This window comes from Lutra lutra, chromosome 7 (assembly GCF_902655055.1).
Source record: "Lutra lutra chromosome 7, mLutLut1.2, whole genome shotgun sequence".
Classification (NCBI taxonomy): Eukaryota; Metazoa; Chordata; class Mammalia; order Carnivora; family Mustelidae; genus Lutra; species Lutra lutra.
Window position 1 is genome coordinate 38,720,417 of NC_062284.1, and position 285,526 is coordinate 39,005,942.

At 46.6% G+C, this 285,526-nt stretch overlaps 3 protein-coding genes, 1 long non-coding RNA gene and 1 pseudogene across 10 annotated transcripts in view; 2 read left to right on the forward strand and 3 right to left on the reverse strand.

Annotated features, from left to right (window-relative positions):
• Positions 1–674: 674 nt before the first annotated feature.
• On the reverse strand, positions 675–24,797 carry LOC125104384 (proline-rich protein 2-like). The gene is made up of 3 exons (XM_047737031.1): positions 24,753–24,797; positions 802–1,461; positions 675–683 (listed from the first exon to the last, which is right to left on the reverse strand). Exons 1-3 carry the CDS (start codon positions 24,795–24,797, stop codon positions 675–677), a joined length of 714 nt encoding a protein of 237 aa, XP_047592987.1.
• Positions 1,024–160,811, forward strand: CGNL1 (cingulin like 1). Of its 3 annotated transcripts, none has more exons than XM_047736194.1 (19): positions 1,024–1,193; positions 62,646–64,241; positions 64,997–65,091; positions 67,102–67,204; positions 69,885–69,986; positions 70,533–70,681; positions 72,047–72,182; positions 80,806–81,018; positions 129,885–130,091; positions 130,955–131,059; positions 134,686–134,838; positions 135,746–135,916; positions 139,121–139,282; positions 142,304–142,393; positions 154,278–154,361; positions 155,027–155,151; positions 156,105–156,213; positions 156,511–156,674; positions 157,718–160,811. In XM_047736194.1, exons 2-19 carry the CDS (start codon positions 62,658–62,660, stop codon positions 157,851–157,853), a joined length of 3,888 nt encoding a protein of 1,295 aa, XP_047592150.1. In that variant the 5' UTR covers positions 1,024–1,193; positions 62,646–62,657; the 3' UTR covers positions 157,854–160,811. The 3 variants fall into 3 exon arrangements, with proteins under 3 accessions (XP_047592150.1, XP_047592148.1, XP_047592149.1); XM_047736192.1 differs by having other exon boundaries at positions 1,025–1,193; positions 67,099–67,204; XM_047736193.1 differs by having other exon boundaries at positions 1,026–1,193; positions 67,099–67,204; positions 157,721–160,811.
• On the reverse strand, positions 34,257–34,889 carry LOC125104018 (sperm-associated antigen 7-like; annotated as a pseudogene).
• Positions 160,812–198,838: 38,027 nt separating the features above from the next.
• Positions 198,839–285,526, forward strand: part of MYZAP (myocardial zonula adherens protein) — a 90,761-nt gene continuing 4,073 nt past the window's right edge. Inside the window, exons 1-13 of one of the 4 annotated variants that reach the window (XM_047736023.1) lie at positions 198,839–198,998; positions 209,969–210,055; positions 223,709–223,864; positions 227,532–227,624; positions 231,101–231,214; positions 234,202–234,354; positions 237,678–237,803; positions 238,792–238,920; positions 243,882–243,961; positions 245,438–245,543; positions 266,723–266,806; positions 280,650–280,750; positions 282,275–282,355. In XM_047736023.1, the coding sequence (XP_047591979.1) occupies positions 198,924–198,998; positions 209,969–210,055; positions 223,709–223,864; positions 227,532–227,624; positions 231,101–231,214; positions 234,202–234,354; positions 237,678–237,803; positions 238,792–238,920; positions 243,882–243,961; positions 245,438–245,543; positions 266,723–266,806; positions 280,650–280,750; positions 282,275–282,302 (1,332 nt within the window). In that variant the 5' untranslated portion in view covers positions 198,839–198,923 and the 3' untranslated portion in view covers positions 282,303–282,355. Of the gene's footprint in view, positions 198,999–209,968; positions 210,056–222,051; positions 222,079–223,708; positions 223,865–227,531; positions 227,625–231,100; positions 231,215–234,201; positions 234,355–237,677; positions 237,804–238,791; positions 238,921–243,881; positions 243,962–245,437; positions 245,544–266,722; positions 266,807–280,649; positions 280,751–282,274; positions 282,356–285,526 lie in introns of those variants that run through there. The other 3 variants (XM_047736021.1, XM_047736022.1, XM_047736025.1) reach the window with 3 other exon arrangements.
• The window catches only part of LOC125103940 (uncharacterized), a 52,302-nt gene continuing 19,563 nt past the window's right edge, over positions 252,788–285,526 (reverse strand). The window contains exons 3-8 of one of the 2 annotated variants that reach the window (XR_007128541.1): positions 282,478–282,603; positions 281,689–281,762; positions 279,219–279,414; positions 277,353–277,933; positions 275,958–276,235; positions 252,788–253,065 (exon numbers count right to left, since the gene is read on the reverse strand). This is a non-coding gene — a long non-coding RNA (uncharacterized LOC125103940). Of the gene's footprint in view, positions 253,066–275,483; positions 276,236–277,352; positions 277,934–279,218; positions 279,415–281,688; positions 281,763–282,477; positions 282,604–285,526 lie in introns of those variants that run through there. The other variant, XR_007128540.1, reaches the window with a different exon arrangement.

Genomic DNA, 285,526 nt, shown 5'->3' on the forward strand with positions numbered 1-285,526 from the left:
ACATCTTTTCATGTATCTGTTTGCCATCTGTATGTCCTCCTTGGAAAAGTGTCTCTTCAGATCCTCTGTTCATTTTTAAATCAGTTTGTCTGGTTTTCCATTGTTGTTGTTGTTACTGAGTTGTAGGAGTTCTTTATATATTTTTGGATATTAATCTCTTATCAGCTATATAATTGGCAAATATTTTCTTCCATTCACTATTACTTTTTAAAGTCTTCTTATATTGTTACTTGAGATTATTGAATTTTCAAGTGACTTCATCATTCAGTATGTCCGCAACCTCTGACTTACTAAGTACAGGTTGCCTGACATTTCCATATTTTCTCAGGCAACTTTCACAGCCTGGTGGGATAGGTATCCTGTTCCTCATTTCATACTTGGTCTCAGGCTCTCCCAGCTGTCAGGGGCATCCTGCAGTTTCCCCTGGGACGGGCCTAAACTAGATGCTAGAAATCTGGTTTCCAATCCCAGTCCTACTACCATCAACTGTGCGACCTGGGGCACCCCAGTCTCCGGCCTCCCTAGCAGGGACAGACTTTTATTATTGTTAGATTGTAAGTGGCACCTATCATCTGACACCCCTCCACCAGTGTCTAGACATAGTAGGTGCTCAATAAATATTTGTCGATTGCGGTGGAAGAAAAGTTACACTTCAAGTTTCTGCCCAGTTAGGGTTAAAAGGGCTGCAGGGAGGGGTAAAGCGAAAACTGGGCTCAGGGGGCCGCGGGGGCGGGACGGGGGGGAAGACAGGCGGGGGTGTCCGGGAATTTGGAAAGTTGGAGGCTTGCAGGAGAAAGACACCCAGCGATGGCGGAGGGGAGGTAGGAGGACATTCCGATCCCGGGCAGGGGGAAGACAAAGCGTCGCAGGAGACGGGCGAGGGGCGTGAGGCGTGCGGTGCGGTGCGGTGGGGAGAGGTGGGGGCGCGGGGCGGCGCGCGCGGCCCAGCCCCAGTCGGGGTGCGGAGCGGAGCGGGCGGCGCGCGAGGCGGAGGCTGGGGAGCGAGGGGGCGCGGGTCCCGCGGCTGCCGGGCTGCTCTCGCCCCCGCGCGGCCCCCTGCCCCTCCTCCCCGAAGGGCGGGGCGGGCCGGCCTCGGCCGGCCTCCTGGCGGCGCCGCGGCCCCTGCACTCTGGCCGGGTTCTGCTGGCTGTGGCGGGAGCCGGACCTGGGCGGCGGCGGCGGCGGCGGCGGCGGTGGTGAGTGAGGCGGCCTCGGGCGCTGGGCCGGGGGCCGATGTGACTCCGAGGCGGCGGCGGGACCGGAGGGGCTGGGGCTCCGCCAGGTGCGCGGGGGCGCGTCCGCCCTGCGGGTTCGGGACGGTGCGGCGCCCGTCGCCAGGCGCGCGGGTGCCGGGGCTGGAAGGTGCGCTCGCGGCTCCCGCCCGCCGCCCGGCCCAACAGATGGTGCGGACTCCGGCGGAGCGGCGTCGGGGCTGGGGCTGGGCCTCCAGGATCCACCTCCCTGTGGAGAAGAGAGATTGGCAGCCTTCGCGCCCTGCCTCGACCCCCGGGTTCCTGTGACAGCTGCGAGGAAGCCAGGGTCCCACACGGAGCACCGCAGCCCCTGTCCCACCCAGTGTTAACTTAATTTCTCGGCGTGCTCGTCCAGACAGCCCCTTGCAGAGAAAGGGCTTGTGGCCGCGGCTCTCTCCCCGGTGGTCCCCGGCCAGGCAGGTCTTCCCTGAAAGCCCTCGCCTCTCTCAGCACAGAGCCTTGCTTTCCAAGGGACTTTTCCAAGTTGCATCACTCCTTGGCCTCTAGACAGGTGCTTGGCTATCATGTTGGAGTTACACAGGATTTTTAAAACTTTGTGTGTTTACTGTGTGCGGACCCCTTCCACCCCAAGGAAGCAGTGCCCTTCCAGCGCTGTTCAAAACACATTGAGAATTCTTTTGGGGCACTGGTTCTCAAACCTGGCCACACATCTAGGGAGTTGTTCTTTTTTCTTTCTTGCTTGCTTTCTTTTTCTTTCTTTTTAAAAAAAATACTGATGTCTAGATCCCATCTCTAGAGATCTCATTCAGAGGGTCGGGTGGGAGGTGGGTGGGGCAGTCTGGACTCTGGGATCAAGAAGCTAGGTGATTTTTAGGTGCAGCCCCATTAGAGAACCTCCTGGCTTTGGCGCTTGCTTTCACAGCCACTTTTTGTACTGAGGACGATCGGTGCTAACAGCTCATCTCGGGCACTCTTGACTGCCTGCTGGAGGCCACCTCTCCACCTGGAGAGCCTGTTGGTGGGTGCTTGCCAACCTTAGACTGCAGATGGTGCCTTTTTCTGGAGCATGCTTTCTTGCTGCCTTTCTGTTTACAGTAAATATTGCCTGGGCACTTTCTGTCCAGGAGGTGGGAAGTGTAGGAATTAAAGCCACAAAGTCCTTGCAGGATCAAGGTTATAATACAGGGTTGTCCTGCTCAGGCAGAACAGAGTGTGACTCGTTTTAGGGGGAAAAGGTTTCGGTTTCAAAGGACGAACAGTACTTAAGGGATTTGTGGACTTTTGGAGACCCTCTGCCACAGATAATGATTCTGCCTGTGATGTGAGGTTATGTTCTTCAAGAAAGCAAGCTAATAAGATCCTTAAGGTTTTGTGGCTGGTTTTGTGTTAATGTGCCAGCATTTGTGACTTAAGCTTATTCCTGTTGTGTTTAATCACACAGGGGTTGTAACACAGTGTATATTTCTTATTGATAGAGTAATATCTGAATTACGGAATTGGAGCCTTACAGTAGCAATGCACAGCTGAGGTGAGTCCTTAGCCACGTTTTGGATGGTCTTAAAAATGACAGGGAAATAGGACGAAGGACAAATTGAACATGGGTATCTGTATTGACTGAATTTGATCATATATATTTTACTAAGAAAGTGTGTTTTCAGTGTCTGTGCTATTGTGACAGTCTGCTTGGATCTTGGTTAATTTTCTCTTGTATCCAAGTATGATGTTTTTATTAGATTCCCACCCAGATGTTGCTACCTGGCCACAAAGTGGTGGCTTTTTAAAATTAATTAATTAATTAATTAATTTATAGGTGTTGACTGGAGCTCTAATTGGCATTTTTCTTAGGAGCGGGGTGACTTTTAAGAGAAAGCTCTCCAGAGGTGGAGAAACGTTTGAGTTCATTTCTAGCCCCTCCAATGAGTCAAAAGAACCATTCACTTTTGGAAAAAAAATTGTGTGGTTCTGCCAGTTGGATTTTCTTTTTCCCACCTTCTGCTTGCATACCCTGCTCCTATCACTGTGTTCAATTGCTGGAAATGGGGCTGCTGTGGGAGCGGTCTTAATTGTCTTGGCTTGAGAATGGAGGTTATGTGGAGTGCATGGTCTCACAGGGTGGCCCCTGACCTGAATCCTCAACCTTTGGGGAACAAGACCATATGGAAAGTGTTTTCCTACTTTTGATTTTTTTTTTCCTCCTTTTACCAGGCCAACAAAATGAAGCCTGCCTTATTGTGGATGGTATCGCCTGGCTTATAAACTTTCTAATCTTGTCGCCATTTTGGGGGAAAATGTTTATTTGAGGATGCTGTTGAATTCTTGGTATCTGAAAAGTTGCCCTTGAACAGCCGTGGTTACATTGAATATAATAGTGCATCTGGCCAAAAAAAAAAAAAAAAAAAAAAAAAAAAAAGTAAGTATCTGTGGCTCCAAACAAATTTATTGAAATATTTCTCACTTAGGACTTGCAACTCTGATATTCTAAAGTGATTGGAAATAAGTAAAGGAAAACGAGAAGAAAGTTAGCAAGGGGCTTCTTCATTTGGAGGAAGGGTATATGGCACTCAGAAGAGTGACTTTTGATTGGTGTTACGAGTAGACTACCCTATTGGTTTCCTCTTTTTTTCTTTCTTTAAGTAGGGACAGTTAACTTGCTTGTACAGTTGGGGTGCAGAGTGGTTAAAGAAATGTAATGGCTTCCTTAACTGCCTTTTCCCCTGAAACCCATTTATCTAAGAGATGCCATCGACCTTTAAAAAACAACTGATTCTGTGCCTTGCCTTTCTTTGCTCTCTCTGATCTGGGCAGTGCAGTGGCTGAGAGGTTGGCATCAGCAGAGAAAAACAAAGTTCAAGGGAACTGAAAATTGGGTAATTTTCCCTGAATGACCAAGTGCTTACTTTGTTTTGTCACATGACATTGGTGTTATCAAGAAACAAGTTACAGCATGAAGACTCTGAAAATGGAAAAGAAAAGAAAAAAAGGATGTGATGGGAATATCACCATGGTTGACTGGCTTTCATGTTGGGGAAACTTATGGGAGTTTGCAGTCCAATGGCCAGATACCAACCTGTCTTTACCTTCCTCTGTCAGGCACTGCCCTCCCTCTGTCCCCTGAGCCAATATACCCTGGGAGAGACAGTGCCTCAATCTTAAATTCACACCAGGTTTTTGTTTGTCCTTTGTTTGCCCCTATTACCGGCAAAACTCTGCATTCCCTTATTGAGTTCTTGGGGAACAAGGGACATCCCTGACTTAGGGTGCTTGACGTCTGGCGGAGATGAAAACAGTGGGTGACAGTAAGCTGGGAGCTCTTATAACCACAACACACACGAAGAACTGTGAGGGGCAGCCAGGTGGCCCTGGCCAGCTGCACCTGGCCAAATGCCTTCTCAGTTCATGGGCAGGCCCCTGGGAAGCTTTGTTAGGGTTTAAATTAGAATTTACTAGGTTCGACATCAAGGCTTTTTGTTTTAAGTAGGCTCCACAGCCAGTGTGGAGCCCAATGCAGGGCTTGAACTCATGACCCTGAGATCAAGACCAGAGCTGAGATCAGGAGTCAGATGCTTAACCGACTGAGTCACCCAGGTGCCCCTGGACATGAAGTTTTAAATGACTGACGTCAGTATGACATAGAGGAGAGATCATGCAGGTAGGTAGTGGGGAGTGAGGAAAGGAGGCCGGATTCTGGCAAATGCCTTTGGTGGAGGGAGCCCTTAACTGCGCAGTGCAGGGCATTCCCTGGGGTTGGGAAGCTGGTAAGGTACGGGGCTGGATCCATTTGGGGCTGCTGGTAACTGGCAAAGTAAGCGTCCTTAGCCGCAGCTGCCTCTGCGGGGGGGCGGGAGAGCACGCGGTGCCTCCTTAAAGACACAGCTGGGTACTTTCAGAGCAAGTGATTTGCTTCCTGTCTGCAACTCCAGCCAGCAAGCAACACTCATTCTTTATCATTCTGTTGTCACTTTAGCTCACATTTCTTTGGACCGAGAACTGGACTTCACGCTGTTTTTCACTCCGGAAGGTGGTTTCCAAATAGCTGACCCATTGGGCTAAATAACCCCGGGGTTATAAGAGGTGTTACCTTTTGTTTGTTGACCCCCTTCCAAGCACCGGGTCCTGTGCCCAGCGCTTGTCTTCCGCAGCTCCAAATCTGTACCTACTCCAGAGGCAGGGGACAGTGGCTTCACCTTACAGGTGAGGAAGCCGAGACCCAGCGAGGGCCTGGGTCCTGCGGTAGCGCACAGTGCTGTAAGGAAGTAGCAGATTGGAGGTTCGAGAGCCTTCTGTGGTTTCTGCTGTTCCGTGTACTAAAGCAGAGCTGATTAAGAAAGTGTGTTTTCTGTGCCCTGTTTTTCTAACATCCAGTCCTCTAAGGTTTGGATTGATTTATCATTTCCCTTTACCAGGTGATATGTTTTGCTTCTTAATGGAGAGGGTAGATTAGGCTGTTCAGAAAGACTGAATGGATCCCACATCCTAGATGAGAGAGAGGCCCGCATTTCTGCAGGCTCTACAAACCTCTGAGTTTCTGTAGCTACTTGGCTGTGGTGTAAGAAATTAAAAGCAAAATCCAGTGTTGAACGTTCTGGAACAAGATAAAGCTGTGCACGTTCAGTTCTTATTTATGTGGTGCTTTCGACAAAAACAAACCTTTGCTGCATAGCAATTACCCCAAGCTCCTAAAATTACAGGTAGTAAGGGCTTCGAGGCCCTGTGGGGCTATAATTAGTAAAGATGAGTTTAAAACAAGGTTATGAGTGTGTGTTCATTACTATGGTGGGTTGTAGCTCAGTATTTCAATCTGAGAAGGATTGGCTCCAGGGAACATTTGCAGGGGACTCAGTATAGGGTCATCATGGAATTAGTATGTTAGGGATTAGAGCACAGGACATTTGTCATGAACATAGACAATTTCTGGCAGACTTTTTGTTTATAGGGACAGGTTTATTCCCTGCCACCCAGTCACGTGGTATCATTTCTGCTTGCACTAGGTAGAGTACACAATGGTTCAGGTTGTTACTATGTAGCTTTTTTTTTTTTAAAGAAGTATAAAGCCCCTTTATTATTAATAATATTTCACTGTTGTTTATTTGGCCTTAATCACAGAGGACTGAGGCAAGGTGACCAAGATTTTCTAGTTTGGGCTTCAGGAATTCTCTTGGTTTTTACCTCTGACTCTCCCTGGCTCCCTCTCCTTGCATTTTATCGCATTTGAAACAGGCCTTCTGATTTCCCTTGCAAATCTATAGCCCATACCTGGGAGAGGACCTACTGTGGCCAGGACTCCTCCTGGGGATCCTGTGACAACAGCATTGTTAGTCCCGTTTTCCGGGTCAGGAACCTGGTAAGGTTGGGAGTCAGGTGCTAAGTGGGAGTTTGGGGATTTCAGACTCTAAACAGCTGGCCTCTTTGGACTTCATTTGAAAGGAAAAAGAAATGGCCCAGTTATCAAAGCCATGAAGACGTTCTGTATCGCCTATGAATTAATATATATCTTTGAACTTCATTGTAGCTGTATTGGTCACTTAAAAAAAAAAGATTTTTGCCTAGGGGATTTTTATCCTCCTTCTTAAAAACAGTGACTTAGAATTACACAGCAGCAGCTGGAAAGTTGATTACCCTCTCTCCTTGCCCTAATCTAATATCAAAAACCTGAAAAGTTACTGAGAGTGTGATTACAGTGGAAGCTTTAGGAGTTGGAGAGGAACTGATAGAGAAAGAATGGAGGGAGAGATAGGGGTAGTTGGCAAGAGACTGCAGGGTAGACTTTACCAAATTTAAGATTTCTTCTCCTTGTGAGTTTTTGGTTTGGGGATTGAGCCCCTTTGTTCCAGATGCAGGGGGACTGGCTCAGCCTTGCCACCCTGGGCCACCTGTGAATTTTGGGGGTGGGGGATGGTGAGGGCATAGGGAAGGAGAAGAAAGAGGGGAAATGGGGAGTGGGGTGGGATTAAAGCCTGGTTGCCTGGTGTCTGGCCTGCTTTGGACCGGACAGCACTGGGTCCCTGCAGTGAGGCTAACTTCTTGGGTGTGAGGCAGCTGGGTGGTGTACAGAAGAGAGGGGGTGGGGTGGTCATCTTTGGACTTCCCCAGAGACTTGTCCAAGATCAGTAATTCTCATAATTATAGCAGATCCTCCTAGAGCACTTACTTCCAGCTCTGTCTGGGAGACTTCTAATATAGCAACCCTAGGGACCAGGTACTCCCATAAACCCGTTTTACAGGTGAGGGAAACAAGGCCATGAGACATTGGGTAAGCATTCAAGTTGTGCCACTACAGAGTGGTGGGCTCCGGGGTTCAGACTCGTCTGGCCCTGAGCTGTGTTCTTAATGGCTCAGGTGGTCTCCCTAGACCCAGAGCTCTGGTTGCTGCTGCATTGGTTCCTTCATTTCTTTGACCAAAAGAGTCCGCTTGTATATGCCTTTATCTCACAATTAGAATACCATCGGTGCCCTCTGTGTACGTGTTCCACTTCCCACAAACCTGCAAGCAGACCTATGAAGAGGAGGGATCTCACCACTGACTGGGTATCCTTGCATCTAGCAGAAAAGAGGTGCTTGGTGAGGTTTTGTGGAGGGAAGGATGGAAGGCAGCGGCCTTTGGGAACACAAAGATGTCCCTGTATTTCTTCTCTCTAGCAGCTGCAGTGATTTTTTTTTTTTAGGTTATTTATTTATTTATTTCACAGAGATCACAAGTAGGCAGAGGCAGGCAGAGAGAGAGGGGGAACAGGCTCCCTGCTGAGCAGAGAGCCCAATGAGATGCGGGGCTGGATCCCAGGACCCTGAGATTATGACCCAAGCTGAAGGCAGAGGCTTAACCCTCTGAGCCACCCAGGCGCCCCTGCAGTGATTTCTAACCAGAAAAAAAAAAAAAAAACAAACCAAGAGGGAGCACAGGGGAGTGTTTCATAAAAGTAATCAGAATTCCTGAAAAAAAAAAAAAAAAAAAAAAAAAAAAGCCCATTTAAAAAATGGAATTTGGGTTCCCAGGGCCATGATCTCATGTTTGTGGGAAAAGCAGTTACTATTGGCAGCACCCCCCACACCCCCGCCCCCGGGATTGCAGGGTGCTTTGTGAGGAAGGAGGCCCTTCAGACTGAGACATTGTTGGGACGGCTCTTATCGGAGAGCCAGCAGACCATATTTTCTTTGGGGCTGAGCACCACATACCAGGAGGCTCCAGGTACCCCGTCTAGTTTGCTAGAGCCACAGACGTCGAAAGTGGTTCTGTCCCTTGTGTCCTCATTCTGTCTCCAGAGCAAGGGAGCGGGGGAGCACGTTGGGAGCCAGGACTGCCTTTCACCAGGAATGAGGCATTCCGGGCAGCTCCCCCTTCCATCCAGACGGACTTGTTTCCTCACCTGTAAAATGAGGGTGTAGTGCCTGCCTCATAGAGATGTTGGGACCACGTCTCTTTGACACGAGAGACTGGCTTTCAGGTGGGGCCCCACTGGGGACAGGTGGCGATCTCTGGAGACATTCTTGGTTGTCAGACTGGGGGTGGCGGTGGCTTCTGGCATCTGGTGGATAGAGGCCAGGGATGCTGTTAAAGACCCTCCAGTGCCCAGGGCAGCCCCCACAACAAAGAATCATTTGGCCCCAAAAGTCAGTCCTGCCAGGCTGAGAGCCCTGGCACGTGGGAGCTCTAACAGTGGTGGCTGTTTTTCCACATTTCTTACCAAAAGGAGCTGGGCCAGGGGCCGAGAGAGCCCTTCTTTCTTAAGTAGGGAGGAGGAAATGGAAATGAACCTTTTATTGCTGCCTCTGGGGTTCCCCACAGGTGCCCCTGAAGTGTGGGAAGAGCTACTTTCCTCTCGTCAAGTGCTTAGCTTCATTTGTAATTGCTTGCATCTATTTACATATAAATAATACACATACATTTACATATCAATATCAATAATTTATATGCTAAACCCTTTAACGTCTGGGGTAGGTTATAATCCCGGTCTGCTGTCCTGTCTTCAGTGGCAGGTGGCAGAGTGGGGCCCTGGGTGGAAGCCAGGCTCCTGCCCGGGTGTGTGGTTTAAGGTCAGCCAAAGACCTTGTGAGGCTTGCTTTTCTTTTCCTTAACAGAGGTCAGGTAACCGTCCTATCTCATGCTGTTCCAGGACTAAAGAAAACGAAATGAAATAATTTTCATGTGTGCCCACGTGAAAATCGCTGTACGGTGAAATAATTTTCATGTGTGCCCACGTGAAAATTGCTGTACGCATGCGAAGCTTCGGTCCGGCTCCGGGGCGTGCCTTCTGGTGGTGTGTTTCCGAGAGCCCTGTTCATAAGCGGCCACTCAGTAAACAGCACTGAAAAGGATTCAGGCTCAGTAGCCAAAGAACGCTGTGTTGCTGGCGAGGTGGAGCCCAGAAAACGTTCGGGCAGCGACCGTGTGACTCGGAGGCCGTTCAGGGGTTGAGAGGATGCCTGTGGCTGTGAACTAGCGGGTCCCCCTCTCTCTAGGTTCAGCCTTTGGCTTTTCCCTTATTTGTTCTGTAACCCTGGGCCACCTCCTTGACCTTCCTTACACCCCGGTTTCATCACCTGTGAAACGAGGCTGATAACACCACCACCCACCTGAGCACAGGCGTGGGGAAGTGACGTGTCCTTGAGAAGTGTCCTTGAGTGGGTGGTGCGCATGGGGAGCTTAGTGGGATAAATGTGTTACTAGGAAAATAGCATTATTTATTACTTTGGTCTACAGCATGTGTAATTTTACTCAGGTGAGGAAGGGATGGCTCTTTGTTTAGGAGCTGAAGAAGGTTTTCTCTGGAGTTTCCTGTATCTTTTAACATTTCCGTGTGGTACAAGACACGTAACATAAGATTGGCCATTGTCACCGCTTTGAGCAATTTAGGTTTTCAGTGGCATTAAGTACATGTACAGCATTGTGCAACCATCACCGCTAATTCCAGAACTTTTTCCATCCGCCTAGAGGGAAACCCTATCCCCGCAGAGAAGTCATTTCCCGTCCCCCCCACCCCCAACCGCAGGGCCTGCACCCCCTGCTTTCCTCTCCAGCTCCCTGGGAGTCGCCTGTCCTGGACGTTTCTCATACACGGCGTGCTACACTATATGGCTTTTGGGCTGGCCTCTGGCCCTTTGTTTCAGGCTTTCCAGGCGTCTCCATGTATTCCAGCCAGTGCTGGGACCTCATGCCTCCCATTTACCTGGCCTTTCCTGAGATCAGCCCACGCCTCATTTCCACTGGCCTGTGCTTTTCCCAAGTCCTGTCTGGTTTGCAGGCGTTTCAGTGTCTTTCTTCCTTTTGGCCCTTCTTGGCCCGCCTTCTTTTTTCCACGGTTCCCACCCGGTGATTCTAATGACCCTCGAAATGAAGATTGGAATGAAGCAGCCTGGTTCTTGGTGCTGCTGGGGAGCAGGTCTTGTCAGGGATTTTGTTTCTGTTGAAGAATTAGCAGCAGGAGTGAGCACCGGGGGAGCTGCGCTTCGTTTCCCCAGGACAGAGTGGCAGGTTTTAAAAACAAGTGTCTGGAAAACACCTACCAGGCCCCTTTCATTCCTCTGTTTAAAAGCTTTCCACAATGAGAAGTGGCCCTCAATGAAGTTGGTTAATAAAACCCTCCCCCCTGTTTTAAAGCATTCTTGGGAAGTGTTTACACTGAACGCCACTGTAGGCTTCTAAATGAGAAGCTGTGGAGTGAGTGATCCTTAACCTGTGACTTTAATAATATCCTTTGCTTGAGATTTCCAGGTGAAGGCCTGGGCCAGATCTGTGGCTTGTCATTAATCCAGATAATCTTGACTCTCTCCCTTGTCCCTCCCCCTTCAGGCAGACCTGGGGAAGATCGGATAGGCCTAAAGCCTCTCAGAGATGCAAACTAGCTCCCTGGAGAGGGACCGGGGTGAAAGGGGGGTGATGTGTTCCCCACAGCCCCTGTTCTGACCTTAGGAACAGGGTGGACGGCATCAGTAACAAGAGCTGAAAGCATTTAGGAAAGCAGCTCCGGGCTTCTGGGGCTCTGGCTCCTTCAGGAGAGGCCTGAGCTTTCCACCAGGATTTAGAGCTTTCTCGGGTAAAGGAGGCCACCGGCCTCTAGAGCTGAGGATGCTCCGCTTTTTGCTGTGTGGTTCTGGAGAGATGAGCAGACACCCCCCCCCCCCCCCCGCCTCCCCAAGGAAGCAGGGTGTTGGCTGCTTTGGGGGAGCTTATGGAGTTTGAAACAGAGAAGCATCCAGAGAAAAGCTATGTCCTGAAATAAAGGGCCGTCTAGGATGCCTTCCCTTTGTGCTGCTTCCCTGGGGATCCGAATTATGCTGGTTGAGGACAGGAGGGTGGGGAAAGACCAGACTCCGTGGCACGGGTTGGGATTTACCGAGCAGCAGCAGGGTCTGCTGGTTACCAGCCTGGCCTCTGGCCTTGGACTGCTCCATCCAAATCCTGGCATCCTACATGAGTTTATATGTCTAAGGTGCTTGGAGCAATGTCTGGGTAGGGAGGTTTACATGCATACATTTTTTCATTCTGGCACTTCACTTTTGTGAATTCCCAGTTAGAATTGTAGAAATGCTCCTTGCTTTCAAAGCTAATTTACCTATGTACTGGCAGGCTTGTGCAGTCCATGGGAGAGAGTGGTATCACGGGACGCTTAAAAAGCATGACTTCCAGATGGAGAAATCATGCTTGATGAGTCTATGAAAGCTCTTTGAGGGATGAAGTAAACATGGGAAGAAAAAGGGCAAACTCATGCATATGGTTTTAGAGTTCCGAAAGACCTTTGAGAAGACTTCATGCCCAAGCCTATTGAATGTATGAGTCTCCCGCATCTTTCTGTGTGGAGGAGAGTTTAAGAAGGAATATGGCTGAAACCATCTTCTATTTGTCCTCAATAAGAGGAGAAAGGGGAATGGTGAAATCTTCGCATTTCAGATGAAATGAAATCTTTTTAAAAGTAAAATGCAGGGGCGCCTGGGTGGCTCAGTGGGTTAAAGCCTCTGCCTTCGGCTCAGGTCATGATCTCAGGTTCCTGGGATCGAGCCCCCACATTGGGCTCTCTGCTCAGCGGGGAGCCTGCTTCCTCCTCCTCTCTCTCTCTCTCTCTGCCTGCCTCTCTGCCTACTTGTGATCTCTATCTGTCAAATAAATAAATAAAATCTTAAAAAAAAAAAAGTAAAATGCAGAGACGTTGGAGTTAAACCATAAGGAGTTGTGTGGTTTTCTTTTTTGTTTTTGTTTTAAACTTTGGACGTTGTACAGATATGTCAGCTATACGTTTATTTTTATTTTATTTATTTATTTTTAAGGATTTTATTTATTTGAGAGAGCACCTGTGCACAAGCAGGGGGGAAAGGGAGAGGGGGAGGGAGAGGGAGGAGCCCATTCCCTGCTGAGCAGGGAACCCGACGTAGGGCTCCGTCCCAGAACCCTGAGATCATGACCTGAACCAAAGGCAGATGCTTAACCAACTGAGCCACCTAGGCGCCCCTGAACTATATATACTCTTATTATTTATTTATTTATTTTTAAAGATTTTATTTATTTATTTGACAGAGAGAGAGAGATCGCAACTAGGCGGTGGGGGGGGGGCAGCAGGCTCCCCGCCAAGCAGAGAGCCCAACAGGGAGCTCAATCCCAGGACCTGAGATCATGACCTGAGCCGAAGGCAGAGACCCAACCCACTGAGCCACCCAGTTGCCCCTGAACTATACTTTTTTTTTTTTTTAAAGATTTTTTATTTATTTATTTGACAGAGAGAAATCACAAGTAGGCAGAGAGGCAGGCAGAGAGAGAAGAGGAAGCAGACTCCCTGCTGAGCAGAAAGCCAGATGTGGGGCTTGAACCCAGGACCTGGGATCATGACCTGAGCCGAAGGCAGCGGCTTAACCCACTGAGCCACCCAGGCGCCCCACTTTTTTTTTTTTTTTAAAGATTTTATTATTTATTTGACAGAGAGAGAGATCACAAGTAGGCAGAGAGGCAGGCAGAGAGAGAGAGGGGGAAGCAGATTCCCCACCAAGCGGAGAGCCGGATGTGGGGCTCGATCCCAGGACCCTGGGATCATGACGTGAGTTGAAGGCAGAGGATTTAACCCACTGAGCCACCCAGGCGCCTCCTGAACTATACTTTTAAATAATTCATTTGTTCTCTGTGGCTGCACCTCGGCAGCCAAGACTTGGGCCTGAGAATTGTGTGTGCTGCCTCATGCGCCACAGATCATGGGTGCTCAGTAAATATAGGTTGAATGAATAAGGAAAAATTAATAGAACAAAGGAGCTCATTAAAAAATAACTTCAATTCTGTCTTTACAAAAATAACTTCCCCTTTCTGTGTTTTAGTTAAATGGTACATCTGTAGAAGAAAGTAGATTCCTCCATCAGTAAATAGACAGATAGGATCACTTATGTGCGCAGATGCTGAATGTCATTCCTTCTGTGATTTAACCCCGGACAATAAATGAATGAATGAAATGGAGAGAAGCTTTATTAACCCAGAGCTCTTTACCTCAGTAGGATTAGGGACCTTGGAGTTTTGCTAGACTGAGAAGACACTGGCAGGAATTGGTTGCCTTTGTATTTTTTGTTTTTCTCAGCAACCTGTGGGCCAGCATGGTGCCACATGTATAGAAATGCTCTGCGAGGGGCTGCCTGGGTGGCTCAGTGGGTTAAGCCTCTGCCTTCAGCTCAGGTCCTGATCTTGGGGTCCTCGGATCGAGTCCCACATTGGGCTCTCTGCTAGGCGGGGAGCCTGCTTCCTCCTCTCTCTCTCTCTACTTGTGATCTCTCTCTCTGTCAAATAAATAAAATCTTAAAAAAAAAATGCTCTGCGCGTTTGAATGAAGGAGGTAGGTTCTCTCTACAATAAGCACAAGTGTTTTATTTATTATCTCATGTCTAATACGTACCAGGCAAATTTATCATTGTCTTTTTTGCTCTTAGAGTGGTTATATTAACTTTTGCTGCGTAATAGTGCTGGGTAACAAACAACCCCAGATCACCATGCCTCACAACCACAAACATTGATTTTTCGCACTTGGTCATCTGTTGATTGGGTGTGGTCAGGTTGGCCCATGCTGGCCTTGGCTGGGCCAGGCTTCCGTTTGGCTTCCGGTCTCTTCCGTGTTTCTTATTCTGGGGCCCAGGTTGGAGAGGCAGCAATTATCTAGTGCATGTGCATCTTGGGGCGGATCACTGTAGCGTAAGATGTCAAGTGGAAATGCATGATGACTCTTCAGACTTTAGCTCATAACTTCCAAATGTTCTGCCAACATTCCATTGGACGACAAACACATGGCCAAATCCAGTATCAGTCGGGTGGGGAAGCGCGCTTGGTCCATTCTAGTGGGACATATTGTAAAGTCACGTGGTGAAGAACGTGACTGTGTTACTGCATTATAGTGGAGTGAAGCATGGGAGAACCTGGAAAACCAGTGTCTTGGGAGCTTGCGGAACCTAGGCCAGCTGGGTGAAGAATCAAAGACGTTTTGTTCAGCTACCACCCTAGGCGTTGGTAGTTATAAACTAGCCTGACACGCACTGACTCCTGGGTAGCTGGATACCATTTCATATTCGTTCACTGTGCTGGTGTTCCTGGAAGTTCCGAGTATCTATGGGAGGGGCAGAAGGGATGCGCTGGGTTTCCTTCTGGTCAGTAGTCATGACTTGATCTGCTCCCACGGTGATGGCAAGAGAGCAACAGGTAGAACAAAGAGGACAAAGGGTCAAAGTATCCAGGGAGGCCGGAGGTTTGGCTTACCCTCTACAAGGTCCCTTCTCAGTATAGGTCCACGGGAGTGACCACTGTGGACCAGGCAGTGACATAGGGCCTTCGTGCATGCTGTCTCATCTTTATAAGGACCCTGGGCCTTCGTTTCCAGAGTCCTCCTTTTCTATCTGAAGAAACAGGCCTCAGGAAGGCTAGGTGACTGCTCTTAGGCCAAGTGGCTCATAGGTAGCAGATCCAAAGTAGGTGATCCTAGTACCCAGTCTAGGGCTTGTCCTTCTACATGCCTGTGACCGTCTCAGCCCAGCAGAGAACTGGCTTTAAGGCGCTGCAGCATATCCCAGCCCTGTGATGGCAGCCTCTACTTTCCTGAAGGAGTCAACTCAGCCTCATGCCTCAGTGCAATGCCTTGGGAGGAGCAGAATGAAATTTTGGCCAAGAGGAGTTAGCCCTTGTATTACCTCTTTGCCGGGTGTCCTTTTTATTTTTTTTATTTTTTTATTTTTTATTTTTTAAAGATTTTATTTATTTATTTGACAGAGAGATCACAAGCAGTCAGAGAGGCAGGCAGAGAGAGAGGAGGAAGCAGGCTCCCCGCTGAGCAGAGAGCCCGATGCGGGGCTCGATCCCAGGACTCTGAGATCATGACCTGAGCCGAAGGCAGCGGCTTAACCCACAGAGCCACCCAGGCGCCCCGGGTGTCCTTTTTAAATGAACTGTCAGGCTCTCCAAGGAAAAAAAGACTGGCCACTAAGTGAGAATGCCCTGAGAACAGACGGGGATAAAGGGGGTGAGGAGATCAGACACTCCCATGTGCCATGGGTAGGTTATAAAGCCAGTCGACTTCTTTTTGGGGAGTGATTTGGCAGTGGGGATACCTTCACCAGCAAGTAAATAAAACTCAATTAAAAGGGGTTTAAATACATAAGAGACTCTTAATCTCGCAAAGAAACTGAGGTTTGCGGCCGGGGAGGGGGGTTGGTGGACATTGGGGAGGGTATGTGCTATGGTGAGTGCTGTGAAATGTGTAAGCCTGACAATTCACAGACCTGTACCCCTGGGGCAAATAATATATGTTAATAAAAAAATAAAAAATTTTAAAAAAGTGGTTTAAATAGTAAAGACATTTATTATCTCTTGTAAACCAGAAATCCAAAGGTAGGGCAATTTGGGCATTAATTAATGGAAGACCCAGATTGAATTTCTCTTTGCCAGCCTCAGTGTTTGATTTGTTCCTGAGCTCATCTCTTCTATGGTCCTGTTGTGGCTGCCGCTGCTCCAACCTGTGTGCTCATATACAGGGATGTCCTGGGACAGGAAAAGAGGAAAGCAGAGGAAACCTTTGCTAGGACCCCCCCTCCCCCTTTGGTAGAACTGGGTCAGATGGCCACCCTGAACTGATGACTTGCATGGGAGAGTGGGCTCCCGTGGTTAGCTTAGACCAGTCTGTGGGTTCAATAGAGGCCCAGTCTTTCCCGAAGCAGATGGGTACGAAGAGGAGAGGGGTTGAAACTGGAGCTTTGCTGGCCGGGGGAAAAGGGCAGTTGACTCAGCCCTTCCACGGTTAGGAATTTATCTTATGGATATACCTGCACAAGTGTGCTGGCAAATATACAAAGATATCCATTGCAGCATTATAATAGCAAAACACTGAAAATAACTTAAGAGTCTTGCAAGAGTGTACTGGTTACGGAATTGAGCAAATCTGTAAGTATGGATAAAGAAAAATTCACAAAATATACTGTAAGTTTTCTTTTTCCTTTTTAAGCAAGGTGCATTGGTATGTATCCTGAGATCCCATTTTTTTTTTTTAAATCTTAATTCTTGATTACGAAGATAAATTTCTGTGAAAAGTCCCAAGAAGCATGTTATTTCTGGGCTGTGAAATTCATGGTATGGCTGGGAAGGAAAATTTCTTTTTTCATTTCATGTCCTTCTTGACTGTTTGAATTTTATAAAAATCACTGTATGTAGTACCTTTATAATAAAAAAGAAAATAACAGGTATTAGTGTATGCAGGAGCTTAAGGAGAGAAAACCAGGATCCTAACATGGGCATTCTGAGGGGATGGGAGTGCCATTTGGCTGTGTATGATTGGCCTGAAGGGAAGCTGGGGAAGGAGAAAAGTCCAGGAGTGAAACAGGGTAATTTAAAAAAAAGAAAAAAAAAAAATCTCCTTTGGTATCCTGCACATTGCCTTACACTTAGTAGAATCAAACATACATTTGAAGAATGAATAAATATTTAGATCAAGACCCAAAGCAACTTTATGAAGTGCCAAAACCCAACTTAGCAGCTCAAGTCAGCAAGAAAATCAATTCTGCTGGAAATTAATTTTGAAAATAAAATATGGCTTCGGTTTCCTCCTATTTCCTTGAGCTCCCAGAATCCAATTCATTGCTAAAAATCAATCTGAGTATGCAACTTTCTGTTCATCATTCATCTCAAACTGAAGCCTACTGCGCCAAGTTCTGAATAATAAAGCTGAATAAGGTTTTTACAACTAGAGGTAGGGCAAAGACAGGAACCACCATCATGTGTTGGCTGTGTTTATAGTTGTGGCTTCAATGGAGAGGTATCTGGATGGCCTAAACTGTGCAATTATTTTTGTAAGCAAAATAAGTCTCTTTGATACTCCAAACTAACAAATCAGAAAATTAATTATGTCACTTTGATAATAGGAAGGAAGCAGATAATATAGTGAGATAGGGATTTTCTATTTGATTGGTCAGTATTAGTAGAAAAGTATGGATGTGCTTATTGGTGAAATGAAAGAATTATATGTAATAGTATTTTCGAGTAGAATTCTTTGCCATGTGGAAAAGCAAAAGATTATGATTATTGAAAAGTCTTTATATTGGAAAGGGCAGGGAGAAGGGGCAGTAGGGTGCTTCCATTATGTTGTGCTGAAACTCTTCATAATTCCTTTGCTTGAGGGCTCTCTCTGAATTTGATTCTTGTAAATCAAAGAAAGAATGTTGTAACTGACATTTCCATTAAGTTGCTTTTAACTTTTATACCCTTGGGTTTTAGCATTTGGCTCTCCGTAATGGCCACCGGATGCCCACTTTATTCAGACAATAAAGATACGGTTGAACTGTGGTAAGATCATTTCCTTTGGAATAAAATGAAAAGCTTTCTGCGCTCACAATTGGAGGAAAATGTAAAATTTTAGTAGGACTTTTCTGCTAAGACTGAAAAGAGTCCATGTTTGAACACCATCAGCTTTGTGGCTCAAATGTGCCTTGGAAATTTCCAGCAGGCTTTTGAAATAAAAGAAGTAAATATACCTTTTCAGTGTGTGTTTTTGTAATGGGTCCTTAGAAATATTTGCAAGAAGAGTAATATTTCACATCTTTGTTGGGATTATTTTGGGATCCAAAGATCCTGAGATCATTGGTATATCGTGCTCTAGAGTGGACCTGATTTAAATTACTTGTGTGGGGGGGGGGGGGAAGAAAAGAAGGAGGAAGTAAGAGGTAGAGCAGAAGGAAGAATGGTATACGAGCGGGGAGGGAGAAAGAGAGTCCGTGTGCGCGCGTGTGTGGATCCCTACAGACCCAAATGTTTATGTTCACTTTACATAATGTTAGTAGACATCCTCCTCTGGCTTTCAGACAGTCTATCCTATATCTGCAAATTCTGTGATTAAATTTGATAATTTTATTTATTTGTTTTTTAAGTAATCTCTACACCAAACGTGGGGCTTGAACTAATGACCCAGTGATTAAGAGTTGCATGCTCTACCGACTGAGCCAGCCTATTTCTCCTAAATTTGATAATTTTAGATGAAATCTGCATCTATATCAGAAAATATAAACATTAGGGTAATAACACTTCTGTGGTGCTTGGTAGTGCTTGGCACTGTTTTCAGCACTTCACGCCTATTAATTCACTTAGTCGTTAATAATAACCCTATTATTTTCCTATTTTTACAGTTGAGGAAGGCACAGACAGATTAAGTAACTCACCCAAGGTGATGCAGTTAGTGAGTAGTAGGGCTGGGTTCAAAACCAGGTAGTTTGTCTTTGTCTTTTCTCAGTTGAAAGTAAATGAAAAACTAATTGAAGTAAAAATTCATGAGATTTGAATCCTTCTGAAATCTACCAGTTAATCTTGTAAATCAGAGACTTTTCTACTGGTGTTGATAGTGTTTCATTTAACTACAATAATCTATGTACTCTGAGTTCCTTGCTTCATGGTCAGCACTTTCAGTTATGTTACACGGTAAGAATATATTTTATACATTATTTTAGTTGTGATTCTGACTTACATTAAAGGATAGTAGATTTAGCTAGTCAACATGAAAAACTTTTATTTAAAGATTTTATTTATTTATTTGACAGAGAGATACAAGCAGGGGGAGTGGGAGAGGGAGAAGTGCGGGGCTCAATCCCAGGACCCCGGGATCATGCATGACCTGAGCCGAAGACAGCCGCTTAACAACTGAGCTTAAACAACATGAAAAACTTTACAGAGTTCCTTGTCTCCTCTTTCTTTAGGGAAGAAAGATGAGCTCTCTCAGTTCCCAAATGACTCTGTAAATTAAAATGAATTGTTCCACTGGAAGAAAATATTCTTTCTCCTCCTGCAGGAAGCAGCTACTTTTCTCTTTCAGAAAAGAGGCTGCAGTCATTTTTCTCTTCAATGGCCTGGATTTAGTCCTGATGTGTGACTCTTGCCAGTTTCCTTTCTTTGAAATCTCAGCAGCAGCGTAACTAGTGATTCACTCTTCTTCTTTTTTTTTTTTTTTAAAGATTTTATTTATTTATTTGACAGACAGAGATCACGAGTAGGCAGAGAGAGAGGAAGGGAAGCAGGCTCCCTGCCGAGCAGAGAGCCCGACGCGGGGCTCGATCCCAGGACCCTGGGATCATGACCCGAGCTGAAGGCAGAGGCTTTAACCCACTGAGCCACCCAGGCGCCCCTGATTCACTCTTCTTGAAATAAATCTTGGGGCTCGTGTTCTTTCTATACAGACAATTTCTGAATGTCCGGGTTCCTGCCTGTGCTTTTGGCCTTGAGTTATGATGGAGAACGAGCCCCCACTGGGAGAGATGGTATTCCAGAGTGACTGAGAGCTAAAAGCCAGGGGCAGTCCCTGGCACCCTAGTGAGACCTCAGGAGATGATCACCTCTGCTATGGTTGTTGGGTATCCAGCCCTGTCCTCATGCTGTGCGCTGTGGTAGACACTGCGGGCATTGTCTGCTTCCATTCCCAACACATTTCCCCCAGGCAGGTGCTGTGTTTGTGTCTGTCCCCACTTACAGATGTAGACACAGCAGCTTAGAGAGGTGGAGAGTTTGCCCAGGGCCATATAGCTAGTAAGTGGTTAGAGCTATGGTGCAAACCTGGTTGGTTTAGTTTTTTAAGGTAGAAAAGTACAGCAATCCTAAGTGCTTAGGGTTTAATAGAACTTTTCACTTCTTCCCAGGCATCATTCCTCAACACAGATGACAACCTTCCTGTTTATATCACCATAGGTAATTTTTTTTTCTTTAACCATAGGTAAATTTTGACCATTCTTGAACTTCATAAAAATGGAATCCTATTCATTTAGAGTGTGCTCTTTTGTGTCTGGATTTTTTCATCCGACATTATGTTGACATTCATGCATGGATTTGCACTAGCAGTCATTTCTTTTTTCTCATTGCTAAATACATTGCTATATTTCTCACTGGATATTTCATTGTTTGACTGTGCCTCAGTAATTGATTTATCTACTCTACTGTTGATGGACCCAACATCAACCCCCAAAAGGGTTGTTTGTATTTCTTGGCTGTTATTAAAAGTCTTATTTAGTATTGTATGTACATTCTTTTCTTTTTCTTTTTTTTTTTTTTCAAAGTAATCTCTACATCCAACATGGGGCTTGAACTCAAGACCTGGTGATCAAGAGTGGGGTGCTCTTCTGACTGAGCCAGCCAGGTACCACCATGTAGATTGGGTCTTTGGTTCTATATCTAGGAACAGAATTGCTGGGTCTTCATTTTTGTGGAGCTGTGGTTGATACCATGAAACAGTTTTCCAAAGTGGCTTTACCAGTTTATATTCCCACCTGGCAGTGTGAGTTTCAGTGGTTCCAGTGTCAATGCTTGGTGTTGTATGTCATCTCCATTTTAGTCCTCTAGTGAGTGTGTAGTGGGACTGTGTTGTATCAAATTTGGTTTTGGATCAATAGATACCTATTGTAAAACATCTGGAACATCACAGAAAAGTATAAGATGAAAATTAAAAACTTCATTTCTACCATAAAGATATACAGGTGTTAGTATTTGGGTATATTTTCTCTTTTTTCCACTACATATGTGTAAGCATGGGTATGCTAAATATGAAACTGGAGTTGTTTTGCACAAGCAAGATACTGTTAAAGGGGATATTTTGGGTGCCCCTATAATGAAATAAGAAAGCAATGAATGGACTGCCCAGGAGTAGAGTCCTAATGATATTACAAGTGTACATCATATTGCTATTTGCTTATTTTATTTGGAGGAAGAAGGAAAAAGGAAAGGAAGCGAGCATTTATTATGCACTGCCATGCCCTGGGTACTGTGGTGCTGGGAAGTGCTGTACATGTCCAGAGGGGACCTGTGTGCTATGAGAAAGTGTAACCCACACGGCAGCCATCTCCCATACAACATGTTTGAAAAATAAGTCTTATTTTATACCTAATAACAGAGCATGTTGGAAAACTGGGCTCATGTCCCGGTGTAAATGGAGTTTAATTAAACTGACGGGTTGTTTTCCCCATTGCAATGGTACACACACTACTATTGTTTTAACCCACTTGAACACTCATGTACAGTGAACAACGCTTTGAATGGAGAAGACGTCATTATTTGGTGCATAGGCGTCATATTTTAACAGTTGTCCTGTTTTCTTCAAATGCATGAAATCCAACTCTTTGTTGTTTTTGAACATTGAATCTAATCTCAAAATCCTAATTAAAGTCTATATCTGAATAATTTGCATTATTGGCCGAGATTTTCATTGGTTTGAAAGGTGGAACCTTGTTCTTTGAAGCCATGCTTCATCTCCTGAAAACCAAGGACTAAGTTTTGTTGCCCATAAAAATGCAGTGGGGGTGGGGTAAAGTAGAAAAAAAAATACACAAGAAATATATAGTCTTTTTAAAAAATTTATTATTTTTTAAAGATTTTATTTATTGTCCTGAATTACTAAAACCTAGACACTAAGTTTACCATTTTCATTCTTTTTTTTTTTTTTTTAAGATTTTTATTTATTTATTTGACAGAGAGAGATCACAAGTAGACGGAGAGGCAGGCAGAGAGAGAGAGAGAGGGAAGCAGGCTCCCCGCTGAGCAGAGAGCCCGATGCGGGACTCGATCCCAGGACCCTGAGATCACGACCTGAGCCGAAGGCAGCGGCCCAACCCACTGAGCCACCCAGGCGCCCACCATTTTCATTCTTATTAGTCTTATTTATCATGTGAAGATGTCTTTTTACATTTTCTTTTTTAACTGAAAAGTAGTTAACATACAATGTTGCATTAGTTTCAAGTGTACGGCTTAGTGATTCAACAATTCCGTACCTTCCACAATAGGTATAGTCACCATCTGTGACCATATGTATTACAGTATTATTGACCATATTCCCTAGGCTGTATTTTTCATCTCCATAACTTATTTTATAACTGGGAGTTTGTACTTCTTCATCACCTTTATCTAATGTCATCCACCTCCCCCCTCCACCTCTCCTCTGCAACCACTAGTTCTCTATATTATTTAAGACTCTGGGTTTTTGTTTGTTGGTTTTGTTTTTCAGATTCCACATGTGAGTGAAATCATATGCTATTTGTCTTTCTCTGACTTATTTCACTTAGCATTATGCCCTCTAGATCCATCCATGTTGTCACAGATGGCAGGATCTCTTCCTTTTTTATGGCTGATTAATATTCTATTATATATATATGTGCATGTATATATATATGTACATATATGTGTGTGTGCATATATATAAATGCACACACACACACACACACACACTCTTGAATGTACTTTAGGTTTATACCTAAAGTACAGGTATATACCTATATACTTTAGGTATATATCTAAAGTACATTCAGGAGTATGTGTGTGTGTGTGTGTGTGTGTGTGTACTACCTCTTCTTTATCATTCCATCTATCAATAGACACTTGGGCTGCTTTCATGTGGAGATATCGTTAGAGGCTCTAGGTACCTAAGTCTCCTTGTTCCTACAGTAAGTAGCTGTGGAAATTTGCTGTGCTTCTATTCCATAGGACTGCTTTTTGTGGTCCTTCTGTCATTGTCTGTAACTGATACCTTGTTTGTTTGCACAGCAACTCACACTTCTGTCATTGCTTCTTCTTGGCTTTGGGCTAGGGCTTGTGATTTCCAGCTGTGCAGGGTTGTGTTTAAGAAGAAAAGGAGGAAGCTGATGGTGAACCGTGTTATATGTTGGCTGCTGGGTCCGAGACTGTGTGTTGCCTAGAAAGGAAACAGTGACTTCCCAGCATCACTGTTCTGCATGCTCAAAAGCTATTCCTGCTTCTATTTATTTTTTGTTTGTTACAATAATAATAACTTGTTTGTAACCAAAATGGAAGTGCTACAGAAATGTGTGATTTAAATTCAAAATTCCCTATTTTATCACCTCTGGGTATAACAACTCTTGAAGAATTTGGTAAACTTTTTTTAGATTTTTATGTAACTTTATAAACATATCTTATTTTACAGAAACAGGGCTACTCTAAAACTAAATATATTATTCTGATAGCTTTTTAAAAGAATGTATCTTGATACTTTCCGTGGCTGTGTATATAACATTTTTTTTTAAGTTTTAAGCTTAAATTTTGGGGGGCACTGGCCGTGGAGCCCAATGCTAGGCTCAAACTCATGACCCTGAGATCAAGAGTTGGATGCCTGCTTAACCAACTGCGCCACCCAGTGCTCCTATAATAGCATATATATAAATAGCTTTCTGGTATTCTGCAGTGTGGATATATTTAAGTTTAGCCTACTTCCAATTAATGGAAGTAGACACTTGGGATATTATAAATACTTTGTATACAAATATTTATACATTTAGGAGTATTTGTATCATTCTTCTGCCTAGGGTGAATTACTAGAAGTAGAATTGCTGGATCAGATGATGTATACATTTAAAATTTGGTATTATCTGCTGTAAATGTACCAGTTGGCCCTTGTTTTTCTTCCACCCTCATGAACGTCTGTTTCTGCATGTTTCCTGGTGTTTTCAAAGCGCAAATTGTGAGTCAGAAGTGTCAGATGAGGTATTTTTGAGTTTCAGTTTTTAGTCAAAAAGGGAGACCTTGATTTCTTGGATGTAGAGACAAGAAAGAGGAGAAAAGGATACCTCTCTGTCAACAAGAGAGGCAGGCAGAGTCAGGAAAAGGAGAAGGGAGGAATGGAAGAAAGAGAAGACACCAAGGGAAGCCTTAGTTTCCCACCAGAAGCAAATCCCTCCTGTGCCCTCATGTCTCTGCATGTGGCTCTTTGTAGCCTGGCCTGAGGGTCTTCCTAAATCCCACCTCCCTTCTCACCATTTCAGGTTATCCACTTAACCCCGAAATGGATCACCTCTGGGGAACGAGGCCTCCCTCTTTCCATGAGGACATCAATCACGGGTCAACACTTAGTGATAGAAACTAGGCCTTGTAGATCTAAGATATTGTAAGGCTCATAGAATTGCTGGGCAGGTGGGAACCAGCCTGTAGAAACGGTCTGGGACCGAGGGAAGCTGGGGAGGTAGGGCCACAGCCACGCTCCGAGTGGGCCCACCTGCCACCTGGGCCACACCGCCCTGGGGACACAGGCCCGCCTCATGGGGGCAGTGATGAGACTTTGGCCTTTCCGTTCTTACCAGCTGGTGGTGGACTTTGCCTCTCTTCAGCTCTTCTGCGTACATGGGGAATTCCCCAACACAGGAAGAGATCGTGTTCAGATGCTGACTGAAACATGGATCATCTCCAGCCTCTGTCCTCTATCCCGGGTAACCCCTTGAGCCTTCTTCCCCTGGGTCTTTGAGATCTCAGAGATGTACATGCAAATATACAGACACATCCAGGCTCACACACTTGTCCACATACCCCTTTTTAAATCACTCTGTGTGCCCCCATGATCAGGGTGCGTGCATGGCGGCACGTGGTTCTGAAGGTGTTGGGTCTGACCTCAGGGGTAGGGATTCCGGCAGACGGTTGGTTGTGCCCTGTCTGTTGGTGGCCGGGTAGGGATGGTTTCGATGGAAATTGGATTTAGCTTGGAAGCTGTGACCCTTCAGCTGGGTAAGGCTGACCAGATAGATGGTCGGATTATTTGTGTCCAGCAGGCTGGAGGCCCAAATTCACAGTCCTTGAAGAGGTGACTTCAGGTAAAAGAGGCCTGTATTGTGAGTGAAGAGACGGAGATTCTTGCTCCTAGTTCTGCCTGACACTGATAGGGACTGGGGACAAGTCACGTGACTGTCTGACATTGTCTTCTCGTGTTTTTTTATTATTATTTTTTAATTTTCCATGTTTTCAATGAGGGTTTGGATGAAGTCATTGTTTTTGAATCAGACTACGCATCAGAAGAATTACCCAGGTTGCGGGTGTGTGCATACCTGAAGGTGTGTGGAACGTTAGGCCTCAACTCTAACCCATCCATCAGAATTTCCAAAAGGGGTCTTGGGGACTTGTTAAAAAGGCTTCCAAGTGATTCTGATGACACCACAGTTATAGAACGCTGAAGAAATTTCCTTATCAGTTTTTTTTTTTTTTAAAGATTTTATTTATTTATTTGACAGACAGAGATCACAGGTAGACAGAGAGGCAGGCAGAGAGAGAGGGGGAAGCAGGCTCCCTGCTGAGCAGAGAGCCCGACGTGGGACTCGATCCCAGGACCCTGAGATCATGACCTGAGCCGAAGGCAGCGGCTTAACCCACTGAGCCACCCAGGCACCCTCCTTATCAGTTTTAATGTCTCGTGAAGTCTATTCAATCCAAAGTGGCTGGTTCCAGAAAATTGGTGTTTTTTTTTAAAAGATTTTATTTATTTATTTGACACAGAAAGAGAGAGATCACAAGTAGGCAGAGAGGCAGGCAGAGAGAGAGAGAGGAAGAGAAGCAGGCTGCCTGCTGAGCAGAGAGCCCGATGCGGGGCTTGATCCCAGGACCCTGGGATCATGACCTGAGCCAAAGGCAGAGGCTTTAATCCACTGAGCCAGCCATGCGCCTCTAGAAAATTGGTCTTATTTAGCATCTTCAACTTAGTATTTTAGTCATCCCTGAGGGATAATATCACTTGAGCCTTCATCCCTCGATACCTCTTCTTTTTTTCTACTATCAGCTCTTCTCTGAACGTAATAGGACACTGGATTGTCTCATCCTCAGATTTTCTTTTTATGCCTTCTGTGGCAAAGACTGCCAGCTTTATATCCAGTATCTCTCCTCTCCTTCTTCTTTGGTAACCAAAAAACCTGTTATTTTTCTAGGGTGTAGTAATGTGCCAAGCCAAAAGATTCTGCTTCCCAGCCTCCCTTTCACCTGGCTATGGGGCCAGGGACTTAAGCTTTAGTAGGTGAAAGGTGAAGTGTTCTGTGTGGGGCTTACGGGAAGGTTCCAGAGACTGAGTTGTATAGACAATGGGTCCTTTTGCTTTTTCTCTCTCTTCCTACCTGCTGTTTGGAACATGGACACAATGGCTGAAATCCGCTAGCCATCTTGGATCAAGAGCTCGTCATGGAGATGGAAGCCATGCTGTAAGCATGTGGAGCACAAAGGAGGAGGAGCCCCACTCCCTCATGACCACGTGCCATGATGCCACGATACCTCCCCTGGACTGCTTACCTCCTCACTTCTTACCAGTTAAGAAAAATTATTTTGGGTTTTCAGTCATGAGCAGCTGAACATACCCTAACTGATAGTTCTGCTGTGTGGAGGCCTCCACATCTCTAGGTGACTGCCGAGGAGTAGGAGCTTCGTAAGTATTTAGCAGGTTCAACGCACAGTGGCACGGAAGGCTCCAGCTCCTCTGGCCTTTGCCTTTCCTGCATCATATTAAATTACTCATAGACACCTTTTGGTCGCTCTGTCCCAGCCACCGAGAAGGGGGTTCCCACTCCTCTGTGCAGGATTTTAGTGCCACAGGCTCAAATATTTTGATGGGTTTGTGGATAGGAGGCCTTTGAAATTCCAACTGCATGCATGTGTTATTTCAAATGAAAATCCAAAGACCAAATGAAAATCCAAGGATTCACTTTTCTGAATCTACTGAAGAAATGGGAGGTGATTTTCAAATGATGTCAGGAAAGGCCACCATGGGATCTGTTGCTATCATCTGTAGGCTGTACTTTTCCATAGTGCCTGCCAGGGACTTGATGTGAGGGGACTTTTTGGAAAGTGACTATTCAGGAGCCCTGATTGCCAGCTCCTGGCAAGGGGGTCTGCCTTCTCAGTGGCAACCTCGGAGGTGGTCTTGGCCAGACCAGCTTGCCCCTGACTCACACAGAGCTTCGTCGGCCAGGCTGACACGCCCCTCCTCAGAGCCCCGGACAACACACTGGTTTCCTGGAAGTGTTTAGGCCAAGACTCTGCTGTGAAGAAAATGATACTGTTTTTGCAAGTATGGCCTAATGGGAATGTGTTTAAAACTCTTCCTTAACAGTAAAGCTCCTTTCAAAGAAATATGGGGTTAAAACAACAACAACAACAACAACACAACAAACTCTTAGAACAAAAAGCAAAAGCTGGGAGATGAATTAACTCTTCACTGAGACCAAGGAGTTTCTTTCAAAACAGGTTTCGTTGGCTGCATTGATTTGGGTGGCCTACCCCATTGTTAGTCCACTCAGAGCGGGGGCCAGAGGAAGACCCACGCTCCTTTGTGGGAAAAAGTGAATTCCATAGCAAACCCCGGTGGTTCAAGAGTGTTTGCTTCTTCTGGAAGTAATTATAGAACTACGCAATCCCTGAAAAGCAACATCTGGCTGGCTGCAGGCAGGCTGGCAAATACTCAGTCTACATAGATGGAGGTGACGTTGCACAGAAGGAAGAGAAACAGCCTGAGAACACAGCCATGAGGTTTAGTGCCCATGTCTGGAGAGAGAGCCCTCTCTGCCCCGGGGCTGACATTTTCTCTTTTGCTGTGGGTTCCTCCTGCCCTTCTACAAGAGATGCACAGCCCAGAGCCCAGACACCTACCCACTCCCTTTCTGAGGCTTCTCTTGAGGAAAGGGGGCCTCCTACAGCTCTGGTTGGCACCCAGAGCTGAGATGGGTGTGCTGCCTGGAGAGCGCTCTGGGCCAGTGCTCTGCGATCAGCCTTGACTTCTCAGCTATTTCCATGCATTCTGAGGTGTTGGTTGAGACTGTTAGACACGTCTCTTTCCTCCCAGTGCTTTCTTGGGGGGCCGTTTGCTCATCCTCACCAGCCAGGTGCGGAAGAACCTGGGAGTTCTGCAGCATGCCTCCCAGCTCAGTTTGGAGGGGCCCAGCTTTGGACCTCTTGAAATTCTGGGGCAAATGCCCCTCTTTCCTTTTCAATTTCGCATCTACCAGCTCACCAGCTGAACAGCAGTATCATTGACTTATGAACATGAAGCGTTTTTCAGTTTTAATAGAACGTGCAGTATTTTGAAATGAAGAATGCATATTTTTTTAAGGATTTTATTTATTCATTTGACAGACAGAGATCACAAGTAGGCGGAGAGACAGGCAGAGAGCCTGATGCGAGGCTTGATCCCAGGACCCTGGGATCATGACCTGAGCCGAAGGCAGAGGCTTTAACCCACTGAGCCACCCAGGCACCCCGAAGAATGCAGTTCTAATAAATCCAATGAAACAGTCCGGGATTTTCAGAGACCAGGTTTCTATGAGAGCTACGGTCATGAGATTTTGAGGGACTTCTGGGGAAATCTGGGCCCTTACAGCAGGTTTTCGCAGATGGTGCATTTTCACATAGAAATGCTTCCGGTGGCAGTTTTGTTCGGACATTCTGCTGTTTTGACCTCTTGGCTGTGGTCTTGCGGAACCCGAGACAGTGGTCTTAGAAGCCTGGGTTTGACTTCTTTCTGGTGTCTCTTCAGGTTTCAAGCACCCGAGGAAGGCTTAGAGAAGACCAGATTTCTTTTGAGTCAAGAGGTCATTGACTAAATCCCTGGAGGAATTCAGGAAGGGCATCCTGCTTTTGAATAAATAGTCATTAGGTAACATGGATGAAATGCTGTTAATCACATTGAGGGGGGCTCAAGGACTATTTATCTGGATTTGAGGGGTTACAAGAGCTGAGAGTCCTCAGAGCCCTGAGACCCCCAGATTTCTACCTCTGCTTGCTCGCTGTGTGATCTGAGATAAGGCCTCAGTTTCCTTACCTGTAAAATGATGCAGCCCGCCTCCTGGTCTTTTTATGCGCATCAGTAAAGTCCTGTGGTGTTGGTGCTTTCCAAACTGTAAAGTGTTATATCCGTGTTAGTTACCAAGTTTGGGGCTTTGTTCTTTCCTTCCCCCAGCCCATGACCTCTGGGGTCAGCAGCGACATCAATACCACTGCTTCCACCATCTCTGGGGCGGACCCTCTTTCTCGCACCCAGGCTGGCGTGTCACACTTCCCTGTGTCATGGACTTGCAGCGGCCATTTGCCCTGCTTCTGATTTGGGAAGTGTGACCTTGCTTTTCCTGGTTACAGGTAAGGCTTTCTTCTTCTAAAATCCTCCTATTCAGATTCTGTTATGGTTCTCTGTTTCTGCAGCATTCTCTCCTCTGTCATGTACAGTCTTCAGCTCTGTTCTGTTTACGGGTGGGTGGTGAGCTCAGTTAGTGGGGAGGGGAGAAGAGATGCGGGGTGGGGGTGGGGACGGTGAGAAGGTGGCTTATTTATTTAGTTATTTAAGATTTTATTTATTTATTTGACAGAGACAGATCACAAGTGGGCAGAGAGGCAGGCAGAGAGAGAGGGGGAAGCAGGCTCCCTGTTGAGCAGAGAGCCTGATGCGGGGCTCGATCCCAGGATCCTGGGATCATGACCTGAGCTGAAGGAAGAGGCTTTAACCCACTGAGCCACCCAGACGCCTGGAGAAGATGGCTTACTAATCTGACTTTTTCGGTGTTTTCTCCACGTTCCCCTCCCCCAGCCCAGATGCTGCCCCCTTCCCCAGGGTTTTGAGAAGGCCTGAAAGCCCTTAGAAGGCCTTGGCCTTATTTAACTCTGTGGGGCTGCATTTTACATTTAATAAAAATGCTTTTCATTCATTCAGTACAGATATTTGCCAACTGCCGTATTTACAGCTTTGTGCCAGACCCTACAGTAACCCTGAAGATTTGGTGGTAGCCTTAGCAAAGGGGAGCAAAGCAAAGATCCTGCTCTTGGTAGCTTGTATTTAGGTGGGGGAGATCCCCTGGAGGAGAAGCCAGTAAACACAAATGAAGGCTTATCAGTGGGTGATAAGAGTTCAGAAGGACAATCTGGTGAGATAGGTGGGTTGTGAGGATGTTGGGGGGGTGGGGAGAATACTACTTTGTGGGGATGGTCTTTTCTATGAGATGGTCAACAAGAAGTTGAGGCCAGAAGGAGAGTGGCTATCTGGGGGAAGAGCATTGGGAAAAGGAGATAGGAGACAGGGACACCATGGCCCTTCAGAGTGTTCTGGGAACAGCAAGGGGGATTGGCAAGGGGAGCGTGTTCTAAGAGGTGGTAGGGTTGCAGTGCAGAGTACGCTGGATTCTGCAGTCATCTTCAGGCTTTTGTTGTGATGGCAGCAGGAAGCCACCGAAGGATTTCAAGAAGGAAGGAGGTGGACAGCCTAGAACTCTCTGTGGAATTACAGAAAGCCCAGGACTTCTGTGGACTTGTTCTGCAGCCACTGCCAAGGGACTGGGGCTTAGTGACCAAGGCAGGGCCTTGAAGGTGGGAGCAACAGGCCTGGAGTGAGTACCTCAGGAAACCAGGTAGTGGCCGGTTTTAAAAAACATCTTCTAAAATGTCGACTAGGACATGAGAACACAGTGAGAGAGTCATATGGAGATGCTGCGTGAATCCAGATTATGAACGTGCGTACTAGGCTGATGGTTGGTTACTGATACGTGGTGCCTTGAGGACAGTCTGAAGCCAGTGCTCTTTCTTGCATTCATTTATACATCAAAAGATTGACTACTTCCCAAACAGCTACTTGGTGCTTCTGTACTAACCAATACTAGGATTCATTGTCTCATTCCTGGTTGGCTCGCAGGACACGTGGAAGGTTGGGCCTCCTGTCTTTCTGATGGTAGGTAGAATTGGTAGCCGTTGGATCATTTGACTGCTGATGGTAGAGCCCTGTCATTTGCCCCTGCTGTTTGGAGCGGGGACTGCCAGAATGGCCTCCTCCCGACACGAGGAGTTTCAAGACATTTGGAAGCTAGAGCTAAGGTTTAATGTTTATAGGAGGTCTTGACTCACTTGCTGTAACTTAGCCGACACTGGGATCTGTTATTTATTTTAAGCAAATATGAGCAAATATTTTCTTTGTTTTTAGGAAAAAAAATTCGCATCTGCTCTCTTTTCTGAATTGCTTCTAGTTTCACCACCCAAAAACATCTAAAAGGAAATAATTGTGAAAAGTCGGCCTCGTGTGGCTGAGCTCTCATCAGAAACCTCATTCAAGGGGCGCCTGGGTGGCTCAGTGGATTAAGCCGCTGCCTTCGGCTCAGGTCATGATCTCAGGGTCCTGGGGTCGAGTCCCTCATCGGGCTCTCTGCTCAGCGGGGAGCCTGCTTCCCTCTCTCTCTCTCTCTCTGCCTGCCTCTCCGTCTACTTGTGATCTCTCTCTGTCAAATAAATAAATAAAATCTTAAAAAAAAAAAAAAAAAGAAACCTCATTCAAATAACACGCAGCCTTTTTGCTCCTGAAAACACCGGTCCTTTGGATGATATCTAAATTTCTAAGTTCAGAAAAGGGGTTTTGACAGTGAGTTCTGTGAAACTCAAAGTATTCTTACTCTGTTTCGTTTCTTCAGAAAGCGTGGAGCTGCGAGGGTGGGGTGGGAGTTAAGTGGCCTGCTTAAGAATGTGTGTGGTGCTGAGATCTTACAGCCGGTGGGATACTCAGAAAGAAAATAGTTCATCCCAAGAAGTTGTTTCCCCAGAGCAACTGAGGACAGAACACACCCTGCTCTGTGTTGATTTTGGTAAAGGGAAACAGAGTCGGGTTTCCCTGGGGCCCCAAATGTCAGGGATGGTGAACACATACGTTCGTAAGCTGCACTCCTTTCCTTCGACAGAGACCTTGGTCTTGAGTGCCCCACTCAGAGATAAAGATACATCTCTTTTCTTAAATGGGGACCGTCCAGTTGTTCCCTTTAGGCTCGCAGAACTGATTCTCCAGAAAGGAGACGTTCAAGCCCCAAAGCAACGTTTGGGCGGTCTTCCCATGGCTGGACTTCTGGAGGCACTTTCCCTGGACCAGTCAGCACAGGTGGGGTGTACTTCTTCATGAGGGGTATGGTCTCGAAATTGCCATTTAGCCCCCAGCTGCGGGTCACTGTGTGCATTCACCGAGGGCCGTTAGGAATCAAACACTGTACAGATTCAAGGGCAGCCCTGCCCTCCAGGAGCTGGCAGTCTGTAACGGGGAGGTGGAGAAGTGAGAGGGCGATCGCAGTGAGTGGGCCCAGGCAGCACTGGGACACGTGTGGGGAAGGGTGGATAGGGGACGAAAGGCGGGAAACCTGGGGGAGTCAGGGAAGATGAGGCCTGTGAAGAGTAGGGGTTGCCAGGCAAGCTTGTGGGAGCCAAGGAGACCCTCAGTCCTGCATGGGGGCATCCCAGGTAGCCCCAAGATTGTCAGGGACTCGGTCTTGGTACACCATGCTAAGGAGAGCAAAAAAAAAAAAAAAAAAAAAAAAAAAAATACCAAGGAGTATGTTTATCCTGACTGTAAAGGAAGAAACCATTGAATAATTTTTAAGCCAAAGTACAAATGAGTGGACAGATTTGAAAAGGTCACACTTGAAGAGATCAGGGTCATGTGGGGAATGGGTTGGAGGAAAACAAGAGGGTTTTTGGCTGAGAGAGAATTTAGGAAACCTTTGCTGACACGCAGGTGAGAAATGGAGCAAATGAGGACGCCAGCACAGGAACAGGGAAGAACAGCTGAGATGCTCTAGGAGGCAGGTCAGCAAGAAGGAGTCACTAACTGGTGTGGTACCTAAGGGAGAGGAAGAATCTAGGATGCTTCCAGGTTGCTGGGGGCGGGGGGCGGGGTTGACATTAGTGCCATGTGCCATGCTTAGTCAGGAATTTTAAGAAAGGATTGAATGGTCCCAGGATCATTAGCGCTGTTAGACACTGGGAAGGTACTATAAGAAGAGTAGGCACAGCTCTGAGTTGAGTCTAACTGGGGAGTTGTTTTTCTTTTTTTTAAAGATTTTATTTATTTATTTGAGAGAGAGAGAGAGATAGTGAGACAGCGCGAGAGGGGGGGTAGGGTCAGAAGGAGAAGCAGACTCCCCATTAAGCAGGGAGACTGATGCGGGACTCAATCCCAGGACTCCAGGATCATGACCCGAGTCTAAGCCAGTCCTTTAACCAACTGAGCCACCCAGGAGCCTGGGAGGTGTTTTTCTTATGAGAAACATGTAGAGACGTCCCAGTAAGATGTTGTTTAGTTTGAGAAACAAAACTACTGGGAGAGAATTAGGAACAGAAAGTTCCCTACAGAACATCTTTACCGTATGCTGCCTTGCGTCAAGGCGTTGCCCTTTACCACCTTGACAGGTGGCAATAATTCCTTCTGTTCTGGAAGATTAAAGGCACAAGCCATCAGCCCCAAAGGTATTTTAGTTCAGAAGGTGGCAGGGTTCTGACCAGAGTTCACCACTTCAGGGAAGTGGAGTCATGCCCTAGTTGGGGGGCTCCCCTGTTTCTGGCGTGAAGACTGCGTGCTTGGGAGGTAGCATGGGTCTAGTGAAGAGATCAAACAGGGACTTGGAGTGGGATGGAGTGGGAGATACGCTCAGAGTCTAGGTCCTGTCATCTGTTAGTTTATGACCTTGTCCAAGTTACTGAAGCTCCTTGTTCAGTTTTCTAATTTTTTGGAGGTGGCGGGAGGTTGTCAAACAGTGTTTATTGATTATAAAGTAATCCCAGCTCCATGGGGAAGAAAACTGCAAGGAGAAAGATTAATGCACATTACAGACCCACCTGTGCATTTCACACTCACAGGTGTACACATGCACTCACCAGCATCCATACCACATCCATATCTAAGCTCCAACAGTGACTAAGCAAACACCTGCCTCCCCCAGCCAGAGTGACATCTGTTAGGAGATGGTGCCTAGGTGGGGCTCCAGAATAGGTTCTAATAGCAGCAGCCTCTTCCTCCCTGGCCCCTGACCTGTCCGAGGGTTCCAGGGTGCCTAGGAAGTAGGTGGCAGCTCTTTCCCACTCTGCCACAGATCTCATTCATGGCCTCTTCAGTGGAGTGTGGATCCCTCTCGTAGGCCATGGGCACACGTAGGTCTTGTCGGACTGCAGCATGTGGGCTGCATCCTTGGCTGTCCTCTTGCCGATGAGGTGGCTGTACTTGTCCTTGTGGTCCCCACCATGGGCCCCTGCTGGGCTGCCTCCTCTCACTGCCTCTGGGCCAGCTTCTTCAGCTTCCGTGTCTCCTCCACCTTCTGTGGGTCCCATTCCTCCCCACGATGGCTGGAGTCCAGCTCTTCATCTGAGGGTGTAGACTCCTTTTTGAAGATCGTGACATAGTGACACTCATCATCTTTCCCAAAGGAGAAGAATGTCAGGCCAGCCCCTCCCACCGTATCATGTAGAATGCTCCTCTCTGTCTTGTTCATCAGCTGACACTTCTTGATTGGCCCACGTCTTGGATGAAATCTGACAGCTCTTTCTCTATCATTTTGTTTGTTGTTTCTCTTGCTCCTGTAATGTCTCCAGGTGGTGGCCTGCTCTCGGGCCTTGCACCGAGATTCCTGGTCCCCGAGGCTGCATTGCTTCTCCATGGGGCTCAGGATGGATCCTAGTGGGTCCGCCATCTTGGGAGTCCGGTTCTCCTATTTGACAAGAACGTTAGGAAGGTTAAATTGAACTTTGTAGAGGGCCCTAAGTGGTGCCTGATCTGTAGTAGGCACTCTGGAAATTGTCGATCTTCCTCTGTTGTTGATGTGTCACATGTCTGTACCACCACTGGACAGGAACCCTGGCTTTCTGCCTATGACCCAAATGGCACTTGGTCCTTAGGGCAGATAGCCATCTTCTTTCTCTTCTACTCCCTGCATCTGGTTTTTGGTCAGTAGATGGAAGGGGATGGGCCCCTTCTCATCACTTCTAGTCTCATATCATCTCATACTGTAATGTCTGTGTGTGTACTGTGTGTGTGTATCTGTGTGGTGTGACTTGAGGTGGGACGGTTGGAATATGAGAAGGCTCTGTAATGATTAAAAGAGAGGAAAAAATAAATACAGTCTAAATATATCTGTTGTTATATTATTTGTTAAAGACCTGCAAAAAGCTTTGTTAACTTCTAGAGAAACCATAAATAGAACCTAGTAAAACTGCTTTTTCAAAATATTAAACCTCTGCACCCTAATTTTTTTTTAAAGATTTTATTTATTTATTTGACAGACAGAGATCACAAGTAGGCAGAGAGGCAGGCAGAGAGAGAGAGAGAGAAGATGAAGCAGGCTCCCTGCGGAGCAGACAGCCCGATGTGGGGCTTGATCCCAGGACCCTGGGATCATGACCTGGGCCGAAGGCAGAGGCTTTAACCCACTGAGCCACCGAGGCGCCCCTCTGCACCCTAATTTTATCATGGCTTATGAGCATGACCTTCAATTCTTGTATTAAACATGATACATTTTTTTTTTAAGATTTTATTTATTTATTTGACAGAGACACAGAGAGAGGGGGAACACAAGCAGGGGGAGTGAGAGAGGGAGAAGCAGGCTTCCCGCCGGGCAGGGAGCCCAATGTGGGGGCTTGATCCCAGCACCCTGGGACCATGCCCTGAGCTGAAGGTGGACACTTAACAATTGAACCACCCAGGCGCCCCAACATGATGCAGTTTTAAAAAAATATTTATTCACTTGACAGACAGTGAGAGAACGCACAAGCAGGGAGAACAGCACCGGGAGAGGGAGAAGCAGGCTCCCCACTGAGCAGAGAGCCCGATGCGGGGCTCCATCGAGGACCCCAGGATCATGACCTGAGCCAAAGGCAGACACTTGACGACTGAGCCACCAGGTGCCCCTAAATGTGATGCATCTGTGTGGCTTCAGTTTCTTTTCTCCTTTGCTAAAAAGATAAAGTACAGTCCTTTTCTTACTAAGAGTGAAGTTTATCATGGTTATGTCTTTTCAGATTCAGTGGAAAAAATCAGATTTACTTGAAAATTATGAGATAAGAGGCGCCTGGGTGGCTCAGTATTTAAGCATCTGCCTTAAGCTCAGGTCATCCCAGGGTCCTGGGATTGGGTACTGCATTGGGCTCCCTGCTCAGTTGGGAGCCTGCTTCTCCCTCCTCTCTCTGTCTGCCACTCCCCCTGCTTATGCGCTCGCGCTCTCTCTCTCTCTCTCACAAATGAATGTGTAGAATCTTAAGAAAAAAAAAAGAATAAGAAAAAGAAAATGGTGAGATAAGACATCTGTAGGTTTTGTGTTTTAATTCAAGAGTCTCAAAATAAGCTCAGTGGCTTGGAGAATACAAATGAGCACAGTACCACAAAGACCCCGTTTAAAAAAAAAAAACAACCTTTGAAGGAATTTACTAATATGTGTGTCAAATTTATACCACATTGGATGGTGCCATTGGCAATGTTTTTCTCCATGTCAGAGTATTATGGAAGCATGCCGCAAGCAGGTGCTTTATCTGGGGATAGAGGTTTTTCTGACGGGAGCCAGTTTCCGAGTCATCTTCTCGAGTCCTGCGCTGTCTGTAGTCTGTCTTTGCCCCCTGTGGCCTCCCTCCCTTCTGGCTGGGCATTCAGTCCCATGGTCTTGGTTCCACGAGCTGTGCTCTCTGTGGTTTGGGAAGCCGAGACCCCATCTGCTGTCCTTATCCTCAGGGAGCTTATATTTGGGCTTTTCTGGCATCCCTGCCATGTCCTGTGCACCTCTCGCTCCTTGTCTGCATTCGTTTCTTCGATGTGGGTGATTTCACTGGCCTTCGGTTTCACTGCTTTTTTATTAATTACATTATTATTTTATTTTATTATTTTTTAAATTTAAGTTTAATTAGCCAACATATAGTCCATCATTAGTTATTTGTTTTTAAAGGATATTATTTATTTATTTGACAGAGAGAGGGAGATCACAAGTAGGCAGAGAGACAGGCAGAGGGAGAGGGGGAAGCAGGCTCTCTGCTAAGCAAGGAGCCCAATGTGGGACTCGATCCCAGGACCCCAAGATCACGACCTGAGCCGAAGGCAGAGGCTTAACCCACTGAGCCACCCAGGCGCCCCTCATCATTAGTTTTTGATGGAGTGTTCGTGCACTCATCAGTTGCGTGCAACACCCAGTGCTCATCCCGTCACGTGCCCTCCGTCACCCACTTATCCCCTCCCTCGACTCTGCTTCTGTATGGAGCGTCTTAGTGTCTTGCAGTACTTCCCTGAGAGGAGTCTCTGCGCTGATGCTCCAGCTCTCCCGGAGTCCTGCAAGGATAGGACGCCGTTCACCAGGCGTGCCCAGTGCTTTTTGGAAAGTCCACCGAGGCTCCCATTTTTTTTGTGTTCAGCGTCAATTGCCCTTTAACGTTCACAGCCTTTTATGTGATGTCCCCGGGTTTCCTCCGACTTCCTTCCTCCACCAAGAGGGCAGCCAGCTGACCACCAGTGTTTGGGGATCAGCTGGATTTCACAGATGTGCCTGAAGTGGTTCTTCAGTTTCAGTCCAGGCTGGAGCCACTTCGTGTTGGATGTGGTGGGTGGGTGTTGGGTGGGCCAGAACCCCACACCCGCACCACAGGCAGGAGCAGCTTCCCTCCATTTCGCTCCATGCAGGGGACTTTTTTTTTTTTTTTTTTTTTAAGATTTTATTTATTCATTTGACAGACAGAGATCACAAGTAGGCAGAGAGGCAGGCAGAGAGGGAGAGGAGGGAAGCAGGCTCCCTGCTGAGCAGAGAGCCCGATGCGATGCGGGGCTCCATCCCAGGACCCTGAGATCATAACCTGAGCCAAAGGCAGAGGCTTTAACCCACTGAGCCACCCAGGCACCCCATACAGGGGACTTTTATTTTCAAGTCAGCGTTGGCACGGATCAAAGTGCAGGATAAGATCTGGAGAAGACTTGGCTCTGAGGCAGTTCTGTTATCCTCTCCTGTCCTAAAGACTGTTCCTGGCTGTACTAACCGCCGTGCTTCTTCTCTTTGGTGGGATCATCTTGATGTTTTTTCTGTACGTGTAAGTGGATGATTAGTACTGAGTACATAGGAAATGAGATCATTGACTCTCAGATTTGGAAGAACCTTCCCTTTCTGAGGGGCTGACACTGGAATTCCTTCTCAAACCCGCCTTCGAGTCTGTGAATGAATGGGCAGCCCCACACTGTTTGTCTTCCTCCACTGACGGGGAACTCACTGTGTCTCCCAGAACAACTCATTTTATCTTTAGGCATCTCTAACTGTTAGAGAACTTTCCCCACCTTAGATTGAATTGGCATTTGTGTCCCTGGCACATTTAGTCATTGTTCCTTGTTCTAACCTTTGGAGCCATGCAGAGCAAGTTTAATCCCTTTTCACGTGGAGGCCCTTCTGGTATTTATATTGGATGACAGTTTTTCCTGTTCTCAGCCCTGATCTCCTCCTCTGCACCCAGTGCTTGCTCTTAGCTTCTCAGTCCTGAAATCATCCTGGCCACGCAAACCAGCCCCAGGCAGAGGGGGTCCCTAACTCACTGGGGAGTTAGCACCTGTTAGCAGGTCTCTTTTGGCTAAGGAGAGGCTCTTTCGTCCTTGGCACTCCTTGCATATTCCCCTGAAGCTGTGTCCTTGGGTGTAGAGACACACTTCTGAGGGAGTTTGGGGGTAGTTATTCTTGATCTGAAGGGAGTCTACAGTTTGTTTAACTGCCCTGCCCTGCTGAATCTGGATGTATAATTCCCAGAGATCATTGTGTTCATGGACGACCATCTATCTCATAGTGGACTTGTTGTCAGCTATGATCCCCCAGCTTTTTTTTTTTTCTAAAGAACAAGATTTGCTTCTGTGTCTTACCCATCCTGGAGTCAAACAGTTGGTTTCTTTGGGGCCTTTGATTCTCCCTGTTTAACTTCATTTTGTTAGGCCTGACCCATCGTCTAGTCTGCTGGTCTGTTTGGCTCCTTAACTCTCAACACATCGCCTGTGTTTCCTGGGTTTCTGTGGTTCTAGCGGTTCAGGGCATCTCATGTCTACCACCTACTGGGTATATGGTTTGGGGCCAGGGCACAGTGAAGAATCTTCTGGGGCAACTGGCAGAACAGATGAGTGGTATCTTAGGGACCCCAAGGGCAGGAGGGAATAGCCTCAGGAAATAAAAACTGGGGAAGCTGAAAAAAGATTTCATCTCGTCCCTGCTGCTTTCTGAACATTCGATTTTTTTTTTCTTTCCTGGAAGCTAATTTTTCCCTGTCCACTTACTTATGTGGCAGGCTGAGTAATGCCCCCCTCCCAAGATAGCCACATTTTAATTCTGGAACCTGTGAATATGTCGCCTTTCTTGGCAAAAGGGATGGGATGGAAATAAGGACCTTGAGATGGGGAGGCCCTCTTGGATTATCTGGGTGCGCCCAGTGTCATCGCAGGTTCTCATGAGTGCGGGAGGGAGGAGAGGAGATGTCAGAGGAGAGGCAGAGTCAGAAGAGGGTAACCAGCTGACTTTGGAGCTGGAGGAAGGGGCCAACGAGCAAAGCAGTGCAGCCGGCTTCTAGAAGCTGGGAAAGGGGTACCTGGGTGGCTCTGTTGGTTGAGCAGCTGCCTTTGGCTCGGGTCATGGTCCTGGAGTACCGGGATCGAGTCCCGCATCGGGCTCCCAGCTCCACGGGGAATCTGCTTCTCCCTCTGACCTTCTCCTCTGTCATGCTCTCTCTCACTCTCTTTCTCTCAGATAAATAAATAAAATCTTAAAAAAAAAAAAAAGAAGCTGGAAAAGGCTATGGAACAGATGTTCCCCTAAAGCCTCCAGAAGGAAGGCAGCACGGATGACACCTAGATGTTAGCCGAGTGAGACAGCTGACCTCCATTTACGGTAAAAATAAATGCGTGCTGTCGTCCTAAGTCACTCAGTTGCAAGTGCCTTCTTGTCTTCAAGTCTTCCCCATGCCACCCGCCCCCTTGCAGTAGGGAGCTCCCCACCTGCCCCTCGTTCCCATGCTGGACGCAGTGTGGGTTGTTCCTGCCTTCCCACCCCCTGCCTTCCTTCTTGTTGTCCGCCTCCGGGCCCAGCGTGCTCCCTCTGTGGGGTGAGTTCGTGGTGAATGTCTGTGGAACCGAAGACCCCAAGAGAGACCCGAAGGCGTCTTTCAGAAATCCAGCTGCTCCATCAGAGTTCTTGGCCTCCCCACTTACAGCCCTGCCAGAGAAGGAGTAAGGCCGGTCCCTCAGGATTTTCTCCCAGTGAGCCCGGCGTGGGCCTCAAGAGGGCCACTTCTTCCCTAAGTGTTCTTTCACCGAACTTGAATCTGCTCGAGAGCCCCTGTGTGCTGCGTCCACCTGCTTTGTAGGACTGAACGATTGCCATGTGTTCATAGTCTCCAAATACCAGAGGTTTGTTAAAGGAAGAGAAAGACCCACAGAAATATGGTTTTGATGCCTTCTTTTTCTTCAATGTAGTATGGTTGAAAAAGTGCTTCCACACTGGGGATCTCATTTAATCCCCAGCCCTTTTCCAGTTTGTTAAGTATGGGAGTGACAGCATCCAGCTCTCTGCGTGTTGGGTTGGAAACCCGCCCCCACCTTCCCATGGTCGTGACCCACCCAATCTCTCTCATGGGGTGGGAGATGCTCTATTCCCAGGGCTGCTGGAACCATGGCTCAGCTCCCAGCTCCATCTCTTTAAAGTTGTCGAGAATTTTTTTCTTCCTCTTAGAATGCCAGACAGCACTTTGCATTCTGCTTTCCCTTTTCCCTAAGTCAGCATCCCCTGTACCCTTGCCCTCCCTTCTGCTCTTAACACAGCTTCCTTGCTGTCTGGGAGCTGGACTGGCCTTGGTGACCTCTGGCTCTGCCACAGCTATCTGGGGGACCTTGGGGGAGTGATTCAACCCCTGGGAGCCTCAGTTGCCTCACCTGCAAATGGCGATACGTGATAAGCTCCCTGGCAGGGTTGCTGAACAATGTATTGGACTGCTCAGCACGGCGCTCTCTTCTTGGTAAATGTTCAGTGAGAGATCGGGATTATTTATTACTGACTATTAATCACGTACCTGGTGTGTTTAAAAGCACTAGACACCTAATCTCTATTTATACTGCCATTTCTATGGGTAGGCTGATTCCAAGGTCAGACTCTGCACTAGGCATCAGAATGGAAATGTACTTTTTTTTCCTTCTGGAGGTCTCAGACTGGGGTGGGGGAAGGAGTCTCCGTTCCTTGAGTCATTCATTCAATCAGTTAGTCAATTCACAAACGCACTGTCCGGCAAGCTGTAGGGCACTGGGGGTAAAATGGTGAGAAGAACCCAATACAGGCCCTGTTCTCATGGAACTTGCTGTCTGACAGAGAAGACAGACATTAATTTAAAACAAGAAAATACACTTGCTGTGGAGGAAGCTGGGCGAGAGTCTAGGGAGATGTTGCCTGGGTGTCTGGTGGACCTTGGGGTTGGATCTGTGTCACCGTGTGGCAGACATGGTCTTCGACTGGGTGGCGGTGGGCTTTGGCAGCGCTGGGTCCAGATCATAGCAGGGTGGTGATAGCCTGGGTCCCAGCAGGGGATAGTCCAAGGTGTCTGAGACCTTGGGGACGCTGTCAGAGGCACAAGCGTGTATAGGAGAGGAGCAGCGGTGAAGAGCTCTGCTGGGGAGGCACAGAGACTCAGGGCAGCTGAGTCCTCAGGTGCTTATTAAGGAATGTTTTAAATGGGGTTTTAACTTGGCCACTCCTTCTGTTCAGCCCAAATGATACCCTGGTCCGCATTTCCTGTCACAGTGACAGGAAACATGGACCAGGCTATCAAGCAAGTTTAATTAATATCCTTGTCTGTGAACATGCTTCCCTCTTATCTCTCATTTTTCACTACTACTTTCTTGCTCTCCATCCCTATTTCTCTGTCTTCTCCTGTTTGATTTCTCCTGTTCTGTGATTCACTCAGCTCTTCTGTTTTTCATCCAATTAACGTTTCTAAGGAGAAGCGTGCTCTTCTGCTCTGAGATAGAGGAGGAAGGAGGCTGAGTTCCGTCGTCCATAAGCAACACTGGGGAATGGGTTTGGTTTGACGGCTTATTTAAACTCTGCCCCATGCTGCCTTCTCCCCGGAAGGTATAGCTTCCATGTGTGCCCAGCCCTCGACGTGCTCGTTCTCCCTTCCACAATGCAGTTGGCAATTTTTAGTCATTTAGCTCTCCTCTGTCTTGTGGGAAACAGACTTTGTGTAGCCTTTCAGCTCAGGACCTTGTTGGGTTTCTCTCCACGTCCCTGTGATGGGATGCTCTGTGTTCACAGGGTCCTGGTGAACTATTTACCCTGTCTTTTCCTGGCAGAGCTACCATCCAGGAGCAGAGCTTTGAGACCTCACCAGGGAGGTATGCCTGGTGATGTGGTCAAGGACACGAGTATCTGTGTTCTGACCTCCTACAGGCCCGAGGTGGGAGATGATCAGGAATTACACGTGTTGGCTCTGGAGCGACCACAAGGACCACAGCAGTGGGTTGGACTGCCTGGTGGTTTCTTTTTTAACGTTACTTGAAAAAAAAACCCCAACAAACAAACCAACAACTTTTATTTTAGAATGGTTTTAGAGGGGCACCTGGGTGGCTCAGTGGGTTAAAGCCGCTGCCTTCGGCTCAGGTCATGGTCCCAGGGTCCTGGGATCGAGCCCCACATCGGGCTCTCTGCTCACCAGGGAGCCTGCTTCCTCCTCTCTCTCTGCCTGCCTCTCTGCCTACTTGTGATCTCTGTCTGTAAAATGAATAAATAAAATCTTTCAAAAAAAAAAAAAAGAATGGTTTTAGATTCATAACAAAATCGTGATGAGAGTATAGAGAGTTTTCATAGACTGTCCATCCACTTTCCTCTGTTGACATTATACATTTGGTTTGTCACAATTAAGAAACAAATACTGATAAATTATTATTAGTTACAGTCCATCCTTTTTAAAGATTTGCTTAGTTTTTATCTAATGTCCTTTTACTGTTCTGGGATCCCATCTAGGATACCGAGTTCCAGGCAGCTATCATGTCTCCTTAGGCTTCTCGGGGCTGAGATAGTTCCTGGGATGACTAATCAATCAGTCTTTCTTTTTTTCTTTCTCTTTCTTTCTTTAAGATTTTATTCATTTATTTGACACAGAGAGAGACACAGCGAGAGGGGGAACACAGAGAGAACACAGAGAGAGAGGGAGAAGCAGGCTTCCTGCTGAGCAGGGAGCGCAGTGTGGGACTCGATCCCAGGACTCTGGGATCATGACCTGAGCTGAAGGCAGATGCTTAACTGACTGAGCCACCCAGGTGCCCCACGACTATTGTTTCTGATAATGCTGACAGTTTTGGGGAGGACTGGTCAGGTATTTCATAGGATGCCCCTCTACTGCCGTTCGCCGTTTGCTTTTCTCCTGATTACACAGGGGTAGGGGCCTGGCGAGGAAGACGATGGAGGTAAAGTTCCATTTTCCTCACAGCACATACTGTCAGGATGACTTATCAGGGCTGATGTTGCCCTTGATGACGTGGGGACCTGGCTGAGGTCGTGTTGTCAGGTTTCTCCATTGCAAAGTTCTTTTTTCTTCTTTCCATCCTGACCTCTCTGGAAGGAAGTCACTGTGTGTAGCCTGCACTCAGGGAGTGAGGAGTTCCCTTCTCCTTCCTTTAAGGCAGATTGTCTCAGCCAGATATTTGGAAATCTCTTCTGCATGGGAGATTTGTTCCTCTTGTTCTATTTATGCATTTATTTAATCATTTGCTTATATCAGCCTGTACTCATAGGTATTTATTTTTATATTTTGGGTTTTGATACTTCTTTATCTGTTCCTCAAAGTATTTCAGCTTTGGCCATTGGAGACCCCATATCTCTTACATATATCTCCGTTATTATAGGCATGGTGGGTTTTAAAAAAAAATTATTAAAAAAATTTTTTAGAGCACTTTAATTTAATTTTATTTTTTCAGTGTTCCAAGATTCATTGTTTATGCACCACACGCAGTGCTCCATGCAATACATGCCCTCCTTAATAGCCACCACCAGACTTACCCATCACCCACCCTCCCCTCCAAAACCCTCAGTTTGTTTCTCAGAGTCCACAGTCTCTCATGGTTCCTCCCCTCCCCCTCCCCCAATTAAAGCCCATACGTTCTGTCACTACAAGATGCTCCAGGCCCTCTTGTATGTTTCCTGCCCCAGTCCTGGAAGTGGCCATTTCTTCAAGGAGCCCTGGTTCCTTTTACGAGATCATCTATTAGTGTTATAAACCAAGACCTGGGTGCTAGGTGTGTGCATTGCTACTGCAGTATTGTTGCTCCTATGTCATCTTGACTGACAGAGCGAGGAAAAATATGTATATACTGTATTTATAAATATGTAACTATTTGTATCGATATTGAGCTAAACAAGATCACACTGGTGTCTCCAAGTGGAATCCACTATCACAAGATCATTCTAGCCTTCTTCCCTTGCAAATCTGTAGCCTTCTACTCCCAACAGGGAGAAGTAAGACCCCCACCATCTGCCATCCATTGACTTGTCCAGTCTCAGTATACATGTATGGTGGTTTCAGCATTGTCGACCCATTCCTCTTGGGAAACAACTTTATCAACTACCCTAAAATACCTCTGTATAGTTCCTTTTGCTTTTGGGCTCCACTCATTTCTAGAGTTACTTAGATCATTTCCTTTTCTCCTCACCCACTTCTGTGAAGTTGTTTCATACGTTTGTAATACAGCTAGATTCAGTCTGATGGCTCTCTAGGAGAGAGAAATGGGGAGATGAAGACTCAGTTGTCAGGGAACAGAGTTAGAAAAAACTTGGGGATATTTAATTGTATCTCCCAAATGTGTGGGGGTTCCTTGCCACTGGGTGACAGGATTCTCATAATCTTTTCTCCCTCTGCTTTCCTTTGACCCTACCCATTTGCCAGGAACTGTTTGTGTTCCCTTCAAATGCAGATGTCAAGTCCTAACCCTAGATGTGATGGTTTTTGGAGATGGGGCCTTTGGGAAGTAATTAGGGTTAGATTAAGTTAGGTCATAAGGGTGGGGCCCTCTTGGTGGGATTGGTGGTTTTGGAAGAAGAGGAAGAGAGAGCGATCTCTCTTCCCACACAGGCACTGAGGAGGGGCCCTGTGCTAACCCAGGGAGAAGTCTGCCATCTGCCAGGAAGAGAGCTCTCATCAGGAACTGAATTGGTCAGTACATTGATCTTGGACTTCCCAGCCTCCAGAACCATGAGAGAGAAATTTCTGTTGTTTCATCCACTCAGCCTGCGGTGTTTTGTGGTAAGCAGGCTAATGCCCCACTCTCTAGAAGAAAGGTAGGCACCCCTGCACTGTTGAGGGACCCTTTCTTTTCTTTTTTTTTTTTTTTAAAGATTTTATTTATTTATTTGGCAGAGATCACAAGCAGGCAGAGAGGCAGGCAGAGAGACAGGAGGAAGCAGGCTCCCTGCTGAGCAGAGAGCCCGATGCGGGACTCGATCCCAGGACTCCGAGATCATGACCTGAGCCGAAGGCAGCGGCTTAACCCACTGAGCCACCCAGGCACCCTGAGGGACCCTTTCTTAAACCAAATCACTGATTGCCTTTCTACCTCTAAACAACAAAGGACCTCCCTTTCCGCCAGTGATCTAGAGTAAGAGATGGGTCTAGGTCCATTTACATATAAAGTCTCCAGGATAAAGCCTCTATTTCAATTGTCTGAGGCTATGATGGGACACTTTCGGCAAAAAATAAGCATTAGGGTCAAGGGAATGCTGCTCAGTGGAGAGATTATAATCACTTAGTTGGAGAAAAACATAACCCCGTTCCCCAAGCATACCGAGCCCATGAGAGAACAGGAGGGCCTGGTTTTAGAAGCAGGAAGCACACCGAGAAGGGTCAGAGGGCACACTCTCCAGGGGCTCTGAGCTGGACTCGAGTCCCAGCTCTTCACTGTGGTCAGCCAGACAGCATCACGTGCTGCTGTCCTGCCCGAGATCATGAGCTTGGAAGTGCTTGGTGAACCCTAACTTTGCAACGTGGATGTGATTGATAAAATTTCCTCATTAAAGACTGAAGCTTCCTTGAGGCTGATTTTTCTGTGGGATGCTGCAGTGAGTTCTCCACGTTTCTATTTTTATTGTGAGGTGTCTTTAGCTTCTTTAGAAGATCATCGTGTCTTTGCCTTACAGCTGTCTGCTCACGCCGTGGAAGCAGAAATCACAGGAGCTGTCACTGGCATAGGAAATAACGGCAAGCCTGACCCTCCAGAGAAATGTACCTGACGCTCCAGAGAAATGTACGATGGCCCTCAACTCTTCCAGATGGGCGATTTACTAAGCTGATGTAGACTAGGGAGCAGTCTTAACTGCCAGGGAGGGACTTCCTTTCATTGTTTTCCTTTTGTGTTTCTTCCTTTTTCCTCTTCATTTTTTCTCTTTTCTTTGTAGTGATCTTTTTCATGTCTAGGGTTTAAAAAAAGTTATTTACTTTTTATTGCCTGTTTCATTTCACAACTTGGCACCTGTGTTGATAGGAATGTCTGCTTCCTGCCACCCTCAGGACAGTCAAAGTGTACAGAGTGAATTTGCCATAGCTTCACACCATGATTTCCACCACAATGACTCAGAGAAGGTTCCAGCTGGGGAGAGCCAGCCAGAAAAACAAATTATACTTTGGGTTTTATTACAAAACCTTTCTAAATTGAGCCCCTAGGAGAAAAAGGAGACCTTTAAGTACGTTCCCTTTTTGTGGTATTTTTCTATACGGTCATCACTGACCTACCCAAATTAAAGTGTGTGTGTTAATGTTCAACATCAGGCTAACGTCCAGAGGTTAGTTTTGGACATGACAGTTCAGAAGGTTAATGTTTAGTATATGAGCATTTAGAAGAGTACTTGGTGCACAGTGTGAGTGTTTAAGAGTTAATTACATTATTGTCATTCTTGTGAACGCAAGGAGGGCTCCCGCTGGGTGAGTTGCGGGACAGTGAGACAGAGATGAGGGAACTAACGTCAATACTGGGGGCAGGCAGAGGAAAGTAAGCTGGAATTGCTGTTCCTGTGTTACTGGCGTAGGAGAAGTGGTAATGGAGGTGGGGATGGATCCCAGAGCAGCAGTTTGGGTCTAAAAGCTGAGAACTAAGGAGCTTGAAAGTGGTTCATCTAACAGAAGTCAGGGGTATGTTACATGGTCTCTGAAAGCCTTTTTACCTTCAAAACATGATTCTAGTAGGTTCTCCTCTGCTTGGGCATGGGCATGGATAAGTCAAGGGTCTTTGTAGAGGAGAGGGATAAGTAGTGACTTCTTTCCCTCTGGATTCTTCTAGGCTGGGTTTATTTCTGTCTTTTCTGGCATTCCCAGGGTGAAAAGGTATTTCCATAGGCTTCTACCGTTGGTCTAAATTAAATGCAGACCGTACCTCTTCAGCTGCTCTTGGCGCAGCCTCGGAGGTTCAGCCACAACCAGGACAACAGGCAACTGCCAGAGGGAGGGAGAGAAGTAATATTCCATAAAATTAGGGAAGGTCTGGCTCAGGATTTTTTGAGCGTGAATACCAGGTTTTGCATTTCATTGGCACCCCCCAGGCTGCAGTCGCATTCCTGGGCAATTGGGAGCAAATCTGCCTGAGATCTCTACTGGGGTGGAGGGGAGTGGGCTGGGCAAGGGAGGCATCTAATTTTTTCCACAACTGCCTATATTTTTATATTTTCATTTCTATGATAATTGACATCCCTTGAAAGAGTTGTCTTTGCTCTGTTCTGCTGCTGTCGGCTGTGGTCAGGTTTCCCTGCCTTCCTAGTCAGTGAGAGAGTTCTCACCAAGGTCACTTTGGATCTCCATGCTGCTTAAAACGGCAATGCTCCCTAGTCTACATCAGCTTAGTAGCAATGTTTGGCTCAAGGACCCTCCTTCCTTTTGGAAACACTAGCTTCTGCAGGCTTGTAGGCCACCACACTCCCTGGTTTTCTCCCTTCCCCTGGCTGTCCCTGCTCTGGTATCCGTCTGTTCCTTCTCTTCTCAGTGTTGCAGCCATGGGGCCTAGGCCCTCCTTGGATCTCCTTAAATGCCTATCCTGATTCGCTGGGTCTGCATGGGGCTCCCAGGGGACGCCGTGACTCTGGTCCAGGAGCATACTACGCAGCAAGGGCCCAGGGCTCTGTCCTCAGCCTCTCTATCTGCGTTACCTCCCAGGGGAGCTCACCCAGCCCCTGGCTTTCACGAACATTTGACTCGCATTGGTGTCGGTGTCCCACCACCTGCCTTGGGATGAGACCCAGAGCCCTCTTGGATGCCCGCACATCCCCATAATTTGGCTCCTGCCCACTTCTCTGCCCTCCCTGACACCATTCCTCCTCCCCTCTCAATTTGTTCTAGCTGAGTTGACTTTATTGCCAGTTTTCCAACTCCTATAGGACATCCCGTTCTTGGGAACTCTAGACTTGCTGTTCTGTCTACCTGGTGCTCACACAGCTTGCAAAGGCCTCCCCCTAGCCTTGCAGTCAACTCTTCCCCTCTCAGAGAGGCCTTCCTCGACCATGGTAGCCCAGGCGGGTCTTCACCACCACCTTGTTCTCTCCTTGCCCTGCCTCATTTTCTTCACAGCACTTGTCACTGTTTGAGTTACTTGTTTGAAGTTCTGCGGTGGGAGGGGTCCTAGCCCAGAGAGAGGCTCTCCGTGAGAACTTGGGTGTGACTAAACAGAAGGTTAGGGTCAGCATATCCTCAGTGACCAGGTCACCTGTGGATACCAACACTCAGTTCCAATGGCTATGTTTACAGGGGCTGGGTTTCAGGTATTATTAGCGTATTTTAATTATCATGACCTATCGGAAGAGAAACCGAGATACGGTGGGCACGTAAATGAGGCTGTTGCACCACAGGAAGACCTAGTAGTTTGTGGCAGGTGGCTCAAAGGAAGGTTTACGCAGTCTTTTGAATAAAGAAAGGGCACGGAGGCTTGTACAAGGTGACGCATGTGCCGTGAGACCAGGAGGACCTGCCTGGACTGTAGGGTCACTGTCTTGCTCCCACAATATATGGTGATTCAGTTTCAGCAAAATGAACTTTATCCTCAGTATTAAATTTGTGTTGTGAGTTTGAATTGTATTGGCTTCTTAAACATACTTTGTTTAATGTACAGATTTGGTTTGACTGTATGCTATCATAAGAATGATAAAAGTTTTATATTCGTACGTTAGGTTAACACCAAGGGTCTTTGAGAATTTTTTCTTTGAAGACATGTACTGATACAAGCTTGCAAAAGACTAAAATAGGGACACCTAGGAATAGGTTTTAACATCGCAAACTGCTTGTGCAAAGGTATTTTTAACACAATAAAGATAGTGTGGCTCTGAGTGGGCTTTTTTAGCATGCTTTCAAGGGAGTGAAATTTAAAAATACCCGTATTCTTATGAATACCAAAGAATATACTGACAAACCCCAAAAGGCTAAAAAAGTATTACTTTTGTTTATTTACGTAATGGAACCTTCTGTTTCTGGTGACTGCTTCAATTTCTAATTATTGAAGAGCATCCTGAATTGTGAAACTTCTGTACCCGAGACATCTGCATAAAGTGATGATATTTCTGTGTTTCTGCATAAACAAAGACAGCGGAGTTGATGACCTTTCCCCACCCGTGCTGGGGCTGGGGTTATGAAGGCTGGCAGGCAGAAAAGCTCCCTGTTCTGCCTTTTGCTCTAGGTGCTTTTGGCCCCTGGTGACTGGAGAGGGGGGTGGATTCTGCACTTGGGAAATGAGACCCAAGAGGAGACAGATTCTTTGCTTTGAAAGGAGCTGTGAGTGTTGGTTCCCCACACATTTCATTTGAATCTATGCGTTTGTTTATATCCTGTTCATTTCTGCTGTCGACCCTTCAGGCTGCTCTGACCCAGAGACTGGGTTGTTTATAAACCACAGAAGTGGATTCCTCACGGTTTTGGAAGTCCAAGATCAAGGTGCCTGCATGTGCCGTTCTGGTAAAGGCCCTCTTCCTGGTTCAGGGCTGATGCCTCCTTGCTGGGTCCTCACGAGGTGGAAAGGACTAGGGGATTTTCTGGGGTCTCTTTTAAAAGAACACTAATCCCATTCCTGAGAGCCTAAGCACCTCCCAGGGGCCCCACCTCCTAATACCACCATCTTTGGCGGTTAGGAATTCAACATGAATTTGGGAAGGTGGGGGAGATACAAGCATTCACACCGTAGCAGCTTCCAAATGTAAGTTGAGGCTCTCGGGCTAACGGGCTCAGTCACAGGGAGACTGGGGCAGAAGACGGAGAGTGGAAGTTGGAGGTGAAGGGGGGGTGGGAGTACTTCAGGAAGGGAAAAGGGGGGAAAGGACTTCAGAAATGCCCAGATTATCTCAAAGAACTTTCTGTTCTCCAGTTACCTGAGTAACCGGTGAGAGCAAGACGCAGCCTGTGTGGCGTGACTTTGGGCCCTGAGATAGTCCCCCTTCCCTTGCCGCCCATCCGGAGTTTATCTGACTTGTACCATCAGCCGCTGGGGGGTGAGACTGAATGACTAACAGACAACCTGCATTTATGCATGTGGAAATCTATCTGCTGGGTTGTTACTTCAGGGTTTTTTTTTTTTTTTTAATTTTTATTAACATATAATGTATTATTTGCCCCAGGGGTACAGGTCTGTGATTCATCAGGTTTATACATTTCACAGCACTCACCATAGCACAATGTCCATAACCCAACTACCCTACCCCTACTCCACCTCCCCCCAGCAACCCTCAGTTTGTTTTGTGAGATTAAGAGTCTCTTACGGTTTGTTTCCCTCCCATCCCATCTTGTTTCATTTTTTTCCTTCCCTGCCCCCATCAGCCCCGCCCCCCGCCCTGCCTCTCAAATTCCTTATATCAGTGAGCTCATATGATAATTGTGCTACTTTAGGTTTATTTTTATTTTATATTTTAAGATTTTGGGGTGGCTACCCAGTGTGATCTTCCAGTCCTGCTGTGTGGGACTCAGGAAGCTTCTGTGGGCAAATCCAGGTGCCAGTCACTTAGAGCCTTGCTTTCTGGGTCCTGTGCAAACAACTGAGGGGTGCATTTAGGGCACTTGGTTGGCTTAGGAATTGATGGGTGCAGGGAGGTGGGAAGGCTGCATGCCACGGACCCTTCCAGGGCGCCTCTGGGTTTGGCATTCGTTTGGCGAGATGTGCTCAGGACGCCAACTGCCGCCATCTTTTCCCTGAAGAGGAAAAAGACGGCCAGATTTCCCTGGTTAATCTTAACTTGAGTGACCAGGAGGAGATGCTTTGCAGAAGACATAACGTATATTCCAGGGGCGAATGTTTGGCTTTGGAATTCCCTTTGCAGAGGTCGTGTTTGAGGGGGTTCTGGGAACCGGGCTGGTTGCAGCTGGCGTTGTTGGAATTCCGGTGTCCCTTTTACCTCCCCGAGGAGATGCTTGATAACCCAGGGCCTACTTTCTGCTTTTGAAGTTCTTGATCTTATAAACATGGCTGCTGGGGGTGGGGGAAAAAGCCATAGTGATCTGATCAGGGTCTAGTGTGTTAAGTACTCGGTGACACAGCAGCACCTGGGTGGCCAGGGGATTAAGCATCTGCCTTCAGTTCAGGGTCCTGATCTCATGGTGTTAGGATCGAGCCCTGAGTCAGGCTCCACGGGGAGGTTGGGGAAGTCTGCTCCTCCCTCTTCCTTTGCCCGCCCCCCCCCCCCCCCCAGCCACAGTCCCTCCCTGATCATGCACACTCTCTGTCTTTCTCTCCAATGAATAAATAAAATTTTTAAATAAAAAACAGTGACTCATATAACAGCTGGAGGTAGGAGCACACACGAAGGGTGGGATAGGAGATTTGTTACGGGAAGGATTGGACTTTTTAAAAATTGTTCAAATTTTTTAAAAAGCCTATGTGCATTGTGCATACTTTATTAATTTTAGTTCATTTATTCGTTCATTTGGTGCCTGCTACGTGCAACACACTGTCCTAGGTGCCAGAGGAAGGCCTCCTTGGAGAGTAACACTGCTCCTGACATCTGTCAGTCCACAGAGGCTGGCTTGCTGGATGCTGGTGCGGTGGGACATAGGAGCGCGTTTTCCACAGCTGTCCAGTGACCACACCAGTGTGATTGCGTCAGATGCTGTGGGAGGCAGAAAAATGAAAACGTGATCCCTGCCCCAGAAAGAGCTCAGGTCTTTGGGACAGAGGGTCTGGGCTTAAATCCATCGCTGCCCCTGAGTGAGGTGTGACCTTGGGGGAAATCACTGGCCCATCAAACGTCGACACATTCCTAAAAGGGAGAAAATAGGGGCTGTGAGGCTCTGAACAGACAGGTACAGAGAAAGCTTCCTGTACCTGCTACGGCACGGTGCAGCCACCATGTGCATTTGAGAAACTTAAAATGCAGCTGTTGGGACAGAACCGATTAATAGAGGAGCCATGACCATGTGGAGCCGGGTAAGGTGGACTGTCCTGGAATCCAGAGCGGGCAGGCTTTGTGGGGGTAGCTGACAAGGTTTTTGTAGCTGAAGGGAGATCATTTTTAATGGAGGAAGAAAGTGTTTGAAGTCAAGGTCATAGTAACAGGGCTAGGATCGAAGCTTCTCTTGCTGGGTACCTGTGTCAGTGGTGGCCTCTTGGTGGCCGGGTAGAATGTTCTAATGGCAGTAGTGGGAATGTGAGCCTAAAGTATGCGCAGAGCTTGAGAGCACCCCAGGATGCGAAGTTGATTGTGACGTAGTGACAAGACTGGAGAAGTGTCTTGGGAAACGTAAGAAGGTGCCCCTAGGTTTTAGGAGGTGAATTTCTTGGATATTTGGCTTCGGTGTAGATAGTTGTAGGTAAGTGTCGTGTCAGGAATGGCAGGTAGGTTTTATTTTATGTCTACACGGATTGTCAGTGACCTTGGGAGGGCGGTGTTGAGGATTTGGGGGCTCGATTTTGGCTTATAGCAAAAAGCAGTGATAGATAACCTTGTGTCTGTGTGTTTGGGCTTCCACTCCATAGAGCAAATGTCATGGGTCTCTCTGATTAAGGTCTTTTCTGTGTGCCCTGCAACAAAGACATTTATTCTTGCAGCAATTACTTAGGAATTCCCACTATGGACACAGCACTGTACTTTAGATTCTCAGCTGTTGTCTGTGTTCCTAATTAGTTAATTATTTCAGGATGTTGGTGGTTAATGCTGTTTGGTGAACCAGTGGGGTTTTTAGCCTCTGCCTCGTATTTAAAAACATTTTATGATCCAAGTTAGCTTTTTAAAAAAAATTTAAATGTTTAAAATTTATTTATTTATTTATTTTTAAGATAGTGAGTGGGGGAGGGGCAGAGGGAGAGAGAGAATCTTGGTGCGGAAGGCAACACGGGGCTCCATCTCGCAACACGGGGCTCCATCTCACAACCCAGAGATCATGACCTGAGCTCAAATCAAGAGTCAGCTGCTTAACAGATTGCGTCACCCAGGTACCCCAAGAACTTAGCTTTCTTGTGGCCGTAAGCGCCATATTAATTTTTTTTTGCTTATTATTTTCTGTTATTTCCTTTAGCCTACAGTATATGATTTAATATTCTCTATTATCTTATGCAGTCATCATCAGTAATCTGACTCTAGAGATAGGGAAACACTCAGAGATGTTAAAGAAACTGTCCAGAGTCAGGACTGGACTGGAATCAAATGTCAGACACGTTCCCCACCCCCTGCACATGGGTGCTGGGCTCCATTGCTTGTCCTCACAACCGTCAGCTTCCGTCTCTTAGGCCTGCATTGTGGAGAGAACATTTCAGAAATCGCTTCAGGGTCAAGAGGTGAAAAAGAATGAATAATATATCTTCAACATTATTTAGACATGAATTCTGTATTTTCTTTCAGAGACCATGTCGAATATAAAATGTCACCAAATTTTAGAATTAAAGTTAGGAAGAAAAGGGACGCCTGAGTGGCTCAGTCAGTTAAGCATCTGCCTTTGGCTCAGGTCACCGTCCCAGGGTCTTGGGGCCTAGTCCTGCATCTGCCTCCTTGCTCAGCGGGAAGTCTGCTTCTCCCTCTCCCTCTGCCTGCCGCTCCCCCTGCCTGTGCTCTCTGTCTCTCTCTCTTTCCAACAAACAAACAAACAAACAAACAAATAAAATCTTTAAAAAAAAGTTAGGAAGAAAAGAACATTATAAATATATTGGTAACACACATGCTAACCAGGTAAGTAAGGAAAGAGGAGTGGGATCAAAATGGACAAAAGTGGAACAGAGAAGGATGTAATGGGACCATCCGTGGGGACAGGAGGGAGCAGACTTCCAGAGGAGACATGGGGGTCCCTAGAAAGCCGGCCGGGTGCCTGTGCTCCAGCCCGAGTGTGATCAGATTGGTTAGTCCTTGTGGCCCCCGATCCTTCCACTCCTGGTTGATTCTCCAAAACATCTATCCTTAGTATAAAAAGAGTCTTTCTATAGGCTTTTTTCCTCCCCGTTCTCTTTATCCACTTACTTTTTGTGTGAAGTGGGTAGATTTAGGGGGAAGCTGTAGCACACAGTATTAAAGATTTAATTTTTAATTTTTTCCCCCCAGATGGAAAACTTTTGGTCGTCATTCTCATTTTTTTTTTTTTAAGATTTTATTTATTTATTTGACAGAGAGATCACAAGCAGGCAGAGAGGCAGGCAGAGAGAGGAGGAAGCAGGCTCCCTGCTGAGCAGAGAGCCGGATGCGGGGCTCGATCCCAGGACCCTGAGATCATGACCTGAGCCGAAAGCAGTGGCTTAACCCACTGAGCCATCCAGGTGCCCCCATTTTTTTTTTTTTAAAGATTTTATTTATCCATTTGACAGAGATCACAGGTAGGCAGAGAGGCAGGCAGAGAGAGAGAGGAGGAAGCAGGCTCCTTGCGGAGCAAAGAACCCGATGTGGGTCTCGATCCCAGGACCCTGGGATCATGACCCAAGTCGAAGGCAGAGGCTTTCACCCATTGAGCCACCCAGGCGCCCCTCTTCATTCTCATTTAAGATGTTGCTTGTCCTTCTCATCTTATTCAAACCATACTGAACTCTGTAGGTTAGTCAGCAACTCTCCCTTCATTTTCAAACCTCAGAGTTTATTTTTGAAATGGTTTTCCCAGGGAGTTTTCCTAAGTCTTGACTGTGTGAAGACATTTCCTTCAAAACCTTAAAAGTTTGTTCAGTTTCCTATGTTTGCACCACAGAACTGATAGGTAGAGATAGGAAAGAAGAAAAGAAAGAATGTAAAGTTTAGTTTAGGTAAGACTGCCTCTTTCTGTCATGTTTGGGAATAAGCACATTTATTTATTTATTTTTAAAGATTTTATTTATTTATTTGACAGAGAGAAAGATCACAAGTAGGCACAGCAGCAGGCAGAGGGAGAGGGCAAAGCTCCCTGCTCTGCAGGGAGCCCCATGCAGGGCTTGATCCCGGGACCCTGAGATCATGACCTGAGCTGAAGGCAGAGGCTTAACCCACTGAGCAACCCAGGTGCCCCTGGAATAAGTACATTTAAAAACTAGTAAGCATTTTGCTAATCTTTGGCTTTTCTTAGTCTGATTTCTCACTTTTATCTAGTTGAAGTTCCTAGCTGAAGTGCTCTTTTAAATGACTTGTATGATAAAACGGGAGTTACTCATACCAAGCAGACATCCACAGAATCCCTTTCCCATGCCAGGAGCCTTGCTGGGTGATTGGGCCAGCCTGGCCTGGCTCGTGGGGACTGTTAGCCTCAGGAGGGAGGGCAAGCCGTGGTGGAGACGTTTCCGAATGCCTAACTCTGTTTCCATGGTAGCTGGCAGGGCCTTTGGAGGGGCTGGTGAATAGGCTTCCAGGTTTTGGGGGTGCCATGGGGAATTAGAGCAATGAGGTGGCGATGTGTGACCCAGCATTGTGACTAATCTCTGTGCCCAGATGATAAAATGTGATGTCCCAGAGAGAGGAACTGTTTCTGTCTGGCATATGTTCATAGTTCTTCCAAGTGCTAAGCTCTTTGTTCTTACTCAGAAACACACTCACTGATCTCGCTAACTAAAGCAATTATCATCATTTAATGGTCTTTTCTGAAAGCATTATTTCCACTCCAAAACACCACTTTTATTTGCCAAGTGCCACAATGTTACTTCCTGGCAATTGGTCTGCATTTATTGCCAAATTATGTAAGTCCTTGGTTGGGCTTCGGCCCCAGCCGAGAAGTGTGTTCTGCGGAGAGCATTAGGATTGTGGCGGGGCCTGGTGTCTGAAAATGAACAGCTGTCCTTGAATTCATTCATTAATTCAGTGTTTACACTGTGCTTGGGAAGGAAATCCACATTTGTTTAAAACACCAGTGCCCAGCCGGGAAATGTCATTCCGTGAAAATATTGGATTGAGGTTTGTTGTCAAGGAAATGTAAATTGTGGACATTTCATGAAATTCAAATATGCGGATTAATTTGCTAACAGGGAGCTAAGATTATAATAAACCAAGGTGGCCTTATTCAGAGATTGAAATGTAATTAGTGTTGACTGTAGTAGCAACAGCTAATGAAAGAGGCTGTAAAACCCTAGAAAAGAATTTTATTAATATTAGGAGGAATATTTTCATAGAAAACTCACAGTCAGCACAGAAGAGATTATTGGTGAGTAAAATGTGACCCCATTTAGCAAATATCATAAACAAAACATTGCAGTGCACACATTTGTTTGCTCAGAAACTCTTCTGTCAAAAAAAGTATTTGTTATAAACTTTAATGAGTGCAAACACTTGTAAAGATCCAGAATAACACGGGCCAGTGTTGCTCGCGCACAGGACCAGGACACACCCAGGCATTCTGGTCTTGGCCTCTGTGCATTGCTTCCGCAGTCTAAGACACGCTTGCTGTTGTTGTCCTAGTTTTGAAGTATTTTGTAAATGTTATTAGCCTTGTCAAGCTAGATCAGTTTACCGGCAGGGGATGTATCCCCTTTTCAGAATCCCACTGGGAGGATAGTAAAGGCACAAGAGTGTTTCGAGCTACGAAGACAAGGAATGGCAGACCTCATGGAGGAGAGCTAGCTCACCAGTGGAGGAGAGGCCATTGAGTTGGTGGTGGTGGAGAGGCGAGGTGGCTTCCCTGGAGAGCCGCTGGGAGGCTCAGAGATGGAAGGTGTCCGTTGCCCTAGGAGGCGGGGATGAGGGGCTGAAGCCTAGGGAATTATGTGAGTGCCTTGAACAGCCAGCTCTCCAGGGCTCTCTCTACACCCCGGTATCTAGACCTCCATCTGCCTCTGCTCCCCTCCCCACCCCGATGAGCAGGCTGGAGGTCTGTTCCCTGGAGAAACTGAACTGGAGAGATCTTGGAAGCAGATAGGGATGGCTGAAAACAGGGGGATTGAATGAGAGCTGGGACCTCCATGCTCTTCCCCTGCCCTGTCGTCATGACACCAGCAGCCAAGCTCGTGCAGCCGCAGATTCTTTCCTTGAGAAATCAAACCAGTCCAGAAAAAAATGCCCCAGATACAGAAATGACAGAAATGTGCGTGGAAATCTTAGTACACCCCATTCCTTGAAGCTCACCAGCTAATAACTCCTCTTCACGCTTGCAGAGGCTCCAGTCTGCTTTTAGGACTGTTCGATAGGATTGAACGGCCAGGGATCTGAGTCCTCTTAGGAAAGGCTTCAACAGGAAAGAAAGAACCAAAACAAACCAGCAAAGAGAAACCTTACAGAAGATGGACCTATTGCAGAAAGCAGGAAAAAAAAATATTTCTTTTGAAAAAGTTATAGTATCTTCAGAGAGAGAGAGAGAAGCTATTTCATGTCTAAAATGAGAATAGCATTTAGAATGCAACAGAACCAATTAGAGAATAAGAAGGAGATAATGGGGATTACAAATGAAATACTTGAATTTTAGAAGAAGTTGAGGATGTAGCTCTCAAAAGAGTAAAACTAAAAAGACAGAGTTGAGAAGTAGTTGAGGAAAAAAAAAATCCAAAAACTTGAAACTCAATGTGAAAGATGCAACGTTACTAATATCTTAGATGCAAAACCAAAAGCAAAATAAAATGGTTCTCTGAACATTATCACAGAAAAAACACCAGAACATTTAATAGAACTAATGACATAAATTTCCAAATTGGAGAAGTATATTAAGTGCCCATTTTTAAAAAGATTTTATTTATTTATTTGAGATAGAATGAGAATGAGAGAGAAAAAGCACAAGCAGTCAGAGGGAGAAGCAGGCTCTCCACTGAGCAGGAAGGCCAATGTGGGGCTCGATCCCTTGGCTCACATCATGACCTGAGCTGAAGGCAGACGCTCAACTGACTTAGCCACCCAGGCACCCCAAGCACCCATATTTTATAAAACCCTCACTCACGGAGCCCCTGGGTGGCTCAGTCGTTAAGTGTCTGCTTTTGGTTCAGGTCATGATCCCAGGGTCCTGGGATCGAGCCCCGCATCGGGCTCCCTGCTCAGTGGGAAACCTGCTTCTCTCCTGCCCCTGCTGTGTTCCTTCTCTCACTATCTCTGTCAAATAAACAAATAAAGTCTTAAAAAAAAAACCCAAAAAACCAAAATACCCTCACTCAGATACATCAGGTGAAATTTCAACCACAGTAGGGATGAAGAAAAGGTCCTAAAAGCTGTCAGAGAAGAGTACATAGGGCACACACAGAGGAAAGGCTGTCCTAATAGAAGAATTCTTTTTTTTTTTTAAAGATTTTATTTATTTATTCGATAGAGAGAGATCACAAATAGGCAGAGAGGTGGGCAGAGAGAGAGAGGAGGAAGCAGGCTCCCTACTGAGCAGAGAGCCCGATGCAGGGCTTGATCCCAGGACCCTGAGATCATGACCTGAGCCAAAGGCAGAAGCTTAACCCACTGAGCCACCCAGGCGCCCCTAATGGAAGAATTCTTAATGGCATCCCTGGAAGGTACAAGATAACAAAGTAATACTTTAAAAAATCAGAGGGAGAATTATTTCTAACCTAGATTCTATATCCAGTTAGACTCTCCATCATCAAACTAAGCATAGAAAAAAGACATTTTTCAAAACACCAAGGACTCAAAAAGTTTACTCCCTTGGACCTCTTAAAAAGCTACCAGAAGGGACGCCTGGGTGGCTCAGTTGGTTGGATGACTGCCTTTGGCTCAGGTCAGGATCCTGGAGTCCCGGGATCAAGTCCCGCATCGGGCTCCCAGCTCCATGGGAAGTCTGCTTCTCCCTCCGACCTTCTCCTCGCTCATGCTCTCTCTCACTGCCTCTCTCTCAATAAATAAATAAAAATCTTAAAAAAAAAAAGCGACCAGAAGTGAACTCCCCCAGACCAACTGGGTAAACTAAGAAAGAGGAAATTTTGGACACAATATAGCACAGAAGGAAGAGAGCAATGTAAGACCCTAATAAAAGGTGCAAGGATGGAAGGCTGCAGAAGGGAGGGCACCAGGGGAAAAGATCACCAAATTATCTGATGTTTTGGTTATTTTGAAATTAGTACTGGTAAGCATCTAACGTATGTAGCTGACAAAAGGATTTAAGGATAGGTAGGTGTATTGGGAAGAAGACAAGTGAGACTAGCAATCAGATATTAACCCTAGAAAAGTTAAAGTTTTGTAAAGAAGGATGGCCATAGCCTACAGTGTAGCTGTTTAGTGAATAAATATTTATATAATACTTATATATTATTTTGGTTGATTATTGATATGTAATCATAATATAAATATAGTTAATATTACTGAGAAGCTAACAGAATGAGAAATTTGCATGTATGGTATGTCATCGCCCATATGTAAAACTGGTGAGTTAGGCAATTGAATTTAGGCATATTACTGAGCAACATGGAGGTGAGTACTAGAGAAACAGCTAACATTTGCGCTTGGTTTCCTCTGGGGAATGTGATCGGATGGGAAAGGGAAGCTGGAGAATCCAAGTTTTCATTATATCTTGTTTAATGTTGATTAAAAATGAAATTGCCTAGGGGCGCCTGGGTGGCTCAGTGGGTTAAGCCTCTGCCTTCCACTCAGGGTTCTGGGATCGAGTCCCGCATCTGGCTCTCTGCTCAGCGGGGAGCCTGCTTCCTCCTCTCTCTCTCTCTCTCTCTCTGCCTACTTGTGATCTCTCTCTGTCAAATAAGTAAAATCTTAAAAAAAAAAAATGAAATTGCCTAATACTGTCAGAATAAGCCTGAAGATAAAAGTAGGCGTCATGAAATCATTGGGGTTGGTGAGTTAAAAATGGATTTGCAGATGAATGTCCTTCTCTAAGTTGTTCCCCTTTGTAAACCTGGAGGTGATGATGTCTAACATGTTTTATATTTAGAAGAACAATCATCAAACAGAAGAGACAGCACTAGGCCGGTAAGAGACAGATATATCCAGGCAGACTCAAGACAAATTAGAAAGACAAAGTAAGTCAGGATGTACTGTAGCTGAATAAAAAATTGGTAAAGTTATATGGATATATTTTTGAATTCCATACCCTGAAAAAAGAGACTATACCCATTACCCAGTAAATGTTGACAGAAATATCCTTACATTTGCCCACAAAGGAAACCTCAATATGTTTAAAAAGAAAGGAATAGTAGCAACTTAATTTTTTTACTATAGTGCATGTAGAAATTCACAACATACAGAAATAAGGACCCTCCAAGCCAAAACAACATAACAGCAGACTTACTGGATATGAAAAAACTTTTTCAAAAACAACTCATGGATCAAAGAAGAAATCCAATCCACAGATTGAAGCTACTTAGGAAATAATGATAAAAACGTTACTGTGGTAGAAATTATTGGCTGCCTTCCCAGTGTCAACAGGATACTGATTTTGTTGAGAGTGTCAGTGACCCCCTAAACATCCCTGTTTCTCAATCTGTCCTTGTAGTTGGGGGTGGCCATATGATTAAGTTCTCACCAATGAGATAGATATAAAATAATATTGGTGGGTTGGACTTCCAGGAAAGCTCCTTAAAAAGGTTGACTCAGCTGACCTAATGAACCTTTGACATATGTGATGCTGGTTAGCTGTTTTGTAATCCTAAGGTATCTAATACATGCTAAAAGTAGATAAATGGAAAAGTTGAAAGAGGTATTCCTTAGAACTATCCTGCCATCATCCATTCTGGCCTTGGACTTCCTGCCTCTGGGGGAAAAAAATTCCTAACTCTAGAGTTGCTAAGTTGGGTCTCTTTGTTAGTAGGAACCAATGCAATTCCTAACTGACACAGTCAGATATTGCAACTCATAGGATGTAATTAAATAGTAAAAATAAATAAATGAAGCATGCAAGTCAAGAAGTTGGAAACCAAACAACAAAGTAAAATAAAGGAAAGCAGAGGAAATAATAAAGATGAAGCTAGAACTCAATAAGAAAATTAAAAAAGGGAAATGATTGAGAAATCTTGAGAACTACTCTTTAGGGGAACAATTATTCTTAAAAATATATATAGAGAGATACACATTTTACTTGCTCAATCAAAAATTAGGTGAAGAAAGCACAAAGAAATGTAACTGGATAATGAGAAATTATGAAGGAGGTGAATTTGTAAAATTCTCTGCAAACAAACATGAAACTTTGGATCAGATAGTTGATTTTCTTGGAAAATGTGCTACCAGGCTCACTCCAGAATAGAAAGAAACCTGAAAAAGGCCCCTAGGAGTGAAAGAAATGAGACAGCTATTATGTGTGACCTGTTGCTATTGCTCTTCTTGGGGCTTCCTTCCTGTTGGAGTTCTCCAAGGGGGGGGGGGGGGGTGGAAGTGAATTTCTGGTGGGAGGCCCCAGGGTGTGGGGTGGGCTAGGCGTCCTGCCTAGTGATCTGTGTTTGGTCTTTGACGATGGTGGCCACGCCCCAGAGAGGTGATGGCACTGATCCTTGGCATTAGGACACACCCCAAAATAAGGGACCTCGAGTCTTCAGTTTTTTGTAATATTTTTCAGGTCCATGTGTTACTAGAACCTTTTTGGTAAGAAAAAAATGATGAAAAATTATTCTTAATCATTCACTCTCATTGTCAGTCTCAGGAACAAAGTAAAACAATGTTCTGAACATTATATCCAAATAAATAGAAAGATTTCAAAGCAAGATTGTGCATAAAAAAGGTAGAAAGCGCTCCAACAGGAAGGAGAAAAGAGAAAGTGGTGACCATCTGAATGCCTTCAGTCTTAATAGTTTCATGGAAAAGTACCTTGTTCTCAAATGCTAGTAACTGGAATATCCTATTGGTTAAAAATAAATAGCATAAGGTGTGAGGAAACCAACTAAGGGACAAAACAAAGCAACCAGAACGGCCTGTTAGCCAAAAACAGAATAAGGTGGTTAAGCCAAAGGTGTTGTCCGTCTTCCCCGCAGAGGCCAGGGTTCAAGCCCGGTGTTGACAACTCCATGGTCATGGAGGGCATCCAGAAAGGCCTGTTTGGATGAGCAGTTGGTTCCAAAGTGTCCTTGCTGGTTAAAGTGTTGCGTTTTCTTTGAACTTTCCCCTCATCATCTTCATTTAAACAGGTGTAATTCTAACCTAATGTCTTCTTTTTACCCCGTCTTTCCCTGGTCGCAGGAGCAGTGAACCATGGAGCTGTATTTCGGTGAATATCAACATGTGCAGCAAGAATATGGCGTCCATCTGAGACTCGCAAGTGATGATGGCAGAAAGTCACGGAATTCCCAACCCTTGAAGGCAGGCTCTTATGGTGTCAGTATCCGGGTACAGGGAATTGATGGCCACCCCTACATAGTCCTGAATAACACAGAGCGGTGTATGGCAGGCACATCTTTTCCTGAAAATGGGCCACCATTCCCATCTCCGGTGATAAGTAACCTGCCCCTGCATTCCAGCAACGGGTCTGTGTTGGAGGAGACCTGCGCTGAGGAATTGCAGCTCCCAGAAAATCCTTACGCCCAACCCAGTCCAGTGAGAAACCTGAAACAATCCTCTCTCTTTGAGGGCAAGAATGGGGTTCTAGAATGCAAAGAGGGGCCAGTGAAGCCATCCCACATGTTGAACTTTCAGAGGCATCCTGAGCTTTTGCAGCCCTATGACCCGGAAAAGAATGACTTGAACTTAAAAAATCCCCAGCCTCCTGAGAGTAATTGGCTAAACACTCGAACAGAAGAAGGTTCCAACAATAAGAAGGCTTGGACTCGCTTCCCGAAACCTAGTAGTTCTCAGCCTACCAGCCCTCCTTTGGAAGATGTGGGCAAATCCAGCGTGACGGCCATTCGTTTGTGCAGCTCTGTGGTCATCGATGACCCCAAGAAGCAGACCTCAGTGTGCGTAAATGTTCAGAGCTGCACCAAGGAGGGGCTGGTGGAGGAGGCCCTGTCGCCTAGTGGGAGGTCCCTAACAGCCCACAGCCCACACACCCATCCTGAGACCAAGAAGGCCAGGCCGGACGTGCTTCCCTTCCGGCGGCAGGATTCGGCGGGACCCGTCTTGGATGGAGCTCGGTCCCGGAGGTCCTCTTCCTCATCGGCAACTCCCACTTCGGCCAACTCTCTGTACCGATTTTTACTTGATGACCAGGAATGTGCCATCCATGCTGACAATGTGAATCGTCATGAAAACAGACGCTATATCCCCTTCTTGCCAGGAACTGGCCGGGATATTGATACAGGATCAATTCCTGGTGTGGACCAACTGATTGAAAAGTTTGACCAAAAACCTGGGCTCCAGAAGAGAGGAAGGTCTGGGAAGCGAAACAGAATCAACCCAGAAGACAGGAAGCGGTCCAGAAGCGTGGATAGTGCCTTTCCTTTTGGTCTCCAAGGGAATGCCGAGTACCTAAACGAATTTAGCCGGAACCTGGGCAAGTCCAGCGAACACCTTCTCCGCCCATCTCAGGTGTGCCCGCAGAGGTCATTGGCTCAGGAGCACCGGGGGAGACAGAGTGTGGGCCGGGCCTTCACGAGGCTGCAGGGGGCCCACCTCAGGCCTCCCCAGCAGAGCAAAGATGGGAAAGTTCCAGAAAACAAAGATGGTCAGGAGAGTACAGACACACATGCTTCTTCCCTCCCAGCACAGAATAAAAAGGAGGAGGAAATCAAAACAGCCACGGCGAAGCTGATGTTACAGAATCGGCCACCAGCAAATTTGCCCGACTCTGGCACCAAGAAGATTTCTGTGAAGACATTTACTTCCACCTCCAATACTCAGGTAATGCCCATGGGCCTTTCCTTCCTTGCTGCAGGAGGCTACAGGAACGCAGACCCTCACTAACGGCATATCCGATTTGTTTCAGTTTTCCTCTACAGAGTTTTCAACCTACTGCCAATTGTATGGTTTTCCAGGTTAACTCAGGTACAGCTAGAATCCTGTCATGGACTTTTCTGTCAAGGGATTTGTCAGACACTCTCTGCTTCATTTTTCCTGTTTGTGTCTGTGTGGCATCTGCAGGTGTGCAGAATTTGTTAACACACAGAGGTTCAGTGCTTAGGTTTGTGTCGATATATTGATTTTTCTCCTGACGTTGAGTGACTGGGTTAATATCTGGCCTGAGAAATTAGGTTAATTTTAATTTAGGTCACTCCTAAAGGGACGGAATTCACTTAAGTGGTATATGTAGTGTTTTGGTAGTACCAATAAAAAAATAATGATAGTGGTAAAAATGATGATAAGGTTGGTAAGTGTCAGGCACTATTTATTTGTTATAGATTCTAGGATTGCCCCAACCCTATGAAGGTAGGTACTATTAATCTGTCATTTACAGGTGAGAAAATTGAGCTGAGGTGAAGTTAAGTAAGTCGCCCAAGGTTATAGAGCTACTGAGTGGTGGAGCCATTGTAATGAGGATCCTTACCTGAGGAATTGTTTTTGGAAAGTAGGAATGTGTTTGGAAGCTTCTGCTTCAGGGTTTTGCCTTCTTCCTGGAAACTCTATCCTGTGGTGTAATAACTGGCTTTATGTTCCAGGCCACTCCGGACCTATTGAAAGGCCAGCAAGAGCTCACTCAACAAACCAATGAGGAGACGGCCAAGCAGATACTTTACAATTACCTCAAAGAGGGGTCAGTGATTTTCCTTAAAGGAGCAAAGTCTCATCCTTACTGATGGGGTTTTAATTTCCTTTTCTGAGACCTTCTGTTTTGCCCACCCTTCCTGCACTGTGTGAACTGTTTGAGGCTTAGGAGTCAGTGGCTGGAGTTTGCACAACAGTTTTTGAGTCTTGGGTGTGGGTATGAAGAGCAGGGGGATAATGAGTTTATATGTATATATATATATATACATATTATATATTATTTTTAAAGTAATTTCTACATCTACTATGGGATTGAACTCACAACTTCAGGATCAAGAGTTGTGTGCTCTTCCAACTGGGCCAGCCAGGGACCCCTGTTTTTCAAATGACTCTTTGTTTAAAAAGAAGTTCAAAGATGGGAAGAATGTCTCCTCCTCAGTTTTGACTGACTCTGCCACCTTGAGTTTGTCATCCATGCAGTAGTAATCAATCGTCCCTTATTAGTAGTGATAAATAAAACCACCTCTTCCCCTCCAGGGAGTTGATATTGGCCAGGAGCCCCTGCTTCCTTGCTTTTTAAAGCATGTATGAGTCATTTAAAAGCACTGCTTTTTACAGACTTATCTTGGAGGTTGAGTTTGAGTAATCTGGTTTCAGTCCTTGCTGAGATATTAGGTCAGGAATTTGCAGTTTCTGTTTCCATTGTCTCATCAGATAGGATTAAAAAGGGAAAAAAAATCTTTACAACCCGACGTGACTGCAAGTCACTTGGCAAGTACTCATTGGTATCCAAACTTCACATTTTTCCATCATACCTTACAATTATCGAGCTGACAAAATAGGTTCAGAATATAAGAGAGGGGCTCTTTTTGGCGTGGGGTTGGGGGGTGGGAACGAACCGAAGAGATTCTTCTAGCCAAGAACTAGCTGTTGGTGTCTCTCTGTGAAGGGTTTTACCATGATAAGATTCAGGGAGAAGAGCTTTCGATTTTTAGAATACTTTCTCTAAATTCTTTTTTTTTTTTAAATTTTATTTTTTATAAACATATATTTTTATCCACAGGGGTACAGGTCTGTGAATCGCCAGGTTTACACACTTCACAGCACTCACCATAGCACATACCCTCCCCAATGTCCATAACCCCACCCCCCCTCTCCCAACCCCCCTCCCCCCATCAACCTAAATTCTTTTATATATATATTTTTGCTCATGATTTATTGAGAGACTGGTGAGACAGACGTTAACAGGAGGTGACTATTTGAAGGGACTTATTTAAAAATTTTTTCCTCATTGCCAGGAATGTGTAATAGAAGGTGTGGTCGAAGTTAATAAAACTGTCTGGGGCTCCTGGGTGGCTCAGTCCGTGAAGCATCTGACTTTGGCTCAGGTCATGATCTCGGGGTCCTGGGATCAAGCTCTGTGTCGGCCCCCTGCGCAGCAGGGAGTCTGCTTTTCTCTCTCTCTCTCTCTTGCTTGTAAATAAATGAAATCTTTAAAAAACAAACAAACAAACCTCTCTCTCTGATCATTATCTGTGAACATGTAGACGAAGCTCTGGGGTTGACAGTCTCAGCTGGGGTGATTTATTTTTTTAAACACAGGCTAAAAAGCCAGTTAAGGTCACTGTAGATCATTCTTAGCATAAGATTTACAAGTAAAGTGTGGCTGTGGGTTGTGTGTGAGAGAGACACACACACAGAAGAAATTCCTTGCTGGAATGAATATAAGTCATTTGAGTCCAACAACAACAAATTACTAAATTTTCACTGTATGTTTTCTCCAGGCTCAGAATGTGGGTGCCTCTCTTTTACATTCCCTCTTGGAAATGGGAACCCTCGTCCCAGATTGAGTGTTAACATAGAGCAGCTTATTTGGAGAGAAATACATCATCCATCCTGCTCTCCTCACACTGGCTTTGTCTGTAGCCTTAATTAATTCATACCTCTTGCCATCGATCTTCTTAAACGGGTCTGTTGTTTGTACGTCATGGCACTTCAGGTATCCCGAGACCCATGGTCACACCCCTCACTGTTTTTTCTGCTCCCTCTTTCCCAGAAGCACCGATAATGACGACGCCACTAAACGGAAAGTCAACCTGGTCTTTGAGAAAATCCAGACTTTGAAGTCTCGAGCAGCAGGGAGCACACAAGGAAATAATCAAGTAAATTGGAGTTCTGTATTCTGCAGAGGGCATTTAACGTGGAATGTGGCAAACAAATTGCTGTTCCTTCAGCCTGTACATGGGGTTATTGCAGTAAGTGGGAAGTTACCCGAGTAGTGAGCAGGACCTAAAATGGGAGATCCATGTTGTAAATATTATGGTGCGCCTGCCTTTTTTCAGAAAGGTGTTTAAGAGATTTGATTTAAAAAATATGTAACCTGTAGCAAGATGAAACAGAAAGGTGGTGAAATTTAGAAAGAGAAAATAAGAACAGGAAGGACGGGCTGAAATCAGGGACAGAGAACCCTAGCGTAATCCGAGGTCCCGAAGGAAGAATGTAAGTGTGACCGGATCCAAACTCCAGAACGTCAGAGAATAAGGACTAGAGACTGGTGAAGCCAGCAAGCATGGGTGGAAGAGAAAGGAAGGAGTACAGTGGGGCCAAATTCTTTTTTTTTTTTTAAACTGCCCATTCCATTTATTGTACTAAATCCAATTGGCACGTGGAGATTTTTTTGTTGTTGAAGGAGTCGTTTCATGTTTGATGAACATTGGCTACGTGCCCGACACACCTTGTACCCTGAAAGGAAGCAACATTTGGTAGGGATGACTAGAAGCTTGTTCCTCAGTCCTGCACCGCCTTGAACTGGGACCCATTTCTTGCTTGTGTGTGTGTCTTCTCTGTCCCTCCCGGGGAATTCTGCATGGAAAGGAAAGAGTATACCCGAGACAATTCACAGCAAGTTTGTCTAAATGCATATGAAATATACAGGATGTTCTAGGCCTCAGTTCCCTCTTTTCTCTACTGGTCAACGCTCAGCTAACCCATGACTGCTGCTATGGCATCCATTAAAACGATTACATACACATGCACACATGCGCTATTCCCCTGGGGGAATCTTTAAATTATACGCCTAGCTTATAGGCAGGCTTCAGGGGCTCTACATAGTTCTTAAAATTGGTTTAGAGGTTTTGTGCTAAAACTCTTAAATCCAAATTACAAGGATGACTCTTGCTTTTCACTCAACTGCATATTTTTCGGGTGATACATCCTTTGGCCTTGATGTGAAGATTATCTTTGTGGGTCACAGGCTATGGGTATCCAGACCAAACTAGGGAAGTTAGGTTAAGCCCTCTGGAATCCAGGACACTAACAGTGTCTCTAAAGAAGGCTCTGGGAGAAGAAGGGAAGTCAGGGTGTCCTAGGTGGAGGGACCAGCATGAACAAATACAAGAAGGCAGGTGTCGGTGATGCTTAGGGGACTAGAGGCAATTTAGTGTAGCTGGATCAGAGAGCCAGGATGTGGGAGGAAGTGCCAGATAGGAAAGACCTCAGAAATCGTAGAAGTTTCCATTTTTAGCTGAAGGTGCTGGGCCATCACTGATGGGCTTTGAAGAGGAATGAATAGTGAGGTATTTGCAGAAATTCATTCCTTTTGTAGCTTTTGGAGAGAGGTGAGATAAGAGGAGGGGAAACCCGTTAAGCCAGAGATGATGAGATGAACCATAGCTTTTAGACTTCTTGCTAAGATCAAAGCACCATGACTGCTTAATTGCCCAGACTTTTCTACTCCTGTTCTCTCCCCATTATTTTCTGAATGTGATTATTTGTGGGCAAAGGCTTTGGAGTTTTATCTTTTTGGTGTCAGTGGAGTGATTTCCTCTGAGAGAAGGAAAGACCATACTGGAAACAGCAGAGTAGGTAGAGTTTTCATTCGTGTGACAACAATGTGCAATTTCCCTCATTGGGTTGGATTTAGAGTTCCATAATGGATTTTTCTCATTTTGCCTAAGAAAATAGGAAATCCTGTGTTTTTGTGGATGGTTGGGTTTGGTTAACTTCACAGGAGTAGTGAGGAGGTACCTCATTCCAAGTTCATCACACACAACTCACACCTGGGTTCAGGCCCGTGAGACCCAAGACATGTCTTTTTCTAGTTTTGATTCCTGCCTTTTATCCTCTCTCCTCCCCTTTTGTGGCGTTCTAACCACTTCTCTGTAGAGTTTTAGCCATATCCTTTTGAGAGCATTATCCTGTTATTATACCCATGAGGAAAAAAAAATGAGATCGTTAATATTAATACTCAGATCAGAGTCTGTTTTCTAATAGACTCTCTAATCAGACCCCTCTTTGTTATATCTCCCTTCTTTATGGACATGCAGCCTCTAAAAGAAGAGAGCCAATTCAGCCAACATACATTTATTTACTACTTGAATACAGACATATGCAGAGAGTGAGAACATCTCAGGTTCTGGAATAATGATTCCCAGTGTAATGGAAGTTTTATAATAATAGATTTTACGAAGGGCCTTGGGAACACAGAAACATGGGCTTTGGGTATAACCTTAGGCAGAGGAGGAATCTTCAACAAATATTTATTTTTTATCTTTTTACATTGTTTTATTGGGGTATGATGTCTATTCAGTAAATTGCACAAATCTTAACTGGTTCATTGAATTTTTAATATAAGGTGTGTGCAAATGCACACACCACCCTGATCAAGGTCCAGAGCCCTCTGGTCACCCCTGGAGGGTTTCCTGGTGCCCCTTTCTTTGGAGGGCTTTACATTTGAATTGGGTCTTAGGTTTTTGATGTTACTGCTTGGATTACATTTTGGAAGAAAGAGAAAATAAAGCGTCTTGAACATGTATATTAGGGTATCTCTTCAATTAATTACAGGCTTCTAATCCTTCGTCTGAAGTCAGAGATCTGTTGGAACAGAAAAACAAGTTGACTACAGAAGTGGCTGAACTTCAGAGACAGCTTCAACTAGAAGTCAAGGTATCTGTTTTTTTCTTTTATGTCATTTTAAAAATTTCTATCTTACAAAGAATATTTTAAGCAAATCTGGATGCCTAAGTGAAGCCAAAGCCAGTCCCCACCCCCGCCCCAAAGAAACATTCCTCTCATCACTGAGTAAATTCCTGTATATTTGGCTCCTGCTGTCCAAAGAACTTTTTTTTTTAATTTTAAAATTTTTTGAAGTAACTGAAACCCATAGACACTGTTTGCTTTGATAGAGTAAAGCGCTGTTGGATTCGGGTGGGTCAGTAGGAAACTAAATGCATATAAAATATCCAAACCGAGTAATAGAACTAGCAGACTGAACCTTAGCTGCCTTGGTATTTCTTTTAGAAGTCTTACAGCTCATTCAGTATTTAATGTTCTTTCTAGTTGCAAACTCCCAGGCCTAATTATGTGGCTTGATTAAGTTGTTTAATAAATGAGTGTAAAGACACGGAGTCCATGAGAGTTTCAGGGTAGCCTTCTGTGGGATTACATGAACGTTCCTTGGAGATGCTTGAAAATCACACGCGTTCATCTTAGAATCAGCAGAACATGAAAGAAGAGAGAGAGAGAATGAGAGCAAGCTTGGAAGAGCTCCAGGGCCAGCATGACAGTAAAGTGGAAGAGAATTCCGTGTTGCAACAGCGCCTGGAAGAGAGCGAAGGGGAGCTCCGGAAGAACCTGGAGGAGTGAGTTCTGGGCGCGGAGCCTGGGTTCTTGCATCCGGTGGAGCCAAAACCTTCTTGTCTGTTCAGTACTACCCAGCCTTCCAAATATTTAGAGGGGCTACTGACCCATCCTTTTCTTCTTCTTACCCTTGTAAAATTGCGAAGCTGGTGACACACGCAGACTGTAAGCAGGAAGGCTAATAATTCAACAAATTCGTTGTATACCTTAAAGGATGCCTTGTAAAATTTCAGCCCTGAGAGTGGCTCCTAGAGCCGGCAAGCGAGAAGCAGGGAATGCTGAGTAGGGATGTCTATAGACAGAGATCTCAAGGAGCCTGGCCCTAGCCTCCAAAAAGCACATGTCCTGTGACTTCTGTAATCTCCCAGTTTGTGAATTTTCTTCTGAAGGATGCTGACCGGTGCTTATGCCTCTGTTGAGTCTGCAGAGAGGGAGAGTCAAAGCCAAGATGGCCCTGTCATTGCATCATTTTAAAATCTGTGACATAAGGCTCTGAAACCCAGCTCTGCAAATGTACAGTGCTATGAAGCTCTGCAGACACAGTGGAGGTCTTAAGTGAAGGTTTAAGCAGGAGGAGATTCAAGAAATATACAATAAGATCATTTGATTGCCTTTGCAGTTTTGATGATGTAGTTTTTGCTTTTGAAACATGCCTGGAGGTTAGTTTTAGAAACATTGGTGAGAAAAAAAAATAAAATTAGGGTGTAGTGAAGACTTTACAAAATCAAAAGGTAAAACAGTTGTGAGTTTGATTTAGAGCAGAGGTTGGCAAACTTTTTCTGTCAGATGGTAAATACTTTATGGTTTATGGGCCATATGGTCTTCGTTGGACCCCTTCAGTTCTGCCATTGTATTGTGCAAATGACCATGTGTAATATGTAAATGAATGAGCATGGCTGTATTCCGATAAAACTACTTAGAAAAATTGGCTGTGGGCCAGATTGGCCAAGTAGGCCGTAATTTGCTGGCTCTTCTGGGGCTGGGGGCAGGGTGGGGGGTAGGGAGTGGGATGGCTTTAGTGAAAACATTATCAAAGAGGTTCTGCTTTTTTGGGTCAATTTCTTTCTCGTCATCTAAATTCTTGTACACTATGGTCTCCTTTTGGGGAGAAACCGTCACTGTATAACCTTGCCCATTGGTTTGAGTTCTCACTCGCCTTCTTGGGCAAATTAAACCGCAGACATGAGTTCTTACCAGTTCCTTTTCTGGTTTGTGATTCCTTGTTCAGTATAGAACACAGAGTGGGAGGCTCCTTGGGGCTTCTGATGACTTTGCTTAACCATCTGAATGTTTGAAATCAGACTGGATGGAAAAAAAAAAATGTAAGGCTTAGCACAGTCTCTCTGACGGGCCTCTTCCCCTGCCAGACTGTTCCAGGTGAAGATGGAACGGGAACAGCACCAGACCGAGATCAGGGATCTTCAAGACCAGCTCTCAGAAATGCATGATGAATTAGACAGCGCTAAACGATCTGAGGACAGGGAGAAGGGAGCTCTGATTGAGGTAAGGAAGGTGGTGGTCGGGGGATGAGGGATCAGGTGGTAAGGCAGGCCCCATCTGCCTGGAGAGGATGGGATGGGGCGGGGGGCGGAGTCTGGATACTACAAGCCTTATTCCGTTATGTGCATTTGCTCCACTCTGCCTATGGCTAGATTCCATAAAAGCATCATCTGTAATAGTTTTTAAACTTTGTCTTTGGAAAAATTTTAACCATACAGAAAAGTAGAAAGAGTAATTCATTAACTTCCATAGAGCCCCAACCCAAATCCAACAGTTGTCAACATTTTGTCATACTTACCCCATTTCTTCATGTCCATTCATTTATCCTATTATTTTTTCATCTGTCCATCTCTTCATCTTTGCTGAACCATTTCAAAATAAATTACAGATAACGCCACACTTCACCCCTAAATTCTTTGGCATGCATCTTTTAAAAATTAGGGAATTTTGTTATAACAATATTATTATCATACCTAAAACAATGAATAATTCCTATAATATAACAATAATTCTAATACCTCGTTCTTATTCAAAATTTGCCAGTTGTCCCTCAAGTATATTTTATAGTTGTTCCCTCCAGCCCCAAGCCGGGATCCAGTCAAGAATCCCGTATTGCTTTCATTGTTCTCTTTCTCTGAGTTTATTTATCTTAGTATTCTGCCACCAATTTCCTATTTCCTGCTCCCTTTCCATTCCATTGATGGAATGTGGACCAATGGCCCACATTCTGGATTTGTCTGATTATTTCCTTATGGTGTCCACTAACTTGTTCCACTGTCTCCTACATTTCCAGTAAATTTGAAATTAGATCTAAACACTAATAGATTTGGGTTAAACTTTGGGCAAAAACACTTTGTAAGTGATGCTAGTCATGGGAAAGTTTTTTAAAGATGCTTATGCCCGTGTAGCACTTATCACAGATTTTTCCAAGGCCCCCATAAGAATGTAAGCTCTAGGAGGCAGGGTTGGTGATGGTTGGCTTGGCGTTTTATCCTTATCAGCTGTTCCAGTGCCTGGGACATATAGCACTTGGCAAATAATTGGCGGATGGTTGGATGGATGCATTATGAATAAAACAGTGAGTAAATAAATGAATGGAATGCATTTGCTATGTACACAGTCTGCCCGTCTGGCTTCTGCCCATATCAGTATATTCCCTATAGACTATTTAATTCTTAGCAATCCATGAGTCAGTGAATGAAGCTGACTCTTTCTTCTGCTTAGCATTTGTTAATGATTGTGTGGTTTCTCAAAGACAGTTATCTCTTCCGTGAATTAGACTGCCATCCTATTAATGTGGTAGATACACACATAGGCTGTGATGTCTACTTTTTTTTTTTAAGTTGGAAATGGGTATAATTGAAGATCAGAAATAGAACTTTTATCTCTGTGCGCATTTAGATGTCTTGATATTGGCTATAATTATCATAACCTGTATTTTTGGCATAGTTTTGAAGCTTTTTCCTTATAAGCTTCAGTTTGTAGGAACAGCCGACGAATAAATGATACACAATTTAGAACAATGCAAAACAAAGAAGAAGAAGAAGAAACCATAAAAAAGTAAAACAGTAAAGGTACCATGTCAGCATTTACTTCTCATTTTCTGCAGCTTTCCCCCTAAGGGCCTGGGTCTTGTCTTTGTTCTGGCTGTGGAGTTCAAGTTTCTGGCTGCTTCTGAGTCTCCGCTGTCAAGTGTTTTCTCAGTCCCTTCCTTGTTTCGTGTTGGGAGTAATTCCCTGGAGGGATTTTAGATCTCGCTCTTTGGAACTTAGAGTCTCTTCCCTATGACTTGGTGGTGGCAGCCACCCAGTTGCAGGTGCTCTCATGAATTCATTTTACCATACGGGCAGAGGGGAATTGTTTCCCTTCTCCTACATGAGCATCTCTCTGTCTCCACTTAGACCTTTCCTCCTGAGAAGGCCTTGGGCATGTTCCTTAGCACCTGTTTCTCTTTTTTTATCCAATGGCCTTTATCCTAAAAACTGCCATGTTCGTGATATTATATTCTTCTCATGGCTCCGCCTTCTTCTCGGGGCTGAGTTACAAAGACAAGATACGTTAGAATGGGGTTTGAAAATGGTGTATTTGTCACTGAAATATTAAAACATCATAAAATGGGGGCACCTGGGTGGCTCAGTTCGTTAAACGTCCGACTCTTGATTTCAGCCCAGGTCATGATCTCAAGGTTGTGAGATGGGGCCCTACATCGGCTCTGTGCAGAGCATGGAATGCGCTTAGGATTCTCTCTCTCCCCTCTCTCTGCCTCTCCTCCCCTGCTCACATGTTCACTTTCTCTCTCAGAATAAATAAATAAGTAAATAAAATTTTTAAATTATAAAATGGAATTTTAAAACAGAGGGGTGGTGAAAACATTTTTATTTCTATATTTTCTATTTTAATATCTACATTTATTTCTTCATTGTCTCCCTATCCATTGATAGCTTTCATCTACCCTTCTATAATTTAGGGACAATTATAGTGTCCCTACAGCTTTGATACCTGTTTTTTAAAGTTCGTTTGTCAGGTGCATCTGGGTGGTATAGTCGGTTGAGCATCTGACTCTTGGTTTTGGCTCAGGTCATGATGTTGGGGTCATGAGATTGAACCCTGTGTTGGGTTCTGCACTCATTGCAGAGTCTTCTTGGGATTCTCTCTCTCTCTCCCTCTGCCCCTTCTTTGCACATACCTGCTCTCGCGCTCTCAAATAAATAAAGAAATCTTTTAGAAAGTTCATTTTTCCTTTATTATAATCTAGATTCTTCCTATTTCATTTTTTAGGGAGATAAGCCATAATAAATTATCATCATTCTCTATTTATTGTTTTTCTCTCTCTCTCTCTTTTTTTTTTCCAAATTATGTAAAAATGTGTTGAATGTTTTTCACATGTATCCTTTTAGTTCTTTAGAAAGATTTCCTAAGGGTAAGTTCCCAGAAATGATGTCAACTGAACAGTTTATGGCTTTCAATAAAAATGTAGCTTCACAAACAAATTTAAATAGAAGACTTCGCCATATCCTATGATTCTTGTGTGGACACTTTATTGATTCTAAAAGGAGAGGGTGTTATCTTTGCTGCTGGGAAGTCTTTTAAGTTGCTGGATTTTCTCACTAACTGAAACCTCTAATGGTTAGTTGTCGTCCTTTCACCTGAAATCCTGTTTCCTTATAGGTTCATTTTAGCACATTTGACCTTGATCCATTTTATATCTGCCCCTTTCTTCTGCTAGCCAGTTAGTTCAAGAACATATCAGTTTTGCTTCTTCCCCCATTTCTTGTCTCACACGGTGCCAAGCAATAGAGCAAATTAATAAATAAATTTCAGTATTTAAATTATTTTAGAACTGTCACCATTTAAGAAAAGGAAATAATTCTGAAGTGAGCCACATGCTTCTTTGTCTTTATAAGCACAATGCACTGAGCATATATGAATGAATATAATTTAATTAATTAAATAGTTTATTTATTTATTTATTGTTAGTGGTCACTAGGGTAAGGATATGAGCCTCAGTTTTAGTGATGTGTTTTCAGGCTGGTGATGAAAGACACAGAAAAGGAAACAGAGCACATCTGCTCTGAAAATAGCTGATATTGTTGGTTTTCTGATTATTTGCCTCTTTCCTGTAATGGGAGGGACAGTATCTACTGCTGTCTTTCTGCAAGATGAGTTAGGGCACAGTTAGTTTTTCAGTGTCAGAGTGGGTTTCTCTGGAGGTTCATCCTCACTGTTTCAATCAGGTGCCTTTGACTTGTCAGCAGTAGTGACCCATGGTTTCTATACCACTAATAAAATAGATCCTATCTCCTTGTCACATTCAATTTATTCTTCATATCTTTATGAAAAGTGGCTTGGGGGAGTCTGATAACAGATGATAGTTATGGCCAAGTTTTCCATGGCATTTGGCTTAGAACAGGTTCTTAAAAACAACGAACATTAAACATTTCTATTTTTGAGTGTTTGAAAAAGGCTGAAGGCTTTTTATTTTGGGGAGGCTTGCCAAATGCACAAGATTTTTCATGAAAACTCTTTTAATGTTTTGCCTTTTGTTAAATAACATTGGACATCAACACAAAATCAGAAAAGTAACAGTAAGAGAGAATAAAGTTAAAAAAAGAAAGGAAGAGTAAAAAATATCATTCTCTTAGGATAAACCATATAATTGACCAAAAAGAGGTGACTTGGTTATTCTGTTAAAAAGTTGATGGTTCTGGGCTTTTTTTTTTTTTTTAAACTCAAGTTACAAAAGTGATTACAAAATAAGTTTTCAACCACTTCTTTGTCGGTAAATTCATTCCCCTCCAGTCTGGGGGTAATGGGTGAATATGAGCCCTTGCTCTAAGTGCCATGATGGGGGAGTTTCCTTTTTTTTTTTTTTTTTTAAAGATTTTTATTTATTTGACAGACAGATCACAAATAGGCAGAGAGAGAGAGGAGGAGGAGGCAGGCTCCCTGCTGAGCAGAGAGCCCGATGTGAGGCTTGATCCCAGGACCCTGGGATCATGACCTGAGCCGAAGGCAGAGGCTTTAACCACTGAGCCACCCAGGCGCCCCAACGGGGGAGTTTCAAATCACCAACCATCGTCTTTGATGGGAGCCTGTGGTGCTGATGGATGGGCCTCACTGCAGCAGAGGCTGGTAATGGCTTATCTCTGGCATTTGCTAAGATGTGAGTACTTAAAATATTCTGGTATTGAAATTGTATTGATCTGAAGATAGACTGTGTTCAGAAATGAGGTCTCTAACAGTAAAACCCTGGTAGGACAGGACTGTACATCTTACAAATTTTAATTAAAAAAAATAACTAGAAGTACATTTTTCATCAACTGTAGTATGCTTTCTAGGCCACTCTTTTGGGGGAAAAAAATCACATAATTCCCTATCAGCTACAGTTTTGACATAAGACCTTTTCTGTGTCCTTTCAATGAGTGTGGGCCTCTGATAGAGACCTATAACTTCTGGGAAACATGCACACAGAGGAGATCAGCATGCTTCTCAGTTTGGCGTGGACTACCGGTGAGTCAGTGGGTGTGAAATGAGGCTTTCTATGGGCAAGTGAGCTGCTGGCTTGGTATTCTGGTGTGTGGGTCTCAGTGCACCTGCTGTTGGGATAGCTACTTGCTGCTGCTAATAACAGCCAGGTGCCAGAGTGTACTTTCCTTTTTCTTTCAGCTTTTTTTTTTTTCATTCAGGTTCTGGGCTTGTCCCTTTTCTTTAAGGAGAGGGACCTCCTTAGAGCACTTCCAGCCAGACACAGTGCTCTGTTGCGTGTGCTTCGAAGAGACTGAGCACGGTGTAATTGTTTGCCCCTCTCCTCGAGTGTGTAGGCTTCAGGGGCTGCATGGTAAAGAGAAGGGCAGCAGTCTCCAGTCTGTGTCCCAGACTTGCACATGTGAGCTGTGCGGTCCTAGGCATGTTAGTTTCTCAGAGCTCTGGGTTTTTTGTTTTGTTTTCCATTTAAGAATGAGAATGCTGTTAATCGCCTTGAATATTCATCTCCTCGGAGTTTTGGAAATGCTTAGCACAATTCTTTTTACGTTACTGCATACCAAGCGCAGTCAAATTTGCAGCCCCTCCCTGCCCACATACACACATACACACTCACTCGGTTTTTATCTCCCGGATGGTTTTGTATCTGCAGCTAGCCCGGATGCATAGAGGTTTTGAAAGTGTTGATTCTGACTGACCAAGACCTCCCTTTGTTTTCTCTGATTGGTGTCCCTAGAGAGGCATGCTCATCTCCGACGGTTACTTGTGTTTTGAAATTTATATATTTGAGATGATTGGCAGTAAGGCTGCTGAGGTGGTGAAGTAAGGTTTTTGAAATCTCTCCTGCCTTTGGTCTGTACCCTGGACAACTTCCAAGGGCTGCTAAGTGATACGGTGCGGCGTAATCTGATGGGATCTGTGCAACACAGGCTGCCCAGGCGACAGCCACAACCACAGATAACAGCACGTCGGTGTCAAACAGACTGTGAAAACCTAGGTTCTTGACATGCGTTGATGACATTCCACAAAAGGCGACACAAAGCACAGCTATATCCTGGAAAAGATAAGTGTGGGAAGAGGAACTGCCTTATCATCAAAACAACTGAGAAATGTGTGAGAGTAAGAGCAGGAAATGGGGGTTAGAATCACAGGGGCTCTACGGAGAGGCTGGCAGAAGGCCCAGGAAGACCTGCAGGGGTAGCCGGTAACAACAGTGATGGAGGCATCTCTGGTCCTCCTGAAGGAGGGGCCGGCAGCCTTGCACCAACCAGGATGTCCCCCTTTGACAAATCTCAGGATGGGCTCTGTTTTCCTAAGACTGGCTCGTGTGTTCTGTGCTTGGTGCTTTGGAGGCACTCGAATTACCATAGTGACCTGGATGAATCCCTCGGCATTTCACCGAATCCATCAGTGCCTGCCTGCGAGTTTCTGGAAGGGTGAAGTCTTGGTTTCTGCAGCGTGGTCCTTCCCTGGGACTGCGGGGGTTCCCCTGGTTCAAAGATGTGCATATCCTAGAGAAAAGGAAAGAGATTCCATTGCCAGTTATATTTTCATCCCCTCACGAGTCACATTCTCTTGGAATGGAAAATAGTTTCTCATCTCTGAGGCCTCGGGTCCCCAGGTGGCAACCGTTCCTCTGATTCCGAGGGAGCTCCAAGAGCACAGGATGTGTGCGTCCTGTGAAAAAAAGACACTCGTTTAGAATTCTGTTATCTGCAGACTTCTGGGTACTGCACACGTTAATTCACTTATACTCAGAACAGACACATTCCCGATATCATTGATCTGTGCACCAAAAATACGATCAGATCGATATCCTTCTTTCAAGGGGCTATAGTCTAGCAGGGTAGAAAAGAAAATAGTCTGTATGGACTACAAAGTAAAAGAATTATGTGCTCTGAGACGTCCAGCTAAAGTGAGAAGGATATCAGGAGGGGCACTCAAGGAAGACTTCTTGGAGGAGGTCCTGCTGGATCTATGTCTTCAGAGATTTTTCTGAGAGGCAGAGAGAGGCGGGACTGAGAGGGAAGAAGGGCACTTGAGACGAGGGAATGCGTGTAGATAATGTCATAGGGGCCCAAGCTGAGTGGCTGGACACGGGAAGCAGGTGGGTGGTGGGAGAGCCTAAACCAGGGAGGTGAGGCGAAGGATTTAAGATGTTAAAGAACTTTTGAGTGGTCAAGGACAAGGACAAGGGCAAGAGAGGTCATGGATGCTTCCAAGCTCCCAAGCAGGTGGTGCCATTTATAAGAATAATGAACAGAGGAGGAGGAAAGGAAAGAACTTGATGAATTCACCAAAAAACATAAACTTCCTGAGCCTGAGGTGCCCAAGGGACATCCAGATGGATGTGTCTGGCAGATCGCCGCAAGTGCAGGTCTGAACTCAGGTAGGAGTCGGAGGTAAAGGTTTGGGAGTTACTTGCTTAGCATTAATAGTTGGGGAAAACATAGATGAGCTTGCCAAAAAAGAATAAAGAATGCAAGTTGCATTCTTGGGGATCATCTTAGCTTTTGGGAAGAAAGAGAGAAAAGCCAGAAGAAATTGTGGTAGAAGCAGCAGCCTGAGGGAAGAGAACAGGCGCGGACTGTCTTTGAACTGCAGCGCCAAAGAGAATTTTAAGGAGACGGGGTGGGGGGCAGGGTGAGTCAAAGAAGGGTAGAGAAAAATGAGGACTGGGATGAAGCCTGGATGTGGTGATTAAGAGGTCACTATGACCTTGGAGGGGACAGTCTTAGTGCAATAGGATCCAAAGCCATATAGCAAGAGATTGAGGAGTGACTAGGTGGTCAAGAAGTATAGTGAACAGAAATTACACTTTCAGGAAGTTTCATGGAAAAGCTTGTTTTTGTTTTGTTTTGTTGCCTTTGACCCAGGGGATTCTTATGCCCTGAGGAAAAGGACATAGATCCAAGAAACAGAGGAGAACAGAATGACAGAAGAAAGATCACTGATGGGGGCGCCTGGGTGGCTCAGTCAGTTGAGCTGCGGCAGGAAGTGATCTGTCCCAGGGGTGGTGTGGAGGCAGTGAGTCCAGCCCATCAGCATGGCCCCCAGTGAAGCGACAGCACGCAAAAGCCCATTGACTGCAAAGGCGACAGACCATTCACTGCACAGGAAGGAAAGGAGGTGGAAAAGGCAGACGTGCCCCTTCAAAACAATGAAAATGGAATCATTTCCCCTTTTTCTCTCTCAAATTAAATCAAACTCAAAGAAGCCATGACAGGGGCGCCTGGGTGGCTCAGAGTGTTAAAGCCTCTGCCTTCGGCTCAGGTCATGATCCCAGGGTCCTGGGATCGAGCCCCACATCGGGCTCTTTCCTTGGTGGGGAGCCTGCTTCCTCCTCTCTCTCTTTGCCTGCCTCTCTGCCTACTTGTGATCTCTCTCTGTCCAATAAATAAATAAAATCTTAAAAAAAAAAAAAAAAAAGCCATGACAGACAAATCGAGGGGATGATGGCCTCAAAGGAGTGAAAGGGAGAGGGGGCGATGGTCCAGACTGGTGGGTGGTATGGGGAGGAGAGAGTCGGAGGATGGCTAGGGAGTAGGGTGGCCCGTCTGGGTGGCCCCGCTGGGGAGGACCTGCATGGCCCTCAGCAAAGAGGTTTAATCCTCACCTTCCCTTCCGTGCTTCCTCTCTCCAGGAACTCCTGCAGGCAAAACAGGATCTTCAAGATCTGCTCATTGCCAAGGAGGAGCAGGAAGAGCTCTTGAGGAAGCGGGAGCGGGAGCTCACCGCCCTGAAGGGAGCCCTGAAGGAAGAGGTCTCCAGCCACGACCTGGAGATGGACAAGCTGAAGGAGCAGTACGACGCGGAGCTGCAGGCCCTGAGGGAGAGCGTCGAAGAAGCCACCAAGGTGAGGCACTGTGCCAGGTCTGGCCGGACCACGGGCGTCGGCTTGGGGACAGACGAAGGGGCAAGACCACCTGGCCCATACCCGTGCCAGTCGTTTTCCATTACACAGTGAGCTCATTTTCATCAGATCATGGAAACAGAGCTTGGCAGGGCTGCTGTGAGTCTGTGAATCTAAAAATTGTTACATGGGTGATGCTTTCACTCGAGGTGAGATTTGGAGGCCCATGCGGGAGCCTCTCGCAGAAGAACCCAAAGCTGGGCCCCTCCAGCTGGGCCTCAGGGTCGGAGGCCAGGGGTACCATATGGCTTTGCTAACGGGGCAGGGTGGCAGGTTGGGCCCAGATTTCTGGAATCCTTCACCCCCTGCCCCTGCCTTGGCCGGTTCCTTGGGACGCGGGACGCCTCCCGTTGAGCGGTTCACGTTCTTTTCTCAGCAGAGTTCCACGAGGGTTAATGGGCTGAATTGTCCAAACCCTCGCGAGATAATTTTTCTCTTAATTGAATTCTTGGCTCCTGCAAATAGATGGAAAAATTATGTTGAGGTCTTTTGAAGGGGAAAATGCTCCGAAATATCATGCCGTCTTGAACGAGAGAAGTGACAGAGCATGAAGTTTTTAGAGTCTCTGCAATGCACAGGTTAGAGATGTGAGGAGAGAACTCTCCATGTTGTTGCTGTGTCGTTCTGTGATGATGACAGTGACAGCTCTGAGGGAGTAGGGGGAGTAGGTCCCCCCTCTCCCCGAAGCTCCATAGTGATTCACTGGTTTTCAATTACAGCATGGTAATTGCAAATGACAAGAACTGAAAGATGGTTTTGTTTGTTATAACAATAAAAAGTCTGGGAAATAGTCTGTTTGGGGTGGTTATAACCGCGATTGTTTTTTTAAAGCTCTTCTCGGTGATTTGCCTTAGTTGTTGTTGTTTTTGTTTTTTTGTTGTTGTTGTTGTTGTTTGCTTTTGTGTGTGTGCTTTTTTTGAGATTTGCTTTAGTTTGGGGGAGAAGATGGAAACTGATTTAATTTTTTGTTGCTTTGAGAGGATGTGTGTATTTTCCCATCTTCAGTTCTTTCTGGGCAGCAGCCTGGTGTCCTCGCTCCAGGCCTTTCTGGGCTGTTGTTTCTTGGGGGACATGCTAGGAGGCTACTGAGTAAGATGCTTCTTCTTTGAACCCGTCATGTGTTCATCACCTCCAGACCTTGCATCAAAGCTCGAGTTAACATGGGTGATTCACTGAAGGGTATTTGAGGATGGGGTTTGGGGCATGTTTATAGTGATTTAAATATAAGGATAATTAAGCTTGTGCCACACCTGGGAGGCAAGGGGTTTTGTTAGAAGCTTCTGCGTCCTCTCAGAGACACTGGAAATGGGGAAGGGAAGCAGGGTAGGTGAGTGGAATGGAGATAATCTGTAGAAACCTTGCCTGTTGCATTTTGACCCTTTCAAAGGTCAGTATTGAATATTAATTTACAGCATTTTCATTGTGTCTGTTGAAGAAAGATAACTTCATTGACCCGTACCGGTCTGTGAAGTAACAGGTGAGTTCACCAAGATACCTATCATGGGCAGAGAACATAGGGTTACTGAGCACCTGGAAACCCACACAAAGGGGTTCCCTGTAGCATCCAAAGGGGCGCATGCCAGCAAGCTTGGCCCAAGGTCATTTTCTACAAGGCTTTCGGCATCTTTTCCTGAAAGGACAAATCTGATCATGTCAGCCTCTGCTTAAAGGCTCTCTTGGCTCTGAATTGCCCCAGACATAAGTTCAAAGTTGTTAGTGTAGTAGGTCCTTTCTCTGCCTAACCCTGTCTCCGGAAAACTCTGTATTATTTTAGTCCTTTCACCTCTGTGCACATGTGGACCTACTTCCTTCCAATTTTCTGCCTGACCATCTTCTCATCCCTTAAGACCCTCCCCAAGTGTCCTTTCCCCTGTGATGGTGACTGGGTACCTCCCTTCTCTCGGTGGGGTTAGTGGCACCCTTCCATAGGGTTTTGGTTGCTCTCTGCTTATTCCTCTACTGTAGTTTATAACATACCATGTTGTAATTCATCCTGTCTACCGACTTCACTAGACTCTGAGCTTCTTAAGCCAGGGGTCATTTATATTCCCCCCTCTTTTTTTCTCTAGAATGGGAGTGGCAAACTCAAGTACCTCAGGGCCCAAAAGGGACATAAATGAGTGGGCCTCTGGGTGTGTTGTTGGGGTAATAGTAGGGCACGGTGGAGACTGTGGCAAACTAGGAAGTGTGTAGGGTCTTCACTATAGGGTCAGTTGCTTCTGTGCTGCAGTTGAAAGTTGTCAGTGAAGGGATCCTGGGCCCATGTTGCAATCTCTCTCTCTCTCTCTTTTTTAAAGAAGCCAGATATCTGGATGTTGATGTGAGATTTCCTGGCTTTTAAATCAGCAGGAAGAGAATGGTAGGGACCAAACTCAACCCATTGGCACATTGACAGCACGTGTGTGATCCTTGTCTCTTGAGTTTAGCACAGTGTCTGGCACAACAGCTACGTCTGTGTGATGTCTGATGAGTGAAAGTAAATGGAAGACAAATTCCCCTCTTAACTAGATTATCAGTCCTTGTGGCATGGTTCTTGTTGGGTTTTCTTCAATGGTGATGTGAAAGGTCTTTTAAGAAACCCTGCTATGACTCTGTGAATCTCTGTACCTTGCTTTTGTGTTTCCATGCAGTTTCTTAAAGAGCATCACGATTGTCTCTTTGCGACGGTTAGCGTTTGCTTCTGAAGGTGGTTGCTGAACAAATGTGACAGAATCAGATCTTTTTTTTTTTAATTTTTTAAAAATTTTTAAAATTTATTTGACAGAGAGAGATCACAGTAGACAGAGAGGCAGGCAGAGAGAGAGAGAGAGAGGGAAGCAGGCTCCCCGCCGAGCAGAGAGCCCGACGCGGGACTCGATCCCAGGACCCTGAGATCATGACCCAAGCCGAAGGCAGCGGCTTAACCCACTGAGCCACCCAGGCGCCCCTAGAATCATATCTAATGGAAAAAATTATGTCAGTCTAGTGGACAGAAGCTGCCTTTTTATAAAATGATTTACATGTGGGTATTCTAGAATAGAATTTTAAGATTATTCTATAACAGAATTTTAAGATTATTCTATTAACTACTTGGAGGAGAGTGAATTGAATATATTCTTAAATATATTTAAAATATATTTAGTGAAATAAATATATTTTTAAACTTGGTAGAGTGTCTCTTAAATGTGCATGTGCACAAGCCTTTAACCTTTTCTTGCCCCAGGGGAAGGACTCCTCCCACCACTGTGACTAAAAGACTTACTTGGTAAGTCTTAGGAGGCAGCCCAACTGTCTGGCATTAGTGTTTCTGATTTTTGCCAATGTCCTGGGGCCTAAAACCCCTTAAGTGCTATCTTATAGTTGTCAAATAACAAATATTTCATCCTGGCCTGAGCTTGAGCACTTAAAGTTTTACATTACTGGGAGATTTGATGAAAACTGTCAAGTTATGTTACAGACATTTTACAGGTATTCCAAATAGGAACTCTGTAAGAGTGGTTTGTGTAGACTTAAGCAGCTACGCCTTTTTAAGAACAGGTTGACTGCTTCCCGGACGAGAACTCACAAGTGCGGTGGTTTGGGGGATTTCCTCAAGCAGAATGAAGCAGATCTTTCCCTCCAAGCCGTGGTGGTCTGGGTCACTGGGTGAGCTACTTGAGTTCTCCTCCCATAGAGAACTGGATCTTCATGTCTGTTGGAAAGGTGGGTTCTGTCCATCAAACATTCTTTCAAAGGACCTTTAAGGACTTTGACACCATATTTCCTGACATACTTTTTGGGTTATAAGACTTGTTCTAGTTTTGAAAAGGAGATGTCCGGGCACCTAGGTGGCTCAGTGGGTTAAGCCGCTGCCTTCGGCTCAGGTCATGATCTCAGGGTCTTGAGATCGAGTCCCGCATCGGGCGCTCTGCTCAGCAGGAAGTCTGCTTCCCTCTCTCTCTCTCTCTCTGCCTGCCTCTCTGCCTACTTGTGATCTGTCCCTGTCAAATAAATAAATAAAATCTTAAAAAAAAAAGAAAAGAAAAGAAAAGGAGATGTCCTTTCTGTCCTTGAGTCTGTGGCCGTGGCCAGGATCCAAGTGAAGAAATGGACAGTGAGTGGGGTTGTGAGTGACTGCTGTATGAGAGAAAAATGAAGCATGTCCAGAGCATTAGTTTTTCCTTCCCACCTGCAACTCCTTGTGCAAAAGAGAAGGGCAAATGGTTTAGTGTTTTCAGGTTTTCCAGAGAGTGGGCTTAGCTCAAATTTCCAGTTCTTCCACGAAGGGCCCCTGGTTGCTTCTTGGGCCTCACCATTTCCAGGGACCTGTGAATGCTGGAAAGTTTGTCCTGGGTTTTATCTCCCCTGTCATACTCAGGACTGTCATCATTTCCCATTCAGCATTCCTCATGTGTGTGGCATTTACTTGGAGGTCAGTAAATGTTTGTGGATCACAGGAATAAACAGACAAAAGAGGAGATTCCCTTTGAGTCCTGGCAGTCCTAAGACATTAGGCTGTTTTGGGGTCTCATGGATGAATTCGAATGGTTTCTTGTGGAAACGGCCAAATCTTGTCTGTGGAGAGCACTGTCATCATTTAGTGTTGATCTTCGAAGGACTAATATGTGTCTAAAAGACACAAGCCTTTTGAGGATGTTGAAAGAGCTGCTTTTATTTTTGTATTGTGTGGTATGACTTCTGGGCCAGGAGGCTGTTTTACGACCCCAACAGACAGCAGATACCTCTGACGTGAGTGGATGAGGGGAAGTGGAGGGACAATGAAGATGTGTGGGAGACTGTTGCCATCCTTCACTTCTCCATTTGTGTCATTTGTAAATCGAGCATTTACAAATTTACTTACCGAACCATGGCCAAGTGCAAGGTGTTACGAAGGTTATGAAGATAAATCAGATAAATGTACCTTCCAGAAAACTGTAGGGGGGAGAAGTAATACTCGAGCTGACTACAGAGTAGGAAAGAGCAGATGCCCCAGACATCAAGTGCTGTAGGAGGTGGCTTGTGCTCAGGAGGGGCAGCATGTAGGGGAATGTGAGTGGTGTTCAGTTGTGGAGGCCGAGCACGCCCAATGTACTTAGTCCAGCATATTCGGCACCTTGTAGGTGGGAAAATGCGATGCGGGTTTGGGCTGGAGCCTTGTGGAACAATACAAGTTAAGATGGGTACGGATTAAAAGAGACTTTGGAGAGGCAGAGTCCCAGATCCAAAACGTGGACCATGTTTGGATCCCAATTCAAACAAACCAATAGCAAACACACACACACACACACACACACACACACACACACACACACACACACACACACACACACACACACACACTTGAAATCATTGGAGTTGGGGCACCTGGGTGGCTCATTGGGTTAAAGCTTCTGCCTTCGGCTCAGGTCATGATCTCAGGGTCCTGGGATCGAGCCCCGCATCAGGCTCCCTCTTTCTGCCTGCCTCTCTGCCTACTTGTGATCTCCATCTGTCAAATAAATAAATAAAATCTTTAAAAAAAAAAAGAAATCACTGGAGTTTTTAAACACTGTCTCTTTATTTAAGGATATCAAGAAATAAAGTAACCAAAAGTTTTAGGGGTGACAATAGTGTTATTCTTTTCAAGAGTCCCTTATCTTTTAAGGAAATTTACTGAAGTATTTTTAGGTGAGATGGTAGGCTGTCTGGAGAATTTGCTTTAAAATAATCCACTTGGAGGAAAGTATGTGGAGGTGTGGAGGAAACAAGACTAGTCGTGTGTTGCTATGTATCAAAGCTGCGTGATGGGTAAGGAGCTATGTGCTCTACTTTTGCTAATGTTTAAAATTTTTTAAATTTTTTATAATAACACATGTTTTTGTTTTTTGTGTTTTTGTTTTTTTTTTAAGAACACAAAAAGACTTTAAGATAGAAAAGGTGAGGCGGAGAGGGATGGGAGGACTCATTGAATGCCATAATGCCATGACACCTGAGTGGTTTTCAGTTGGGGAGGGAACATTTACTTGGTGTTTGTTCTAGGGACCTAGGACAGGCTTTCCTAGCAGTGACATGCAGGTAGGGGAAGTAGGCAGGTGGAAAACTGGTTAGGAGTAAGCAACGAGGAGGATGGAGCCTCGGGTTTAGGGGATGGTGGCCAGGAGAGGCAGGACTGGCAGGAGAAGACCCCACAGGGCTGCCATGACTGGGCTGAGGGAGAAAGAAGAGACAGAGCTAAGCCGCAGGTCTTCCCTCAAGTGCCGAGGCCTTGCTGGGGATAGGAGAGTTCCAGGTGGGGCCCCTGGAAGAAGCTGTTGGTGAGAGACTGGGCAGCCATGTTGGCTGGGGTGGTGAGCCACTCCACGAGGGTGGGGGCCACTCGGGGCAGACTGGGACGGCTTAGGGTAGGAGAAGAGGGGGATGACGCAAGTGCGGACAAGGACAAGGACGTGAGGACAAGCAGCCAGGTCCAGTAACAGGAAAGCAGGCAGAAGAGCACTGGATTTGATTTAATGAATGATATATTTGAGAAACTTCTAGAAGCAACCTGTTTTTGCATTTACATATTTATATACAGATCTCTGTGCTTTCATCTTGGATAGGGGTGCCTGGGTGTCTCAGTCAGTTAAAAGCCTTCGGCTCATGTCATGATTCCAGGGTCGTGGGATCGAGCCCCGCATCGGGCTCCCTGCTGAGCAGGGAGCCTGCTTCCCTCTCTCCCTCTGCCTGCCTCTCTGCCTGCTTGTGATCTCTGTCTCTGTCAAATAAATAAATAAAATCTTTTAAAAAAGTAGCTATATAGGAGGCATGGTGTGATGTCCTGGCATGTTTGTTTGGGAGCCACTGTGTAAGCCCTAGATGTGCCCCCTCCCCACTGCGATTCTGACCCCAAGTGCTGGGGTCCTTGGTGAACAGGACATCTCTGCACTTCACTCCTGGTGCTTTAACCGAGCTGCCAGATTCACTTGCTGTGTTTGTGGAAGACAGAGTAAGAGTCCCAGAGACAGCCATTCCCTTCTCATCAAACGTGTGAGTGTGCTTTTGCGGTGTCAGTCACTGAGAGTTCAGAGGTGGGCGCGCCATGGTCTCTAGCTTCGAAGATCGTTTGCAGTCTTGTAGGAAGAAAGACTTGCAGGTAGGAGGATGATGAAGTTTTGGTGCTGTGGTTGAGTCGCAGGCAGGTGGGGAGAGCAGGAAAGTTTTACTGCTTTGGATGGCAAAATACAGGAGAGAAGTGGCACACCCATCCATTCTGTACCTGGACACCCTAAGTGTCTTCTGCGTACCAAATACTTAAGAATTAGAAGTGAAAAAGAGAACTTCCCTCCCCTAGGACCTCTTCAAGCCTTTCTGGACATTAGCACCCCTTGAAGCTGCTATCTTTGTACACAGCAACTTTTAATAAACTCGTAGTTGACAATTAGAAATCCTAGACATTTAAATGCCCTAAATGCAAGACCAAGAAAGAACGTTGACCTGGGAGAGGAGCTAAAATAGATTGCATTTATTTAAGGAGTCAATTAGATTCCAGTTGCAGTTAAGATTTCCAGAGGCGGGGGGTGGGGGTGCCTGGGTGGCTCAGTGAGTTAAAGCCTCTGCCTTCGGCTCGGGTCATGATCCCAGGGTCCTGGGATCGAGCCCCACATCGTGCTCTCTCCTCAGTGGGGAGCCTGCTTCCCCCTCTCTCTGTCTCTCTACCTGCTTGTGATCTCTCTCTCTCTCTCTCTGTCAAATAAATAAAATATTAAAAAAAAAAAGATTTCTAGAGGGGAGGACCTCATAAAATAAAGTGCTGGGGCGCCTTGGTGGCTGAGTGTTAAGCCTCTGCCTTTAGCTTGGGTCATGATCTCAGGGTCCTGGGATTGAGCCCCATATCGGGCTCTCTGCTCAGCGGGGAGCCTGCTTCGTCTCTCTCTGCGCCTGCCTCTCTGTCTACTTGTGATCTCTCTCTGTCAAATAAATAAATAAAAATTCTTTAAAAAATATAAAGTGGTTACAAGGAGGACCTCGATTTCCTGGTTCGGACAGCAGCAGTAACGGAGATCTTCTCTCGGGAATCACAAGTGGATTTGGCTGCTGCTGTTCTGTGGAGAGCATCCCAGCGCCAGAGGAAGAAACGATGCCGGATTGCATTAGGAAGGTTCCTCACACAGGGATGGGTAGGACATTGGCCAGGCTTTAATGATGGTACCTCAAGGTTTCATGAGTGTGGTTAAGCAGGAGGGCATTTTCCTGCAGCTCCAGTGGGAGGGGTGGTGGAGGCAAGGCTTTCAGGACACCCAGAGCACTCCAATGACCCAGAAAATTGCAGTGAATTCTCATGCAGTGTGAAGAGAAAGTGTTGAACCTTAATTGGGTGGGGAAGGAAGTAAAGAAAAACCTTGCCCCGGCCTCAGGAAGGGTGACACAGCAGCCTGGTTTACAAGTCATTCTGTCCCTGCCTTGCCTGCCTTGTCCGTTTCCCACGTGTACTGAGGCTTGACCAGAGGACGAGGCTCAAGTAATTCAGGAGATTTGACATTGGCCTCAGTTCCTAATCTTGGGAGTGGGTTGTTGATCTAGCCCCCCAAGTGTCCCTACGGTTGCATTTTTAATGGAGTTCTTACCTGCCCCTCTCTCTGCTGAGGGGCAGAAGGGGAAAGGAGTAGGATTGTGAGGGGCCCCACTTTTTTGGGGGGGCGGGTGAGGTTTTGCTCTTTGCCAGTACTAGTTGCTTGGATTTATAGTCTGTGTCCATGAGCAAGTGCATGAGGGTGGATAGGGACCTTGGATTGAAGGGAGAAGTTTGCTCCCTGGGTGGTGAGGTTTGTAGGAGGGAAGTTCTCATTTGTTTCTTGTCTGCTAAGGTGGTTCAGTGTCTCAGTGCTGGAAATGCCATCATGCATTTATAGAAGTAGTGAGAATTTCTCTGTGGTGTGCTTGCCTGTCTCCCCAAATGGAAGGAATATTTTGAGGTCTCCGAGGCACCCATGGACGCTACCCAGAGCTCAGGTATGTGAGCGAGACCGGAGCAGTAGCCACTCACTGAGGGCCAGTAACCAGATGCGTGCCTGGGTATGAATACGGTCAGCCCACGAACTGGGCTGTGTAATGAGAAGGGCTCTTTTCAGTAGCAGGGACCGTTGCAGCCACTAGAATGTTGCAAATAGTTAAATCCTTAACATCTGAAAGTAAAAACACTTTAATTTTATTACCAGAAATCCTACTTAATCTGTGTTATACTTTCCCTGATCCTCTATACTCTCTCTGACCCTCTAAACTCTGCCTGATGAACATTTTTCTAAAGACCTGCCAAGATCATTAAGTAGATTTCTACTTGGTGGAAAAATTTGGCAGTATTATTTGATCACGTTAAGCAGAAAATGGAACATGTCATAAGCTTTAAGTCCATTAGAGAAGGAGCAGTGTGGACACAGAAATATGTACAACGTCCAAACAAACCAGGATATACAAGGCCGTAGTGGTAGCCATCCTCTGAGATGACCCCCAGTGACCTGGGCTTCCCGGTACTCTTGCCCCTTCGTAGTCCCCTCCTGTGTTGAATAGGGGTGATCTGGGTGACCAGTAGGAAATGGTAGAGTATGACTTCCAAGGCCATGTTATAAAAGACACTGTAGTTTCTTCCTTGCTTCCTTTTGTGTCACTTTCTCTGGGGGAAGCCAGCTACCATGTTGTCAAGACCCACAGGCAGCCTGTGGGAAGTCCCTTGCAGTGAGGGACTGAGACCCTGTCAACAGTCATGTGAGTGCACCATCTTGGAACTGGATCCTCTGGCCCCACTCCAGCCTTCAGATGACTGCAGTTTTGGCTGGCATCTTGACTACAATTTTATCAGAGAACCTAAGCCAGAACTCCCCAACCAAGTCACTTTGAGATTCTTTACCTTCAGAAACTCTGTGAGCTAGTAAATGCTTAGTGTTATTTTAGGCTGCTGAGTTCGGGGCCAGTGTGGTGTCTAGTAATAGATACTTAATACCACAGTTTGACAAAGCCATCTCTTCTGTGTTGCTTTTCCTAATAGCCTACTGACTCTAGCAAAATACAGCACCCTGCCACACTGCTACTCTACTTCTTGTGTCCTTGGACCGTTCCTGTTAGGTCATAGGTCATTCTCCTCAGCTGGAAGGAGGAACCATCTTACCCTTTATATTTCTGATACTTTGTGGAGTGCTCACTAAGTAGTCTCCGTGTGAATGAATCAGAATGCACAACAGCAAAACAGAATACCAGCTTAAGGAGAGGTTGGGGTTCTAAGTCTGGGTCTGCTATGGACTTTCAGAAGTTTTCTGGTCCCTTGTTTTTAATTCCTTTTTATTGTAAATGGAATACCATTCGTATTAATAGAAACAAGCCCAGAATGAATGCATACGTGTATATGCTTGTACAGGTACAGACCAGCTCAGGAAGGATACAGAGCAGTAAATGGTGATTGCCTTTGGGGACAAGCAGGTGGATGGAGTGAGAAGAAAACTCTTTAAAAATTGTGTATAAAACCTTTCATACCGTTTGAGTTGATCCCATGTACAATGAAATGGGGGTACGGATCTGTGCCTCTGCTAGGTGGGACACAGGAACCCCTGAGTTTAGTGGGAAATGATTACTTTTTGTCCCTGGGGTCTCTGTCCCTGCCTTGTCCTTCACCTTCCGTCTGCTGCCAGGGTCCGTGGCTTCTGCGCCCACGGCTTCCCTTCCATTGGCTCATCTCCTTCCCCATGGCTGCCGCCACAGTTCAGCCTCCTTACGGTCAGCCTGGGTGGTTGGTGATGCTCTTCCTGTTTCCCCTCCTGACTTGGTCCCTCCCCATCACTCCCTCCTGCTGCAGGTGCAGCTGCCCCCCTGCAACCCCCGCACGGCTTCCCTCCTGCTACGGAGTACTGCGTAAGCTGCCTCTCGCTTGCCTTTTCGGCCCTGGTCCTCACTTCACCCTTTCTGTGGTGAACCCAGCACCAGTCACACTAAAGCATCTCTGTTGCCTCCAGAAAACTGTGTGTTTTTGTCAAACCCCCGTGCCCCCAACAGCATTGCTTGCCGCCTCTGGGCCTTTGCTTTGCGGTCTCCTCCAGCAGACAGAGTAGAGACATGGGCTTGGTCTCTACTGTTTAGCAGCAGGGAGATCCTTTTTTGGGGTACCATATTTTATTTTGTAGAGTAACATTGCATGTTTTTTTAAATTCAGTTTCTGTGGGGGCGCCAGGGTGGCTCAGTGGGTTAAGGCCTCTGCCTTCGGCTCGGGTCGTGATCCCAGGGTCCTGGGATCGAGCCCCGCATCGGGCTCTCTGCTCAGTGGGGAGCCTGCTTCCTCCTCTCTCTCTCTCTCTGCCTACTTGTGATCTGTCAAATAAATAAATAAATAAAATCTTTAAAAAAAAATAAATTCAGTTTCTGTGCACCAATCAGCAAAATACCCTCAATTTTTCTCCTCCTCCCTATCCTTGTAACTCCTGACCTCTTTGGGAGGTGGTCTGTGTTGGGAGTTCTTAGCTGGGCATGATTCTGCCTCCATGCCCTGGGGGACATTTGACTGCATCTGGAGACATTTTTGGTTGTCACAACCAGGGCAAAGCTGCTGGCATCTGGTGGGTGGAGGCCGAGGATGCTGCTAACCACGTTGCAGTGTGCTGGACAGGCTCCTTCACCATGTGTTACTGTTGAGAGACTGGAATCTGCGTGTCCAGTATGTGTGTGGGAGTGTGCGCGCGTATAGATTCTTTTCTTTTTACACAGATGAAGGCTGTGTGACTTTAAGCATGGCAGGTGAGCGATGACTGTGTCCTTTGGCAGACCACATCCATCATTCCCAGAATCCTCCTTTCTCTGTGGAGAAAGCAGTACTAACAGAGCCTGTCTCCCAGAGTCGTATGTAGTCTGGCGTCAGTCTGTCTTTTCTGATTTGCTTTCCTGTGTCCTCCTCCTGGACTTGCCCTGTGTCCCCTTGGCAAGCCCCTGCCATCTGTCCCCTGTTTCAGGTCATGTTAGTTGCCTGTCTCCAATGCCTTTCCTGCCCCAGACCCCCTCCCTGTCTCTGCCAGTTAGAACCCCGCTGTCCCTTTGGACTGAGCTCATATGCCCTCTTCCTGTGGTCTCATAGCTGCTGCCCTTTTCTTTGAGATCCCCAGAGCCTCTGTCCCTCTGGGAACATGTATCGTTTCGCCTTGCCCATAGCTGTGTATTCACTAGGCATGATGAGAAGTGAAGGCATCTGGCATTTTATTCAGAAATACAAAGGGGCTGATTTTGTCCCATGTAGGTGGGCCAGGAAAAGGGACTTCCCCAAGAGGGCATGAGACATGGACATGTCTTGGGAGCAGTGAAAGTCAGTGAGGTGACTTATAGGTGGGAAAGGGCATTCCGGATGGAGGGAACGTCATGAGTTGGAGATGGGACACTCTGGGGTCGTTGTCTCCTGAGACTTTTAGGGATACCCATTTTCCCTGTTCATTTTGGTATCCTCCGTAGTCTCACCCTAGGCAACTGATAGATGTGTTTGCATGTTCACGTCCTTCCTTACTCAACAAAATATTTTTGAGGGCTTCTATATTTGACGTGAATGGATTGAGGCATATCGTCGGTGGCAGATGGATCGCAGGAGAAAGCCATTGGAGGGGTAGGTGTCCTCTGCAGTGATGAGACGTGACCTAGTGAGTTCTGAGCTACCGATAAAGTCATGTGTTCGTGGTGACCACACACTCGGATCCTGGAAGTGTGTGTAAGCACAAGTCAGAGGCAGATGTAATGGAAAACTCCTCCTGCCCCAGGGATCACTGGGGAACAGAACTTGTTGGAGCCAGCATTGTTCGGCTGGTTTCATGAGAGACAAAATAAAGGGCAAGATGTCTGTTCCACAGGGTGATTGCAGCAGTTTTCGTCGTGAAGAACAAAGTTAATGCTGTGTTGTCAGCAGCGATTAGGAGTTGGGTGGGAGAAGGAACTGGGGAGAGGTTGGTTCCTTTCCTGGGAAATTCCAAAGTCGCAGATGGGCCTTATCCTCAGGGAATTACAGACGAAGGGGGAAATATGGCCAAGGGCACATATTTCTCCTTTTAACACTTCTCCTCGTTTTCTTTCTTTTTGTTAAGATTTTTTGTTAAATTTCTGCATATGTTTCTCAAGTGTGTGGTCCAGAGAAGGAATATTGGCTGCGTCTGGATTTAGGGAAACTCTGAGTCCACTTGCGGTTAGAAAAAAGGGCTGGATGTGCATCAGAGACTTTTGGGAACAAGACAGGAGAAAGTCAGGCAAGTAAATGGCAGAGCCCAGAAGAGGTAGTGCTGAGAAGGATATGAAAGTATTTGGGCAGATGTGGCATAAGAGGATGTGAAAACTTTGCCTTTTCCATCCCTGCGTTGCCCAAGAGCCTAAAGATGTCTGTCCTGCACCAGGAGAAGTGTGGCCAGATGACTAGGCAGACAAGCCTCTGATGCCTGCAAATCCAGTTGGAAAGCATGGAGTTCTTCATGGCTTTGGAGCAAGAGCCAAAGCATTAAAAAGCTCTGGAAAGTAGGCACTGGGGTTGTCCTCCAGAATCTGTTCGGGCAAGTATCTAGAGCCAGCTGGGTTTATAAATAGGACTCTGGACTTGAGTCCAGCACGTGCCAAACCCAAAGGAGCGGTACGCCGTTAGAATCCCACACGCTCACTGATCTACAGGGTCCTCTCTGCCTGGCCAGGTGTTTTCCTTCTTCGTCTCTCAGCCCCTGACTTTGTGCGAGGAGCAGATTCCCACTGCTGCTTTGGGACTTTGTGTCTTGAGGCTCCAAGCTGCTGGGCGCCGACCTGGCCTGCTCAGCTTCCTTCTCTCCATCCTGTTAGGACCAGTTTCCCTTACAGCCCCAGTTCGCTGCCCTTCCCCGTCTCTGTCTCAGTGACCCTTCCGGGCAGAGGCAGATGCGTGTGCTGTGTACCGTGAACTTGCCGCTGCTGAACTGGGGAGAAAACGTGGCTGGCAGGTGCTGACCTCTGTGGCTGGCTTGGGCCCCATGGAGAACCAGGGTTAATAATTTACTGTACTTCTTTGCAGCCACCAATGTTGACCTTGACACAACTCTGGTGGAAATGAGTCAGAGCCTGGCTTGGCATTGAGCTAACAGGATAATATGACCCATAAATAACTTCTTGTTGAGAGGTGGCTGCTGTCTCCGTGTTTACAGTGGACATTCATCTACATAGGTCCTGACTGTGTCCAGCAGGGGACAACAGTTTGCTCACCATATTCATGGTGTCCATGAGATAAAGATGTCATCCCAGGTCAGGAGACCTGCTTCATGTGGAGCCACTCCTCATGCTAGAGAACAAGAGCTACATTGAGAGCTCGGTGGGAAGGCAGGGGGAGAGGCTCCCCGCCAGCCTACACCACACAGCCTTCATTTTAAATTCATAGCCTCTTTTCTTCCTTTCTTTCTTCCTTCCTTTGTTCCTCCCTCCCTCCCTTCGCTCCTTCCTTTCTACCTACCTTTCTTCCCTCCTTTCCTCATCCCCTTCCTTCCTTAAGATTCCATTTATTTATTTGTCAGAGAGAGAGAGAAAGAGCACAAGCAGAGGGAGAAGTAGGCTCCCTTCCCCGCTGAGCAGGGAGCCTGATGCAGGGCTTGATACCAGGACTCTGGGACCATGACCTGAGCTGAAGGTCAACCCACTGAGCCCCCCAGGCATCCCCAGCCCCATTTCTTGAGCAGGTCTTAATCTTTTACCGCAGATGCTAGGTGAAGGTAAAACTGTGTAAACTTCCTAATGTCAAGTCAAAAGCATGCCTGCTTCTAGAGGCATTTTGTTTGGGAGTGGGGGAGCTCTCACTGTAGAATTTGCTCTCTCCCCTCCCTGAAATGAAAGCAACCTCAGAGCAATAAAGAAAGTGGGATTAGAAGTTCTAGTTAGCTCTTGGATAAGCCTAGGCTGTTAGCAAATACGTGGGGAGCCAGAGGCAGCCTTACCTGTCAGGGAGTGGTCCAAATGACCACGTGTTGGGTCGCGTGTCACTCTCTGAAGTAGGAATGCACTTATTTCCCTATAAAGAGCTGCACGATGCCCTAGACGGCCAGCTGCCCTTCTCCTTCCCCTAGACCTCCAGGAAGGCACCATGACTTGGTTAGAGATGGTTCCAGCACATAGTTTTTGGTTCCTGGTCATACTTTTTCTAGCACACTGGCCAGCAGTCGTCTGCAGCCAACCCACACGAACTCTGTAAATACACACGGACTTTTGGGGAAGGCAGCTGGGCCAAGATGGGAGTGTGTGGAGGATGGGACTGACAAACACAGCAAGCCAGAAAGAAGGAGAGGAGGAAGAGGAAGGATAGGAGCTAGAAGGGGCAGGACTGGGGATGGGGCCAGTGCCCAGCTACAGGGAAAATCAGCATTAGAAACAGGCAAGAGGGACGGTTGTTAGTTGGAAGTGTGATGGGCGCAGTGAGGTGTAGTGGAGGCAGGAAGGAAGAAGGATGGCAGGGGGAGGGTGAGAGGGTGGCGGTGGTGTGGATAGGAAGTTGGGGGGCTGGGAACATCAGGACATGAAAGACAGAGGACTCGGGAGTTTGAGCCGTGGTCTAGAGAGTAAAGGGAGGAAAAATGGCTCTGAGAGACCCAAGCAGGGCAGCAGAGGATGGAGCCTAAATGAGCTCTGTGCCATCCCGGGCAGGATTTCTGCCCCAGGGTTATTGGCCCACAGTGATCCTAGGCACAGAACAGCTAGTGTTGGCTTCACTGCAATGTTAAAAACATGTGGTTACTAAATAAAGGGCTTTGAAAATAAAATGGGAGGTGTGAGAAACTAGAAGAGGATAAATGGACCTTTTGTCACCCAAGATGGATGGCCTCTGCCTCCCTATTGTAGGGACTGTCGGTAGCATTGAGCATAGGTGTGAAAATATGCATTGGATTTAAGGTTTAAAAGAGTTCCAAGTGGCATTTATGGGTCTGATGAAGATAGGACTGTAGTCCAATAAGTGGTAGCTGTCTCTTTTGGTCTTTGAGCGGGAGTTTGAAGAGACACCCCTGGAAAGATGTCAAAAGAAGAATTTTAATGATTCACACTTAAATACTCACTTTTTAAAAATTTATACTCTAGCCGAGAATTCATACAGCCTTTTCAAAAGGAGGAGGACACATTCTTGGTTCCCAGTGGTCCGTCTGTGAGCTTGAGGCATTGCTCCGTGCGTCTGGGAACTTGTTCTTACCAGCTGGCTTAGGCCCATTTCCCTTCCTCATGAATCCAGCTTTCTTTGATATGTTCTCAAAGATTTTCTCTTTCCTCCAAGTCATTTCTTGATGAACAATACTGTAACAGCTTTCCTTTTGTACCTAGACATCAGATCAACCAATAGTATCTTAATTCTTAATTTTGGCGGGGAGTAGTGGATTCCTTGGGATTTTCTATATTGACAACCACATCATCTGGGTTAGTTTTATTTCTTCCTCTCCGATCTGTATGCTTTTTTTTTTTCTTTTTCCTGCCCTACTATGCTGGCTAACACTTCCACTACTCTGTGGAGGAAGAGTGGTGAGCATGGGTATCTTTGCCTTACTTCTGATCCTAACGGGAAGGCATTCAGTCTTCTACCATTAAATCCAGTGTTAGTTATAAGCCTTTTGTAGGTGCTCTTTATCAAGTTTAGGATGTTCCCCTCTAGTCAGAGTTTTCTGGGAGTTTTTATTTTTGTTTGTGGTTTTTATGAATGGGTGTTGCATTGTGTCAAATGCTTTTTCTGCGTCACTGATCTGATCATGTGATTTTTCTGCTGATTTGCAAACATTCAACCAGTCTTGCCTTCCAAAATAAACTCTACTTGGTCTTAGTGTTTCATTCTTTTTATATATTGCTGAATTCTACTTGCTGTTATTTTGTTTAGGATTTTTGTGTATATACTTGTAAGGGATATTGGTCTATAGTTATGGGGTTTTTTGCGAAAGTTCTTTTGGTACCATTTTGTCTGGTTTTGGTTTCACAGGGTAACACTGACCTCATCAAATGAATTAAGAGTGTTTCTTTCTCTTCTGTTTTCTGGAAGACATTGTGTGGAATTCATGTTTATTCTTCTTTAAACACTTGGTGGAATTCTCCAGCAAAACCATGTAGGCCTGGAGATTTCATTTTGAGAATTTTTATATTATGAATTCAATTTCCTTAATAGGTATGGGACAGGTAAGTGATCTGTTTTATCTTGGGTAATCTGTGGTATTTTATGCTTTCGAAGAATTGGCTTATTTCTTCTGACTTGTCAAATTCACGTAGATAGAGTTGTTTGTAGTATTCCTATAGTATCCTTTTGATGCTTGCAAGGTCTGTGGCAATGCCCTGTTTCAATCTTGATATTACTAATTTGTATTTTATCTTTTTTTCTCATTTTGCCAGAGGTTTGTCAATCTTACTGATCTTTTAAAAGAATCAGCCTTTTGTTTAATTTACTTTTCTTCCTGTTGTTTTATGTTTGAAATTTCATTGATTTCTGCTTTTATCTTTATTATTTCCTTCCTTCTGTTTGCTTTGAGTTTATAATGTCTTCCTCTTTCTAGGTATTTGAGGTGGCAGCTTAGATCATTGAATTCAGACTTTTCCTCCTTGAATTTCCCCTCAGCACAGATTTAGCTGTGTTTCATAAATTTTGGTATGTTGTATTTTAATTTTCATTCAGCTGAATGTATTCTTATTTCTTTTCTTTCAGGGTTTTTTGAGTCTTACATTATTCAGAAGTGGGCTGTTTAACTTCTAAGTGTTTGGGTATTTTCCTCTTGTCTTTTCTTTTGATTACAGTCGAATTCCATTGCGGTCAAAGAACACACTTGCATGATTCCACTTGTTTTGAATTTGTTGAGATTTGTTTTATAGCCCAGGTTATGGTTTATCGAAGTATATGCTCCATGAGTTCTTGAAAAGAATGTATATTTTACTAGAAAAGGACTTTAAAGATTATTTATTTTTTGAGAGAGTGAGCGAGCATGAATGAGGGTGGGGGAGTGGGCAGAGGGAAAGGGACAAGCAGACTCTCCGCTTAGCAGGGAGCCTGACGTGGGCTGTATCCCAGGACCCTGGGATTATGACCTGAGCCGAAGGCAGATGCTTAACCGACTGAGCCACCCAGGTGCCCCAGAAAAGGACTTTAAAATAGTAAATACAGATAAATCTCGGGGTTAAAAATAAATTTTTTTAAAGATTTTATTTATTTATTTGACAGACAGAGATTACAAGCAGGCAGAGAGACAGTTAGAGAGAGGAGGAAGCAGGCTCCCTACTGAGCAGAGAGCCCGATGTGGGGCTCGATCCCAGGACCCTGGGATCATGACCTGAGCTGAAGGCAGAGGCTTTAACCCACTGAGCCACCCAGGCGCCCCTAAAAATAAATTTTTTCTTTTTCATGGGCAATGGATTGTTTCTAGTTGGACAAGCCACTCAACCACTCACAGCCTTAGTTATATCATCAACAGAATGAGAATGCATCCTTTTTATGGTTTACAAACCCATCTATATTTGCAAGTTAAAATTCAGTGGTAGAGGATATATAAATTATCATATTTGCCATTTTTCCCATTCAGGTAATAATTTTAAGGAATTTTTCTGTTTTATAGTTGCTTTAGTAAAAGAAATCTTAGAAAAAGCTTGCTTTAAAATAATTTGAATAATGTATAAGAGCATATAATAGGAAAAAATAAATATATGTTTCTTTTTAAAAAATTTTATTTATTTATTTGACAGAGAGAGATCACAAGCGGGCAGAGAGGCAGGCAGAGAGAGAAGAGGAAGCAGGCTCCCTGCCAAGCAGAGAGCCTGATGCGGGACTCGATCCCAAGTCCCTGAGATCATGATCTGAGCCCAAAGCAGTGGCTTAACCCACTGAGCCACCCAGGCACCCCAAAAATAAATATGTTTCAGGTCATACTTTTGACAACACATATTTTCCTCTCACAATATATCTGGAATGTCTTTAGGTGAATAAGTGTAGAACATCTGCATTTTCTTTATTGGCAGCGACATAGCCCCCTGGACAATGATTTAATAAGGGTTTGGCCACCTGCTACCTCTTCTGGTGCCCCAGCCTCACGGAACTCTAGCCTAGCATTCTCCTTGTAGAGAAATCAAAAAGCTTGCCAGGGTAAGTCAGCAAACCAGGCCAGAGTCGGGAGAGCCAGAATGAGTTTATGAGCAGCTGAGTCAGGGGACTGGAATCAGAGGTGAGGGCTACTTAGACAAGCTGAGAGGATGACCATGTTGGGTCAGCTGCCTTGTTGATACTACAGGACAGGGTTGGGCTCAGTTGTGCTGAAGTCTGAAACTTTATCTCCCACAGGGCTTGGCTACCAGATGTGGCCAAAAAATTTGGCCCAGGTCAAGCTTCCCTCCCTCTCTTGTATTAAGTTACCTGTCAGAAAAATGTAAACCAAACCTTAGGGTTCTGTGACTTTCTCTGTGGAAATGGGAATGGTATCATTGCAAGTGTCAGGGAGAGGTTCGGGAGGGAAGAAAGAAGGAGGTGGTTAACAGTGAGTGAAAGAGAAACAGTGTTGAAAAGCAAGAAAGATGATAGATGCTTCTGGAAGAAGTAAACTGTTATGATCATGATGTATGCTAGCTTCTACCTCTCGGGTAAATCTGCCCAGTCCTCCTCTGCCTCATTTCTATCATCTGAGTCCTTAAACTGGAGTCCCTGCCTGTAGCCATGGTTTGATTGAATGGGTGAGAACAGGTTGTCAGGCGTGACCTTTAGACATTCATACCAAATGACCAGATGAGTACTGGAGACATTGAAAATCCAGAGAAGTCGAGGTCTTAGCAGACTGGTAATTGAGTGAGGACTTCCATCTAATTTATATTGAGTGTGACCATGTTGAGTTTGAAGGGCCTTTGGGACATCCAAGGAAAGGTCTTTGGTACAAGAGAGAAACTAGCTGGAGTTACCAATCTTGGTTGGCCCCAATGGGCACTTGAAATAGTTAAATGATCCTAAAGAAGAAACTGTTTGAATTCTGCCCTAGTTTTATATTCCCACTGAGAGGATGTGTTCTAGAACTTCTTACTGATGTCACAGCAATTGTAGGCCTGGCCTTGCCTGCCATGCTTGAAGTACTATGGAGATAATTCACATCTTTGGCACTGTTTTTCCCAGAGCAGTTCAACTGTTTCCTGGTGCAAGCCAAGATTTTAGCAGAGGAAAGCTTTTGAGTGGATAGACTTAAAGGCCTTTGTACCAGCACAACCACACTAAACTCTAATTGCACAACACATAGAAAAGACTAAGGTCAGATACCCTATATCATGTGCGTGTACTTCAGAGAAGTCAGGTTGAGTTTGGAAATTCATATATATTATGAAGATCTGAACCACCACTCCTTGGGGGATGAGTTTTTCAAGATAATAAGTGAGTTCCAAAGAACAGCTTTTCCTTTCTCTTGAGTTTATTCAACCTCCTTAGTTTTCTTTCCCTTGAGTCAACATTACTTTTTTTCAGGTATGCAAAGTCAAAAAAGTTATTAAAGAAGAAGTTTGGTTTATTTTGTTTCTATGGGCAAGAATGATGCTTAGTGGGAATATTTGGCATACTGGCTTAGACTACTTTTTTTTTTTTTTTTTTTTGCTTGTTTATTCTGTTGGCTGTCTTTCTCATTCTAGACTACATTTTAAAAAAATACTAATGTTCTTAGGAATTTGAAGGGGGTGGTATTCTCTGATAATTGGTAATAATATAATTTGTCATTGGGTGTTACCAAATAAATCTGTATACTTTTTGTTCACATGATTTATATTTTTAAGAGGGCCCAAGGTGGGGGCACCTGGGTGGTTCAGTTGGTTAAGCATCTGCCTTCGGCTCAGGTCTTGATCTCGGGGTCCTGGGATCGAGCCCTGAGTGGGGCTTCCTGCTCAGTGGGGGAGTCTGCTTCTCCTTCTCCTTCTGCCCCTCCCTGCCCAGCTCATGTGCATGTTCTGTCTCTCAAATAAACAAATAAAATCTTTAAAAAAAGAGAGAGAGAAGGCGGCCCAAGATTGATTGAGGCAGGTATCTATATGGGACTGGGTGGTTAGAACTGTGTTTAGTTGCTAGCTTTGTAGATAGTGTTATTGAGAATCTTGCCTGTACTGGCTTCTTTACTTCTTATAATGTACAGGTCTAGAATTAGAGGTCATGTGTCCAAATGAACTAGAGTTAGGTCCAAGTCCAGATGCTGCCAGGTATGAAAATAAAAGCCTTAAGATAGTCTTTCTTAGGGCACCTGGGTGGCTCAGTGGGTTAAGCCTCTGCCTTCGGCTCAGGTCATGATCTCAGGGTCCTGGGATCGAGCCCCACATCGGGCTCTCTACCCAGCAAGGAGCCTGCTTCCTCCTCTCTCTCTGCCTGCCTCTCTGCCTACTTGTGATCTCTGTCAAATAAATAAATAAAATCTTAAAAAACAAAAATAAAAAAAGATAGCCTTTCTTAAAAGAGTCTCCAGTATTCTACAGTCTCTGTGTATAAATACAGAGTATATGAAGTATACAAGTTTTTGTAGCAAAAGATGTTTTCATTTGTTTAGGGTATGTCTCTAAGAGTGACATCTTTGTGTCATATGTTTATGTCTATGTTTAAATGTTTGAAGAATTGCCAGACTGATCTTCAAAGTGGTTGTGCCATTTTATATTCCCACCAGCAATGTGTGAGGGTTCTAATTTCCTTACATTCTCCCCAGCACTTATTATTATTAATCTTTTGTATATGTGCTGCCGAAGCGAGCACTATTATTAATCTTTTGGATTATAGCCAATGTAATGGTGTGAAATGGCCTCTATTGTGGTTTTGATTTGCATTTCCTGATGACTCATCTTTTCATGTACTGATTGACCATTTGTATGTCTTCTTTGGAGAACTGTCTGTTCAGGTCCATTGCCCATTTTTGAATTGGATTTTTTAAAAATGATTTAATTGTAATAGTTCTTCGTAGATTTCAGATATTAGTCTCTTTTCCAAATATGTAATTTGTAGATTTTTCTCTCAGTCTTTGGATTGTCTTTTCACTTTCTTGATGCTGTCCTTGGAGACACAAACGTTGTAAATTTTCATGATGTCTAGTTAATTTGTTGTTGTTGTTACTTGTATCATATCTAAGAAATCATTACCTAAACCAAGGTCATGATGACTTACTCAGCTAAGGGTTTTATCATTTTAGTTTTATAGTTTTTTTTTTTTAAATATTTTATTCATTTATTTGACAGAGAGAAATCACAAGTAGGCAGAGAGGCAGGCAGAGAGAGAGAGGAGGAAGCAGGCTTCCCGCTGAGCAGAAAGCCCGATGTGGGGCTCGAACCCAGGACCCGGGATTATGACCTGAGCCGAAGGCAGCGGCCCAACCCACTGAGCCACCCAGGCGCCCCAATAGTTTTTTTTTTTTTTTTTTAAGATTTTATTTATTTATTTGACAGAGAGAGACGCAGTGAGAGAGGGAACACAAGCTAGGGCAGAGGGAGAGGAGAGGGAGAAGCAGGCTTCCTGCTGAGCAGGGAGCCCGATGCGGGGCTTGATCCCAGGATCCAGGGATCATGACCTGAGCTGAAGGCAGATGCCCAACAACTGAGCCACTCAGGCACCCCTAGTTTTTATAGTTTTGACTCTTACATTTAAGTCTGTGATCCATTTGGACTTAGTTTTTGAGGATGGTGTGGGGTTAAGGTTCTAATGTCTTTTTTTTTGCATGTAGATATCAGGTGTCCCCTCACCATTTGCTGAAGAGGCTATTTGTACTCTAATGAATGGTCTTAGCCCTGTCTGTCCCCATTAAGTTGTACTTCCCAGGCCCCTTACCACCTAAGTTGTTCCCTGGACTTTAGGTTTGGTGATGAGGACTGGATGTGAGGAAGTTAGCGCATTTCCCCAAAAGAGACTGTTCAAACCAGAAGGGAGAGAGGCAGCACAGGAAAATTCAACTGTTGTGGAAAATAAAGAGTGCCATGTTCCTGACTGTCTGAAGGTTCCATAGGCACATATTTGACCCTGCTCAGCCTGCAGCCTTACTGAGGTCCCTTGGTTACCTGGAGAGATTCAGTGATGGACACGGTTTCTCTGTGTTTGACTGGGCATTCACACATGGGCAATAGTAGGTAGTGAGAACAGTGGAAAAATAAGGGAAATGAGCTTAAGTAATAGAAAGCAGGGGTTCCTCAGAAGGGCTCTGTGACCTCAGGCATTGAGGTGACCTGAGGAGGTACTAGATGAACAACTCTGAGGTCCTCTCTTACATTAAAGCTCTCTTTACTGTCTTTGTGCTGGTGTGCTTAAAGATGTCAACATGATGGGACTTTGCTGTTTAGAAGCCATATTATAAAAACCTACCTGGTAGTGCCAGAAAGTTTGGAAAGACACACACACACATGTTTGGAAAGACACACACACATACACGCATGCACGCACACACCGTATTGTTGCAGGTATGGCTAAGGGACTCAGGAGCCAACTGAAAGAGCTCTTGAACACTTTTGAGCAGTAAGATAAAATAGTATTGGGTATAGAAAATAAATATCCAAGGGTCCATACAAGTATCCGTTTGTCCATAAACAAATGACTAAATAAATAAATGAGGAAGAATAGACAAATCTCCCTTACAGAATTTCAAATAATTTATATAGGTACTTTGCTTTCAGGCAGGTCATTTAACTCCCTATCCCCTTAAGTGTGAGCTGTACGTCATGGCTTCCTTCCACAGAGGACAATGTGGAAAGAGGGAAAAAGAATAACTTTTTGGGGGGGGTCAATGGAGAAATGTGACACACACTGGTGATCAAGGTCAACAATAACAGTGATTGATCACGTATACCCTTGGTCTGATGTCATGAGAATGCACTTACTTCTGTGGTCTTCCCCCAAACCCATAACCCTAGTCTAATTATGCAAAAAGCATCAGACAAATTCCAGTTGAGGGACATTCTGCAAAATATATGACCTGTACTCTTCAAACCTGGACAGTCTTCAAAAACTAAGGAAAGTCTTTGAAACTGTCCCAACCAAGAGGACCTAAGGAGACAGGATGTTATGTGGTATCCTCAGTAGAATCCTGGAACGGAAAAGGAGCATTAAGTAAAAACTAAGGAAAACTAAATAAAGTATGGACTTCTGTTAATAATAATACTAATGTATCAATACTGGGTCATTAATTATGACAAGTGTACCATACTAATAAAAGAGGCAATCTTAGAGGAAACTGAGTATAGGGTCTATGGAACTTTAAATTAGCCAAGCAACCTTTCTCTGATCTGAAACTTCTGAAAAATAGATTTTATTTGACAAAGTAAACCTATCTGGGGAAATCTTCTAACACCCAGTTCAGCACCTGTTCCTTGAGGTCATCCTGAACCACCTCTTTTCGATGGCACAACTTTCTCCGTCGCATGCCCCGTGTACCTCTGTTAGCTCTCTTGAACATTGCACTGTGGTTTATGCACCCTTGTCACCCCACTAGACTATGCCCTCCTCGTTCATGTTTATGCAATCCCTCAGGCACACAGCAGGCACTCACAGGTTTGTTAGCTGATGGAATGAAGGATTGAGCATCAGAACAAATACTTCATGGATCTACCGTGTGCACGACTGTTTGCTGTACTTATGGTCCTTGTACCCAGAGGTGCCCACATCGTGGCCAAGAGGGAAAAGAGGAACGGATACCGATGCCATGATGCAGTAAGAGAAATGTCTGCTCTTTCTGCCTTCAAGCCCAGCATAAATTCACAATGAGATGCTCTTGGTAAAAGTGCTCTCAAAAATGGGGTTCATCCTGAGTGGGGTTCACATGGTACCAGTGATACCAGCTCTTCCCTCCCCACCGCACCAGCTTCATGCCCAGGGATTCTCCTAAAGAGGCTTTATTTCTTCATTTAAGGCTTTCACTCTTTGACATCCACAGGTAGGAGAACTAATCTGGAGGAGCCCACTTTATTTATCAACCAAAGACTTCGATTTCTTAGACTGATGAGGGCAGAATGAAGGAGAGCTGGCAGGCAGGAAGATAGGCACCCCTTCCTGGAGGACTTAGAGGGTCTGACCCTCTTAGTGGTCCCAGAATATGAAATAGGTCTGATCTGATTTCCTTCCTCAGAAGACCACTTGCAATTTTACCAAATAGCACAGTGCAAATACTAAGGGTGGCCAGGCTCGCATTTGGAAGGGAAATTTCCCTGAGCAATAGCTTTGCAACTTTGTTTACATTCTGATATATTTTATAGGATGACTCTGACACCACTCACAAAAGCATGTATGACAAAATAAAAAACTATAGGAAATAGAAATTCAAATAGAGTTAATCCTGGGGAAACTGGAGACCAAATAGAGCCCACCCATGTTGTCTAGAGATCCCTGAGATTCCTGGTGGTCAGAGTGGAAAAAGAAATGTGATCAACCTCATGATGTTTACTGTTCATACTGAGGTAAAAATGGGGAAGTAAAGCTTCTTTTGACATACAATTTTGAAAATTATACCTACATTTCTTTCCTAGCCCGGAGTTTTGGGGACTCTGAGCAGAGAGAGAGGATAGATGCTAAGATACACACATGCCTGCTGTCATTTGTACTGGCTTTAGGCTCACCTGTGACTGAGAGAGAAATCAGTCATTGCCCTGGAGCTCGAACAGCCCTTGTGGTAAGGGCATTGTATTTCCAGATTTACTTTCACACTGAGAACTATGGTAGCACATCTGTCCTTCTGCACTGGTGGGAAAAGGGGACCAGTCAAGCAGGCAGATGTGGGTTTGAGTATTTGTGATTCTGAGATCTGGTTTAATATCAGGAAAAAAGGCAAGAAAAGGAAGTAGATTAGGCTAGAACTAATGCTTTTAATAATGAATTCATGATTTCAAATTTGCAATGACATTAATGGCAATAAAGGTCAATTGCGTTGATCCTTTTGTCCTTCTTTGGAAAATAATAAACATTTGAGTAAGCGCTGAAGAAAGAGGTAATCCTGGAAAGTCATAGAAAACTCACAGAAGTCATGTGCTTTATCTTTTAACAGGGTTACTAGGCAAGGAGATTGGGGTTACACAGAGATTTGGAAGACGTTGCCTAGTGATAGATGACAGGATTCTTGGCCCTGTTCTGTGAACTTGTTTTCCATGACCAGAAAACCTAGAGCAGGCAGAGAGAGCCCAACTACTAGACCATGGATTCGAGATTCCAAATGATCTCGACAGGCAGAGGCAAAGGATTAAAAATAAGCTTGACTGGGGCACCTGGGTGGCTCAGTGAGTTAAAGCCTCTGCCTTTGGCTCAGGTCATGATCTCAGGGTCCTGGGATCGAGCCCCGCATCGGGCTCTCTGCTCGGGGTGGGGGAGCCTGCTTCCTCCTCTCTCTCTCTCTGCCTGCCTCTCTGCCTACTTGCGATCTCTGTCTGTCCAATAAATAAAATCTTTAAAAAAAAAAAAAAGATAAGCTTGACTGAACTGAAAAGAGGTAAAATGACACCTCTTGTTTCTTTTGCTTTCAATTTTGGGGATTAAGTATAGAATGGAGGATTGAAAGCTCTGGAGGCCTGCTGGAGGGCCATAAGCTCCACTGCGTCAACCCTGACGCGGACACAGATAGCCTCACGTGTGTTAAGTGAGCACACCGTCAAACTCCAGAATCCTCCAAAGCACCATTTGCTGGATGCAGTGAGATTGCGAAGTCTGGACTTCTGTTCTTGCCCTCTGCTGTGGTTATCACAGGTACTTAGTAATTTTCCCCACTCGGGGGTGTTTGGCAAATGGCAAAAATCTCTGGAGTTCAGTTGTTCATAAGACACTGGTCCAGGCACGGTGGCTGAGAAGAAAACTGAGACGTGGTCTCCATCTCCAAGAAACGCAGACTTCTGTCCTCAGTCTGTGCAGGTGAGGTCTGAAATCGTTGGCCACTGTTGGGCTCCCCCAGACTCAGAAGAGTAAGAGAAATGGTAACCACTCAGAGATGCAGGAAGCACTGGTTGGGGATCCCAACCTAAAAATCACTTAAATCTTACAAGTCAAGGAAGGCTCCAAAGACCATCCTTTTTACAGGCCTGTGCTCTTGCCATGGAACAATTTTACATTTATAGGCTCATCTAGTGACTTACTGTTTTAAATTTTTTTTTTTTTAATTTATTTGACAGAAATCACAAGTAGGCAGAGAGTCAGGCAGAGAGAGAGGGGGAAGGCAGGCTCCCTGCTGATCCTGAGATCATGACCTGAGCTGAAAGCAGAGGCTTTTAACCCACTGAGCCACCCAGGTGCCCCTACTGACTTACTGTTTTAAAGGCGTAGCCGTCACGTGCATATTTGTAACTGCATAGTGTGCAAGTGAGAAGGCTCTGTGTTCCGAACTGGAGGCCAAAAAGCCTTATTTATGATGGAAATACAAAGAATTCTCTTTATTCTCTTCTCATCTCTAGGTTCCTGCCATGGTTTTTTGTTAAGTCCAGGGTGTGAAAGAGCTTGTCTCGGCTGCTGTCCCATCTCTTGGTCTTTTTTCCCCCCAGCTGCACCCAGATTCAGCATTTCGCACTCCTCACTCATGAGCGGCTTATAATAAATGACTCGTGTAGATGATTAGGCCTTTAAAAATAGAAATACAAAATTAAGAAGCATTAGGAAGGGTGGATTTTATTTTGGGAAAGGCCCCAATCCCGTGAACTTTCTGTTCTTTTTGTTTGGACCTAAATGGGCCTGATTCTTTATTTTAGACTAATTGCAAACTGGTGTGTATTATATTTTCCATCCCAGAGCAACTGGATTATGTGTTTCTCTGTTCGTTCCTGAACTCCGGCCACTGGTGATGGTACGCTGCATTCAGCCAGCATCCCATCCAACAGATTTTGGCCAGGGGTGTTCCCTGGAAACCTGAGTGTCTAGGCATGAGCTCACACACTGGCACTTTTGCCATCCCTCTGAGTATCTCCATGTGCTTCTTGTAGAATACTGATTGTAAAGGCAGAAGGTAGCTCCTCTTCTTTGTAGGTAGTCGCTTTCTCTTTCCTTTTTTCTTAGGGATTTATCACCCATTGGTTATATAAAAGGAGCTGGGGGGTGACTGGGTGGCTCAAGGGGTTAAGCCTCTGCCTTCGGCTCAAGTCATGGTCTCAGGGTCCTGGGATCGAGTCCCGAATCGGGCTCTCTGCTCAGCGGGGAGCCTACTTCCCCCTCTCTCTGCCTGCCTCTCTGCCTACTTATGCTTTCTCACTCTCCGTCAAATAAATAAATAAAATCTTGAAAAAAAAAATAAAAGGAGCTCTGAAGATGGTTGTCATCACTTCAAAATTCTTTGAGGAGAGGGTCTTATTTTTTTTTTTTTTTAACATCCTCTCAGGGGCTTTGTAGGTTAGAGAATCAGCTAGGTGATACCCTGTGTGCCATGAACCATGGACCTTCCCTGTTGTCTCTAGAGGAGGGTTTTCCTGCAAAGCCGCTGAACGAGCTTGCCTGTGTCCCCCAGAAACCAGTTGTCAGCAGCTCATTTGCATCATATCATTAATAGTCTTCTTGCTTTGTCAGTCAGCTTGTGACCACTATGGCTTGCCTCGTGTTGGTCTCATTACCAGCTTCCTCATGGATTGTAAACTCGCAGCTGCCAGTTCTCATGCCTTGAGGATGTTTTGACCTGTCTTCATAGAAGGCCTCCCTTCCATGTCAAGAATTCCTCATGCCAGTTACCTCCTGCTTTCTTTAAAACCAAACTTATTGTATAACCTGAATTTCTGGTTTTATGCCTTGGTGACTCTCAGAAAGGGCTTTACTTTGGCCTTTTGACCTAGGAGCACCGCCAAGGAGAGAAGGAAAGGATTATGGTGATATCAGCCTTCTGAACGGTCAGTCTGTCTGGGAAAATAGGAAAGTAGAGCCAACCTCCTGTCCTCAGGTTCCGCATGTTACAGCATCGACAAGCAGTTCTGGGGGAGGTGCTTATAAACACCAAGAAAGAGAGTTAAGCTAGTGCCCATTCTTTTGGGAAATGTTTAATGTCACTTGGATGACGACCAGCATTATTTTTCCCGGTATAGACTGACTTTAGTTTAAAGTCTTAAGGTCCCGTTCTGTTGCAGCTTCGGTTAATGCCACGTGAAGGGTGAGGGAGTTTGGAAGGCATCTATTTTCCTAGGAAAGCGTAACTTTGGAAGCATCTAAAGTAACTAATTGGCAAGAAAAATGAAAGCATATTTCTGGAAGGCCAAGAATGTCTTAGCAATCTAGAGAAATGTTGCTTGTAGAAGCAAAGCTGATAACCAGGAGTGACCGTGGAGGGAAGCCTCATGAGCTCTGGGGAGTGGAGATAAGATAAACGGGTGAGAGACAAGAGGAGGAAATGTGTGTTTTTAGGGAAAATATTCACAGGGTTGACTAACGTGTAATTGGATACACTCCCAAAGGCAACAAATATATTTAAAAAGAGAGACCAAACTCAAACCACCCACTTCTTTGTGGGGTCTTAAAACCAAAATGTGACTATTTCCAAGAAAATGGTTCTAATTATCAATGGAATTGTTCACTGAACCGACCGAGAGTTATGTTTTACCCAACGTTTAGGTTTAATACAGTCCTCCACTCCCTAGCAGGTCCCTTTTGTAGAGGAATTACCAAGGCGCTCAAGAAAGTGGCCGGTGGCCTGGGGCCTGTATTCAAGTAGACCCAACTTGAACCCTGGGCGTGTATGATTTGGGGCATGTCGCTTAACTTGTCCGTGCCTTGGTTTTCCCATCCATTGAATGGGGACAAGAGCAGAGCCGCAGAGCTGTGGCGAGGGTGCCATTGGATCGTTGGCTGCACGGTCCTTGGCACTCTGCATATGTGACAGACGGATGCCTGCAGGCCAGGGAGGAGAGGAGAGGGGAGGCCTGGGCAGGATTGCCGTGCAGGGGAGTAGGCTGCACTTTTGGTATGAGCAGCACCCCAGCAATCACAATGGCAGCAGATATCCCGGCCCCACAGGCTGCTTGGTTGGGTCCTCCAGGGGTAGCAGTGGAAACAGAAGGGCAGGGAGTGCTATGCCCAGTGACCACAGGTCCCCATGGGTGTCTGGCACAGCCAGTGACTTCAAACAGAGGGTGCCGGTGACCGCATCAGCCCGGCAGGAAGGAACGTCTTGTGCAAGAGGGTCTCTTTGTTTGCCCCGGTGTGTGTGCACCTCATCTTCCCTGGCAGGCGGAACCAGCTGTTTGCTTTTGTGGAACAAAGAACAGGCCTGGTGAGATTGGGGGCTGGGAAGTGGAGGGGTGGGAGCGGTTCCTGATGGGATTCCTCTTGGCTAAATCTTGGAGGAGTGTCTGGCATGTGTCTCCCTGCTGCAGATAGGGAGCGGACCGAAGACACGTACACACATGTTTGAACTTGGAAACAGCCAAGTCAAAGCCCACAGAAAAGGGTCACGTGGGACCTGATCCCTCTTAATCTAGGCTTCTTATTCTGCCTCAAGAGGAATATTATGGAGGACAGGGGCCAGCCATAAAGTGGGATCAGAGAGAGGCTTGCAGTTTCCAGAAATGGGGCGGTTCCACTGGAGTAGGAGGGTTAGGAAGGGCGAGGCATGGGGCAGGCCCCAAGGAGTCTGCACACCACAGCTTTCATCTCTGGGCCACCGGGAGCTGGGTGTGTGCACTGTGCAGCAGAGACGGAGGCTGGCCCACGTACGCATGTGGGGGAGGGCGGCCCTCAGGCTCCCCTGATGTAATTTAGCCCTGCTGACCTATAGGGAGAGGTTCACTTCTCACTCGGGAGCACTAGGCTTTGTGCTAGAGGAGATGGTTTAACAGTCTCCTAGGGCAGAATCAAGCAGGAAGCAGCCAGCCATGGCTGGCTTCCTTGCCTTGGTGTGCACAGCCTTTCCCTTCCCTTCTCTGTGTGGCACTGAGCACTTTGCAGCTTTACCCGCTCACCCAGGTGGAGTTAAGGCTCCCGTGCCTCCCGTCCCATCGGATTTGGTTTCTGTCTGCACTACAGAATATACTGTATTGTACTTTCTTTCTCGCGTCACTTGCTCATGCCTCCGATTGATTGCTTCAGTGTGTGTGTGTGTGTGTGTGTGTGTGTGTGTGTGTATGGAATTTTGAGTATTTATTTTGGGCCAGACACTATACTAATCCTTTTGAGCAGAAGTGGACATGTGCTCCTTGCTCTCAGAAGGTGTACAGCCCACTGGGAGAGAATATACAAGGATAAAAAAAATTATATAAGTAGATGAAAATTGCAACTTTGTGACAAGTGACAAGGCTCATGGAGGGGAGGGGCCAGGATTTGACCTAGGTCAGGGACAGTTTCCTTGAGGAAGTGATGATTGGGCTGAGTAGGAGCTAATGTTTTGGGGAGGCAGAGTCATCCAGGCAGAAGTGCAAAGGCCCTGGGGTAGGAGCAAACATGGTTTAAAAAGGCCAGTGGAAGGATGGGGTGAGTGAGGAGGAATGTGAGATGTGATGGGTCTGGGAAGGTAGGTAGACCATGGAAGCCCTGTCGGCCAAGTTAAGAAGATTTGCTATTTGTTTTTGTCTTTCTCCTTAAGAGCATGGGAAAGCCATTGAAACATTTAAGCAGGGGATTCAAAATACTCTCTCCTGCCCTTATGTGTGGGGGATAGATTGGAGAGAGCAAAAGAGGGGCTGTGGGCACACCAGCCAGGAGGTTTCTGCTGTTGTTCAGGAAGGAAATGGTGACAGCCTAGACTGGCATGGTGGCAGTAGGGATGGAGAGCAGAGGATATATCAGAGACAAATTTGAGGACTCCCGAGATAAAGTTCTAAATGGCTTTTCTTATTACAGGACTTCTCAAAACCTTTAATATGTGGGCTAAATGTGGGTTATGGTTACCCAAGAAAGGACTCAGCTGTAAGAATTTCTCAGATTATATGCCCACAAAAGTTGTTTTTTTTTCCCCAAAGAATCTTCCACAGTAGTTGGATTTATAGAATACTTTGGGAGAAATGCTGTATTACATAGCTCTCTTTTGGATGGTACTTTTTGAAGAGGGCTCTACATACTCTTCAGAGACTTGTCATCTGAGACATGGAGTAGAGAGTGGGGTCTGATACAGGGTTTGAAGTCTCAGGCAAAGTCAGATTGAATTCAGGCTGAGATCTGGAGGCCAGGCTAGGAGTTTGAATTCAGTCTGTTCTATGTCAGGAGTCACGGTTGATGCTGAGTTGAGTTGTGTGGTGGTGGAAGGATCCTTTTAGCAAGCCCATCTGGAAGACATACCGTAGACGAGTGGAGTGGGGACATGAGTGTTAGAACCAGGTGTCCTAGTTTTCCAGACGCCAGGAGGTAAGAGCCTGGCCTTGGTGGGTGAGGGGAGGGATGGGGAAAGAAACCACATCTTTTAGGTTGAGAAGGAAACGGAAGGATGTGTTTCTTTGTACCCTTTCTCCTTGGTGACTGCTTGGTGGCAGGAGGCTGAAACAGAGTCTTTTCTGTGTTTTTCTGAGGCCAGATGGACACAGGACTGTCTTGGACGGCTTGGGTTCTCAGGCAGTGCTAGAGGGAAGGTGTGTGTTCACCTTGTCCTTGTCAAGAGCAGGAGAGGTACGACCAAGGTTAATAGATAATGCTGAGTCCACCAAGTTCCTGCCACGGCAAAAATTCCATTGTGTGACTTTAAACACGTCACTTAACCTCTCCAGGTCCTGGTTTGCTCATTTGGAAAATGAGTGGCTACAAGATGTCAGACCCTTTCCAAGCTGAACCTTTTAGCCATCTCAAGGAACTGAAAATTCATTTTTTTCTTTAAAAAAATTTTTTTTCTATTCCAGTATAGTTAACATACAGTGTTTTATTAGTTTCAGATATAAAATACCGTGAGTTATTCAACAGTTCCATCAAACACCCAGTGCTCATCACGACAGGTGCCCTCCTTAATCCCCACATCCCATTCTCCCCCCACACAACCCCCCCAGCCTACCTCCCCTCTGCTCCCTTCTGGTAACCATCAGTTTGTTCTCTATAGTTAAGAGTTTGGTTTTTTGGTTTGTCTCTTTTTCTTTGTTTGTTTTGTTTCTTAAATTCTACATTTGAGTGGAATCATGTGATGTTTGTCTTTCTCTGACTGACTTAGTTCACTTAGCATCATACCTGTTAAATCCATTTAAGATTCACTAATTAGGAGAATCATTTATCAGGTTAAGCGAGATGCAATGCCTCTCAGAACTTACAATTTTGTGAAAAAATTCATATTGAGAACGGGGCCTTTGTGAAAACTGTGAGGAGTATCCAGTTCACACATTCCTTTGAAATTCAGGCATTTTTCCTGAGGCAGAGTCAGTGACAAGAAGCAGGCTTGAGTCAGGACAGGTCTCTTAGTAATGTGAAGGTAAACTGTACCCTAATGAAGGAATCTGCTAATTGGGGCCTCGGTTTAGGAAATGAAGGTGTTAAAAATTTATTTTTATGCAGGGTGTTTGGGAGGATTTTCTCATGGCAACATTGTTATAAATTGGGGGTTAGGTTCTCAGGTCAGATAACAAAAGTTGATGTAGCACATGACAGCGGAGGTAGTGTACGTTAATGATAAAAAAGCAATATAAAATAAATGTGCACTGGGGCAGTGTGTGTGTTGGTGACTGCCATCAGATACAAATATACTTAGACACTGAAGAACAGAGAGAACCAATTGATTCATTGAACTTGAATTTGAGTGCAGTGTGTGCCAGGCACGGAGGTGGGCCCAGAGGGAGATGCAGTCTTAAGTCTGTTGGGCTTTCAAGTCAGGTCTCCTGGGATTATATCCTGGCTCTACTGCTTTCTAGCCTTGAAACCATGAGCAGGTTACTTGACCTCTTAGTGTCTCCATTTCCTAGCTTCTAAGTAAAGGAGTTGACAGTGTCTCGCTCAGGAGGGGAGGGGTAATGTAGGAGTTGAGTGAGATGCCCTTGGAATGGCCCAGTGCCAGCAGAGAGCGAGTGCTCAGTACATGCTGTTGTGCCTGTCTGGCCTGGGACCTTGTCCTGTGGGATGCCACCAGCAGCTCACTTGGGGCCACTGGGGAATTGGGCCTCTGGTCCAGTTCCTCAGGCCTAGCCGTGGAATGGGATGGGGTAGAGGGTGTTGGCCATAAAAAGAGAGAAATAGGGAAGGGAAAGGAGGCTAAGGGAAAAAGAGTCCTTTTTCCCTTCAGAAAACTTACAAGCAAAGAGAACAGTGTTGGGGTGACAGGGTGAGCTCTGGGGCTGTCTGAGAAATACTGGGGAGCCAGAGGGGTGGTGGAGATGCCCTGGTGGGGTGGGGAAGTGGAAAGGGACTAGGAACCAAAGAAGGGATGGGAGCAGGAGTGGAGCTCCTGCGGGGATATCCCGACTGTCACCGTGGGTCCTAGCAGTGTTGCTCACAGGGGTTCCAGGGTGGGGTCTCATGGGTGTCTGTAGGTTTCCAGGTGGTGGAAGCTTTCTCTGGCTTGTGGGCTTGAGTAAGCACCCATTTCCTCTTTGGCCTCTGTGCAGACCTGTATCTGGGAGGGATCCGGCTGTTTTATTTCCTGTAAGGCTTTGTCTCCAGAGCCTGGGGTAGATGGTAATCAGGGGGACAGCAGGCCAGACTCTTCAGGGAGCATTGTTTTGGTTTGGGGACGCACACTTGAAAGAGTACTTGATACCATGCCCCAGTGGGTGAGGACGGATCTTTGAAAGTTTAGCCTGAAGAAGAAAGGACAGGAGAGAGTGGTGTGAGGGAGGTATGGGGCCTCACATGTTGGAACCACTGTCATCATGAGGAAGGACTGTATCATTCTTGGTTGGTTCCAGTGACGTGTAGGAACGTAGATATCATTAGCTCAGCATGAAGATGTTTCCATGGCTGAGAGCTGTCAGAAAACGGAAGGGCCTGATTTGAGAGGCAGTGTGTTTCCAGCCCCTGGAAGCTGAGACTGATGGCTGCTTATCTGCTAGAGACATGGCGGGGGTGGACAGAGATGGGGGGTATTGGAAATTCAGATAGGGCTTTGAACCAGAGAAATTGGGTGTCTCAAATAGTGCTGACATTGTACCACTTTATGAGTCAGATATGAATGAATGAATAATATCCAGGTCTGTTTTAACTTATCTGGAGAAATGGAAACTTTGGTGGGCCAGAGAGAGGAAATAAACTTTATCTGCCCTGCAGGCGCCATGTTCTTAATCACAGAGACAGACGCGGTCTTGGAGGCCATGAGACCGTCGTGCTCACAACCCTCTCTTCAGGCTGTGATTACTTATATTTCATTTTGTTTAAAAGATTTTATTTATTTATTTGAGAGAGAGGAGGGAGCACAAGCAGGGAGAGAGAGAGAGAGGGAGAAGCAGGCTTCCTGCTGAGCAGGGAGTCTGATGCGGGGCTCGATCCCAGGACCCTGGCATGACCTGAGCCGAAGTCAGAGGCTTAACCCACTGAGCCACCCAGCCGTCCCATGATTACTTATATTTTAATTGTGAACATGTTTAATGCATTTGTGGCACTTTAAACTCTTTAAGAATGGCACCGTGCCCCCTACGTACAACTCGTGTAATTATCCAGTGTAGTTCATCAGTGTGGGTGCTTAAATCCGTAATTGGATTGTCTTGCCCTGGACATTTGATGGCTGTGGAAAGGAGGCTCAGGGAGCTTGTGACTTGCCTCAGGTTGAACAGCAGGCAAGGGGCTGCCCTGGGACCAGGCTGCCGGCTCTGTCCTGCCTCCAGCATTCCTTCCATGTAGGCCACTCTCCGAGCCTTGTGAGCATTTGGGATGTGTCAGGACCCACGATAGCATTTCATTGAGTCACTGTCCACGGACACTCCCTCAGGACCCTCCGAGTGTTTGGCCGGGGCTCTGGTGGCAAACGGCAGATTGTCCTGTGTGGCCAGCTGTCCTAAGAGCCTTGCTCGAGCGCTGTGTCGATGTTCGGGCTGGGAGGGCCCGCCAGGCTCCCTCTCTGAATTTTCAGTGGGAGTCCCGGGGAGGGACCTCCCCTGACCAGGGCCCAGATTTTTGTGGATAATGTTCAAGGTGGCTTCTCAAATTCATGGGTCACCTGGGCTGGTGGGGGGAACTTCAGGGGGCAGTTCAGTAGGTCCCCAAGTTCAGAGTCCCTAACAGAAGCAGTGCTTGTGCTCTGGTAAATGGCAACCAGTGGGTTGGCTGGGGCTGGGGGATGAGGCCAGTGCCCAGAGAGCAACTGGGAGTCCAGGGCACAAGGCCCGTCAAGGACTGGGCCCTCCAGGCACCGGGGGTCACAGCCTGCCTGGCCCTCAGTGCACTAGGGCTCCCTCGGGACAGGCTGGAGGAAGGTGGGGTAGTCTCACTTTCTCAGCAGCTGCCCCTAGACCCACTCACATGGAGCCCTTGCGGCCACCCTGAGAGCGGGCACGGCACTAGTCGCCCATTTTGCAGAGCAGGAAGCAGAGGCTCCTGGTGCACAGCTGGTAAGTGGTCAGAGCAGGGCGAAGACAATGGTGTGTGGGTTACTACGTTCTCTGCTGTTTCTTTAGTGCATACTGCATGGCTGGTCACGTGCTGTGTTCTTCACATTCGTGACCTTTCATCCCCACCATGACCTCGGGTGCCAGGTAATAGAATTGCCATGTCAAAGTTGAAAACACTGCAGATCAGTTCAGGGCCAATGGACTGGCTCAGAGTCCTGTGGCCAGTGGGTGGCAGGGTCAAGATTTGAACCCATGTCTGCCTGACTCCAGAACCCCGTGCTCTCTCCTTGTGACAGCCCCACAGGCTCTTTGGGATGAAGCTTGTGCTAGACTCAGAGTTTTCTTCTCTGGGGACTGGAGACTGGCAGGCTGAACCTGTATGTAGTAGGGCTTTCCCTGATGTGATCGGCTGAGTTAGGTTGCAATAACCACATCTCAGGGGCTTAACGAAGAAAAGTCTATCTCTTGCTCATGTTACATTCCTCCTGGGGGTCATGGCAGGATGTGGGTAGAGGTTGGCTCATCAGAGTTATTGGGGGACCCTGGCCCGTGATTGCTGCAGCAGTGGGAAGGACATTTGTGAATCAGGAAGTGGCTCTTAGAGCTGGGACCTGGCCAGCTCTTCTGACAGGAAAGGTGACATTTTGTTCTTTCTTTAGTCTGGGACCGAGTGAGAGTCGTGCCAGCAGCCAAGGCTCAGAGACAGTTGGTCCAAGGGGAAGGAAGCCAGAAACTCACCACGCCTCCTTCAAGCCTCTGTTGTGAAGGAAATCTGCGATTTCTGTTCTATAACTTCTGGGTGGTACATACTCTTTCCTGGACACTGCTGTTTATACAGTGACTGGTGTTTGGACACTTGGCACCATTATTTTTCATTTTCCCTGATCCGGGCAGTGAATGGAACTGTAACACCACCCCTGCTTGTAAGAAAACCAAACCGTGATTCAGAGAAGTTGTTATTGGCGCCAAAACTCCCAAGCGGGCTGGTGACCCTAGCACCTGGATTAGGACATCCCTCTTTGGCTGTGCTCCCTCTCTGCTTGTCAGAGCTGGCTGCAGACCCCCGGCAGGCGGGCCAGCAGAGAGGGGCCCAGGGATCCTGCGTAGGCTTGATAGGAGCTCAGTCTGCTCACCCCTGTTCCAGGAAACAGGCAACATCTTTGAAGGAGGAAATAAATAAAGGTCATCCTTGTCGTATGTCTTAATCCTGGCTATTGTGGGAACCAGGCTCAAAGCTTGGGGAGAGTTTTGGTCCAGCCAGTTGCTTTTCTTTGTCCTGTCCCTGTTGGCTTTAGCCCTACAGCCACAGAAATGGGCGACAAAGGGAGAAGAGGACAATTTTCTGCATGGAAATTTGGTCTAGCTTGGGGGCTAGAAGAGGCACATATGGGAATGGTCATCTGATTGAGAGTTCTTGGTCTAAGAATTTTTATTTAAAATTTTTAAATGGAGTGATTTCTACAATTTCAGGTTAATCCTTTCCGTATGTGTAGAAATACAGTAGCAGCAAAATGGAAAAGTTGAAGGCTCAGCTTTCATAGTAACTAGATTTCTGGGAAGGGAACAGTATAGAACTGTGAATGCAATTAGGACCTACTGGCTTCTAGATTGAGCCTTTGGTTAATCTCGGAGGGGTCGCCATAACTCTGCCTTGGCAATGCTCTGGAGAACCTGCTTGTTTATCTTCTCTCTTTAAAAATCCTGTTCAACCTGTTGGGCATGTGTGTGTTGACAGCGAGCTGATTTTAACCATTTGGAAAGCTGTCTGGCCTGTCAGTGACAAAATAACTGGGTGCTTTTATCCTGCCCCTACCCTCCCCCCAATATTTTCCCGGTGACACAGAACTCTAGGTGGATGGCACTGGGTGGGGGCAGTCCTGTCGGCCAGCTAGCAGCTCCCCGCAGGGACAGCCACACGGCGGGAGGATGTTGGGTTCCATAAACAAGAACTGCTACATGCTGGTTCCGGGATCAGCTTAGACAGCGGCCCTCAGGGTGAGGGAAGTGGCATCTTATAAATATGACGTGAGGCTCCTTTTATACCCTGAAAACTGAGAGGACCCAGGGACGCTGGGGAAAATTTTGTAAGAACTTTCTAAGGAGTGGTATAAAACAAGAATAAAGGCAAAAGCATAATTAAAAGCTATAGCCTGGGGCACCTGGGTGGCTCAGTGGGTTAAGCAGTTGCCTTCTGCTCACGTCATGATCCCAGAGTCCTGGGATCAAGTCCCGCATGGGGCTCTCTGCTCAGCAGGGAGTCAGCTTCTCCTTCTGCCCCTCCCCGCTACCTGTGCATTCACGCCCCCCCCCACCATCTTTTTTTTTTTTAAAGATTTTTTATTTATTTATTTGACAGAGAGAGATCACAAGTAGGCAGAGAGGCAGGCAGAGAGAGAGGAAGGGAAGCAGGCTTCCTGCTGAGCAGCGAGCCCGATGCGGGACTCGATCCCAGGACTCTGGGATCATGACCTGAGCTGAAGGCAGCGGGTTAACCCACTGAGCCACCCAGACGCCCATCAAATAAATAAATAAAATCTTACAAAAATTAAAAAAAAAAAAACCACAAAAAAACAAAAGTTTATAACCTAAGGCTCATTTAGAGAAGCCCTTGAAACTCTTTGCATGATATAATTGCATATTCCTTTCTCTTCCCACTGGCTTTAAATCAGGGTAGGTGTGTGGACATTGCCAAACCCCCCAGTTGCCAGGTATCGATCTTTTCCTTTCTCTGGCTGAATGAAGCTGCTGCTCTACTTGGAAGAACCTAGAAGCAGGTAGCAGAGATCAGAGACAGGGATTTGAAGCTGGATATAACTCCTGGTTGTGTGACTTTGGGTTACCTGAACTTACTGTTATTATTTTTTTTAATTTTATTTATTTGTCAGAGAGAGAGCAAGAGAACGAGCAAGCACAAGCAGGGGGAGCAGTAGGGAGAGGGAGAAGCGGGGAGGAAGCTCATCAGGGAGCCTGATGCGGGGCTCGATCCCAGGACTCTGGGATCATGATCATGACCTGAGCCAAAGGCAGATGCTTAACCGACAGAACCACCCAGGCTTCCCTTGGCTACCTGAACTTAATGTGCAGCTGTCATCGATCGAATTCTTACCGTGTGCCCAGGGCATTGCTCTGTGCTTGGAGCAATGCCCCCTTCGTGATTAGAACAACAGGAAAACCAAGCTTAGAGAGGAGCAAGAGGGGCTGGGTCAGGTCAGCTAATGCCAAGGCCAGAATTCTTTTTCTTTTGTTTTATTAACATATCACTTACCTAGCGTAAAATTCAGCATTTTCACTCTTTTAGAACGTACAGTCCATGACGTTTATGTATTCACAAGGTTGGACACCCATAGCTACTGTCCATCACCCCCAGGTGAAGCAGGCCCCTTACATCATCTGAATCCCCCCTTCCCCAGTCCCTTGGCAATCACCAGACTACTCTCTTTCTCTGTGGATTTGCCCGTTTTGGACCTTTCCTCTCTGTGCAATCATACTGTATGTCAAAGCCTAAACTGGTGAGCATGTAGCTTTTTGGGAAAAGCACTTTACCTATCTGTGGGCAGAGTATTTTTATCAGAGGTGTTTTTCTCCCCATCTCAGGTATCTCTCTAGGCTTGTTGCGTGGCTTAAATGAGAACCTACGTCAAATGCAATCTGTGAACAAATGTGAGGTATTTTATTAGTGTAACTTCTGTCTGGGACCTGTGTCTGCACGACAGGCCACGTCTGAGAGCAAATCTTGCAGGTTTCTTAACTATTTAAAGGGAATTATATTGACTTACTTCACAAGGATATTGTGAAGAAAACCAGGGATATTTTTAACCTCTGTAATCACACAGTTACGTAGAGAAAATTGGGTAATTGACTGTTGAAAAGGGAGTATCTCTGAGGTGGTTTAGTAAGCAAGAAAACTAGCACCAGGGCAGTGAGAAAAACCGGATGTAAACGGTATCTTCTTTAAATATAATACATTTAAACTCGGTGAGTCAAGGCAATGAAGTGACGCTTTGTTCCACTCGGTGGCCAGAAGTTGCCCGCCTTTGGATAAGGGTCCTCACTTCCAGAAGCCAAGGTACAGACACCAGTAAAAAGGATCTGAGATTAGCTGACAACATTTGCAAAAATGAAATTGAAGCATGATGTTAAATGAGTAAAGCCTCTGGAATTCTTTAATTCCACGATTGTCTGATGATTGCCCCAGTTTCTTCAAGTTCATTCTAGAATCCCAGACTGTGAGAGCCGGCGGGACACTGGAATGAGCCCAGTCATGAACGGGGGAGCCAACTGCAGGCTAATGAAGTTAAAGGACTGGCCTGAGGGCCTCACACAGCGAACTGTTAGCCGAGTCTGGTCCAGAATCCACATCTTCTAACCACTGTGCCTGCTGTTGGAATCAACTCTTCCTTGAAGATATTTGGGGTTTGGGTAATGAGCACCCTCTACTTTTTCACTGTTCCCTTTGCCACATCGATTCCTGTGTTACTCGTGTGCTGTTCCCTTGCCAAAACACAAACAAACCTCTCACGGCGGAATCCAACTGTATAACCGATTCCGTTCTGAGCAGCAGATACGTGGGGAAGGAATGCCGTTGGCATTTGGGAAATGTAGTGAGAGAATTTTCTCAAGTTCTGATGTAGAGCAGGGGTTTAAGAGATGGTGTTTTTCAGTGGCTCAACCCCACTCTGCCCAAAAATTGGTAAGTAGGCAGTCAGCAAGGAAGAAGGGAAACCCCATCACTTTCCGTGAGTGCAGGGATGTTCGCTTTTTCAAGCTTCCCTACCTCTTATCTTGTTTTAATTTTCTGACCTATTCAGAGCTAATGTTACTTGTTACACTTCTTTAATAGTGTGAGCTGAGCTCAGAGGGGTCAAAGGTTTGCATAAGTCCCAATGTGGGCTGGCTGCAAAGCCTGCGGTCACGTCCAAGTCACCTGATGGCTCACACCGGGCCCTGGAGTCAGAGCAGGAAGCACAGAGAGCTTGAATAGCTGAGGCCTACGCTGTGGGTCTCCACAGGAATGCCCCAAGGTCACAACAGCCTCTCCTCTGTCTTAACCTCACCACTCAGAGTGAGATCTTTGGCATTCACTGGAGGTTTGTTAGAAATGCAGGATCCGGGATACCTGGGTGGCTCAGTGGGTTTAAGCCTCTGTCTTCGGCTCAGGTCATGATCTCAGGGTCCTGGACTCTCTGCTCAGCGGGGAGCCTGCTTCCCCCCCCCACCCCCCCACCCCCGCTCTGCCTGCCTTTCTGCCTACTATGATCTCTGTCAAATGAATAAATAAAATCTTAAAAAAAAAAAAAAAAAGAAAGAAAGAAAAGAAATGCAGAATCCTAGGCTTCCCGAGTCAGGGTGAGCTTTTCTCGGAACCCGCAGGTGAGTCCGAGGCTCAAGCAAGTGTGAAAAGTCCTGGCTTGGAGGCTTTACGTCATGGAAATTCATGGACAACAAGGGAAAGAGATGAAATGAGAGGCTAATGACTACAATGTATGCTGCTTAGCGTTGCTCCTGTGAGGGGGATGCTGAGGATGCCACACAGGGGACCCGGTTCTCCTACATTCCAAGTGAGAAAGGGACTCGCTGTTTGGGCCCCAGGTGCTCCCTGGGGAGGTGAAAGTGGACGTCCACAGCTGTGATGGTGAGAAGGCAGGAACCTCCAGCAGATGTCCTGACCCAGGGGCCACTCTGGGTCGCCGTCGGCTGAGATCCCACAGCCTCAAAACACGGGAGTGTGGGGGCGGCCAATGACGTGGAACAGACAGACCAGCGTTCCATTGCCTGGACTCCCGGCCTCCACGCCTCAGGGGTTTTTCACTCGTTCAGCAAAACAGGGAGACAGAAAAGGGACAAAAGCTTGCTGTGCCAGAGGCCTTGTTAATTAGTAAAGCCCGCTATGACCACGTGTTAGGTCTGCTCTCTCCAAGCCAGGAGCGAACCCGTCCGCACGGTGTCTGTGCTCCTGCAAGGGAAGTGCATCAGCGCCTTTGGACCAGAACAAACACGCAGGCGTGGCTTTTTCTGCCTCTGTTTGGGAATTTTGTGCTCGTCATGGATAAAAGTTTCCTGTGGCTCCAGAGGACATGTGAGCATTTCTAAATGTGGGCTTTAACTCATGGAAATGGGCCAGTTTATAAGCGAGTCATTTGCAGTGAATGGTGGTACCTGGCAAAGACTGGGATTTTTTTTTTTTTTTTTTTTTTTTTGGTGATACAGTTGTATATCCTCTCCTCCCCTTTTAAATAGTAATTGGAGCATATGTTTAAAAGTCAACTATTTGGAAAGTAGTGGAAATTCAGCACACTGAAACATGCTGTTTGTCTATTTTGGAAAAATTTCCGTCGTTGCCATTAGTTTAGCAGATCATCCTCAACTGGAAATGAGGCTAAATTTTTAATGAATTAGCCAACCAAGAAACCTGATTTGCCCTTGGAATGAGAGAAGGGCCCAGTGCAGTTGTCCTGGAAAGACCACTAGAAGATCTCAGGTCTCTCTTCGGGGAAATATAGGCTTATGACATGTAGCTGCCCAAAACGTGCAGGTTGTCGTCGGAAGCCAAGTTTGAGGATTTAGAACCACAGTAAGCGAACTGTGCCAAGTCCTGCCCTTTGGGGAACATGCGTAGGTTTCGTTGGCTTGGTAATCCTGTCAATGGCGAGGACTCCTGCCTCAAAGGTGACTGACTGACAACAGTGTACCAGGCAGGTAACCTCATCCACTTTTGTCAAGTGAGGGAAGTAAGGCTCTGTGAGGCCAAAAGATGCTTTGCAGCGAAATGGGTACAGCCTGGGTTTGCATCTGCTCTGGCCGACTGACCAGAGAGCCCTCTGCTCCTTCCTGAGAACTCCTTTCTTGAGATGGTTTACGTCTGCTTTCGGTGGGTTGAGACAGGCATATGTGGATGGGCTCGCTGAGGAGGAGAGGGCTCAGCACAGCTGCAGGAGAGACGTGGTCCCTCTTCCAGAGCACCACGGGCACTGGATCTTAATATAAAAAGAGACATGGAATAGAATGAAACACACCATGGTATTGGATGCAAAAATGTATATATGCAGTTTTGTTGGAAAAACCCAAACGTTGAAAGGCAGTTCTCTGCAGCCCCTTAGATGTCTCTCATCAGCCCACATGGGATGTCTCTCCCTTCGGGTTGCTGGGTGGGAATTTTGGAGATGTGCTCACGTAAGCGCAAGTCCTGGGCCGTCTGGGCCTTTTCCACTCTCCCAGCTATATGTGGTGAAAAGGAATTTCTGAGCTATGTAAACCCGTGTGGGAGACCTCATTGGCTCTCCGCTGTTTGTACAGCTGCTCCCAGGGCTTCGGCTCCGCTCTCTCTCAGGGCCCAGAAGTATCTGCGAATGTGTTGGGGAAGGGTTCCTCACGGCTGGAGGAGGCGAAAACTGGGCTAGGGAGGTGGTTGCCCTCCCAAGTGCCTGTGGGCATGGATAGTCTCTTCCAAGAAAATGAGTATTTATTTTTTAAAAATGTAATATCTCTTGAAGTTCCATTGTTCAAGAGTTGCAAGAAAGTTTACAATGGATTATATCCCTGTCCTCCTTTCTATAACACTGCTTCCCTTTCTTGCGGCCAGCCCGTGCTACCCATTTCTCGGGTAGCTAGGGGATGACCTATTTATCTCCCATTGCCTTCCTTTTATGTAAACCTCCCTTTGGTGTACCGTTCTGTCCCTTGTGTTTTCTTCACTTCCTCGTTCCTTTATTTTTCTCGGCTGCACAGCTTATCATTGAACTGATGTAACTTGTTTAACAAATGCCCCATCAGTTGGATTTAGTTCAGCTCAATCCTTGGCTATTATAATGCCAGAGTTAATCATCTTGTTTCTATGGCACTTTGCACACATGTAGGATGAGTACGAGAAGAGAAGGTGTGGAGTCACAGGCAATATACATTGTAATTTTGATTAATACTACTACATTGCCCCCCAGGACCTTATACCAGTTTCCAGCCCCCATCCCTCACCCCCAGCTGTGGCACGAGGAGAACCTCTGACTTCACACCACCCACCGCCTTCTGACCTTGGCCGCCTGAAAGGTGAAGAGATGATCTCAGTGCCATTTTAAGGGATGGCCCAGTCTTGACAAACAACAGAACATAGCACATCTGCTACTTTTGCCCTTGTGGTGATGACCACAAGGTGCTTCCAACCTTTTGGAGTGGCAGAGGAATTTGAGTTGGGGTTTTTTTGTTTTTTGTTTTCATGATTTTATTTCTCAGAGGGAGAAAGAGAGAGAAAGCATAAGCAGGTGGAAGTGGCAGGCAGAGGGAGAGGGAGAAGCAGATTCCCTACTGAGCAAAGAGCCTGATGCAGGACTTGATCCCAGGACCCTAGATCATGACCTGAGCCAAAGGCAGATGCTTAACCCACTGAGCCACCCAGGTGTCCCTTAGAGTTGGGTTTTGCTCACACTTTGTGACTGCTTGCTGGAATGAATAGTAGTTAAAATTTTGATGGACATTGGGGAGGGTATGTGCTATGGTGAGTGCTGTGAAGTGTGTAAGCCTGATGATTCACAGACCCGTACCCCTGGGTTTAATAATACATTAGATGTTAATTTTTAAAAAAGCAGATATTACGCTGGTAATGTGATAACGGCTAAATGAATCTTTAGAGATGGTGAGCTCCTTAGTTTACTGATGCTGTAACAGCCACTATAGTCTTGTTGCAGACAGATAGGACTTCCGATCAAAGGCTCATAGGAACTTGAGCGAGGTCAGCAGTACTATCTCTGGTGACCTCATCCTGAGTCGATCCTTACCGGCTCTGGGCCCCCGTAGAGCTCTGCTGCCCTTCACCCCATTCCTGAGACACAGAAGTAAGCATTTGGAAAAGCTGATGCCTAGGCCAAGGCTCAAGAGTTGGAAGGGGGGCTTTTGGAGGTCCTCGAGACCAGTTTTGTTTCCTCTGCTGGGAAGTCATGGAGGACTTGCCTTGAACAAAGGGATATCATGGGGATCAGGTATGGTTGCCAGAAAAGGAAGTTGGGCCTATGGACTTGATATTAAATAGAGGCCTGGGTGTATATGGGGCGTGGGACACAGGGATGGGGAGGGGTTCTAGAAAAGTATGCTAACAGAGGTTTAAGGTAAATTTATTTGTAAACATAATGTGGTCTGCCCCTCTAGGAAGAGGCAGAGGAAAACATACCGTCACTTGACAGTGCGTGCAAACAGGACTCAGCCTCTCCGTCCACGCAGAACCCCTGGAGGCACACCCAGCCTGTGTTACTGAAGGCTGACCCTGGAGCAGAGCCCCGCTGCCCCACTCGGCCATTCCATTGCCTGGCCGATCCTCCTGGCCTGAACTCCCTCAGGCCTCAGGAGGGGCGTCCAACACTTGAGATCGGAGAGTATACCAAGTCCTAGACATCACACACAGCATCAGGGGGCCCGTTCAGGTCACACCAGATGCCGTTTTTAGAGATTTCTGGTTGAACAAGAGAGCAGTGACCACATGCGTGTGCTCATACACAGGCTGGAATGTGCAGCCTGCTCTTCCTCTCCCTGGTGCCTCGGGACCTCAGACCACCAAGGTCGGCACCTCGCCTCTCCCCTTTCTCCTGACTCTGTAGCCCGGGTTCCTTTGTCTTCCACTGGCTGTGTTGAGACATACTTCTTATGACATATAAGTCACCTGTTTCAAGTATGTCCCTAGAGTTGCGTTGCCATCACCATTGTCAATTTTTTTGCTTTTAGATTTTATTCATTTATTTGAGAGAGAGAGAGAGAGAACATGAGAGGGGAGAAGGTCAGAGGGAGAAGCAGACTCCCCATGGAGCTGCGAGCCCGATACAGGACTCTATCCCAGGACCCTGGGATCATGACCCAAGCCAAAGGCAGACGCTTAACCAACTGAGCCACATGGGCGCCCCAAGCATAACGTTTCCAAGATTCATCCATGTTGTAGCGTGGGTCAGTACCTCATCCGTTACGTGGATATACCGCATTTTGTTTGCCCTTTTGTCCCTCGCTGGATCCTTGGGTTGTTTCCACTATTTGGCTGTCAGGCATAATGCTGCTGTGATGTTTTGTGCAAGCTTTTGTGTGGCCCCATGTTTTCATTTCCCTTAGGTATACACTGAGAGTGGAACTGCTGGGTCATGTAGCTGTGTTTAACTTTGTGAGGAACTGCCAAACTGTTTCGCAAAGTGGCGGCGCCGTTTCACATTCGCACCAGCAATGTGTAAGGTTCCGAGTTCTCCTCAACCCTTGTTGTTATCTTCCTGATTGGGTGCGAAGTGGCACTTCGTTATGGTTTTGATTTGCATTTCCTGATGACTGATGACGTTGAGCATCTTTTTATGTGCTTGTAGGACTTCTGTAGCTCTTCTTTGGAAAGGGGCCGACTCACGTCCTTCCGCCCCCACCCTTTTTTTTAAAGAGAGGGACTGCGCATGCGCATAGGGCAGGGGAGGAGCAGAGGGGACAGAGAGAGAGAGACTCTTAAACAGGCTCCATGCCCAGCACAGAGCCTGACACAGGGCTTAATTTCATGACCTGAATCAAAACCAAGAGTCTGACACTTAACTGACTGAGCCTCCCAGGTGCCCCTCTTTGCCCATTTTTTAATTGGGTTCTCTTTTTATTATTGAAGAATTTTTAAAATATATTCTAGATATGGGCCCTTTATCAGATATAGGGTTTATAACTGCTTTCTCTCATTCTGTGGGTTGTCTTTTCACTTTTTGATGGTCTCACTGGTAGCCCAAAAGTGCTTAACTTTCCTGACATCCAGTTTACCTCTTTTCGTTGTTTCTGCTTGTGCTTTTGGGACGGCATCTAAGACTTTGCCTAACCCAGGGTCACACATATTTACCCCTATATTTTCTTTTAAGGATTTTATAGTTTTAAATCTTACATGTAGGTCTGTGATCCATTTTGAGTTAGTTTTTGTGTATGGTGTAAGGAAAGGGGGTCGATTTCATCTTTTTGCCTGTGAATATCCAGCTGTCCCATCCTTTGCTGAAGACTCTTCTTTGCCCATGGAATTTTCTTGGCGCCCTTGTTGAAAATCAATTGACTATAAATGTTGGATTTGCTTGGGGGCTCTCAGTTCTGTCCCATTGAATTGTAGGTTTATTCTCACACCAGTGCCTTGCTGTCTTATAACTCTAGCTTTGTAGTCTCATGTTTTAATGGGAAAGTTAGGGCAGGAATGGGCAATCTAGACTTTTCTTTTTCCTTCCTGGTCTGACCAGTTATCGGATTCTTTGGATCCTTCCTCAGGCTTTCAACCACACTTTATTTCTTCTTGTTCGTCTTGCTGGTTTCAGTAGAAAAGGACACCCTAGTGGTCCCGAGAAGCCCTAGGGGTCAGGCACTTGAGTTTTCTCCTTCGGGACACCAGCTGTGTTCTGACCCAGTGGCTTGACTCTGATGGGTGTTCCCAGATGTATAGAATTAAACATTTGCGTTCGAAAAGATGCTCTGTTTTCTGAAATTCTCTAACTGGTGAAGTTCGGGATAATACAGCTTATTGTACTGTCAAGAGATTTAAAGATCTTTCTGGAAGGCTATGCAAGCAAACAAGCAGTTCCCGCAGATAGCTCTCCCCGGGGGCATGACATAACTTTCGAAGCCAACGCTTGCCCTCACTGGGCCTTCCCTTCCTTGTAGGCATCTGCACAGCTGTTCCATGAGGATCCGATTTGCTGACGTTGGCCTCTTTAGAGTAGTGGAGAAATGGGAGGCAAGAGATCTTCTGGGAGAAGTGGAATTCTGGAGAAGGCCATTTATCACTTCACATTACTAAGCCTAAAACAAAAACAAAAACAAAAACAAAGCCCACGCAACATTGGGAATTAGCAGTAACCACATTGTAATTGTCGCCATGCCTTTCTGTTAGGAATTTTGGGCAGCCCAGAGCTCATATTCAGAAGATGGCACCCAGAGCTTGCACGAGGAACTCTATCATAATTCAAGTGAATTTTAATTTCTGTTTTGTATTGGACCTTAAAAAACTGTAAACAGAAACCGTCCTTCATCCAGAACTTCTGCCAAGGGGCCCCGCACGTGGTGAGGGGTCAGGGATGTGGACTCGGCAGAAGGCAGTGCTCCCAAAAACAGGTTCTGAGTTGGTCTGCCCAGGTGCACTTCCTCCTAAGTGACCTTGGGCGAGTTCCTCATCTACCCAAGTCTCCGTTTCTTTGTCTCTAAAATGGTGATAGTACCCGCCGCCTAGAGTTCCTTAAAAGCTTGAAATCCCACGTCAAAGACTTAATGCAGGCAAGGGGTGATGACAGTTTTCTGTACAGAGCTAGGGAGTGAATATTTGAGGCTTTGCAGCACCAGGGGCCTTCCCTTGCCGGCGTCGGGCTCTCCCCGCTCCGCGGCTATAGCATGGAAGCTGCCACAGACGGCATGCTCACCAGCATACATGGCGATGCTCCAGGAACACGTTATTTTTAATAACAGGTGATGTGCAGGACTTGGCCTCCAGGCTCTAGCCTGTCAATCCCTGGCTGCGCATGGGGCCTGGCTCATCTCAGGTTTTTAATAAACGCCAGCCGTGCTCGCAGCCGGGGACAGCCCCTTGACGGCGGTTCCCACGTGTCCCCGATCCGTGTCTTTAACAGAACGTCGAGGTCCTGGCCAGTCGGAGCAGCGCGTCGGAGCAGAGCCAGCTCGGGGCTGAAATGCATGTGAAGGCTCTGCAGGAGGAGAATGAGAAGCTGCGGGGAAGCATCGAGGAGCTGGAGCAGCGCGTCGCCCGCCTGCGCGAGCAGATCGCCGACATGAAGGGCGATGAGGCCAGAGCAAAGGAAATACTCAAGAAGTGCGAGGTAAGGCTCGCCGGGCCCCCCACCCAGGTCTGGCCGCCGCAGATCCTTCCTTTTTCCTTTTTCTGTGGATTTGGAAACGCAAGGGGATTTACTATCACGATTTAGTAGGAAAGGTGGAAGCAATGGTGACCACATCGTCTCGGCAACCCATTTCTGCTGTTCCTCTGTGATGGCATAAATGGGAGATGAGCTTGTCGATGAGGTGGGAACGGGGCCGATGAGGTCAGAGTGGGGAACACCAGTGTCCCCACTCACCCAGACGTCAGACACCCTCCACTTTTTGACACTGGGTCGAGGCCATCCTAACACCACCATCAGACCCATTGTCACACATGATAATTTTTTCTTCTTTAACACATAGTTGGCGGATTTTGAAGCCGCACCAGTTTGCACCAATTACTTAGTTTGCCAGGTCTCTCGAAGTGGGAGGCTGTTAGCAAGAGACCCTTGCACAGGGGGCAGTGAGAGCTCGCACCGGCAGTCCAAGAGGGGACAACAGCTGTGTATGGGGAGATGTGTTCTAACAGGGCTTCCCAAAATGGTCCTTCATCAGAATCACCTGGAAGCCTTTTCCAGAACTGTGTGTGCCCACGTCTATTCCATACCTGCTCTTTCCGAAGCTCCGAACGTGAGGCTGGATATGTATTTTCAGTCACGCCAATGATTCACACGTTCACCTCTGGCGGAATAGGGAGCTGCAGTTGGGCCCACACATCTGAGAGCATACCTGTCGTGTGCCACCTCGGGCCAGCTGCTGGCTGTGTCCTTGGATGTCTCCCACATTCCTTTCATGCCCCCGAGCCCGCTCTCTAGGTAGGCACAACATGCATCCGTGTGCACTCTGACCCCGTGTGTCATTGTAGAGCGAAAGCCGGCAATTAGAGGAGGCCCTTGTGCAGGCAAGAAAGGAAGAAAGAGAAGCCGTATCAGCCAGAAGGACCCTGGAGAGCGAGCTTGAAGACGTGCAGGTAAACAGAGCTGTTGTTGTCCCAGCTTATTCCTCAGGAAAGACGCCGGAGAAGCAGCATGGGACAGACATGGATAGATCGCCATGGGTCCTCTCCTTGCAGGAAGTGTCCTGTAGTAAGAACCACACGGGGATTCAGACCCTCCGTCTAGAGCTGTGGTCCTTAACCGGGGGACATCTGGCAGTGTCTGGTGACATTTTCGCTTGTCACAGCCAGGGACACGCTCCTGGCTTCTAGTGGGCAGGGCTGGGCTGCTGCTGAAGGTGTTACAAAGACCAGGACGGCCCCCGCAGCCGTGATTATCTGGCCCCAAAGGGCAGAGGTGCCGAGGTGGAGAAATCCTGGTGTAGACATTAAAGAGCTTGACAGCTTTCCAGAGATAAAATATGAATTGTGTGAGAAGGCTGGCAGGCTCGGTCCCCGAGGCAGTGTGGAGTCAGCTCTCTGGGAGAAGCCAATTTCCTTTCTCCTCTGGGCAAGCATACTCCACACAGTGCGGCCCTTCAGAACAGCTATTAAAAGCAGGAGGAAGGCGGGGTTTTTTTTTTTTTTTTTTTGAAACTAGATAGCTATCTGTATTCGTAATCAGTAGATTCTTAGAAAATTAGCTTTTCCCATTTGAAGTTTACCAAGATTGTAGGAAGTACATTCCAAAAAAAAAAAAGTCTGCACTGAAGTTCTAAAATGAGTTTGCACAGCGACCTCAGTGGGATGCTGGTATGTCCTTCCTCCTACCCTCTCTGGCTTTTAAAGAACCAGCACCAAGCACTCCTCAGGCCGCTTCTGAGGAGGCCAAAGCCATTGATTCTGTGCTGTTGTCAAAGACGAGATTGTTAACATTTTCCGTTGGGACCATTGGATGGGGAAGGGGCATATGAAAAAGATTAGGGGCTGACAAAGTGGTCAGGGTTCAGATTTGAAAATCTGCCTAATGCCTGATTGCAGCTCAGACGCAGTCCCAGCTTCCGTTTGACCAAGCCTCTCATTCCTGTGAGCCCGTGGGCACACCTGCCACTCGGATTGTTAACAGGGACTAACAGGAGCCTTCCTCAGTCATACAGTAAAAGGCTCTGTGTCTTGACAGACGGTGGTCTTCAAGCTCAAGGGTACGACTCACTCTACCTCACTATAAATAACCCGTGTTTTGTGTTCTCCGGACTGATCGATTTCCCCCCTGTTTTTGTCCCAGTATTTTGGTTAGTGGGCTTATATCGCTGGTCTTGGAAATAGAGCCACTGTAGCAACAGCGTTTCACTCCTGACTCCCAGCTGCACGATGGGGAGTATGTTTCTTTTTGTGTGAGTTTGGAACACGTTTTCTCAGCAGTGGTGTATTGGAATACATTTCTGGGGGGACTGAGGAAGCAGAACATTATTCTCAACAGCATCTCTAAAATTTAAAGCATGTTAGAATTTTCTGGGTAACTCTTAACTCTAAATTTATGGGCCCTCGGTAGTCAGGAAAATTGTGATTCCATCACAAAGGGCTAGAATCTGCATTTAAAGTTAGGAATACTCCGTCCTCACCCTGTGACTCTGACATACCAAGTCTTTAGACCACTTTTGGGGATAGGTATTAATTTCCAGCAACCAAGTTCTTATCATAGCCCTCATTGTGAAGCTGGACTATGAGACATACCCAGATGGGTATCTCTTCCTTACCTTGACAGATCTTACTGCCTTGCAATAGAGGCAAGCTACAAGAAATGTTTTTAAAATAATTTAGCAACATTTCTTCCAGGCAAATGTGTGAGTGTCAGGGCAGGGTATGTGGGGTTTTGGGCAGAGCCCCAGGCCCAGAGTGGGTGAGTCTGGTGTCTCCAGTGGCACGGGAGACCGGGGCCAGACAGGGACCCCTGCCTCAGCCAAAGGGGAAGCAGAGACGCACACAACATATGGAGGCTGACTAGAGCCAAGCCTGGCTTGGCTGCTGGCCTGGAGCCTCCAGGAGTGGGATCCAGGAGGAGGAAAAGAGAGGCTAGGGGATCTGCAGGGGCACGGGTTGAGTTGGATCCTATAGGAAGCCACTTATGTCCTTCTGCATTTGTTGCTTTTCGGGAATTTACATTTTGAGGTACGTTATTGAGAGTTTTCTCCCACACATGGAACCATACCTTGCTTGCCTTACCCTGCATGCTCCATTTTGCCCTCCAGCACCACAAAATCAAGCACAAACACAAATCCCAGGAGGTGACCCTGTTTCTGGTGTATGCCCAGCTGGACTGTGGTGGGACACACTCCTGCTAATTGCCTCCACACTGAACTTCTGATTACCTTCCTTTTACCACCTTCTTCTCTCCCAATAGCTTTTGTTGACCTTGGTTTCCCACAGCAATTAACTTCAGCAGCCCAGCTGTGTTGGCTGGTTCTGAGTGCAGTTGTCCTGGCAGAGTGGAAGAGCCAGAAGGCCTCCACAGGTGGCTTTTTGGCCCCAGGTCACAGGGCTGGCCAGCAGCATGGCTGGTTGTGCTTTGCAAACCAGGAGTGCCCCAAGTGATCTGGGAGTGTTTTCAAGAGGCCTGAGTTGGTACGTGTGAGAGCAGCTTGTAAACTGTTAAGCACAGTACAGATATAAACCATCGTCCTTCCAACAGCATCTGCGGGGACATAAGACACAAGTCCTAAGCAGGCGTGTAGCAACTCACATTCAGCCTTCAGTCCCTGAGACCATTTTCTAGATGATCTAGCCCAGGTCTGGGTCATGCTGCCCCTTTCTGAGCTCTGCCCCTTCTTAGTATCTTTATGTCAGTGGCCCTAGCACTCAGCCATTTAAAAAAGCCAGCACGATCTTTCTAAGATACTTTAGGATTTTGTTTTAGAGCTCTGTGTTTTTACATAAAGAAGGTCAGGCTCTGTGACCGGGTGAGGTGAGAGCTTCAGGGCATCCCAGGGAAATAGTGCACCCAAGATAGTTTCATTTTATGGTAAGTGCTAGGATTTGGTACTGAATCACTAATCAACACTCATTTGCACTTTTCTAACTAGTGTCTTTTCCATTTCACCCTACTACTCATCAAGTTTATCTCCCTGTGGATTGCCAGATTCCTTTTTCTTCTGTGTATGTGTCCAACCCAGGATTCTGTTGATTACAACTCCTTCTACCCAGGTGGACTCTTGACCTGTGGGTCAACGTTCTCTTTCCTCATGGATTCATTTTTGGGTATTTTAACTAAGATGCATCTGCAGAGCAGAGGGGATTCTAGAATGTGAGGTGTACTGCTGTATAGTACAGGATGTAAATGGCCACATTGGTTCAGGTTTGTCTGATGTACATCTTTACCTCTCTTTGCAAGCACGAACTTGGAAATTTCATGTTTTCAGACACTGTCCTTAATCACTGGCCCGAGCAGCCTTGGCCATCTTCTGTATTTCTATAATAAATCCTTTGTCTGTCCCTATATTCTCATGCGTGTTTTTCGCTGAGTCAACTTTGCATTTGGGTCCCTGAATTTCAGAACCAACCATGTCCTTGTGTCTTGTGATGGCTTTGCTTCGGTCCTATTCCTTATCACCCATGTAGCAGGTCTGATTGCTTTGAGGTGTTACTGCAGAACTCCCTCTGCTGCCTGTTCCCGGGGTTGACCCAGTAGGTAGGTGACTGCACTGTCCCTTCCCTGCCATCTGCAGAAAAATCTGAGTCGGGCCACCCAGGAGCAGAAGCAGTTGTCTGAAAAGCTCAAAGATGAGACAGAGCAGAAGGAGCAGTTAAGGAGACTGAAGAACGAGATGGAGAATGAACGGTGGCACCTGGACAAGACCATCGAGAAACTGCAGAAGGAGGTGAGGGCCAGGGGAGTGAGAGATGTGGGCAGAACACCTGGGCTGGAGCCCAGTGCTCTCTGAGGACCTGTTGAGAGCGAAGGAAGCCTGCCCTTTTGTCTAAGCAGGCATGCATCAGATTCCCGGGTCCCCTGAAGCAGCTCTTTGGACTTGTTGAGAATCCCAGTTAAAGGGAAACTGGTCTAGAAAATGCCAGTATCCTCTGGATTCTGGGCCCAACTCCTCTCAGCAATCCCCCAAAGAAGCCTGGCACGTAAGGGCAGACTTAACAAATGTTATCTGATTCAGAACCCTGGGTAACGTCTGCATTTGCACCCATCTTTCTTGTCCAGGAGCATGAAAGGCAGTTTCAAAGTCTAGTAGTTGTTACTTCTTATCTCTGCCCACCTCTGCGCTAAAATCCTCAGAAGCGGGGAAGCACAGAGCTGAGGGGCTCCCCCCATTCTAGGAGCCAAGAGGAATGCCTGCCATCTTCTGATACCTACTGTGTACCAGTCACTGTACTAGCTATTTTGTAACTGGAATTCTATCCCTTATGTATTAATTCTGACAACATCCTTGTAAGGTAGATATGATGACTCCAGTATTTCCCATGAGGACACCACAGAGGCCCAGTGAGGTTTAAGTGCATGGCCCAGTTACATAGCTGGTAAGTGGCAAAGCAAGGGGGCATGACCCTGGGCTATGTATCTAGCCATGAAAGGTGTGCTTGTTCACTCCTCATTGCTGCTTACATGTTACAGGTGACTAAGCCTGGATAGCCCATGACCAGGTGCTTTGCAAAATCTTTGGGGAGGTTGTAGAAGGAAGAGGAAGAGATGTATTGTTTCGATGGAACCCAAACCTGGTTCTCAGGCCCCAACTGGAGCGTCACAGGGTGGGCTCACACCCATGTCACTCCTTCCAGATGGCTGACATTGTCGAGGTGTCCCGCATATCAACCCTGGAGCTCCAGAACCAGCTGGATGAGTACAAGGAGAAAAATCGCAGGGAGCTCGCAGAAATGCAAAGGCAGTTGAAGGAGAAATCCCTGGAGGCTGAAAAGTCACGTCTGACTGCCATGAAACTTCAGGATGAGGTAATACCTGGCCAGATCGGTTCCTGGTTTACCCCCACCCCACCCCCACTTTGTTCAAAGTATCCGGGGAGACTGCTGGATACTCTTCTAGGAGAGACTCCGGGTATATTGGAAGACAGCATTTGGACTTGATTCTTCAGTGTTAACCCTTAGGATGGTCACATGGGGCAAATGGCATTCAAAGACACAAAGTCCCAGGGCCTCTGGGGTGAAATTGACATAACTTTAAAGTTACCATTTTCTCGATTAATCCAAGAGTTTCTGACTAAAATGTTTAGCGGCCATTTATGGAGCACCACTGGTATACCCAGCTGTGTCTTAAGGATTGATGTATACTAGTGTTTTAATTTAACCCTAGAACACGAATTATAGCAAACAATTGCTTTTTGACGTTCATTTATAAAACATAGACTTTTATGAGAGTGCGTGTGGTGGACGTGAACTTCAGGACAATGAAAATGGGGACAAAAAGAAATCTTCAGGAATTTATGAGTCCTGAAATTATTAAAACATATTTTTAGTTTTATACTTAGAAATAGTAGAGCAAAGTAGCTCCAGTGTTCGCTCCCTTCAATCTTGACTTAGGAAGAACTGAGAAAAATCATGGGAATGTTTTTGATTATTTTAATGGAAAGCTGAAAGTTCTAAAACACAAGTACGGTGTGTGTCGATTTTTTGCTATGCTTCTTGCCAGCTGGATCACCTTGAGCACCTTACCCCAATCTTCTGAGCATGTTTTTACCTCTTTGAAAACACACCCAATAACGATGATTTAATAATGAAATGAGATAAAGTGTGAGGGTGGAGAGCCGAGGGTTTGTATATCCTGGACACGAATGTTAAGGTTTTTTTTTAAGAGTCCAAGGTTTTGCTTTTTTTCAGAAGCAGGGCCAAGAGCATCAAGATTCCACAGGAAAACAAGTTTTTCTTTAAAAACAAACTTTTAATATCTTTGATGATCAAAGAAATGTCACCCATGAGTCAGTGCTGGTACTGTGTGAAAGAACAAAGGATATTCATTACAGACTTCTAGAACGTTTCTGAAAGGATCCTGATAACAGGTCCCCTCTGCTGTAGGGGCGTATGAAGGCAGGGCCCCCGTAACTGAAATTAGCGTAGTGACATCACAGTTCTCTCTGGCATTAAAAGAAAGTCATTTGTATTTCTACGGCAGATGGGAGGGGAGATTCGGATATTTGCCAGAACACCAACAAATACAGGGTTCTGCTACTTTGATTTCAGAAAAATCACAGGGTCACGATGACCCCTGCAAAACAAAACAAAAAAAATGCTTCTTGTGTAATGGTTATTATTCTGCCAGAATCTTCGGATTGGAAGGCACTTTAGAGATCCTCTAGTTAGATGAGGAAACTGAGGTCCAGAGAGATTAGTTATGGCCACAAGGAGACCAGTCTTGTGTATAAAAGAGCAGTCATTCAAAAAAAGATCCCTCGTGATGAAAACGAAAGATGTCTCTTCCTCGATTTTTGTCAGGGGTGCAGCCCTGTGAGACAGCTTCCATCAGAATGGCAGAGATGGACACCTCATCATTCTGGAAAGAAAGTGCAGGCAGATACTGCCCTGCATCGAGCTATGGAAGTCGGTGGGGTTGTTGGAATTGGCAAGCCAGGGTCACCGTGGATCCTCGAAAAACTCAAGCTCGCCTCTGTTCATGGCCGCCAACCCTGTGTTTTGGTTGAGCCGAGATAAAGCTGTCTGTTAACATAAGGGGGGCAGGGGGTCTGTCCTCGGGGAAAAGCACTGCCTTCTTTGCTTTAAGAGCAATAGACATTTGACCTGTTTTGCCTTTGGTGTGGAGCCAGAGGAGTTCTGAGGAAGGTTATCTCTAAAGAATGAAGACTTGAGTTCACTGTTGGTTTTTTGTCTGAAACCCACTTAGCGAAGGGCAGTTCTGACTACTTAAAGGGATCACTAGTGTAGCAAGGAGTGCTTGTGATCCCAGACGCTCTCCACATCCTCTGGGGCATGGCCTCATTGAGTGCTCTTTTTGACAGAGCCCTCGCGAGATGTTAGGATGGACTGTTAGCACCACACCAGACCAGGGTCTTTATCTGGAGAGGCCTTCTTCAGGCTGTCCTGTTCTCACAGAAAGGTCAGGGGTTCCTGTCAGCTTCCAGGAACCCGTTTCCTAAAGTCTTGCCACTGGGCTTCTGAAACTATCCTAACCTTGTGCGCCCCCCCACAAGACTGTCTTTGAGGCGTCCCCCAACTCCTCTGTGAAAATCACCCCCAAAGGATGCTGTGCTCTGATGGAGTTTGCCCCTCACTGTCATCAAGGAACTAAAGCCCTGGACTAGTTAGTTATTCCGAAGACTGCTTTCACCCAATACCCTGTACCTGCCCCAAGTGGGAAGGAAGCTGGAGACAAAACACGTAGCCCTGGTCTTCACTGAATCAATCCATGCAGATGTTTGAGGAACACCTACATGCAGTGTGCTGAGGTGGCTCGTCCCCTCGGGGACCTTCCAGAGAAGTAGAAAACAGGGACAACCCCTCACAGGTCAATCTCTTCGTTGGACTTTCTTCAAAGCTGTTAGTTCAGTGCCACCTTGTGGATGAAGAAAACACTGTGAGTTATGGCAGCGGAGGCAGGATTTTCTTCTAGAGAGCAGATGGTTTCACCTCCTATGTCTGTTTATATTATTGGATTTGGTGCCTGTGAGTTGTTTTGGGGTCATTAATTTCGTTTTTTATTTTCCCCTCATTTTGACCCTCCATTGAGATGATGCTGGTACAGGTGGGTAATAACCTGCACTGTGGGAAGCACTTACCTAGTTCGGTGACTTTCAAGTGTTTTTGGCTGTGACCTATATACTAAGAACTCTACCTCGCATCACAACCCAGTAATATGTGCATCCATACAGATGTATGAGGGTCTAATACAGAGGTTTCACAAAACAATATCTGTTTGTACTCTGATATTTTCTGTTCTATTAAATTTCAAAATGCTGGCCTATATGTACAAAATTGAATTTATAACCCCATGGGTTGCTCCCTATAGCTAGGAAGCTGCCGCTTTTTAAAGGAGAGGAAACTGAGGCCCAGAGGGAGCTGGGACTGGCTCAGGGTCTTCTGGACTGCAGGATATGGGCACCCCCTGATCGTCTGTGGGGTCAGCCTCTCTGCTGTCTGTCCAGATGCTCTCCCAATGCAGGCCAGGTAACCACCCAGCCCTCCTTCTAGGTGCGCCTGATGGAGGAGGAGCTACGGGACTACCAGCGAGCTCAAGATGAAGCACTCGCGAAAAGGCAGCTTCTGGAGCAGACGCTGAAGGACCTGGAGTACGAGCTGGAGGCCAAGACTCACCTCAAGGATGACCGAGGCCGACTCGTCAAGCAGATGGAGGTCTGTAGGCCATGCGGGCGTGAGCCAGGGCCCGTGCAGGGTGAGCGCGGGGCGCAAGACAAGTAGCCTCTCTGTGCACACCCAAGCCTTTGGGATCCTTTGGTTTTTATTCCCTGAAACAGCCAGACCTGAATAAAGTCATTTCTTGATTTGGGAAGAAGCTGGTAGTTCATAGACTCATAAGATGTCAGAGCTAGAAGGAGTGATGGAAACAGTTTAGCACAGTGTCCTCTTTGTCTTGAAGAGGAAGCAAAACCGAGCCCCAAAGAGGCCAGGTGGCTTTACGTAAGGGCACATAGACGGTGCATTTTCTGTTGGTTGCTTTGGGAAGTGCTTCCAACTACAGAGGCCACAAGACTGCTGTAGATAGATCTAGGGAGGGGCTGAGCTGTGCCTCAGGCCGAAACCACCTACCTCCTGGGAACAGGCAGCTGGTTTATCACTCCACACACTCCATTCGTGTCTCCTGACTCTGGCCCTTTTTTTCCTGACAGATGGTCCAACTTTGCCAAAGCCAGCAGCAAACTGTGGCTCAGTTCATTTTTTGATATACCATATACACGTGGTCTAAGACTGTGTCAGAATGTGCTCACTGGGGTCACCACCTGGGGGTGGCCTGTTCACCGCGTGAAAATACTACACGGTAGAAAAAAAGGGAATTGAGTAACAGAATTGAAACATGAACAAGCACCTGAGCAGGACAGGATGAATCTTAACATCAGTCCACCTGAGCTTATGAAAAAGAATAATCCTCAAGAACAAACCCAGCCCCAAACCAGAACACCCTCCCCCTCGCCGGGAGAGGGAGAATCAGTTCCCACACTTATGGGAGAAGTTAAAATTCTCAAGGTTTTGATAAAAAGACAGTGCTCAAGGACAGGGAGAGATGGTTTAAATTTAAAGTCAGTGGAATGTCTGGTTCAATTTTGCAAATAAATAAAAATAACTTTTAAAACCTCTTTGTAGCAATTTCCATCTAGGGAGAGATATTTCAGCCATTGAAGATTTTATTAGATGGGCCCTTTTTAGACACTAGAATAACCTGGCATGGTTTTGTTGTCCTTTTGTAGGATTGCTGTGTATTTTGCTATTGTTCCTATTTCTGATCTCATTAGAGAGGGTCATTTTAAGGCAAGCTAAGGTCAACCCAGTTAACTAGGAAGTGATTTGTCAAGGACCCAGACAGTCTGGTTCGAAGCAAGCTAAAGCCGTGTTGGGCAGCTGTGTGAGAACCTTTGGTGTAATGGACCCCTGACCTGGGCCCCTGAATGCTCCTGGTGGGTTTTGAAGAGCACAGACTTCAGACAGGAAGAGAGGCCTGTGAGGAGGTGCTTTTAGTTAAGCATTGGGTTGTCATCTTCTTCTAGAACATTTCCTTCTGCCAGCTCAAGGTCTAGAAGCAGTGACATGATGGAGTGTCCCTTGCCCCTGGACACTATTTTAGATATTTCTTCATTAATGACAAAATGAACAGCTCTCAAGGCCCTACCGCTGAGCAGCACGCTGCAGGAGCGTTGCCTCCCCTCAGAGGCAGCTGGGAGGACTGTCTTGCCATGACAAATGTCTTGCCTTTTCCTTCGCTAGCACTTAACCAATTAATTCTCAGGACTCAAGAGCTCTCTCAACACCAGGCATTTTCTGTAAAGGCAGAAACTCAGGTGGCTTTTTTATGTAAGTGCGGCACTTGGGGATCCTTGTTGAGATCTGCCAAGAGCAGGGACCGCAGGACAAATGGGACAGTCTGAGCAGAGCCCGACATTCCGTTCCAACTTGGTCTTCGAGCCTTTCCGCTCATGGGAGAGAGCTTTCTGGGTTCCTATAGATGTTGTTCACCAGCAGGGAAGGCATTCACAGACATTTACTCATTCACGTGAGTTAAGTCTGATTTTGGGGCCTTTTGGAGATGTCCATAGCTTGTCAGCCCTACTTTGACGACTGTAGACACGGTGTTTTTCCAGTGTTTTTCTGCAGACTCGTGTTTCAAAACTCACGATGATGATTGCTTTTTAGCAGGCATGGTGCAGAGTTAATCCAGACATATGACACATGGGCGGGTGACAGGAGAACCTTGTGCACAGACCTCACAAGCCCCTCTTGCTAGGTAGGGTGGTTTGTGTTAGAAGCGTCTTTTTTCCTACATGCAGCTACTTTGACATGCTTTTCTCTTAGCACTCAGTGGTGTTAAGCAAGGAGCCAGCCAGGAAGACAGAAATGATAATTCTTCTGGAATTATGGGGCCACCGCTGTCCCTGTGCTCCTCAGGTGCAGATTTGGGACTGACTACATAATGCATGAAGTGTCTGAGGTGCCCTAGAAAAGAGGCAGGGGCAATAGTACGTCATAGCCTTTACTCCTGCAAGGCTCTTGGAAACTGAGCAGGAAGGAGGGAAAGCATTGTCCGGAGCTTGGAAAAAAATTTTTTTTTAAAGATTTTATGTATTTATTTGACAGAGAGAGAGATCACAAGCAGATAGAGAGGCAGAGCAGAGAGAGAGGGGAAGCAGGCTCCCTGCTGAGCAGAGAGCCTGATGCGGGACCTGATCCCAGGACCCTGGGATCATGACCTAAGCCAAAGGCAGAGGCTTAACTCACTGAGCCACCCAGGCACCCCAGAGCTTGGAATTTTTAAAGAAATGTGTTTTGGATGATGTCTAAGCTCCCACATTGCCTTTTAACAGGTAACCTGTGGAACTTAGGCTTAGGTAGATCTTTGTAAAGTTACTGATTCCTAAGGGGGAAAAAAAGACAGGTAAAATGTCCTTAAAGCTTATGTTAGGTTCGGGGTAATATTTTTTCTCCTTTCACAAATTTTTGAAATGCACAATTACATCTTCCATTATGAAAGCAATACCACACGGTTTTTCTGACAGTCTGAGAAGGACATGTGTCCTTTCCCCGAACTCTGGTGATAACTCAGCTCTGATCTGCCTTGGAGGTTTGCATTCCCCAGGGCCATCCTTGCACCCCACCTGGGTTAGTGCGAGTTCCGTAATACTGTGTTGTGTCTCCCTTCTTTCTTAGGACAAGGTGTCTCAGCTGGAGATGGAACTGGAAGAAGAAAGAAATAACTCAGATTTGCTGTCTGAGAGGATCACTCGGAGCAGGGAACAGGTACTCTCTGTAGTTGAACGATGAACGGATTGTCCTTTCTGGGAAAGGAAACGTGAGAGGCAAAAAGCAAAGGATTCAGCTAGAGGAGGGAAGAAAAGTTCTTGCCTTATAGAAATGATGGAAGGCTGGGTAGCGTTCCCCATAGGAAGCCATGAAGAGGGAAGTTTAATATATAACATAAAACACACAAAGTGGAAGTTTCCAGAATGGTTATGGGTAACAATCTATTAGCCCTAATAGACAAAGTGCTTTTAGAGCAGAGGCTCTAAGAATCATCAGTCCAACAAGCAACTGTGTGAAACTGGGTAGCTGGTACGGTGTTAGTGCCATGGGAAGTGGAGGATACGATTGTCCTTTAAGAACTTTACCAGCTAAATAGCAGTACAGACACCTATGAAGACTTCACAGTACAGTAACCACCTCTCCGAGTGAATGCTTTCTGGAGTTCTCCGAGGTGAGGAATTCTACTTCCCTTCGATCTGTACAGCAACACTGGGAGGCAGCCGGGGACAGTGCTGGCTGTCCTCACACTGGAGTTAATAGAACTAATTTTCCAAACGACACTCCATGTAATCCGATGGTTTTTGGATTTTGTTTCCATTTTTTAATTAAAAAAAAAAAAAAAAAAAGTTTAGAGCGGCTGTGTTCCGTCCTGGGGATCGTGAGTCCTGTCACTGGAAAGTGGTGGTCCCCTTAACTGGTTGCCTTGCCCAAACCATTTGACAGATCACATGGGGAAACATTATGGGACAGGATTCAGCACACCGAGTGACAGTTTTGAAAAGAACCTGTATTCAGTAATCTCGGCTTTCCATATCCATGATACCCCTGGCTATCCGTAGAAACCTCTGAAAGGATATATTTTCAATGACAACTTAGTTGTGTACTGGGCTCTGAAAATGGTACCAGAGAAACCATACATAGACACTCAGAAGACTCTTCACCTCTTGATTTGTTTTGGGCACTTTTTTTTTTTTTTAGAGATTTGATTTATTTATTTGAGAGGGAAAGACAGGGAGAGAGAGCATGAGAGAGGAGATGGTCAGAGGGAGAAACAGACTCCCTGTGGAGCTGGGAGCCAGATGTGGGACTCAATCCCGGAACTCTGGGATCATGACCTGAACCGAAGGCAGATGCTTAACTGACTGAGCCACCCAGGCACCCTCAGGCACTTTCTTAATTCAACAAAGCAAACTAAACCTAAAAGCCTTGGGTGATGCTGAGTACAAATGAGGAAATTTTATTTATTTTATGAGGAATTAAAATTAAAAATCTGAAATACACATTAATTTGGGCAAAATCTTCTATATCCAAAGAAGCTCTTTCCTCTGGTCGTTCTTGGACTTCCCCACATGCCCCACCTTTGCCTCACCTCAGGACAACCAAGAACTGGAAGTTCTAATGCCTGGAGACGATGCCATTCCAAGATGGCAGCCCCTTGTCAAAGTTGAAGGGGAAATCACTGGCTTCTTTTCCCTCAGCCATTGTTTCCCTATTGACAGATTTTTTTTAAGATTTTATTTATTTATTTGAGAGAGACAGGATGAGCGAGAGAGAGCATCAGAGGAGAGAGGTCAGCGGGAGAAGCAGACTCCCTGCCGAGCAGGGAGCCTGACGTGGGACTGGATCCCAGGACTCCAGGATCACAACCTGAGCCGAAGGCAGTCCCGTAACCAACTGAGCCACCCAGGCACCCTATTGACAGATTGTTTGCAAATGAGTAAGATAGTCATGCTGTTTGGTTTCTGAGAGTGGAGAAATTCAGTCTGAGGCTCCATCCTCTCTTCCCAATGAGCGCAGCTTCAAGTTCTGTCTGCATGTTCCAGTGCTGTGCTAGTCCCGTCCTCCTCGAGCGGGGCACAGCCCAGCAAGCAGGAGCTGCAGAAGCTTAGGGAAAGTCTGTCATGAAAACCTCAAGTCCAGATGGATTGCCCAACCTTGACCCTTGAGCCCTTGTACGTTCTTACTAAAGTCTGCATCTGTTAGGTTCTTTCCCTGGTATAAAAGCTGCTTGGTGACACGTTCCTGCCAGTGTGGCTGAGCCCCCATGATGCCACAGTGCATTTCAGGATCTGCTAAGCACTCATGATAACAGAAGTAGCCATTAATTTGTTTTGCTAATGCTGCCTGTGGCTTAGGGAGGGAGGAAGGGTGGCAAAGTCTGTCATCCTGTCAATAACCAGGCAGGCAAAACAAGGCCCCTGTTTGACACCAAAAACAAAACACAGCCACACTGGAACAGAAAGTGGTTGCCTTGCTCAGCTCAGCTGATGGCCCAACCTGATGAAAACTGATCGCTCAGACCAGTTTCTTTGTCCTCTCACCTGAGCTCATGAGGCATAGAACTGCTCTCCGTGATGTGGCCAAGGTCCTTTGAAGATCCTTTGAGCCCAGAACTTGAAGGAAGCCCAGGGAGGAGGTTAAGGGAACGAACTTGGTCTCCTGGAAAGAGCACGGGCCTGTGAGTCCTGGGTCTGACTCCTGCTCCAGCCCCATCGGGTCCCAGGGCAGTCCCAGCGTCTCTGAGCACCATCTCTAATGTCTGTGAAAGTGCATCTCTTCTCCAGATTCCAATGCTGAGCTCCTCTGACGAGGCTGCGTCTAACCAAGGGTCTGAGTCCCTTGAAGTCCCCAGCCTTCCATGTGTCTGAGGTGCATGCCCGAAGGGAGGGTTCCACAGCCTCTAGCCTGTTCGCCCTGTTGGTTCTGTTTTCTCCTTCTATTTCCTTTCTTGTCCCTGTCCTCCCTGAGGTGGGGCATGGGGGGTAAAGCTTGGTGCCTGTCGTAGTGGAGGAAGGGAGCATTGTGGTCACCTTGTAGGAATTGCTGAAACAGTTACCTTACCCCCAAGGTAAGGCCTGTCTTCTGGCCTCGGCTGCCTCTGGATTTGTGAGGAAGGGTAGCGTAGTGAGCTGGCTGATCAAATGCCTGCCTCGCAAGATGGCGTTTAATTCTTACCCAACTCTGAGGTCAATCTGAGACTTCTTGTTTGCCTCGTAAAGTAAAGGTTCCAAGGAAGGGCCCTGGGTACAGACAGTCAGGCCCTATCTTGGATCCGCTTAGGTCAATTTGTTGGGCCACGTGCCTACTGCCTTCCTGCCAGAATCAGAGAAAGGGGAAACTTCCAAACTTAAGACCCCCATCTCCTCTCCCTGCCAAACACCAACCTGTGATGCTTCCTTAACAGGGACATTCCCTAAAGAACAGGAAATTGTTCCCATCTGGTATCTCCAACCTGATTTACAGCGTCCGCCCAGAAGGCTCAGCAGACTGCTTCCAGGCACTGTAAAGGGAATGAATGGGGAGGTAGACTTTTTGGATCTTGCTCTTTCAACTGAAAGGGGAAAAGTTTATAGCTCTTACCTAAACTCTGCTTTCTTATAAGCTCCCCTTCTGAATTTTGCTTTCCCCAAACATCTCTCTCTCTCTCTCTTTTTTTTTTTCCCTCGTCTTAGTGGCAGGGCTTAGGTAGAAAAGCTTGGGGGAAAAAAGTTTTCACAATATGAGCCAACCCCTTTCACAGACTCTTAGATCTGGCACTACCTCCAAGTTCCTCTCCCCAGACTTCTCATGCAGTGTGCAGGAGATCTGAGACCCAGGGCCCCCCGTGATCTGGCTGGCTCGCACAGATGGTCAGTTGCAGAGCTGGTCGCAAATCTCCTGGCTCCCCAAACAGGCTTCTCTCTACTGGTGCTCGGAAGACCTACCGTGTACACAAATAGCATGGTGGGGAGGCTGCAGAAATGATCAGGTTGGCCCCTGTCCTTGAGTGCTGTGTTTGGAGAGATGGAGGATGCCCCCTCAAATGGATAATTAATAACAAAAAGCAACAGATACTAAATGCCAAGTGCAGGATTCAGGCAGCTCACGAAGGAAAGGCCATCATAGCAAGGGATGATGGTGGGAGTTCTTAGAGGAAGGTGAACCCGGAGTTAGTTTTGTTTTGTTTGTTTGTTTTTAAAGATTTTATTTATTTATTTGGCAGGCAGAGAGCCAGGCAGGGGGCAGGGGGTGGGAGTGGGGGAAGCAGGCTCCCTGCTGAGCAGAGAGCCTGATGCAGGGCTCCATCCTAGGAAACCATGACCTGAGCTGAAGGCAGAGGCTTTAACCCACTGAGCCACCCAGGCGCCCCCTGGAGCTAGTTTTGAAGAAAGGGTAGGATTTAGACAAACCAAGGAGTGGGACGGGAATCCTAGACAGAATGGGTAGTGTGAATTAGGCTTGGGAAGTAGGATATTTACAGTGTTTGGGGGACAATGAATGGACTGCTGTAACTTGATCGGGTTCTTGGTTTCCATAAGGGAATAACAGGGGGTAAGTTTGGAGAGGCAGGTAGAGGGTATTGAATGGACCCTATCCTGAAGACAGTGGGGAGCCTTCGAAGACTGTGGAGCAGGCAGTGAAGCATACACAGAAGCATACATTAGAAGATTAATGTGGTGGGGTTGGGAGTAAGAATAGCAGAAAGGGAGACCAAGAGAAAGCTCAACTGAATTGTTCCCTGGGACAGAGAATAGAAAAGGCAGTTATGAGATCAAACATCCTATCCGTTGTATGTTTTTCCCCCTTCTTGTGCATACATTTGACACTCAGTAAATGCTGGGCACATTATTTGTGAGTTCCAGCTGTTCTTTTCCATACATGCTCAAGATATAATTTTTTAGATGGATGGATTCAGGAAATCCTAATGGGAATTTTTTTCCCCCAAACTTTTTGGATGTTTGAATTTTGTTTCTAAATCTGGCTAACATGGAGAAGGCACGGATTTAGACGTGATAAAATTGTGTCTTACTCTGTAAAACAGAGGTGAAGCGTTTATTTGTTTTCTCACCCAAATGTGGTTTCAAACCTGATTCAGGAGGTTTCTGACTTGTAAGTTGAAGGAAAATTGATTTAAATACTGGGTATTTCACCGGCTTTGTTCTGTTTAAATCCAGAAAAATCCTTTTTTTCTCTCTTTCCTCCAAAACCATGTCTCCATTTACAATTGCTGTCTTTACTGAGGATTTGCTAAGTGCCGGGCCCCATGTCCCCTGCCGTGCATGCTTTTGTGTCTTTGTTTTCGGCTGTGAGTAAGTGACCACCTAGAGGCTCCTGAAGCTTGGAGGTCCAGCCAGGATTTGACTCCAGAGCCTACTGCCTCCCACCTGTTCCCATCATTCCAGCATCAGACTTAAGACTGGTAAAGACCTCTCCAAATGCATTTGGGGCCTCTATTCCCAAGTTAAAAATAAGGCCACGGTGTCTCTTAATATGGATGAAGATTAATGATCTTCTCTTGACTGTTCAGTGACTCCAGGATTTACACAGTGAAAGAGAGGCCCAGCATTGGTGTTTTCGAAATGTGTCCTACAGGCTGCTGTTCTAGTTACTGGGCACTGCCATGCTGTTGCTGGTGGCTGAGTATAGACAGTTAATAGTTAGGGCCGGGCCTCCGTGGAGAGGCGCTTCCCTGGACGTGGAAGCTGAGATGACCCAGTCCAGTGGAAAGAGGGTTCTTCTAATGTAGGCAGCTGGCAGACAGGAGGAAAAATACCAACTCCAGAGCTCTGGGTGGCTTTACAGTCTTCCCAGGGGCTGAGTAAGGCTTCCCTGTGGCTTTGGCAACATCAGAGTGAATCCCGGTGGATCAAGTTGCGGCCCTCTGCATTCATTTTTAGAACCGCGCTCTGGTGGTCAGCTCACCCCTGCTCCATGGTCTGCACCAGGGTCATGCTTCCCGTGGGATATGGTACCGGGAAGTAAGGCTCTTTGAGCAGCCAGTGACTAGAAGATCAAAATGGGGCTGCTTTCCTTTGAATTGAAATGATCCTGGTCTCAGAACTGGCTCCAATTGTACCGGCAGCTTAAAACCCCTTGTGTGTAGTTGGTTAATAATGATTTTCCTCTTTTAGGATGGAGGATCTTCCTGGTGTTTTTAACACCAGCAAGGAGTATAGGTCCCAGACCCCCTACATACAGCCCAATGGTAAACACAGGTGATGGGGTGAGATGTTGTTATTAGCGATCATAAATATCTCGGGTTTCTCATTAACCTGGAAGGCAGCTGCTTCTAATCCTGAGAGCTGGCTCAGGTCGTGGCTGCCTGACATAAAGCCTGCCGGAATCTGATACTGTTATTTCCGATCAAAATGCTCGGGGTTTAGCATTCCTTCAGTCCAGCTGTGATAAACTGTTGCCTTCAGCTCCTGTTCTGTTTTTAATTTGACTGGAAAGTTTTTATTCGGTCTATTTAGTATCGTTGAAGGGTAAACAGCATGGAAAGCATAAGCTTATATAAAGAAATGTTTTCCCAGCCTCGGATTTACTTCTCTGGTCTCTAGGAGGAAGCTGGCCAAGCCAGAGGCTCTTCTCTCTCCCCTCTCCCCTCCCCTCCTCTCTTCTCATCTCATCCCTTCCCTTCCCTTCCTTTCTCTTCCCGACAGTGGGGCTCAGGGTGAGAAGGAGCTGGTTTGGAATTTTCTCAAGTCATCGGGCCGGTCCTAGGGATCTCACTGTATTGAGCAGAACTAAAACATTTCTGGTTTACGGCGAGACCCAGCCTTGGGAACGTTGTCCGTCACTCCAGACGATATTCCTTGTATAAGGCTCCAAGTAGTGGATTTGTTTTGGAATTTTCTGTCAGACTGTTCTTATTGAAGAAGTGAAGGAAGCCTCTCCTGCTTGCTAAAACGCCTGGTTTGCAAAAAAGGAAAAACGGACAGCCCAGTCCCAGCAACTGTGAAGTTTTATGGTTGCGCACTTGTTCCTTCCTGTTGTTCACTCTGATTTATTTTGCACGTCCATTTTAATAGCCATCTTTTGAGGGGAGGTAGGGGAGTATAATGACTGTTTTGTTTTATTTTGTTTTGAGGGGGTTTTGGGGAGCACCATCATTTGCCTAGGACTCTCCAGGGAGGGTTTTTTTTTTTTTTTTTAAGATTTTATTTATTTGTCAGAGAGAGAGAGAGAGAGCACAAGCAGAGGGAGAGTCAGGCAGAGGGAGAAGCAGGCTCCCTACTGAGCAAGGATCCCGATGCAGGACTCGATCCCAACATCATGACCTGAGCCAAAGGCAGATGCTTAACCCACTGAGCCACCCAGGTGTCCCTCCAGGGAGGTCTTGAACCTGAGGAGACCTCTGGGATGCTGCCCCCTGAGTCCTCCTCTGCACTGGGAGGCCCATTTCCTGGCAGGACTCAGATTTTCCACTCAGTGGCACCGAGGGAGGGAGACTTCAGCCACTGGCTGCTGCTTTGAGTCACAGGGATTTCCCTGAACCCCTCCCAGTCTGGGCCCAGTGCCGCGTGGCCCCTTGGTGGTCCTTGAGTCCCTCCCTGGAGCTTGTCTGCCTCGCTCCACTGTGGAAGTCCCCGCCAGAATGGTCTCTCCTTCACTGAGAGACCTGGGTCTTCCATGTTTGATGGGAGGCAGAAAAGGAGTGAATGATTTTCGGCCAAAAAGCCTGGGTTAGAATCCCAAAGCTGCTTCCAACATTCCTGAACCTCCCACCTGGGAAAGGGGTGATAACATCTGCCTCAGGAGGACTGACGGGCCCAGACATGCCTAGGATGCTCGCATCACCCCGGGCATGTCACCAGGGGCTTTGGTTCTTGATGTTTCCCTCCTTGGTCCTCGGGCCTGGAGCACAGCTGCAGAAACCAGCACCCGACGGCCTAAAAGCAGATGCCGTAGACAGACAGCTACAACCACACCCTCTTCGCTCTGCCGCCCTTCTATGTCTTTTGGTATTTTTCAGCCTAATGCCTCACAGTGACTAAATTTCTAAATTTCTTTCTCTCTCCACAAGCCCATAGTTCTTCCTCATACCCCACTTCTGGGAAAATAAAGTCCCTTTCCTTCGCTTCCTTCCCTCCCTCCCTCCCATGCGTCTGAGTTACGGGAGCCTGCCCCCGCGAAGTCCTGCACTATGCTCTCTCTCTCAGAGGCTCAGAGAAAGTTCTGTCCCCTGCCCACCCCACACCGTGCTGCCCCCTGCACTGGGCCTATGTCCTGATCCTCCCCATACACAGTCTCCCTGGCCAGCTCCCTTCTTGTTACTGCCCAGCGTCTGTAACTTGCCCCTTCCATGATTCTCGCCCTTGCCTGTTAATAGGTGCCAGGCCCCACTACTGCAGTCCTCTTAAGGGCGCTCATGTCCCCAGCCCTCCAGTTGTGGCTGTCATCTCCTCACCACTGGAGTTCGAGGAGAGATGCTTACCTATCTCTTTGCACCCAGCACCGTCCCAGTTTCTGTACTTGGGTTCCCCTCTCTGCCGAGCCCTCCAGAGCCGACTTCTTGTCTGGCTCAGGAGCTTTCCCCCAGGCTTCCTTCTGCCTGACCTTCCTCAGTCCTCAGCCTTCTTGGCTTGTGGGACAGGGCAGTGTCCTGGTTTCATTCCAGTCTCCCCTAATGGGAGATGGGCAGGGGGAGGGGTTGTTCCCCAGGGCACAGCTCTGGGGTCTCCCCATTCTTCATACAGTTCTCCTTGGGGACCTCATCTGGCCCGTGGCTTCAGCTGGTACCACCTGGTGTCCGCACCTGTCTGCAGCCTCTCCCGGACTCTAGGGGTGGAAGGGGCCGGCACAGGACCTGCCTCCTCCGGGGGGTAGGGGTGAGGACTAGGTGGACAGCTGTAAAAATGCTCAGGGCTTCCCTCAGTAAGTGCAATCCGAGCTTGCTCTTGTCACCATGTAATAGCAGCCCCCGTGGGACTGTTCCCTGTCTCCTCGCTCTTAACCTGCCTGTCCCTTGCCCCTCCGTGTCTAGTCCAGTCCTTTTGGTTTCTCCAGCACCCCGTCCTCTTGCTTACCATCGCTCTGACTCACCAGTAGCCCTGGTCTGGGAAGCTGTGTTCCCTCCCCTGCCCCTTTCTCTAGCCTGCCTGAGCCTGGCCTCTCAGGTGGGTCACAACTGAGGGGTCCTTTCCCTGGCCCTCTATGCCTGTGCTGTGGCCACTGCCGTGCCCCGACATGTATGGGTCTTATTCTTTTGTCCCCCATGAGGCTACAATGAGGGCAGGTCCTGTGTTGGTCTCTGTCAGTGTCCTAGGGCTGATAACATCATTGGAGCAAAGGAATGAACCCATCCTGTCACCCATCCCGTCATTCCAAGACCAGTTCTGCCCAGCATGCACGGACGTGCACGTCCTTTCCCGGGACACTCCTTGGTGTCTGGAGAGATGGGGTGGCTACTCCGGCGGGGGGATGGGGACAGGGGCCTCTGGCTTCTGCAAGGGGAGAACCACACAGCACCCACCAGAATGTGCTTTCACTGTGTGACCGGCCACCTCAAAGGGCCTTTACAGGCTGATTCATTCAGGTGCCTTGTGTTAGAAATGAGTCTGCTTCCCGGACGTGAGGTGGCTGAGGTCACACACAGGTGAACTCAGAGCCAGAGGAGAAGCTGGGCCTCTGCTGCTCGGCTGGGTAATGACTTCCCATCACAGTGACAGTTTAACTGTGTTCCGGGTGAAGACCTGGCCTCCGCCCTTGGGGTGTGAACCAAACCCTTTACCCCCGGCAGGAGGCACAGGGCAGTCCCGTGGCCCAGCGGCACTGACGTCCTCCATGCTCCTGTGGGGTGTGTCGGCCGGTTTGGAGGCCGGACTTGGAGTGGGGCTGTGAGCCCGCATTCGTTAGCTGTGGACTTTGTGCTCATGTGGCAGTTATTGGAATATTCCAGCACCTTTGGAATAGCTGCTTCTCAGGGGCTCTGGGGCCAGACAGGTGGGAGCTGGGCCTTGGACGGAATTCTCCATGCTCTGCCGGTTGACCCTTAGCATCGCTGGCATTTTTTCCCTGTTGCTTACATATAAGGGTGCCCTAAGGAGATTGCCTTCTTCCCAGGTCTTGGTTTTTACGTGACCGCTATATTTGAACCCTTGATCTGTCTGAAGCCTTTGCAACAGGTTGGTCCAGATTGCTGAAGCCTTTGCACCAAGTTGGTCCAGAGAGCCAGGCAGGCAGAGTAGTGGGCTATGAGTAGGCTTGGTGTGGGTTCTATTCCTGCTCTCTCTGGTCACGTGTATCACCGCCCCTGGCATCAGTGTCCCCTGCTATAGAATTCTGAATCCCCCTGACTTAGAAGCCTGCCAGTCAGAAATGCAAAAATGCTCACTTTTTTTTTATGTTGGCCACACGGGGACTCCATTACCCGTGGGCAGAGGCCCAGCCTCCTCTAGGTCCAGACCCCACCCATTACCAGCCTTGTTCCTCAGCCCTCCCAGTAACGCACTCTGGGCCACGCACACCATGCTGCCTTTCCTTCCGGGCATGCCCCGTGGCAGGGATGGTGGGAGATGGGAGCGGATGCAAGCATGGCCCAGCATGACCGTGTTCCCTCTTATTCCCATATTAGCCACCACCACCCCCGCCTCCCCGCTCCCGCCCCAGGCGGAAGGCAGGGGAGGGGTGTGCTCTTCCTTTACTCCCGCTTGTACAGGTGGTGAAAGTGCAAGTGGAGACCAGGCTGCTGAGACCATCACAGGTGCACTGTAGGCATCCAAGGACGGTCGTGGGTGCACCTCTTACCCAAGCTAAACCCCCATCTTATGAAGGAAGGGGTGGTTTTAATTTGCTGCTTCACCCTATTCAGTTCTCCCAGCTTCTTCAGGCTGCCCTCTGCTGGACAGTCCTGGGAACAGGGTCTGGGGCTCCAGTCACTGCCGCCCAGAAAGCCCTGGGGATTGGGAAACAGAGGCAGGCTGTGGGATTTCTTTCTGGGGACTGCTCCCCTAGGCCCATTTCCTGTTAACATAGATGAAATCCTTTGTAACGCTCAGCCCTTGCCAGGTCACCTGCAGCTGTCTGGTGTTCTGTGGACTTTTGTTTCCGGCCCATGAAGGGAGCAGTCTAGCAGCATCTTGAGATATGCTAAGGGTAGAAGACTTTCCTGAAGTTGAACGTGTCATGCAGCAGTCAGGAGCTCAGAGGAGTGCTAGCTCCCGCTCTTCCTAGTTGGCGTAGATCTCGGGCAAGTTGGATCACTGCTGACTCATCCCCGGACGAATGATGTCTGGACGCTCAATTTTAGCACCAGACATCCTATGCCCTGAGAACATCATTCGAGCTGGGCGAGCTGGCCAGGGTGGTTGGGCACCGTGTAAGCTGATGAGCTCCACTAAGCCCCAGTGCCATCTGCAGAGGGAGGATTACCTACTTCCCGGGGTTGCTGTGGGGACTGTGGGGACGATGATAGTGCTTGTGGAATGCAAAGCAGGTGAATCCACTTTTCTGGAGCTGTCTTCACACAGTGCCACAAATGGGGTTGCCTAGAACAGAAATGTATTATCTCACAGCTCTAGAGCCCCAGAGTCTGAAATCAAAGTGTCAGCAGAGCCGTGCTCCCCTTGGACCTGTAGGAGAATTCTCTGATGCTTCTTCCGGGCTTCTGGAAGCTTTCTGGCTCTTTGGCAGTCCCTGAAGATAGATGGCTCCCTCCAATCCTCCATCCTCACGTGGCATTCTCTCCGTGTCTCTCTTCAAGGGGCTAACTTTTCTGGGTACATGTCTGTCCCTCAGTCCAAATTTCCCCTTTTTATAAGATCTCTGGTCATACTGAACTAGGGCCTACCCTAATGACCTCACTTGGGCTCAGTTACCTCTGTAAAAACCCTATTTCCAAATAAGGTCATATCTTAGGGACTAGGAGGTAGACTTTAGTATACCTTTCTTTGGAGGGGGGCACACCATTCAGCCCATAACAGCAGGGTTTGTTATGACCGTTACTGTCGTTTATGTCCTTGTCTTTGCAATCATCACAAAACCAAGAGTTTCTAAGCAACAGCTCCTGCCCCAAGAGGAGATAGCATGATGAAGAGAAGGTGGCTTGGTGGTTGGAATTCTGTCCCCTGGATGCAGAGACAGCCCCTCTAACTGCGGGGCTTTGTTCTCCTTGGTGCAGGTGGAGCAGATGAGGGCCGAGCTCCTGCAGGAGAGAGCCATCAAGCAGGACTTGGAGTGTGACAAGATTTCCCTGGAGAGGCAGGTAAGGCTGGTCTTGGATTAGACCCCCCCCTCGGTGGGGTCTCCTTTGCATGGCACCCCAAGAACTCTGGGGCCTAACTCACCTGAGAGGTGGAGGTGTTCTGAAGGCCTTTTCCAGAGAGGTTTTGCCAGTAATATTAAATCCGCTTGGAGACTGAGCAGCTGCGGGGGAGGACTTGCAGGTGGCGTCTTTTAGATCCTAAGAACCTAGATTCTGACATAAAGGGAGTGAAAAAGCCATGCGTTGCCAACAGAGCTTCCTGGAATCGTTTCTTTTACATGCTATTCATGTAAACTCTTTACCAAGATCATATGATATTGGCGCAGGAGCTGGTTTCTCCTGCCATCCCCACCTCCCACATACGTTTATACAAAAACAAGGCCACGCCTGTTGGCCTGACATCCAGGAGCCCTACGGCAGCCAAAGATTTCACTTGGGCTCACAAGGGAATGTGGTAGAATCTCTTCTCCTAGCCTGCCAGGAGCCGTTGCAAGGCCTTTCCCTGGAGACGTGCCTGGCTTCCCCGGGTGCCCCGGGGCCAGGCTTCCTGGGTGGGGGCCGTGGTCCTTGCAGTGGCTGACCGTGGGTGCGCCCCAGCCCGCACTACCCTGCATGGAGAGCGTGGGAGACGCATGAGCCCTCACAGCACCCCTGTCTGATTCCAGAACAAGGACTTAAAGAGCCGGATTCTCCACCTGGAAGGCTCCTACCGGTCCAGCAAGGAGGGGCTGGTGGTGCAGATGGAGGCCAGGATCGCTGAGCTGGAGGACCGTCTGGAGAGCGAGGAGAGGTGAGACTGGCCGGCCGAGGTGCAGAGGCCTGGCAGGCGGTGGTGGTCTCACTGCACAGAGCGTTCCCATTTGTGTCTCTCCCTGTCCTCACGAGCCTTCCTCTGAGGAAGGTAGAGCAGGACAATAGATGAGGCAAGCAAGACCCAACCCAGTAAGCACTGGGAAGGTAGGCGGCTGAGTGTTGGCCAGCGGACTACAGCGCAGGCCTCCCATGCCCGAGCCCCCAGCTACCGCACTGCTGGCTGTTTCCACCCCTGCAGCACACCAGGCTGCCTCATTGGCTACTGAGTCGGAGCTGGAGTTGAGGCAGGGGGCCGACTTTGCCCCTGGGGCCAGAGGTTTTAGAGCAGAGGCCCAGTGCTGGCTCAGAAATGGGCAGGACCCCCATAGTGGGTGGAAGGCATTTGGGATCAGAGGGCTGCCTTCCTTTCCAGCAGAATCTCTGCAACCTAGCTCTGAGATCATAGCCTGAGGGCCAGCACCAGGTTGAGCCTGGCTGGCCTCCGTTCTTACTCCTGGCCCCTCAGCTTCCTGGAAGGGGTGAGGCATGTGTGCACAGAGCATTGTACATTATCTGTTTTTAGTAGGACCTGGGGCTGGGCTAGAGCAGCCTGGAGCAGACCTACATTGCTCATACTCCAGCAGTCGGGGACCCCCCTCTCTTGTAAAGTAAAGCTTGGGACTGGAAGAGCTCGGGGCAGCTCCCATCCCAGCTCTGCCTGTCGCTGGATCTGCAGCCTCGGGCCAGGCGCTCCCCTTTGTGGAGCCCCCATTCCCTCACCAGTCCGGGGAGCAGCCCTTTCCTCCCAGACTGACTGCCATGTGTCTCCAACCCTAAGCCATGAGTTGACCAGGCCACCTGGCTGGAGCTTCCTTTCCTTCACAGCCTGGCCAGGGCCTCCTGTGGGGCTGGATGAGAGGGTCCTCGGTTGTGTTCCCCCTGCCCTTCCAGGGACCGGGCCAGTCTGCAGCTGAGCAACCGCCGGCTAGAGCGGAAGGTGAAGGAGCTGGTGTTGCAGGTGGATGATGAGCACTTGTCGCTGACCGACCAGAAGGACCAGGTGAGGCCCCTCATGGTCAGATGAGACTTCCTACCCCAGGCAGGCGGGCGGTAGAGCTGTGGAGGCTGGTCCTGTCCTCCCCTCTCCCGAGGCACGTCGTGGAACAAGGGGGCCTTTCCAGCCTACTTTAGCAGGGGATTCAGCGAACCCTGAGCCCAGACGGTTGCTCCCTTGCTGTCCCGTGGTCGCCTGGGGAGACGCGGCTGGACTGCGGGCCCCTCTGTGCCGGGCTCTCCCCGCCCCCGCCGGGCTGGGCGGCCCGTTGCGGTGCTCAGCCTACCTGCTCTCCCCGTGCAGCTGAGCCTGCGCCTGAAAGCCATGAAGCGACAAGTGGAGGAGGCAGAGGAGGAGATCGACAGGCTGGAAAGTTCTAAGAAGAAACTGCAGAGGGAGCTGGAGGAGCAGATGGACGTGAATGAGCAGCTGCAGGGGCAGCTCCACGCCATGAAGAAGGACCTGAGGTGAGAGCGGCGGCCCCGTGGTCCCCCGGCGCCGAGGCAAGCGCGGTGCTGTCCAGGCGTGCTGTCCAGGCGTGCTCACGGCTGCCGTGCGACGCCGGCTCCCCCTGGCCGCCGCGCGGGGTTATCCCATCCCACAGCTGAGACCGGCCGTGTCCGCTGCGGTCCCTTCACCTGTGTCATCCCCATCCCTGTCCCCTGCTGTCAGCCAGGCAGGTTTCATCCCGCTTATCCATAAGGGGAAACTGAGGCTCAGAGCAGGAGGCCTAGCTCTCACCCTGGTCCCCTAGACCAGCCCTTAGGAGTCCTGCTTTTAGGGAGAAACAAGACACAGCTTGGCTTCCTATCCTTGTGAGGGCAAGATGGTCTCAGCGAAGACAGAACTGCCTCTGATACTCCCCTGCTGTGATTGGAAGGGGTGTGGGGTCGGGGTCCCCTTCCCCACCCCAGGGTCACTGGGGTGCCGGGTGAGTTTCGGTTCACACTCCTGCATAGAGCTGAGCCTTTCTCAGAGGCTGGCTATGTGGGTAGCCCAGGTGGTTCTCTTGGAAATGGGCAGAACACCCTAGCCCGTTGAGAATCCAAAAATGGGGCCTGTCCATCAAGACCCTGGCCCCAGGACTGGCATTAGGGTGCACTATTTAAGGGGGCATCCAAAATTTTAGTAATCAAGGTAGAGAATTAATGCACTACTGTAAAATGTGAATGCCAACAACCCACGGTAAACCAACTATCAACATTTTTAATTAAGACGGGATCAGTAACAGCACCCCAGTGAGACACATTGTAGCTTGAGGTGAAAGGAAAAACCAGGACTGCTGAATTTGTCCCAGCCCTGTCCGGCCCTCCCCGGCAACACCGGCCACCCGCGGGCTGTTTGCTCCCTATCGCCGGAGGAACCCTTGGGAGCAGACTGGTTCCTGTGCTTCTGTGCCATCCCGGCGGCGGGGGCAGTGGGGGGCACAGGAGCCCCAGACCCTTCCTTCCTCCCCTGACCAGAGACCGGCTGCAGCCCAGGGCCGAGACACGTGCCTCTGTCGTTTCAGCAGACTTAAGAAGCTGCCGAGCAAGGTGCTGGACGACACGGACGACGATGACCTCAGTACGGACGGGGGGAGCCTCCATGAGGCGCCGCTGAGCTACACCTTCCCCAAGGACAGCACTGCCACCAGCCAGATCTGAGGCTCCTCCCGGGGCTGCGGCGGCCGCCGGTCATGCCTCGTGGGGCCCAGCAGCCAGCCGCCCGCCGCAGGGAGCAGGAGAGGCAGCGTCTACGCAGGGCGGACCCCGGAGACCCCCGCGCCTCCTTCTCACAGAACAGGCTGACTCCTCCACGTTGCATCCCTCCCGGGGTCTCTGAGTGGTGGCGCACCTCTCCTCGTCCGGGCAGCTAGCAGTTTAAATGCTGATGCACAAGGCATAGGAGCCACCACTCACTGGGGGGTTTGGAGGCTCTAATTCGGCGGGAGGGAGCTCAGGTTCTGCATAGCTGTCTGCCTTACCGTTTGCAGTGGTGCTCCTGCCCCCTCCTCCCTCCCCGGCTGAGGGAAAGGGTCCAAAATGCTAGTTGTTATCTAATAGCCATTGTGCGGGGGAGGAGATGATGTATAGACTGTACATATTTGAATCCAGATTCTCCTGAGCTGCTGCTGTTTCCACTGTGGAATGTTCCAGAAGCTTCGTGGGGTGGCTTATTTGTAAACTCCACACATCTGTCTTACTATTTTTTAAAACATGGAGCTACTAGATTTTAAGTATTAAGACGCAGAGATGAGAGAGGGTAGAACACAGACTACTTTTGACATCAGAGTTGGAGAAAACGGATTGTCATAGTGATAAGGGACAATTAATACGGAGAAGAGAAATTCAAGTGGTGTTGGTGAACAACTTACAGAAGGAGAGAAAGTCAGAAGTCACTGGTATCTGTGGCCTGCTTACTAATTTTATCTAGAATGACGTTACAATTTCTGAACCGTGCTGAGACCAATTCCCAGTCACCAACTGCAATTTCTTTGCCACAGTTGGGGCGGGGAGACTTGTAAGTCAGGTTTTTGACAGATGATGTGGTTTCCAGAGGGTTGGGGTCCTTCTGTCATTTCTTATTGGTCCTTTCCCTCCTCCACCCACGTCAGGCCTCCGGTGGCTGCTGGGTGGGGAGTGGGAAGGTGTGAGGAAGAGGCGGACGGTATCAGGAAGGTCATGGGAGAGGGAGGAGAGGAGGTAAGCAGGCGTGTAAGCCTGTGAGGAGGAAGGAAGAGAGGGAAGTTTGTGAAAGCTGGGGGATGTGTAGACAAGGGGCAGACTGAGCCGGATCTTGAGTTTATATCAGGAAAGTGAGGGGGATAAAGCTAGACAGGAGGTGTGTCTGTGCAGACTGGAAGGCTCCCCCTGACTTCCTGGGAAGAGGGACGTGGGCCAGCACCAGGCACGAAGTAACCGGGATTCGGTGAGTTCTGGGGCAAGGCCACATTGCTGGGGCAACATCACAGGGAGTGAGGAATTGGAAACTTGCAGTCTTGCATGGCTTTCCTGGTGTCACTGCCCACTGTGACTGGTCCCAGGGATGCCCAGAGACCAAGTCCAGGCACAGCCAGGCCCCCACAGGTCAGGGCCTGGGTAGAGTGGACAGCTCAGTAGGGCCATGGCCTGGGAGAGAACCACATAGGATGTACATGTATACAGGGGCAGAGAGGACTGTGTTCAGTTGGGTCAGCAGTGTCCCCAGGTATCCTAAGAGATGGCAAGCCTGTGGACCAGAGAACTCCATGACAATTACCAGAGGAGCAGGGAGCTCCAGTGCCCTACCTGCCCCAGGTCACAGAGCCCACCGAATAGGATTCTGAGTGATTGTCTGCTTCGAGGGCTGGTGTCACCAGCCCCCTTCCCCAACAGGCGGGGCTCCTGGAACCTGGATGGCCAACCCCTCCTCCTCCTCTGCTGGCTCGGAGTGGACCTTGCCTCTGCTTACTCATTTGAGGCGTGGAGAGATTTGTCCCTTTCGCCATTCATTCATGGAGCCAGTAATTATTGGGCATCCACCGTGTGTCAGACACAGTCCCTGGCATGGGGAACACAGCCGTGAATACAACAGACCCAGATCCCCTCTTGGACCGCAGGCCCATAGTCATACAAGGGGGCACAGAGGCCGAGCCCCTCCATACCCAACCCTGGAGCCCCTCTGTCCTTTTGAGGATACAACAAACCTGACTCACTGGAATTCCCAGGGGGTTCTCCAACCCTCAAAATATCCCTGATTTCCCTGCTGCTTCCACTCTCATTAGTTGTTTGCCGAGAGGTCTGCCTAAACATGCCTCAGTCCACTCATAACTACAGGTGGGAGCAGAGAAGGTCAGAGGTGAAAGAACTTTAGGGGGCGAGTATCTGTCTGGGGCTTGTGAGAAAGTCACTGTTTCTGGCCAGTTCTTGTGGTCAGTGGGAGGCCGGCTGCAAGAAGCCAGGTATGCGTGGAAAGAGAACAGAGATCCCTGTTAAAAAGCCGTGCATCCTCACGGTCAAAGATGAGCCATTGTACCTGTTAACCCAGGCGACACTCTACATGGGCATGGCGCTGGCCGTGAGGCGTGCAGTGTAGCAGGGTGGGAAGAACAGCCAGCTGGGCCTTGAGATATTTTCAAGTCCTCACTCTCCTTGCCCCGGTGACCTTGACAGGGGTGACCTTGATGGGGCAGGTGCTCTCAGTGCCCAAGATCGTCTAGGATAAATGAGAGCTGTGGTGCAAGGTCCTTTCCAACTCTGACATGCTCTTATTCTTTGATTTTATTATATACTCCCTCCCCCCATTTATTGCTTTAAGAACTAACCCTACTCAATATTTCCTTTAGCTAGCTTAAAAAGAAAAGAAAATATTTTATTTAATAACCCAATACGTGGCCAAATGCAATGCTGAGGAGACAATCGTCGTATATCTTTAAATTTTTTTTTTTTTTTTTCCTGATTCGGGAGCGTCCTTTGACAAAGGCAAGAAGCTTATTCTTTGGCACTTGGGCTTTGGGGATGTTTGACTGCTTTGGGTTGTCATGGGGAAGAGACGGTTGTGGGCAGCTACCTCCATGTACGTGAACTGGATGAAGCAAGATTGCCTTTCAATAAATGCTGTCACCCGACAGGAATCTTGACTCTGCCATTATTTTGACCCCCTTGTTTTCTCCAGAGCCCGGTTCCAGGGGCACCAAGAAACAGCCAAGGTGAATGGCTGGAGGCTGCTTGAGGAAGAGGAACGTGGTGGCATTTCATGCCTAGAACCGGTTTCTGAAATTAGAAGGGCGGGCGCGGATCCGTGGTAAACACTGGGAGAATTAATATGCCTGCAGATTCTGGTGTTCTGAGAAACCCAACCTGCCCATTTGCAGAAAAAGGCAACATGGGAAGTGTGTTCATAACTGAGGATAAACAAAACATGCCCTGTATATTCCTTGTTCCTAAACTCAAATGGGTCCTCCTGCCATCAGAGTTTACACTTGATCTCTCTTGATTGATAGCAGGCTGACCACAGGTACCGGGGTCCCCAGTTTACGGAAAGGGGTTCCTTCTCCATGAATGGGACCTACAGGGCTGGTTCTTTGTCCTCAGATAGATTCTCTGCCCTGCGGCCTGGAGGCTGATCCCTGCAGGCCCCGAGCTCCCTCTATGACCTATGGCTGCTCTGTTGGGGGTCAGCCAGGAGGAGCACATAGGGGTTGGATATTTCTTTGTTATCATTTCCTGCTTTGTGCAACATTTTTGGCTGTGGCTCCTAAGGGGTGGGGGTGGGGGGTTCCATCATGACTCCAGCTCCCACAGGACTTGGGTGACCCTATCTCCTCCTTGTGCCTCTGGTCCTAAGTTGGTTCTGGCTTCCTGCTGCTGTTCCTCTGAGCCCCTCAGGAGCCCTGGTGTGTTCCCACAACTGCCTGCCCTCTAGTGCAGCTTTTCACTGAACTCTTTGGGCTCCTGCAAGGGGGTGCTGTTTCCTGCCCAGAGCTCTACCCACTGCCCCCTCGATGCCCCCAGGGATGTAAACATCCCACCCATCCCACCCACCCAGCCCTTGGCCCCTCTTACTCTGATTAGAGGGAGCGTCTCAGATATAAATGAGATTTTCTAATTTTAATAAGTCCTCAAAGATTTTGTATAGATGTTTGCTTTTTTCTTTAAGGTCAGATTTATTGAGGTATTATTTTATCATTTGTAGCAAGAAGTGTCCCTTTTGGTGTTATCTGCTTTTGAAACTACATTTATGCCCCTTGCCTTGGTCCATGTCTCCCCCCAGCTACCCCCCAACCCACCCATCCAGGGTCCTCCTGGTGGGGATAGGAGACCCAAGGGGAGCCCAGAGCCAAAGGGAAAAGTCCTTTCGGGCCCGTGGCACCCTCATCTGCATTCTCGACATTCCTTCCTTAAATTTGTTGATAGCAGCAGTGATCCTGTCTTTGTTGGTAGATAGTCATTAACCAGAAAGTTTTCCAAATTTTCACATGACAGGGGGAAATGACCTGACAGCCCATTCCTGGCAGGGGCTGAGCAACCCCACAGGGAGGTGGTGTGCCAGGCTTTGCAGAGGGACCTGCACGCCTTGATCCTGCTCTCAGACCCGTTGAGCACAGGGCGCTGAAAATCATCGTAGCCATTCACGCCTGTCTCAGTGAGCAAAGCAAGATTTGAGCCCCATGCCAGGTTTATCGAGTCTGGAAACAATGTGCCAGCACGGTTCCAAATGACACTCAACAATACTACCCATTGTGCTGGGGATGTTTGCAAAGTTTCCCACCGCGAGGAATCCCCCTTGGTCTCACAACAGATTGTCAATGACTTCTTGGGTACGGGGAGCATGATTCCAGAGGTTTTCTGGGTAAACAGAATTAAACGATTTCATGAGAAAGGCAGAAATTTGCGCAGGTAAGGAATCGGAGGCTTGGAGAAGCTGAGTGTTTTGCTGTAAGTCACATCTGGAGTGGGGAAGGCCCCCCTGGGAGCAGAACCTGCCAGCCCAGGCCAGCTGTTGTAGCAAGTACAAAATTTAAGCCACAGTCTAGCACCTGTAGGAGCTTACAGTATAATTATCAAAATGGTGATTATTAAACTAAGCGGAAATTAGATTTAAGTATTAAGTACTTCATATGTTTATGACATTACCAAATTTGTCTATTTTTTTCCATTTATAGTCCCTGACCCTTGGCACGTGGTTGGAGATGGAGCTGTCAGGTCCAGAGTCTGCGTCTGGTTCTGGAGCTCTCCAGGAAGCTCTGCTGTCCCTCCCCCACACTCACCGCCCTCAAGGACAGAGGTCTTTCATTTGCTCCTGACCCCTCAGGCCTCCTGATCTTTTCTCTTTCAGATTCTCTTCAGGTGTGAGTTTCTCTGCAGCTCAGCCACCTGTTGCCTGTCCCCACTCAGCACAGCAGATAGAGGCGGGTGGAAATCAAATCAGCCTTCGAAGTCGCAGAGCTCACGGAGAAGGCTAGTCACAGATTTTTTGCTCATGGACAAGGCGAGTCACAGATTTTTAACTGCTCATCTAACCCAGCTGTCTCTGGTGCCACTTGCTGTTGCGTCTCTCATTTTACCTTCAACAACCCCTTGGTGGTGTTCTTGCCTTTTCTGCCTGGGCCGATTCTGGGGTGGGATGGCTGCTTGAGAAGGTCGCTAGGCCTTGCCACTGTCTCGTTGCACGGAAAGTATTCTTTCAGAAACATCAGCAAGTCCTGGAGTTTGGATGGTTCTCAGGGAACATTTATCTCTGGTGAGATCCTTCTAGAACCACATATAACAATAATCTTCATCGTGGAGTGTCCCTTTCATGTTAGTTTTACATTCAAAACCGCACTTGTGATCCGAAATCAACCCGTTGTTCTCAACAGAACGCTCTCCACTGAGGTCACTGAGAAAACCCCTCACCCCAGAACTGCTCGTTGAAGAACGTCAGGTGGTTGGGTTGGAGCCTGGAACCCCCGGGGCTTGATGATGGGCTGCCTTCCCGGAGGCGACTGCATAGTCTCTGTGGGCCTGGGAGGAGAGGTCCCAGTGGGAAGGGGCTCTGGATGCTTGCAAGTGGGCAGAGGCCGACTCTTGCCTGGGGAAGGGTGGAGTCTGCGGATCACAGGGGCCCCTGGCTGGCTCAGTCGGAAGAGCATGGAACTTCTGATCTCAGGGTCATGAGTACGAGCCCCCCACTCTGGGTCTAGAGAGTCCCTAGATAAATAAATAAATGTAAAAAAAAATTCTTATGGAGAAAAATGATAGCATAAACTCCAGTACAGTTAACATAGAGTGTTATGTTAGTATCAAGTGTACAATACAGTAATTCAACAATTCTACACATCACCATTTATCCTGGTGAGTGTGCTCTTAATCCCCTTCACCTGCTTTACCCATCCCCCCACCGACCTCTCCTGGCAGCCATCAGTTTCTTCTCTAGAGTTAAGAGTCTCTTTTTGGGTTGTCTCCTTTTTTCTTTGTTCATTTCTTTTGTTTCTTAATTCCACGTATGAGTGAAATTATATGGTATTTGCCTTTCCCTGAGTGACTTATTTCACTTAGTGTCACACTCTAGATTCATCCATGCTGTCGCACATGGCAAGATTTCATTCTTCTTACCACTGAATAATATTGCGTTCTCTCTCTCTATATCATATGTTTATCCATTCATCTATCGATGGACACTTGAGCTCTTTCTATAATTTGGCTATTATAAATAATGCTACAATTAACCTAGGAGTGCATGTATCTTTGAATTGGTGTTTTCATATTCTTTGGGAAAATACCCAGTTGTGGAATTCTGGGATTGTATGGTAATTCTATTTTTAGTCCTGGGGGGAACCTCCATATTGTCTTCTACACTGGCTGTACCACTTTGCATTCCCACCAACAGTGCATCAGAGTTCCTTTTTCTCCACATCCTCGCCAACACTTATTTCCCGTGTTTTTTTTTTTTTTTTTTTTTTTTTAATTTTAGCCAGTCTGACAGGTGTGAGATGATACCTCATTGTGGTTTTGATTTGCATTTCCCTGATGATGAGTGATGTTGAATAGCTTTTCATGTGTCTGTTGGCCATTTAAATGTCTTCTCTGGAGAAATGTCTGTTCATATCTTCTGCCCATTTTTAACTGGATTATTTGGGGGGGTTCGTGTTGTATAAGTTCTTTATATATTTTGAATGTCTTTTAGTTTTGTTGATTGTTTCATTAGCTGTGCAGAAGCTTTTTATTTTGAAGTAGTCCCAGTAGTTTTTGCTTTTGCTTCCCTTGCCTCAGGAGACAAATCTAGAAAAATGTTGCTATGGCTGAAGTCAGTGAAATTCCTGTCTGTGCTCTCTTGTAGGATTTTTATGTTTTTAGACCTCACTTCAGGCCTTAATCCATTTTGAGTTTATTTTTGTGTATGGTGGAAGAAAGCAGTCCGGTTTCATTCTTTGGCATGTAGCCGTCCAGTTTTCCCAATACCAATTAGTCAGAGAAGATTGTCTTTTTCCCATTGCATATTCTTGCCTCCTTTGTCAAAAATGCATTGACTGGGGCGCCTGGGTGGTGGAGCCTCTGCCTTCGGCTCAGGTCATGATCTCAGGGTCCTGGGATCAAGTCTGGCATCGGGCTCTCTCCTGGGCGGGGAACCCACTCCCCCTCACCACCTGCCTCTCTGCTTACTTGTGATCTCTGTCTGTTAAGTAAATAAATAAAATCTTGAAAAAAAAAAAAAAAGAAAATGCATTGACCATATAATCATGGATTTATTTCTGGGCTTTCTTTTCTGCTCTATTGAGGTATGTATCTGTTTTTGTGGCAGTATCCTACTGTTTTGATGACTACAGCTTTGTAATATAACTTGAAGTCTGGAATCGTGATACCTTGAGGTTTTTGTTTTGTTTTGTTTTGTTTCCCTTTAAGATTGCTTTGGCTATTTGAGTTCTTTGTGGTTCCACACAAATTTTAGGATTCTTTGTTCTATCTAGTTCCGTGGAACATACTGTTGGTAGTTTTTTGCTGTTGTTGTTTTTGTTTTAAATAGGCTCCATGCCCAGAGTGGAGCCCAGCATGGGGCTCGAACTCATGACCCCGAGATTAAGACCTGAGCTGAAATCAAGAGTTGGACACTCAACTGACTGAGACAACCAGGCATCCCGCTGTTGGTATTTTGATAGGGACTGCATTAAGTCTGTTGCTTTGGGTAGAATGGACATTTTAACAATATTTGTTCTTGGAATCCATGAGCATGGACTATCTTTCCATTTGTTTGTCTTGTCTTCAGTTTCTTTCATCAGTATTTTATAGTTTGTAGAGTATAAGTCTTTTGCCTTCTTGGTTAAGTTTATTTTTAGGTATTTCATCATTTTTGGTGCAATTGTGAATGGGACTGCATTCTTAATTTCTCTTTCTGCTATTTCATTATTAGTGCATAAAAATGGAGATTTCTGTATGTTGATTTTGTATCCCGTAACTTTAGAAAATTCATTTATCAGTTCTAGTAGTGTTTTGGTGGAATCTTTAGGGTTTTCTATATATCGTGTGTCATCTGCAAGTAGCATAAGTTTTATTTCTTCCTCACCAATTTGAGTGCCTCATATGTCTCCCCCCACCCCCTCCGATTGCCATGGCTTGGACTTCCATTACTGTGTTGAATAAAAGTGATGAGCGTGGGAATCCTGACCTTAGAGGGAAAGCTTTCAGTGTTCCACCATTTGAGTATGATGTTAGCTGTGGGTTTTTCATATGTGGCCTTTCTTATGTTGAGGTATGTGCCCTTTAAACCTACTTTGTTGAGGGTTTTTATCATGAATGGTTGTTGTACTCTGTCATATGTTTTTTCTGCATCTATTGAAATGGTCATATGGCTTTTTTTTTTTAAAGATTTTATTTATTTATTGACAGAGAGAGAGATCACAAGTAGGCAGAGAGGTAGGCAGAGAGAGAGGGGGAAGCAGATTCCCCACTGAGCAGAGATCCTGACGCGGGGCTTGATCCCAGGACCCTGAGATCATGACGTGAGCCGAAGGCAGAGGCTTTAACCCACTGAGTCACCCAGGAGCCCCAGTCATATGGCTTTTATCATCTCTCTTGTTGACGTGATGTATCACATTGATTGATTTGCAAATATTGAACCACTCTTGCATCCCAGGAACAAATCCACTTGCTTGTGGTGAATGATTTTTTTTTTTTCTTTTTAATGTGTAGGATTGATTCTTTGTGAACATCTAAAATCCCTTAACAGGGTGGAAGCTGCAAATGGGCAGACACACATGGGCCAGGAATTTTTGCATTTTTATCTGATTTAATGTGTGCCTTGTGAGAGGACTAGTGTTAAAACACTTTTCCCATGTTGGGGAATATGTGCAGAAAGAGAGATAATTTGTCCAAAGTCACCAGCTAGTAAATAGTGGAGCTGGGGGAGAGCCCCTGGTCTGCTGCTCTTACAACCTGGAGCTTCCCGGGTCCTTGGCCACTCTTCCCTGCTGCCCCTCCAAAACAGTCAACACTGACATCTCTAGACTTCCCTAGTGGAGGCCATTAGGCCCAAAGTCTGGGTGGTTTGTCTGAGGTCACAGCGCTCCAACTTCTGGACCACCCCCTCCTTTCTGTATGCCTCCATCCCACCAGCAGCAGGCTGCCAGCCTGGCCAACCTCAGCCTGCTGGTCCTTTCAGGACAGGCTTGTTTTCCAGGGAAAGTCTTAGAGATTAAGATAAACAAGGTATCTCGGATTAAATGCCCTTTGGCTTTCAAAAGGGCCCGACGGATAAGCCTGGCTCCTTGGTTTGCTGAGGTCCCTCTCTGGGGCTGGGGCTGCCTGGCCTTTCACTGGGTACCAGGGGTTCCCTGCAGTTCCCAGCCTATCAACGGCCCAGGATTCAGGACTCTTTGGAGATGGGCACAGGGCTGCCCGCAGAGTTAGGCAAGGGGAACTGGATCTGTCAAAGGTAACAGGCACCCTCCAGCTCTTGGCCCCTCTTGAAGGGGATATGCCGAGTTGCTGTCCAGTCTCCCTGGGGAGATTCTCCTGGCATTCAGATGGTAAAGGACTAGGAAACAAAACTGGCTTCCCCTCAACCTGGCCACCACCTCCTCATCTGATCAGCCGCGACCCAAAGCCCCGACTCCCCCAGGCAGCATCCATTCCTGACTCATGTGTGGCTTCCCAAACCAGCTTCCTTTTCTGAGAAAAGAAACCGTCTCTACTGTCTCCTCCCCTTCAAGGCCAGTTTTTTCTTTGGTTTGTGTGTTTCATTGCTGCTGGATTCTAAAATTCAGGTACAGAGTGTTTGTGGGCTCGCTGACGTGGGGCGGCCTTCCCAGGCCCCACAGAAAGGTTGGGTGTGCCCAAGATAAGCCGGGCTCACTCAGCCCTGTGATGGTCAGAGGGGTGCAGCCTGGAGGGCAAGGGTATTTCTGAGAAGTACCAGTATATGTCCAGAGAGTGCTCCCCAGCTGTTAGGAGGCCAGCTGGGAGTTAGTCCCTGTGGCTTTGTTACCAACATCAGCAACAAAGGGATTTAGGAAGCAGCAAACATGAGGAAGACAGAAATGCACAAAGTTAGCACCTCAACGGATCTCTGAGGATTTCTAGTTAAGGAGTCTGGGTGTGTTTGTTTGTTTGTTTGTTTGTTTAAGGAATTTGTATTCCCACCACCAAGAATTAACCGTGGCTAGCATTGGGTCATATCTGCTTCCCATATATAAATAAAATGTTTTGGAGAAAGTTGAAGATTTTTTTCCCTTTGCCCCTCACTCCCTGCTCTTTCCTTTTCTCCCTCCAGAGACAACCACCATTGAGAGAATCAGCCAGTTGTACCAGCGTCCAGGATCAGTGAAGCATGGGATGTGGTACGACTGGAGGTGAGAGCCTTAGGGCGGGGAGAGATGGCAGCTGCACTGGGGAGTGGGGCATACTTGAGTAACAGTGTAGTGGCTAAGCTACCTTCTAATAGTGAACCCAGACAGGGGCAGGGCTCTCGTTTGGCTGACGGGATATCCACATTTGGGATGTTGCCCCCGAGATATTTCCTTCTCCTTCCTTACCCATCTGTTTCTCAAATATGGTGGACAAATATTAAAGTATGGATTTGAAGGAACATCCCGTGGTTTGCCCGTTTGGGAAGTGGCATTTTCAGCCTGCCTGTGGTGCCCACAAGCCTAGTTCCAGGCTCACAAAGACCAAGGTCTCACTGGCTATCTGCCCTAGGGAACAAAGAGTGGTGGCATCCTCTGTCCTTCCAGGACTCACTGAATCTTGGCCTGGAATTGCAATTGTTCCTTGGTTGGTGCCTCGATGGGCCCCGGTGCTTGCAACCTTTCTTGTCTGGTCACATGGGTAAGGAGGGCACCATGTACATCACTCAACCCAGCTGGGGCCTGGCTGCCATGTTTCTTTTGCTGTGTTCCGTCTGGCCCCTTGCTGATCAGAATGTGTGCTTCAATTGGTAGACTTCCCTTTTAGCTCTACCATAGTGGCTGGAATCTGTCCATCCCAGGAATAGCTCCTCTAACAGTATGGCAATGGAGGCGGGCATTATGGTGTTCTTCCTTCAGCAGTAATTTCCCAGCCGGAAGATTCTGGAAATAGGATCACCCCTCAACTTGCTGAGAGAGGCCTCACGGGTACTCCCACATGGCAGCTAGAGGGACTGAAAGACCTCATTTCTTTCTTTGTGTGTTTATTTTTCCATATAAAATAAGACAACTGTATTACCAAAAATGAGCAAATAACCCTACTAGCCTGATCCCACTGTCATGAGCATTTTAGCACATTTCTTTCCAGTCTTTTTTCCTTGTGCAGTTTCTTTGAACATAACCACAACCATGGTGTTTATGTGATTTTATATATGCGGTGTGGTCACTTAACATTCTAATAAGCCTGTTTCCTAATACTGGATAATCTTCATCACTTTTTAAAATACTACAAAACAAACCATTGAGTGCATTACCATCACCATATTATTGGGTGTGTAGGAGTCTAAATTTCGCCTTCCTGCCATGAATATTTTTGTATTTGGGTTTTTTTTTTTTTTACTCATATTTCAAATTATTTGCTTTGTTAGAGGTCAGAAGTGGAATTACTGGGGTGTGAGGTGAAAAACAAACCTTTAAGTCACTGTAAGTGTCACCAAATAGCTTTTCAGAAGGGTTCAGCAGTTTACACAGACACTAATAATATACAAATGTGGTCTTTCCTCCACATCCCCTGCCCCTCAGTTTGCTAATTTACATCTCTTCCTGAAGAACAGGAAAACCTCTTTCATCAGGTTAATGTCCTTTTGTATTGCCAGTGGGGTTTATTTCACAAGATGTTCTTTTGAGATCTGTCCATTGTTTTTCTTTCAATTTTTTTCTCTGTTAAAGCTTAGTGTGTTTTTTAAGTAGCATAGACTAGAAAATGCAAATCATGTAATAGAGTAGAACAGTTAAAAAAAAAAAAGAGTCCTCTATCCCTGACCCCAGTTTCTCCAATCTCTACCCAGAAGCAACCATTCTTTCTAGTTTCTTTTATTTCTTCCAAGCCAACTTCTTGATTTTCATCCAGGCCCCAGAATTTGTAAGTGTCCCCCATGGGGCACCTTCACAGAAAAGTAAATGAAAGCAACTTGAAGGGATTTAAAAGATGGTGAGGTGGCCGTGGGCACTGGGACTCCCCCCCACCACCCCTGGGGCTGCCTCTTCCCTGACCTTCCCCACAAAAAAGGGAAGCAGCCTTTGGACGACTCACTAGCCGGGCTACATTCAGGACTAGAGCTCCTGACCCAGTGAGGTGATCCTGAAGGAAGGCTGACACAAGGCTTTTTCTCCGGTAACTATTGCCAAATACATGAGGGGGTTCACTGCAAGAGGCCAATATCTGTCTGAAGAGGCCTAGGCCTTCAGAAGGGATCCAGGCACCCAAATCCCTGTGCCAGGAAATGCCTAGGACTCTGTGGTCAAGTCCTGGGCCATGGCTGTGTCAGCCCCAGATTACCTTGTGGACTGTCCTTTCTCACCTGTGCACTCAGGCATCACATCCCTTGGTCCCTCTTTGGCGACTTTCATCTGCTTCTTACACTTTCTCTCAGGGGGTGGGGAGGGGGGTTGGATTCCTTTTACTCTCTGATTTCCCACTGGGTTTTTGTTCTCTTTTAAGGACACACTTTGTCCCAGTTTCTTTGTCCCACCCTTTGTCAGACCCAGTGTGTTTCTCTCCTTTAGCAGGTCCACATGGTCAAAATCCTAAATATAGGAACATTTATTGGTGAAGGCATTGAGGATTGGGACCGTTGGGGCAAGGGGACTGGGAGGAGAGAAATTACAGGGTCAGCCCTATTTTCCTGAGATGGCATTACGAGATTTGTACCAAAGGCTCAGGGTCTGTGGGAGGTGGCCCCAATAACCATGTATAAATGGTGGCTGCAGGTGTGTAGTTTTCCAAAGGCTCATGGGTTCTCTGGTGTTTCCTTAAGGGTATAAGAGACTGATGGGATGGAAGGCTTCACAGGGCTGGCTACCTACAGTGAGTCCTGGTGCCATCGCTGTAGTGGCCAGCAGGGGGAGCTGTGGTCACTACTGGCCTCAATGGTGGTTTAGCAGACCTGCATATCCGGAGCCCAGGCCATCAGCGGTGGAGTCGCAGAGAGGACTTTGAACAGTACCAACGCTTGTTTTCCCAGCCTAGCCCAGCTCATCTGGGGCTCCTAAGTTACTGCTGTGTTGCAGTATTTGCATCCCACCGATTTTATTTCCAACATTTGTTCTGAGATGCTATTTCATGAGACCAAAGCTATTCCGTTTCCCCTTTCCGAGGGCACTTGCTGTGCACCTGCTCTGCACTGGCCTATGTTGAGATAAGTAGGACTCAGTCCCTGGACTCAAAGGGATAAGAAATGACCACTAAGAAAAAACGAGGGGTAGAGTCTAAAGCACTGGAAGAGATACAGGGGAACTATGATGTGGTTCATGAGGGGAAAGATTGCTATTGGCTGGGAGAATTGGGGAAGGCTTTGTGAAGGAGATTTTAATCTTACAGATGGGTGCCTCTTTGGTACAAAGGACAGGGGGAACGCCTGGATTCAGAGAATCAGCCATTTGTGTTAGAGTCTAGATAAATGAAGTAGAGGAGTGATTGGAGGTGAGGCTAGAAAATGGGTTTGGGATTACATATTTGGAAGATTTTTTTTAAAAATTCATTTTACAGAGAGAGACACAAGTGAGACAGGGAACACAGGCAGGGGGAGTGGGAGACAGAGAAGCAGGCTTCCCGCCCGGCAGGGAGCCCAATATAGGGCTTGATCCCGGGACCTTGGGATCATGACCTGAGCCAAAGGAAGATGCTTAAGGATTGAGCCACCTAGGCACCCCTATTTTTGGAAGATTCTTAAAAATTTTAAATAAAATAAATAAATAAAATAAAGAAATAAAAAATTTATTTAAATTGTAGTTAGTTATCATACAGTGCATGTTCGTTTCTGGAGTAGAATTCAGGGATCCATCACTTACATACAATACCCAGTGCTCATCACAAGTGCCTTCCTTCTACCCATCACCCATCTGGCCCATCCCCCACCCACCTCCCTCCATCACTCCTCAGTTTGTTTTCTGTCATTAAGAGTTTCTTGTGGTTTTTCCCCCCTCTCTCTTTTCTTTCATCCTCTCCTATGTTCATCTGTTTTCTTTCTTAAATTCCATATATGAGCAAAATAATATAGTATTTGTCTTTCTCTGACTGACTTATTTCGCTTGGCATAATACACTCTAGCTCCACATCATTGTAAATGGTAAGATTTCATTCTTATTTATTTATTTATTTATTTGACAGAGAGAAAGATCGTAAGTAGGCAGAGGGGCAGGCAGAGAGACAGAGAGGAGGAAGCGAGGCTCCCTGCCAAGCAGAGAGCCCGCTGTGGGACTCGATCCCAGGACCCTGAGATCATGATCTGAGCCGAAGGCAGAGGCTTAAGCCACTGAGCCACCCAGGCGCCCCAGTAAGATTTCATTCTTGATGGCTGAGTAATATGCCTATATATATATATATGTATACATACATATATATATATATATATATATATATATATATATATATATGTATGTATATATATACCACATCTTTATCCATTCATCAGTCAATGTACATTTGGACTCTTTCCATACTTTGGCTGCAATAAACAGTGGGATGCATGTACCCCTTCGAATCTGTATTTTTTGTATCCTTTGGGTAAATACCTAGTAGTGCAATTGCTGAATCATAGGGTAGTTAGGGTAGTTCTATTTTTAACTTTTTAAGGAACCTCCATACTGTTTTCCAGAGTGGTTGCACCAGCTTGCATTCCCACCAACAGTGTAAGAGGGTTCCCCTTTCTCTGCATCCTCGCCAACACCTGTTGTTTCTTGTGTTGTTGATTTTAGCCATTCTGACTGGTGTGAGGTAGTGTCTCATATTTGTTTTGATTTGTATTTCCCAGATGATGAGTGATGTTGAGTGTCTTTTTGTGTGTCTGTTAGCCATCTGGATGTCTTCTTTGGAAAAATGTCTATTCATGTCTTCTGTCCATTTCTTAACTGGATTATTTGTTTGGCTGTTGAGTTTGATCAGTTCTTTTTAGATTTTAGATACTAACACTTTACCAGATATGTCATTTGCAAATATCTTCTCCCATTCCATAGGCTACCGTTTAGTTTTGTTGATTGTTACCTTCACTGTGAAGATGCTGTTTATCTTGATGTTTTTTTCTTTGTTTCCCTTGCCTCCGGCAATGGCGACGTGTCTAGTAAGAAGTTGCTATAGCTGAGGTTATAGAGGTTGCTGCCTGTGTTCTTCTCTAGGATTTTTTTTTAAGATTTTATTTATTTATTAGAGAGATGGAGAGAGAGCACAGGTAGGCAGAGCAGCAGGCAGAGCGAGAGGGAGAAGCAGGCTCTCCTCTGAGTGGGAAGCCTGAAGTGGGGTTTGATCCCAGGACCCTGGGATCATGACACGAGCTGAAGACAGCCGCTTAATCAACTGAGCCACCCAGGCGAACTGTCTTCTAGGATTTTGATGGTTTCCTATTTCACATTTAGATCTTTCATTCATTTTGAATTTATTTTTGAATTTATTTTGTGTAAAAAAGCGGTCCAGTTTCATTCTTCTGCATATCACTGTTCAGTTTTCCCAACACCATTTGTTGAAGAGACTGGCCTCTTTCCATTGGACATTCTTTCCTGCTTTTTCGAAGATTAGTTGACCATATAGTTGTGGGTCTATTTCAGGGTTTTCTGTTCTGTTCTATTGATCTATGTTTTTGTGCCAGTACCATACTGTCTTGATCACTACAACTTTGTAATAGAGCTTGAAATCTGGAATTGTGATGCTTCCAGCTTTGCTTTTCTTTTTCAAAATCGCTCTGGCTATTCAAGGTCTTTTGTGGTTCCATACAAATTTTAGGATTGTTTGTTCTTATTCCCTGAAAAATGCTGGTGGTATTTTGATAAGAGATTACATTAAATGTATAGATTGCTTTGGATGATATATAAACATTTTAACAATGTTTGCTTTTCCAGTCCATGAACATGGAATGTTTTTCCATTTCTTTGCATCCTCTTCAGTTTCTCTCGTTAAGTGATCTATAGTTTTCCGAGTACAGATCTTTTACTTCTTTGGTTAGGTTTATTCCTAGGTGTCTTATTGTTTCTAGTGCATTGCAAATGGGATCGATTCCTTGATTTCTTATTCTGCTGCTTCATTATTGGCGTATAGAAATGCAACAGATTTCTGTACATTGATTTAAAATCCTGCTACTTTGCTGAGTTCATGTATTAGCTCTAGCAATTTTTTTGGTGGAGTCTTCTAAATAGAGACTGCAAATAGTGAAAATTTGATTTCTTCTTTGCTAAATTGGGTGCCTTTTATTTCTTTCTCTTTCTTTCTTTTTTTTTTTTTTTTGTCTGATTGCTGAGGCTAAGACAAGCAGTACTATGTTAAATACTAATGGCAAGAGTAGACATCCTTATCTTGTTCCTGACCTTAGGGGAAAAGCTCTGTTTTTCCCCATTGCGGGTGGATAGTAGCTGTGCGTCTTTTGTATAGGGTCTTAATGATGTTGAGGTATGTTCCATCTATCCCCTACTTTGTTGATGGAAGACTCCCAGAAACAGGGAAGCAGTGATGTTTATAAGCAAGAGATTCTGGATAAACAACAACAACAACAAAAACCAAGGGTTGAGTTTTATGTTTTCGTGTCCTGTTTGAGAAAGAGATGAATAATTTTTTTAAGTGGCTGGTAACATTTAGTATTATCCTTGATTATCAATAAGAAGAATCATCTTCTCCCCCATTGAGAATTCTCTAATTATCCATTTTAAACATCCCAAGGTGCAAATCACTACTTAGTCTAAATCGTTGCTTTTTGAACTTGAGTGTGCATCACAATAGCCTGGAGGACTTGTTAAAAACTTTGACTGCTGGCCTCACTCCCAGAGTTTTCAGAACAGCCAAAAATTTGATGCACTGGGAGAACCTTGGGATTGCATTTCCTCCCTGACTATTCTCAGTATGTCCACTGGGTGGCAGCAGAGAGCACCACATTCACCACACTGGACAAACCTGGAAGGGGACGGCGGGGGTGGGGGGGTGGCGGGGAGTGGTGGAGATTGCTGTTTCCTAAGGCTTCATTGCAGGGATTTGCCTCCCAATGACCATGCACACCAACCTCAGCATCAAGCTGTCCAGCATGTAAGGACACATTTGTAGAAGGGAGTGCTTAGTGATTTGGATCTCATTCCTCCTGGATGTCCCCACTCCCGAAACCACCCCAACTACCATCTGCTTGGCCCTCAGAATTCTCCCCATCTAGTCCCTCCCTGGGGAGTGGAGTAGATTTGATAACTTTCAAGGTTTCTTCCAGCATGGTTTTTGTCTTGAGTGTAAGGTGAACTAGAACTTGGAATAGGAACTGTGGGGTCCAGAATGTTCAGGTTAGCCTGTGGCCAGGGGGACCTCCTTCAGGCAGACCTTGTGGTCAGTAGAGACCAGCCCTGATTGAGACACAGGTTGGAATTAGGTGCCCTCCTGAGTGAGATGGCATCCTGCCATGTCCCCCCAGATGTCTGCAACGTCTGCTCCTTCATGCAAGGACTGTCCCTGTCAGCAGCTCCAAGGGCCATTTGGTTGACTTTGATCCTTTTTCAAACCAACACAGAGCCTTGAGAGTCATCGGTTACACTCTGCCTGTTAGTTTTTCAATGAAGGACATCATCCCTGCTTGGGCTCTGACTGTTCAACCCACCAGCTGCCAAAATTGTACCCATGCTAGTACAAAAGTCCCGTATGAAGCCTTCCCTGACCCTTCAGATACAAATTGCTCCCTTCTCTGGGCTCCCCTGGTCCTAGCTCTAATGTCGCTCTTCCCGGACCATGTTAGCTGGTAGTTGTTTTGCCCTTCACCATTAGATGGTAAGCTCCACCATCGTGAAGACTGTGTCTCATTATTCATCTCTGTAGGAGGGACCTCATCGATGCTGGAATTGAAATGACTTTTGTCTCACATTTTGATCAGTGATCAGGGCTATATTTACCTAAACTGTATGATTTTGTGAATTGAACGCATATTTCCTCTGGGCCTTTCTCCTCCTAGACCAAATAGGTGTGTTGATTTTAGTCCTGTGTAATAGGGTACCATTCACCCATGGAAGTTCTAATGAGTTCAGAAGTTTCTTTTTTTTTTTTTTTTAAGATTTATTGATTTATTTTTGAGAGAGAGCAAGAGAAGGAACGGGGGAATGGCAGGCAGAGGCAGAGGGAGAGGCAGACTCCCCTAAGCTAAGCCTGATGCAGGACTTGATCCTTGGACCGTGGGATCATGATCCGGGCTGAAGGCAGATGCTTAATCAACTGAGCCACCCAGGTGCCCCAAGTTTCTAAGTTAATCTGTGAATCACTGAGAAAGAATATACCCTGTTCTGTTCAAAAGTTGACAAATGGAGTTGACTAATCAACAAAGGACAGAGAATCAAACATGCCTTCTGCTAATGATGATTTTTCCTGTTAATGTTTTTTTCCTAATTCTTTCTAGTTTAATTTGTTTATGACATTTAATCTTTTTTGTTGTATGCTTGAGATCAATATTTTGACTCTAGTTTACTAAATATCAGTAATATTTTCTAATATTTTAAAGCATTATTCTTATGTTTTAGGATATCCTGAACATCTTTTAAAATCACTATATTATTCTATAATGTATAGAAAATACACTTTACCTAAGTTTTATAGGCAATATTTCCTTTGGTATTTGGGGTTATTTCTTGGGATAGTGTCCCAAAATTGGAATTATTATGTCAAATGCTTTTTTAAAAATCCAAATGGAATATTAAGTTTTTTCACTTATTCAAGTAATTTGTACTTATTGTTAATAAATACAGATAGATTAATAATTACAGGAATATGAATAAGAAGGAGAAGAGGAGGGGAGCAGGTTTCACTATCTAGAAAGAACTATTAATATTTTCATGTATATTTGTCTAGATTTTTTCTCTGCATGTTTATTTTATAAAATTTGGAATCATAATTCCATATAATTCCAGTATATATAATTCCATATAATTCCAATAATACATAATCTACTTTTCAAATTACCATGAATTTTTCCATGTATAAAATATATTTCTTCAGCACAGTTTTAACAGCTGCACAGTGTTCCATGGAATAACAATGACAGTTGACACTCATTTGTCCTTACTGTATGATAGAATGTTATTCATGAGCTCGTTACGGATCCTTGCGATAAGCCTACATGATAGGTACCATTATTCTCTCCATTTTAGCAAAAAGAAAAATTCGGCATAGAAAGATCAAGTAATTTGCCTAATTATAATGTATATGAACCAAGAGTCTTTTGTATGACATTGAAGTTGGGGGGTTTTTTGTTTGTTTTTTTTGCTGTATAGTGATGTTGCTCTTAATTCATGAAACACATATTTATTGAGCTCCCACATATGTTGGGTGTTTTGCTGGAAGCTGCATATAGAAAAGTAAAATTGTCAGCAGAAGGTAAAATTGGTTGAGGAAGAGGCCTATCTGAAAGGCTCCTGGCATCGGACTGAGTGTTCTCCGTTCTGTTTCCTCCCATGACTGGGGGAAGTCCGCACTGTGATGACAGTGTCTGGCTGTGTGTGCTTCTGTCTCTCCCACCAGCGTCAATATTTCCCAGCTCCTCTTCCTGTTCTGCGCACCTGCCAGGGTGGGGCCTTGTGGAGCTGGCCTTCTACCTTCCTGAAACAGGCAACCAAAGCCAAAGATGTGTCCTGTAGTCGGGGCGGGGGGCTGGTCTCACACCTCTGATTCTGCTGTATTATCTTTGTAGTGTTTTCACAGATAATGAAAGTGTTTAGACAGGTTCACTGTCAGTTATTAAAGAAAAGTGCACTGGTTTCTCCACATGGAATGAATAGCTTCCCACCGGGTTACTCCACTCTGCTCGATCCCCAGTCTTTCTTGTAGGCTAGTTGCTGATATATATTTGGTGTGTTTGGAGGGAGGCTAAGACTTTTCTGGGCACCAGAAAGGAAAAATTAAGCATTCTGGGGATTTTCATGTATTTTATTTTAATATACGTTTTATTGAGATAAAATTTGCATACCGGGGTGCCTGGGTGGCTCAGTGGGTTAAAGCCTCTGACTTCGGCTCAGGTCATGATCTCAGGGTTCTGGGATCAAGCCCCGCATCGGGCTCTCTGCTTGGTGGGGATTCTGCTTCCCTTCCTCTCTCTGCCTGCCTCTCTGCCTGCTTGTGATCTCTGTCTGTCAAATAAATAAATAAAATCTTAAAAAAAAAATTTACATACCATACAATTCACCCATTTAAAGTGTATGCAATTCTTTTTTTTTTTTTTTTTTAAGATATTATGTATTTGACAGAGAGAGAGAAAGAGAGCCAGAGAGCACAAGTTGGAGGGAGGGAGAGGGAGAATCAGGCTCTCTGCTGAGCAGGGAGCCCAATATAGGGCTTGATCCCAGGACCCTGAGATCATGACCTAAGCTGAAGGCAGATGCTTAAGTGACTGAGCCACCCAGGCGCCCCAATTCATTGGCTTTTAGTACACTCACAGTTGTGCAACTATCAATACTATCTAATTTCAGAACGTCCTCATCATCCCTCAAAGAAATCCCATTTCCATACCGGTCACTCCCAATTCCCCTGCCCCAACTCCCCACCCCATCCTCCTGGCACTGGCAACTGCAAATGAGCTTTCCGTCTCTATGGATTTGCCTATTCTGGACATTTTACATTCATGAGATCATGCAGTATTATAAGCTTTCGTGTCTGACTTGAACTTAGCCTGGTGCTTTTAAGGGTTCACCTCTGTGGCACGTACTGATACTCCATTCTTTTTTTATGGCTGATAAGATTCCGTTGTGTGAATAGACCACATTTTGTTTGTCCAGTTATCTGTTGATGGACATCTGAGCTGTTTCCACTGTTTGCCTATTATGAATAATGCTGCTATGAACGTAAGTGTACAAGTTTTTATTTGAACATGTGCTTTCAGTTCCCTTGGGTATACACCTAGGAGTAGAATTGCTGGGTCATAAGGTAACTCTCTGCTTAACCTTCTGAGGAATGCCAAGCTGTTGTCCGAAGTGCCTGCACAGTTGTGTGATTACACTCACCTTGTAGGGGGATTTCATGCTTTTTCATTGCAGCTACCATGACAGTCTCTAAAAGCTAGCCAGTCGCAGGCCAGCTGGCCCAATGACTCCCTAGCTCACAATCCCACAGTGCAGAGGACTTTCTCAATCAGCCGTGATCCTCTTATCTTTCTGCAAGACAAGTTGTATGGGGTCTTCATGTCTCATGTTTGCATGTGTTTAGATGATCATTCCTATTGATACCTGACTTCAGTGTAGAGGCTCTTTTACACTTTTATGTATAATCCCAGGCTTAGGACCAGTTATGACACTCTCTTTGTATGGTTCTTTGCAGTTTTCAGAGCATCGGACTTCTTCCCTTTTCTTTGGAACCTTGTGCTCTGTTATTTATTTATTTATTTTTTTAAAAAAGATTTTTATTTATTTATTTTGCAAGAGAGAGAGAGAGAGAGAGAGAGAGAGACGGAGTGAGAGAGAGCATGAGAGGGGAGGTCAGAGGGAGAAGCAGACTCCCCATGGAGTAGGGAGCCCGATGTGGGACTCAGTCCCAGGACCCTGGGATCATGACCTGAGCCAAAGGCAGTTGCTTAACCAACTGAGCCACCCAGGCACCCTGTGCTCTGCTTTTAAAGCAGAGTGATCTTATTAAAGATTGGCCTTATTAGAGAGTGGCCTTATTAAAGCAAAGTGATCCCTGCTAAGGTGTGCTAAGGCCAGTGAGATGTTGACCTTTCCTGAGGAAACTCTCTGAGTGCCAGTATTTGCCTATAGCGTGAGCATGTCTGAGATGGGGCATGTGTGGATCCATAACAGAGTAGACTAGTTTCTGAGGCCCTCTCAAATCCAGCCCTACGGGATCCCTCTCTATGCAGAGGCCATAAGCTCAGCATTGTTGGAGGAACAGTACCATGTTCCATCCGCAAGATTTCTCTAGATCTTTCCTCTTATACAAAAATCATTCGTGAAAAAGCTGAGATTGGTGGCAGGATTTCAAGGAATTTTTCTTTTTACTTATTTTCATTTTCCTAAACATTGAGGATGTAATCACTAAAAATGTTCAGAAGAAACAAAAGAGTGGTCCAAAGCCCAGGATCCAGAAGCCTCCAGGATTTCGAGTTCTTCTCCAGCAGCAATGCTTGTTCACAAATGCTCCTTCCCTCTTGCCCATTCGCCAGTTCTCTGTGCCTGGGAGAACATTCCTCACAACCAGGGCTTCTTTAAAAAGAGTCTTTGCCAAAGATCCTTGTCAAATGTTTTTTCATCATCTATAAATCACATACAACTGCTTTCCCCCAACATCAACGTCAGTGTGTATGCTGATTTCCTCTGAAAATGGTCAGGCATGATCACTCGGAGAAGGAGGTTCCTCTCTCTCTCTCACCAAAGTCTGTGTATTCCCATGTATTCTTTGCATGAGCTTCTTATTCTATCAACTCTCCCTGGGTAAAAAGATATCAGATTCTATAGATAAGCCCTCTTTAAAACCCAGCTCCTTGGGGCACCTGGGTGGCTCAGTGGGTTGAAGCCTCTGCCTTTGGCTCGGGTCGTGATCCCAGGGTCCTGGGATCGGGCCCCGCATCGGGCTCTCTGCTTTGTGGGGAGCCTGCTTCCTCCTCTCTCTCTGCCTGTCTCCCTGCCTACTTGTGATCTCTGTCTGTCAAATAAATAAATGAAATCTTAAAAAAAAAAAAAAAGGCTCCTTGGGGAGATGTGTGTTTCTGCAGCCTGAGCAGTCCAGAATCCTAGCCTGAAGGCCCCGTGGTCAGTACAAGGGCTGGAGGTTCCTTGTTTAAATTCAGATTTATTTTCTAGCTCTAAATACAATTTGCAGTGCTACCCTACACCACTTGTTGCTGTAACCCACTTTTTTATTTACAGTTGCTCAGAGATAGTTCTAATAGTCCAACAAACTGGCACCTGGAAATAAAGCAATTCCGATTCCCAGCAACAGTGAGCTGCCTTATCTCCATTGTCCCGTGTCCCTGTGATATTGACTCATCAGAGATGCACCGATTCTTCGTGATTTCAGAGCCATCTCCCTCGGTTCCTGCTTCTGGAGAGGACTGTGTGTAAAGTCACCATCGTATTCTGTCTGCCCACCATAATCTTCAGGTTTCATGGGTGTGGGAAGATGACATCCTCAGCAAAGGATAACCTCCAGGATCTAATGTTTAGGAATTTAGGAAGTTCTTCTTGAGCCGAGGCTGAGTATTTCTTTGCTGCCTTCAGACCGTTGTCTCAGAGCGGATCTAGTACCTGGAAACAGGAACCGTGGTGCGCTGAGTACATGTCGTATGCCTCACAGTTACTATTACAGTGTTTTGTAAATGCTGCCTCATTTGATTCCTAGAATAGCCCTGGGAGGTATGTATTATTGGCAGCATCTTCCAGAGACGGAGAAGAGGCCTAGAGATACAAAGTAACTCAGCAAGATGGCACAGACCTTCGGTGAAGCGGCAGGTTGAACTCACTTATTGGCGCTCCTTCTTGAAACCCTACTCATACCGCACTCAGCTCTTTTAAGACCATAAAACAACAACAGCAAAAGAGAAGAGACTTGTAGAGAAGAGGCTTGTAGGAGACACACAGGCCCACAGAGACCTCAAGGCCTTCATGGCAGCACCGAGGGCATAGCCGAGCATGAGTCTAGCATGTCCCACAGACCATCCAGAGGGGCTCAAGCTCCTCCTTCTCCTCCTGAGACGGGCCATGTGAGCTTACAGAATCCCCAGCAATGCTGAGGGGCTGTGGGGAGCATCTGGAGTGACCGCACTCCTGTCTGGAAGAGGAGCCAGAGTGCAGGCCGGGAGCCCTCTGGCCAGACAGGAATGTGTCCTGGGGGTTCTGCGGGCAGCGAGGCCGGCAGGCTCCGGGTGCAAGCGCCCAAAACCCAGGGGATCACCATAAGTGACAAGGAAAACTTGTCCCAAGGGGCCTGTCCCCGCCGGTCTGTCCCTGCTGACCCCTCAGGCTGCATCATCAGGGGGCCCCCCTCTGGCTGAGTAGCTGGCCTGGCTGATCCCTGAGGGCGCCTTCAGAGAAGGGCTTTCCTGGGTTTGGAATAAGCAGGGGCAACACCGCCTGGGGTCTGAGGAAGGCTTCCTTGTGCTGCCCCCCCCCATTGCTAGCTGTGTAGCCGCTGGCTATCAAGCCCTGAAGTGTAGCTAGTCTAAACTGAAATGTTTGGAGACGACAATACATTCACCAGATTTTGAGCACTTAGTACCCCTAATATATCCAATATCTCATTACTATTTTACTATTATAAATACTAACCTTACTATTAGTGTTGAAATGATATTTTAGATTTAGTGACTTAAAAGACATTATTGACATTAATTTTATCTCTTTCCTTTCACTTTTTTGAAATGAGGCTCTTTGAAAAATTAAAAATTCCAACACTGGCTCGGTACATATTTTGACTGGACATTGCAATTTAGACACTAGACCTTTACTGAAAGGCACAAAATCACACAGACTTGGCCATAATCTAGAAAGCTGGGAAGAGGTCTTCATGCAATCTCGATGCCTTAGGCTTCATTCGGTAATTAAATAAGCAGCACCTTGTCCTCCAGGGTCCCAAGCCCTGGCCAGATCCGCAGCTGTCCCAACCCTCCACAGATCTGTCACAAGCCACCCCTAACCACAGGAGACAAGGCGAGGTCAAGGTTGCTGACCCAGGCCGGTGCACCCCGAGGGGCTGCAGAGATTCTCAGGGGGGACTGCAGGCCATTCCACTACTCTGGAAAGCTTGGCAGAAAAATATTCTACAGCTTCCCGAGTGTTGCCTCCTTGGCTGATGAGATCCGTGGTTCCCGGCCCGTGGCTTCTGGCAACCCAACCAGCAAGGGTGGTGGTCTCCACTGGTCGGAAGCTCTAACTGGCAACTCTGAGTCTCTCCAGTTAATGAAAGTGTTGAAAAAGAATTACGTGTGAAGATGTGATCGAATAGTCAAAATCTGTCCAAAGGTGCTATTCTTGGAGGATATTCCTGAATGCTGCCCTTGGTGATGGCAAGTTTGGGAGCCACAGGCTGAGGTAATTGTATCCTTTAGGGTCCTAGTTCTCGCAGGTTTGGTCTCCACATTTGGCTGGTAAGTGACAGAGTTCCCCTAAACTTTCCCCCTGGGATATGCCCTTGGCATGTACATCCCTTCAAACTTCGCAGAATTTCGAGATTTGGAAAACTTCCATCATTTCACCCTCTGGGATAAGGAGCAGCCTGCCCTCACAGCCCAAGCCCCATGACCAATCCCTGTGCTCTCTGTTCAGCCTCACGGACTCCACGCCTTGGAATGTGGCACGTCTCCAAGAAGGAAGCCAGAGCTGGAACCATAAATTCCTTAGTTTATGCTCCAGCTCTACACGCCACTGTCGCCCTCACAGAACCAGTCCTTCGTCTTTATGGAGACCACAGGGACCTGGGCCCTCCCAGTACTTGGCCATCCCACTCTCCTTGACCTCCACCTGTGCCTCCAGCCCTCACCCTCCGTGAAGGTCACCCCGACCAGAGCTAAGGGCCTGTGCTCAGGGAAAGGCTGCCTGGGCCTTGTCCCCATGCCTTCCTTGTTACGGCCTGTGGGACCCTAAGCAGGTTACTTCCTCTTTCTGGAACTCAATTTCCTTATCTGTTCGCTGGGATTTATGAGAGCACCTACCTCATAGGGCAGGATGGGATGAATAATTATATGTGTATATTTGTACATATAATGAGATAATGTGGGTAAAGCTTTCTGTAGTCCCTGGATCATAGACGCTCTCAGCAAATATTAACTATCCTTAGTTCCTACTGTCTTTCCACCTGCTTTCTTCCCTCAGCCGCTGGGGCTGCTCAGAGAAAGACTGCTCGCCTCTGTTGCAGTCACCTTATTCCCACGCTGGACCTGCCCACGGCCTGGTCGTCAGTGTGTGTGTGTGTGTGTGTGTGCGCGTGCGCGCACGCGCATGCATGCATATGTGTGTGTGTGTGTATGTATGTCAACTTTTTATTCACAAATATGTGGTTAGTATGTATTTTTTTAAAGATTTTATTTATTTATTTGAGAGAGAGAGAGACAGAGCATGAGTCAAGGGGAGGGGCAGAGGAAAAGGGAGAAGCAGACTCCCTGCTGAGTAGGGGGCCTGATGGAGGGCTCGATCCCAGGACCTAGAGAGCATGACCCAAGCCAAAGCTTGGAGATAGCTTTCTGATACTATTTATCTGGAGACATGAGATCCCACAGGTTGTGTTCAGTCTGAAAGAAGACTTTCACTACCTCCCATTCTGACCTTAGTCAGTCTGCACTTTCTAATTGATTAAGTTCTTTCCAGCTTATCCCAACTCAGGCAAAAGACAATGTGGGCAAAGCATCTGATGAGGGGAATGGAAACTACCCCCTCAAGCAATAAGGACTGCCCTGACCCAGCCTGTGATTGATCCCGAGACAAGGACTGACGTGACCTTCACTGCCCACCTGCATGTACCCATTGATCTTGGCTCCACATTTTATTTATTTATTTTTTCATTTATAAAGATTTTATTTATTTGTCAGAGAGAGAGAGCACAAGCAGGTAGAGTGGCAGGCAGAGAGAGAAGTAGACTTCCAATGGAACGGAGACCCTGACCCTGAGATCATGACCCGAGCTGAAGGCAGACACTTTTAACGACTGAGCCCCCCAGGTGCTCCTATATTTCTTATTAGAAGTCACAATATCACAGTATGAGTATAAAACATTTTGTCTATTTGTTTATCAGCTGGTGGGCATTTGGGTGGTTTCTCTTTTTGGTTATTATGAATAATGTTGCCATGAGCATTTGTATATAAATTTGTGAGTGGCTGTATGTTTTCATTTCTTTGGGGTAGATACCGGGAGTGGACGTGCTGGGTCCCATGTTAAGTATGTTTAACTGTCTGAGGAACTGCCAGACCGTTTTCCAGAGTGGTTGAGCCATTTGACATTCCCACCAGTGCTGCAGGAAGGTTCCCGCTTCTCTGTATCCTTGCCAATGCTTGTTATTGTTCATCTTTTTGATGAGAGCCATTCCTGTGTATTTGAAGCGGTATCCTGTCACAGTTTTGATGTGCATTTCTCCGAAGGCATTTAATGATGGCCACACCTGTTAGCCATCGTTTGCTCATTAACTCCTGGATTCTCATGATGGGTATTCTAAACACGTTCCAAACTTCCTGAGGTCCCAATTCCTGTCCTCTCCAGAGATCCCATTTCTTCTGCTGTTGTGCAACATCCTCCAGCCCCCCCAGCCCCCCCCCCCCCCGCCCTCATTCATTCTTCAACAGACAGTTACCGAGCCTCTCTTGTGGGGCATGGGCTGATCGCTAGAGATCTGTGGCTCTCTAAGCCCTGTGCTTTGCCTTCAACCCCCGTCTGTTCATAGTCTCTTCTGGGCCCCTGACAGTCTGATGGCAACATGGCACTGTGGGACTCCTCTGCTTAAAGGGTTTCAGTGGCTCCCCAGAGCCTTTGGGATGAAATTTAATGGCAAACTTCATGGCAACACAAGGTTCTGTGCAGAGCCATCCTCCTGCCCATTCTTGCCCGTGCGTACTTCGCTACCATCTTAGGCTCCAAGTGCATAATTCCTTCATGCAGCCCACATATCTCATTCCTTCCCACTGGAAGCTTCCCCAGGGCAGGGGATGATTCCTACACATCCTCACATTTCCTACAGCCCTAAGACATTACTCGACACATCCCATACCATACAGCCTACGCAATACATTTACCATTCAATTTCTAGGTGAATAGAAGTGAAATACATGAACGGAGATAAGCCATTCTGCCAAACAGTGCGATTGATTTTGGGTTTTAGTTGGCTAAGATGGCTTCTATTCTGATCTCATTCCACATGGTCCAACCAGAGTGATATACCAGACCAGCTGAACTGACAAGGCTTTCTTTTACTTTTTTTTTTTTTAAGATGTTATTTATTTATTTGAGAGAGAATGAGCCATGAAAAGGGGGAAGGAGCAGAGGGAGAGGGAGAAGCAGGCTCCCCACTGAGCAGAGAGCCCCACATGGGACTCGATCCCAGAACCCTGGGATCATGACCTGACCTGAAGGCAGTTGTTTAACCGACTGAGCCACCCAGGTGACCCCCGAGGCTTTCTTTTAGTCAAGTGTTTATAACAGATAGTGATGCCTTCAGGGGTTTTAACTCATGGCAAGTTCACATTTGTTTGTACCCTGTAGGGTTTTCAGCAAGATGAAATAAAGTGATAGCTCATAAGACACCCATGATCTGAATACAAACGCGTTGAACAGAGCCATGTTGGGGAGGCTGTGTGGACATGTGGAGGGAACACTGGAGCTTTGGAAGTGTCCGGTCATGCTGGTCATACTGTACTTTCCCCTTTCGTCCTCATCTAGGCGGGACAAAGGTCTCTCTCTCCACCCAAGACGGGGAAATGTTTTCCTCCTGGATGGTTTTGTTGAGCGAGGGGACGGCGAGGACGGAAGTGGGCTTCTCGTGGGGTATCCGGCAGGGCCTGGCCCCGTGGGAGACAGGATGCAGGCAAGCAGCCCCCCAGCCCCCTCTCATCGGGCTGTTTCCTATTTTCAGAGTATATGTGCTGGCCCGTGTGGTGCAACAGTGGTAAATGCATTGTCCTCAAATCTAAACTGGGGCGGGAGGAAACGCCTGGCCTTTACGATATGTCTGTCTTATTCGATGAGACTGTTGTTTGGGGGAGATAATAAACACGGAGAGATAGGGTTTTCAGAGATCTGTGTGGAAATAACTCTCCTGATGACATCTGAAGCAGGACGCAGCTCTGCAACTGCAAACCTCAGCTTGCCCCTGGCTCTTCCCCTCTGCTTCCCTCCTTCCCTCAGGGTCCTCCCAGTTGTCCGTGGCTCACTGGATTGCCCTTGACTCTTCCCCAGGGGACTGATCAGTGCAGGGGGGGGGGGTTGTGTGTGTGTGTGTGCGCTCGCGCAAAGGCCCCGCCTCCTTGCCTCAGTTGGGCACAGCTCTGAAGGGCATCCCTACTCCAGGGCACCCCAGGGGATCAGCCGCAGCCTCTGGTGTGCCTACACCACAAGGCCGCCCCTCCCTCTCCCAGTCCTGCTTCCCCCACTCCACGACAGGTGGGTCTCTTTAAGACATCCCTGAAACCTTCCTGCATACTTGCCTGCCTCATAGTGTGGGTCCTAGGGAACCCAAGACATGTGGAAGCACAGAGGGGTAAAGGTGCAGAATGTGTTACAGTAAGTCAAAATAGTCCTGGGCTGGCAGGCTGGAGGATGGGAGGGGGTGCGGGACCTACCACGGAGGCAGCTCCTCCTGCGGTACTGAATGTCCAGTGAAGGACCCGTGCCCAGTTTTCTCCAGAACCTAGCCTGCACCGCCGCCCTGGGCCCCAGGGGCTTCACCTATTATAAGGATAAACTGTTGATGACTTAGAGAAGATGGCGGTTTGTGACCTGAGTAAAGAACAATCTAGAAATGTTGGGGAATCAATCTGTTTATCAAGGCTTTGGAATGTCAAAGCTGCAAAGCAGCCTGAGAGCACATCCTGTGCAAAGGCCCTGAGTTATCATGGGGAGGTGTGAAGCCCCAGAAAGGAAACATGACCTCAGGTCAGAGCCACCACGGGAAGCCAGTGTATCAGTCTGTCCACCACTCCTCGGGGCAGTCTATACTTCTTCCTGGTAAGAACCTGGACGTAAGCCCTTTGTCTTCGTCTTTGTCCTGTGACAGTGATGCCTCCAAAGGAGTGCAAACTACCTTTGAAGAAGACTGCCATCCATCTTCCCCCAAGGTCGTGGTCAGGACAAATATGGAAGCCATAGAAACCACGACTGAGGGGACCTCTATCTACACGCCTTTCTTCAGAAGGGACCTCACGTGCTATAGTCACTGTTTATATTCCGTACTCTCCTTCAATCCTCACAAAGACTCTAAGAGGTGGTAGGGTGAGCTCCCATGTCACAGGTGAGAAGACTGAGGTGTTTAGTGCCAGCTCTGGCTGTGGGCTTAGTGGTTTCTCTTCATCACACTCCTCAGGTTCGTTGGACGTACAAATGTACGTCTCTGGGGAAAGGGGTGTCAGGAAGTTGACCTTTAGCAGGGACACATGTTATGACCAATAATTGCAATCAGTGGCAGCAACTGAACCTCTGATAAATGGACAACTCCTGACTCACCAGTGTGGGAAAGAGCGGTGCTCAATTCTGGATGTCCTGTCTAGAACTGAGGCTTGGTCTCTTGATTGGCCTCTCTGAGCCAGACAATAATTAGCTCACATAACCAGATTCTATGTGAACTTCTCTTCCCAGATTAGGCATATTTCTGGAAAGCTAGCTTAGGACCGTCCCCAGCAGTCTGATTTGTTAGCTTCCCATGAGCTCTGTGTATTAGTTATTCCATGGATGGTCCTGTGGTTGGTTAAGTTGGAGAAACACTGCATAGTTATAAATCTTGAGAAGATGTTCCATCTACTTTAAGGCAATAAGTTGTATTTTAAATTTGCCTACTTTTGTTTCATGTAGAACTTTCTAGAAACTTTTTTTTTTTTGGTAATGGAACTTTTTAACCTTCTTGAAGGGACTTCATCTCACCTTTCTGAGCCCAATTTCTCTTTTGTTCTGGTTCTTACAACAGGGTTTCCTGTCTTGGTCGTTCTTTTGGAGTCACTGCTTTGTATCTTCCTTGCGTCCCCTCCAACGCCAGGGTCTGGCCTTGCTCCTGGGGCTCTGCTACCTGCTTCTGGTCTTGGTTCGCAGGGGACTGACAGGGTTCCCTGGGACAAGGGGCTCCCACTGCCGAAGCCGAGAAAATCCCAGGTGCACCAGGGCACATTGGTCATCTCTCCTGAGCCTTGCTCCATGCCTGCAGCTTCCCAGAGGCCGCCCTGGTGCTTCCCTGACCTTTCCAGGGATTCCTGGTGCTGGTCTCAGCCTCCCTGATAGAACGAGCAACTGTTTGACCTTCAACTCCCTGCTCCCAATCTGGGGCCATGACTTCAAGTCAATCCCCGTCTTTCAGCTGAACTCACCCTCATCAGCCCCTTGCAGCTGGGGCAGACCTGATGTTCCCTTGCTGTCCGTATGAGCAGACCCCATCCCGACCCCATCCCATCTGCCTCACGCAGACTCAAGAAACGCACGCCCTGCCCTTAGCTCTGACAGGCACAGGGGGAGCTGAGTGGCTCTCTCATAGAGGGTCATGGCCGTGGGACCCTGGCTAAGAGGGAGGGATGGGGCTGCCCCAACATGTTTGTGTGGACGCAGAGAGAGAGCAGTGTGTCTAGGGAACCGAAGCTGTGGCCTCCCGGACCCTTCCCCCACCCCTGCCCGGTCATCGCAGGTTGGAGGATTGGCACCTGTGACCGGCAGCTGTGTCCGTGTCTGGGCCACACAGATGTCTGCTCATGAAGGTGTGGTCTCTGCCGTCAGAAACTCGCTCCCCATTGAGGAGGGTGATGGAGATGTGGGGAGGAATGAGCTCAATCAAGGGTTAACACGGGTTAACACAGCCGAGGGAGTGATTAATTTCCCTCGTTTTCACTGCTATAGAAATCTTTCCTTCCTCCCCTGTCTTTCCCCAGCCTTTCTACTTCCCTGCTGCAAGGCTTTGTGTAGGTTTGGATCAGGAGTTCCTTTTGTTCTTTAAAGTTCTGACTTATTGAGAGATTGCTGAGTTTCCCGCAGGGGAGGGCCTGAGCTGACGTGTTGCCGCCATAGCCATGTCAGAGGCAGGTCTGGACCAGAAGGGGGTGTTTCTCCAGAGCCGGCGAGCCCTGGAGGCTCCCATCCAGAGGTGCAGGGACCTCACGGGACTGAGTACGCTGGAGGCCTGGGGACGGTGGGAAGACCCCTTGCTCATTCAAGACTGCTCTACTTGATGCCTACTTGGTGACAGGCAGTGCTGCAGACTCTGGGCTTGAGGAATGAACAAAACAGACCTGTGCCTCCTAAACCTTGGATCTTTGGGGAGACAGACACAAACCAAAGGCCCACGACTCAGGCTTTTGTCTGAGGAGCTGTGAAGTCATTGCAAGGGTCTGCCCAGAGGAGTGTGGGTTCACAGGGATCCCGGCGGCCTCTGTGCTGTCAAGAGACCAGAGGGGTGCGGGGGTAGGAGCAGAGAGGCCAGCAAGGAGGTCGTATTTGAAGGATCCACGGGAGAGGGGTTGGTGATGTAAAAGGCGTCAGACGTTAGACCTGTTTTGAAGGTAAAGCCGGATAGATAAAAGGTGTGGTATGAGACGAAGGTCAAGTCAAGGATGCCTCCCGGGATTCTGGAATGAGCCGCCATCAGCTGAAGTGGGGAAAGCTAGGGCAGAAATAGCTTTTTTGTGGGGAGAGGATTGTGCCCAGCGATAGCTGGGCCCATATGGCTGTGTATGGGTTAAAAATGGTGTCCTTTCCTCTGGTAGGCACAGCCCCACGTTAGGGGCCCAGCTTACCAAGAGGAACATTGTCCAGCCTGAAGTCCTGTCTCTATGAACACCCTTCCCAACCTCATACAAAGGCCCTGCATCCAGTGACTGTGGTCACAACAGAAAGGCCCCGCTTGCAGGCGGGATGGAGCCAGCTGGGTACTGGGAGCAGCACAAACTGAATTTGGAGCATCGTTCATATCCCCATGTCATGTTTTATAGTAAACTTGATATTTGCCTCACAGCTCTCAAGGAAGCCTGCTTGCATGAATTCATTAGAGGTATAAAGGCAGGAATGTCAGTATCATTGGTCCCCTTAGAATTGAAAACTAACGAATGCTCTTTCGTTTTGAAGTCATACGATCCTCTTTCATACACGCTAAGAGCAGATAAGTTCTCTATATTCGTCCTTCTTTATAGAGCAAACCAAACACGGGGAAATCAGGGCATTTATTCTTTTCTGAATGTCTTCCCTCCGCACTGGGATAGAACTTTCAATGTATTTGCTTTGAAGAATTTTTTTCCAAATCTAAGGAGTGTTCCATTCTCTTTCACGCTCATCATTACCCCCAAAATGACCAGGTGATTCCTGCTTTTTTTCAGAAGGGACCTCACAGGCTATAGTCATTGTGTTTATATTCTGTACTCTCGTTCAAGCCTCACAATGACTCTAAGAGGTGGAGGCTGAGCTCCCATTTCACAGGTGAGAAGACTGAGGTTTAGAAAGTAGCAACAACTTGCTCAGGACTTCCCAGCTGAAGCCTGAATGTAAACGCAGGTTCGTTTGGTTCCAAAGCCTGTGTTCTCTATCAAATAGTGTTCCTTGGACTGACTTCTCTGATGTAAAACCTAGAATCCCACAGTCCCAGGGCCAGAGATGTCTAGGATTTGAAGGGAATACATGCATCTTCTCTGTGCCTCCTTCCCTAGCTGATGCCTGGGCTCCCTCTAGACATCCTTGACAAGATGTATCCATCAGTGGTTCCAGACCCTGGTCCTATACAAATGCTGGCAAAAGTTTGGGAAGCTTATCAGAATATGTATTTCTGTTTGTCATCCCAGAAAGATATTATTAGAAAGTCCCCCACGTGGTTTCAGTGCAGAGTGGGCCTGGGGACAGTTCATGCAGCCACATTCCGGTGATGGTGAGTGCCCCGCCTACCTCTGGAGTGGGCCCTGCACATCACTCTCCCCCTCCCCAAGTTCTCCTCTCTAGTCCTTCTCCTCAGCTAGCTCTGGCTCTTGGAATATCCCTTAGATTACATTGAACCCCATCTCCCTGTAGGTTTTACCTACTGAGCCCCATTCTATACATTGGTTCACACAGAACATGTCTAACTGCTCTGTCACAGGGACAGAATTGAAGGCACTAACGTGTTCCCAGGTCTTTCCTTCTCTAGAGACAACATTCCCAGTTTTGTCACCTGCATCTCCCATTATTTGATGCCGAGTTCATAGATCATCTGTGTCATGTTCTTCTAAAATCATTTGGGTGGTCCATGTTCTTTAAATTGTGGTGCCTAGGGGTGCCTGGGTGGCTCAGTTGGTTAAGCGTCTCCCTTCAGCTCAGGTCATGATCTCGGGGTCCTGGGATTGAGCCCCATGTTGGGCTCCCTGCTAAATAGGAAGCCTTCTTCTCCCTCTCCCTTTGCCTCTTCCCTTTGCTTCCTCTCTCTCTCTCTCTTTCTCTATCAAATAAATAAATCTTTTAAAAAAAATTTTGGCACTCAGAATCAAAGGCCACACTTTAGGCATGGAGTGGTTCACACAACACAGCAGGGCCTCTTGCCTTTCTGGTCTAGACCCTGCCTTCCTCTGACTGTATTGTGAAATTAGGTGAGATGTTCTGGGTCATGGAAGGGTTGGCTTCTGTGGAGTTACTGGCCAAGCTGAGTTCCACATGTGTCTTTAGTACACGACGCTGCTGAGCAGGGTCTCCTCTCCCTGCTCCTGGTGCCATTGTTAACTTTGGACCCAAGGTGAGGACCATAGGTTTATTCCTGTCACATTCCCTCTTGTCATATTCTTCAGCCTCTTGGTTTTTTGGATCCTGCCTCTCCCCTCTGTAGATCGAGGGGTCCTTCCTCTGAATCTTTCAGAATGTCTGTGTTCAGACTGGTTTATACCAGACTCTCCAGGCCACATGGTGGCTGTGGTTACTGCTGTACCTGAGATCTTTACTCTAAGCCATGCCATATTACACACCCATTGGTATCTGCATGTACATCTAGATTTTATAGAGACACAATACATAGATGTGATGGACATGGTTGGTACCCACCTCAATCTCTTCGGCCCTCTTTTATCAGCTCTGAGTGTCTCTTTCCTAACTGTTAACCATGTGTTCTGATGCTAATAGTTTATACCTGTGACTTTCAGAGGATTTTTCTGTGGCCATGGAGGTTCTTACCCCTCCAGAGTTCCACAGTGCTTGGGAGCCATATACCTCCTTCCCTGCCCTCCCCTTCACCCCCACACCAGGGAATGACTGGCCGGTGTAAGAGTACAAACACCCTTTTGTCTTAAAGCACGACTACCTCTGAGGTGCACTGTATACTCCAGAGCTGTCCACAGCATCAGGCTGGATCTGGAACTTTCCCTAAAATGTTGTCCTTGCTTGCTTCTTCCTTTTCCTCTGTCTCCACTCCCTTCCTGGTTTCCCCTCAGAACACCTCCTCGGTAATCATATGGATCCTTGGCTCAGAGACTCTTTCTGGGAGAAGATGGTAGTCATATCATCAATAGATCCGATATCCTGCGTGAATACACATTTATTAAACATCTCAGGGCTTTTTTATTTTTTATTTTTTAAACATTTTATTCATTTATTTGGCAGAGAGAGATCACAAATAGGCAGAGAGGCAGGCAGAGAGAGAGGAGGAAGCAGGCTCTCCACGGAGCAGAGAGCCCGATGCGGGGCTCAATCCCAGGACTCTGGGATCATGACCTGAGCCGAAGGCAGTCGCTTAACCAACTGAGCCACCCAGGCGCCCCTTTTTTATTTTTTAAAGAGCAAAAAACCCCACTTCCCCTTGTAAATCGGCTTTTTCATTTTTGGTATAGATGCGAATACGGGTATTACTCATATTTTGATCAGTCCAAATGGGATTTCCTGAGAAGTCACCAATCCAGAAGCATTCAGGCAAATCTGACTTACTCATGGAAGGAAGCACTGGGTTACAGAAGGGGATGTTCCTTGTGCGGCTCTGCTCAGGAAGGGCCCTAATTCCTTTAACATTTCTCACCGGACTTACTCCTTCCCTTCTGTGAGAGTTTTTTTTTTTTTTTTTTTTTTTTTAACATTGGGTGGAGCTGGCTTCCTCTTAAAGACAGTCACCAGAACGTCTTCCTGAAAACATAAATACGTAAGGTTTCCGCCTTTGCACCTGCAAGTTTTCTACTACAAGCCCACTGAGCTATTTGGAAAAGTTAGAAAGATGCCTGTTTTTAGATTTGCCCCTTTGCGTTTAATGCACAGCAAAGTCCCAGGGCTGAGAAAGGAACCATGTGTCCTTTAATGATTCCCCTTCCCTCAGGAGCTATACAGGTATTGGCTGACTATTCACTAAGGTGACCTACAATTCACAAAAATCCTCCAGCTTGGGCTAGGTCACTTGGTGCTATTGATTTTCTGCCGTTTGAATTCCTCCCCTCCTTTCCTTTCTACCGCTGCTGGTGGCCCTAGTACAGAGCCTCTTTGTCTCACATCAGTACCGTTTCAGCAGACGCCAAAATGCTCGCTCTGCAGTCTCCACCTTCCATCCAGACTCTTATCTCTGCTGCCTGAGCCCGTCACTGCTCTGCTCGCAAACCTTTAATAGCACCCTACCACCTGTGGATTGATGCTCAACTTTATTCAAGGCCTTGGCAATCTGAGCTCTACTGGCCAGTCCCTTCTGCTCCGAAGGTCAAGCTAAACTAGATAACACAGTATTTCCCAGACTCTCTGACCCCTTGGTTTCCTCTGGCCCTGGATGCCCTGACCTTTCCTTCTCATCCTTTGGGGCCAGCTCCCATGCTGCCTTCCTGGGGAAGGCTTTCTGCTCTCTGCTGGAGGAACAGCTTGCCCCCCCCCCCTTCTCCCCTGCCCACCACAGTGCTTTGGACTTTCTCACGTCTGTTTCCACCCAGTATCAGAGTGAGCTGGCTGGCCTCGGGACGCTGGAGCCATGCTGCTGGATGGGAGCTTACTTAGCCTCGCCCCTTACTAGCTCTGGTACCATGGACAAGTCACACCACCTCCCAGGGCTGTGATTTCCTCCTCGGCAAAACAGGAGACAGACCTGCACCTTCCTCATGGAGATGCCCAGAAGGTTCAATGAGTTGGTGTATTTGGAAACGTTTGAATGCAGAGAGTGCCATGGAAGGGGTAGATACTATTTTACTTTACTAAGTACCTGCCTGTCTTCTCAAATTGATTGTAAATGAACGCCTGGAAAATGGGAGTGGTCTTCATCTTGGTATCCCCAATGCCTGGCACACGGTAGGGACTTGCTCCATATTTGTTCAGTGAATGAGCTTATTATATTTCACCAGTGTTTCATCTGTGCATGAGTTAACTGGTGAGGGCAGGATTATTTTCAATGAGCTTGGATTCCCCAGAGTGGACCAGCAGCGGCTTCCAGCCCCATGTCTAGACAGGTTTATAAATGGTGTGTATCTGGGTGACTTGGCCAGGGTGTTGGGTTCCTCTTGGTCTGTTTATCTCTAGAGCCTGCCCTCTTCTTCTCCAACGCCCCATGAATATGGGGTAGTTCTTGTTCTACTTCAGCCAGAGTTGCTCTATAATTTAATACCCTTGTTCTTGGGTTGGAAATGTGTCTGTCTTTTATTGTGAACATTTACTTTCTGTTTAGCCTTCAGAACAGGAGAATATGCCAGGACTGTGACAGCTGAATGGCAGAGGGAGAAAAGGGAAGCTTCAGAGACATAAGAGTGAGGAGGGCACACAGTAGCAGGAAGCCTGGCTTTGCTTGGCCTCACCTACCCTGTGTCCTTGTCCAGCGATTCAATTTCTCATTGTCTCTGCCAAGAAATATCAAGTCAACAGTCTCCCAGGCTCATGACTTTGCTGGAGAAGTGGATCCCCTCGTTAGCCCCTCAACTAAAGATGCCAGTGGAGAGTTTTGGGAGCAGCAGAGAGTGATAAGGACAATTCTGAAAGCAGAGGCAGGGAAGATATGAGAGCATTCTAGAAGTAGGGTGAAAGAAGGAGGTTCAATTCAGTGGTTGATTTCAAGAGAATAAAGAGTGTCTATACAGACATCTGGAATTTTCTATAGACCTGTGCTTCAGCAGGGAAATTCAGGACAGCTCTTAGGAATGTGTGACTGCTACTGTGGATGGGTAGGATGGCAACTAAGTCAGTCTTGTCATAGGTCCTGTTCCCTTCTGCCAGAACAGCAGTGGTCCTTGGCTACCAAAGCTCACGGTGGGCCCGGAGTAGATGGGAGCAATGTTGAAAGGGAACAGGGTGACCTTCCACCCCAGAGCCCTGCCCCTACCCCTCTCACACCTGCCCCATCCAACCCTTCAGTTCTGTAGGCTGTAGAGGACATCTGACTAGAGCAGAAGTGCTCACTTTTAATTCCCCTTTTGAAAGGAGTCAATCTTTCCATCTTTTCCTCCCAGAACTGTTCATAGAAACTCACGACTATGACTTTGTTTATTTCTTTCTTCCATTTTAGATACACTTTCCATTGATTTCTCAATCCCAAATTGCCTTCCCACTCCCCATCTTTCTCCTTTTCCACATTGCTGGGGGCTCCCCACTCTCCTCTCTCTTGCAATTCCATATGTGTTGGCCTAGTAGGGAGGGACTGTGGCATCTGTCCAATCACAGCCAACACTGTGTCCAAACAGAGTGACAGCCAGTGTGGGGGACTTTCCTAACTGGGATAGTCCTGGGGCTCTGACTGCTTCTGCTGGCAAACTGCTTGGAGACCTTCGCCCACCCTAGAAGCTGGGTTTCTGTTTTGTTTGACCTTGAGTGAGTTGCACTGTTGCTCTCTAACATCATTTCATTGTTCAACATTATTCAACACTTAGCGTGTACTTGCAACATGCCGGCTACTGCTCTAGGCAGAGATGTAAACGCAGTCCAGTTACAACAAAGAGCTCACAGGCTGATGTGCCGTTGGCTGCTTTTGTAATAAACTGTAATACAGCGTGGAAAGTAATATATTAACAGTATGAAAAAGACTTGGGTAGGTAGAGGGAAGATTAATCCATGGACCACATGTCCTTTCTAATGCTGACTCCATCTTGGGTGGTCACTTGGGAGGTTGCCATCATGGAAATAAACATTGATGATGCCAGGCTATTCTGACTCTGTCTGAAGGGCAGCCCATTTCCTTTCTCCTTAGGGCAACATAACAAAACAAAACAAAACTTAACAGAGCTCCTTTCTGCTGAGATAACCAGGCAGATATTTCTAACCTATGTTGGCTTTCAATGACCACATTTTGACCACCGTCACTATTTATTGAAAAGCAGACCCAGCTTTCAGTTTTATAAAACTCTCTGAGGATGATGGGGCTGCGCGGAAGTAGGATACAAAGAGACCTATCGTGAAGGGTAGGGGATGAGAGGGTGGTCCAAAGGCAGCAGACTGGAAGTTAGAACACTACAGATTTAGCTCCAGTCTATTCACCAGTTAACCTGATGTCCCTGAGCCTCATTTGCAAAATAGGGACAGTGACAGTATCCGTCTGTTGGGGTCATGGTGAGAATTGGATGAGAAAATGCATACAGAGCATGGAGAACGCAGGCCCAGGGGTGGTGGTGATGACAGCAGGTGAGGTGACTTTGGGACCGTTGCTTAGAAACTCTGGCGTCAGTTTCCTCATCTGTGGAATGATGGAGTCCCGCAGGAGCATTCGGGAATCTGTGCGGCCTCAGTTTTTGAGTATCTTTCATGTTAGTGCTACACTGGGGGTTCAGAGAAGGGCAAGGCCTGGCCCTCACCCTCTGGAAGCTGGCCTCTGGGGAAGGGGACACACACACACACACACACACACACAACTCTAATGGAAGACAAGTTGCCAAAGAGCTGCTATGTTCATGAGTGTGAGTGTTCAGGGCAAGTGGGCCCTGGAGAGCTTGATGGGGAGGCAGTGTTGGACCCCGGCTTTGAAGAGTGAGTAGAGAGAGATTGTCTTTCCCTGCTGAAAGACACATTATCTTCAGGATAAAGGTTCAACCCTTTAGCTGAGTCTACCAGGCTCTTCGTGACCTGGCTCAGCCTCCTTCTGCTGCTTCTCCATTTGCCCCCATCAAGGCCCCTCATACTGTGATAGTTTAAGGACCTAAAAAATACGCCACACCTTCTCTTGCCTGGTGCCCATCTTTGCATATGCCAGTTCCTTTGGTCTGTAACCCTCGCCTCCCTCTGCTGGGGGAGGGGTGCAGCAGAGCCGTGGGATCTGACCCTGGGGTCCAGCCTAGCTTTGCTCCTGCCAGCTGGTGAGGCTTCTGCTGTGTTACTCAATCTCTGGGTGGGTGAGTGTCCTCATCTGCAAAATGGGGATACGGGAAAATAATAGTGCTTGCCTCAGAGGGTAGTTGCAAGGATTAAATGAGTTATATATGCAAAGTGCTTGCTGGCTGGGACCACAGTAATCACTGAATAAATATGAGCAGTTGTGATAAACATGCTGCACCTGGCTGGCTCCTGCCAGGTGTTAGCTCCTTCAGGTGTTAGCTTCGTCACCACCTCCCTGTACGGGACAGCTTCCAGGGGCCTGTTGCGTGCTCCTGTTGGTATCTCCTCTTCTACCAAAGTACCAACACCTGTCGCCCCTAGGTATCCCGACCAGATTGCAAACATCATGAGGACAGCGCCAGTAGATTGATTTGGTGCTGGAAGAGACACAGTAAATAATGAATGACATCTCTGAGGGTTCCAGAGATGCGGCTCCTGGGGGTTGGCGGTGGGCCACTGAGTACCGTGAGGATGAACAGGCAAGCAAGAGACAGAGCCTGGGCGTCCAGAGTATCTAGGGCTCCCGTTTGCCCCGGGAGGGACCCCGGGCGGGCACTGCGCCACGGGCAGAAGACGGCGCGCCACTCTGGACCGGTCTGCGCCCGGGGGAGAAAATGCAGCCGGACGGGTCTGGCGAGCGCGCTGGGACCCGGGCCCCGCCCCCGGTCCCGCCCCGCCCCGCCGCAGCCCGAGCGGCTACCGGCCCGCACCGCCCCCTCGGTCCCAGCCTGCACCGCCCCCGCGCAGGGCGGGCTCCGCGCGCTTATTGGGCTGGGGGCAGCGCCGCTGCGGGCCAGCTGCCGGCCGCTGCTGCGGGATGCTGCGCTCCACGTCCACCGTCACCCTGCTCTCGGGCGGCGGCGCCAGGGCACCCGGGGCGCCCAGCAGGAGGGTGAGTAGTCAGGAGCGACTGCCGCCGCCGTCCCACTTCCCCGACCCGGCCAGGACCCTAGCGGGGTCAGGCGTTGGGGACGCGCGGGAGCCAGTTCCCTGTTCCCGCCGCCCCTCACCCCCAGCCTTGACCGCACCCCCACCACTCTGGACTCAACTCTCCCATCCCGTCCCAGCTCCGGCTGTGATCCTCTGGACGGCCAGCCACCGGCTCGTGGGGCTTAAGGGACTTTCTGGAATTCCCAGAAATTTCCTTTCCTTCCTGTCTCCTCTCTTAGGCCACGTTAATTGGTGGCACGAGTTTAAAAAGCAAGGGGGAAACATTTCTGCATTTCCTTACTTGAGGCTCAAAGGGAATGAATGTCTTTAACACCCAACCTTGCCTCCTTTCGGCGATTGAACAAAAGGTCACTTGTCCCCACTGGTGATAGAATAACACCGATTCTGGAGAGTGTAGCTAAGGTGTGGGCTTCACCTTACAACAGCGAGATCAGCAGCGGGTTCCCCAGGAGCCCAGTGGTATGGGACTCGGGTTTTTGCAAACCGCTTTCTTCATTCTGATTTGAATACCAGCACAAGGGCAGCGGAGGTAGCCCAGGGAGCTCTGGGCCCTGTCTCCAGGAAGGCTGCACTTTAGAAGTGCTCTGTTTCTCCCTCACCTTGGTTGCATTTTTTCTTACCTCTCCAGATGCTCTGTGAAATGATGCTAGGCTCATGCAGGTTGCACCTGTCTGGTTCTGTATCTTCCAAGATCAGGCCTCAGAGCGCCCTGTCAGGGCCTGGCCTTGTGGCTGCTTAGTTCATCCCTTTCTCACAGTACTCCTGATATTTATCACTTGGTGCCTCTTTTCTGTGGTTGAGACTTCTCTTATATTCCCCAAGTTTTAGCTAAACAGATGCTTAAGTCCAAGTCAGGACCCCCTTTGGCACCCCCAACTTCTAGTCTTGCACACGTGCCTATATGCGTTTCCATACTTCAGATGAGGGACTAGCGGTTACCTTCTGTGCTTTCTTTATCTCTAGAAGAATGTCATTGTGTTACTCTTGGGTGTGGGCCAAGTGATGGATTCTGAGGGGTGTTGTGTGTGTGTGTGTCTGTGTGTGCAGACATGTAGGACTGACAGAACTCTGTTCCTCTGGTTATTAGCTTTGTAAAACAACATCCCCATCAGGTCCAAGTGGGTTTCCAACCACAGTTCCAGCCTTACTCCAAGACAGGCATTGGCCTTTTTTCTATGGAAATCCTGCTCAGTTGGAACATAGTTGAGATTGAGGAAGAATGAAGTCATTAAAAAGCCAGCCCTGAGCCTGGACAGAGACATATGTGGGACCAGACTGCATGAAAGTGTCAAGGGCCCTTCCAGAAATGGGTGGCTAGATTGGGGGTGGGGGTGGGGGAGCAGTGCAGATGGGACTAGCACACTAGATAACCTTTGTGAAGATTGTTTTTCTCAAATGTTTACTGTCAAGTATTTCTTTAGTTGTAAGTGGCACAGTGGACAGACTGTTGAGAAAGCTTTGCCTTTTGATTAAGACAACCAAAATACTTTGGGCTAGAGGGGTCAGGGACCTAAGTCAGACCATGTGGGGCTGTTATGAGCACACAAGTACTGGCACACTTGTTCAAGAAAGAAGATATCTAAAGGTTCTAGGATTCCCTTTAAGATTACCTCTGCTCGTGATCTACAAATACCACAGGTCCTGGCAATGTGTGTGTGGGGGGGGCGTGGGGGGCATGGTGGGAAGATGTGATCCGTTGATTGATTTTTTTTTTTTTAAACATTTATAGATATCCTGGAGGATACAGGGCTAGGCATTGGGATCCACTCTACCTGTGGAGGCAGTCCTTATCACAGACTATCATCGTACAAAGTGATGGTTGTTATAGTGGGGTACAGTGTTAACAGAGTTGGGTGAAGGTAAAAGGAAGGGTTCTTCCCAAAGCAACTGAGGAAGACCTCTCTCTTCAGGAGCCATTTGAGTTTGGTCTTACAAGGCGAATAGGAGTTCGTGGGATGACTGGTATTGGGATACTGAAAGGAGGAAATGTTACTCATTTTAATGTAAGTCTTGGCATACACTGTATCATAATGGCATATTGAATTTGCAAACACTTATGTTTTTGGTGAAACAAGAATGGGATACCTTGAAAATAAAATTGTAGACCAAGTAATCATGAAAACTGTTCCTGACGTCGAAAGTAGTTTGTCAGTAAACTCTGTGTCACCCTACCTTTCCTCTCGGATATCGGACAAGTGATGGTCTTGAACAAGAACATGCTAGCCACCATCATAGCATTTCTGTTTTTATCCAAAGAGCTTACCAAATTAGGGACTGTAGGAGAACCAGGCTGTGTTGGTCCAGATAGTCAAGCCAGCTAGAGATGGTGGTGACAGCTGACACTGAGCAGGGAGTTTTCTGAGTCAGCCAGCCAGGGTGGTGTAGCCGGACCAGACTATCACAGGTTATCTCCTGTCCCATGGCTGCCACCGACAACTTGTATTTCCTTCTTATCTGAAATCATCTCTCAAAGAAAAAAAAAAAAAACTGGTGGGAAAGTAATTTCTGTCAGCAGATAAGCAAAGAGGCATTTATGGAAGCCAACCAGCAAGGGTTGTGAAAAAAAAAAAAATCTACCTTCAAACCAGTTGTGCGCTAAAAATAGTTTTATCTATGGCAATGGCAGGAAGATAGATTGGCTGGAGAATAACCACAGACAGCACGATGCCCTTCGAGAGTGCCGGGAAGAAGTTTACAAAAACACTGACATCGCTTCTCGATTTTGAAGGGAGTTTTGCAAACGAACCTTAATCCCACTGAATGAGACTTTGAAATGAAAGGTCCGCTGTATGGCCAGGTTGTATGTGTTGAGCAGGGAAGGCACGTGTTGCTTCGTGCAGCCAAATGCTTTTGGTGAAGCTGTTCAGCTGGGGCGGTGAGAGACCGAGATCTGTCAAGGGTTTCCTCCAGCACCAGGCCATCTTGATAATGAGAGATTGTTGGCTGGTGTGATGGGTCGTGACCCCTCAGTGGTTCATAAAAAGAAAAACAAAACAGAAGCAAACCCGAAAAAGGCCACAAGATAGGACTGTCTTGCTGATCTTTCTGTTTGGCCAAGGTGTCTTCTGTCCAAACCCAGCTGGCCTGCTGGTTCTCCCTCCTTAGCTAACACACACTCTCCTAGGACACATTTCTATCTGATTGGCTCAGAATAAAGAATTTTCTTCAGCTGGCCAGTGAACAGGTCACACAGGTATTTACTTCCGTTTCACAGAAACATCTGTGTGCATAACCTCTGTATCTGTGGGCTCCGAGGAAGGGACGTGGCACTCTGGGGCCTCAGTGTCTGGTGGAAGGAAGCTAGTGGCGGCACCCACCAGGAATGGGTGGGCAGGGGGCCCACTGCCCCCAGAAAACAGGCAGGCTCCTCAGCAGGGCCCCCTGGACTCAGCCCTTGACAGGCCAAGTTGCAAAGTTTTGGAACTGTGGCATCCTCAGGACTTAGCCAAAAAGCCTCTTTCACTTAAGTGTGACAGTTGTAGGTTCAGAAAAAAATGTCCCAACCTCTGTGCTTTGGTTCACCCAACTTGTTGTGTCAGAGGAAGGATGAACAGACGTTGAGTCTTGGGGGGCTCTTAGGATACTTGATTTCCTCAAGATGGTGAACCCGTGGTGCTTCTGCAGAGGGTATGGAGTGGGATTCTGGACCCTTCCATGTCTTCAGTGTCCTGTGAGTGGGCTGCATACGTGGTCTGTGTCACAGATCACCTGTCCTGAGCACCCATACCTGAGCAAGAACCCCAGATGCCCAAGCTTCTGATCACTTGGAAGAGCCTTTCAGGCCAGCCATCTCAAAAATGGTCTAGTTGTGCTCAAGGAGTTGTGGATCCAGGACTAACGAACCAGAGACCATTTGAAAAGCTTCCATCTGAAATACTTTTGGCCATTACCTGTGTCATGGTCTTTGAGCTTCCGGTGGCCGGCTACCCCAGCTGAAACAGTTCTGATGTTCTCCAGCACACAGAAGAGGGACACAGGGCTATTTCCCTCTGTCTTGCTGTCGCTGAGTGATTATTTCCTAAATTTCAGTCCTATTGCTGACTCTTCTATGTACTTTAAGGCCAGAGTGCCCTTTCTAAAATGCAACTCCTAGTCAGCTGATGACCCCACTTCAGGAGCCCTCCTTGGTCCTACCAGCAACAAGTCCAAATTCCATACTCGAGCATCCAGGCCTTTCTGATCTGGCCTTTGCCTTCCTTGTTCCCCCTCCCACACGCTTCCCAGATAATCCACATTGCTTGCCATCCCCCAAGCTTCCCATGCTGTTCCTCGCCTCTTTCATGCTTCTTTGAGGAGGGGTCCTCTCCTCCAGGGAGCCTGTCTGAATTCGCCTTTTCCGTGTTTCCCTTGAGGCCTGTACACCCGGTTATTGTTTACATCGTCTGTGATTAACTACTGAGGAGAGGGGTTAGGGACCCTCCCTCCCCAAGCCTGGTGTAATTGGTGCTTAAAAAGAGAAGGGAGTCACTGGGGTCCTACAGGGGCCACAACTCACACTGAATCAGCAAACAAGAAACAAGGAAGAGAAACTTGGGATAAAGCCAGCCTGTCACCTCTGACCCACCTGGGCAGGAAGCAGGTGACAGACGGTCGGGAGTGCTGGTCCAGCTGAAGAGTTTGACAGTTCTGGGAAGGTCTCCAAATAGTTGCTCCATCCTGTTGCACAAGTTGACGTCTCATTCCTTTGGTTAAGTCCATGGTTCTCAACCCTGGTTATACATAGAATCACTGAGAAGCTTAAAATATCTGTACCCAGGCCCCACCCCAGACAGTTTAAACAGGAACCTCTGAAAGTAGAGAGTAATACCTGGGTTTTTCAGGAAGCTCCCCAGGTGATTCTGATGTGCAGCCAAGAATAGGAACTACTTCTTGAATCATTGCTGTCTTCTTAGAGCTTTCTTGGAAATACAGACATTCCTGGGACAGTGCTCTGGAAGGTCGCATTGCCTTTGTGGAAGGTCAAGGCAGAGGTGGGCGCAGAGTGGGGAGGGGGTTTCCTAACACTCCAGGTCACACTGGTATTTCTGCGCATTCACTGACCTGCGTTTTCTCTCTGCATGTTGGCATTCCTGGGCACATTGTGTGCCTGTACAGAAGTGAGCCAGTAAGGACAGGGAGGAGAGATCACTGTCCTTATATTTATGAATTTTGTCCAGAGTCCATCCCAACACAGGAAAAAGGGGCTCGAGAACCCCTTATACCATCTACAAAGAGTCCAAGGCTGTAGATCAGCTCATGCCGCCTGGGCCATATTTGGCCCTCTTGGCTTGTTTTGTATGCCTCTGAGATAAGAATGGCTTTTCCAGTGGCCTGCAAAACCTAAATATTTCCTATCTGGCCCTTTACAGATAAGATCTGCCCCACTCTGATGGACTGGACCAGGCCTGCACGTTCAGGACCACAGCGGAGCTAAGAGGTCAACTCCAAGGGGCGTAACTTGCTCCACACAGTCTGACCCACATAGTCCAGAGGCCTTATAGTTGGGCTGAGCAGAGTGTGGTGCTTGTGTTCCAAGCCACAACACAGGAACCGCACCTCCTATTGTTAGGTGGAACTGGGCAGGAAGCCACCGTCACTGAGTGGACCAGGCCTTAGAGAACTGGAAATGCATGTGGCTAATTTCCTTAGGGAAATACATCTCTGGCAACTCATGAGCATCCCCTCCCCCTCCCTGGGTCATCTTCTCCACCCCTTTTTATTTAATGATACTTTTCTCTTGGGTGAGCCCATGTGGTGAAGCCGAGAGCATGATGGTATGTGGCTCCCCAGTTTCTCCTGTCAATGGAGACCAGCCTTCTGCCTCCACAGTGAGGGTGGGCAGAAACAGGGCCCCAGAGGACCTGCCTAGCTCCCAGGTGCCCTGAGTTGCAGACAAGGGCTTGGTTGTGTGATTCTTGTGGAGGAGGCTTGAATAGTATCTGTGCCTCCCTTGATGTCCCTCCCCGGGGGGTTGGTTTGAAGAAAGTAGAAGGTGCTCTGGGGAGTTTCAGATATATTTGCCTTACTGCGTTTTACTTCAACCTAAAAAAGAAACACCTACTGACATGTAATTTACTGAGTAAGTGCCTATTATGTATTGATACTATACTAAGCCCAAAGGGTGACAAAAGCAATTAAGCATAAAGCTTGCGTGATCTCTTCCCCTATTTCCCAGCCCCCTTCCATCCATGTTGCAATGCATGGACTGTAATAGGAGGCACCCAGTAACTGCTGTTGGATCACTTAACTCAGATTTGAGTGTTAGTCCCTTCCTGCAAAGAGATGAATGACTCCTGATTGTCTTCTACTAGAGACCTTGCTTCTCCATCAGGCCTTTCTTCGTAGCTTGTTAGAGTTAGGCCCTTACCTGTCTGTTTTCCTTCCCCACTCTAGTGTAGGTTGTAGACCCGCTTAATGTTCTCAGAACATTCTCACATCTGTGCCTTTGGCCTGGAACAAATGCCTTGCCTCATAGTTGTTTGCTTTTGTGATGATGGGTTCTCCAAACCTCAATGAACCACAAAGTCCTTCCTGTCTTTCTATACCCAGCTCAGATGTCCTCTCTAGGAGCTTTTGATATACTCCCACCTCCGATTAAGACCGTTGTTCCTTTTATATTCCTACTCCTTTGTAAGGAAGTGCAATTCCACCAAGCCTTAATCACCAGGTTCCCCTGCCTCTCAGGACCTTTACTGGTAATGTTAAGTGTTCCTATGTGCCTTGTTTGGGTGTGTTTTTGGATGCTGAGCTCTTGGGAACATGGCTGTTTCTTTTTCATCTTGGTACTCTCATTGCCCTTAATAGTATTTTATAAGAAGTGGGTGTTCCATAACCTAATGATGAAATATAGTGAGTCCACCTTCCTGCTTTTGATTCACTGCAACAGACCATTGCTTGTAGGGACAACTAATCCAGTAGCTGTGGTGTTCAGGGTAAGAAAGATTTAGTTCTTCTCATTGTTCAGAACATAGGGCTGAGCCAGCTACTATGGGAGTCCTGGGAATAAAGGACCCTGCCCTTCTCAGGTACTGCCCAGCCTCGGCTGCTCTGGGGATCATAGAGTTTAAGGAAACCATAAAGATCAGCATCATAAAATGCTAAGGGAGATAAGCAACCCTACGTTGATCTTACTCAGGGGGAAATTTTCCCATGGGGAGATTGCTTGAAAGTGAATGAATAAAGGGAGGTAAACTACACCAGGTCAACCTAGTGGGTTCCTTCAAAGGTTACTTAGTGCTTCTGTTGAGAAGAATTGTTGAGGAATTCAGGATATTTTCTAGACCTCTGGGTGGTTCTCTTTGATGCTCATGAGGCACTCCTGTGGATCTAGGAAAGCTTGATCTGTCTCTTTTCTAGATACAGTGTCTCTCAATCTTTATTATTGCTATCACTGCTATTATTTTTAATTAAAAAATTTACACCTACTTGGAAGAGTTGGACTCAATGTGGGAATCCCACTTTACAGGGACAACCGTCACCACCATCCATTGGTTGTGTTTCCTTCAAGATTTTTTTTTCCCATAAATCTATGCAAATTATCAGAGTGTATTTAAAAAAAAAAGTGGGATGATTATTCACATTTTTCCCTGTAATTTCTTTTTTTTTTTTTTCCTACATGACAACACATTTGACCATCTTAGGAAGGCGTTTGATTTTCTTCCATGCTGGGTTTCCACTGTGTCTGTGCTCTGTGCAGTCCATCCGTCAGCGAGTCAGTACTGATGAGAGAGTGTTGGCCCCACGTTTAGCCCATGCCTTTCAGCACCTCTAAGGACAAGAGTAAACATTGAACACAGGGGCTGGCTGTGACCTCAAGAACCCACTACCATTGCCAGATAGCTTTGAAGTCAAATGTGTGATCTTACAGGTTCCTTTTAGGTTTGTTCATTATCTCTCAGCAGGGAAAACTGATGGCTTAAAGGAAATACATTCTATTTCTTGTAGGGCTTTGTCATCCCCCAGGGTACACCTGACTCAGTGTTGAATGCTGCGGGAAGTATGCTGAGGTATAGCAGGGTTCTGGGTGGACAGATCAAGAATTGTCTCACACAGGGGAGGGAAACAGTACACTTTTGGGTGATTGGACCAGTGGAGTCCCTTCTGGGCTTTGTGCCCTCTTCAGTCTTTATTCTGAAAGTTACATTAGGGACCAGTCACCCTCCAAAAAGGTATCACTTACAGTAGATCCATGACCAAATCGTTGTTTCGTGAAAGGCAGAACCGTAAAGCCAAATGGGACTGTTTCTTTTTGGAACTTAGAGGATGATGGTTGCATCTAGATAATAATACAAATATCTCATACCAATAGAGGCTTCCTATGTAGCAATTTTCTTTTTATCTGCATTTACACTCGAGATTCAAAGAGATTGAAGAGCTTGCCCATAGATAGCCAGCCCAGCCAGGAGGCATTGATACCTGTAGGTGTGGGCACTTGTGCAAGCGTGTGTGTGTATTTACCCATGTGTATGTGTACACACGCGTGCGTCTGGAGTGGGGTGCAGGAGGAGAGCACATCCTTTTCTCTGCAAAACGGTGCTGCGGATTAGATCAGCCTATCACAGAAGATTATTGACCGTCACAGACTTGGGTTGCCTACCTGCTGTGAGTCCCACTTTGGTGTTTGTGCAAATGCCAGCTCATTTCGACCAGTCCAGGTGGCCCCAAGTCAGGAGTTTGCCTTCCCCTGGAGGAAACCTGATTCCCCGTCTGTGCTCTTGGCTGTCAGTGAAGAGAACTGCCTCCTGGCTGGAATAGGTGGTTTGTCCCTGGCCAACAAGACTAGCAGTGAGTTTCTAAGGGTTCAGTGCAAAGTTGGCCACATCAGGGGCGGTGAGCACTTTGGGGTCCCTGGGGGATGCAGCTTGCCCAGCGGAGAGTGAGGATGGAGAATAATTATGAAACCAAGTCATTTAGTTGAAGGAGCTGGGGTTTTTAAATCCGGAGGAGAAGAGGTTCAGAGGGAAGGAGGCCAGTGTAAAGGAAAGGGAATTCTGTTGGCATCTCTGAGGGCAACGCTGGGTCCTTAGATAGGAGTTCTGTGGGAAGATGCAGTTCATCATCAGGAAGTTGGCGACACCGGGGAGCAAAATGGGATGTCTTGAAGGGAGGTGACAGTGTATATGGAAGTGCTAACACATGTCCCACGTGGGCGCTCTTACCTGCAGATGGAAAATGCTGTCTTTAGTCTCAGCATCCACCTGCCAGGTACATGGGTGCATGTGGGGGTTCCTTTCTAGGCTGGCAAAGATCCTTACAGTCCCATTCCATTCTGGGTGTCTAGGCTGCAGGGTAGTTCTGCTCAGAGGCCGCCCTCTGGACCCGTGCAGACCCGAGACCCTGCAAACATGGTTGGGGCTATATTAATCTGCGAGTGCTGTTGTAAGAAGTACTGCCAACCATGGGGCTCAAACAACAGACATCTATTATCCCATAGTTTTGGAGCTGGAAATTGAAAATCAAGGTGTTGACAGGGTTGGCTCCTTTGAGGGCTGTATGGGAGGGAGCCGTTCCAGGCTTCTCTCTCTAGCATGTTCCCGTGGTGGTGGTCTTCCTACAGGTGTGTCTTTCTTCAGATTCCCCTTTTTATAAGGATATTAGTCATTTTGAATTAGGCCACCCCTAATGACCTCATTTCAACTGGATAACCTCTGTAAAGAGCCTGTTTCTGAGTAGGGTCACATTCTGAGTTGCTGGAGGTAAGGCTCCAACACAGGAATTTTGGGGGGACACAATGCGGTCTATAACAGGGACAAGCAGCACTCCTGTGAGCCAGGCCCACATGGTTGTGGGCTGGGTACTCTGCATGCTGCTGGGACCCTTTTTGGGCTTTTCCAGTGGCCCGATCCCTTCTCCCTGGGAAGTCCGAGCAGGACCGGGCTGTGACATTAGGGTGAGGTAGACATACGCGGCATTAAGTACAGTCTTGTTGGGCAGACATCGCCACCATTCATCTGCAGAACGTTTGTATCTTCTCAGACTGAAACTCCATATGCGTTGAATAATAACTCTCCATTCCTCTGTGTCCCCAACTCGTAGCAATTACCATCCTGCTCTTTGTCCCCGTGCATTTGACTATTTGAGGTAGCTCAGATATGTGGAGTCCTACGATATTGGTCTTTGTATGATTGGCTTCTTTCATGAACCATAACGTCCTTAAGATTCATCCATGTTACAGTGTGTGAGAATTTCCTTCCTTTTTAAGGCCAGATAACATTCCATTCTACGTAGATACCACGGTTTATTTATCCGTTCAGCCACTGATGGACGTTGGTGTTGTTTCCACCTTTGGGCTGTCATGCCTAATGCTGCTATGAACACAAGGGTACGGACTTTTAAAAACTTTGTGCTTAGACATATTTATGTCTGTTGGAGAAAGATCTGACAGGAGCCCCGGAGAAAGCACCTTTACAGCCCAGACACCCGGTGCGTGTTTTGACCTTTGCATGTGAACTATGACCATTCTGTACGTGTTGTTACGGAACCTGAGCCTTTCAAAAAAAAAAAATGTTTGAGGGGAACCTTGATGGCTCAGTCATTAGGCGTCTGCCTTCAGCTCAGGTCATGAACCAAAGTCCTGGGGTTGAGTACTGCATGGGGCTCCCTGCTCAGCGGGAAGCCTGCTTCTCCCTCTCCACTCCACCTGCTTGTGTCCTCTCTCTCGCTATGTCTCCACCTGTCAAATAAATAAAATCTTTAAAAAAATGTTTGAATGCAATGAAATTACTTGGTAATGTCCTTGTTTTGAGGATCAGGGTGGTGAGTGCCCATATGGGCCAGGCAAAGGCTGGTCTTAGACTCAGGTTCCCCTGTGGGGTTGGTGACATCACCTCCTTGCTCAGCAAGGGGAACAGGCTCTGGGAAGCACAAGGTCACTCAGCAATTTCTGCCTCAAAGGCAGGTTCATAACTGGCTTCTCCTCTGCGTCTCTCTTAGGCGAATGTCTGCAGACTGCGGCTGACCGTCCCCCCCGAGAGTCCGGCCTCAGAGCCAGGTGAAAAGAAGACTGAAAGAAAAGAACAAGTAAGCTGTCTCTGAGGCAAAGCTCTGACAAGTTCTCATCTTTGCACTCCTTTTATTTTAACCTCGGCCCCCCGCCCGCCCTCCATCCAGGCTATTCACAGAGTCTGAATGTCAGCGACTCTGCTGATGAAAAGGCCCTCTCGACCTTGCCACCCCATCTTCCATCTTCCCAGACATCAGCCCGCCCTGCCTGACTGGCCCTGCCAGCCTCCTGCCCCTGCTCTTGTTTCTTGGTGAACGCTGGCTCTGGGAGGCCTCGAAGCTGTCGGGACGCTGGGCTTGGTGACGGGTGCCATGGCAGGGAACGGGTTTGTCCTGAAAAAGCCCAGTCCCGTGGAGTCAAAGGGCCCTTTGTGAGCTGCCCGCAGCCGAACCTTTCTCAGCAGCTGGAGGCGGAAGCCTGGCTCACAGCGAAGGCCGCTGGGAGAGGCTGGGCCCGGCGGGCAGCCTGGGCACGGGGCAAGGGCACTTGGCTGGAGGGCAGAGGAGGTCAGCAGAGATTTCTGTGCTAAGCACTGGGCTGTGAAGATAAGTCTGACCTTGTCCTTGTCTTAGAGGAGCTCGAAGTTCTTCAGGTGAGACAGACCAATGAGCAGTGTAGACGTGCTAGTTCAAGTGTTTGGATCCGGAAGGGCAAGGAGGGCTCTGGGAACACGGGGAATGGAACAGCTGACTGCCGGGGGTGACACCGAAGCAGAGGCGCAAAGGCTTCGTAGGAGGTGCCGCTTGCCTCTAGGCCTCTTTTTTTTTTTTTTTTTAAGATTTTATTTATTCATTTGACAGAGATCACAAGTAGGCAGAGAGGCAGGCAGAGAGAGAGGAGGAAGCAGGCTCCCTGCCAGGCAGAGAGCCCGATGTGGGACTCAATCCCAGGACCCCTGGGATCATGACGTGAGCTGAAGGCAGCGGCTTTAACCCACTGAGCCACCCAGGCGCCCCTCGTCTCTAGGCCTCTTGTCCCAGACAGGCCATTTTTCTCATTCGCAGATGGTTACGGGACACCTCCTGGATTCCAGGCACTGTGTATGAAGGGAGTGTGCTGTTGCTACACCGTAGGTAACAGTAGCGAACAGAGCAGTGAGCAAGAAGTGCCCGTCACTCACGGAACTTACCTCCTAGTCAGGGGAGAAGGAGAATTAAATAATCATATTTTAATTTATTTTTTAGAAAAGATTTTATTTATTTGACAGAGTGAGAGAAAGTACAAGCGGGGGAAGGGCAGAGGCAGAGGGAAAAGCTTCTTGCTCCCTGCTAAGCAAGGAGCCCAATATGGGGCTTGATCCCAAGACTGTGGGAGCGTGACCAGAGTTGAAGGCAGACGCTTAACTGACTGAGCCACCTAAGTGCCCCTAAAAAATCATATTTTATAGAATTTGGAGGGTAATGAGTGCTGTTGGAGACAAAGCAAGTGAAGGGGACAAGTGCGTTAGGGGGTAGGTGGTAATTTTTCCTGTATATATATTTTGTGTAAGCATAAAACAATAAAATGATATACGGTCATAGAAGTTTTATAAGTAGAATCATGAGACAGTGACAAGCCTTCCTATGGAGGTGACCACGAGTGCAGCCCCCTGTAAAAAAGGAAGCTCCTCTTTGAGTGGTACATGGTTGATAAAATCCTTAAATTTACTGTTGGTCTTTGTCTCTCCTCTCCTTCTCTTGTGCCCTTCTTCTTCCCATTTTCTACTAAGGACAGAGCTCTTTGTACTAATTCAAATGATGAGTGACAGGGGAAGGAGGAAGCAGGCAGGGAGAATGAGGTTAGGACTAGAACCAGGCTGTGAGAAAGTGACATAACTTATCTGCTTAAAGAGAAAGAACGAGTCCCAAAAAATGGCTCCAGGTGGGAGCAAGGCGAGTCCAGAGCGAGCCTGTGACATCCCATGCCGGAGAACAAGGTGGACACTCACACAGCGGGGGTCATAGCAAAGGACCCAGAAGCCAGTTTGAAGGGGGTTGCACTGCACTGGCAAAATTGGAATAATGTGAATATCAAAAAGTAATGACAGGAATATGTTTGGACACATTGCATAATTTAAAAAAAGATTCATGAGTATATAATAATCATCAGAGATTTTAAAAGGGCAAACTGTTTTATAGAACTTTGGCTGATAAATTTGGAGAATCTCTCTTTAGTAACCCACGGGTCAGTTCACCAATGGATGCCAAGGCTAGCTGGTGGGGGTGGCTGTGGGACAGTATTTTCACATGCTCCCAGAATATCCCCTCATAGGTTACCTCCTGGCTCCGTAGGCAAAATGGTGCCATCTGATAGCCAGCATTTCAGCCAAAGCTCCCATCTAGCTTTCCCAGGAAGGAGGCAGCCTGATCAGTGGGCTTCCGCGGTGACGCAGTCAAGGAGTGGACGGTATCCCCTATGAGATACTCATGCCAGACTTGTTCAGCTACATCGAAAAATAAGGAAACAAAGAAACCCCACATGTAGGACATTCTGCAAAAACAGCTGGCCAAAAGGAGACTAAAGACAGTTAATGTCAAATATAATGAGTGAACCTTGGTTAGATCCAGGATAAAAAAAAAATCAGTTGCAGTCATATTGGGATAATTACACGGTTTTGAATCTGAACCACGTATTCGATATTACTGAATAACTGTTAACTTTTCTTACTTGTGATAATGGTACTTTGAACTATTTTCTCAGCCTGTGTGTAGCTTTGAATATTCTCCAAAGAAAAGTTTGGGGGTAAAAGCTCATCCCCAGAATCACCTAGCCAGACACGTGTTGTTGACTAGATGGGGGGGGTGCTCTGCCACTGGAGGGGGGGGAGGGATGTCCCTTCTGCCCTCTCTGCCACCTTTTCTGTCCCTTTTAGGGAACTGGACCTGAGCAGTGTGCAGGGCCTCATGGACTGCTTAACACATGAGGAATGAGAAGGATCACTTGTTGAGGAAGCGGCCCAGGCTGGAGCGGGTGAGGGACAAGGCCATAATGGCTAGCCCCACCAGCCTGACAGGGGAAGTGGGGAGTCTGGTGTGTCGGAGTCAGACCCAGGCTGCGTGCCTGGGCAGATGTCTGTGAATGGTCTCTGCTGCTGTGAGGTGCCGCTGAGAGGAACCCGGTATTCCCAAGGAAAGCAGGCATGTGTTCCACACCAAGCGGGAGTTGGTAGCCAAGTCCTATACTTCGATTTGCCCATTTAGTCTGAAACCGTGCTTTTCTAACTTTTCAAAGTGATAGGACCCTCTTTTAATTTTTTAATCCAAATATCACAAGCCTTCCTATGTAAACCAGAAAAAAGCCAGAGCGCCCCCCCCCCACACCCCCGCATAACATTCCCCCCCACTAGGGCTGAGAGGAGCAGCAGGGAGGAGCTGTCGGGGCAGAGCTTGCACCAGGAGGCCTCTCCCCCTGCTGGGTGGACCTGGGGTGCAGCCACGCACCCTTCTGTGATGCGTCACTGACTCACTGTTAAAGAATCAGGGTAGAGTGGAGGACGAGGGTGGGGCTGGCTCTTTCCCCAGGACTGAAGTCCTTGGGTGGCGGTTGCACCAGAAGGTACTGGTGGTGGCTCTGAGGCTGTCCTGAGTGACTTTGCCACCATGTCCCAGCCAGTGTTTGAGTCACTGGGGTCAGGGGTCAGGCACGGGCAAGGAGGCCCTGAAAGTGACAGGGGATTCGCCTCCACCATGCTTGTCCCTCCCTGGGATGTGGTGGCCCACAAAACTGCAGGGCGCCAAGAACTCCAGACGGCCCCCCTGTGGGACAACTTGGGTTTCTGGGAGGGGCCAGGGACGTGCAAAGGCTGGGGTTCGAAGTTGGCACGGATGGGGAAGTGGGGAGACGGGAAAGGCCTGACTGGCATCCGATGAGGCAGAACCTGTAGGACATTATCTGGGATCCTGTTTGAGCTGCAGCTGAAGGAGGGCAGGCCGGGGCCTTATTCTCTGACACCATCGTGGGTGATGTTTACTGTGTTTCAAGCCCCTGGGATTCCATGGGGGCAGCTGGCCACACACACATGCCCCTGCCCGTTGGGCCAAAATCACTACAGAGGAAGCCCTTACCAGGGAGGGCTGTAGCGCCTGGCGGATTTTGCCCAGCTTCATGACAGAGTGTTTGGAGAATCCTGGAGGCAGTCACCTCAGAGACGTCTTTTTCTGGAGTCCCAGTTCCAGGGGTGTGTGGGGGAGGCTTCCTGTTCCTGCCTGCTACTTTTAGTCCTCTTCTAGAAGGTACCCACTGTCCCATGACTGCCTTTTGCAGGCCCCAGATGAGCTCTGAAACAGTTTCTCTGCTACTCAGTTTCCTTCTCTTTAAAGGAAGCATAGTAATGCTTGGGTGTGAAGAGTAAGGAGCTTCCTGTATGAAAAGACCCACCAAAGTGGCCTGTGATATTGCTTAGAGAGGCAGTGACTCAGGACCAGTCTCAGCCCTTGGAATGCCAAGCACAGTGACACTTCTTTGCTCTTCTCCCTTAGGCCCTCTGGAAGTTACTCCCCTTCTGGAAACTGCCTGTCCCGCATCTTCCTCTTGGGCTGTGTCCATGGCGTCTTTGTTTGATGTCCTTATGTCCTTCTCTGTAAATCTGAGCATCCTTCAGCCCATGTCCTCAGTCCTTGCTTCCTCGCTCTGCAGACTTTACCTCCCAGAGCTCCTTCTTTCCTGGCTGGGAGCCAGCCTCTCTGGGGAGATGCTCACTCTACCCGTCAGCTCTGCCCTCCTGACCTGTCCTGCTGGTGGCCGGGCCAGTTTGCCAAGTCCTCTACGTGGGGTATTTTAAGAATACAGATATCTCATCAGTGCATTACCATTATTTTGGTATTTAAAAATATGTATCTGGATCCTTTATAGGAACAGACATACCCAGAAAGGTTTAGGCTGCATGACAGTTTGGAATGGAATGTAGGTAATGGCATTTAGTAAATGTTCCAAACCTTTGCTCTCTGTGTGAGCCTCCAGAGGCATCTCTCATGCCCATTGCCCAATGACCAGTGAGAAAGTATGTTTTCTTGCATTTGTTATTCGTAGGTATTTCCCTCAGAGCCATTTGCAATGGGTGATGTCTTTTTATTTTGTCTCCCAGAGCCCAGCTCCCTGCTTTGTGCATAGCAGATGCTTCAAGAATGACTTTTGAGATATATATATAGATATAGGTATTTAAATCTATATGTTTGTTTTGTTTTAAGTTTCTTAGGGCTGCCATTGCAGAGTACCACGAACTCATGGCTTACCCAACAGAAATGTATTGGCTTGCTGTTTTGGAGGTTAGAAGTCTGGGGTCAAGGGGTCAGTCAGCAAGGCCATGCTCTCTCTGAAGGCTATAAAAGAATCCTGCCTTGCTTCTTCCAGTTGCTGGTGGCTCTGGAAGTCTTTGGTGTGTGGCTGCCTCACCCTAGTCTTTGCGTGATGTTCTCCCAGTATGTGCGTGTGTATCCAAATTTTCTCCTTTTTATGAGAGTACCCATTATACTGGATTAGGGCTCTCTCAAATGACCTCATTCTAATTTGCCCTCTCTCCAAATAAGGTCAAATTCGGAGGTAACAGAGGTTAGGACTCCAACCTATCTCTTTTTTGTAGGACACAGTTCAGCCCACAACAAGTTTCTTTGAGAATGTTATCTGAAGGTGCCTGGGTGGCTCAGTGGGTTAAAGCCTCTGCCTTCGGCTCGGGTCATGATCCCCGGGTCCTGGGATTGAGCCCCGCATCGGGCTCTCTGCTCTGCAGGGAGCCTGCTTCCTCCTCTCTCTCTCTGCCTGCCTCTCTGCCTACTTGTAATCTCTGCCTGTCAAATAAATAAATAAAATCTTAAAAAAAAAAAACAGAATGTTATCTAAAATTATAGTAGTAACTCAAATAATTTAGCTGTGGGCTTTTGTTTATATATTAAAAATTGTTAAAAACATGGGAGAGGAAATGTTCTTAGTTTGTGGGTACACATTTCATACTGAGGAGTTGATAAATATGGACTAGAATGTTTATAAAATTGTTGAACATTGGGCGCCTGGGTGGCTCAGTGGGTTAAGCCGCTGCCTTCGGCTCAGGTCATGATCTCAGGGTCCTGGGATCGAGTCCCGCATGGGGCTCTCTGCTCAGCAGGGAGCCTGCTTCCCTTCCTCTCTCTCTGCCTGCCTCTCTGCCTACTTGTGATCTCTGTCTGTCAAATAAATAAATAAAATCTTTAAAAAAAATTGTTGAACATTAAAATTCAAATTGGTGTACATAATGGTGAAATTAACCCCCATCATTTCCAAAGCATTTCGTGAATGTATTTATCCATTCCTATGCGAACCTGTATGTAGTGCATTCTTGGACACACACAACACACACAGAGCAGCAAGAGAACTCACACCAGCTATTACAGATTTATCAGCTAAATCAGGGTCTCACTGCATACTTGAATTTTAGTGAGCCCGACTTGAGCTCTGCTGATTGAGTCTGTGGGATGGTGAAGTCTTGTGCAAAGCAACAAAGTAATTTGAGACAGATGATACTGTCTTTTTTTTTTTTTTTTTTAAGATTTTGTTTATTTCACAGAACACAAGCTGTGGGGGGGGGGGGGGGGAGCAGCAGGCAGAAGCAGAAGGAGAAGAAGGCTCCCTGATGAGCAAAGAGCCTGATGTGGGGCTTGATCCCAGGACCCTGAGATCATGACCTGAGCTGAAGGCAGACAGTTAATCCACTGCGCCACCCAGGCACTCCAAAGCAGATGATATTTTCAGTAGCTGTTAACATTGCACCACTGTAGGTGTCCATTAGTGACCTGTGTTTTTACAGAAATGGTCTTTCTTTAGATCTTTAAGAACTCCAGTGAGGGAGAGCAAGTACGTGTGTATGTATGTATGCAAAGTCGAGAACTTTCATAGCCCAGTATGTTTCAAAGGAGCAAACCCTTGCTTTACAGTCCCCTTTCCCTTTAAAGCCCTAGATGAGTAAGCGTGCTGAGTCCTCGTCCTTGGTGTGACTGTTTATACAACAGCTATGGCTGTTGCCAGGGGAGGGAGCATGCTGCCACGATTCAGATTGGCGCTGGGGCCGCCCTGATGGTGTGCCGGACTCCCGTGTGCCTCTCAGAGATAGCAGCCCCTGGAGCATGGGAAGAAGCCAGAGTCCTGGTTCTGGTTCCCTCACCCGCCACCATGGAGGTCAGGCCAGACAGCATCTCTGGCCCTCCCTTTCCTCTCTAGCAAATGTAGGTATTAGCCTGGAGGCAGCATTTTTCCAAATCTCTTTAGCTGTCGAACTCCGTATTCAGTTGAATATGTAGGGAAGTCCATCAGTAAAAGAGGGAAAGCCTAGGGGCTGTGGTTTCCAGCAAGCCCAGGGTTGTGCCACCTGCTCCAGCAGTCTCTCCTTTCTACTCTCCACCCGCTGCCCCTTGCCCCAGCCTTGTCAGACACCAAGGATGGCTGGGGTACCGTTTACAAATGCACTGGACTACACAGCTCTTTTCCATTTTTTGACCTCCTGAGATTGTGATTTTGCCCTAGGAAGAGCAGCAAGGCCAGTTGAGGGGTGAACATCTCACTGTCCCGGCCAGTTTGATGGCTGTGATGCAAAGAGCAAAAGGACCCAAGAAGAGAGAGGCAGACAGACAGAAGCCTCCCGACAAATGCATAGACTCTAGCAGGACCCCAGATACTCAGAAATGGAAAGCCCCCACCTCTAATAATGTCTCCTGGTAGCCCCAGCAGCATGCACAGGGTTTTACATATATTATGCTGTGTATTTCCAGAACGACCCTCTGAGGTGGGTGGTTTTCTCCCCATTCGTCCTGTTCAGGATGCTGAAGCTCTGTACAGTGAGTAACTTGCACAAGGCCATGCAGCTGGTACTCTGGATTCGCAGCTCCAACTTGGGTCTGTGCCTTGGCCGTGTTGCCATGGGAACGTTGACGCTCACACCTTCTCTTATCAGGGAAGGTCTGTGGAGGATATTTGTATTTTATCAATCAAGGTTACCTGACGTGAATACTACAGGACTGAGTTCCAGCCAAGTAGTTCCTGATTTTGCCCTCCGGATAGTCTTTTCTTTTCCTTGGGGTTGTTGGGCCTAACCAGCTGTTGTCTGCGTAGAAGCTGGAAGGTGATAGCTTTAAAAAGTTACCTCCTATCAGGAGACTATTATTAGAACTACACTCCCTTTGGTATTTCTGGTTGGCTACGAGTTATTCTACTCATTCTTTTTAAGCATAAAAAATGATCGGTCTTTGTCCAAGCATGAGTTTCCTATTTTATATAAAATGGTCTCTTCGGTCTGTGAGATTCTCAGAAATAACAAATACCTTAATAAGCCGGAGATAGCCATTTCTTTGAGGAGACTGGGCTGTCTCTCCCCTCCCTATTTGCCTCCCAGGCTGTGGGAAGGCCTCTCAGGGTGGCTGTCGTGTTCATTTTTGTCACAAGGAGACGAAACAATGTCAACTGTGAGTCATGACCGGGTACTCCTAATTTTTTTTTTCAAGATTTTATTTATTTATTTGACACAGAGACACAGTGAGAGGGGAAACAGAAGCAGGAGGAGTGGGAGAGGGAGAAGGCTTCCCGCCGAGCAGAGAGCCCGATGCGGGGCTCGATCCCAGGACACTGGGATCATGACCTGAGCCAAAGGCAGACGCCTGACAGCTGAGCCACCCAGAGGCCCCTCCTCATTTGCTAGGATGGACACACGGGTCAGACAGGTCAGAGCACATTTCTGACAGTGCGGTCCTCTGCCTGCAAGGTGGGTAGCTACGACACCCCTGGCTCAGCTCAGCCGTCCCTGGGTCAGCTGCTGCCCTCTGGCTGGAAGAAGTGGGTCAAAGCAAAAGGTTTTGGAGGTAACTTGGCTTCCAGTTTGCATGTCATTTAGTTCATGTCATCGTCCATCTAAGTCGCATTGGCAGCCTGGACAGGAGACCAGCTGCCCATCCTGGCCTCTGGGGCTAGGGGCTGCCTGGGGCGGGCTACCACTATTGGTTTGAATTTATGTTAAACTGTGTGTGTCTGAAGGTATTTCTTCCCTGAGAACACTTCTTGACCAAAGGATTTTCTTCCTTTGCACAGATGAGTGTTTTTGGATGACCAGATGCTCCAAATCTTCTGGCATAGATCCAATTTCCAATATTCTGTCTTCCCTCTTCTTTCGAAACGTACTTATTAAGTGTCTCTTTATGTCAAGTATTGGGAATAAAATGGTGAATATGGCAGCTCTAGTCCCTGAATTATGGAGCTTATCTCATGGGAAATCCTTTATTTGGAGTTAGGGTTTGGGAAATATGGTCTGGCTCTTTCAGCAGCCCTAAAGCCCTTGCAGTAGGAACGTAGGCGGCGTTACTTTTCTGTAGTTTCTCCTCCTTTCGAAGGCACTTTCCGGTACATTCATTTCTGGTAGATGAGCCTATCAGTAAATTTTCGGCTATGAGCACATCCCAGGGAACAGTTTAACTGAGAGATTCTCTGTATATTTCTCTGATTCCACCTGTTGTTAATTACGCTGCATCTCGCGTGGGGGTTGCGGATGCATTTCGGTCAGATGGTAGTTTTTCCCGTCTTTGGCGCCAACTCTCTTTTCATTTTGTGCCTTTGCTAGGGCGTTGGTTTTCAAAGCAGTTTTGCCTAGTATTGTCTCATGCCCGGGAGGCTTTTCATAGGCCAACTATATTTTTAAGAATTTGATACTTTAATACCAACCAAGCAACATTAGAAAGAAGTTTAAAAAAAAAAAAACAACTTTTAATTACAGAGAATTTCAAACGTATACAGGAGGAGACCGAATGGGGTGCCGAATCACTGACCCTTCGCCCAGCCCCAGAGCTCTCAACCCAGGCTCAGTCCTGCCCTGTCTGCACTCTCATCCGTTTCCTCTGCCCGTATCCCAGATATCATAAATATTTAAGCATGTTTCTCTGAAAGATAAAGGCTATCTCTTAATACAATCCCAGTGCTGTTATCATGCCTAAAAAACTAATATTTATTTTATAGGGAGATATTTTAAAGGACCTGCGAGGAAAAATACGCAGCCACAGACACAGTGCTAGGCATGGCAGCTCTTTTTTCCATTTTTTTTTTTTTTTCCGTGTCCTACAACATGCAGACATTTTGTCAAAACGATAGCAGTCTCGGGCTCCTTTGCCACTGCTCTGATAGGAATTTTATGACCGGGGCAAAATCAGTTCCCTGTCCCTCCCTCTAAGAAAAGCAGAGGATGTTCCCTCTGGCTGGGCCATATTGACATTATCTGGAAAAGTCCCCAGAATTTCTTCCAACTTCTAAAGCTCCCTCTTCATTCAGCAAATATTTATTGAGAAAGTCACTAAGTGTCTGTCACTGTTAGGTGTCAGGGATTATAATAGAAAAGAAGACCACAAGGCCCAGCGAATAGACAAGCAAGCCTTCTGTGTATGATGATACTAATACCCTGTTGTGGTTATGAGGGTGCAGAGACCTAACCAGTCTGAAGGGTGAGTGAGGACGTCCTCGAGGGGGAGACATTTCGGCCCAGCCATGGGCACTGCATACAGAGGGAATGGCCCATGTAGTGCCCTGTGACAAGAAGGAGGTTGACTGGGGCGCCTGGGTGGCTCAGTGGGTTAAAGCCGCTGCCTTCGGCTCAGGTCATGGTCCCAGGGTCCTGGGATCGAGCCCCACATCGGGCTCTCTGCTCACCAGGGAGCCTGCTTCCTCCTCTCTCTCTGCCTGCCTCTCTGCCTACTTGTGATCTCTGTCTGTAAAATGAATAAATAAAATCTTTCAAAAAAAAATTTTCTAAAAAAAAGAAGGAGGTTGACTGATAAAGGACAGAAAGGAGGTTGGGGGTGAGGGTCTGAGGGAAAGATGGAGCCCAGGAGGCTGGACGGGAGCCTGCCTGTGCTGAGCCTGCCTCTTCCTGGTGGCCCTGACAGGACTGGGGCCGCGGCTCTTGGCTGCCCTGTCCCTGAGGTCTGAGCTGCCCCATGGAGACGTGAGATTCAGTTTCACTCCTGACTCTTAGCTAATTTGAAGATTTCGTGGTCAAAGGGAAGAGCTTAGATTTGGGGAGATGTCCTCAGGCACTTGAATGTCGCCACCTTGGAAGAACTAATAATATTTATGTGGTCGGGTTACTGTGAGGATGAGAGAAGATGCTGCACAATAAAACAGACAAATACTTGTCCCCTGCTCGCTCTTCATCAGCCTCCCCTCCGTTTCCCTGTCACACTGCTTGGGGAACCCTCTCTATGTGGAGTGTCCCATGAGGATGGCCCTGCTCCTGAGCAGAGTCCTGGGCTGGGCCCTTCTCTGGGCTCTTTATTTAGTCCCTGGCTTGGTAAGAATTTTTTAGTTTTAGTTTTTTGAAAATTGAAATGTAAGTTATTCATTAAAAAATGACGTCCCCCCTACCTTTTTTTTTTCTGGTTAAAAATCTAACCCACAGAAGCATAAGCGGGAAAAAAGTGAAATCCCGTTTTAACAGAGCCCACTGGCTTTAAAAGTCTGGATTCCATCCTTCTAGATGTTTTCTACACACAAACATACATTTAAAAAAAAAAAAAATCCAAGAACCCGGAAATGACTGTTTTCCGCTTCACAGATCTTCGATGTCTTTCCATGTGTGTAACTGTTGGAGACATCACTCTCACAGACCTTGTTGTGACCTTGTGTGTGTTTTCCTCCACGGGTGGTGGTCCCTGTCCCTCCACCGGGCGGGAGGGCAGAGTCCTCTGGATGCGGCCACCTGAGCGTCTTCCTGAAAGCCAGAAACGCGTTTCATCGAGGCCCCCGGTCCTCATCAGCTTGTGTTTCAGGAACTGGGTGGAGTCTGACTGAAAGAGCCTGCTTTTGTTGCTTGGTCTGCTGGGATTTTCTTTACAGCTTTTCCTCTTCCTAATTCTGTGTCTGGGAAACCGGGGCCTGGAATCCCAGCTTGTCACTTCACCAAGAGCCATGGAACAGCCTCTTCACCTAAATTTATGTACAGATTTCAAGAGTTGCATTAGTCCCTGTGGGACCCCTGCACCATGGACTCCAGTGGAATCATTTTCTGGAAGCAAATTCAGTGTCACAACCCCTCATATCCCATCTTTTGCCAAATATGTACAGAAGGGTAAGAAGCAATGGATATTTTGTTTTCTAGGTGTTTTGTTTTTGTTTTTGTTTTTGTTTTTAAAGCTCCTAACCTAGACAGATAAGCAATACAAACGGGTATAAAGAAAGAATTGAAAGATATTCTGATACCCAGTACCCCCCCCACTGTCCCCTCCTTAGAGGTTATTACTATTAATAATTTGTCATATGTCTTTTTAGACTTTTCTTTGACAAACTTTCAATGAATGGGATTATAAAGTTTTTATTCTGCCACAAATAAATGATTTTTAAAATGTAAATTACAGTTTTGTATGCCAAAAATATTTTGCGAGTGCATGGAAGGAATTTACGCAAAGGTGGTTTAAAGATTGGTGGGACGGGCACCTGGGGGGCTCAGTCGGTTAAGCATCCGACCTTTGATTTTGGTTCAGGTTGTGATCTCAGGGCTGTGGAATCGAGCCCTGAGTTGAGCTCTGCACAGAGTCTGAGAATCTCTCCTCCCTCCACCCTTTCCCCTGCTCATGTTCAATTAAAAAAAAAAAAAAAAAAAGTAAGTAAATAAGTAAATAAAATCTTTAAAAAAAATTAGTGGGAGAACAGAGTTGCCGTTATGGAATTCAGGCTTCTGTACTGTGATTGTCAAGGTACTAGGGTCAGCCCCAGGGAATACTGGACATAGGTTGGTTTGTCTGTGACATCTCAGTCCCTGGTTTTGCCCTGCCCTTCCTTCTCCCTCATGGGGGCTCTTACTTTGTCCTCCTGCTCCTATCAAAGCCTGCAGCATACTTGGTGTCAAGAAAGTTGGCCTTGAATCTAGATGTGTGGCTGGAAGCAAGCTATTTAACGTCTCTGAACCTCAGCTGTCAAGTGCAGAGGACCATCGCTCTGTCACAGAGCGGTCATAAAGATTCAGCGTGCTAAGGGACGTATCTGGCTTATGGTAGAAGCTGAACAAATCTTAACTGCCCTTTTTTCTGGTTTCTTGAGCCTTCATTCTGTAAAGGTGTGTCAGGACATGGTACCCCTTTCCAGGAGTGTTTGCCTTTCAACACGGATCAAAGCTTTGGGTGAAGGAATTAAGGTGCAGGAAGATTCTTCTGGAGAGAAGCTATGCTGCTTCTATGCCTGGCTTTTCAGAACTACTTCATGAATGGTCATAGCCCAGAGGGCAGCCAACATTCTTCCCCCAGTATCTCAACCTCATGCATTTCAAGGGACATATTCAACGATGAGGTCTGAGATGGAAGGTATCCAAAGGAGCTGATATGGGGTGGTGGGGTGTGGGGGAAGCATTACCAGGATACTGGGAGTGTGAGAGTGCAGACCCTTGCTCTTATCATGAGGGACAACACAGGTCCATCTGGCATCTTCATGAGAATGAGAAGGGCACCTGTCTGGGACAGTGGGGCCCGCAGATGGACTCTTAGGTGGGTGGATAGGGCTTCAGTAGAAATTTGAGAAAGATGCCCTTCCTCCAGGTGCAAGCGGGAGAAGGGAGAGTGGGCTGGGTCTCTGACAGCCTCTCCTTGCCGCCTGGCTCCTTGGTTGCCCACACAGCCTGCATGGCATACACAGTGCACCCCTTGTCACAGCTGCTCCCATGAGGCCTAAACTGTCATTCTTCTTTCCTCTCTTCTCCCTTCTTGAAGCAGCCTGACCTAAGCAATGGGGAGCCCACCAGGAAACTTCCTCAGGGTGTTGTCTACGGCGTGGTGCGGAGATCAGATCCAAATGAGCAGAAGGAAATGGTGGTGTACGGGTGGTCCACCAACCAGTTGAAAGAAGAGATGAACTACATCAGAGACGTGAGTCGTTTAAGGATGTTTGTTTGTTTTGTCCATACTCCTTTTGTAGCATGAGAGATGGCGGAGTAGGAAGCATTGACATGAATGTGATAAGGCCTTTTGGAAGAATTCCTAGCATTACCATTTTGGATGGAAACGTTTCTGCCTATCTTCACGGTAGTGTTTAAGGTACAGATGTAATTGTGCAGCGAGGTCTAGCGTGAACTGCTGGAGTGACTTAGTAGGAATGCTCAGGAGACCAGGTGACTCCCTTCTTCTGTGTATGAGATGGAGGCTTTTAAGTGATTTTTTGTTTATTATGTTGGACGTTCCATTCCTGGCATATGAGTTTTGGAAACTGTATGCATTTGGTTGCTCTGGGCTGTAAGGAACAGAGATGCCATCTCAGAAAGGAAATCTGTCTCATGTGGGGATAAGTGTAGGGGTAGGTGGGTTCTTACCAGGGCACGTCCAGGCTCTAATCTTCCTTGTCTGAGTTTCCCTTGGTTCTAGCCTTCAGCCTCAGGCTCATGGCATCACCTGAAAATATCATGGTGTCTGGAGGAAGAAAAGAGGCCACTCACCTCTGTTTTCTTTTTAGAGGCCCTCTATTAGGCTTCTCCTTATGTCTCATTGGCCAGGATTGGGTCACAGGCCCATTCCCAATCCACCCTGGATGGGTCCCCTGGCTAGGGGAATGGGATTGATTATGGCTGGTTCAGACCAATCAGTTGTGTTGAAACAGATGCTGAGAAGTCAACCACAGTAGACACTGTCCATCTCGGGCCAATCAATGTCATTTCTTTGTGTTTGATACTACATTTCTTAATTTTTAAATTATATACTTTTTTCAAAGAAATTTGGAAAATATAATAGTGTATAATATAGAAGAAAACAAAACCATCTATAATTCCACTATTTAACCAGAATAGTTATTAAGGAATGTTTCCTTCTAAATTTTTTATTTCTTTTCATCTGTCTCTCCATCTGTCCATCTGTCTGTCCATCCATCCATCCATCTATCCATCTCCATTCCTTTTTGGTTCTTCGGCCTCCTAGTGCCTTTCTTGGCCACATCAGTGTGATTAGATGGAGAGGAAATGAGTTTCTCTGAGAGTGATGGGCCCTGAGCACCTAGTCTAGTGGACTAGAAAGTTCTCATGAGAAGCAGAGCAGTGTGGGACAGTAGAGTAACCCTCCAGGCCTCAGTTCAATGTCTACCTCTGTGTTTGGACCAGCCAAACTTTTGTTCTCTCCGGGCTTAAGTTTTTTCCTATGTAGATTGTGAAGGTTGGGAGGGGACCCCTGAAGTCAAAACTGCCAGCTTTTTATATGGTGTGTTTGCAGAGAAGACACAAAGTCATGTTGTCAGCTCTTGTGTGGATTTTTTAAAAGAACATCTCTTATTAAGTATTAAAAATAATAAGTGTTTTGGTCACCTTCTTTCATGTGTCTTGTAAGATTTGGATACTTATATAATTAAAAGGAATAAAAAAGTCTTGATTATACGTAATAATAATAATAAATACTTAGAAAATGAAGAAAAGCCAAAAAAGTTATCCACACAAATGCATAGGACAACTGCGACAACCACCAGCCTCAAATCCCCAGTCATCATACATACTCCTCAGGTAGAACTTTCAATCTTTGAGTGTCTCATTCCGGATTTTCCTATATTAGAAGCAACTTGAATATCCTAGTCTCCCTATTTTTCTCATGGAAATACTTAGTCCCTTCTCGTATACCTCAGACAGTATGGCACCGCCTCACAGGTAGGCCTTTGAGGCAGAGCTGAGAGTCGCCAATTGCCCAAGACAAAAACAGCAGGTGGAGGCTGGTCGTGAACCAGGGATGACGTGTGTCTAGGACACAGGGTGGTTCTGACCTGCATTATTAGCTTCCACTGGGACCTGCAACTTAAAATTAATTAAGGTCCCACCTTCTAGAGCTTCCTCTAAGTCCATCCCTGGCCTGCTTATTCCTAAGCATGTTATGATTGTGTTTACTTGACGTGGGTGACTCTGGCCTGGCTGGCTTCTTGCAGTATTTGCCCCCAGCCAGAGAGCCGGCCCATGGATGAGCAGTATGAGTGCCAGCTTCGGGCCACAGTGAAAGCCATTCCGTCTGCCCAGAGTGCAGAGTTGTGTTTGTAGGTAACAGCACGTTTTCCCAAGATGTTTGTAGGTAACAGCACGAAAGTAGACTCTGTCATCAGAATTCATTTAGGGAAGGCGTGGCACCTTGATTGCACCCAGCTGCTGAACTCTCCAGTACACAGTCAGCCCTAGTAAACATGCAGTCTGATTTAAACCATGTGCCAGCTATGCAAATACAGCTTCAAGGTGAGCGGTCCCCCCCCCCCCCCCCCCCCCCGCTGTCCCCTACACACCCCTCATCCCCACCAACTGCTGCCTTCGAGCCCTTCCTGCGGGGAAGTGCTGGAGCTCTCTGCAGGGGGCTGCCTGGAGACTTTGTTTCTATTTGAGGACCCCTGAGCTCGCCACCAACCAGAGGGGCAGCAGAAGAAGGGAGGAGATGGGGTCAAGGTTTTTTGTTTTTATTTATAAAATTTTAAAAAAAAAATATATATATATTTTTAAAGATTTTATTTATTCATTTGACAGAAAGAGAGAGAGAGATTACAAGTAGGCAGAGGAAGGCAGAGAGAGGAGGAAGCAGGCTCCTTTCTGAGCAGAGAGCCCGATGCGGGCCTCGATCCCAGGACCCTGAGATCATGACCTGAGCCGAAGGCAGAGGCTTAACCCACTGAGCCACCCAGGCGCCCTTTTTATAAAATTTTTAAAAAAGATTTTAATTATTTATTTGACAGAGAGAGAGATCACAAGTAGGCAGAGAGGCAGGCAGAGAGAGGGGCGGGGGGAAGCAGGCTCCTTTCTGAGCAGAGAGCCCGATGTGGGACTTGATCCCAGGACCCTGAGATCATGACCTGAGCTGAAGGCAGAGGCTTAACCCACTGAGCCACCCAGGTGCCCTATTTATAAAATTTTTAAGGACCTGTTAATCCTTCTAAAGTGCTACTGTAGAGAAACTTCGTCAGTGGTTGTACAGATGTTTAGGGGGTCACCCTGACCCTTGTTATATTTTGTGTCTTGTGTATTATTGGTGATTGTTGAGGAACTAATGTTCAAATTTATGGTCTCTCTGGGCTCATACTTCCCTGCTGTGTATTCCAGACACTTCATTGCTCTTTGGTAGTCAGAGGTGACACAGGGAAAATTAGAGGGCTTTTTGGTTTTGGTTTTTTGGTTCTCCTAGCCAGCTGTTTATAGAGTCAATTGGTTAAAAATTTTCTACTTCTAAAAATGCATGGTAGGAAAAGGGGTAAATCTTGCCTGAATGTGTTTGGATAGGTGATAGGTGAATTTCAACAAACCTTCTTCAGAGGTTCTTATTTGGATAATTAACCTTTATTAATAATTATAATCATATACAATCATAGTGCATATGTATTACTACTGGTATTATTTGGATAATTCCCTTGACTTCTAACTGGATATTAGGAGTGATTTTATCCCTTAATCTCCTAAACTGTCATGTTGTTAAAATTGTTTTTTTGTTTGTTTGTTTGTTTTTGTTTTTTTTGGGGGGGGCCTTCCTGTCATTAAGGTTTCAACATATTTCACATGAAAATGTTATAGCTTGATCTCTAATAGCATCTCATCTGCAGGTGAGAGCCACTTTGGAAAAAGTAAGGAAGCGAATGTATGGAGACTATGATGAAATGAGACAGAAGATTCGACAGCTCAGCCAGGAATTGTCAGTAAGTGACTATCTCAGTGACTTGGAAACATAGAGGGGTGGTAGAGCTTAGCACTCCTTGTGAGGGTCTGCTACCTGAATATATTTGAGTTTATGATGATGTTTGCGAGTGGAATCCTATTTTAAATGAACTCAGGGAATGTTATCACGGAATTAAGTTTATTATTTAAAGGCATATTTTTGTGGCAAGAATGATCTTTACATTAAAAGCATTCCCTCCACAGTCAGGAACAAGACAAGGAAACCAGCCGTCATCACTACTACTTAACATTGTACCTGAGAGACTAGCCAATGGAATTGAACAAGAGAAATTAATTTAGAGGTATAAAAGTCAGACAGGTAGACGTAAAACTGCCACTATTTGCAAACTGCGTGATTATATACCCAGAAAGCACAAGTGAACCAATGAAAAAAAACTACTGTAAAAAAATTTTGTAAGGTAGGAGGGTAAAAAAATTAATAGGTATGGGCAAATAGATTTCAGTATACAAAAAACAACTGGTAAGAAGAAATGAGAGCAACAGAAAACTACCAAATATTTAGGAGTAAACTGACCAAGAGGAAAGACATGCCATGTGCTTAGACAGGAAGAGCCAAAATTGTAAGCCATCAGTACTATTCAGGTTAATGTAGGAATGTGCTGTAACTCCATAAAAATTCCAACAGATTTTTATTTTATGTTGTTTTTGCAACTGGACTGGATGATCCCAAAGTAGACAGAAGATAAATATGAAGAGTTGAGGAAATTCTGGAGAGAAATGCAATGAAGAAGACTAGCTCTATTAATATTACAAGAAATTGAGAGATCTTCAGAGATTAAGACCGTATCATATTGGCATGTAAATAAATAAGCATCCATGAAAAAAGCCCAGAGATGTACGTCAGTATGTGATAAATGTAGCAACCTAAAGAGAGGAAAATGGGCCAATCATTATACACTATGGGGACATCTTATGTGATGTCATGACAGGCTTATATCTGGATGAATTCCAAAGAGATCAAAATCTTAAATGCTGAAGGTGAAATTTAAAAGTGCCGGGAGAAAAGGTGTGTGAGTTCTTTTATACTCTTGGGATGGAGAAGGCTCTTTGTTCCTCTTGACATGACATCCCAAACTACAAAAGAAAAGTTTCATAACTTTGACTAAACTGAAATGAAAGATGTGTGCTGGCAAAACACCAAAGTCCAATGACAAACCCAGCCCAAATGACTTGTCCTTCACATCATAGGTAACAGGCTAATTTTCCGAGTACTTAAAGAGTGCACAGACATCAAGAAAAAAAGGCCACAACTCAAAAATAGGCAAAATATTTGTTATAGATAACTTATAGTAATTTTTATCCATGAGCCTGGCATCCCTGTGGGGATGGACAGGACACTGTACTAGCAGTGCTGTGGAGGAACAGGCCGATTGCTGGACAGGATGTGATTTTGAATCACCCTGAGGACGAGCAACTTGGCAGTATCTACAAAATTACTTAGGTCTCTACCCTGTGACTTAGCAATTCTGTTCTGAAGAATGTATTCTATAAACTCTCATGTGTGAAATGACAGAGGTGTGAGCTTAGTTATCACATTGTTTGCGACAGAAACAAGACCGGAAACCTAAATATCCATCAAGAAGGGGAAAGTAAGCTAAATTACTACTCTGCAAGAGAATATGCAGAATTTAAAAAAGAGGAGCTCAGAAAGAGATACTGAAAGATCTCAAAGATATAGAGTAGATGGTAAAAAAAAAAAAGCAAGATACAGGGAATTATGTACAGTGAGCTACCACTTATGTAAAACAGGAAGGGAAAATAAGTATGTTTAGCTAGTTCTATGGATATGAAAGCAGTTACTAGAAGGATAATCAAGAAGCTAATTAACCAGGATTCTTAGTTGAGGGGCAGATTCTTAGTGTGGTGGTACCTGAGTGGAGGGGACAGGAGTGGTTGATTGATTTTGGTGTCTCCCTTTTATATTTGGTAAATGTTTGAACTACTTGAAGGTACTATTTTGGAGTTTAAGAAAAAATAACATTCTGCTGGTTTAAACAAGCTAAATCCTGTGAGGGAAAAAAATTTTTTTTATACTTATGATTCATAATGGTGAAGAAAAAAGTCCATGTAGGGACGCCTGGGTGGCTCAGTTGGTTAAGCAGCTGCCTTCGGCTCAGGTCATGATCCCAGCGTCCTGGGATCGAGTCCCACATCGGGCTCCTTGCTCGTCAGGGAGCCTGCTTCTCCCTCTGCCTCTGCCTGCCATTCTGTCTGCCTGTGCTCGCTCTCTCTCCTCTCTCTCTCTGACAAATAAATAAAATCTTAAAAAAAAAAAAAAGTCCATGTATATATGACACACTTTCCAGAAAGGTAAACATCTGTAGGAAGGAAGCACAGTTGCAATAGTCAAGTTTAGGCAGTGGCTTGGCTGGGAGATGATCTGCTTAAGGAAGAGCCGTGGCCCTGATTATAGGGGTGGGAGCGTATAAACAGAGCCGCCCAGCCCAGCCCGTTCTCCCCGACCTGCTGGGAGGGGTCTGGGGAGTCCTCACCGACTTGTGGAAATTCACTCTGCCGTCCACGGACACACACCAACAGCCGTAATTAAAGCCAGTGGTTGGCGTTGCAGCAGATGCACAAGCGAGTCTCTGCCCCCCGCTTTCCATCCCCATCTCCCACACACCCCCATTTTCCCATGCGAGAATGGTGGCAGGAACTGTCCGTCTGCCACAGTGCCCTCCAGCTGCAGGCCAGCCCGCCTTCTGCAGCCAGATGACGGCTGCAAAGTCCCTGCTCGGTGAGCTCGCCCCTGAGAGAGAACATGCTGCCGGCCTGCCCCCAAGGCCAGGCCTACTCTTCCCACTCAGGCTCCCCTGCACACAGGGCACCGCCCGCTCCATCATTGCTGGTGGCCTCCTGTGGGCCCACAGACCCCATGGGCGTCCAGCCTTGACCGGGCCCCGAACCCTCACCCCTACTCCCCCTGCCTCCTACAGCGGTAGAGCCCCGCCGCCTCTTGAAGCTCTGGCTTGAGGCTGCTGGAACTCTTGGATGAAACCGCATCAAGTGTGAACACACGCCCTACAAAGACCACACAGCGGCAGCCCCATAACGTGCTTGAGAAGCTCATGAGCCCCACGTGTGCTCTCTCTGTGGTGACTAGAAAGGGCAAGATGGCAGGAGAAGGTGTGGCAGCTGCGTTCCAGGTCCAGCTGTGCCTGTTCTCAGCCGCTGGGGCACGAATCCCTGAACTCAGACTCGGTTTCCTTCATATAAAGGGAGGGAGTTCTGGCTGCCGCATGTGTCGTGAGGACCTAGCGAGGCCCCACAGGGGAAGGCGTGAAGGAACAGTGTCTTGTCTTTCCCCCTCTGGGCCATGCAGATGCAGGCTTTGTAACCTTAAGCTCTACTTGGACTATCAGGAGAAGGTTCTAGCCTAACTGAAGCTTGTTGTGGGTGTATGTGGTTTTGTGTAACTACCTCATCATCTGTCCAGGCTTCCCAGGCTCAGCAGGAGTATCTCAAGAATCACATCCAGACACAGTCGTCAGCCCTGGACAGTTTTAATGCCACGAACTCGGCCTTAACGTCGGACTCCATCGGCCTGCAGGTACTTGTCCGCTCACGGTCAGCCTGGGTGCCCTCTGGGTGGGGCGAGCACGTCTAACCAGGTGTGGACCCTGCGCCTTTGGAGAAAAGCAAGTCATGGGGTGTCTTCAGGCCATCATGCAGGATCCTTCAAGCATGGCCACGGTAGAGACCCCGCCAGGACGCTGGTGAAGGAAGTGAAAGGAAGTGCTTCCAAGCAGGGGCTCTAACCCTTTGAGTTTTATTTGTTTTCGCCTTCGTTAAAATGGGAGTTTCCATCCTGAGCTTTTTGCTAGAAGCATCCCCTTCTCCAGCAGGCACCCGAGGGGGTCTTAAGTGTCAGCGCCTAAAACAGCCCATCACTGTCCCTTGCAGCCCCAGTTTAGGAAGTTCCACCGAGACACAGGAGAGACAGACTTAATCACAGACAGTCTGTGGTCAGGCGTGGCGAGGAGCTCCCAAAGGCTGTTGAGCACGTTTGCCGAATTTAGAAATTATTTCACAAGAAAAGAAATCCTATGCATGCCAGAGGATGTCCTAGAGTAGCCGACAGGGACGCAGAAGACTCAGGATCCTCCAGATGTGTGTGGTCAATCCCGGAGAATTGCTCTCGTGAGTCATCGATTTGCTGGGAGCTCACCAGGCCCATGCCACCCTGTTACCCTTCCACCCCAGTCCTGTGTCTCTATGCAAATTAACCTGAAAGCGTTCAGGACACAGTGTTACGTTCACCAGAAACCGCATCCCTTGGCTTTAGTCTCCAGATATGCAAATGATAGTTTCTACTTCTCCTCCAAGTTCATTTGACTCTTATCTTTCTACTCCCCTCTTAAAGTTCCCACGGCCATTACTGTCCTTCCTGGTTCTATATAAATAACTTATCAAATAAACAGATTTCATGTTGGGATCACCAGCTGTTACAGCAGTAGCTCCAACTCTAGAGCTGGGTGCAGCAGTGGGCCCAGGTGGGCGTCGTGTTCCGATTTGTCTGAGAGGCCATTTCCAGTGGGGGCTTGGAGCCTCACCCTTTTCCTGGTCCTTCTTGGTGTGTGCCCGTTATCCCGGCCTCAGGCGTGGCCCTGCTCTGGGTCTGGTTTATTCAGTAGCTTTGGCTTTCCCTTCCTCCTGCCATCAGGGGGGGTGGCAAGGCTCCCTTTCCTTCTCTCTTGGGCATCTTCCCACTCCTGGCCAACCAGGCGATGCTGCACCTCAACTGAGTTCAGACCTGGTTGGTATAGGTTCTGATTTTCTGGTTTTTCTTCCCCATTGTACTTCCGCTCTGCCATCTGCTGGTGCCCCAGGCCATGAAGTCAGCTGTTAGAACAGGGTCAGCTTTGACCCAGGTACCCTGACTGGTTCTTAGTTATGGTCCAACCTCTTGGCTGGGGGCAGACCAAGGAGCTTTATCACGAAAAGATTAAAAATTATTGTTAAAAAGAAGCAGCAGAAAGAGAAGGAGAAAAAGGAGAAAAGAAAGGCACCCTATTCACAGCCAGGCAATTCAAGCGAGTCTGAAGATAGTTGTGTTCTTATTTCTGCAAGGCTCTGACCTCTCTCATTGGTCAGACTGGCCTATTTTCATTATTCTTGACCATGAGACCAGACCCCTGGTTTGATTTCACAGAATGTCAGAATGGGAAGGAGCTGCTGAGATGATTTCCAGTCCCCTTGTTTTATGGATGAACAAGCCAAGGCCAGCAGAGAGAAATGCCTTGAACAAGGTGTCTAGTTAGTAGCAGAGCCAGGATTAGAACCCTGGTCTCTGGGTCCAGATGTAGGCTCATGAGCACGAGAGCTGGACCTGTAAACCTGGGGGGGGGCTTGGAGAGGGGTGGTTGGGCCAGGTGGTTTCTAAACCCCTTGCAGCTCAAATTATTTTCTGATCCTCTGCTTCCAAATGGCTTCTGTGTTTCTTTTAATATCACTCCATCAAAAATCCTTTCTCCTGATTCAAGGAGAAGGAGAGGCATTTTATCCAAAGGGGAGGCTAAGGACTTGAAACAGCTCCAGGGACTGATCATCTGCAAAGAGAACAAACGTATTAAAAAATGGGTCCAACCCCAGAGTTTCCCTGTCTACCTGAAAGTTGAACACGACTTGGGGAGGTGGGAGGTGGTGCCCATAACCCAGTCCCCAGTGGTAAGAATTCCGGGTTATGGAGACCATTCTCTGGACGAGGAGTTCACCAAGTGGAACCCAAAGCGTTAACTAACACCAGTGTGAATCCAATCGCTCTTGCTCCAGTGGGTGGCCGGGAGCAAAAATCTGCAGTCAGGCCCTGGTCTGAGTCCTCAAACCCTGCTCCCTGGTGCTCCTTTGTCATCACCCTTCTCTAAGGGGGGAAGGTGGCAAACTCGCCGGGCGTCACCAGCACCTCAGCCTTTGGACGGGCAATCCACAAACAGCGGTGACAGCCCCTGTAAGGAGAAAAGGCAACACCTCCATTCTCCAAAACGTGTTTTGTTTTTTTTTATTTTGTTGTGGGAATCTGAAAGCGACAGAAAATACAGAGAAGGAAATAAATATCCCCCCCAAGCCTACCACCTACCGGTAACCTAGTATTTGGATTTTGGTGAAATTCAGCCTAGAATTTAACCAAATTTTCTCTGCATAAATGCATTTGAACAAATGCTTATACATTTGCCGTCTCAAAATGGGATTTGTTCTATCCTTACTCTTTTCAAAAACCATTTTTTAAAAAAAAATGTGAAATGATGCCTTAGGAACACTGTTCCTTGGAAAGACTCCATTTTAGTCCATTTCCATCCATCCTGAGCAGTGGTGGGGTGGGTGGGCAGAGGCTCGCTGGTACCCAGCCACAGAGCCACAGACGTCTTGACCACCGTCGGGGGACCCGCAGCCCCTCAGACCCCAGCGTCCCCAGCTTGCAGCTGCCGGGGCCTGACCTCTCCCTCAATGGTTAATGCCAAAGGGATGTCCCAGTGCCTGACTCTGGCCACATTTACTCACATCACTGGCTCTGGTTTTGATTTCTTTTCACATCCCTAGAAAACACTGGTGGATGTTACTTTGGAAAATAGCAACATTAAGGATCAAATGAGAGACTTGCGGCAGACCTATGAAGCCTCCGTGGGCCAGCTGCGGGAAAAGCAGAGGCAGTTGGAGGTGGCGCAGGTAGAAAACCAGCTGCTGAAAATGAAGGTAAAGCAGAGCGCCGACGTCCCCGTCAGCTGCCTCCTCATTCCCTTTTCTCCTCTCTCCTCCCATCTTCGGGAATTCCATCTCCTTTCCCCTGTTTGCCTTGTTGGCGTTGTCCGTGTTTTTGTGGCCAACCCCACAGGGCTGGGCTGGAGGGCACCGAGGGGGTTTGTGTGTTTGCTGCTGTCAGTCCAGATTGGGGTTCCCCGTGAACACCCCCAGCGGGCACTCCTGCCCCAGCCCCAGTGGTCTCAAGGGCTGCTGAGACTGTCATCATGGCGCTGCGATCACACCCTGGGGGTGTCCACAGGCCTGGGACTCCAGAAACTTCACAGTTTAGAATTTCTGTGACGTCTCAAGGTCTTTCTGGGTGGTGTGAGAGGAAAGAGTCTGAGAGCACACAGGAAGAACATCCGTGGGCGACCAAGGACTCTGGGCAATGTCCCTCTTGTCCACCAGCCTGTGCCTGTTCCTCGGCGGGGCTTCTCCTGCCTTGGAAGTGTTCGTGCCTCTTCTAGATGGGAAGTATGGATTGATCTCGTACCCACTGGTAGGAGCAGACCCATGGATGGTGCCTAGAAGGCACTCAGTAAATTGTTTCCTGAATCAATTTGTTCATACTTAAGTCTGTGGCTTTCCAGTCGTGTTCAGCACAGCATTAGGCAGTCCTAGAGGAGAGTTCCTCATGAGTGGTGGGCCCGTATAATGGATTGCTCAAACCAGGACACTTTTGCGACTGGAGGGTGGTGCTATTGACAATTGAGTTGGGGGGTGCATGGGGGGTGGCTGAGTTGGTTGAGCGTCTGACTCTTGGTTTTAGCTCTGGTCATGATCTCAGGGTTGTGGGATCGAGGTCTGCATTGGGGGTCTATGCTTAGTGGGGAGGCTGCGTCTCCCTCTGCCTGCCCTTCCCCTGCTCACACGCTCCCTTCCCCAAATAAATAAATCTTTTTAAAAAAAAAGGAATAGGTTAGGGAGACAAACTGTGACATGCAGTCCCCCTCCATGTGGGGCTACCTCACATGGGAGGAGGGGTTGCCACATTACAATGTGTCATCATGTGATCGTCACCCCCTGGGTGTGTGTCTGCATGGTCCCACTGGCCAGACACAACCACCCTGACCAGATGTGGTCTTTGCTTTACTTCAAACAGGGCAGCTCTTCTCTTTATGATTTCATATACCACATGTCTGAATAAGTTTGAAAAAAAGGGGTGCATTGCTGAAAAAGCCAAAAAGTACTGCTGACTTTTTCTTTTCTCCTGAGCTGGGCCTGAACGGCACTAGGAGTCCCTGCCCAAGTGTTCCCCAGACCAGGCGGGAGCGTTTCTAGATGCAGTACTTAGGAAGGCACGAATGTATGGCAAGGCTAACTTCAGATTTCTTATATGAGTTGAGCGTCAGTCTTTCTTGGGTACTCCTTGGCCAGTGTATTTAATGGGACAGCTTCAAATCCATGCGGGCAACCTGACTTCAAAGGCCTCCCTGTTTCTCTGACGTAACAAAATTTTAAAATAATGTATGCACATGGCAGGGGAAAAATAAAGCCAAACAGTAGGAAGCTAATCTAGAAATATGCCTGCACCATTTTACAGTTCCCCCAACTGTGTGAGATTTCTGATGTCCCCCATCCTCCTCACCAACACTTGTCGCTGCTTCACTGCTGTCGGCCATGCAGGAGAGTGAGGAGGTATCTCCCGGTGGCTTTGCGCTCTCCGACAATGAATGACATTGCCCAGATTTCTTGTGCTTCTAGGTCATTTGTGTATCTTCCCAAAGATCTCTGTAAGAAACTTGGCCCATTTTAAAAATTGGATATTTTGTTATTGAGTGGTAAAAATTCTTTATGTGTTCTGGACACAAGTTATCAGATAGGCGATTTGCAGATCTTTTCTCCCACTCGCTGGGTTTTTCACTTTCTTGATGGTATCCTTTAAACACAGAAGTTTTAATATTGAGTATTGATGAAGTCTTTCTATGTATCTTTTGTTACGTGCACTTTTGGTATCGTATCCGAGAAACCATCGCCTCACCAAAGGTCACAAAAATTTACCTTATGTTTACCTGGAGGACTTTTATAGCTTTGGCTTTTACCCTTTTGGCTTTTACACTTAAACCTTTGATCCATTTTGGCTTAATTTTTGGATATGGTGTGTTAGGTGTCTAATATCACTCTTTTGCATGCAGCTATCCATTTGTCTCTGTACTGTTTTTAAAATTATTTATTTAATTTTTCTTACAGTGTTCCAAAATTCATTGTTTATGCACCACACCCAGTACCCCAGACAATATGTGCCCTCCTTAATACCCACCACCAGGCTCACCCAACCCCCACCTCCTTCCCCTCCAAAACCCTTAGTTTGTTTCTCAGAGTCTTCTTTTCCCATTGAATGGTCTTGGTAGGTAATTTCTTGAAATTTATTATTTTTTTTATAACAGATAAACGATTTACTTAACTCAGAGTCAAATTTACAAAACAGTATATTCAGAAATATAATATCTGTATCTGTAATATTCCCTTTAGTCTCTTAGTGTTTCCTTCAATAGGTAACTTTTTTAACATTTTAAATTTTATTGCTTATTCTACTCAGACCCAATTCTAATAACGTAGTGATCTTTTTTCCAGCCCACAACAGAATGCTCCAGAATTTGAAAAGCACATCTTTTGAGGTTAATTAGGGTATGGAGATTTTATCCAGAGATAAAGGTTTATTAAAATTGATAAAATAAAAGATAATAAAACTTCAGGATCAAAAGACATTAGGCCAGAAAAGTCCTTGAAGAAAGGGATTAAGAAGATAGTGAAGTGTGGACATGTTTTAGAGAGAATTCACTTTTTTTTTTTTTTTAAACAGGGAGAGGGACAGGGCGAGAGAGAGAGAAAGAGAGAGAATCTTAAGCAGGCTCTATGCCCAGCACCGAGTTGGACATGGGGCTTGATGTCACGACCTTGGTATCATGACCTGAGACAAAACTGAGTCAGACACTTAATCGACTGTGACAGCCAGGAATGCCCTAAGAGAATTCAATTTAAAAGTGGCTAAATTGAGGGGACAGGGCTGACACTTAGCTACATTTGTCTTTTGAAAAATTTGCTCACGTGGAAGGTCTTTGTCCTGAAACCACCGTGTGAGGTACTGCCTTGTCTTTTCCTACCCATCCGCTGTCCCTCTTCCCACTGTCCCTCTCCCCTGCGCTCCCGCTGCTTCTGTCTCCCGAAGCAGCATCCCGGGTTCCCTGCTGCGTGTCCACCTTGCCCACCTGGCGAGAGGGGACGGCTCCCCGGGGTCGGCAAAAGCCAGAGCTCTGATGGGCGCGTCTTTGCAGGTGGAATCCTCTCAGCAAGCCAACGCCGAGGTGATGAGAGAGATGACCAAGAAGCTGTACAGCCAGTACGAGGAAAAGCTGCAGGAGGAGCAGCGGAAGCACAGCGCCGAGAAGGAGGCTCTCTTGGTGTGTACGTCCTAGCCGCCGACCGACCAAGGAATGGAGAATGTTCCGTCTGTCATCATTGGGGGGGTTGCAGTAACTGGGTTTCTGCCTGGAGGGGAGTCGGCGGACGCTAACGTGGGAGAGGGTCAAGGTGTTCATTCACTGGCTCCTTCCCTCCCCCACTTGTTCTTCCCTCTCTGCATCCCTTTCCTTGCCTTGAATACCCCCTTTCTCTGGGTAGACTCTCCGGTGGGTCTGGGCTTCCATGCAGCTATGCCCTTTCTCCCTCCATTGGCTCTTCTTTCCCTGAGATGCCCTCCTTCCCTGCCCTCACTCCTCCCTGAGCTCCTGCAAAGCCTTGAAAATACTATCCCCCCTCCCCACCATGCACCAAGTCTTTCCCATTCATGAGAAGTGTCCTCTGTGTTTGGGAAGCCCACATTCTTTCTGCTCTTTACTGTGGCCTTCTCTTGTTCCCGTTACTAGACTTGGACTGTACACCTCACATCCTGGCTTCCCTAGGAACGAGTGTAAGTTCCTTGAAGGCAGGGAGCCGTGGCTGCCTTATCTTGTGTTATCAAAGCTCTATACGTGGGCTGGGTGGATGACCGAGTTGGTACTTCGCAATATGTGGGAAGGGTCTAGCAGTCTGCATTCAATTCCAGATATGGCCCTACTGCCCTTTATGCTGTTGGCAAAAACACGGAAAATTCGAGCGTCCAGTCAAGGGAGAAATAACATTTGCAGGCTTGTTTTTTTAGATATAAGGAGTCAGGGGGAGAAAGGAGAAAAAAGAACTGGGCCCATTAAAAAGCCACACAGTATTTCTTTCTTTCCAGGTGAGAACCAGAATCACAGGAGTTCATGAGACAAGTTCATGACACGCCTAGGCCCCCAGGGTGTGCTTCTAGAGAGACACCATGATTCAGCAAGGCTGGTGCTGTTTGGACCCTAGTCAGCAGCCTCGGGTCTCCAAGGCTGTGCTGAGAACAGTGTGCTTCTTTTGCAGGAAGAAACCAAGAGTTTTCTGAAAGCAATTGAGGAAGCCAATGAAAAGATGGAAGCGGCAGAGATGAGCCTGGAGGAGAAGGACCGGAGGATCGGAGAGCTGGACAGGCTGATTGAGCGCATGGAAAAGGTAACAGACACTGCCCTAGGCCCAGCACCTGCTTGCCCAGGCTCCCCGCCTCTCTGGAGTCCCGGCAGGCTTGTCTGAAGGCGTGAGGTGCCCTCGGCACCCATCCCGCCTGTCCTTCCAATTTGTGATTTAAACAGGAAAGACAGAGCTGTAAAATAAGGTCTGAGGCAGTCCGACAAAGTTCTCATTTTTCCTATGGTAACTCTTTCGATGCTTTAAAAAACATTCCATATATAAATATTTACCCAAATTCGTATTTTCGCAAACTGCTTTGCTGGGGTCCCAAGCACAAACTTCCATTTACTCACTGAGTAAGCAAGCCTTATATAAATGTTCCATCTGTACCCTGAGTGGGCCTGCTCTGAAAGGTTGGCTTTTCTCGGACACCCCACATCTGCCAGCCGAGTGAGGTCACCACGTCTTCTGTGGGCATTGGGAGTGGGGATGGGGGAAGGCTGGGAAAGGCAGGAGCTCGGAGGTAAAGAAGACATTTGAGAGCAAGGGAGGAAACTGGACATTAGGCAGAAAGTGGAAAATGGGAAGGAGGGGTGGGAGAGAGGAAAGAGAAAGAGCAGGAAGGAGGAAAAAGGCAGGGTGACCTTTAGCAGGTGACAGCTGACTTCTGGGGGTGGGGTGGTAGTCTGGGGGCAAAGCTGTGGCTGGTTTCTGGAGAATGGCTCTCAGCAGCTTGCGGGTCTGCAGGACAGTGACCACCTGCCAAGACTGTGACGTCAGAGCCCCTGGTAACTCAGGCTAAGTGTCCCCCGGCTGGTGACGAGCCAGGGGTAGGGACAATGCAGGCGAGGTGAATGCTTGGGCTTCCAGTGATTCTGAGGGCAGTCTCCTTACCTCTGTGTCTACAGCATAGACCCCCTCCCGTCTCCTGATGAGGCAAGGCGCAGCCAGGATGGGAATGGCACGAAACTCTGTGCTCTGGAGCTTCGGGACTTGGGGGGGTTCCCACTTAGGAAATGTCTTTGTTTGGGAGAGACTTGAGCAAAGAGTCTGTTACAATGCCACCTCCCCTCCTTGGGAAAACAATCCTAATTTTTATTGAAGAGAAGAGGGTATGGGCTGGCGGTGGTCGTGAAGATTGGGCAGTGATGGCATCTTCTAGAACCTAGAGGAGCTTTCTCCCACATTCCCTCTCCTCTCCAACTGGTCATGGCAATCCTCCCCGTGGGTGACAGATTTTCCGGCCACATACAGGCGCAGAGTGAGCGGGTGGCCTGGTTTGGGTAGGAAGCCAACTTCCTGTCCATGGGGTGGCTACCAATACGGTTTTAGAATCAGATAGACCTAGAGTTTGACTCTTGCCTCTCTTTCTAGTTCTGGGCAGTTACTTTTCCAAACCGAGTTTCCTCTTCTGTAACATGCTGATAGTAAACATTCTTTCACTTAAAGCTTTGTGAGCAATAAAGCAAGAGAAGTCCACACACGGTGCCAAGCCTGGTGCCTGGCATTTAGTAGTGGCTCAAAAATGTGGGCTTTGATTTTTATTTTGTTACAGACCTGTCTAGGTGTCTGCCCCCAGAGTCAGCTTTTTTTAGCTGGACTTTTTTTTTTTTTTTTTTCAAAGAGCTTATCTTCTTTGTACCCTTGGGATTCTCAAAGTAGGATTTTTCCCCACTGATTTCCGTGTAGCGCCTGTGTGAGAGGTGATGGGCAGGAGGCCAGGGAGGTGGGAAGGCTAGCCCTCCCTGCCAGCATTTGTGGGATACAGGATGTTCCCCAAGTTCTGTCAGCTTTTTCTGTAGCAAATCAAAATATCAAAATGTATTGTCCTTTCTCTAAATCCTCTTTTCCATTTAGGCGAGAGATGGGTTTGCTTTATTTCACTAGGATTAGGTGTTCCAACTGATGGCTGCTTCTCCCTCAGAGATCCTTCTTTCAGAGTAGGAGAGAGAGCAGTTGTCTCTCATCTGCTCTGCGGACAGCGTGTCCCCACGCATGAATGGTGGCAGTGTGGTATCCTGCCTGCACCCATTTTTGGATTTTCAAAACACTGTTTTTTCCCCCCTGATTAGTAAAAATCTCCTAAGGAGTGTGATCGCTCAGGGACCCTGCTGTAGAAAAGGTGACAGTCTGTGCTTGGGCAGTGTGTTTGCAGGCATGTACAAATATAAGAAATTACTGGGTAGTGTGCATTCAAGCTTTGTTGTACTTCCATTTAGGGAAAAAAAATCGAACTTTTAAAGTGTGCCGGGGGGCGCCTGGGTGGCTCAGGGGGTTAAAGCCTCTGCCTTTGGCTCAGGTCATGATCTCAGGGTCCTAGGATCAAGCCCCACATCAGGCTCTCTGCTCAGCGGGGAGCCTGCTTCCTTCTCTCTCTCTCTGCCTGCCTCTCTGCCTACTTGTCATCTCTGCCTGTCAAATAAATAAATAAAATCTTTTAAAAAAAATAAAATAAAAAAATAAAGTGTGCCGGAAGTGAGGCCTTTCCCTACTCTAGAGGGCTGTTTTGGGGGGCATCTGCCACTGGGGGTGCTCGTCTCTGAAAGGTCCATCACTATTATTTCAGGGCCATTGTAGTCTTTCAGCCAGCCGCGAACCACGCGAGGACAGGGGAGCCTCCTGCCCAGGTGGGCTGTAAGGCTGTGTCTTTGTTGGAAAGATTTAAGAACAAAAACAGATCCCCACTGAAAGTTGGTCTTCCCTCATGAGGCTAAATCCATCAGTGGTAATATATACTCTTCCTGCGAGAGCGGACGGTTCCTCCATCTCTTCCACCTGTTCCTTGGGTACCGCGGCTTGTAGCCTCAGCAGTGGTGGGAGTTAGTGTTTCAGTGACCGTGTTTTCAATAATTTGGCGGGAAGAGTTTGTTGGGAGAATTTCTGAGAATGATGAGAAGCACAGGAGTACTGAGGGTCTCATGTAAATTAATCTCCCGATATAGCGAACAGGGTTTGATAAATTTCATTTGAAGGAAATCTATGACACCAAGGTCTATAATGTATTTCTAGAGCAATTTTGGTTATGATAGGTGCTACTTTTTTTTTTTCCGAAGGTTTTATTATGTATTTATTTGGCAGAGAGAGAGAGAGAACAAGTAGGCAGAGCAGCAGGCAGAGGTAGAGGGAGAATCAGACTCCCCTCTGAGCAGGGAGCCCCGCATGGGACTCGATCTCAGGACCCTGGGATCATGACCTGAGCTGAAGGCAGACGCTTAGCTGACTGAGCCACCCAGGTACCCCTGGGTGCTACACTTTTTTTAAAAAAAAATTAACATATAATGTATTATTAGCCCCAGGGGTACATGTCTGTGAATTGCCAGGTTTACACACTTCACAGCACTCACCATAGCACATACCCTCCCCGATGGGGTGCTATACTTTTATTAACATTTTCCACTTTGTCCGAGGAAATAATAGTCCATATTCTTATATTATCTTTTTGGATAAACTTTAAAATTTGCATATATACAGCAAAGGGTACAAATCTTTTTTTTTTTTTTTTAAAGATTTTATTTATTTGACAGAGATCACAAGTGGGCAGAAAGGTAAGCAGAGAGAGAGGAGGAAGCAGGCTCCCTGCAGAGCAGAGAGCCCAATGTGGGACTCGATCCCAGGACCCCGAGATCATGACCTGAGCCGAAGGCAGAGGCTCAACCCACTGAGCCACCCAGGTGCCCCATCAAAGGGTACAAATCTTAATGGACGGCTTGATATATGTGCTAGTTTCCTATGGCTGCTGTAATAAATCACCACTGTGAGTCGCTTAAAACAACCCCAGTTTATTGTCCTATGGTCCTGGAGATCCGAAGTGCTAAAATCAAGGTGTCCGCAGGGCTGGGTTCCTTCTGGAAACTCTAGAGGAGAGGCCATTTGCTAGGCTTTTTTTTTTTTTTTTGGGAAGATTTTATTTATTTATTTGACAGAGATCACAAGTAGGCAGAGAGGCAGGTGGAGAGAGAGGGGGAAGCAGGGTCCCAGCTGGGCAGAGAGCCCGACACAGGGCTTGATCCCAGGACCCTGAGATCATGATCTGAGCCTAAGGCAGAGGCTCAACCCACTACCACCCAGGCCCCTTGCTAGGCTTTTCTAACTTCTAGAGGCTGCCTGCGTTCCTTGACTCAGGGCTCCAGCTGGCAGCTTCAAAGCCAACAGTGTAGCATTTTCCAGTCTCTGTTTCTTCCTGGCTCCAGCCCTTCTTCCTCCTGCCAATAAGGGCCCCCTGGATAATCCAGGGTCATTTGACCATGTTAAGACCCTTAACTTAATCCCATCTGCAAAGTTCCTTTTTCTGGGTAAGGCCACAGGTGCCCAGGTCTCAGGCCTTAGGATGTGGCCATCGCTGGGGGGCCACCCATTACTCTGATGGTCACAACACACTTTTACAAGTGAACCTACATGTGTAACCACCACCCAGCTTAGTATATAGGGTATTACCCAAATTCCAGAGATTCTTTTCTTGATGACGCGGAAATTCATCAAGAATTTTGCAATAACACAGGCCACTGGCTGAGGAGTATGGATTTTCATTTTCTAGAACTATAAATTCTCACAAGATATCTGAACCTAGGTTGATGGGATACTTATTCATTGACTTATTAAAGATTTCTTTGTTTTTATTGGAGTGTGCACACAAGCAGGGGGAAAGGCAGAGGCAGAGAGCAAATCCTCAAACAGACCCCCAGCTGAGCATGGAGCCCTGACGGGGGGTTCAATCTCATGACCTTGAGATCGTCACATAGGCCCAAACCAAGGGTTGGATACTTAACCGACTAAGTCACCCAGTCGCCCCATAAAAAGAAACCTTGAATGGCTTTATCCAGGATATTAGTCTCTAATTCGTAAACACATCTGTAAATGCAGACCAGGAGCTTTGGCAGTTTCGAGCTTTGGTTGGACTCTGGTGGGTGGATGCGTAGACCCCACGGGGCGTCCTATAGACTTGACCCCAAGAGTGCTGGAATCACTCGATCTACATGCACTGATTCAAATATCGGTGTCTGTTTCAGGAACGTCATCAGCTGCAACTCCAGCTCCTGGAGCACGAAACAGAAATGTCAGTGGAAATAATGGACTCTGACAAGGAAAGGTAAGATGGATGCCCTTTATCGCATTAACGGACTTGGGTGGTAGACGTGCTGTGTTTCCATGGGCTCAGCAGGTCCTCGCATTTTCCTTCCCTTGGTCATCACCATTGCAGACTCTTACGTGTCGAACATCAGGCTCAGAGCTTCTGCCCCAGGGCCAGTTTCTCTGGGTGCTCACAGCCATATCTTGCAGCCCATGACTGGTTGTTAGAGCAGAGAAGCACCCTGCAGGCTCTCTCGGGTGCAAAAGTTCAGTCTCTAAATGTTCTCCATGACCTTCAACTCCACAGGATGCACCTTGTTGATAAGAGCACACATCATCTGTGACTAAATACCACTGCAATGGAAACTAATTTTAAAATGCCATTTTTTGTGTGTCCAGACATTGTTTACTCAAACCTGGCCTTGTGCCCTGCCTGTGGGCATATAAAAATCTACATCAAAAATGAGGGGGCGGTAGTACATGGTCTCCCCCGGAAATCAGAAGGCAGAGAGGCTGTGCACTGCCCTCTGCTGAAGGAAAGCGAGGTTGGGATGATTCGAGCAGTTTGAACCAGCTGCTTAATTAACTTTGCAGCTTTGCTAAGATTCCTTACTTATCTGCAATGTGAGAATTCCTTTTGAAGGGGAGACGTGACGGTGAGTGCCCGTCTCATGGGGTCATTAACTTCGAGGGAGCTGGGGCGCCCACTGCCTGCCATGTGGTTCGTGCTGCAGAATGTCTGTTTCCCTTCCTCTCTGCAACTTTGGGCTTTGCAGTCTTCTGTAGACTTTAACGTAGCCTGGCAGAGAGGGGAGGGGTAAGCCGACCGCCAGACCCCATGTCCCAGGCTCCATTCCAGCGGCCCCCAAGCCCTGAAGAGTCTGTCTGCTGCTCCTTTGGTCTCACCGAATTGAGCAAAGGCCGAGGGTGGTTTGTGCTGTTCTAAGACAAAATGTCAAGTGTCTTAGGATGCGACCCCATTTGTTTTGATGCAGAGAAGGTCTTTCACCGTGTTTCCCAGTTTTTCAGAATAAATGATGTGTAGACAACTGGAGTTCCAGATTTCCCAGGACTCGGCCCCTTGATTTCAGATATCGGGTTGTAGTCAGAGACTCCCGCCTCCTCTGTTTTCCGAATCAAGGCATTTGACTTGTATAATGTATAGTGTACAGTATTATATTAACCCCCGGACAGAAACCCCCCCCCAATTCTATATGTGGTGCCCCCCAAATTCCATTTCAGACCCTGGGAAGTAGTGTTGCTGTCCTTATACAAGGTGAACCTTGCAAGAGGGAACATGAGTAAAAGTCCCGTACTCCTCCTGGGGTGGGTGGTTGACAGGTAGTGAGCCCCCCGGGAGACTCATGGAGTAGGAGGCATGTGTGGCGGAGCAGCCTTTCATGTTCCGGGCGAGGCTCCCTTCCGCCGTGACCCTCGGCACTGGTGGGGCTGCTCTGGTTGAGGGCCCCCCGCCTCACTCTGCTCCCTGTGTCAGGTATCAGCAGCTGGAGGAGGCGTCGGCCAGCCTCCGGGAACGGATCCGGCACCTGGATGACATGGTGCATTGTCAGCAGAAGAAAGTCAAGCAGATGGTTGAGGAGGTAAGCCCTTGTGAGAGGCCACGGGCCAGGACGGCTGCCTGTCGTGGGGACCCGTCAGCCCTTGAGCTGGTTCTGCGTCTCAGCTCAGTTCACCATGGCTCACGAGTGGAGGTCCTCAGGCCACTGTCTTCGTGGCCCAGAGAGAAATTTCTTCACATGTGCGACTTCTGCCCATCCCCAGGGACTGGTGATCATCCTCTAATCAGATCAAATTGTCACATTTAAGAAGGCCTGGAAGCGCATTTTATAAGCTCACTGGACTTCAGAGGGCTGCGATTCCCCAGAGGCGGGCCTACAGCTCAGGGGAGCCCTCGGTGTGATAAGGAACGTTTCCTTTAGCTCAGGTCTCTGCACGTCCTTGCACCTGGCTGCCTCTCTCCCAGGAACCACACCGTCTTTCCTTCCTCATGGACAGGTGTCTCCTTTTCCCCTGTTCCCTGTCTCCTCCCTCCTCTCCCTTCTTCCCTCATTCTCTTCTCCATCCTTTCTCTCTCTGTCTGTGGGACATCCGACCAAGTTACATGTTTACTGTGTGCCGGACATAGCTTACTTGTCTGTTTTTCTAAATGGAAAAAACAGGTAAGTTGAACATTTATATTTCTACCAGAGGAAAAAAAAATTCTTTGGCTTGTGTTACTACAATCTGTCTCTCTTTCCCGTGGTGCTCAGTAGGAGAAATCCCACGCTGCAGTACAGTGAGTCACATATTCTCGTCTCTTTCTTGCTCGATTATTACATCGGATAGAAAAAAAGAAACAGTCCTAACAATGTTATAAATTCCCTATGGTCTAACTCTCTATCGTGCATCGAGAGGGCTCTAATTTAATTAAACATTTGGTTGGCAGTGGAAAAACTGAAAAAAAAAAAAAAAAACACTTTCCTTATATTAAGCACTGCTCTGAAAAGTTATCTGTTAATGAATTATTGAAATTAAAAGCATGCCTACTGATAAATTACACACGTAACAGACAAAGAGAGGATTAAAATATGCCTATTAATCTCTGAAATGTTGGTGATATTAGTGGAGCGAGGTTAAGGTCAGGGGACTGTGAGGTTGGGGAGGGATACATTATTCTCTTGTCGGATAAACATACACATTAGGTGAAATCCGTTGCCTAAATAAGAAATGAAGTCATACCGTGCTGACTCCCTTGAGTTTTATGCTGGTGCATCTGTGAGTGTCAGAGAGCAGAACAGAAGAACGAGGAGACCCTCTGCACTCCCACTGCACACCCAGGCAGGAGCCACAGTGGCGGGTGGGTCCTGCCCAGTTAGCCACACTGGCTACGCATCAGGAGCGTGTTTGCCCAGGAAAAGCCTTGCTTCATTATGCTTAGTTAACACCTCAGGTGGTGACGGCTGTCAGATAGTAGCTTTTTGGCTTCTGAATCTCACGCACAGGAACTCTGGCCAAGGCTGTCCCTGTTTCCCCATGTGCCTTTGACCGTGGAGCCCTGCATTTCTTCTAGCTCACCACAGTGAGGTGGTGTGCCCTGTTCTTAGATTTTATCTTAGAGCCTCGTACCGCTTGGCTTCTGTTTCGGGGTTGAAGATTGGTTCCTAAGTCAGAGATCCTTCTTCCAAAGACACTTTCAAGTGGTTTAGGAGTCTGGTTTTTAATTTCTGGAATAAAACAGAGAAACCCATTTGAGGGGAGCCAAGGGAAATCGATATATGAAAATAGAGAAGCATATAAAGATCACTGTCCATGCCTGCCTTTTCTACCTATGACTCACTATCTTCCAAACAAGCTTCTCTAAGTCTGGCCGATGGGGTCTGGAAGACACAGTCACCAGAATGAAACCGCAGGCTGAAATGTAGGGTGGCTCTGTCATCAGACTGAGCACCACCCCCAGCTGGGTTTCCACAGTGCATGGGGACCAGAAAGAAAAGAGCCACTTTCTATTCTAAGTTTTAACAACTACCTAAAACAGTAGTAAGAAGGAAGCTGTTTTCCCAGCATACCATGCTAACTTACGCCACAAAAGGATGGTTTACACTTTCAGTTGCCGCAGCCCATGGTGTGAGGAGATTTTTTTTCTTTTTTTCTTTTTTTTTTTAAGTTGCAAACATTGAAAAGGGGCATCGACCAATAAACACATTTGGAAGAGCAGTCAGGTTGGAAAGGAGTTGAGAGCTCTAGTGATTCAGGGAGCAGCTGAAGGACTTGGCCAAGAGATGGCCAAGGAGAGGCATGAGAGCTGAGTTCACGTCTCAGAATGCTTTTTTTTTTTTTTAAAGAATTTATTTATTTATTTGACAGAGATCACAAGTAGGCAGAGAGGCAGGCAGAGAGAGAGTGGAGGAAGCAGGCTTCCTGCTGAGCAGAGAGCCTGATGTGGGGCTTGATCCCAGGACCCTGGGATCATGACCTGATCCGAAGGCAGAAGCTTTAACCCACTGAGCCACCCAGGTTCCCCAGAGATTTTATTATTTTTTTTTAAGATTTCATTTATTTATTTGTCAGAGAGAGAGCGAGCACAAGCAGAGGCAGAGGGAGAAGCAGGCTCCCCGCCAAGCGAGCAGCCTGATGTGGGACTCGATCCCAGGATGCTGAGATCATGATCTGAGCCAAAGGCAGCCACTTAACTGACTGAGCCATCCAGGCGTCCCTGCTTTCTTGTTTAGCATTGCGAGGCAAGGCCAGGCCACAAGCCCTGAGTGGCACTTGCAAAGAGGCAAATTTCAGCTTTTCATTTCACATGAAGAAAACATTTCTAATATCGGCTTCCCTGGGAAGGTAGCCCTCCCTCACACATACATTCCTTAGGACTTGCACTAGAAGCTCTTTATAGAAAGTCTGCGTTACTGTCTACTGGGCTGTGCGATCTTGGCATTATCATTCCTTTGCATAAGCAGCACAATTAGCAGATTGATAATGTCTGACTTGAGAAGTTCATTTTTTTTTTTTTAAAGATTTTATTTATTTATTTGACAGACAGAGATCACAGGCAGGCAGAGAGAGGAGGAAGCAGGCTCCCTGCTGAGCAGAGAGCCCGATGCGAGGCTCGATCCCAGGACCCTGGGATCATGACCTGAGCCACCCAGGTGCCCCTCTTTTTTTTTTTAATATTTTATTTATTTATTTGACAGAGAGAGAGAGATCACAAGTAGATGGAGAGGCAGGCAGAGAGAGAGAGATAGAGGGAAGCAGGCTCCCTGCTGAGTAGAGAGCCTGATGCGGGACTTGATCCCAGGACCCTGAGATCGTGACCTGAGCCAAAGGCAGCGGCCTAACCCACTGAGCCACCCAGGCGCCCAGCTCCTTCCACTTTTAGTAGGACATAGTTTCTTAATAATAATACAATGAATGAAAACCAGCCGGCCTCCGTTTTGCAGTCATTGGCCCAATAAGGCCTTGACTTTCAGTGTGCAGGATGGGCTAACCGCAGGTCGGTGCAGGATGGGCCCTTCTCAGTGAGGGGTTGGTATACCTTTTATGGGGTCGAGTTTGAAGCATAGTGTCTTATGTGACATGTGGGACCAGACACCCACAGGATAGATCTTTCTAGCAAACTACATATCCTTTTGTGGTGAATGTCCGGGATTGGTTACCTCCCTCCCATCACTAATTCTTCTAACTGGTTGTGGCTCTGACAAAACAAAACAAAACAAAACAAAAAAGAACAAACAAATAACCCCCAAACAAAACAAAAAAAACAAAAACAACAAAACGAGCCCATATATGAACCTTTTATACATTTAAGGGTTTGCCACAAAATATAGAGGGACTGAAAATAGCACCTGTGGGGAAATGCACTGGTCTGTGGATTCACCAGATAAGCACCAGCACTTCCTCTGTGCCCAGGACAGGTGTGGTCCTGCCCTTCTGGATCTTACCATCTCATGTGACCTGCCTTCCAGACTCCTCTCGCATTGGCTTCCTGCTTCTGTTGGAAAGTCTGGTTGGGATTGGCCATCCCTTGTCTTGAGTCAGGCTGCATTCTTAGCTTACCTTTCAGGGAATCCAGAAATGGGGAGGAGCAAAAGTCTGGGCGGAGCCTGATGCCAGATTCGTGTCTCCCTGCCCCGCCCCCTCCGCCCCGCCGGCAGGTCATTCACACCTCTTCACCTGCTCTCACGCCAGGCAGCCCCCTGCCAAGGAGAAAATTACCTGGAGGAGAAAACAAATCCCTATTTGCTCTCTAAAAGGGGGAGCATCTCACATTTTTGCCAATAGGCAGTGATATTATTCAGCTGACTACATGGTAATTTCATAGAGAGCTCCTTGACCTTCTCCCTCTTCAGCCTTAGGAATCCTTCCAGTTTACCACCTCCTTTTTCTCGTTTCCCATTGCGGTCTCCATGGACAAAGTGGTTCTTCCAGCAGCATGTCTCTCGCCGGGTGTCCTTACAGTGGCAGAGGAAACGGTTCTGGCTTTAGACTTCTCTTTTGCAGAAAGCCCTTCCATTTCCACTTGTCCCCCTCTGTGATGTTTGATGAGTGCAAAGGCGGAAGGAGTGGGTTTTCCTATTCGTGCTTCTCCATCCAGGATGCGCGTTCAACTCACTCGGGGAGCTCTAAAACATGCCAGGCCTGGCAGATGACAGTGGAAGGAGGGCGCTGGGCAGGGCAGGGGTTAGGGTTTTTTTTTTTGTTTGTTTTTTGTTTTTTTAAGCTGCACAAGATTCCAGTATGCAGCCAGGACAGAGAAGCAGGGCTCTGAATCTGTAGAGCAGCGGCTTGGGTCCCCACACGGGGCCTCTGTGTGTTCATCTGTTCAGCCCGCCTCTCTCACAAGCTGCTGTCCCTGAGCTGGAAAGCTGGTGGTGGACTGGGACTGGAGTGGTTATGACTCCAGGAAAGAGAAACAGGGAGACCACTGAGCAAGGACCATGAGCAGGGACGCAGAGAGCTGGTCCCACTGTGTGACCGTGTGGTCTTGTCAGGGGATCTAGCACTTGCTGCCAGCCCCATCGGGAGAGGGTGCTTTCACGGCCCATGCTTCCTGCCATACTGGCCGGTGGTGTCCAGATACAAAACCTCCCAGAGGCTCCCCGGATGCATCTAGAGAGATGTCCCCAAGGTGGTAGGTGGCACACACTTGTGAAATAACTAGACTTAAGGGCACAAAATCTAGTCCGCCTAGTGGCCTTGGAAGCTGAGAACCTGCCACTGACAAAGAGACCAGCAGTGGTTCTCAGGGATCCCCTTCCCTCATGCTTATGGGTATGGGTGTCAGATCTTGCCATGGTTTAAATTCCTTCTGTCTATCCACAAGACCTTATACTTGGTCCCACTGTACCTATTTATTTATTTATTTATGAATGAATGAATGAATGAATGAGAGAGAGGGAGAGGGCAAGCACAAGCGGGGGGAATGGCAGGCAGGGGAGAAGCAGGCTCCCTGCTCAGCAAGGAGCCTGATGTGGGTTTCGATCCCAGGACCCTGAGATCATGACCTAAGCTGAAGGCAGAGGCTTAACCGACTGAGCCACCCAGGCGCGCCCCACCGTACCTCTGTAGAAAGAGAACACAGGACCTCGTTGAAATGATAGCTGCTTCTCAGGTGCAAAATGAAGCAGAACAGTTTGGCAATTCCTAGGAAATGAACTTGAATGTATTTAATTATCCTTTTGGGTTTTTTGTTTGTTTTTTGTTTTGTTTTGGTTTTGGTTTGTTTGTTTCGAGAGCCATTTACATAATGCAGCAGTTTTTGGGGAGAAACAGCCCAGATTGGAGAGAACAGGTGAGGAGTAACTTTTCCGAGAGTTGTGGTTTGGGTTTTTGGTTTCTGGGTCTTCTTGAACCAGTCAGCAAAGCAGGGCTTCTCTTCTCCTTTTTTCAAGTCTCTAGAACCTACCCCCTCGACCCTGAATTTGCAGGCACCCCCTGCATTAGACACCTAGGAGAAGTGCAGTTAGGGACCTTGAAGGGTACACAGTGAGAGGCGGCAGGGACGATGGACATGAGCAAGGACTTGAGAATCAGACCTGCGTTTATTAGCTGTGGAAGCTTCAAAAAGTTGGTTTTCTTGTTTGTAAGATGGGGTTAATAACACTGTCCATCCAAGAGGATATTTTTGGTAAGAGTTAAATGAGATGATGCACATGAAATACTTACAGCATATTCATCAGAGCATAGGAACTACCCAATCAACACAAGCTGCTACTATTATCATTACGGGTGGATGGGATCCTGCTGTGTCTAGTTAAAGGAATTAAAAGCAAAAGTAGCTGAGTTGCTTTCTTGACAGACACACACACAGCTGTCCTTCTCTGCTTTGGGAGTCTTATGAGCCAAATGGAATCTTTGGTAATGCTACTCTCTTATTTTTTTGGAACATTTTATTTATTTATTTGACAGAGATCACAAGTAGGCAGAGAGACAGGCAGAAAGTTGGGGGGGGGACCAGGCTCCCCGCTGAGCAGAGAGCCCAATGTGGGGCTCGATCCCCCGGCCCTGGGATCATGACCTGAGCTGAAGGCAGAGGCTTTAACCCACTGAGCCACCCAGGCGCCCCTTCTCTCTTCTCTCCTATGCTCCGTGCTCTGTTCCATCTCAGCCGCCTGTCCCTTGAGTAGAATATTTACACACAAGACAGCTAAAACCTTTTTACGTTTTCTCCATTCCAAGAATATTCCATTTTGAATGGAGCAAGCACTTGTTAGCACTTAGGTCGTTTTAAAACTACCATGTGGTGTGCTGAAATGTACCGCACAAAAGGACATTTCTGCCCAGTTCCCTGTGTTTAGGTGATTCGGAGCATCCCTGATAGTTTAACTAACGGGGGGTAGGGGAACAGAGCCAGAGCACTGAGCCCACAACCCTAATCTACTCAATTCCCCTGTTTCCAGATCATGTCACACGAGCTCTTCTCCAGATTTAGTCTCCGGTTCTTTGGAAGATGATAAAATGGTAGCCTGGGTTGGAAGCAATTCCTTTTACTGTTCAAGATTAGAAGAACACTTGTCCTCTGCTGGGAAGAAAGAGGTGGCATGTCTCTCTGTGATGAGCCGATGAACAAAACGGAAGGACATGCTGTGGAAAGGAAACTTTGACCATGTAGGGCTCTCATTTGTGAAAACACCACACACCCTGGACACCACTTGTCCAGCCTCATGCTGCAGACTCCCGAGAACTCAAGGGATATTTTTAGAAGCTTGGGTTCCTAGACCTCAAACAAAGAGCTGCTGTGAAAAATAATACTAAAAAATAATTCAGGAACTGCCAGGTGGAGGCTGTTTCTAAGATCTTGGAAAAGGAAGCCTCCCTTCTGGAAAGCTGCTGAGGATACCTGCTAAGGCTGGGACGTGGGCTTGAAGAACTCGAGTGCTCCAGGAAGGAAGTGTTCCCCACCAGGTCACCCCCACATAACGCGGAAGCGGCCAAGCGTCGGTGTGGTTTTGTTATATTTGCATGTGGGAAGTGGCCCTCAGGTGTCCTCTTGGAATGGAGATCCAAAGCGCTAGTCAACGTAACATTCTCTTTGTTGAGGCCGGGTTTGGTTTGCTTTGTATCTCCATGGGCGTTCTGCTCATATAGACTGTTCAGCTAACTTCATGGAAAGGAGAGGTCCGTCTGAAGGAAAGAGAAATGTATTTGGTCGAAATATATTGAAGTGAAATATACTCCATGTCTGCTTCATTTTTATAGAGATGATCTTGAGACAAGCCACAGGAGTTGGTCAGTCATTAAAACTTTACAGTGTTACGGAAGACTGGTAGAGGTAGCAGCGGCAGCCGTGGTGGTAGTAGTATGTGGGTTAGCCTGATGAGCTGGCAGCCTGGGCTGAGGGACTGGCTTTATTAAGGGGCAGAGTGTCACTTAGGCACTGGGTGGGTCTCCACCCCCACTTCCCCGTGGCAGAGTGGGCAGGTAAATGGTTTCTGTCAGTATTTGTCTTTGGTCTCTCATTCAGGTGCTTCTGCCCCATGATAGCAAGTAGGCAGTGGATGGCGAAGGAAGCCTGGGATTCTTAAGGCTACAGTTTTGTCCCTTGGCCCTTCACATCCACGCCCAAAGGAGGAGTTACTCAGATGTTTGAAGCAGAATTTATTTGGAGTAAATAAAAACGTTACAGTTTAAAATTTTCATATTCGACGTATTAGTCACTTCTTTATTTTAAAATCATAGACACCTTATCTAAAATGTGATGTTTTAAGAAGGTATCAGAAAGCTCGCCGTGTGTGGGAAGCTTTTCTTTCCCTATCTGTTATGGAAATACTGCAGGTTTCTTTTATGACACCTGCTGATTAATATATTCAGGATATAAACTGTCCTTTTAAGGGAGGAGGTCTTTTCTTTGTAAATGTCACTGACTTCACCTTCTCTTTGTTGAGATTGTTTGCAATTGGCTGTGGAATATTTCTTGGAGACTTGGGTGCCTATGTTCTACCCGTAGAGTTTGTGAGGTTGCACTCGTGTTCAAGTCACTATCAGCTACTGAAAGTTTCTCATGCCTCTCAGCCATGTGTCTAGGCCCAACATTCCCACATTCATCCTCGTACAGGGTGTATGAATAGCATAGTTTTTTGGGGGGGGGGTTGGGGGGCACAGAAAACTGAACCTCAGACTCTTAAATAATAAGTAGCTGGCAGTCTCTCAGCAAATGATGATGGTGTTGGGGCCACAACAAGATCTTTGGCCCCAAAGCTAGTGTTCCCTCTTTGCCTCTCATTTTTGTGTATTTTTTAATTTGAAAAAAAATTACAATATGGAAAATGATAGAGAATAGTAAAAAACAAAGACCCAGGTACTCTCCTCTAGAAGTGCCAAAATGTTAATATCTTGGCATATTTCAGATTTTTTCCAAGTAAAATAAAAAAGTAGAAGGAGGTTCTTTTTATTCCTCTGGTCTTTTCCCTTCTTCCCCACTCCCTCCCTCTTCAGAAGCCATTTGGTCTCCATCTAGGCCACGTTTTGATGTTTTTACGACCTATGTATGTACCTATTATCAGTATTTAGCCTCATGTATATGTTTAAAAATGTATGTCCATCTTTGTTTATAATTTCCAAGTAAGTAGATTTTATTGTATATAGCATTCGACTTACTCTTTTTACCAGTTTTGTTTTTGTTTTTGATGTTGTTGCCTATGGAGCTACACTATTTATTTTAATGGATCTCTAATATTTCATTGAATTAATGTAACGTCATGTGTCCTATTGATAGATGTTTGACTTGTTTCCAGATTTTTATTCTTTTACAAACAATGCCAAGCAGTCTCCTTGCTTCTGTCATTGGGGAACGTGGCTGGAGGAGGACCTGCTTGGGCCTTGGGTCGGCACAGTTTCCCCTTCATTAGATACTGCCCAGTTGGTCTCCGGAGGGTGCACCCACTTCCACCCACCGGGAGTGCGGATTTCCCCACATCCTCACCACCTCTTGGCACTGTTGGACCATAATTTTAGCCGGCTGTGAAACAGTACCTCTTTGTTTTGATTGTAATTTGCTCTAGCCGGATTACTGTTCATGGCTCCGGGTGCCGCCAAGCATCCTTTCATCAGCGTGTTGACCATTCAGTCTTCCTCCCCTTTCGTGAGCTGGCTGTTTCTATCTCTTGTGCACTTTCCCATATGGTGATCACTTCTGCTGCTGAATTGTCGGGACTCTGCATACTGCGATACTGATCATTTGTCACAGTGTTTCTTCTCCCAGCCAATGTGTTTCTTTGTTTATGGTATCTTGTGTAAGGCACACATTTTACATAAACTGGCTAATGCTTTGGTGCTGTGTCTTGGGTCTTGTTTGCCATCTCTCTCTCTCTCTCTCTCTCTAGTATATGTATAATGTATATATACATCATAATGTATATATACATATATATACATTTTTAAATTAACATATAATGTATTATAAACCCCAGGGGTACAGGTCTGTGAATCGCCAGGTTTATACACTTCACAGCACTCACCATAGCACATACCCTCCCCAATGTCCATAACCCAACCACCCTCTCCCTACCCTCCCTCCTCCAGCAACCCTCAGTTTGTTTTTGTAAGATTGATTCTCTTATGGTTTGTCTCCCTCCCAATCCCATTTTGTTTCATTTTTTCCTTCACTACTCCCCAAACCCCCACATTGCCTCTCAACTTCCTCATATCCTGGAGATCATATGATAATTGTCTTTTTCTGATTGAGTTATTTCACTTAGCATAATACTCTGTAGTTCCATCCATGTCGTCACAAATGGCAAGTTTTCATTTCTTTTGATGGCTGCATAATATTCTATTGTTTGTATATATATATATGTGTGTGTGTATATGTATATATATATATGCATATATATATATACACACACCACATCTTCTTTATCCATTCATCTGTGCCATCAGGATATCTTTGTGATCGTTTTAGAGTTTTGTTTTTTGTCTTTATGGTTTAGTTACAACCCCTACCACACTCATAGCCTTTATCTTCTCTTACTGTTTTCCTCCATACACTTACATCCTAGAATAGATATACTGCATTTCTCTGTTTCGCTTACTTGTTTGTTGTCTGCTTGCCCCCACTAGAATGTAAGCTCCACAAGGGCAGTGGCTTTTCTCTGTTTTGCTCTTGGCTAGACTCCTAACATCTGGAACAGTCACTGGTGTATAGTAGGTGTTCAATGAACGTTTGATGAACAAATAAAGAATAATCCATGTGGAATTTATTTCTGTGTATATAGTGTAAACAAGTTTGCATTTTTCATTTTGTGCGTGTGTTATTTTTGTTTGTTTTTTGGGGGTTTTGTTTTTCGGTTTTGTTTTGTTTTGTTTTTTCTGCTCATGGAAAACTTGTTGTCTAATAGCATTTAACCAATATGCCTTCCTTGCCCCATTGAGTTTTTCATGGCCCCTTTATCAAGCTGGAGTTGTTCCCCTTGACTGTCTTTCAGTACTCCTGTTCTCCTGCCCTGATGGGTCCATCAAAACACATTTCAGAAACACCTTTTATGAACAAAATGCAAAAATGGACATCGAGTTCTTGCCCTCAAAGGACTTTCTGGTTGATACTAAAACTTGCTAGAACTCAAGGCAAACTATGATGAGTATTAACCAGGAGTTTGAGCTGCATGCTGGGGACAGGGAAGCTGGAGACGGGAGTGATTAAGTTCACAGGCGTTGAGAAAACTGAATCTGATTTTGCATCATGCTCCTCTCTTGACTAGGCTTTCTGTCTTGAGCAAGTCAGTTGTTTTCAACATTCAGTTTCCTTATCAACCAAATGAGGACGATCGTAATCTTGCCTGCTTCAGAGGCTGTTGTAAGGATTGACTGATGTAACGTAGGCAAGGGGCTTGGTGCTGGTGTGGGGGCAGAGACCTTGGGGAGGGAGTGAGAACTGACCACGTCTTACAGGATGGATTGGATTTTTCTAGGCAGGGACTAAATGGGTGGAAAAGGACATGTCAGACAAAATACAGAATAACAACAACAAAACAACAAAAAACAAAAACATGGAGACCAGAAAGTAGAGGGGGAATGCAAGGAGCTATCAGTCTAGTTTGACTAGATGGTAGTGGGCAGGGATAATGGAGAGGCTAGAATTGAGGTGGAGACCAGTCATGGGTTCGCACCTGCTCAGCACCAAGTTGAGAAAATGTCTGGTGTTACCCTGTTCCACATTCCTCAGTGGGGCCCTTTGCCTGGTCAGATGTGACCCCAGAATGACGTCTCTGGCAGGAGGGAGCCAGGCAACTCAGGAGAGAAGCTGGAAAGGCAGCTAGGAGGCTCCCGGAGAAGCCAGGCCTGGCTGGTGCGGATGAAGGGCCACACTCCTGGACACTTGAACTTAGGGACATTGTAAAAACCACCGTTGCTGAGGCACCAGCTCTGTCCTACCTGCGGAGCTGGGGCTGCCACATGCCTCATCATAGGTTCGTCTGAAACCATTTTCTCCCTGGACATTCCCGTTCAATGCAGAGTCTTTTGTCCAAGTCAGAGGGGAAAAGAACAGCCTCAAGACTTAGGGCTGCAGCAGACACTTGGTAAAGGACGATCCCAGCCAGCTCTCCCCAGCCTTGCCTGATTCCCCGCAGTGTGGCAGTGATAGGTCACCACCATGGGGAGGGCGGCAGCAAACCTCTGAACGTCAGTGTGGTGAGAGAAAGAGCCAGGGCCTTAACCTCAGGGAGATCTCAGCCCTGCTGGCATCCAGCTCTCGGGTGACCAGTTGTCCTGGTTTGCCTGCGAGTGAGAAAGCTCCCGGCACATGAGATCCCAGTGCTAAAGCCTGGGTAGCCCTGGGAAAGCTGGGATGAGCCGGTCACCCTCTTCAGCCCCCAAGTCTGACACCTGCCCTCACCCCATCGGCAGTCAGTCAGCAGGTGCATCTTGCCTCAGCGATATGAAACTTCTCTGTGCCTCTCCCTTTATTACACTTTCTTGGGTGTTTCTCTGCCTACTGCCTGCCTTCCTCTGAGGGATGTGTGGTCCGTGAAGGTGGAGATCAGGTCTTCCTGGCTGACTGCTGTATGCCCAGTGCCTAACACTGAGCCTGATGCCGAGGTGGTCCTAGGGGATTGCTGAGGGAAGCACGGGTGATGAAACTCTAGCAAGATCAGTTTCCTCCTCTGCGGGGATGACCGCGCCGCCTAGGGTTGTTTCTGAGAATAACGAGCAAACCCAGCAACAGTCCTGGTCCCCAGGACACCCCTCCATCTCCCTCCCCAGTGGTACATGATTCCCCGTCAGATCGGAAAGCCAGTGTATCCATCCTTCCCTGATGTTTATACAGCCCCATCATGTTTAGGCACCGGGGAGAAGCAGGGTACTACTCCTCTCCTCCAAGAGAAGCTGGTTTATCTTTAATATAAGATAGAAATCAAACCAAATTAGATTATTTTACCTCAGAAGCCAGTTTCGAGTGATCCTTTTGAATGGTATCATTCTATTATTATATATTACTTCAAACTTAATAGAAAAAAATTGATTAAAATATGTGCCCTGATCATAGCTAGCCTGGCTGAATGCCACAAGACACATTAATTGGAAATGAATTTCTACAAACCCAATCAAGCATCATGAAGATGAAAAATGTACCTTTTCCCCCTCCGTTCCGTCATTGATTTTTCATTTTCCCCACTCAGAGCTTCATTTAGCAATTTTTCAGTTTCGTTTTGTTGTGGCCTTAATTCATTCCCTTCACTCCCCCAGGAATGAGATAATATACCATTTTCCTTGTCCTTTTTAAACCGTTCTTTTATGTTGCATTAGTGCAGGGCAGATTCTGATCTTGTCATATTTCCTTATGTTCTATTATTTTTTAGGAAAAGAGGGTAACTTTATTATTTTGAAAATTCTTACTGCAGTGGTTTTTTATCAAGGAGAATGCACTTTAAAAATACAATAACTGTGAAATTACAGTGTTAGAAGACTTCGGAGATAGAATTAAGAGTAGCTGCTGCAAACACGGAAAGCCTTTTCAGAGGAAGAGTCGGGAGTATCCATTATTCTTATTTCTTGTGGCGGGGTACGTGAAGATTGAGCATAATGCTGATTTTAAGGGAAATGGGGACAATTTTATTTTCTAGATCACAGAGGGGAACAAGAGTGCAGGTGGCAAACAAGGCCCTGTCAGGACAAGGGGAGGCAAAAGGAGAAGGTGATTACATGCCTGAGTGAGTTCTAGAAGGTTCTTGGCTGTCCTGTTCCATGCCAGCTCTGGTCATTTCACTGATTCACTGGGCCTCGGGAGGGGAGGGGGTTTGAAAACAATAAGGGGAATCTTCACACTGTTTTTCTTACGAACTTTTCAAATACACTAACAGCATAATTTCCCCTGAGAAGTCAACGAGGACTCATAATAAAGTATCCTATTGCTTTACTTTTACCTAGAATTCATAATCCTGGTTATCTTATTTATTTTTTTTATTTTTTTTTTAAATTTATTTGACAGACAGAGATCACAAGTAGGCAGAGAGGCAGGCAGAGAGAGAGGGGGGGAAGCAGGCTCCCCACTGAGCAGAGAGCCCGATGTGGGGCTCGATCCCAGGACCCTGGGATCATGACCTGAGCCGAAGGCAGAGGCTTAACCCACTGAGCCACCCAGGTGTCCCGGTTATCTTATTTTTGATTAGAAGTTTTAACTGGCAGTTTCCCATCTTTGATACAGTTTTCAGTGGGAAAATGAATTATTTCTTCATAAATGCAATTTAAAGCAGAAAGCCTTTTGAAGTGAGGGTCTGTGGGAAAGTAGCAAATCAGAGGTGTTGGTAGTAGAGGTTGGGAGCTTTATTAACGTGTGGTCAAGTTTCACAGTACACGCACATGTGCGCACGCACACACACAGCCCTCACACACTGATTTTGAATACATGTGCCTATGGGCCTTACTTGGTTATTCCTAAACTTTGAATGAAAACAAAATTAAACACATTTCAAAGAAAATAAGCAATTATATCATAGACCTCATTTGCTCTGAAAACAATCTAGTTTCCTTGCCCTTGCCAGATTTTAATGCGATTCAACATGATTGTCCATTTTAACATACCTTCTAGTACTGTGCTCCATTTCAGTGTGCTTACGGTTTTATTTAAGGTATTTTCCAGAGACATGCATATTATTACTAGGCAGCTGGTAACACAAGACACCCTAAATCACAGTTTCCTTTTTTTTTTTTTTTAAGATTTTTATTTATTTATTTGACAGACAGAGATCACAAGCAGGCAGAGAGGCAGGCAGAGAAAGAGGGGGAAGCAGGCTCCCCGCTGAGCCGAGAGCCCGATGCGGGGCTCCATCCCAAGACCCTGGGATCATGACCTGAGCTGAAGGCAGAGGCTTTAACCCACTGAGCCACCCAGGCGCCCCCTAAACCACAGTTTCTTTAAAAAAACACATTAAGTGTTGTCTAACATTTAATACTTAGTTGCTGCTGCATTTCTTATATCTGTTGCTTTCTCTTCATATCCCCAACTTCGATAGTTAGGTTTGGCAAATCTCGCACAATCAGGTACTATTCACATAATTCTAATCATAGAGCTGTATCTTCTTCTGACATTGACCTGAAATGACCTGTGACCTATATGTCTGTCACTAATGGGAAACAAATTCCAGGAAGCTGAGAAGCCTTGTAACTTCTAGGGTTGCTCCAAATCCATAACAGGACCTTTCTAAAATCTGGTACAGTTTCATTTTGTTCCGGTTGACATACAAGCTTTTTTCAAAAGAAATCGGGAGGAGTTCTTTCACTATAGCATCCCCACCCCCCGAAAACAAGTTATAAAAATGTGTGGATTGACAGGGCAATTACATCTTCTAAGAGAACAGTTCTTTTATATAAGATCATTGATACAGTAACGTGTCTCCTGTGGGTGTGCTGTCTAGTGCAAGAGAAAGATGTCAGCAAAGGATTGTAGCAGCAGTCAGGGGCCCTAATGGGGGTTTGTTCAAAGGACTGAGGTAGAACTGAAGAGGGAGACTTGAAGCCAGCCCAGAAGCCTCGGGCACTGCTGGTCTGGGAGGTGACTTGTGAGTATGTTGTGACAGCAGATTTCCTGGTAGAGAGGGGGGTGGGAGGTGGGAAGACATGCGTGGTAGAAGCAGCAGCCTGTGCAAAGGCCCGGAGGCAGGACCACTGCGTGTCTGTGGAGTGCTGAGAGAATGGACTGGCTTAAGTGTAGGGTTCATCGGGGACAGGACAGGCCTGAAATGACAGTGGGGAGATAGTGGGACCATGGGAGGGCCTCACGTCCATGCTAGGGAGTTCAAATGTTAGAAGTTTGGAAGAGTTTTTAAGGAGAAGAGTGATATATTCAGCATCTCTGGGGGTAGGCCTAGAAGTCAGTATTTTGTAAAAGCTCCCTCTAGGTGTTTCTGTTGTGTGGCCATGGCCTCAGAGGGATTGCTTAGCTCAGATCAGCCAGGGAGCTGACTCCACAGTGGCCAGTGTGAAGAAAAGCCATTAAGTAGAGGTACCCCTCCGCCCCCCACCACCACTGTGAATATCAAATGGGCTATAGTCTTAAGAGATCTTGCATCATTAGGCTGCAATGCATATATTCAGTTGAGTTACAAAGAAACATGCTTTTTGAGACAAAATTAAGAAAAAATTCTATTAACGTTAAGAGGTTCCAGATTTTACCAAGATGGGTTTCTTCCTTTGTTCTATAAGGGGTCCACTATTTCATATTGAAATTTAACTGTTGGGACAAGATTATGTTCCTGTTAAGTAAATGGATGAGATCTGGAAAATAAGTGCTTCTCAGTTCTCATTTCTTAATGCCCTGATTTGAGCCTGGGAGCTTGGGTCATTTACCACCACCTGGTGACAGCTGGACCAAAATGCAGCTTCATGAAGAAGACACAGAGCTCTTCAAGGTCAAATTTACAGACTTCAGTATATGGAAAAGAGCAGAAATTGCATGCCAGCTGCATGGTATCCTGGATTTTGGAGTGGCCCCTGATTTTGGGGGTGCTTTGGGGGGTACATTCGCCTTGGTCCATCAGGGCCTCCAAGAGTCTCTTCCAGACAATTTTGCCCCTGGAGTCTAAGGGATAGACTGTTGAGAGATGGATGGATGGAGTCACTGATTCATTCATTCATTATCTGAGAGTAGAAAGATGACCAAGGTCTTCACTCTCAAGCTCCCAGTCTAAGTGGGGAGGAATGCCAGCAGTAACACAGTAGTAGCTAGATTTTGAGTGTTTATCATGTGCTGGGCTCTATAGGAGATAATATTTGAAGGCACTTTGAAGTCAGCAGTCAGAAATAATACCACTTACCCCTCAGATGTGTGACTTAGAGATAGCGCCTCATGATGGGTGTCTCTTAGGAGGTCGCGTGGGTTGGGCTGAGTTGTGATTCTGAGTTAACACTCTTGTAGGACAGGAGGGCCAAAGCATGCCATGCCTGCCATCCTTGGTGTCCTTTTTCCTCTAATCTGAACATGTCAACCCCTGTGGAAGTTGCTCCTGTAAGGAACGCTCAAGGATGAAAGCCAACACGCGGGCCCAGCATTCCCTCAGCCCAAGAGCACGATTGCTTCTCGAAGCTTCAGTTGCTGAAAGGCAAGACTTGTCAGCAGAAGCTTCAGCACCCCTCCAAATCCTTCCCATAGCTGTTCTGTCTCCCCAGAAGGCAGGGCCTGTTTGCTCCAGCATCAGCCCTCTGTTCCCTCAGAACTCACAGAATTGCCTTCTCTCTACATCCTCCAGATGACATATCTGCCTTGTATCTCCTCCATTTTTAAGTGAAAATCCTCAATATCTTCCTATGAACTGCCCATTAGAGTGCCTTCAATCACATCTCTTGCTTCCCTGGACTCACCAACCACTCCGATTACTTCAGAGAGAGTGAAGTAAGTGTACTCGAAGTCCCTTTTTATGTTAATTGATGAAATTTACCCAGACCTCCTTGGAATATTGTAGCTAATTTCAGTACCCATCTTGCCTCTCATTTAAAGAATTCAAATCAGTTTTTTAAAAGGTCTTAATAATATAGGAAGGAATGAAAGAGGAACACCGTAAGAACGATTTTTTGAAAACTATTCCTAAAACACTGAAGGAAATTTAAAGAAAAAGAAACTTTCCTTTTGCCCGTAATTCTACAGCAACTTCAGTATGATTTTGTTGAGCTAACTTCCAGCTTTTACTTTTGATCGTTGCAAGCTTTGGCTTTTGATTCTTGTTTTATTTTGTTTTTATCCTTCGAGGATTTTTGTAAACACTTTTACATTTGGCAGTGTGTTTGCAGTGTCTGTGTCATATGCTCCATCAAATTGATATTCCATAATGTACCACCCCGTGCCTTAATGCTGGACGTTAAGGTTATTTCCAGTTTCTGTTATAAATAATAGGAGCAAGAACATCTTTGTATATATAGCTTTTTTCCTAGGTCTGAATTATATCCTTAGGATAAATTCCCAGGAGTGGGATTAGTGGGTCAAAGGGTATGAACAGCTTTATGGCTCTTAATATTTATTGCTAAATTGCCCAAAGGGTCATTCTAATTTACAATGCCACCTGCAACACATGAGAAGGGCTGCCCCTCCCAGCTCTTTCAGTGCTGATTTCTTCAGCCGGTAGTTTGGGGCGCATTCAATCATTATTAAAGGGTAACCTGTTACTGTTTTTAATTATAATTTCTTTAATTATTATCAACATTGGACAGTTTTCTTAAATGTGTTTCTTATTATATTCTGTTTTCTATGGCTTACTTTTTGTGTGGGAGGATTGTATTTTTTGGCACCAGGTGGAATTTAAAATATTTTATCATGAAAATGTCAGATGCACTCAGGACAGAGAGACTGATCGATGAAGCCCACTAGACTCATGACCAGATTCAACAAATAGCAAAACTTGGCTCTCTTTGCTGTATTTGCTCCTTCTTTTCCTCTTTTTCCCCTTCATGCAGTCATTTTAAACCAAATCCCAGACATCCTGCTTCTGTTTCCTATACACCTCACCATCCAGCTCTAAAACATACGTACTTTTTCTTATATAAACATGATGCCATTGTTGCACCGTACAAAGTTAATGATAATTCCTTGGTATCATGCAATAATACCCATGTGTCCTAAAATTTTCTGGAATGTCTTTAAAATGGCCTTTTTACTGAAGCCTTGCTTCAGTCAGTATCCAGAGAAGGTCATTTGTTTGGTGGTTATGTTTCTAGAGTCTTTTAATCTAGAACAGGCTTCTCCCTGTGTATCCTCCTCCCCTGCTGAGTTTCCCGCACCCAGCGACATTGCAGGAGCTGTGTCAGTTGTCCTATAAATGTTTCTGTGTTCGGGGATTGACTTTTTGTTCATTAGCTCTAGCACACGGTGAGATTCAGTTTTCCCTCTCTTGGGGGCTGGCGTGGGGAGGAAGCACACTTCCTGGTGCTGTGCGATTTACTCTGTCTTCATGTCTGATTGACCCCCTTTGGGTGATGCTGAGGCCAATCACGGACTCAGATGGGGACAGCCCAAAACGCAGTTGTAAAGTTCTTCCTTAGCTTTGCCTCTGGTTCATCTGTTAATTCATCTAATACAATGAGCCACTTACTTCCTAGGGATTGCACAATGGTGATTTTCTACATCTATCATCCTTTCCCCATTTATTCACTGGTATTCTTCTGAAAAATAAAACTCTTTCCCTCATTACCTAGGACTTCTTAGTAATCTCAAAATGCAGTTTGTACAAGAAAGGCAGGCCACATGCCTTTAAGTCTGCCTCTAAGTTGCCAAGTTTCAAGAAGTTGGTTCCCTAGTCATTCCCTAGTCATTGCTGTTAGTTTTGGTTTTTGAAGAATCATAATATACTCAGGGTTTTAAAAACCTATTTATTCCATGTGTTTTACTCAATTACATTCGTTATTCTTTTTGATGCTAAATTGTCGTAATCCTTAGCCCAAGGGAGACCCTTCATGCATTTGTTTTCAGGCATAAGGTGTCTTGGGATCCCCTAGAAAATTTTACCCCTTGGAATGAGCTGTTCCTCGAAGATGACCCGTGTTTGGTTGGTGAGGGTTATTATTTAGATGCCACAATCTGGATACGTTATGTGTTTATTGTTAAAATTTCTAAGTTTCCTCAGTGGACAGAATTAAGAAATGCATACTTAACAGAGGAAAATAAAATATTACTTATGAGTTCATACTAATATTTTCATTTCAAACTTAACAAAACTTTTTTTTATTTCTTTGATTTCACACTTGTATTTCCTTCTTTTACACTAAAAACCTTGGTTCCAAACATTATTATACTGCAGTATCTCAAATAGTTTCAAAACAACACAAAACAACAATACCAACATTATTACCAACAGTTTTTCTAGTGAATAAGAGATTTCTTTGCATTTCTGTTTTTAGAATACAGCCCACTAAAAACAGAGTCAAATTAGCTTGTTCAAACAACACTTGAGTTCTTTTCACCAACTGGATATATAGTTGAGCTCCTTTATTTTGATGTGTTTTCAAGTTTTCAGGTTCGCTTTTTTTTTCTTTTTGGTTTAGATTTATTTTTTGAATCTGTAAAATGTGCTTCCAAAATTAAATGTAGGTAACAAGGTATTACCAAAAAGTCTTTTCTTCTGCCTCTAATTTCCTTCTTTCCCTATTGGCAACTATTTCTTAATAATTAAGGTTTCTTTTACCTTTGCAGAATTTCTTTTTGCAAGTGTATATGCATTCCGATGGCCTCCTCTGTTTTACACTAAAGCTTGCGTACCATGTATTTCTTATGAAACACCTTATCTGCTCTAGAGATCTTCGCAGTCATCCGTTGTCATGATGAACCATGGTTTATTTAACCAACCACTTATTGATTGATGGAGTTCTGTTTTCTTTGTGTCTTGTAAAAGCCCAAAATCCTTTGTCCAGGTCATTTTGTAGTTTAGCCAATGTGTCTTTGGGGATCTATTTCTAGGAATAGGATTGCTGGGTCAAAGGGCAATGTGATTGTACTTTTGTCTTTTCCTAGCTCTGGCTAGATTCACTTCTAAATGGGGATTGTGTGTCATTTTGCACTGAGATAGATTTTTTTTTTAAAAGATTTTGCAAATGCACAAATTGAATATACCAGGTTGTTGGGAAATTAGTGTGTTCTTCCAAATCACCAGTTACTGACTGAACCCACACACCGTTCCCATGATTGTCTGTTGTCTACCGCATAGCCTGGAATGGGGCACCCTGGTTCCTGCTCTTAGGGCATCTGTAGTTTGTCTGTGGAACATGACATGAATGAAAAGCAGAGTTAGAGAAGCTAACATAGACCACGTTGTAAAAACAAAGGCGAATGCCCAGCTCGAGTCTCTGTCTTTGTCCCAAGCCACGTGAGTCTTGGATCCTCTCAATTCCATTTGCACTTTTAGTGACAGTGACCCTGCTCCCAGACCACAACTTCTGACACCCGACTGAATGAATCTACTAACAGGAATAACAGCGTTGAATGTCTGAAATGCAGGCTGACTCTCGAATTTAAGCTGAGTATTTTATGTGTGTGTGTGTGTGTGTGTGTGTGTGTGTGTGTGTGTGTACTCCCAGAGCATGCTCTCCGGCCCATACATGGGATGTTAATAAGGGTTACACAGCAAAATCAGTGTGGAAACGTCAGGTCAAACAAACCTAATGGGGCGTGACTCCAAAATCATGTGGCCACCAAACCCTCTGTTCCAGGGAGCATCTCGTGTTAACACTGTTCCTTGAGACACAGAGAACCAAAGGGCGGGTTCTAATTGGAGGACAACCAAAGACGTCTCTTCCGGTTGATTAACTTGTACGTCTACAGTTGTGTGTGGTTTTCATGAACAGTTCTTCATTTGTTTCTTTCTAGATTGAATCGTTGAAGAAGAAGGTGCAGCAGAAACAGCTCTTAATATTGCAGCTTTTGGAAAAGATCTCTTTCTTAGAAGGAGAGGTAAGAAGCAGTATTTAAGTTGGTGTCTTCTCTACCATTAAATTTTATGTTGCCGAGCCTACCGCCGACACTTAATTAAAAATATGGCTATTTCCTCATGGAGGACAAGGGGAGATGGAGAGGAGAAGGGAGTTGAGGGAAATTGGAAGGGGAGGTGAACCATGAGAGACTATGGACTCTGAAAAACGATCTGAGAATTTTGAAGGGGTGGGGGGTGGGAGGTTGGGGGCACCAGGTGGTGGGTATTGTAGAGGGCACGGATTGCATGGAGCACTGGGTGTGGTGCAAAAATAATGAATACTGTTATGCTGAAAAAATAAAAAATTTAAAAAAAAAGGAAAAAAAATATATATGGCTATTTCCTGGCCTTATAAAATTGATTGAAGGTTAACTGCCGGCACTGAAAATGGGATTCTGACAGCTAGTTTTTCTTTACCACCAACTCTCCTCATCCCAACCTGCTGCCCACCTCTGCTTTTTGGCTTTCATTTTTCTTGTTCCAGAATTTTCTTAGGTTGATAAGCTGTTGAGTAACACTGACAATTTCCCGCATGTATGTAGGGCTTTATAACTTGGGAGGTATTTTCACGGACATTCCTCGTGTGGTTTTCTCAGCAACTTTAAGAAAGGCAAGACAAGGATCGTTGTCTTTATATTAACAAATGTTTCAAAAGGAGGCACAGGCAAAAAAAAAAAAAAAAAAAAAAAAAAAAAGTAAATAAAGAATAGGAGGCCCAGAGGAGGCAGGTGGCTGTGCTCATGATCCCCCAGCTTGGATAAGGCCGGAACCAGGCCGAGAGACAGGGTTCTGACTCCACTTCTCTGTGACACTGAGTCAACAGGTTTGGAGGTGACTCGCTTTCACCTGAAACTTTGAAGATATTTAATTTTCCTGGCTTTCTGGCTTTCTTGAAAGTCATTTTGAAGATTTGGTGTAGGTTCCAGAAAAGGAAATTATGGAGCTGGAAGAATCATAAGAGCTTAGGTATTAATGGAAGCAGAAGCCAAAATCCATTCGTGCTGAAGGCTCTTCATTAAGAGCTTGGCATCGAGCCCCTTCCTTCTGAGCCTCATGAATCTCTCCTTGTCTGTGCACCTCAACATAGTTCTTCCCTGAGGAAGACAGCTCAGGAGATAGTGAGGAAGGATGGAGACAGGACAGAGACGACATTGGTGAAGCAGCTGGTGTCGCTGGGCACTATTAATTGCTTACCACATCCTTTGTATAACTCGGAGGCTAAGAGTGGAATCAGACTTGCCCAAGTTTGAACCCTGGATCTGCCTCTTACTAGCTGGATGACACTGGGGAGGTTTTTTAGAATCACAGAACAAGGATGGTAGGTGAACCTGCAGGTGTGTCATGGTGCAGTGAGAGTGCAGAGAAAATGCCTGGCATGTTTCTTAAGAGGCATTTCTAGGAATTAGATTGTATCTCTCCCATTTTATAGGCAGGGAGACTGAGGTTCAGGGGCATGAAGGAGCCTGGTCAATGTGATGGTAGGAATGGATAAGCCTGAATTCAAAGCCTGAACTCTTAATTGCCATGTTTGTGGGAAGAGTGAACCGCCTTTTCATTTGCTCTGTGTTTGGGGAGCTGCCTATAAAAGTCATGGCTCACAGGGACCTGGTGCTAGATACAAGCTCAAGGGTCTTGTTGTCGGCACAGCCGAGTAAATGGGCACTTGCCCGGTCCCCCTCCTCCCTTCCCCTCCGTGGTCCCTGGGTGCAGCTCCAGCCTTACAAATGGACGTTTCTAAGAATGTCCTCCCAAATCAGAACAACCCGTGGGAGGAATCACACCTTCTTCCCCAGTGAGATCAGAGAGGGGGTGTCCTTGTGGGAGCCTGTGGGTCCAGGACAGATGAAGGAGGTGCTGACAGGAGAGGCAGTGTCCACCAGCCCTCTCCCTCCACCAGCTCTGCCCCTCAGGACAGCTCTTCTGCAGTAGATTATGAAAGCGCGAGGGGATCCTATGTGTAGAGAACATTCCACATGGAGGTTTGTTTAATGCTCGAGTTCTGAAACTCCTCTCTTGCCCAGACCCTGAGATGTGGATATTAGTCCACAGAGTAGATCTGGTGAGTGATCCCAGGAAGCCCCAGTAGAGGAGGGGTGGGGGGTGAGTCAGGAAGAGGACGGTGTCTTGATGAGGAGGCTGCCACTGTGGGCAGCTGCAGCTCACTCACGTTGGGGGACTCCAGGAGACGTGACGTACTGGCCTCGGAGTTGTCCTTAGCTAAAGGTCAGAGAGCTGGGCATTGATCCACTAACACCCATCTGCCATCAGTTGAGGCCTTGCTCCTGGGGGATGCGGCAGCTATGGCCTGCCCTCAGAGCCGGGTACAGCCTGGTGGTTAGAAGAAACCTCCAGGCAGAGAGTCACAAGTGGCAGGTCAGGCAGTGGTGAGTGTCCAGAGGGTATGGGCGGGGCCAGCAGCGTCTGTGGTGTGCGTCCAATGAGCGAGACTTTGAGGACCAGTTTTCCTTGAGCACTTAAATCCTGATTATAAATTTGTTTGATTGAATTCCCATAAGCTCTTTAAATCCCACTATGAACACACGTAGTATGGCCGATTCGTTTTGATCACTTCCTACGTCCACTTAAACAGCAGATGAAACACACACAAAATAAGGTACATAATGACAAGATTTAATAATATATTTATACTTTAACTTACTCTAAAATATGAACTATCTTGGGTGTAGTTTATTTCTTCATTGTTTCTGTTCTTATTTTTTGTATCTTGCCAAAGCTGTTTTACTTCTGCCCGTGTGTTCTCAGAGTTGACATCACTGTAACACTTTCCAGACAGGAGCAGGGAACTTTCAGATCCAAAGATGACAGAACAGCTTTTCTGAAAGGCCAGAGGGTGCTGATTCTTGGGGGAGAGGGGAGTACCCTCAGAATGAGGTGGCTTCAAGGTGACTCAAAGTCAGGACCCCTTATCATGATGCACTGACCAAGCTGTCAGAACTATTAAGAACTTACGTATTCCTCATTAATATGTTACTCTACCTCGTTGGACCAGGTAGAGATTTCACCTTCTGGGAGATGAGAGGCTGAGTTCGAGTACTTGGCTTTCCTCCTTAGGCTGCCCGACTAGTTTATCATGGTATAAACACACTGCTGATTGCTGGTTCCTTGTTAACTGTGTGTGACCACTACTGGCAGTAGATCTCTGCCATTCTTTCCTCCTGGTTGTTGTAGGATTACCAACGCCAAGCGGTCCTTCAGTGGGCCCTAAGGTCCTGGGATGACCTGATTTATAATTCCTTTTGTTAGTCTTTCTTACGTGACACAGAAATTTTATAAACATACATACAATTAGTACTCTATAAAAGAAATATCACCTTATATGTTAAGGCTTCCTAGTTTTAAAAATCAACATAAATTGTGACCTAGCATTTTATGGTCACCCTTCTTTCCTATTAAAAGTATCTTCAGGGGGGCGCCTGGGTGGCTCAGTGGGTTAAGCCTCTGCCTTGGCCTCGGGTCATGATCTCAGGGTCCTGGGATCAAGCCCCACGTCGGGCTCTCTGCTCAGCAGAGAGCCCGCTTCTTCCTCTCTCTCTGCCTGCCTCTCTCTGCCTACTTGTGATCTCTGTCTGTCAAATGAATAAATAAAATCTTAAAAAAAAAAAAAAAGTATCTTCAGGGCACCTGGGTGGCTCAGAGGGTTGAGTCTCTGCCTTCAGCTCAGGTCATGGTCTCAGCATCCTGGGATCGAGCTCCACATCAGGTTCTCTGCTCAGTGGGGAGCCTGATTCCCCCTCTGCCTGCCTCTCTGTCTACTTGTGATCTCTCTCTGTGTCAAATATATAAATAAAATCCTTAAAAAACAAAAAAAATTGCCCTATAAATCTACATTGTCAGGACAAGTTGAAACAGAATTATTTTTTTAAAAAAGTATCTTCGTGTACACTTTCTAGGAACTTTCCCTTTGAGAGACACTGTTGAATACAAGGCATTTCTCAGACTCACCTTATTTCCATCATAATAATTTCCTTCTCCTCCTCCTTTTTTTGATGCTCAAATTGTCACAACTCAGCCAGGGAGAATTTTCCTCCATCAGCTTATTTGCTTGTGTACCAGGGCTCCTGATCCTTTGGGGTTCATTCTTTTCATCCTCATTTTTGTCCTGTTTCAACATAGAGTATTGGCTTGTCTCCACGGAGCCGTGGTTTATTTTAGTGGTGAACTATATTGAGAACTACTTGGGCATGGGATTTGGTCATGGCTAAAGCTCTGTGCCTACTATTAAGCCAGTTCTAGTCATGACAGAACTGGGGGCAATATGGGTCTTCTTGAGATTGTGAAGTCACACTGACATTTTCAAATTTAATTACACCACTTTACAATACGGGTTCTGTTGGCCACTAAGACTTTCTATGCTCTTGGCCTTCTAACACTAGTCATTTTTATACCACAGCTTTTCATCGCCTGCTTTAAACCCTCCTGATGACAAAAGTGGTATTTCAAATATCTTTGCAAAGTTTTGATCGACATACCTGGTAACCTCTTATATTCCATCTTAATAAAGTAGCTATTTTTTATTAAAGCCCTAACTGCAGACTCCGGAGTGAGGCTGCGCAAGTTCAAATCTCAGCTCTACCACTTACTGGTTATGGGATCTCGAGCGAGTTACTTAACTGCTCTGGGCCTCAGTTTGTTCATCTGTTAAAGGGAGTCTTCTCTGAAATGGTGTCTTCTTTGTAGAGTTGTTAGGAGGATTAAATTAGTTGATATTAAGTGATTCGAAAAGTATATGGCTCATTGTAAATGCCGTATGTGTTTACTGTTTTTCCAATTGTCTGGGCCCCAGGGTCTCCTTTCATTGTCACGGATACATATTTCTTCCTCCTCTTTCTCCCCCCCCCCCCGCTTTCCTTTTTAAAATAGAAAATGTGGATACTTTTGGTCTCTGAATCCATCATCGGTACTTCCTGAGGCTTACTCATCAAATTTTGAGCCCCCCAGGCCCGCCAGATCCCCAGAAGTTTGCTCTAGCCTGGCCCCATCAGACTGCATTTTCATCAACCAGCTCAAAATCTTCCTATACAAAAATATGTCCATTCTTTTATCCTTATTCCCTATTTACACTTGCCCACCTCCTGAAGAAGGAATATCTTATTCCCTATTTCAGATATAAGCTTGTTACTTAACTAAAACCATAAGTATATACCTCCGTAATGTTGATCAGCTTTCCGAAACACTGAACTGATTCCATTCTTCTCTGCTGAAAATCCTGAACTGACAGCAAAATTCAAAGGTGAGAGGAAAGGAGTGCTACGTCTTGGTTTTGTTCATCCCGCGTTTAATGTGTGTAGTATGGCACGTAAACCTCTCAGCGTGTCTGCTGTGCATTGCTGGGACTGTTACTAATTTTCCAGGGTACCGCTCCCTCTCCTGCGCCCGAGGGAGTTGGGGGAGGAGGTGGCTGCCGTACATTTGTGACATAATTTCCAAAAAATGCCAAAAGGTGAGGTACCAGGTCCTTCTTTCCTGGAAGGCCTGCAGCCTCCCGAGCTGCATTTCCCATCTAAACACAAGGGGGCGGTATTTGAGAGCAGGACAACCCTGGAACTGGAGGCTCCGGCTCAGAAGGAAGCAGCCTTCCAGGGAGCCTGAGCCAGGCCTCTGCGAAGCTGCCCTTGCTGGGTTCACCCCAAGTACAGTCTGTGGGACACCCGGACTGGGTCCTGGCACTTTTCTGTTTTAACTCTTTCTTAATCCGTCCTCCTTCTCTAATTTGTCTCCTACTGCCCATATTCAGGGCTCTCACCTTCTTTGTGTTTTTTTGTTTTTGTTTTTCTGGTCAACCTTGTGTATTTTTTTTTTTTTTTTTTTACATAAATAAACCTCATTCATGTTAAGTGTGTAGTGACAGATGGCAACTAGATGTATAATGGTGGTCATTTCACAGTATATACCAGGAGCAAATCATCATGTTGTACATCCGAAACTACTACAATGTGATCTGTCAATTACAGCTAAAAAAAAAAAAAAATGAAGTGCCTGGTTCGGGGACTTTTGACAGTTGTGTGTACCTGTGAAACCACCGCCACAATCCAGATATGGAACATTTCCACCACTTCCCAAAGACTCCCTGTTTCCCTTTCTTGGTTCAACTCCAGGCAGCCAGTGATCTGTTTTTGTTTTGTTTTTTTTTTCGGTGGGAGGGGTCACTTTGTCACTTTTTGTCACTGTGGACTTGTCTGCATTCTCTGCAAATGAAATCCTACAGTGCAGACTCTCGCACCTAGAGTCTCCCACACTGCAGGACAGTTCTGACCGCATCTATTTCGGAGGCAGCCCCCTCTATCCCAGAGTGGCAGACACTCTGCTGTATTCCTGTCTCTACGCGTTTGTTCATCCGCATTCAGGTTGTTTCCGGTGTGGGGCTCCTGTGAATGAAGCTGCGGTGAGCATTAGTGGGCAAGTCATTATGTGGACGTAGGCTTTTACTCCCCTGGGGTAAATTCCTAGTAGTGGACTAGCTGGGCTCAATAGTAGATGAAGGTTTAACGTTCTAAGGAGCTGTTGAATGGTTTGTCACAGGGGCTGTAGTCTTCTACATTCCCAACAGCGGTTTGAATGTTCCAGGTTTTCTACATCCTCACCCTTAGTATCGTCAAGTCTAATTCAGCCATCCTGCAGGGTGTGTGGGTGGTGCCCCGTTGCGGTTGGACTTGCATTTTCCATGGTCACTGGTGATGTTGCGTGTCTTTATAAATGCTTCTTGGCCATTTATATATTTTGTGTTTTGAAGTGTCTGTTCAAATCTTTTGCCCACTATTTTATCAAGTTTTTAGTTTTCTTATTATCGACTTGTAAGAGTTGTTTTTATATTCTGGATATCAGGTCTTTGTCAGATACATGTATCGTGAATATTTTCTCTCGTTTCGTGACTTTTTCTTTCTTTCTTTTTTTATTATGTAAACTCTTCCTCCAACATGGGGCTCAAACTCATGACCCCAAGATCAAGAGTCCCATGCTTTCCTGACTGAGCCAGCCAGGTGCCCCTCTTTTTCATCTTCTTCAAGACGTGGTTTTTGGTTTTTATTTATAAAGTTCAGTTTATAAATTTTTTCCTTTTGCGGTTTATGCTTTTTGTGTGCTAAGAAATCTTTGCCTACTACCAAAAAAATCAGAGATTTTCTCCAATAAGGTTTTCCCTAAACATTTTATAGTTTTGGCTCTTTAATGGTGATCTGTAATCCACTTGGAGCTAATTTTTGTGTTTGGTGTGAAGAAAGGAATACATTTTTTTCCCATGTAGATATCTAGGTGTTCCCTTTTAGTTTGATGCCCGTTATTATTTGTACCCCCCTTCTTTGATCAGACTAGCTGGGGGGTTATCCATTTGTTAATGTTTTAAAAAATTAGAATAGCAGGGTGCCTGGGTGGCTCAGTGGGTTAAAGCTTCTGCCTTAGGCTCAGGTCATGATCCCAGGGTCCTGGGATGGAACCCCGCATTGGGCTCTCTGCTCAGCAGGGAGCCTGCTTCCTCCTCTCTCTCTGCCTGCCTCTCTGCCTACTTGTGATCTCTGTCTGTCAAATAAATAAAATCTTTTAAAAAAAATTAGAATAGCTTTTGGCTTTGTTGGTATTTTCTATTGTACTGAGTTTTGCTTTGATATTCATTATTCCTTTCCTTCTAATTATTTTGTATGACTTTGCTCGTCTTTTTATAGCTCTTTGAGGTGGACATTAGGCCATTGATTTTAGAGCTCTCTTCTCTGTTATGATCAGCAGCTATAAATGTCCCTGATCACTCTGCTTCAGTGGCACCCTCCAAGCAATGACAGGTTGTATTTTCATTATCATCCAGTTTGAAGTATTTTCTAATCTCCTTTGAGATTCTTCTTTCGACTTATGGATTATTCAGAAGTATGTTGTTCAACCTCCAAATATGAGGTTTTCTTAGATTTTTTTTTTTGATTTCTAATTTAATTGTTATGGTCAGAGAACATACTCTGTATGGTTTAAATTCTTTTAAATTTATCAGGACTTGTTTTATGGCTCAGCACATGGTTTCTCTTGCTTAGTGTTAAAAAAAAAAACAGTTTGTTGTTTTCGTGTTCTATAATATCAGATTTAGGTGGTTGATAGTATTGTTTATCTGATTTATGTTCTTCCTGATCTTTGTGTAATTGACAACAATTACAGTTGCTGACAGAGGGGTGTTAAAATCCATTACTATGGTTTTAGACCATCTACTCTTTTTTTATTTATTTGACAGGCAGAGATCACAAGTGGGCAGAGAAGCAGGCAGAGAGAGAAGGGTAGCAGGCTCCCTGCTGAGCAGAGAGCGCTCGATCCCAGGACCCTGAGATCATGACCTGAGCCGAAGGCAGAGGCTTAACCCACTGAGCCACCCAGGTGCCCCTTTAGCTTCAAAATACATGAAGTTAAAAAAAATTACACCTATATATTTTTGATTATTACATCTTGGTAAATTGGCCTTTTCATTATTATGAAATGTTGGTCCCTGCCTTGTTCATATTCCATCTTGAAGTCTCTTACCACGCGTTATTAATACAACTGTTCCTGCCCTCTAAGTTTATTGTTTGTACTGTGTATCTTTTTCCACCCATTTATTTTCACCTGATCCATGTCTCTGTATTTAATGTGCATCTCTGGTAGGCCATACATACTTAAGTCTTGCTTTTTAAAAAATATATTCTGATAGTCTCTCTCATTGGAGTGTACAGTCCATTGACATTTAATAATCGGTATGACTGGATTCAGGTCTGTCGTTATTTGTTTTCTGTTTACTCCCTCTGGTTTGTTTTGCTTAGTTTGTTCCCTTTTTCTTGTTTTCTTTTGGATTATTTGTTTTTTAGAATCCCATTTTAATATATCTATTGGCATTTTGCTGTGTCTTTTCTCTAATATATTAGCCATCACTCTGCGTATCACGACATATTATTAACTGTTCATAGTCCACTTAAAAGTAATATTGTACTACTTTGTGTAAAATGTAGAAATCTTGCAAAATATGTCCATTCCCCCCCGCTGTCATAGTTATTATAGGTATCACATTTGCATGCACTATAAACCCACAATACATTGTTATACTTTTTGCTTTAATAGTCACATGTACTTTAGAGAAATTAAGAGAAAATATAGTCTTTCATATTTACTCACACAGTATTTATTGCTGATGTTCTTCACTCATTCCTGAAAATCTGTTTCTCTCTGATATCAACGCTCTGCAGCCTGAAGACCTTTTATGTAGCATTCTGTATAGTATAGCAGCATGGGGACAAATTAACTTAGTTTTTCTTGATCTGAAAGTGAGCTCTTCCTTTCACATTCATGACTGAATCCCAGAGTGTTCAGGGACAAGTTTCTTTCTCATAGTGTGTCTTCTGACTTCCATGCTTTTTGAGGAGACTTCTGTGATAATTCAAATTATTGTTCCCCTATATATAAAACAAGTTTGCTTTTAAGATTTTTTTTCTTTATGATTTTCAGTAGTTTGAGTTACATGTGCCACGGTAGATTTCTGTTTGGTGTTTGCTGAGACTCTTGAATTTGCAAATTTATGTCCTTCACCAAATTTGGGAAATGTTTACCCATTATTTAACTATTTTTCTTGCTCTAGCTTCTTTATCCTTTCCTTCTATGATTCTAGTATCCCTATATTAGGCATTAGAAATTGTCCCATATGGGGTGCCTGGGTGGCTCAGTGGGTTAAAGCCTCTGCCTTTGGGGGACGCCTGGGTGGCTCAGTTGGTTAAGCAGCTGCCTTCGGCTCAGGTCATGATCCCAGCGTCCTGGGATCGAGTCCCGCATCGGGCTCCTTGCTCGGCAGGGAGCCTGCTTCTCCCTCTGCCTCTGCCTGCCATTCTGTCTGCCTGTGCTCGCTCTCTCTCCCTCTCTCTCTCTGACAAATAAATAAATCTTAAAAAAAAAAAAAAAAAAGCCTCTGCCTTTGGTCCAGGTCATAATCCCAGGGTCTTGGGATCAAGCCCCGCATCGGGCTCTCTGCTCAGCAGGGACCCTGCTTCCACCTCTCTCTGCCTACCTCTCTGCCTACTTGTGATTTCTGTCAAATAAATAAATAAAATCTTTTTTAAAAAAATTGTCCCATAGTTCCAGGAAGCTCCATTTATTATTTTCAATTTTTTCTATTCATTTTATTCTGATCAAAATGATTTTTTTCAAAAGACTTATTTTAGAGAGAGTGCAGTGGGGGAGGGGCAGAGGGAGAGAGTCTTAAGCAGACTCTGCTCGGAGCATGGAACCACCTGTGGGGCTCCATCTCACGACCCTAAGATTATGACCTGAGCTGAAACCAGAGCTGGGTGCTTAACTGACTGTTCTATCCAGACACCCTTGATTGAATGATTTCTGTTACTAGGTCTTCATGTTCCCGGACTCCTTCCTTTGTCATCTCCCTTGTTTTCTTCAGTCTATTGACTTTTTAAAATTTCAGGCAGTGTATTTTTCTGTTCAAAAATTTCCATTTGGGGTGTGTGTGTGTGTGTGTGTGTGTGTTGTGTAGTTACTACATCAATTAGTAATATTTTCTCTTACCTCACTGAGCGTAGTTAGAAAAGCTGCTTGAAAGTCCTTGTGTGAAAAGTCCAACATCCAGGTCCTCTTGGGATTAGCATCTGTTGGTTCACTTTCTCCTTGGAAATGGGTCCTATTTTCCTCACTCTTCACAAATTCAGTAACTGTGGATTATAACCTGGACACTGGAAAGGTTCTATTGTGGAGACTTTGGATTGTTTTATTATTCCGAACGGCGCTGAGGTTTTTGTTTTAGGCAGTGGATTTGGTTAGCCCCGCCTCCACCCTGCCGTGCTCTAGTGGGCGATGGCTCAGATCTCGGTTCTGTTCTTGAAGCCTTGGCTGCAAACTTCTTTCATGTAGCCCAACACATGCATGGTTCGAGGGGATCTGCCAGAGACTTGAGCCGAGTCTGTACACAGAATTTAAAGTTTCTGCCTTTTCTGACTCTCTCCTTTTTGGCTTCCCCTTTACTTTTGGCAGTCCTGGTTATGCTGGGCTCCTTCTACTGTTTTTTTTATCTACCAGCAAGATGATCTTTCTGTTAAATTTCTTATGTGTCTGTGCCGCTGCCATGAGGACTATACTGCTCTTGGGCAAAGCTGCAAATGAAAACAAACACATGAGTCACAGAGAACCTATTCTAAGCTTGTCACTCCCCCCTACAGCCTGCCTGTCCTTGTTCAGTCTCCAAAGACTGTAAGAGATGGTTTTTTTTGTTTGTTTGTTTTCTGTCCAGAGTTTATAGCTATTCTTTACTGGAGGATCCACTGATTAAGGGCCCACCCTCAGTGCTATAAATGTGGCGCTCACTCCTTCAACTAGGAAATTGCGGTGACCTCCTTGACTAATTAAGGAGTTTTCTTTCCTTTTGCCCAGTTTTATTTCCTTCCAAAACAGTTTCTACCTGGAAGCCCAATGACTGAAATAAAATTGAGTGTTGACTCTGGCCTTATGGAATTGGGTACAAAGTCCTTGTAAAGGCAGATGTAGCCCTTTGTATCTCTCTCTTGCTACCTGTATGCTGCAGCAAGGTGCTTGTTCTCAACCCGTTATGTTCCACAATCCTGGAATACTCATCCCTTTGTTTCTTTTACTCTCTTTTCCCTGCATAATTCCAGCAAACCTTCATGGAGTTCACTCATTTTCCCTATCTTAAGTTTGGCGTCCCCTCTGAGTTCTCCCTTAATATTCGGTGGGTCACTCTGGCATGGGACTTATGGCTTTGTTATCTTCTGCTTGGTTGTCTGAACCCCCACAAGACCAAACTCAGGGGTACCAGTCATGCCCTAGTTCTTTAACAGCTAACTAGCTCCCCTCAAGCTAACTATACACACTACCCGATATGTAGTTGATGCTTTTGTTTTTTGCATTTAAATTTAAGAGTACAGTTTTTCATTTCCGCTTTCGGTGGGGGGCTCTGCTGTGCACACACACAGTTCCTCTGAAATAGAACAAAGGATTTGTGGCTCCTTGTCCCCTACACACTGTGTTCAGTGTATCGGTAAGGCGTATTTACTCACCTCGTCTTCCTTTCACGCCCCCTAACTATAGGTAGTCAGCTCAGAATCATGTGAAATTATTAAACTCTACACTGAGAAGAGACAAGGCAGTGGGATTTCTGGAGCTTGTTGATGGGCAAGCCTCTTCTGCCTTTGTCTTTCTTAAGAATGGGGGAATCCAGACATTGCTGGGGAAGCTGTGTGTACTTGAGTGTGTATAAATGTTGTACCTCAGGCAGGAAGCCAGCAACATTCTCCCATCCTGAGCATTAGGTGATAAATCTGGAGCCCATCCCTCTGTCCTGGCTCGTGAGCTGCTAGGGAATTTGGAATGCACTCTCTCCCCATCTACCATGTCCTATTCCCGCTGAAGGGACCCACAGACCTTCTTTACAGAACGTGAGTGAGTTCCTGAGTTCATACCAGAGCCGGTGCTCTGCTCCATGATGTCACCCATTCAGAGCAGGACCTGCTGAGCTAGACTCCACATTCTTCCTTTTGAAACAAAGGAGTTTTTTTTTTCAAAGAACTTTACTGTTTTCATCTAGTGTCTTAGAAGAGCACGTGAGCTTCCGGTCCACCTGAAAAGACAAATGCTTTCATCTTTTTCTAATCATGCAGATAACATGCTCCTTATAAAAGTATTTATGCACTGATTTATTCAATAAATATTTATCTTGTATCTCTGGCATGCCCTGCTCTGAGAATATAGCTAAGAAGATAGACTAAATTTTCATGAGGCAATACCGTATCTAACAGCAAGTGTTTGTGAGGATGTGGACAAAAAGGAACCATCTTGCACTGTTGGGGGAATGCAAGCTGGTGCGGCCACCGTGGGGAGGTGGGTTAGGGGATGGGTGAAATAGGTGATGGGGATTAAAGAGAACACTTATGATGAAAAGAAAAAAAAAAGTTAAACTAGTAATATGCAAAAAGAGAAAATGTAGAAAAATTACAGAAAAATATAGAAGAACTTAAAAACTCAATACCCCAAGATAACAGTGGTTTAATCTCTGGATTTTGTGTATGTTTGTCCTTTAGGCATCAGGCACCATCCCTCTTCCTCTTTTCATTCCAATAGCCTCAACCCTTTTGCTCCTTTGTCCTTCATTTCCCCCATGGGGCAAATTTCCAATTCCTGAGCATCTAATCATCAACCTATGTAATGTTTGGCTCTGGCCTGAAAAAAACTGTTTAGAATGCTAATTTTAATCCCAAGGAGCTTGTTCTACTTTATATGTTTGAGATTCTGAATTTTTCCAAACCCATGAAATACTAATTATTAAGTTATAGAGGTATTTCCCACTAAATTAAATTAATAGACTTACTCATTTTATAGTTTAATAAGGGAGTATTAAAACATGAGCTGTACCTTGTTTATAATTGCAAGAAAAGTGATAAATATCTAAATGCCATCAATAAGAGACCAGTTAAATAAATAATGTACATCCACCCAATGGAACGCAGTGAACCCACTACAACAGCTTGTTGACCTAAAAAGAAAACTAATACACATGGCAGGATATTCACAACAAATTGAGTGAAGAAAACCCCAAATTAAACATAGAAAAGGATATTTTGCTTGTTTCCATTGATGTAAAATTGGATACATATGTGTGTACATGCACAGAAAGCTATCTGTAGGGAAGCAAGCAATCTATTTCTGTAATTCCTACTATGTAAGATGCTCACTAAATACATTATGATAGATGTCCGTGGTATAGGGGAAAATCGGATGACACGTATAAATTGTATCATGCATGTTTGTGGGGGAACCTATTTGCTTGACTAAAAGTACTTTTCTCCTCCTCTCTAGAATAACGAACTACAAAGCAGGTTGGACTATTTAATAGAAACCCAGGCCAAGCCTGAGGTGGAGACCAGAGAGATTGGAGTGGGCTGCGATCTTCTCCCCAGGTATTTGAGAATTTCCTATTTTCCTGACTCAAATTCCTCTCTGACTTAAGAAAAATACTTTACGGGGCTGTGATTACCAGAACTGCATTCTTTCTATCAAAAATAGTTCTGCAAAGATAAACGGCAGCTGGGGGCATTGTGCAGGGCAGAGGGGGTAGCAAAGAGAAGCCTGGGGAAGCCATGTCCCAGAGAGAGACATGGGCCCTGGCAGGAAGTGAATGCAGTGGTTCCTCTGTCTACTCATTCATTCACTCAGCAAACATCTGCTGAGCACCTTACCTGTGCCAGAGGCTTAGGGAGAGGAATGAGGTTGGGTTCCCAACCCACAGTCTGGGAAGGGAGACAAACACAGAGGCAGGCATTTACAACACTGCAGGAGGGACCTGCGAGGTGCTTTGGTAGCACAGAGGAGGGAGGGTCTAAAGCTTGAACAAATTCATCTCTGCCCCAGAGCCATGACACAGTCCAGCACTGGCTCAGTGACATGAATAAATTGAGCTGTTTCAGTCACGACAGATGAACAAGAACCACAACCTTGTTGGTTCAGTTGCGTTCCTGAGCTCGAGGACTGACCTATTTGTCCTTAAACTGCTCCACACACCCATGCCTGGGTCTCTCCTTAGTAAAATTAGAATCTGGGACCCAGTAACCCACCCACCATCTCCAGGTGCTTGCAACTGTGCTCGGCCCAAAGAGGACATAAAACAAGGTGAGAATGAGGATGCTCTCGGGCTGACGGCATGTGGCCTGTGTAACCAAAGTCCCAAAGTACCCCAACTACTGTGTTTAGGAGGGTGAATTCCCATGGGATCAGGGGCATTTGGGTGTGTTGTGTTAGACAGCAGCAGGCCACAGAAGTGCAGAATCCTGGAACCTTGAATGGTTCGATCTGGTGGGAAAGCGTTGTGAGCCCATCACGGAGCTGGGATGTCAGACACCTTGGATCTAGTCCTCGCGAGCAGCACGATGCGATCAGGCCGGACCGTCTTTGCTGGAGCCTCCGTTTCCCAATCTGCAAAGTCAGTGGTTTTGAGTAGATTTCTCAGGTTTAACAGGCTCAAGCAGGGAAAAAGATACGTAAATAGACTCAAGGTCTCATTAATATCAGGGGTGAAGTCCATGATAAAAATACGGCCGAAAAGAACGGTCATGTCCAGGGCCTCCTTCTGAAATATAAATAGTTTGGCCATTTCTCTCTTTTATTTTTCAGGAACCAAGTAGTTTAGTCCACTTTAATTGCCCACATAATAAATCTTGTTTGGCTTAAGATGGGTGCAAAACTATGTCTGAAACCAATAAATTGTTTGTTTTGTAATTCCCATGTTTTGGCTTAAAACAAGGTTTTCAATTTGTATGCCGAAGGATAGCCTGAAGCAAACTTTTATGGCTAAGTTATGAAACCACAAAGCGGTTTTCATAATGGAAGTGCTGACAGACCCTTAACTTATGGCCATGGTGAACTTGGAAGCCACTTCAGCATCTAAAAGCAGCTTTTCCATAAATGTAACATTTGGTTTCCCCCAGGATCCATCTTAGCACTTTCACTGCGTAGGTCAGTCAGCAGAGGAAATGAAAGCTACGTATCCGCATTTCCGAAAAGGCAGGGTAAGGTTCCATTCGTTTCCTCTCCGATATTTATTAAGTGCCTACTACGCGAAAGGTGCCACACGGGTCTGAGTGGGAAGGAGCACGGGGTCTTTAGAAAATTCAGAGCAGCAGTTTCCCACCTGTGCTTCTCGGAACTGCCTCACTAGGCTCCGGGCCCCACGCTGGGGCTCAAGGAGAGGCCTCCGGTTGCCTCAGGGTGCGGGAGGGGAGCAAAGAGCTGCTGGCCTGCGGGGACCCTTCCCCTCCTGAAAAACGAAACGACACAAAACTGAGAAACTCAGCTTTTAGTGTGTTTTAGATGTTGGATCCCAAATAAGATTTTGTTTGAATAAAGAAACTGGAACCCCATGGTTGGGTTTAATCCCCATGTTTGATAGATCCCAAAATTGAGGCTCAGAGAGGTAAGTGATTCACTGGAAGCCACACAGCCAGGATCAGAAGCAAGCCTTTGGAATCCTGGTGTGGTACGTGTGTCATTTTAAAATAATAAACAGGGTTGCTAAATTGTATTATGTATGTTCTGACAAAATTCTTCGTTTTTTTTTTTAAGATTTATTTATTTGACAGAGAGATCACAAGTAAGCGGAGAGGCAGGCAGAGAGAAAGGAAGGGAAACAGACTCCCTGCTGAGCAGAGAACCCGATGCAGGGTTCCATCCCAGAGCCCTGAGATCACGACCTGGGTCAAAGGCAGAGGCTTAACCCACTGAGCCATCTAGGTGCCCCAAAATTCCTGGTTCTTACTTGGACTTTGAACTTGCATCTAATACAAGGTCCCATGGTGAAGTTTTCCAGAATATTTTTTAAATGGCCCCCTCCAAAATGTTTTAGATCAAAGTATTGCATTAAGCCTTTCTTCTGCAGGTGAGTTTTGTTCTACCTGTTCTCTCACAGAGAACCTGGCAGTGTGGTCCATTGGGGAGCCTCAGGCTATGGGGCTGCGCAGCCCAGCCAGCGGCCAGCTGAGCACACCCTTAGGCAAGCACTTAATTGCTCTGAAGCCTTCATTATTTCATCCTTAAAGTGGGAACGAAGAGGACAATACCAAATCTCAGAGGGTTTCTAGGGGGACTAAATGTATATACAGCATTTAGCATGGTAACTGGTTAAGTACTTAATAAAGAATAGGGATTATTACTATTAACTACACCAAAGCTCTGATTTTTCTTGTAAGACAATGGATCAAATATAAGTGAATGGGGGGGGGGTACTAAGACAATTTCATTCACTTTTTACTGGTGGTTTTTAGTGATTTTGCTCAATGGACTGATGGTGCTTCAGTATGCGTTAAGCTCTCCAATTAAACTCTCTGTGCTTTGGAACCCTCTAGACAGTGCATAAAACTCTGGAAGGCCCCTCGATGGATGAGGCCTCTGTCAGCTGAGATGTCAGAGTGGTCCCAGCATGTTCCGGTGCTGGGCACGAAGCCTCACGGGACAGGAGCGGGCCACCTCAGACTCATTTCTCCTTCCACCTGGAGGCCTTTTCATGCTGTCCTACTGCTAATAGCGTCTCCCTTACAATTACTGCTGCTCCGTTTTTATGCTGGAAAAATTCAATATCAGCCTTTACTTAGAGAGCCAGTTAAGCCCCTTTTGTGACCTCCTCCCCACACTGCCACCACTTCCCCATGTGTGCCAACTCTGTGGACTCCAATAGACAGGGACCCTGGGCTCTCAGGCCAGGGCTCGTACAGGACTAGCCTGGCACTTTCTGGATGTTCCATAAACCTGTGTTGGACGATCTGCCTCTTGTTAATATCTACAGCTTTTTCTCAGTTTCTCAGCAGAACTAGAAGATTCTGACAGTGATTCCCTCAGGAGGCTGCTGGGCTGGTGAGATAGGACACAGGCATAAAGCGCCCAGCAGGATGGGTGCATTTTCCTATTTCTGTTGATGCTGCCACCACCTTCCCAGGTCCCTGAGGTTGGTTCACTCCAGACACCGGTGCCCCCAGGACAGCCTCAGTGCCGGTACAGGGCTGTCTGTCTCCTCCCTTCAGTCCCACTGACACCAGCCTGCTGGAGACCTGGGCTCTCTAGGTCTAGTCAACTGAAGACCACCTTCTGCCTCCAGTTTCTCCTCAACTCCTTCCCCTCTTCATCCAAACCTTGCATTCCATACGTTTCTAGAATGCAGAGATCTTACAGCAGAGCAAGGAGGGAGGGAAGGAGGGAGAAGGCATTCACTGTGATTTCAGAGGCTTTTAAACAGCTATTTTTTAAAGAAAAGACACAAGAGTTTGATTTAAAGGTTCGATACATGTTAGTGAAAGCCACTGAGAGCAATTTCCAGCCCGCTAGCCTTCCTTCAAAGAGAAAGATGAAAAACAAGAAAGAAAAAGAAATTTTTTCTCCTTGCCCCTTAATGACACTTGGTCTCCAGCAAGCTCAGAAATTATGTCTTAATGGGTGTGATGTAATGAAAAATATTCCCCGTGGTCATAAGTGCCGGGCACATAGTAAGTGCTTTAAAGTGCCAACGTGTTCAGACTTCTGTTGTAGAAACCAGAACACAAAGTAGTTTTTGTCACTTATTTGCTGACTCTGCTGCTGTTTCCCCCAGGGGACCTGCCTCTTTCTGGACTAACAAAAGGTTACCAATAGCCTTAATTTGTTAAAGAAAGTGGTTGAATTTCAGTTGTGGTTCCAATCATTTGTGTTCTTGAAATCCTGTTGTTTCCTGGTCATCGACCAAATAAAATACCTCACTGCTTTTTGAAAGGCTGGGATATCCGAGCCTCTTTTGGAAACCCAGAAAGCTCACCTTTATAAATATTTCTGCCTTTTACGGGCTTTTAGGGTATTATCACCAGAGACCATTTCTGCTACGTGGAATTTTCATAGTGGTTGGCAAAGTCACCATCTGGCTTCTGCCCCAGCATTCCACTAAACTGTCCAGTCAGGTCCCTGGGGACCCCTGAATTCCCAGATCTTGTGGGCTCCTCTGTGGCAGGTGACATTCTGACCACTCACTCCTGGAAATTCCTTTTCCTCTGGTTTTCTTCAACATCCATACATTTCGTGATAGCTCTGTGCCTGGCCTGAGGGAGCTGCTGGAGTCATGAAGATGAGTGTGGTTTTCAGCCTTCAGGAAACTATGACTAGTAGAGGATGTGCAGACCAGAGGGGGTCAATGGGGTGCTTCCAGCAGTGCGTCAGAAATCTAG

Excerpts from the sequence above, each read along its gene's own strand:
- LOC125104384 (XM_047737031.1), bottom strand. The coding sequence starts at position 24,797 with ATGTACGCAGAAGAGCTGAAGAGAGGCAAAGTCCACCACCAGCTG. Across the intron at positions 1,462-24,752 it reads GCAAAGTCCACCACCAGCTG|GGAGGTGGATCCTGGAGGCC; the intron begins GTAAGAACGGAA and ends TCTTCTCCACAG.
- CGNL1 (XM_047736192.1), top strand. The coding sequence starts at position 62,658 with ATGGAGCTGTATTTCGGTGAATATCAACATGTGCAGCAAGAATATGGC. Across the intron at positions 65,092-67,098 it reads TACAATTACCTCAAAGAGGG|AAGCACCGATAATGACGACG; the intron begins GTCAGTGATTTT and ends CCTCTTTCCCAG. Across the intron at positions 131,060-134,685 it reads GCGAGCTTGAAGACGTGCAG|AAAAATCTGAGTCGGGCCAC; the intron begins GTAAACAGAGCT and ends TGCCATCTGCAG.